The 226,105-nt window shown below is 39.0% G+C and overlaps 16 protein-coding genes across 23 annotated transcripts; 10 read left to right on the plus strand and 6 right to left on the minus strand.

Moving 5' to 3' along the window:
• Positions 1-11,589: 11,589 nt before the first annotated feature.
• Positions 11,590-13,767, plus strand: il17c (interleukin 17c). The gene is made up of 2 exons (XM_036585457.1): positions 11,590-12,011; positions 13,288-13,767. Exons 1-2 carry the CDS (start codon positions 11,905-11,907, stop codon positions 13,517-13,519), a joined length of 339 nt encoding a protein of 112 aa, XP_036441350.1. The 5' UTR covers positions 11,590-11,904; the 3' UTR covers positions 13,520-13,767.
• Positions 13,768-15,344: 1,577 nt separating this feature from the next.
• Positions 15,345-46,214, plus strand: tango6 (transport and golgi organization 6 homolog (Drosophila)). Its single transcript, XM_036585363.1, has 18 exons — positions 15,345-15,445; positions 16,765-17,423; positions 18,083-18,196; positions 18,987-19,137; positions 19,455-19,561; positions 20,443-20,605; positions 20,830-20,912; positions 22,010-22,122; positions 22,520-22,696; positions 22,777-22,903; positions 24,242-24,436; positions 25,142-25,276; positions 27,488-28,168; positions 31,121-31,178; positions 35,264-35,422; positions 38,856-39,007; positions 41,088-41,201; positions 45,292-46,214. Exons 1-18 carry the CDS (start codon positions 15,394-15,396, stop codon positions 45,466-45,468), a joined length of 3,417 nt encoding a protein of 1,138 aa, XP_036441256.1. The 5' UTR covers positions 15,345-15,393; the 3' UTR covers positions 45,469-46,214.
• A 2,732-nt stretch (positions 46,215-48,946) lies between these two features.
• Positions 48,947-56,082, plus strand: has3 (hyaluronan synthase 3). Its single transcript, XM_036584948.1, has 5 exons — positions 48,947-48,968; positions 49,070-49,440; positions 53,031-53,660; positions 54,621-54,722; positions 54,883-56,082. Exons 3-5 carry the CDS (start codon positions 53,031-53,033, stop codon positions 55,810-55,812), a joined length of 1,662 nt encoding a protein of 553 aa, XP_036440841.1. The 5' UTR covers positions 48,947-48,968; positions 49,070-49,440; the 3' UTR covers positions 55,813-56,082.
• A 2,869-nt stretch (positions 56,083-58,951) lies between these two features.
• On the minus strand, positions 58,952-61,358 carry chtf8 (CTF8, chromosome transmission fidelity factor 8 homolog (S. cerevisiae)). Its single transcript, XM_036584949.1, has 3 exons — positions 61,009-61,358; positions 60,774-60,891; positions 58,952-59,879 (listed from the first exon to the last, which is right to left on the minus strand). Exons 1-3 carry the CDS (start codon positions 61,029-61,031, stop codon positions 59,646-59,648), a joined length of 375 nt encoding a protein of 124 aa, XP_036440842.1. The 5' UTR covers positions 61,032-61,358; the 3' UTR covers positions 58,952-59,645.
• A 456-nt stretch (positions 61,359-61,814) lies between these two features.
• tbc1d15 (TBC1 domain family, member 15) lies at positions 61,815-71,030 on the plus strand. The gene is made up of 17 exons (XM_036584947.1): positions 61,815-61,942; positions 63,184-63,282; positions 63,562-63,636; positions 63,813-63,942; positions 64,188-64,392; positions 65,871-65,973; positions 66,138-66,335; positions 66,700-66,828; positions 67,562-67,665; positions 67,826-67,920; positions 68,146-68,262; positions 68,498-68,598; positions 68,787-68,886; positions 69,058-69,155; positions 69,486-69,602; positions 69,798-69,884; positions 70,281-71,030. Exons 1-17 carry the CDS (start codon positions 61,916-61,918, stop codon positions 70,482-70,484), a joined length of 1,989 nt encoding a protein of 662 aa, XP_036440840.1. The 5' UTR covers positions 61,815-61,915; the 3' UTR covers positions 70,485-71,030.
• A 2,776-nt stretch (positions 71,031-73,806) lies between these two features.
• On the plus strand, positions 73,807-79,500 carry tph2 (tryptophan hydroxylase 2 (tryptophan 5-monooxygenase)). Of its 2 annotated transcripts, none has more exons than XM_036585178.1 (11): positions 73,807-74,187; positions 74,651-74,791; positions 75,419-75,602; positions 75,852-75,952; positions 76,043-76,110; positions 76,300-76,496; positions 77,915-78,050; positions 78,233-78,359; positions 78,772-78,867; positions 78,946-79,079; positions 79,247-79,500. In XM_036585178.1, the coding sequence occupies exons 1-11, from the start codon at positions 73,897-73,899 to the stop codon at positions 79,419-79,421; spliced, it is 1,650 nt and encodes a 549-aa protein (XP_036441071.1). In that variant the 5' UTR covers positions 73,807-73,896; the 3' UTR covers positions 79,422-79,500. The 2 variants fall into 2 exon arrangements, with proteins under 2 accessions (XP_036441071.1, XP_036441070.1); XM_036585177.1 differs by having other exon boundaries at positions 73,810-74,187; positions 75,813-75,952.
• A 482-nt stretch (positions 79,501-79,982) lies between these two features.
• Positions 79,983-82,800, minus strand: si:ch211-218c6.8 (apoptosis facilitator Bcl-2-like protein 14). 2 transcript variants are annotated; one of them, XM_036585181.1, is made up of 6 exons: positions 82,752-82,800; positions 82,032-82,282; positions 81,849-81,935; positions 81,671-81,735; positions 81,218-81,490; positions 79,983-81,088 (listed from the first exon to the last, which is right to left on the minus strand). In XM_036585181.1, exons 2-6 carry the CDS (start codon positions 82,240-82,242, stop codon positions 81,044-81,046), a joined length of 681 nt encoding a protein of 226 aa, XP_036441074.1. In that variant the 5' UTR covers positions 82,243-82,282; positions 82,752-82,800; the 3' UTR covers positions 79,983-81,043. The 2 variants fall into 2 exon arrangements, with proteins under 2 accessions (XP_036441074.1, XP_036441072.1); XM_036585179.1 differs by having other exon boundaries at positions 82,585-82,786.
• Positions 82,801-88,097: 5,297 nt separating this feature from the next.
• Positions 88,098-89,078, minus strand: LOC118817822 (G-protein coupled receptor 183-like). Its single transcript, XM_036584777.1, has one exon. It carries the CDS (start codon positions 89,076-89,078, stop codon positions 88,098-88,100), a length of 981 nt encoding a protein of 326 aa, XP_036440670.1.
• Positions 89,079-91,029: 1,951 nt separating this feature from the next.
• si:ch211-242e8.1 lies at positions 91,030-103,095 on the minus strand. 2 transcript variants are annotated; one of them, XM_036585170.1, is made up of 5 exons: positions 102,437-103,095; positions 95,482-95,676; positions 95,208-95,364; positions 93,448-93,627; positions 91,030-91,896 (listed from the first exon to the last, which is right to left on the minus strand). In XM_036585170.1, the coding sequence occupies exons 1-5, from the start codon at positions 102,597-102,599 to the stop codon at positions 91,701-91,703; spliced, it is 891 nt and encodes a 296-aa protein (XP_036441063.1). In that variant the 5' UTR covers positions 102,600-103,095; the 3' UTR covers positions 91,030-91,700. The 2 variants fall into 2 exon arrangements, with proteins under 2 accessions (XP_036441063.1, XP_036441061.1); XM_036585168.1 differs by having other exon boundaries at positions 93,439-93,627.
• A 4,453-nt stretch (positions 103,096-107,548) lies between these two features.
• On the plus strand, positions 107,549-110,039 carry akip1 (A kinase (PRKA) interacting protein 1). Its single transcript, XM_036584737.1, has 5 exons — positions 107,549-107,715; positions 107,968-108,175; positions 108,268-108,357; positions 109,254-109,394; positions 109,556-110,039. The coding sequence occupies exons 2-5, from the start codon at positions 107,996-107,998 to the stop codon at positions 109,697-109,699; spliced, it is 555 nt and encodes a 184-aa protein (XP_036440630.1). The 5' UTR covers positions 107,549-107,715; positions 107,968-107,995; the 3' UTR covers positions 109,700-110,039.
• Positions 110,040-110,042: 3 nt separating this feature from the next.
• On the minus strand, positions 110,043-114,450 carry cunh11orf16 (chromosome unknown C11orf16 homolog). Of its 2 annotated transcripts, none has more exons than XM_036584734.1 (8): positions 114,358-114,450; positions 114,008-114,218; positions 113,195-113,551; positions 112,888-113,003; positions 111,657-111,804; positions 111,314-111,548; positions 110,640-111,179; positions 110,043-110,418 (listed from the first exon to the last, which is right to left on the minus strand). In XM_036584734.1, the coding sequence occupies exons 2-8, from the start codon at positions 114,209-114,211 to the stop codon at positions 110,174-110,176; spliced, it is 1,845 nt and encodes a 614-aa protein (XP_036440627.1). In that variant the 5' UTR covers positions 114,212-114,218; positions 114,358-114,450; the 3' UTR covers positions 110,043-110,173. The 2 variants fall into 2 exon arrangements, with proteins under 2 accessions (XP_036440627.1, XP_036440628.1); XM_036584735.1 differs by having other exon boundaries at positions 114,008-114,231; positions 114,358-114,414.
• A 604-nt stretch (positions 114,451-115,054) lies between these two features.
• Positions 115,055-125,543, minus strand: LOC118817800 (nuclear receptor-interacting protein 3-like). The gene is made up of 8 exons (XM_036584736.1): positions 125,456-125,543; positions 120,375-120,728; positions 118,668-118,832; positions 118,493-118,575; positions 118,243-118,379; positions 118,101-118,153; positions 117,915-118,002; positions 115,055-117,796 (listed from the first exon to the last, which is right to left on the minus strand). The coding sequence occupies exons 2-8, from the start codon at positions 120,504-120,506 to the stop codon at positions 117,783-117,785; spliced, it is 672 nt and encodes a 223-aa protein (XP_036440629.1). The 5' UTR covers positions 120,507-120,728; positions 125,456-125,543; the 3' UTR covers positions 115,055-117,782.
• znf143b (zinc finger protein 143b) lies at positions 124,587-133,541 on the plus strand. Of its 3 annotated transcripts, none has more exons than XM_036584731.1 (16): positions 124,587-124,879; positions 126,083-126,246; positions 126,329-126,421; positions 126,627-126,710; positions 126,868-126,948; positions 127,067-127,251; positions 127,347-127,415; positions 127,534-127,650; positions 127,761-127,836; positions 128,457-128,582; positions 128,718-128,897; positions 129,082-129,309; positions 129,511-129,647; positions 130,666-130,821; positions 131,520-131,666; positions 133,182-133,265. In XM_036584731.1, the coding sequence occupies exons 2-16, from the start codon at positions 126,138-126,140 to the stop codon at positions 133,263-133,265; spliced, it is 1,872 nt and encodes a 623-aa protein (XP_036440624.1). In that variant the 5' UTR covers positions 124,587-124,879; positions 126,083-126,137. The 3 variants fall into 3 exon arrangements, with proteins under 3 accessions (XP_036440624.1, XP_036440622.1, XP_036440623.1); XM_036584729.1 differs by having other exon boundaries at positions 124,590-124,879; positions 126,131-126,246; positions 126,615-126,710; XM_036584730.1 differs by having other exon boundaries at positions 124,591-124,879; positions 126,615-126,710; positions 133,182-133,541.
• Positions 133,542-134,277: 736 nt separating this feature from the next.
• wee1 (WEE1 G2 checkpoint kinase) lies at positions 134,278-140,208 on the plus strand. The gene is made up of 10 exons (XM_036584732.1): positions 134,278-135,462; positions 136,065-136,270; positions 136,597-136,663; positions 136,827-136,999; positions 137,128-137,396; positions 137,534-137,626; positions 137,708-137,793; positions 137,878-138,048; positions 138,201-138,346; positions 138,920-140,208. The coding sequence occupies exons 1-10, from the start codon at positions 134,986-134,988 to the stop codon at positions 139,074-139,076; spliced, it is 1,845 nt and encodes a 614-aa protein (XP_036440625.1). The 5' UTR covers positions 134,278-134,985; the 3' UTR covers positions 139,077-140,208.
• A 573-nt stretch (positions 140,209-140,781) lies between these two features.
• On the plus strand, positions 140,782-176,098 carry swap70b (switching B cell complex subunit SWAP70b). The gene is made up of 12 exons (XM_036585080.1): positions 140,782-140,936; positions 143,794-143,934; positions 149,458-149,631; positions 151,300-151,527; positions 160,343-160,489; positions 160,992-161,100; positions 162,346-162,527; positions 168,042-168,149; positions 171,635-171,801; positions 173,398-173,596; positions 174,224-174,320; positions 174,813-176,098. The coding sequence occupies exons 1-12, from the start codon at positions 140,841-140,843 to the stop codon at positions 174,929-174,931; spliced, it is 1,767 nt and encodes a 588-aa protein (XP_036440973.1). The 5' UTR covers positions 140,782-140,840; the 3' UTR covers positions 174,932-176,098.
• A 45,708-nt stretch (positions 176,099-221,806) lies between these two features.
• On the plus strand, positions 221,807-223,671 carry admb (adrenomedullin b). Of its 2 annotated transcripts, none has more exons than XM_036585077.1 (4): positions 221,807-222,069; positions 222,414-222,518; positions 222,615-222,734; positions 223,133-223,671. In XM_036585077.1, the coding sequence occupies exons 1-4, from the start codon at positions 221,825-221,827 to the stop codon at positions 223,383-223,385; spliced, it is 723 nt and encodes a 240-aa protein (XP_036440970.1). In that variant the 5' UTR covers positions 221,807-221,824; the 3' UTR covers positions 223,386-223,671. The 2 variants fall into 2 exon arrangements, with proteins under 2 accessions (XP_036440970.1, XP_036440971.1); XM_036585078.1 differs by having other exon boundaries at positions 223,136-223,671.
• The last annotated feature ends 2,434 nt before the right edge of the window (positions 223,672-226,105 follow it).

Here is a 226,105-nt window from a genome sequence, read left to right on the forward strand (position 1 = left end):
ATTTATCAAAGTTTGTTGCGAACTGAGGGAATATAGAGCTTATGCAGTGAAAAGAAAGCAACAGATATAAAGGCCACTAGTTCATGCAGACCATGTGAGGTTATTTTTCCCTCTATCAGAATGAAAATCCCCTTAACTTATATAAAGGAAAGTCCCAAAATGTCTCTTCTTCATCCGTCTTATACAAATGCTTTCCCCAAAGTGAATAGCTGCTTTTTTTTTTTTTTCGAAAATCATCTAATTATTAAACCAGGAAGGTCATAGTTGATGTGCAATGCTATCTGTTTCAAACATTCCCTTTGAAGGTTCCTCTGCCGAAACTAGTTTTTTAATTTTACCCCAGCCTGGCTTTTCCCATGTATATTTAGCTACGCAAAGATGCTATTTCCCTTGAAGATACATATTAATACTTGTTTGTTTAGTTGGGTGTCTTATGTCATGCCATGTAACATTGACAAGATATTGTAAAGCATATTTATTTTTCAAAAAAACATACTTAACACTAAGCAAAACCACTTCTATAACCTAAGAATATCTCAAACAGTTTGCACTGAAGTCCCTGTAGGTACTGAATAATGAGCCTTAGTATGGAAAAAGCTTTGTATTTTATGGGGTTAACTCAAGTACATAACCAGTATTACAAAAAACAGTGATTTATTGGCATGAATTCCTCATCGGTAGTAATGAGCTGAACCTTTTATCCTGCCTTCTGACATGGAAAGGTCACCTCTAAACAATAATTCATATTTGAACTTGGTTGCATAAGTAATTCCATTGCATGTCTTGTTACCACAATCCTTGTCCTTACAGCAGTGATCTTGCTGCATTCTTTCAGAAGGAATGTCAAAATACAAGCCTTCACCGAAACGTGGTTAACTAAGAGTGAAAGGTGTGCCATAGAACAGGGAATAACCCCATACATTCAAACAAAGCAATATAGGAAGAGAGTATGTCATGCTTATGAAAGATACTAGTAACTGAGTAATGAGGTCTGTTGTTACAATGGCACTTCCAGAGAGGTAAACAGAATGGGTGTGCTTTTGGGAATTGCCATTTAATAGTAATATTGTAGTGGAACCATTGGAGAGTACTAAATTTGTCATAAATTCTGTGGACAAATGAGACTAGGGTTTTTGGGCATGGACAGTGGTACCATTTTGCTAGCTGGGAGTGTTCAGGGGGCTTTGGTTTGTGTGCAGAGGGCAAGACTGAACGTATGTCTTTGATAAAGGGCCCACCATTAGTATTCTGCCAATAGGGGTGTTGTATGTGCAGACCTGGCTATTGTAATAGCCTCAGCACAGACACAAGGTCATCGTGGTAAGCTTGTCTGATCTCGTCATCATTCGCCCAGCATATGGGAGTGACAGTACACAATACACAATACACAATACACAATACACAAATAGCACTCATCTGAGCTATGACGAGTTTAGTATTATGGTTATATAAACATGTTTAAAATTTCAACAGCCTGTGAGCACAAAGGCTCTGTTGCACCCTTAAGCCAGTAACACCACTCCTAGCAGTGCTAGTTTCACTGCCAACAGCAACACTTCTTTAGGGCGCAGTTTTCATGAATATTGAGTAAGCATAGTTTTCCTATCTTAATGGAGGTGAGGTGTCAGGGTTTATGAGCAGAAGTGCTGAGGTGAATCTTCCCTCCTCCATCTAGAGTAAATGTTAAGCTCCCCTCTTTGAAGGAGAGGTCTGAGGAGCAACTACAGTGCTGAAACCTCTGATAAATCTTTAATGGACAGTAGCAAACCCTAAAAACCTTTGTCGTTCCTGTATCATGTGGGGTCTTTTCCAAGCATGCCCAGGCTCTACTTTGCACTCATTCAACTGCACCCTTTGCAATGTGATTGTCTTTTGCTTCCACATACAAACTGTATTCCAGCAGCTTCTCCAGTAGTCTTTAGGGAGGTACAGATTACTATATACTTTGATCTGTTAATGATCTCCCATATGTGTCTGAACATCTCATTTGCAAAGGCTTGGAAGTCAAAAGACAAGTTAGCAAGTTTGTATAGCATCACTGTATATTTATAGTGACCAGATTTAGTGGAGAAAGTGATTTTCAACTCGTTCTTCCCTCATATAGGCTATAATGTGACTAGTCCCTTTTGGCTCAGGAAAAACAAGTACCCTCCCGAATGCGGTGTCTATGTGGTCAAATGTATGCTACCTAGTTGCTACCTCCACTTGTATGCTACCTAGTATGCTACCTAAATCTATGGAATTTGCAGCATAAGACTAGCTGGGCAATATTGCACCAGAAACAGCCTTTCATGGATGAGGTTATCCAGTCAAATCCAGCAATTGTCATTGCTGCCAATTTGGACTGGACATACTGGTTCTAGTCCCTTCCTAAACAAACCCACCAGAGCTGTCTTGTTGCACCAACTTTCTGTAGCAGTGGTTCAGAAGACGATTTTCTCATATCACACAGGATCTCTGGGACAGCCTGAGAGGCTGTTCACGACTCTCTTTTTACCACCAGTGTGGTGATGAAACGCAGCCTTAAAATGTGCCGAAAACTGGCTGTAAACTTGGTCAATGTTAGGGTTATTCAAGTCATTTGTCCATAAAGTCATGATCCACTCTAGGGCCTTTCCGATAGGCAGTATCCATCACTTGGCTAGAAACATCAGAATCTGGGCCAGGAAGTGGTGAAACATCCTGGCATTATCTATTTGCATATTCAATGTGTCCCTCTAATCCTCTCACCCCTTTACTTACCCCCATGCATTGTCTTTCTCCTGATTTGTGCTTTCTTTTATCCTTTGGTTAACCACATAGCCATGTTGGCTATAAGACCATGTCCTCTGCTGCTGACCATGTTTCTGCAATGGCTTACAACAGCTACAATAACAGCTTAACTAGGTTATGTAGTTAAACATGACCAAATTAAGTTAACATGAATGCATAAAAACAATTAGTCCAATTTCACTTTGTGATTTATTTGAATTTATTTAGTACATATTACTCAATCAGGTATCTAAAAAGCTACTTAATACAGTTGCATGAAACCACTTGATAATTGTAAATTGGGGCTTTCATCATAGTTGCATCATAATCCAGCAGAGGAGGTACCATTTGTTAATCTTGTTGTGTGTGCTCCACCGAGGAAACACAGTTCTTGCAGTGTCTGTGTATGGGTGTGAGAGACAATTTTACATGGGTGTAGGAGTCACCTTCAGTCACTTTACAGCCACCTCTTTACAAGCACATTTTAATATCTTGCAAATTGAGCAGTTTATCAGTCATGGGAAAATTGCAAGTGATTTTTTTTTATTTTCCCTAGTGGTAAGGTCTTCCTCTCCATTAGTGGGTGTATTGATGTGTTTGTGTTAGTCTGTGTGTGTGTGTTTATGGCTGAATTTGCATGAATCCAGTGTCTGGTTAGACAGATAGAACAGAGCGTTGTGTTTATGCGAGAGTAGGCATGTAGCCTGTGTGGGCGTTCTGATGGACTCTGGGGAAAATCTCAGGCCTCTCCTGGTTTTCCAGCGGTCTGGCATAAAAGAGCTTTTGTTGATGAAGCAACTAGTGTTAACTTGTGTAAACTTTGACCTTTAGGCTTCCCTGAAGGAAATCCCAAATCCCCTTCACTACCTTGTAACGGGGTTTTATGTAAGCATTCAGCCAGATGGGTGATAGATGCTTTCTATTTATTCCAGGATAGAACTCTGACATTTTATTATTATTATTGACACAATAGTGTCAATTGTGACACCAGCATTGACACAATTAAAGATATTTTAACCACTTAAAATCTCAGGAGTATTACATCCTAAGTGTTATTATTGCAATAATATTGTATAAATTGTATACAGTCTATACTATATCAGTACAAACTGATTGTTATTATTAAGGTATAGGAATGTGAATCGAAAGCCTAGATGACCTGCTGGTGGTCATTTAATTGGCCATTTAATGACTGAATGACATTTTTCAATGACAGAGTTTGTGCCATTGACTGAAACTTTCTAAGAATTTCCTGTAAGTTGCTACCGACAACATGACAACTTTAAGTATTTTTAATGAGCAGATATCAGAACAGATATTTGTAATGAGCAGATATAGTGCAAGACCTTGACCTCTGTTGCTGAAACTGTATAGAGAAACATCATCCATATCTGTAAATATCATGTGGAAACAGACCTCAGTTGTCCAATAAGGGAGCAGGAAAGTTGTGTAGAGGTGTAGGTGGTTTCTGACATCTGGCCTCTCCTATGCAAAATATTTAATGGGTTTGTTTGCTTATCTTCTTTTGAATAAAACTTTTCCCTGTCCTCAGCTGCCCTTAAGCAATGATTATGTCCTAGAAGGTTTGTCTGTATAAAATGTTTGAAAGATATTTGCCAGTGGTTGCCTTTGATTGCATGGCAGCAATATCGCCCATCTTTTTTCTCATTTGATTTGCAACATGCACACACTTTCTTCAAATAAAGAGAGTTTCCATATCCCTTGATGCACATAGAAAAGAACTTGAACCTCTTAGCAAAAAAAGGGAAAACATTAAAGCCCCAAGGAACCTAAATCTGTGTTTTCCTTCAAAGTAGGTTAATCCTGCTCTTGTGGGCACACAATATACATGTCCAAAGCATGTCTTATTAATAACTTTCCAATGCTGACTAATGGGCACTGTTGTGAAATGCTTTGATCAGTTGTTAGTGATTGTTAGTGGTAGTCATTGATCTTAATTTTGTTTAATAATAGTCTATGGTTGGGCTATTTTGGATTATTTCTTATCGTTGATGACATTTGTTGGCGACAACAATTGTCTTTGTAATTCATACAGGAAAAACCCTGAAGAAATACAGGATGTTTCAAGACAACAGGACCTCTTGTCCAAACTCACCAGTCTTAAGGCATGCCCCATAAATGCACCATCTGTCCTCCAAGAACATCAAACTCACCCTGTTCAACAAGGTAGCTGCTCACTTTAGTGAAACTACTTTCATGCCGTTTAGGGTAAATGTCTACTGCGTGGCTGATAGCTGTTCCATGCTGCATGTCTTGCAACAGGCAGACAGAAGTAATAAAAAGAGGTACTTCCCTGAAGGCTTCTCATGATACAGGTGAGAAGGTACTAGTAAACAGCCATCTCATTATAAAGGTCAAGCAATAGAAAATGCCCACATAGTCCAGTCCAGTCTGTAAATTTTGGGTTCTCCATAGAGACACGTGCATGCGGTTAGGCTGCGCAGTGTGGTTAAAGCCGAAAGTAAGTAGGGTTTCCGGAAATCCTCAGAGAGAGAAACTTTTCCGTGGTCAGCAGTTCCACAAACACACAGTCAACGCAGACAACAGGCCATCGTTGGAATACTGTACCTCAGTCTTCCGCAGGTTAACACGTCTTTTTTGTGGACTGTGTTCACATTTGTAAAGTATAAAATTTAAGGCAATAGTACATTCAGTGGATCCTTCAAAATTCAGATGACCCCATCCTTTTTGTTAGCCACTGAATTAAGCCTGACTCAGCTATTAAATGTAAGCTTAATGACATACACCTGCATTCAAAAGATCACTCGCCATAAAATAACTGGTATTAAATAATAACATATTGTGTAGATCAAAATGACAAACTAGATACTAAAGCATAATGCTTATACAGATGCTTTGATCACAATTTAAAGTATTTGGGGAACTATGATAAGTTACGGCATGGCAAAAAGTAGCAAATGTTATTAAATAGTAAACTGTAATGATCAATTTATGGTAATGTCTTGATATAAAATAACTTAATAGTTAGTTGATCAGCAAGATTTGTTCATTGCTTTTTAAATACAAGGCATTCTGTATATTAATTTTATTGTAATTTTATTCTCCTCTATACAGCTCTCTCAGTGGTTAGGAAAGCTCTGCAGTTCCATCAAAAATTTCTTCATTTTTAAAGCTTCCGACAAAGTGTCTGAAACCTGTAAAATATTGGCATCATTTGGCAATCATTTTATACAAGTATCTGCAACATCCATGTTATTGAAATGTGATTCCAAATTTTTGAGTTGTAGTGTATGTAGTGTATCTGATCAATTTCAAACACTTGATGTCCAGTTTAGGTGCATTAAAAACTTTGGGTCACACTGTGAGCTGTTCAGATGGTGGTCCCTCAAATTCCCACTGTTCACAAATGTGAAATCATTAGTCCAGGTTTTCCTTACATGTTTTTTTCATAAATAATATTTATCTGATTTTCCAATATTATGAATTTAGTAGTTATATAGTGAAAACTGCTGTCCATCTCCAACCTTTGTTCAGAAAATGGGTTGTTTTTAAAAACGGAAAGCCCAGGGTTATATACTGTGCGCACATGTGAACCTCATGTGCGTGTAGGAAGTGGCCATAAAAGTTGCAGACTTGTCTAAAATAGTAAACAGCTTGTTTATCTTTAATCTCGGTTCACTTTTTCAAGCCCCACTGGTGTGCAAGCTGGAGACGTGTTTTAAACAGTTTGTGGCTCGAATGTTTGAACTTTTAATACATAAGAAAATACCTCAAGATGTGCTTCATTTTTAAAAAAAGATTTTTAAACAATATTTTTGCATTTATTGAGTGTTGCAGCCCTATTTAATTCAAAATTAAATAGGCTTCATGTTGAACAATACAAGATTTATTTATCAAAATTCGAACAAGAAATTCAGAAGGATGTAGATTTTCTAACCGATTTTACAAAGCTTCACAAATGTTCAATATGCGCACCGCCTGTGACACGACACACGTCAAGTCGGTAGTCCAGCTCCTGCCAAACACGCTGTAGCATGCCTTGCGTAACAGTCTCCAGCACAGTTCCAGTTGGTGCATTTTTATAGAATTTTCTCAAAAATGCATGCTGCACACTTTTTTGACTGTTTGAGCATATTCTAACACACAAAATGCCTTTTCATTTCTAGTGAACACCCTTCTTCAGCCTGAAAAAAAATCATTAAAAATTAAACTTGGTTAGTTTTTACACATTTTATTAAAATGTGAGATAATTTGAAGGAGAATTGGCTATGTTATTAGACTACGAAATGATGTCAATTTTTTCGGACACCCTGTATTTTCTCAGGAAGCAAAATCTATTTTTACAGGTGTTTTGAGAGATGATGTTACTGAGCTGGTTTGTTTCACAGTGTTTACATTTTTTTAAGTGTGTGCTTTTAAAGTAAGCAAAAATCAGCTCTCACAGTGCATGAAACAAGACCGCGAGATTGTTATTACTCTCAAACATGGTGCAAATATAATGACACATATTTTCCAGCAGCAATGCTATCATTTGCCATCTTTTGGCAAATGATCAGAAAATGAATGGAATGCATTTAATCTTATAACTCATCTGAAACTATTATACTGCTCTATGGGTAGTGATGTCATTGTTTTCCACTACAGTTATAGGTATACAGGTAACCACGGCCAGAAACTATCAAGCCAACATATGAATTTTGATTTTTTATAACCATGAATAATGAATACATAGTTTGCACAATAACTAAAGATGGCTATTCTAGACAACTGCATCCCAGCTCCTGGCTTTTTCCCAAGTACAGCACTGTCTTTTACCTGTATGAATCTAGAGAACAAATGGCCTTGATGTAAAGTACAGTACCGTGAAATAGTCAGAGACCACCATTAATTTTAATTTCCAGTCAAAATGGTTACTCATGTTTCAGCATCAAAAAAGAAGAAAACATTAACAATTACACAGAAGCCTCGAAAACTAAACATTATTGTGTATATAATGTGTCCATCCTTTTTGTTCTTTACTTTTTAGGCAATTTGCTTTAAATTTTTCAAAAAAAATCTGCAGGAATATTTTTCCACACTTAAGTCTAATCTTAGAAGTTTGCATTTTCTGCATTTGCAATAACCAAAATAATCCCAAATACAAATTTATACTCATCATTCTATAAAACAACTCCACAACTCAGATGTCCAGTATTTGTGTTCTAATGCAATTTTTTTCTTTTTTGCCTGTTTCCTTTTCTCAGTAACAGTTTTGTGACAGCTGCACATCCTTTCAGGCTCATAATGTTGAGTTGTCTTCTTGACCGTTTTGGTGGTCTACCAGGTCTTGCATGGTTGTTAGGAATTCCATTTTCTCTACATCTTTTCGTTCTGGAACCCCCTGTTTTTTCCTACTTATTCTCCTTTGACCTTTAGCTCCTTTATGCAAGTGGATTATCATATATCTAATGTCTTTAGAACTCTGAAATCTCTTGAAAAATGAATATCTTGTGTTTAATAACTATTTGGACTGGAAATGAAAATAAATGAGGGTGGCCTCTGAGTTTTGTGCAGTATTTAGAAGGGCAGTCATGGGCTGGAGGTTAGGGAACCAGCCTTGTGACCGGAAGGTTGCCGGTTTGATTCCCTCAGCTGACAGCATGTGACTGAAGTGCCTGAGCAAGGCATCTAACCCCAACTGCTCCCCGGGCACCATGGATAGGGCTGCCCACCGCTCCAGGCAAGTGTGCTCACTGCCCCCTAGTGTGTGTGTTCACTAGTGTGTTTGTGGTGTTTCACTGCACGGATGGGTTAAATGCGGAGGTCTAATTCCGATGTGTTCAGACACAGTTGGCTAAAAGGTTCAGTTCATTTCATACTACGTACTTTGCAAAAGGGCTTGGGAACCACTGTCATGTTATGCTGCGTTACAGGATCTTTCTGCCATATTGACAGGGTTAGTTCTTTGTTTAAATGATAAAAATACTCACAGCCAGTGCGAGAGAGCTCAGGGTATGCTGTTTTATTGTAGTTTTTCAGATTTGACATAATTAAAAGTGAATTAAATGAGAAGGGCGTTTACCTTGACCGACTCCAGAGGGATGCCAAACAACAATATATTGATAAAATTAGCAATGATCTGGATATGCTAACGTCGCAACTTCTTACAAGACGTTTTTCCTAGCTAGTGTGTTTAAGTGCCTTTTGACTTTTTAAAGTAATTTAGAATTTTTGGTTACCCATTAGAAATGGATATTTCACTCAGCCACTGGCAGATTTAGCTCAGTTATGCACTAATTTCACTGAGTCACTGGCAGATCTACCCTAATCTATTTTGATAAAGAGAATACTGATATGCTTTCTCCTCTGCCCATGTCACTCTGTAAAAAGAAATGCAAGGGTCTTTAAGACAACTGACATAAATGACAATCAGGAATTGTTTTTCTCCATGGTGACTAGATACAGCTAGGTGATCTCTCCTATTGATTAGGACTTCAGGAGCTGAAGAAAAGTCCAAACCTGTTTGATTAATCATAATCATAATTATAAAGTGACAGTGGAATCAACTAATTTCCAATATGTGGGACCAATTCTGTGAGAAAAAAAACATCAGTCCAGGCTTCTGGAAGTCCTAGATACATCACTGACCATAAATATGTGTGGCTGCCTAACTGATGAGACGTTAGAAAGGGGGCAGCTCTTTACCCGACCTCTCTACTGAAAGAGTCACTGTGAAACTGCTAAAAGGCAAATTACATGCTAACATGTCCATCACAAGCGTTAAGCAAAACTTGGAATGTCTTTTCAGAAGCTTCAAATGTCTGTGTTTAATTTAAAATGGCCAAAAAGTGTTCATGCAAATCGCCTTTAGCTTAGCTCTAACAAACTCCTAGAATCCAGTAGGGGTGCTAGCAGAAATTATCTTAATTGTAGAGGTGGGTTTTTCCACAAGTTTTGAGATTTAATCCCAAATTGAAGGCCAAGCTCTAATAGTCCAGGTTCACTACTGTTGTCACATTATCAATAAAATGGCCATACAGATGAATTTTATTACATAAAAATATACATAAAAAAAGTATATTACTTATTGCTGTCACACAAAAAGATCAGATGAAGACCGGAAAAAGATTTGTCTGTCGGTAGTGCCGTTAGTCACTTCAAATTCTAAACTGTTTTTTTTTTTTAAGATTTTCAAGAATGATGATTAAAGTGATGATGAATTGTGTGGTGGAGCATGTGCTATTATATATCATAGATATGTGATAATTGGTAAGACATTACATTGACAATTCATGCTTGGGCGATTCTCTGGAAGTTTTGTTTGTGTAACATGTCTGATGTAGTGGAAAACTAATTTTTTTCTTTTTACATTTGGCCAAATTAGTGGATACATGTTAGTCAGGGATGACTCATGTTGCACTTACTGTGAAAAAGCTCATTGAACTTTGACTTAATGTCAAATACTTATTATTGTTCTATTAACTTACTATTAGAAGCTCAATGAACTCAAAATTTTAAGGCAACCAATCATTTACAGTGTTGGAAAGATCCAGAGGCTTACAGAAATTTAAAATGACTGATGGACAATGAAATCAGTGATCAATCAGATTGGCACCAGTCAATAAGCCGTTTGGCTATTTTTTCATAATTGACTGTAATGTTAATCAATATTTTTGAGATAAATAATGGCTCTATAAAAGGATTTATTGCTTTCAAAGAGTTAGCCATGCCGTGCCAGAATCCACATTTGCCTTTTCATGGACAGAAGGCTTTTCTTCAGCATTTCCTTGAGGGAAAGCACAGGGCTGTTTATGAAATATTTACATAAAGATAAAAGTTTGTAGGGTCTTTAAAGGCTTTTGTTAAGAAGGTTATGAATGTGTTATGTTGTGTAATGGGGAAATGTGTTGGAGGCATAGTGTGGAGTGGACACATCTGAGATGTGCTGTACAAGTGTGAGGGTGGAGCCGAAGGGGGCTGAGAGGGGTCAAGAGGGGCAGAGAGAAGTGGAGGAGGCACCTAAGTGATCTGAATAAATAACTAGCTATCAGTCTCTCACACTTAAATATAGGCTACTACCAGCATCAAAATAGGCCCAAAGGTCTAAAATAATAAAATTAGTTACTGTAAACAGAAAATACACAAGAGTATTAAAATGCACCTGTTATACAGACTGGGTGATGGGGCCGAGAGTCTACCAAACACAGGTGGCGAGTGTGGACCAGAGTAGCCAGGGATGATGGTGCGGCCACCTTCAAATGAACAGCAATGATAATGAGCAACCGATGTGCCAAGCTGTCTTGGCTCATCGACTACATTTGTGGTTGGGAGAAATTTGTGTTTGTTTAATTTTTGGCCAAACTATTCATTTAAATTATTTATGATACCACATAAAAGCTCTTGCATGATTGTAACAGTGGAGATGGTAATGGGTTTTTGAGGAAAAAAACAAGTATCTATTTGTCCCCATGAGACCTGAACACCTGCCAAATTCCAGATATTCATTCTGATTCGTGCCCTGATGCCACTGTTTGGCTCTAGGGAGCTTCCATCATGAAAGTAAATAAAGATGGCTTTTTGTATGTGTATGCGTTCAGGTAGAGCCACCTTTCTCATAAACACAGCCTTTGCTTTTCTTGGCTTTACGGCTTCACGGCTTTTGGCTCGCTCGAGGGAAGAGGAAGCAGTAAAGGAATTAATACAGACTTCCATTTCCTCCTCTTACATCAAGCGGATTTTCCCGAGCACCTGCTATATAATGCCTGCTGCTTGTCTGCTCAGGTGAGAAGCACTCAACGCTTGAATTCAGCTTTTAACTTTAACAGTCACATATGGTCATGAGGGTAAGTAGCCTGCAGTGAGTTTTAGGACTGGATATCGCTCTCAAGCCCACTTAGTTTTTTTTTATTTTATTTATTTATTTATTTTTTTCATTCTTTCTGTTTTGAATACTGTAACGTAACCCAGGATGGCTGTGTTTAGAATAGCGAAACACAATGCTTGTGTTCAAACTTTTACGCTAATTGTGTTTTCTCTGCTTTCCAGTCTCCTCTGTTTGCCGGACTTTTGTTCGTTCTCTTCACGGACGTCGTGGCGGAGCACAAAGCCAGGCTGTCATTCTGCCTGCCTGAGCGAGCGCTGTCCAGACGGGTGGAGAAGCTGCTGCACCGCTCGGCCTGGAAGACTGAGAGGATGCGAGGACAACCTGCTGCTGATGCTGAGTTGTCCTGCTCTGAGTTCAGCCGCACGCAGTTCTCATCAGATCTCACGAATCGCTCTCTGTCGCCGTGGCGCTTAATGTAAGTCACTTTCTCAGCACAGTCAGTCTGTCGCGTTTGGTGGTGATCGAGGAATAACATGACATGCACGTCATAGGAAGGCAAATTCATTCTTTTATTAAATTTTGCACTAAAGTGACTTTTAAAAGCAGCTATTTTAACTCCATCCTTCAGCTCGTCCAGAAAAAACACTATAGTGGCCTAGGCGTGAGCTGAAACTGTAATAAAGAAGAGTTCTTAAAACTGTCCTCCTTTATCTGACGGCCCGTTATAGCCACCTGAACACTGTTTATGGCTGGGTGTCAAAGTTCAGTCCTTTCATGGTGCCGACAGAGTTATTATTCTGTTCACTGTACAAATGCCAGATTTAACCGTCTCATTCAATAAAAAATTCACTGAGCAGTTTGTCTCAGCAGCACCGCTGAGTCAATAAACATGGTTGTTCCAGAATCCAGACTGCTGATTGGCTGTCTAAATTATATCTGTTTACTGTCTTATTAATGCCAGCGTTAATGTCAAATGCATCGCGGACGTTTAAGCCACGCCCACCTTTTTGTATACAAATACAAATTATTTAGCTTTTGAATATTTATCAGCAGAAATACGAACAGCAGTGGCTCTAAACACTGACAGTTTCTGTTTAGTTCATTTAAAAATACAAGACTTCTCACGATCACGTTAAGAGTACAACTTTTGGAATTTTTTTTTATTTTACTGTGTAAAATACAAAATAAAATAGATATATTTTTACGCTAGATATCTTTTTTATAATAGTTCTGTTGAAAATCTAATTTATAGAAACATAAATACACAATACTGTACATTGAAATAAAACACACACACACACACACACACACACACACACACACACACATATTATATATATATATATATATATATATATATATATATATATATATATATCTACACACCTCATGCAGCTCATCACCTCATCATTACACTCTTCATCAGGTGAGCTGGGACACACACACACACACACACACACACACACACACACACACACACATATATATATATATATATATATATATATATGTATGTGTGTGTGTGTGTGTGTGTGTGTTTGTGTGTCCCAGCTCACCTGATGAAGAGTGTAATGATGAGGTGATGAGCTGCATGAGGTGTGTAGAGGAAGTGATTCCATGACACTGTGCAGGGTAGGGGGATAAAGAGGATAAAGAAATACTGGCTTAGAGCAATGAGTGGTGCTGAACTTGACTGTAGATTGAGGGTCTGTATATTCATGGCCTCATCACTGTCTATTCTTTCTTTGCAGAACCCACTCTGACCCTAACATGTACCCTCAAACATACGAGGTGGCTGAGTGCCTGTGCTCAGGATGCATCATTAACGGCAAGGAAAGCACCGACTACAACTCCGTTGAGGTGGAGAGATCCATGATGTTTCTGAAGAAGGTCCCATGTGAAGCTGACCCACAGAAATATTCTTTAGTCATTGAGCGCAGAAATATACCTGTTGCGTGTATCTGTGTGGTGCCCAAACAGTGACCTCTCGTAGAGGCTAACATTTACCAAGACAAACGTAGTAGAGACGTGTCTCATATATTGGTTGTGTTTGTTTTAAAATGCAAGATTTTTTAAATAACACTGTTTAATATGCTTATGTTTCATAAGCTGAAAAAATACATGTTCTACATGATTTTTGAGGGCAAGCAAACTGCAGTAAGTCTTCCATGTAAGATATGGGTCTGTGTCTGTAGTTGTGCATACACTACTGTTTATTTATTGGTAATTTATTGACTATTTATTTAAATTATTTCTTTTGTTGACTTGTGTTTTGGATATTTTGTTTGGATATTGGATATTTTTGTTTTTTTTAAACATTTTATTAAATAATTTCAAATATATAATTATATATTAATTTATAGTATTACCAGAGAAAGTATGATTTAGAACTCTGGGTGGTGTGACTGTGAAATTTGTGAATATGAGGACAGTAAAAGCTGCTGTTCGCTTGATGTGTATTGTCCAAATACTGTATTTATGGTCTAATAAAGTGATATTTCTGACACACATCTCTCCGTATTGTTTCTAGCAATGATTCAGGGAATCTCTTCATGTATGCATGATGATAATGATGATAATTAGCCCTGCATAATTGAGCATTATTAGCATAAGTATTGAAAACTTTGCATTTTGAGATATGAGGTACACAGGGAATAATTTAATTCAAATGTTATGAACAATTATTCTTTAGTGGCAATAGTTAACATTTCTAGCAAGCTGCAAGTATTTTAACTTTTGCCCAAGGGAAGGAGGTGTTCGTATCGCCCCCTGCTGTTTCCGTTCATAACGCAAGCCAGTTGTTCCCACCCCCTGCGGCTCCCAACACACCTCATGCAACTCATCAGCTAATTGACAAGCGCTCCCTTCCTGAGCTGAAGGCTGAAGTGGGTGTGTTAGAGCAGGAAAACACAAAACAATGAATCCGTGCACGTTACAGGTTACGCAACATAACGTCCCCCATCACTCCCACATTTATTTACCTTTGACATGTCAATGATCTCAATGCCAAACCGACAGATAAAGCAAGAAACACAGTTTAGGAGAGTGTCTCCAGATGGACTACAAAATCTGTCGCGCGGATGACGTCAGTGTCACACCCTACGAAGCGCACCGACAGCAAGCCATGGGGTTTGTAGTTCAATTGTATTTTCACCGTCACAGTTTGATAGGGCTTACCGATACGTTCAACTCCTTTGCTATTGCTACATACTGTGTTTATATATCCCAGCTGTACAGATTTTGTTTTGTATTAATTAAATTTATCGGCGGAAAATTCAAAATGTTTTTGACACAACCAGCAGATGGCGTAGGGACACTTTCACTCCCCCTTAGCGCGATCAATCATACCAATCAGAGCTGTTTTCCAAATGGGGTTCTTAGAAATTAGATTTTCCTCGGTTAGCAATGGATAAAATCTGGCAAGTTATCAATAATTTTGTATCAACTAGGGTAAAAGAAACCAAACCCAAGAGACTTAAAAATTACCCGTATAGTGTTTATCCTCAGAAATGTAACATCACAGTGGAAAGTGTGTATATCTGTTTTTCTTTTGTGCTTTTGTACTTTTAAGCAAACATTTGGAGTTTTTCATCAGATACTTCATATTGATGTTTTTTTTTTTCTTATGCCTAATGCAGTGATTGATGATGATTACATAGTGTATTCTCTTCATATTGGTATTGTATTGATTGATTTAAAAACAAATAAAATAATAATGAAAAGAGCAACCACAAGAATAAAATAAAAGTAGGACTTTTATTTTGCACATTATAGCGGGACTGCTCTCTTACGTACTTGTGATGCTGAATCCGTGCGACCTCGTTCAAGAGTGGCGGAGCGCTGAGCTGTTGAGAGAAATGAGCGCCGCGCTGGTCCGCGCTCTGAGTCTCCTCACAAAACCTGCCAGAGGTACGAGATGGACTTATATAATAACTAGACACCGTGTCTCAGTGTAAATCATAGCTCTGGGTTCTCTGCGGTGTTCTGCAGCACAAATCCACAGTAACGTCCCGAGGACTGAAGTTGTCATGAAACTGTCAGGACTTTGACAAAGCCGTTTAGCTGAGCTGACAGGTGCGGTTCTCCTAGGTGCAGTTTAAGAGCTTCACTTGAGAAGGAATGAGTTGCCCAAGCTAGAGACGCACTGCCCCTTGTGTATTTGTAGTAGCTGAAGAACTACAACATCTGAACTACCTTAAATCAGTTCGCTGTTCAGCAGGGGCTGATTTAGTTATTCTGGGGCTTTAGGCAGACCTGAACGCACATTTAAAAAAAATAGTGACTGTCTACACTACAAAAAACGATATATTGGCAAGTGAATCTTAAATCTGTTGTTATATCTAATATTTCTCATGTCGCGATTACTGTAAGTGTGTTATGAGATCATTTTACTTATTTCTAGACATTTTTACTTAAGTGATTAGCAGATTATCTTAATTGTTTTGTTTTTTTTTAGAAATATTGCTGAAACAAGCAAACATATCTGCCAATATAGTGAGATAATGTGATGTAGAGAAAGGTAGAAATAAAGTAATTAGTAATGAGATTCATTTTCTAAATAAAAATAAGTAGCATAATCTATTACATTTTGAGAGAAGTAAAAAGTAACTTGAATGGATGACTTTTATTGAATAAGTACTCCAGCACTGGAGTTACCTGTTATCATTAATGATGGCATGATTTTCTTTCTGCTGAGCCTGTGCAGCGCTGTGTTCTAACTGAAAAAGTTGGCTTCAGAAGTGTCACAAACTTTTTGCTTTCTTCATTCTTTTTGCATTTCTTTAATGCCCTTGTATAACCTTATTAGACTTTCCCTCTTAACTTGAAGAAAATCACACAGAACAATAATATAGATTATTGCTTCATTGCTGCATTTGTTCATCCCAATCTGCCTTTTCACAGTTGAATAGTCCATTCTAATCATGAGCTGGCAGAGAGGCTAGCCTGACATTACTGAAAATAATCACTACAATCGGAAATAACCCCTCTTTTTTAATGCATATATATTTTGGAATAGGTTATTCCAAGACTGATCTTCCTGTGTAGCATGAAAAGAAAAAACGTAACAAATGTACACAGTCACGTTTGCTCAGTTAACATTATAGGATGTAACGGCACTCAGCCCACGATTTGTGTCACGATACTGGGTTCACAATTCAGTTTAATTTTTTAGACTGTTAAGTGTCAGATTTTATGAACCCTTACTATTACTGCCTTATTTTCCTCAGAAGCCCACTTAAGTGGTGCACAAACGACGCAACATGAAGCACTTCTTTGTGCCCTCCAGAAGAATCAGACTAAATTGACAGAGCACCTGTTGGCTGGTGGAGAGCTGGATGAAGCCCGTCAGTTACTGGAGGAGGTCAGGAAGGAGGTGTCATGGTTCTGCTCAGACACTGAGGACCTTACGTGGAGCTTTGTGCAGGAATGCCTCCTGCTGCTGCTCTGCTTGGCACGCCACCTCACAAGTCTCCTGGAAGCTTTTAATCAGGATCCATGCCATGCAGCTCCAAACCCCCGCACACCAGAGGCAGCCCCTCCGTTACCTCCAGATGTCCTCAGTGTGGCTCAGCAGAAGACCCTGAGCACTGTGCTGCAGTTCCTTGTCACGCTGGGCCTTTGCCCATATCTGGCCCCTGGCGTAGGGGTAGGTCTGGAGCGGCGGTCTGCATTTGGAGCTGCAGTGGAGGGCGCAGTGCGTCGTGAGGTGGCTCCCCCATGTGAACACCGGCTACTGGTCACCACTACTGTTCTAATGGAAGTGGCTGCAGTGTCATCTCTAGCTACTCTGGTCTTTACCCGCCACCTAGGTGATCTCATGGCAGCCCTGTGCCAGTTAGGCTATCGGCCCCATCGCCCTGAAGGAGATGGAGCTGAGAGCAGTAAGGTATGGAAGTCGCATTTTAAAGCTGTGATTTGGGAAAAAATTTAATTTCCACAGATTTCTTCTTTTCCCAAATGTAGTAAATCAGCCAAGACAAGTTAACCTATTTTGCTTTGCCCAACAGCTACTAGGCTAACATAGCTAACAAGTTAATTTATCAAGTTTATCAAGCTTATACCTCATCAGTTAGCACTATGCATACTGCATGCCAAAATCCATGGAGTGAACAGTTAATAGTGCATTAGTGCTTTAAAAAATGGACAAAATCACGTTGCATGAGCAACAAGTATGAGCATCTTACATTAAGAATTTTGAACCACATGAGCAAGTCTGTTTAAGATTGCTTAACAGTAAAAATAAAGGCCTGCAGTTTGCAGTGTTAGTTGGTGGGGTATATTCTTTAATTTTTTGTTAGGTAGATTAGCCTTATAGCTCTAGTGCAAAACTAAAGATGCAAACTTGGGCATGAAACATGTTTTATCTAATCAAGTGTATTTAGAATATGGGAAAAGTTGTTTAAATTTAGATTTTTCGCAAGCTGTTACTTTAAGAGCGGTGTCAGTCACAGTTAAGCAAGAATTGATTGCCTAAGTATTCATAACTAAAATAAAGACCCTGATCTATTGAGTGGATACTTTTGTCTGATGATGTTTCTAACACAGGGACTGACTGTAGAAGAGCGGAAGAATTGCAAACAAGCTCTCCGAGGTCTTCTAGGAAGAGTTTATCAACCAATTGTCATAAAGGAGCTGCTAGTTCTGCAAGGGGGGCCTAAGGTGTGCACTTTTCCTCTTAACATCACCATCTCTGCTGTTTGTCTGTCACTGTGGTGTAGAGGTGGGCAATGTAAGGATATGTTATTCTGATAAATTATATCACAATGTGCTTGTCTGAGTATATCATGGGTATCTTCAGCACTTCTAGAATATGCTGTGGGTATTTGGGCATATATCACAAAACAAGTAAGATTTAGATGGAATATAGAGAGCTTGTAAACAACAGCCAGTGTATACTAATTGCATAAATGGCATAGTAAGTAGCTGACTGGATGTCAGCTTGTTATGCTTCTTATTTTATTAATTTATTCCTCCCAAATGTTGAGGTAAGATGCTAAATGCTAAAATATAGTGTCTGTGCACTAAAATCTGAATATAATAATTTAAAAGTCAGTAGTGTCAAGTCAGATTTCGCAGGGGGTTTTCGGATCACATCATACAACATGCAGATGCAGAGACTCAAAAAAAGAATGTCCAGCTCCATTGTTTAGGTCTCAAATGCAAAATTAACAGTGTGCTGACGATGAAAAGAAATGATGACAATAGCAGATTATTCATTCACATCCTTGGAAGACATTTTTGAAAACATGGAATAAACAAGTCTTTGTACTCATAGTTTTTCATAACCCACTTAAAAGTAGCTGGCATATTTTGTCTGTTCCAACTTCTGAAAACCTAAAAAAAAAAAAATATTGTGATAAATATGACATACTGTGAAAAGATCTTAATCTATCACGGTGTTTTCCCTTTTTTCCGTATTGCCCAACCTTACACTAGTATATCTTTCCAGGTGGCTGCAGGCTCTGGTGGAAAGGGAGGCAAGACCCTCACTCAAACTCCCCAATGGCTGAGGCGTCTATGTGGGCAGCTGCTCTCTGAGAGACTGATGCAGCCGCATGGGGTCCAAGCTGTGGTCAGGGCCATTCTAGAGGGAGCTGGAGGTAAGAGCGTACTATAATCTTGGTTTGGTCGAACAAAGAAGTTGCCGCAGGCAAAATCAAGGGCACTCACAGAAGGGTTTAGAGTTCATTCATGCTTGTAATTCACTATGGGTGTTATTTATTTTAAATACTCATTTTCAGACTTATTTTAGTATTTTTGTTTGATTTTTTTTCTGGCAATTGAAGTGCAGTAATGAAATTTGCATCCAGCACAGTACACAGTGTGGCCCTAGTGTCAGCCAAGCTGTGCATCTTTGCATGATTTTCTGTTTATTTAAAATTTGGCTTTGCTTGTCTTTCAATATTTTGACCACTAGGTGGAGACTCAGACTGGAGAAAATGTGATGCTGTGGCTAAAATACTGGCAACCTGCCCACAGCAGTCGCTCTCTGCTGAGAGCTATTACAGTCAAGTGTGTCCACAGGTAAAGACGAAGTCAGTAAACTAGTGACCAAGGCTAAATTTTTGTGATGTGGCAGAGCTTATAGGCATCAGCTCTGTTGGAATTGAGGAGCTTAAAGGGGTATTCCGCAATTTTTTCAAAAATTTGTGCATAATTAAATGGATAAGATGTTAACAGAGTCATTCAGAACAGTCTGAAATGCTCCATTGTTGAGAAACTTACTGAGTCGTTCACAGTGGTGGTAATATGAAACTAACTGAAGTGTTTAATGCCTCTAAAAGCTACTTCACAGAGTTATCACATGGTTACAAATATTTAGCTTGAGGCATTGTTTTATGATATGTCTGATTTTGGCCAAAATAATATTTTTAAAATGATTATGGTGGAGATGAATATGCAGGTTGTTATATGGCAAATAGTCCTTTCAGATATACTGCTGTTTTACCATTATTAACATGACATAGAAAGCTCAGATGACGTGTGACAATCTGTGAATGGCTAAAAGTAAAATATTATATTTTCTATATCTGACATCACAATCCCTGGTTCCTGTTACTGCCACTATAAAGAAATTTGAGTAATTTCTTGGCAAAACACCATTTCAAATCAAACCACTCTAAATGCCTTTGTTTATATCTCAACAATTGAATTATGTAGACATTATGAAAAAACAGTGGAATTCTCCTTTAACTGCAGCAGTAAATATGGCTGGTTTGGCCACAGAACATGCACAGGAGGAATGCTGGTTTCAGTTCAGGGTAAACGTTCCTGGATTTTTTGGGGTCTTTGCTTCAGAAACAGAGAAACATTGTGTTTATAGTTAATAGATACATTAGAATGTTTTAACTTTTCTTTTATAAAATGTTTCTTTGTAGATTACATTTCTACATTACTGTCTGTAGGTGTTAGAGCTTCTTCATTTCAAGGATAAGGTAACTGCAGAACAGTTCCAGCGAGTGGCCACCACAGTGGCACTAACAATGGTGCAGGACCAGCCTGAGTTCGCCCATCGCTTCCTGCTGTCTCCTCTTCTCTCACCGCTGCAACATTGTGTAGCAGTCCCAGGTCTGTGTGTGCGTGTATGCAGTTTTGCTTGACCAGCTCTTAGTAGAGTGACTGATTGACTATAGATCTCTCCACTGTTAAAGTGTCCAGCAAGGCCTGCAGTGGCTTGACTGATGGAGCTGTGTCATCATGTTACCTACACTGGAGTGGACTCCTCTCCTCAGTCCTGAGTGAAAATGTTTCTCTTGTTGGCTCTGTTTTTTTTACTCACATTTCCCATTTAGAAGCGGCCCTTGTTGCAGAGGACATATCTCAGGATGCAGTGCCTGAGTGGGAGCTGACCCGCTGTGTGGAGGATATCTATAAAGTGAGAAAATACTCCATCCTAAAGCCTGTTAAAGTGATGACATACCATTTAAAAGTTTCAGTGAACTGTCAGATGTTTCCTGTAATAGTTTGCCTACATGTTTATTTTAATATTTTAAAGATTGTATTCATCTTGTTCCCAACATTTGTGACAGGACATCTAATGACTTCTAATGTAGTTCTATAAAAGACCTGCTCAAATGTTAATTTGAGAAATGTTTTCTATGAATTACCATTGTACTTATGGTACAGCATTCTCACAGATACCTAAAACATCTTGTTAAGTCTTAAAGGGCTCATACATTTTTACTGTATTTCATTTTTTCACTCAAGTCCATTTATAACTCTTGTGTGGTTTTAGGTACCAAAATGGTCATAATTTATTTTTACATTACTATTTACCAACCTCTCTTTATACCTTAGAATTAAACAGGGTGTTTTTTTTTATTGTGCCTTTAAGACTGATATAAGATACATTAGCTCTGTTCTGATTGGCTGTCCTGTATTGTGCCTCATTCAGAAAACAGTCAGGTCTGAAACATTCCTTATAACTTTAGTGTGAATGAGCTAAACTTCTGTAGGCTGAATAGTTGTATATATAAGTTACTACTCAAGAAATCACTGAAACAGTGAAACAATGAACTGTGCTGTTTTTTCAGCTTATTTTCTATATATGTACCATATGGTCTGAGTAGTCAGTGATATGTTTTGAAACCTACCTACGTATTATTTCATAGTGAATTAAATTCAAGTATTTAAAGTATTTTTTTGACTAGAGGTATTAGAGGTAGTACATATTACAAGACAATACCCAACAACTGGAAAATAGTCATCATGTATATTAAATTCAGAACAGTTGCTGAGACATGGAAATGCTATGATTTTTCCTTTGTTGAGATTATAAAGTGTATTAAAATATGTTACATTTTTAAAACTGTTTTGAAACATTGTGGTAATGCTGACATTTCAAGTGCCTGCTTTTCTATAATATTTTTTGATTTATAGTACAAAAAATTGTACCCATAAACTTAGTTTAAAGAAAATTAACTGTGGAACTGTAGCTTTGTCCTTTTTATTAAATTGTTTTACTTCTCATAGATTTATGTGGTGGGTAACAGGCCATCAGGAACACTGCTGGTTGCTCTGGGGGATGTAGTTCCAACCATCTTCTGCCTGTTATGTTTCACCAAACAAAATGTGTCTCACTTACGGTTAGTACAAAAATGATAAAATTATAATACTGTAAAATGTTGGTAACATTAAAGGTATGTTTGACCCGTAAATCCAATTTACGCGATTTTCTCATTACCCCAGACCTAGTCGATCAACCAAGAAATGTTTGATGTCCAGAGTGTGCTTCCTTAGTTTTGCACTGGAGTTGAGTGGCTAATGTCGCTTACCAGTAATTAAAGTCTCTGTCACCCAGAATCTGTTTGAGTGACATAGACTTCTATTATATTAACCTTGTAGCTCTAAGGTAAACCTAAAGAAGCAAACTTCAGACAACTGGCATGTCTTGGCCAACTGGCCATGTTTGGGGTAATGGGAAAATGATGCAAATCTGATTTATCTGTAAAACATTGCGCTGATGTGAAATATGCTCCACAGAGCCCCCTGCCAGGAAATCCTGCTGTGGTACCTGTCTCATACTGAGACTGCTTCAGCACTCTCCCAGCTCAAAGGCCTGTGCGTCCTGCAGGGAGATGGAGGCGGAGTCGCACCTGGCTTCCAGTTTGCACCTGGCAGTGAAGGTGGGGCCAGACTCACCCGACGAGAGCCAATCAGGTAACTGACATGCAACCTTATCATGTGGCATCATGTTATTAAAGTAGATTAAAAATGATTTTCTGTGTTTCTCTCCTTAGTGATGAAGATGATGCTCTGTATGAGAAGGTGTCTGGAGAGCAGTGGAGAGTGGAGTGTCTTGTGCAGCTGTTGACCGAGATGAAGGACAGTGACCTGCCTGGTGACTTCTTCCTCTTGCTCCTGCAGGTACGTGTCCTCTTTCTGCTGTGCAGCGTTCGTGGCTATACACAGTACAGGGCTGAAGTGGAACAAATTCCTGAAACAAGATGCCGTCTGATTTTCTCAAAGCTGTGCAAACACAAAATACATATGTAAGGTTTGAATTTTTTTTTTTTTAAACCATGACTCGTTAATGACAGGACAGAGTCAGTTACATGACTTAAACATGAATGTGAGCAGTCAAAGCAGAAAGATCAGAGTTTTTAGCAAAAAATTTTAATTGACGCTCAAGTAAGGCTTATAATGTGAATGTTACCTATTTGGTTATAATTTGATTTGAAACCATGAAACCCAGTCAGGTAAAATTGTAGGTTTAATCTTCTTTTTTCTCTGTTAATCTTACTTTGAATTATGTAGTTATAATAGAAATGCATGAGTATTTAAGAATAGAAATGTAATCTGCCAGGTTATTTAATGATAATAATAATAATAATAATAATAATAATAATACTTAGTTTAATTTACACAGCCATTTTTACAGTTACAACAAAATTACAAATCACATGCACACACAGTTCCCAGCTGGCAGAGAGAAAACTCTCCCTACCGTGGTGTAAAATCTCTTGGCCAGGGGCCCATCACACTCTGCTGCCATGGTGCAAATTGTCCAGGCTCACAGCCTAGTCAAGCTCCATTGCCATAATGCAAAGTGTCCCAGCTCACAGCCCAGACAGACTCTGCTGCCACAGTGCAAAGTCTTCCGGGCCCACTGAGAGTCTGTTGCTGGGGTGCAAAGTGTTCAGGCTCACAACCAGCTAAACCCCTATGCTCCCGTGCAAAGTGCCCCAGCTCGAAACTCCGCTGTTGTGGTGCAGAGGCTCCTAGCTCACGGCCCTGTCAGACTTTGCTGTTGCGGTGCAAAGTCTCCTAGCCCACAGACTGGTCATACCCCTCCATCATGATGTAAATTCTCTCAGCCAGCAACCCGGTGAAAGTCCCCTACCACAGCCCATGTCCCCGCTCCAGTGAAAAGTCTCCTGGCATGTGGCACACTCAAACTCCACCGCTGCAGTAAAAAGGTTCCTGGCCCAGCAAAACTCCCTTGCTATGGTGCAACATCTTTCAGTCGGTTTTTGGACAACAATGTGAAACTCCCTGGCCAGCAGGGAAAGTTCAAAACAAATGACAAACATACCACAAATGAAAACCTGAAAAGCCAAAATGCGCACAGTGTTCTTACTCCATAACACACACACACACACACACACACACATGCACACACACACACACACTGAGGTAATGATGTCTGCCGTCAACCTAATATCTCAATTACAGCCTCTCCTGAACTATTGTGTCTCTGTATAGGATCTGACAGATTTGGCAGCAGAGCAGCAGGAGGCTGAGCAGCAAGTGGACACGTCGGCCATGACGCTGCTTGAGTTGGAGCAGCACCTGGTGGGGTGTGTGCATGGCCATGGCCAGAGACTGGCTCTCCTGCAGACCCTGGCTGTCATGTGTGAGAGGCTGCCACACACACTACTGCTGCGCAAGCCCACCCAGGTGTGTGATTATTTTTTTGTTTTATTTCTCTGCATGGGACGAGATACAGTTTTGTGCACAGTTTTCCTCTGTGTAAAGATAATAGTTTTGGTAACTGTATGACAGATTGTTACCTACAAATGTGGCATGTGTTGATTTACACATGCAGTTCACACAATGTACATTTTGACTTTAAGATTTCATTGCTTGTTAGATGCGTTAGCCTCTTTAAAAGAGTATATTTAGGCCACCAAATGTGTTGATTCTTTGAGTACATTTAAGGTAAGGGGAACTTTTTCAGATCAGCACATCCATAGAAAAACTTTTGGTAAGCCCTTACCTTATTAGGGGTTAGTGGCTTTTATTTGCACTGTTCCTAACAGTTAAGTTTGTTGGACTTTTAAGCTCCTTGCTGGAGACTTCTTATCTAACTCTGAATGTCTGTCTCCATCTTTGCAGCCTGGTTCTGTTGGGAGTTCTTATTAAGAGAATTTAGGGCATGATGTGTCATACTTTAAGCTCCCTAAGAATAGCACACTCAATCTATAACTCTTGGCAAAATCTGTGATATTTTTCCTGGAACAAAGCAGCTCATACACTCTGTCCAGAGGACAAACATACAAACACCTCATAGCCTATTTTTACCTTGTTGTCACTGTGCCATTTTAGAGGCTTTACTCACAAAGAACTTACTTTCTCATTTCTTGTCTTGCACTGTTGCTCTAGGTGGTGGGCTTTATAGAGTCCATGCTGCACAGGGCATGTGTAGGTGTGGAGCGTGGTTCAGAGAATGCAGTGGAGGGTCAGACTCTCAGTATGGGGATGGGCCTGATTGCTACCTTGCTGTCTGGAGCTGCACAGGTACAACTCATGTCTATTAGTCATCAACACCTTATTCTGGGACATTCAGTATTTGTAGTTTGGGGCTCTTAGCTTTTCATTTAAAAAATGTTCTAACTTAAAAGATAATTCCACTGTTTTTCTGCTGATTTCTGCATAGTTAAATCATTGAGATGCAAGCAAAGACATTCAGAGTGGATGTGATGTGAAACTGACAGACTCAGATTCTTCACAGTGGTGGTGATAGGATCCAGGGGTCAGCATGTCTATAATGCAAACATTGCCATTCTATGTACTATTAAAAACAACCAGTGAGCCTAAACATGTCTTTTGAGTTTTTAAAGATAATGTTGCTAAAAGTTAAGTAATTTTAAATCTGGAAAAAAAGGTTTCTTTGGGGACTATTTTGCCTTACCACTCCCTACATTTACTCCTCTGTTGTGAATGAATTTAAACAAATAAGTTTCAGGCCACAGCCTTATCTTATAATGATCAGAAAACAATGTATCAGCTATCAGGCAGCATATTTGTAACCATTTCCTGTAATACCTTTCTGTGACGGAACCTTTAGAGGGAATTAGATACTTCAGATGTCTGGCTCCTATCACCACCACGATGAACAATTCTGGTTGTACTGGTTTCTCTAGAACAGAACATTTTATATCAGACCACTCTGAATGTCTTTGTTTACATCTTAATGGTTTAATTATGCAGAATTTTTACTTTTTTTATCTTTTTTTTTTTGCAAAAATGTCAAAACTTATAGTGGACAAAAGTACTATTTTGGGAATAATGACATCACCCATGTAGTCTCCTTGTTTTGATGTCAGCACTTATCAATACTCAAACCTTTTATAAGTTTGCCTTTGAGCCAAAAGATTTTCAATGTGTGTCAAAGTCTACTTTCATACCAAGTAAGCCACTTTGATGTACACAAAGCATGTGTGAACATGAACAAGAGTGAACAAATTATCATCAAGGGCCCCCCAAACTTGAGACAGGGCAGGATATCACAACCCCATTTCCAAAAAAGTTGGGACGCTGTGCAAAATGTAAATAAACACAAAATGCAGTGATGTGCAAATCATTTAAACCCTATATTTCATTGACAGTAGTACAAAGACAACAAATGAAATGTTGAAACTGAGAAATTTTATTGTTTTTTGACCAAAAACCAGTATTTGCTGGCCATGATCTTTGGGCCCTCAGTTGGCACTGCATTAAAAACAGACATGATTTTGTAGTGGAAATCACTGCATGGACTCAGAAACACTCAGAAAACCACTGTCTGTAAAAACAGTTTGTCACTGCATCTACAAATGCAAGTTAAAACTGTAAAATGCAAAGAAGAAACCATATATAAACAGGTTCCAGGAATGCTGCCACCTTCTCTGGGCCCGAGCTAATTTAAAATGGACTGAGGGGAAGTGGAAAAGTGTTCTGTGGTCAGACTAATCAACATTTGAAATTCTTTTTGGAATTTATGAACACTGTGTCCTCTGGGCTAAAGACCACGCAGCTTGTTATTAGTGCACAGTTCAAAAGCCAGTATTCATGATGGTATAGGGGTGCATTAGTGTACATGGCATGGATGACGAGCACATCTGTGAAGGCGCCATTAATGCTGAACAATATATACATATTTTGGCAATGTATGCTGCCATCCAGATGACGTCTTTTTCAGGAAAGGTCTTGCTTATTTCAGCAAGACAGTGCCAAACCACATTCTGCACATATTACAACAGCATTGCTCCGTATTAAAAGAGTCCGGGTGCTAAACTGGCCTGCCTGCAGTCCAGAACACTGAAAGCATTTGCCGCGTTATGTAATGAAAAATACGACAAAGGAGACCCGAACTGTGGAGCAGCTGAAATCCTGTATCAAACAAGAATGAGAAAGCATTTCACTTTCAAAACTACAGCAGTTGGTCTCCTCAGTTCTCAAACACTTACAGAGTGCTGTTAAAAGAAGAGGTTATGAAACACAGTGGTAAACATGCCCCTGTCCCAACTTTTTTGGAATATTTTCCAAAAAACAATAAAATTTCTCAGTTTCAACATTTGATTTGTTGTCTTTGTAGTATTTTCCTTTAAAAAAATGGTTTTCATGATTTCCATATCATTGCATCCTATTTTTAATTACATTCTGCACAGCGTCCCAACTTTTTTGGAAATGCGATTGTATTTATGATTGGAGTTGACTGCCTAGTTAATGGTTGATGCTTCCTCTCAGCTTTCTGCAGAGGACTACTCCTCCATGTCTAGGCTGCTGGGTCCTCTAGAGCGGGTTTCCCAGCAGCACCCGGATCCTGTCATCCAGGAGCTGGCCTCAGACCTGCAGGCCACCATCACTACACATGGGGCTTATCGCCCAGGCTCTGTGATTAATGCTGCTGGACGGTATGGTGCTGGCGCTTCCACTCAAGCAGCAAGTCAGCCGAAGGGTCAAAACACAAGTGCTGCCTCAGCCAGTGCCTCCTCAGCAAGAACTCATTCTATGCGTGTTGACCCACTTCAACCAAGTCAACCTTCACTCGGACTCTCATCCACCTCCAACTCATTCAGTCCACACTCTAGCTCAGGCTCTGCTGCCTCTGGGCCTTCAACACTACAGCAGAATGCAGGTCATGGTGTAGCTGAGTCATGTGCTGATATGAAGGAGCAAGCACAAGGTTCTGCATGCAGCCCTCCCCACAAAGATGGAGAACTGTCCGTACACAAGCTCAGTGGCATGAGCACACGCAGCTCCGTCTCATCTGCCCTTGGTCCTACTCCACAAAAAATCTTCTCTGAGTGGCTTTTGGAAGCCTGTGACCCAGACGTGCCCACTCGGGCCATGGCACTGCGGGCCCTCACCCACGCTCTGAGAGAGGGAGACAAGGAAGCAATAGAGACCCGGGACAAGCTGTTAGTGGTGAGTCTGACTGTTGATGGTGTGGTTAAGGCTGCATAACATATTGTTTGTTAACCTTTATCACAATATCAGCCTGTTTCTGTGGGTGTTTGGATGAAGTGTCTTTTTAGTACAAACCCAATTCCATAAAAGTTGAGACAGTAGGTAAAATGCTATTAAAAGCAGAAAGCAGTGATTTATAAATCTACTTTGACCTGTATTTGAATGAAAACAGTACAACGACACCATATGTTTTACCTTTCAGCTTCAGTATTTTTGAAAATCTGCGCTCATTCTAAAATTGATTCCTGCAACACTTTTTAAAAAAAGTTAGGACAGGGGCAGTTTAAAACTAGAATGCTGTAAAATGTAAAACAAACAGATTAAACAGATTATGCAACCATGCTGGGGTATAAAAGGAACTTCCAGGAAAGGCCTAGTCCTTTATTAGCAAGGATGGGTCAAGACTTGCCACTCTGCCAAAATGCATCATTAAGATTTACAACAGTTTACAAATAAGGTTCTTCTGTGAGTGAGTGCAAGGGTTTTAGGTATTTCATCCTCTACATTGCATATTATTATCAAAAATTTCAGAGAATCTGCAGAAATCTCTGCATCAAATAAAACACAGAAAACCACAAATTAATGCCCACGACATTCAACCCCTCAGACAGCACTGCATTAAGAACCAACATGTATCACCACATGGGCTCAGGAATACTTTGACAAACCATTGTCAACAAACACTTTCTGTTGCTGCATCCAAAAATGCAAGTTAAGACTAAACTATGCACGGTGGAAGTCATATGTCAACAACATCCAGAAACGCTGCTTACTTCTCTGGGCTAAAGCTCATCTGACATTGATGATGTGTAGTAGAAACGTGTATTGTGATATGATGAGTCAATCTTTCAGATTGTATTTGGAAATACTGGAAATCATGTTCTCTGGGCCAAGAAGAGGACCATCCAGATTGTTACCAGTGTAAAGTTAAAAAGCCAGAGTCTGTCAGATACAGGGGGTATTAGTGGGTAGCCTGCATGTCTGTGAAGGTACCTTTGACACTGAACACCTTTTGGAGCAACATGTGCTGCCTTTTAGACACCATCTTTTTCAGTGATGTCCATGCTTATTTTAACATGACAACATCAAATTAATTTCTGCATGTTACAACAGCATGGCTGCAGCCAGAGAGTGCAGGTGCTAGACCTGTCTCCCATTAAAATGTGGGTCACATTATAAAGCTCAGAATAGGACAGTGAAGGTCCCATACGGTTGCACAGCTAAAGACTTGTAGAACTAAAGAATGGGGGAAAAAATGCTTTCAAAAATGGATTATTTGGTGTCTTCAGTCTCCAGAGGTTCACTAAGGGTTGTTAAAAGGAAAGGGTGAGGTAGCACAGAGGTAAACATGCTCCTGTCCCAACTTTTTTGGAACATGTTGTGGGCATCAAATCTGGAATGAGCATATACTTACAAATACAATAAAGTTCATAAGATAATACATCAAATGTTTTGGTTTTGTACCATTATCAACTTACTAGAAAATTTACTAATCACTGTTTTCTGTTTTTATTAGCATTTCATATACTGTCCCTACTTTTTTTATTAAATTAGGTCTTATAAAATACAAACCCATCACAATCACTAAATATGTATGATATCAAAAACATAATGGTATTGGCTGATTATTGCTTAAAAAAAACAACATCAGACAGATTTATTTATTATTTTATTTTGTCTCTTATTTGTCTGTGATTGTTTGATGGCTGTTTATTCTGAGCTTTGAGTGATGATGGGCTGGTTTAGGTCAGTTTTGGACTCAAACATGGACAGAAATTTCAGGCCATATCAAAGCTCTAATTTCTTTAAATTCTCTAAATCTGTAAGTGCTACTCCAAGAAGGTTCTGTCCCAATTCTACATTTGAGAAATGTGTGTATTGGCATCTGCAGACATGCACAGAATAAATATTGGCTATCAACTTCGGCCCACAACTTCCATATCGGTGCATCCTTAACAATGGCAATATGCAGTAATATAATTGCAGTTTGGTATTTTGTTTATATAGTACAGCCTTCACTTTTTTGTCTGTAAGCATATGGCAAGTCTTGAATCACAAAGACTGTTTGGTTCCAGTTATTGCAGAACGTTATATTTTTTCCATTAATTATAGCCTAGTATGTGTATCATAAAGAGTCAAAATATTGTTCACTACAGTCACCATTTTTAGTAGATGCAGTTTTAAATGCTGCAGTAATACACAAGAACCTATTTATTGTGTCTTCATTACATTAAGATTATGAATACACAGTTGGTATGTGAAAGTCTTCTTGTGCTATGTGTTTTTGACTGATCATGAATAAGCATTAGGTCTGGGCTTTTTATAGGGTCATACACTCTAGTGACATCTCTCTCCCCCTATACCCCTATCATCCCCTGGTTAGATGGGTGTGGCCCATGTTTTATGAATGAGTAGAGATGTTTGGTGTGTGTAAGGCCCCTAAGCCTCACACAGGTCCTTTGGGGATTCTGTTACTCATCTAATATTCTTTGTAATAGGTTTCCCCCTGGGTATCCCCACTCAGACACTGGCAGGGGCAGTTACAATGGAAAGCTTTTCTTTTTTGCTGCCTCTTCAAACATTGTTGTGATGTTTGTCTGTGTGGATGTTTGCCTCCATAGTTGTCTCTGCATGATTCATTTGAAATTGTTATTGGTTCTCTGCATGCATGATATGTGAATCACAGCTCTGACCTCACATGAACTCTATAGCCTCAGGCCACAGACAAGAACAAGTGTAGCCAATTCAGTGGCTTTAATTTGCATTCATTATTGAGTTACTTCGAAGATGTGCTTAGAAATAAACGAATGTCCTCTTGAATTCTTTCAGTAGTAATCAGACAAAGGAATTAGTCAGCTCTCTCTTAATTTTGTCGCAGTCTTTACTGATGCTTTTTTTTGTGTCTTGCAGCTCTTTTTGGAGAACCTGGAGCATGAAGACTCGTTTGTGTATCTTTCTGCCATTCAAGGTATGATGTCAAAGACGCGTGTATTTCCACACTGCTTATTTAAAATGGCTTCATTTAATTTTCGATATGAAAATTCTGTGGCCGATAAAGAATTTAGGGGGCCAAATTCTGGTATATTGGCTGATGTGAATTAATATTATATTATCTATTATTAATATTATATTATCTATTATCCCACTTCTTAAACTCAATTAAAGAACGGAAACTCAACAAAAAGGTGGAGCAACCCAGAATTCTTTGCAGTTTTGGTTTCTGTTTATCAGCTCTCATTTTTCTCATTATTTGTTAGTTCTCTTTATAGCAATTTTTATAACAGAAAATATACAAATAGCATTGTTCTCATGCTAAATATGTCTAAAAATAATTAACAAGATATGTTTTTTTTTAAAAAAATCACGATCATCGATCGTATCACCCCACCACCCGCTCAACCATTACACGCTGCAGCTTAGACATAATTTCTATTATATTTCTAATTTTAGTGTATGTGTATTTTTTTAACATTATAATAAAAATAATGTTATAATGGAGTCACTCAAGAATTCAGTTAAAGATGGCTTTGGAAAACAATGTTGTTTTATATTTTTCATAATTTAGCTTTACTGCATCCTGAGAGCTGTATGGAAAATACTGAAAATTTTTCTCAGGATGTATGTCACACTCTGGGGTAAACTGCAGCAAAGACAGAGGGGGATTTACTCAACCGGTGCCTATGGTGACCCAATAACAACCCAATGGTTTAACAGTAAAAGTGAATAAAACATTATGTGTACGTTATTTAATATTATTTAGCAAGCTGTTTAAAGGTCCATTTTTTCTGACACAATCATTGCCTTTTAATAATCGTTATAAGGTTATGTGCTGATCCTAAACAATATCTAGTTACATCGGCCAGTGGCCCACGCCTGCCGTGTTTTAATTTCAGATTCACCAATTCAGCCTGTACTGCTGCCATATAGTTAATTTGAGAGTATTTCAAACTGAGCTGCTTCTGTCTTAATTCAGGACATTTTGAAACCTGAGTTTCACACATGACCTGACACCACATTGCTCATGTGATCAAGAGATGTTTTTAGATGCAGTATTAAGGTGATATTAATCATAATACTGCATTGATATTTCTTGTATATGTGGAACCCACCCTGAACGACGTATTTCATGAAAAAAAAAATATATTGAAAGTGGTCTATAATGTATTTGAGAACAAAACCCTCCACGTGTTTCGAGCTTTTTTGAAACCTCTGCTTCCAACACAAGTGTTTTGAAAGATTTGAACCAGTCAGGATGTTCCATTATGAACTGTCTCCTGAGTTATAACTTTGTGTCAGCTAAGACGTTAAAGTTTATGAGATCTGATTCACTTGCATTGTTAATATCTAAATATCTGGGATTTATTCACCAGCTTTCACTTAGCTTGTCCTTAGCTTAATGAGAATGCAAAGCAGATAATCTTACTTGGTAAATTTGCCTGAAATTGTCAGATTTCAGAATAAGTTCTTGACATTTCAGATTTGCTTAATGCTTTCATTAATGTAATTTTCACAATAGATTGTGTGCAAGTTTTTTGGATTGTATCTTTTAGTTCCTGAGATATAGAGGCTTTAGGAAGTGAGCTTTAAAACGATAAAGCTGGTATCTTTATTCCACAGACTATCTTGGACTGTGTTTGTCTCTTATCATGCCTGGCTGGATTTTGGCTCACTGTTCGATGTCCACCCAGCTTTTTAAATAGCAGTGACGTCAAGCTTTTTCCTTCATTCTCACAGAGATAATGTAGGACAAATTGGCAGCACCACATTTACAGGTCTTTAACGCTTACTCAGTTTGAACAAAAATCAGTCCATATTTGCACATATCATCCTTTCTTCTCTTCTCTGCTGGCTCACTAAACCCCACCTCTGTGTGGTCTTGGAACCAAAATTAGAACCAGAGCAATCTAATCCCAGAATCTTAATGAATAATCACTGATCTCATGAAACCCTTCGGTAAAGGCCTTCTAAATTTGACCAGACCCCAGCTATAAGTAATAAATCAAGGTAATTTGACAGCGCAGTGAATACCATAATTCCTGTCACTTGCCAGTTGATACACCCATAACCTGTGTGCTGTACAAGCATAGAGACCAGTCTCAGACAAACAATAGAAGAAATGTGATTTTGAAGGACCCATTCATTTTCTCAAGATTGGCCAAAAGTATGTGGACACCCCTCCTTATTATTGAGTTCAGATGGCACAGAGCCCTGACCTCAGCCCCATTGAAACCTTTGGGATGAATTGAAATGCAGATTGCGATCCAGGACTTCACATCTACCATCAGTGCCTGACCCCACAAATGCTCTTTTGACTGAATGGGCACAAATTCCCACATACATACTCCAAAATCTTTTGAAAAGCCTTCCCTATGGGCTCGTCTAAGCGTTGGCCCTATCATCAGGAGATCGCAAGTTCAATCCCTGGTGATGCTACAGCCATCCGTAGCCTGGAGTCCAAGAGAGCACAGTTGGCCTCGCTCTCTGGATGGGTAGGATGCCCCCCACCTCCCCCCACCACCTAACCCAATGTTAGCCAGCGCAGGCGTCTGTTAGCTGACGTAACAGATATGGCAGTTGGCACTTTCCTCCGAGCGCGTTCAACTGTCCAGTGACGTTGCGTGAGCAGCAGTTCGAAAAGAAGCGGTAGCTGGCTTCACAGGTCTCGGAGGAAGCCTGTGTTAGCCTTCTCCCTCCTAGTGTTGATAGTATTGTGTGATTGGGGGAGTCCTAACTAGCGGGTGGAATTGGCGACGACTAAATTGGGGAGATAATTGGGTTAAAATCCAAAAGAAAAAAAAAATAAAAAAAAAGGAAAAGCCTTCCCAGATAAGTGGAGGCTGTTATAGCCACTAAGGAGGGCAACTCTATAAAAATGCCCATGGTTTTGAAATAAGATGTCCAGCAAGCTCATATAGGTGTGATGTTCATTTGTCCACATACTTTTGGCCATATAGTGTATTTTAGATTTTCTCATATTTATATTTTATCACCTGAAATCCATTTGTAATGTTTATTTAAATTTATTTGTCAAGACTATTTTCAGCCACTCTTTATCTCTTATTATTAAACAGCCTGTTTTTTTACTGTGATTTTAACACTGCTAAATTGCTTCTGTTCCATGTGGCTGCCCTGTGTTGCACCTCCATTCAAACATCAATCTGGACTGAAATGTACAGATTAAATTGGAATGTCTATACTGAAATCCTTAGGGATGATGGGGAAAAAATAAACTCATCCTTCATCCACATCTTTTCCAATACCACTTCTACAGACTGTCTGCAATAGTACTCCTTACGGTTTTAACAAGAGAGTGGTCATATGTCAGTGGTTTTGTGATTGTGGCATCACAGCCATGATGTATTTAAAACCGTTCCTTGTATGGACTGTTTAGACGGTGGAGTGAGAGGTAACCCTTGAAACTTGTAACAACTATGTAACAGTGTTTACATAGTACACCAATTTTTTTTTCTTCAAGCAAGGACAATTCATTTTTCCATGACATGGGCCCTTTAAGCATATTCTTAAACCATACAGTGTTATCCGGAAAGGGCCGGTGTAGCTGCAGTTTTTCATTACTGCTCAAGTGATCAGTTGTTTGAAGACTAAGACTAATTGAACTGAATGAAAACCTGGAGCCACACTGGTCCTTTGTGGATAACACTAGACATTCCTGCCCTACAAGATCACTGTTTTTTGATGATGGAGGTAGAATGCATTTTTAAGGTCATAGCTAAACTTGCTCTCCTGCTGCTTTTGTGCAATACTGATGTAGATACATACCCCCAGTGTCCTTGAGAGGCCAGTGGGGGCCAGCTGGCATCGCTTTCTCATAAAGAAAAACCTTTTGTATTTTGTACGCTTGTGTCGAGAGGTACACTTGTGCCGAGAGGTCTGTTTTATGCTTTTCAGCATATTTGCAAATTCTTGAGACTTTATATATGTGGCTTCTCTCTAAACAAAGACGACAGGCCTTTTGCTCTGTACACCTATTTGAGTTCAGTCTCTTTGACTTTAAATGAAGTTGTGGCCTATTTTTCTCCTGTGTGTCCACAGGGCTGGTGGTGCTGGCGGATTCGTTCCCTGAGCAGATCCTGCAGAGACTGTTGGCTGAGTACCAGGCAGGGCCAAGTGCAGCTTCTACCAGCAGGGGGCGATCTCTGGAGACACGCCTCAAAGTGGGGGAGGCTCTGATGAGAGCCAGCAGGGCCATGGGTGAGTAAAAATGCATTGATGCATCCGTCTGAACATGGTGTTAGACCATTGTTGAATATAATAATGTTTAATGGAGTATGCACTCATTTCTTTAACCATACACAACACAAAGGTTCTTTTTAAACATAAAAATCCAAAAGCTTGTGGTATCGATGATTGTCTACACTACAGTGTAAAAAATCGCTTCATGTGGTAACAAGTAATTTAACTAGTTTTATTCGATTCAGATAAATACTTTGGATGAAAGTGTTTCATTCCAAGTATTTATTTGAGTTGAATAAAACCAGTCCCATTGCTTGTTACCACATTAAGTAATTTTGTTAGGTTACCATTTTTTACAGTGTGAAAAGTTTGGAATCAATATTCAATGTTTTCAGTAATATAAAAGCAGTATGATGGCAGAAAATGTACAAAATTGTTCTTATATACTACTCCTGTCTAACTTTAAGATTGTCATCACTTAGTAGAATAATAATTAGTATAAATAATACAGTTGAAATAAAAAATTGACATTTTAGATGTATCTAGAATGAAAAACAGGGCTGTAGATGATTCTAAAATGACTGAACTTCTATAAAATGAATATCCATAATGATACACATATCAAAGCAGGTAAATTGACAAAACTTTATATAAATAGATAATTATTTTACATCTTTTATCCATGAGTATATATTGCTGTTGTTACTAAAACACTTGAAATACTGGCCAAAACATGTAAATTTGCATTGTTTCATTTGTGAAAAGTGATGCCAAATTTTATGCCAATATCACATTTGCGTATTATTATTTTAAATTATTCTGTATCACACCAAAAGATTTGAATCTTTTGGTGTCAATTGTGGTGCAATTTAGTAATCAGTTGTTTCCTAAGGAATGCTAATTGAATAGCTGGGAGCTCAGAGGTTTTACATCCCAGTGAGTATTGTCTCTGACACGTAGTCTGTGAGTTTGTCTGGCTGTCTGGGCTGTCTGTTCTCTAGCACTTTCTTAAAATGTCTCCTTATTCTTCATTGTTTTTCCATTTTCTGCTCATAGTTGATCTAACACTATATTTTCCATTCAGAGCTGGAGCTTCTTTTATTTTTTCTCCCTTCTGTTCCTTTGTGCGAGATCAGGGTAGTGCCGTGTCCCCGACACAAGTGTGGGGTTATTCTTTGTGTCTGTGGGTTATTCATTCTGGCCCCGGGGTGTCTCAGTTTGGCCCTGCTCTTCACAGCTAACAGAACATGCTCTCAAAAAGTCCAACAGCTGCTTCGCTCACTTCCAAAAACACACACAGTCAGTCCCTCATCAGCTCTCTTACACTGCACCAGCAACCCACAGCCCTCTGTGCCTGGCCTCCCTCTCCATCACTGCACTCGAGCTGTTGCTCCTGGCACAGTATCTTCAACTCATAAGCATTATCTAACAAGTTGGAGGTTTCTATTCTTACCTCTACTAATACAGTTCTTGTAGCTGGATATTTATATACTCACAAGATGCTGTTTGTCTCTTATAAAATTGACTTCAATGCACATATTTTGGCCTAATTAAGATTTTATGTTAATGTTTGGCTAATTAAAAAGCACAGACAGATGGCAGCAGTCAAAAGGTACAGGATCAAAGGGGAGCCTATTACACTTTTGCTGACGCCTTTTATTTTTTAAATAACATACAGATCCACCTGCTTTTCCAATCCATTTAACCTGTAATGGCTAAGACACTCTTTTGACATGACTGCTTTTGAAGGTGACATTCTTCTCCCAAAAAGGGTCTAACCGCAGGGGTCCTGGGAAGTTCTGCCAGGTCTAAACGTGTCTAATACAGGGCTCTCTGTGGCTTGGCCAGCTGTAGGGATTCAGTCCAGTTGGACCCATCTCAGTCCACTCATTCAGGCTGGCCAAATGCCAGACATCTAATACTGAATTAAGGCTGGCTCAGACTAATAGGCATACAATATCACATAGACTTGCAGGTAGTTGATGCAACACCTGCTGTCTCTTTGCAAAGAAAGAAGCACTAATCTCTTTTAAAAAAAATAATCTATAGTGGTTAAAATGTGGTTTTGGGGACTACATGCTCATCATAGAGGTAAATGTACTGCTTGCTATTTGGCCAAATTACACTGAACAGATGAAGAAGTACCAGTTCAGCTCTTAGCTCATGCTTTAGGAATGTGCCTGAGTCTTTCTCAGACTTTCACACAAAGATGGAGAGATTGAAACAGGAATGGTGACCTCAGAGCTCTGTGTATGTGTGTGTGTGTTTAGGCTGGACAGCTCACAGCACCTAGACTTGGTGAGATGTGACAGAACTTGAATCGCGACTCTCTAAAAGAAGTGTGCGCATTAGGGCTGATGCAGTGGAACAGCTCTGAGTCTGAGATAATAGAAAAGATACTTTTCTCTGAAATGATGAGTTGAGGGATATAAGGTTAAATGAAATGAGTTGAGAGACACCAGTTTAAATCTCTCATTTGCAGCAACTGTCCGTGTAGGAGGGTTTAGTCATTGAGATGAACTGCTGCAGTAGGATGTGTCCCATTAAACCAATTAGCAAAAATCCTGAAGGATCCATTTAATTAACCCATTTAATCCCCAATTTGTCCCAGATGCTGCATCAATTGAACAATCAAAGTGTTCTGTTTCATGATATACATTATTGGGAGTGGGCTTTACACATCCAAGAAATATAAGTGCTATATTCTGATTAGTGCCATCTTTTATTAGAGATATAAAATGTGTTTTCCGTGATACATCAGCTATTTTAAGTATTTTAAAAATGTATTATATTCAAAATTGTTACTAATGGTTATAGTTAATTAGACCCAAATACACAAGTAATAAAAAACTAAACTGATAAGCAGTGAGTCATGGAAAAATAAGGTCGAACGATATGAATAAAAAAAACAGCTGATTACTAGGTTTGTCTACAGCAAATGTAATCCACTGTGTGATTAGAATTTAAATTAGAGTAACTTTATTGTCTTGCCAAGGCAGGAAAATCATCTTTGGTTTCACCAGTTAAAAATAAACAACACACAGTACATCAGATTTAAGTCTGTATATTTTTACTTTTCCTGTATTTTTATTTCAAAACAAGACTGTGCATACAACATAATCATTTTCAAATCATAATAAATGTTTTATTTTTGTGTGTGTTGTATTAGCTCGAAAGTTGCACTTTTAATAGAATTTCTGCAGTTGATTCAAGAGTGAGTTCATGTTTTGTTAACAATGAGAGCTGGTCAGTGCAGTTGGTCAGTGTTGTTTAGTTACTGACGATATCCACAGTATTTGAATAGCACAATAGCATGATAACGCTAAAACATCATCATATTGTCCACCCGTAACTGACAAAGACGTATCTGTTGTAATTGTCATGAATGTATGAAAATTAATGAGTGTATATGTACCTGTGCTTTGATGCTGAGCTCTGTCTCCTTTGTCAGGTGACCTGGCACCACACTATGGCCGTCCTCTGATTGGTGCATTCCTGAGCGGTACGCGGGATGAAGACAGCAGCGTGCGTGCCAGCTGTCTCTCTAATCTGGGTGAGCTCTGCCAGCGCCTCCAGTTCTCCCTCGGCCCGCTGGCACAGGAGGTAATGACCAACTGCTCAAAAATTTAGCAGTCGCATTGTCCACCAGTAGACTAGCCATGAACAATTATTTTTGAGATGTGGATTTGTTAAGATGTCCAATCAGTCAGCTGGCCACTTACTGGTATTGTACAATACAAGTCAAAAATGTGGACAAACATATTCGTAGATGACTTTCTATTATTTTACACATTTTCATATAATATTGATGACAAAGCTGTGAAACAACACATACAGAATGAAATATTGGCGTTATATCTAAACACAGTGTGCCTCATTCCAAGAGTTGATTGACTTAAGCAATCAACAAGAACAGACATGAAGCATAGTAATTAGGGTGATTTGACTGATTTCCAACATTTTCCAGCAAGAACTTGCAATATAGTTATAAATAAGATCTATTTCTTTGGTGTGGCATTTAAAAAAATAATATATTATATTAATGTATTAGAAATAAACTCATATGTAGCCTTGAACTTGAACAATGTATGTTTGTAATGTGTTTAAGACTCTGATAAACATATTTAGTCAGGTGTCCAAACTTTTGACTGGTGGTGTATGAAATGATATGCGGTGCCTTTTCTGTTGGAGCTGCAAGTGTCATTGATTGTAAGTCTTGGAGTATGTGCTCAAGAAGGCCATCCAATCATTCAGTGACTGATTTATTACATTGTCACTCACTCTGCCATCACTGTCAGACTGTCTGTAATTACTAATCCATAATTAGATCTTTGGTTGCAATTGACAATGCTTATTTGAGGCTGCGGTCTAGACTGTGATTGAGGGTAAAGGTGAGGTCAAATTGTCAGCAGGTGTGCATGAGAACAGCAGGCAGGCCTTTATAATGAAGGGATAAAGTGATATCTCAGCTCTCACTAAAATGCAAGATCTCAATGTGTGTGTGTGCAAAAAGCTGTGCATACATAGTTTTGCTGCTGTCAGGTGTAGATCAGGCAGTAGTTTTCTCAGAGAGGAAACTTGCTCACTGTTCATGTTGGACATAAACTAAAACATGAAGGCAGTCAAATATTTGTTAGCTAGGAATCGGCTGACATACTGTTTCTGTAGGAATTCACAATGATATCGGAATCATATCTGTATCGGAAGATAGTTGCTTTAAAAAATGATCTGCATTGAGCAGATGTTTAGATTTAAACAAGATTTCAAACTGCTTTTTTTTTCCTCAAATGGATGAGCAGAATGTTTAAGCGATGCTAGATTCCTGTGCCAAAATGTCTGGCTATTGTGTTATAATGGCATAATGCATCCCTGGTTTTTGGCCTCTTTTATGGGTGCCTTTGAACATGTGTAGAAGAAAATAATGTGGGTTAACTGTTTATTTCTAAAATTACCATTAACATTAATTTGCTATTTGTATAGTGTTATTTTTTCATATTACTTTCTTCTAATGGACTGTTCACTTGTTGTCTCATCATGATGAAAATAGCACTGATGTCCCAGTTAATGTCACATCAGACGTTTCAGCATACCTTACTTCGTCATTTGACTTTGAAGGGTAGGGGGTGCCTCCTGAAGAGAAACTCATTTTTATGATAAAACCGAGACCACCAGCAATAATTCACATCTGCTGAGCCCCTTCCCCCATCCCTCAGTGCTGAGATCTATTTTTGTCCCAGATCTGATTCGATCAATAGCTGAGCTAGTGAAATGTGAGCGTAGTAAGGTATGGATATGTGCTGTATGTGTATATTTGTAGGTTTACATTTAGATGTATTGGATGTGAATTTCTACATATTTGTTCATTTAATGTGTATGTGTGCTGGGTCTCTAAGTAAACGTAGCTGAGGTATAGTTGGACGGGTGGGGCAGCTCAGAGCTGTTCATGAATAAGCAGCTCTGTCACTGTGACTAACAGACCTGCTTATTCATGAGAACAGCCCTGCAACAGGCTGCTCTCACTCACTGTGTGTGTGTATGTGTTTTTGCTTGTGTGTTGGAATGTTCGATCATGAATTGACCCAACATGCATCACTATGGGCCGCAGCACTGCGGACCACTGCAGTCTGTACGAATCCACAGAACCATGTCTGATCTCTGACCTCTCTTTGTATTTCTCCTGCAGTTGAGCTCATGTCTCACAGCCCTGATAAAAACTGAGAAAGAGGCAGAGGTGCGGAGAGCAGCAGTTCACGTCATTGCTCTTTTACTGAGGGGCCTCAGCGATAAAACCACTCAGGTAGGTGTAACTGTGTATATGAGAATGAATGTGATCATTCATTAAACGTGTTTAAATAAATATGTAAGTGTTGTGGCTTGGTGTACTGGTTTCTTTGACCCCTGTGACCAGCACATATGGTTTGTAGAGATGGAGGAATTCTGCAGGCAGCTGGAACTGTGCAGATGAAGCAGGCCTGTTGCAGGGGCTATCATTTACTACTCTCTTATTTAGTCTAGCCCTCAGTCAAGCAACATGTATTTTCTCCAGTCATCCTCATTTATGTTTACTGTGGTTCCCATGGCCTGGTTCACTCTTTAAGCCAAAATAGTGCCACACCCACTACAACATCACTCCTGGACTACAGCAAATCACAATAGGCTGCAAATATCATATTGCAATTTAAGTATGTCTTGCAGTATATTAAAACACACTGGGGAACCCCTGATGTCTTGGGTTTACAAGTGTGTTTTTAAGATACTGCAAGATGGGCCTGCAATATTTAGTCCAAATATATTTGCTGTTTAATTTATCTGTTGATGTGAATGGTTTGATTAAAAACTCCCATAAACTCATAGATCTGAGACTGTTCAGGATGCTCAAAGCACACAATAATAATTTGCTCATTGTAGCTTTCTGTTCTATTAGTATTGCAATGGCTGAATCATTTTGTTTTTCATTACAGCACACAATAGATTAATACATAATCTAAAACTAACTAAGCTCAAACCATTTTACGACTACTGTTAAGGAAAAGTATACTTCCAGTAAGGGGCAAAAAAATTCAAACAATATAAATGGGACAAATTTGGAAGGAGGGTCTGTACTGGCCTGTAATAGCCTGTTGTGGAGCTTAAGAAAACAGTTATCCAGAGATCCTGAGACATGGCTTAAACCAGCACTGGCAGTCATGGAGTCATTACTGTGAAAGTGATTGAAGTGGTTTGCTTGTGGGTATTTACCTGGCATTCCTGTCTGACACACTAGACTTACTCTATTACATTCAAGTAATTCTATTATATATAACGTATGTGCTACCTATAAAAGGTATGGTGTAATATTATTTTCAAAATCCTTATTACATTATGAGATGTTTTAGACCAACTTCTACAATATACAGATCTCTCCACACTTTTTAGAAAACCTGGAGAACACTAGTATAGACTTTGACAATAGATTCACTTCTACTACGTGTATTTATGTTATCTGGGAATGATCAAATGACTGAATGGCAAAAAAAACTAATGACCAAAAAGGCTGTTTAAATTGAGAGGGGCAGTGCAAAACCAAGTGTCAAAGACCAAATTGTCGAAGTATAAGCAGAGATCTGTAAATTGGCCATATTACAATATATTTATTTAAAATTCCAAAATGTTTAGATTATTGTGATATATGAGTTAATTTCTTCTTCTTCTTCTTCTTCTTCTTATTATTATTATTATTATGCCTGAGGCTTATTCTGTGTCTGGGGAAAGTGAATCCAGATGTACCAAAAATTACCTAAAAATCGCCAGTTGGGTATTACCTCTGGAATCAGAAGTACTCCCATTGAGCTTTCAGCGTATCTGTTGTTGCTGTTGTTGAACGTGGCATGTACAACCCCATTTTCCAAAAAGTTGGGACACTGTGCAAAATGTAATTAAAAACAGCAATAATGTACAAATCATTTAAACCCAATATTTAATTGAAAATAAAGACAACATATCAATTTTTATTTTTTTGAAAAATATATGTTCATTTTGAATTTGATGCCAGCAACACATTTAAAAAAAGTTGTGACAGGGGCATGTTTACTGTTCACTTTGTTCCATCACCTCTTCTTTTAGCAACACACTGTAAGCATGTGGGAACTGATGGACTAATTGCTGTAGTTATGAGAATGAAATGTTTTTCCATTCTATCTTGATACAGGATGCTGCTCAACAGTTCGGGGTCTCCTTTGTTGTATTTTTCATTTCATAATATGCCAAATGTTTTCAATGGGTGACAGATCTGAACTGCAGGCAGGCCATTTTAGCACCTGTACTAATTTATTACAGAGCCCTGCTGTTGTGACATGTGCAGAATGTGTTGTTTCTTTTTCTTGCTGAAATAAGCAAGGCCTTCCCTGTAAAAGACGTCATCTGGATGGCAGCATATGTTGCTCCAAAATCTGCATATATCCTTCAGCATTAATGCGACCTGCACAGATTTGCAAGTCACCCATGTCATGTGCACTAGTGCACCCCATACCATCAATGATGCTGGCTGTTGAACTGTGCGCTGATAATAAGCTGGATGGTCCCTCTCCTCTTTAACCCAGAGGACACAACGTCCAAAAAGAACTTCAAATTTTGATTCATTGGACCACAGGACATTTTTCCTCTTAGCCTCAATCCTTCTTAAATGAGCTTGGGCCCAGGGAAGGTGGTAGCTTTTCTGGATCCTGTTTATTTATAGTTTCTTATATGGGAGAGTTTTAACTTACATTTGTGGATGCAGCAAACTGTTCACAGATAATGGTTTTCATAAGTGTTCCTGAGCCCATGCAGTGATTTCCACTACATTCCAGTACATGCCTTGTCCCTTGCATATAGAGAATTCTTCAAATTCTCTGAATCGTTTATTGATACTATGTACCGTAGATAATGAAATCCCCAAGTTCTTTGCTATTTTACACTGAAAGACGTTATTCTTGAATTGTTGCACTATTTGCTTGCTTGTCTTTCACAGAGTGGTGAACCCCTCCTTTACTTCTGAAAGACGCTCTTTTTATACAGAGTCATGTTACTGACCTGTTGCCAATCAAACTAATTAGTTGTGAGATGTTCCTCCTTTTTTTAGCATTACATAACTTTGCTAGTCTTGCCCTGTCCCAGCTTTTTTGAAACGTGTTGCTGACATCAAATTCAAAATCAGCAAAAAAACCCCCAAAAAAATTAGATATATTGTCTTTGTACTATTTTCAATTAATTATAGGGTTTAACTGGTTTGCACATCACTGCACTCTGTTATTATTTATATTTTGTAGAGTTTTTTGGAAACAGGGCTGTAATTTGTAGCAATGTTTAGAGGAGGGTTTGCTGTCTTTTAGCTTTGATGTCACTGGTGTCTTAGATTCATTCAGACCTCTCATCATGAGATAGTAGTTAAGCATACTCCCACAGTCAAAATAAAGCACTTCAAAGCGAAAAGATCAAAGCCTTGGCATTTAGATTCCTTCAAATGCAGCACACCATCTACCAGCAAACTGTTCACTGCTCCTGCTAGCCTTGTATAATGAGAGTTAGCTCTTCTTGAGTCATACAGTCCAAGATATGGAACCTCAAGAACCCAGTTTTATTAAATTTCCATAGAGCTTTACTGTTCCAGAAGGCTTCTCTATTACAGTTTTTGACAGAACTGCAAAGTAGCAAAATCTCTTTAATAAAGTAAATGTGTTGTACAGAGTGAGTTTCTAAAGGGCCATAGAGTTTCCGCCAAAATTCGATTCATGACAGTTGCAGTTCTGCGGTTTCCTTAGGATACCGGTTTGCACCTGAAACACTTGCTCTTCATACAGAACCACACTGACCCTCTGACCCTTCCAAAGCCCTGTCTCTTTGCCGGTCAGCACAAACCACTTATGATAAGACCTTTCCCCCTTCTGACCTTCTGCTTTACGACACCCCTCATCCCTTTAGTTACTGCCTGGACCCTTGCTGTGGCAGTTCTGTGTATTCTGTATATATAAGAGAATGTTAAGCCATACTTGACTTTTTGGATCCACTGACATATTTACATTGTAAACAGTGCCAAGAGCTAGTTTGAGAAAGGCACTGCTTTGTAGGCATTGTCTGATCAATATCGGAACAATGATGGTGGTCCTTCTGCTGTGAGTAATTGTAGTGGTGGCTTTGTGACTTGGTGCAGCTGTTGCAAGCAGTAATAATACGGCAAAGGTAGGTAAAGAAGGCGGGGTGAGAGTGCTGATGGCCTTTAGTTTAGAGCAGCAGAAACAGCTGAATGCTCAAAGTGGCTCTATATTCTCTCTTTGTCTTTTCTCTTTCTTCCAGCTGTGGGGCAGAATCAGTAGAACACCTGCCTCAGGGAGCATGTGAATGCCTGTTGTTAATTTTCCCTCTCCCTGCAGGTCCTGGGAGATGTTCTCTTGGAGCTCTATCGGGCTCTAAAGTGGGTGGTGCGCTCAGACTCTGATGAGGTGGCTGTACTCCATGCTCAGCTGGCCCTGGAAGAGCTAGATGATGTTATGAGAACGTTCATCTTCCCTCAGCAGAAACTGGAAAAGAAGATAGTGGTTCTGCCTTAAAGCTGGACACCTGTTTAGCCTATCACTATTGCATAACACTTCTCACAGACATGAGCTCTCTCTTTAGTTATTAACTTCATGTAGAGAATTATTTCTTGTAAGAAATCTTCATGAGAAGTGTTTCACAAAGGAAGATTTCTTAGGACTGTCCAGTTAGAGGAAAGTGTGGGAATATCGCTACTGGACAACCTTTAATTTTGGCTACTGCTTGGATCTCCTTCTCCAAATTGTTCTTTAAATAAATCTATAAAAAAAATAATAAAGGTATTGCCCACACAGTCAGTTTGTCACACAGAAGACCATGCTACAACTTGAGAAACCTGCAGTCAGCCTTTTGTCAATTAACATATAGGGGTCACAGGGCAGCCTGAGCAAAGCAGAGTGCGGCAAATGTAAGATTTGTTTCCCTTTGCACACACCGCAAGTCAGCATTCTCCTCAGCACCAGTAAAATAGTGCCTGTTTGCCGTTTTTCCCCTCACTGTTTGTACTACATATAGAAAAAGCAGGGTTGTGACATCGCTGGAAGCATTGTAAGACAAGGCAGGGCAATTTGTCACTCCTTGTAAAGGAGTCGTGGGGTCTGTATGCCCCTGAAATTTTCCATGGCTGCACTCCACATGTCCTTTTTTTGGTTTTGTGAGCTAATGAAGGATTTATCTATGAAGACAGAATTTATGCAATCTCATAAATGTTGCATTTGAGATGTGTGAGAGTTATACTAAAATAAATATTAGTTTTTCCACACATTTTTTTCCTGGTCTTGTTTTTCCATATACAGTACTGTGCAGAAGTCAGAGACCACCCTTAATTGATTTAATTTGCAGTCAAAATGGCTGTTAAGTACAAGTTATTCATTTTTCAGGAGATCTTTCTGAGGAGATTAGATATAAAATAATCCACTTGCATAAGGAAGGGGAAAGATGAAGGAACTGGATAAAACAGGAGTTTCCAAAACTGCAGTTTAAAAAATGTTACTGGAAAATAAATAACTTATGCTTATTTACTGTGTTGGAAATTAAATAAATGAAGGGTGGTCTCTGACTTTTGCACAGATCTGTACATATCTTGGCACACACTAATACATACAAAACATAAATGTTTTCTCATTTCAGATTACTCCACTGTGAGATCAAGTACATGTTAGAAAAAGAGCTATTCACATCTAGGCCACAAGTACAGGTGTTTTGTCATGCATTTATGTAAGCCTTGTAATTTCTGGGAGTTTGAAAGTTGGAAATAACTCGCTGTCTCACACACAAGCATAGGAGCTAGTGTAGACGTAAAATGTACAGCTCTCTTTCAGATGTTGGCTTTCTGTAGTTTAACATATACACTGACCGTCCATTTTAATAAGAAAATCTGTATGCCTGCTCAGTTATGCAGTTATCCAATCCGCCAATCATGTGGCAGCAGTGCAGTACATAGATTGTGTCATGCAGACACAGGTCAAGAGCTTCATTTAATGTTCAATTCATACATGACAACTGATCTAACTGATCTAGCTGACTTTGACTGCGGCATGATTGTTGGTGCCAACAAGTATGTCAGAAACTGCTGATCTGGGATTTTCACACATGACAGTCTTTAAACTCAAATGTGTAAACTTAAATGTGAAAAATAAAAATCATCCAATGAGCATTAATTTCTGTAGGCAGGAATGGCTTGTTGATGAGAGAGGTCAGAAGAGAATGGCCTTGTTTGAGCTGATAGGAAGGCCACAGTAACAAGAATAACCACTCATTACAACACTGGTGATCACAAAGGCATCTTGACACAATATGTCAAATCTTGAGGTGGATGGGCTACAACAGCAGAAGACCATACCAGGTTCCACAGCTGTCAGCCAGGAAGATCAGTCTGTGGCTAGACTGGGCACGTGTTCTCAGACACTGGACAGTTACGTATTGGAAAAACATCACCTGGTCTGATGAATCTCAAATTCTGCTACAACATGCAAATACTACGGTCAATCAATTATCATTTGAAGTATCATCTTGTCGCTGACCATCTGCATCTCCTTATGGCCACAATTTACCCATCTTTTAACAGCCACCTCCAGCATGATATTGCATCTTACCACAAAGTAAAGTCGCCTCAAACTGGATTCAAGAACATGACGAGTTGCTTCAGTTAGGTACTTAAGTATCCTCCCCAGTAACCAGATTTGAATCCAATAGAGCACATTTAGGATGTGGTAGAACACAAGATCTGCAATATGAATGTGCAACTGACAAATCTGCAGCAGTTATGTGATGCAATCATGTGAAAATAGACCAGAATCTCTGAGGAATGTGTCCAGCACCTTGCTGAATCCATGCCATGAGAAATTCAGGCTGTTGTGAGAGCGGTCTGAAGGGGGGTCCAACACTATTAGAATGCTGTTCCTACTGAAGTGGTTGGTGAGCATTGGCTCATTTTGACATTGTGGTGGTTCTTGAGATTTTCTGATGCGTTGAAACATTTTCTAAAGAATTGTATTTGAATCATTGTGAGGTCAGAGATTTGCATCCCTAAATCTCTTACAATATTTGTCTCTGATACTGTCATGCTAATATACTGTGCATCATGGAAATCAACAGAGACAGGCTATACTTTTCATATTAATATTGCTGTGTGCAGGAATAGACACTGTGAATTGTCCCTGCAGTGGTTCAGAGCCAAGGACATTCCCCCAGCAAGGGGGCTGCTGTGATGCTATTAAACTTCAGAAGCCAGGCAGGACTCTCCCCCATCCCCCCCAGAGACCCTTCTCTACTTTCCACTGCTGCCCAGCCATGAAAGAGCTATTACACTAATTACCTGCTAGCCATGCTGCACAGGCAGAGAGAAGGAGAGAGTGATGATTTTTTGAGGGATCAATTCAATAACACAGTAAGTTTTTGTTGGGCTATGGAAGGAGGTTAGCACCCAAATAGGAATGTTTTAGGTACTGAATGGTATGTCATAGCAGACCATGCACCGGTCTCTCTCACATCCTCCCTTTTTTCTTTCCTTTTTAATACTCTAATATTCTTTCTCTCCCTGACTATTTCCCCACCTCCTCATCAGCCTGTGTTGGACCTGCAGGCTGTCAGCAGCAGGGGTGCAGGGAGGAGGAATGGATAAATAAATAAGCCCATAAAGGATGCATTGAGATGGTGTGTGTGTAGCTGAGGGGAGAGGGGGGGGTCCGTTCAAACAGTCCTGAGTCTTGTGGTAGCCGGCTGCACTGCAGAACGGAGCAGCGGAGGAGAGAGAGCGTAAAGAAGTGAGGGACAGGAGGAGAGGGAGAGAGAGAGAAAGGCAGGACGGTGTGACAGCAGAAAGGAGTTTACTGGGATTTGGGCTGTGCTGCAGAGAGGTGCAGAGCAGAGAGCAGCTGCCACTGCAGCACAGCTCCCGCTAAGGCATGGAGGGAGAAGATAAAAGAAAGAAAGAAAGGGCGAGAGAGCGCCCTGAGCACCTGCGCCCGCTCTAGGCAGGACGTTCTATCCACAGGCATGCAGGGCCCCAGACTAGGTAAGTCTATTAAAGAGCAGTTAACTTTAAATACCACTCACAAGTGATGAGATTCAAGTATTTGGAAGCTACAAACTTACAATCTTATTTTATTTCTCAAGGACAAGAGGAGGCAAAAACAGACTTCTCCATGATACTGTCTTCTGAAAGGCTTGTTGCTGAACTGAGAGGCCTTCATGCTTGAGGACTGTGCTGTGAGACAGGAGGAAAGAAGGAAAAGAGAGGAGAAGGAGGAGGAGGAACCAGGGAAGAAGAGAGGAGGAGGAGGGCGAGGGTGCTATATTTTTGGATGAGGGATCTCGTGAATTAAGGACTGGTGGAATAAAGATGTAGTGTGAGCAAGAGGCAGAACAAGGATCTCGCTGTAGTCCTGCAGCAGAGAGGAGTGGATCCGGACAACACGCACACACCCTGCAAGGCTGACTCCGCCAGGGCAGAGGGAGCCCACCGTCACCGCCACAGGGCTGAGAAGGTATGGAAATCTTCTGCTAGACTGATCATGTATTGTGTCTGGATTTTCATAGACAGGATGTGACAATATATTTATTTTTAATGAGTTGCCTTTAAAAAAGTTTGCCAGCATTTATTTAAGTCAATATGTGAAATACTTAAAGTGGCAAAAGGGAGTCAGGATGGATTTTGAGAGGTCTGAGTCTCAAGCTCACACAAATAGGCCACTGTAATCATTTGTTTACAGAGAGTTAACAGGAAAAAAACCTGGGACGCTGCAATTGCTCTTTTAGAATGGCTAGTTTTGTGTTTTAAAGAGTGTCTAAGAATTAATTTATGTATTTGTGTACTTGTTAGGGTGTGAGTCTCCAGAGTAACTACATTAACAGTTTCTGTGGAACGTTTCCTGGCACTCTTGTCTGTGCCTCCAGGCTGGCTGGCTAACGGCAGGAGTAGACAGGAACTTCTATGAATTCTGTTTGAAGATGTAGGACCTCTCCAAGGAAAATGCCGCCCACAGTAGTTTCCATGTCATCAGACACTGACTTCACACAGGGGTCTGGTGGCCCTAAGAAAAGACCCTCCTGGGATTTACAAGTCACTAGATTAGATTATAACACCTAGGCAGGCCAGAGACATATCAGTTCATTAGCAATCTAGCCCAGTGGGGGCTTGGCTTTTCAAAGGACTATGGGCAGCTTTGATCTTGTCATAGTTGTGGATGTTTCAACGAATGTATTGTTACATGGAATCTTTGGATTAGCCACTGGGTTGGATGCACTTGTTTCCATTGGTAACTTACTATTTGCATCATATTGGCATAGTCTTTATACCTATAATGTGTTCATCAAAAGTTCTTGGGATACACAGCTGTTCAATTTGTTTTTAATAAATGAACTGGTTTGAAATAACAGGTTTAGTTTGAGGAAAATACATACAATTTTTGATATCTAAAATTTAATAAACTCCCAATAAAACTCTCAATAAAAATAGCAGAAATAATAGCTGTTTTATGTTTATTAAGCTTTTGCAAGTATCTTTCTTAACTGATAAAAACAGTGAAAATAAAACATTCTTAAAAACAAAAAAGCAAGGTGTCCCCAGACTATGTACATACTGATTTGTTAAGTGAACCAATTCAAATGGTTCCATGGAGGGTGACAATTTTTATTGTGCTGTAATTAGATGTTTCTGCGAGTGCCTCCTAGTGGCGAAAAAAGTTGCATTCTCAATCCGTCTGGTCTGGATGAAGACATTACCGAGAGCCTTTTCATCAGCAGGAGTTGGCATTCTTTAATCACTGTCACTGTCTATATTATTTTGATTAATTTAATGCTATTTTCTTCTTTCCTGAGTTGTCATGTCTCATTATTCCTGAGTTGAGGATATATATTCAGTTATTCTAACTTCATGAGATAGAGTGAAGCTGTAAATTCCCTAGTGGAAGTCTCACACTAGTAACTCAGTGACTACCTCAAGGGCTCATAATTATTTCTGGACAGGTTGCTGACAGAAAGCATCAGCATACTCTGGAATCTACAAAGGGAGCTGCTGAATACCAAATCATGCTGACCACCCAACACACTATTCTCTAAACTATCTCAACTGTTCTTTCTTCCTCCTCTCAGCTGCCCCCTCCTTTTCCTCATCTTCTTGTGCTCAGCCCTCCCTCTTTCTCCTGGGTGAGGTGTCTCGTCCCACCAACAAAAATTCTCATTGATTCTGCCTTCACCTGTGAGGCAGTCAGTGCAGGGTCCAGAAGAAGGTGTTGCACCTGGAACTTTTCTCCCTCTGCTCAGACTTGACTTTTACTGGATACAAGCTACCTGACTTTCATCATTTGATCTGAGAACATTTTCCCTGCTCCTCGACCAGGATCTTATTGAGGATCCCTGACATCTATCTGCATTATTTCTGGAGCCTCCAAAGGACCCATACACTGCAGACAGCACAGGGCTGTCTCTTCTCAGACCACCAGCAGCTTTTAGAAAGCTAGGGCACAACTATCTCCTGAAAGTGAATGGTCTGATAGCCCATCATGGCCAATGTGAGTAATTAATGATCTCTTTGAGATTATTTAGTTTCTGTGTGGACTGCTGGGAACTGCCAGGCACCTTGCTTGATGGAGGTCATAAAGGGGGAAACAATGGGTAAAATGGAAATGCTGTTTTTCAGACATATAGGATGGACCTTAAACAAAGAGTTAACTCTCATTTCTCTACTTGTATCAGTTTGTGTAGGGTACTCTTTACATGTCATCACTCAGGTTGTCTGTGTGCACGGCCTTTGGTGACAGAATGACATCTGGGGTGATCTTGAGTTTGACATGAGCTCTTTCTTCTTTCACAGTCCCCGAAACTAAAAAGCCCCTAGGGGAGCAGGCCCTCTAATTAGGGTCAAACACACTCCTGAGTGAGTGCCTGCTGTTTGTCACTCTGAGACTCTGAGCTTCTTTGAATCCATCATTGCTCATCTTTTCAGTACTGTAAAAATGGGAAAAGAGGCAGATAAATCAAGAATTCTGATGTCTTGATATTACGAATTCCAATTATAGTGCACTGTCCCAGCACTTGTGACAACTGAGTACACTAATGTGCATTTTCCATCCATTCATCAAAAAGAAAAAGATTATCTGCATTTGAGTTTATATGATATAGTCCAAAGATGGTTGTGGTAGAACAACTGTGTAAATATCTCTGAGAGAACCTGGGGATAAGTTGTAAAAGTAACGTCCACTTTATGAGCAGTGGGTTTAATTTCTGACTGATCAATGGCACTGGCTGTTATGATATGAGGGCAGTGAGTGAAGAAGCTCTTTCTTCCAGTGGTCAGGGGGCGCAGGGAGAAATAAATGGGGAGATTGTTCTCAGCTCAGGATGCCACAGAGTGGTGGCCAAGCCCTTCCCAGCCTTTAATTAAAAGTCATTAACCTGAGCAAGGGAGAGAAAGAGATCAGTTTGATCTATTATATCACAGTCATTCATTCTGTATTCAGAAATCTGATGTACAAGAACTATTCTGTCTGTAACAGACAGGGCATGGAAAACAAATGAGATTATGGAGATGCTAGTGTAGTAAAAGCAGGAATAGGAAATGCCTCAGTCATCACTGAGCCCTCTCCCACTGAAATCTAGTACATCCAAGGACTTACAAAGGCTCTATTAACATCTTCTCTATCCTCATTCAATATAGACACTCAGTCCCAGAAAACATCTCCATGAAACTTGAGCACTGAACTGCTATCAGTCAAACCTGAAGCAAATGAATTCCTGACTCCCCTTCTTCTATTTTCATTTCTTTTTCAATTTGTTCTCTCTCTCCTTCTCTCCATAGATGATGTGGCTTTTTCAATATATGTTCTGCATTTTTTTTATAATATAAATCCAAGCAAGGACATGGTCACCACATCTATATAAAAAAATGGAAAGGATCTGTGCCAGAGAAATGAGCATCCACTTTTGGGGCAGTGCAATGTACAAAGTCTATGGGTTAAAACCGAAGCAAATTAATTCCACAACTCCTGAACCTCCTCCCCTTTAATTTCTCATCTCCTTCTATTTCACTCACTTTGTCTGTCTCTTTCTGTCTTTTTTCATTGTTACCACTTCACAGATGCCCTCTCGCTGTGGCACAGCGGTGCGGATCTTCATCACCACTCTATTTGCAGCCGTGGTGCTCTTTGCCATCCTGCTTGCATATGTGACCGGCTACCAATTCATCCACACTGAGCAGCACCACCTCTCCTTCGGCCTGTACGGTGCCATCCTGTCACTGCATCTGCTGCTGCAAAGCCTCTTCGCCTTCCTAGAGCACCGGCGCATGCGAGGGCCCTCGCGGCCATGTCACCTGCGTCGCACTGTGGCCCTCTGTATCGCTGCCTACCAAGAGGACCCAGACTACCTGCGCAAGTGTCTGCGCAGCGTGCGTCGCCTCTCCTTCCCTGGACTCAAGGTCGTGCTGGTGGTGGATGGGAACCGGCCAGAGGACGCTTACATGATGGACATCTTCCGGGAGGTGATGGGGGGAGCAGAGCATGCTGGCTGCATGGTGTGGAAGGGCAACTACCACAGCGACGGGGCCAGGGGTGTGGGGACGGGCTCAGTGAATGCGGAAGAGGCTGCACGGGTGGCCAGGATGGTGCGCAGCTGCCAGTACTCCTGCATAATGCAAGAGTGGGGTGGGAAGAGGGAGGTGATGTATACAGCTTTCAAAGCACTGGGGAACTCAGTGGATTATATGCAGGTAAGTCTAAATTTGAGTTTGTGTTCCAGAGAACAGAAGGCTTCTTTAAAATAAGACAAGATAAAAGGATTCTTTATAAGTCTTTAAGATCGTTTTAGTGGTCCTGGACCAGACTACCTGGAATAGTAATGGCTTGCATTAGAAAAAAAAAAAAAACAGAGTTGAAACATAACACCACAGACTAGGCACTGACACTACCTTAATCCCATCACTAAGAATTTTCTCTAGGACAACACTTCTCTGTGTGCGCAGGCTTAAAAATTCTTGTCAATATCTGCCCCACTTTGAGGTTAACCACAGTCAATAGTGTCTCCCTTTTGGATATTTTTCAGAAACATACTGCAAAAACATATTTTAATGTGTTTTATTTGCTGTGTAGAATAGCTTTCTCACTTCCAATTTATGTCCTGAGTTCAGATTTACTATTATATGGAGGTCATAGGTCACTCCACTGCCTTGCACCCTGAGCACACCTGTGTGCTGTCAGCAACCTCTCATTGCTCCTGCACAGCCAGTGATCAACAGCTGAAGAAAACAAAGGGAACTTTCAAAGATCTGCTACCAAGCATTCTCAGTTTAAGCAGGGGTACACAACTCTGGTCCTGGAGAGTCGGTGTCTAGCACAGCTCAGTAGTTTCTCTACTCAAACACTAAATCTCTCAGTTAACAAATAAATTGAATCAGGTGTGCTTGTGCAGGAAAGACAGCAAACTGTTCACCCCTCGTTCAAAGGCTATGCCTCTTCAAATCATCTGTGTAGTAAAACGGAAGTAACTGCAGATGAACTTTTCAGGAATACCTTAGTTGATCATTGTGCAGAGAAGCAAACTCAAGTGAATCTACACTTAAAAATTCCTGCCTTTGATAAATCTGGGATGCAGCATCTCCAAAATGTCGAGTGATGTGTATTTTCCTGTTGGGCTGCTGTAGGGTCTGAGCTCCCTTTTTGTATGTTTGTAGGTATGTGATTCAGACACAGTTCTGGATCCAGCATGCACCATTGAGATGCTGAAGGTTCTGGAGGAGGACCCAGAGGTGGGTGGAGTGGGAGGAGATGTACAGGTAAAAATGTATTAAATTTATTTTTAAGGCATAGTAGGAAGCACTATTTAGAAATTCATAAGGGATCTTCACTCAGCAAGAACTTATTCTCTTAGTCGGGGGTTCCATATTCCTAAGTACAGGGCCATTCTCAAAATAAACTGTCCCTCAACTGTTTCAGATCCTGAACAAGTATGACTCCTGGATATCTTTCCTGAGCAGTGTACGGTACTGGATGGCTTTCAACGTGGAGCGTGCCTGTCAGTCCTACTTTGGCTGTGTTCAGTGCATCAGCGGACCCCTGGGCATGTACCGCAACTCCCTCCTCCAGCAGTTCCTGGAGCCATGGTACCACCAGACCTTCCTGGGCAGCAAGTGCAGCTTTGGTGACGACCGCCACCTTACCAACCGGGTGCTCAGTTTTGGCTACAAGACAAAGTTTACTGCACGCTCACTGTGCCAGACTGAGACTCCTACTCAGTATCTCCGCTGGCTTAACCAGCAGACTCGGTGGAGCAAGTCTTACTTCCGAGAGTGGCTCTACAATGCTCTTTGGTTCCACAAGCACAGCCTTTGGATGACCTATGAGTCTGTGGTCACAGGCTTTTTCCCTTTCTTCCTGGTGGCTACAGTGATCCACTTGTTCTACCGAGGCCGGCTGTGGAACATTCTGTTATTCCTGCTAACGGTGCAGCTGGTGGGAATGGTAAAGGCTACCTATGCCTGCTTCCTGAGGGGCAGCCTGGTCATGATCTTCATGTCCCTCTATTCTCTGCTCTACATGTCCAGCCTCCTGCCAGCCAAGATCTTTGCCCTGTTGACAATTAATAAAGCAGGTTGGGGCACATCTGGGAGGAAAAAAATTGTGGTAAACTTAATTGGGGCTGTGCCTGTGACTGTATGGGCACTTATCCTGCTTGGGGGAGTGGCTTACACCATTTACTGTGAGACACAAGAGCCCTTCAGTGAGACTGAAAAGGTCCTGCTCATTGCTGGGACCATCCTCTATGCCTGCTACTGGCTCATACTTCTGGTGCTCTACTTGGCCATAGTGGCAAAGCGCTGTAATAAGAGGGAGGAACAGTATCATCTGCCCTATGCTGAGGCCTAGCATGTTCTTCTCCAACATTACTTCAATGGTGCTGCCAGATAAATTATTTGGGATTGATTTGAAACTGCCCTCTCCTTCACTGGTGCTACATGTTATTTGTGACACGTAGGTCCACTCGTGTACTGCAAGACTGTTGAAGGTATTCTGCACCAGCAGTCATTTATTGAAGGCCCAGAAGAAGGTAATTTACCATCAGAGCAGAACTGTGCTTCTCAAATTTGAAGCACACATCAGAGGAAATGTCCAAGTAATATCCTGAGTACAGTTTATGTAAAGTCAGAGCTTACACTAGCATATCAAATCAGTGAAGTGGTAGGGTGCTTGGACATTATGCATGTAAATCATACACTAAGGATGGTCAAACAAAAGACTCTCTCCCTGAAAGAGGACCCTAAATTAGACACTGCACTGGTGTTATCTGCCAAAATCAGGTTAAATATTGTTTTGTCATTATTTAATTGGTTAGACAATCTGACATTATTCTCAGTGCTGCTGAACAGTATTAAATTGAGTGATATACTAAAAATGGACTAAACATTTAGGTTTTGTCCTATCCCAAACGTTTATGCCAGCTTTATTTCATTCTCTAATCTTTGATTAAGTATTTCCCAAAAACATTCTGTTCATCTAACATTTACAGATTGTTTTGGGAACAACCAAAGAGAATTATACATGCTTAGCTAGATAATTAAACACAATCCATGGGCTATATTTAATTCCCTTTCTAGAAAAGCTAGTAGTGTTCTATTTTCATGTTCCCTGTTACTCTAGATGCAGGAAATTGGAGACAAAGAACACAGCTTAGGTTTACCATCATATAAACATATTATGCACTCATATTATTTAAGTACAGAGTCTGTGAAGAAAGACATCAAGGGTGACTGTGCAAACTGAAACTTGAACGTGCAAAGAAGACACATAATACAGTCTGTTTACAAGGTTTGTTTTCTAACAGTAATGGTAAAGATGACATTAGCTAGAATTCAAATTATAAGCAAAATATTAGATAACATTTAATAAACGTATGAGTCAGCTGATTATTTATTGGATGTCACTCTGTAATTGACTAATTATTCATACTTTAGATGCTGCAGCTTTCAGGCACCTGGAAAAATAATAATGTTATTTGAGACTAGTTTCTTTTATTTGTTCCTTGTACACCGAATTCAATTAGCAGGACAAGTAATGCAGAAATGCATTTCTGTGACAATGCAGTATTTTAAGTATATTAACCAAAATTTGAAACATTTGCTGCTTTTGGCATTTATGTAGGCTGTAGGCAGGGCAGAGGCAGACATAAGAAGCTTGTTGATTTTCATTTATTGAACTAACCCAGCTCACACAACTTTCTCTGTACCAAATGTGTGGGTTTACTGATTGCACCTCTGCATACATGGCAAAAGCAGCCTCCACACCTCCCTCTCTCTAAATACACAGGCGCACTCAGAGAGACAGCACAAGCTCTGGCAATCTTTCAGGGTCTGAAAACAAGAACACTGCGACTAGTGTGCTTGGATGTTTGTAGACTAGTTTCTGTAGAGGAACTGTGAGCCTATGAAATGACTGTCTGCACAAGTCTTATTGGGTGCTGCTCATAAATTATTGTGTTAAAATTGACAGTGGGTTAAAAGCACTATCTGGTCGCAGATGTGGGCAATATGATATTTATCGTGAACATCATGAACTGTCATATTACATCACAATAGGTTTTCCTGAGCAAATCGTAGACATAAGTCAGTACTTAAAGATCACAGACCAACTGTATGCCTCATTACTAAAAGAGCATAAATAGGGCTGTTTAATTGAATTTGGTGCAGCACAATATGTGATGTGGAAAAAAAAGTCATTGTATTGTGAGTTTTTGATAATTTTTTTTTAAACTTTGATGGGGTAGAGAGATTTGCACTGACCACTCGAGCCACCAAGCTAAAGACTCTTAGTGCCAAAATTAAGAATTTGGGCCAGAATCACACAGACATTTATTGTGTATGTATTGTATTTACAATTACCATACTTCATTACCCAAAACCAGCCAAGTGTTGCTTAAATCACATAAATAAGAACATGTCTTCTTACAATTGGTGAATTCTGACGTTCCAGGTCTGACCAAACAGGCTCTGGATCTCGTGCAGGGGAGTAAAAAACAGTGGTTTGTTATAGTTGGTAAGTATTTGTGAATATTTGAAAAGTCAACTGATCTGGTGGTTTGCAAAAAGGGAAAAAAGAAAGAAAAAGGTAATAAGCCACAGGCTTTACATTTTTAGTGGCCACGATGTGAACTGTTATTGCCAGTGACACCACACAATAGGCAATGTTGACCCCTGAAAGTTCCAATTAACAAAACCTCAGAAAAAAAATGAAATATTGTGATGCGTATCATGAAAAGGTCTTGGAAGTATTGTATCGTGTTGCCATATTGCCCACCCCTATATGGCGAACATGTTTTCTCCTAGGTCATAACATGAGAATTATTGAGAATGTTTACAGGGAGTGTGGGAAGAATAAAAAATTGTAGTGCTTTTCACTGAGCCACACTGACACGTGTTATGGAAAAAAATATGTTTAGACAACAATGAGGTTTTATTCTTAGTATTTTGTATGGAACATATAGATCAGGATATGTAAATTTGGTTTGCTATGAAAATTATAGCCATTTGCAGCATGTTTACAACCTGATGTTGAATTTAATGTTGATTGAACAACTTTTAGATTTTTTTTTTTCCCCTCTGCCAAGGTTAATGATTTGGAATAGGTTAAACCGGAAGACACTGACTCACACTTTGGCCCTCCAGTCAGTGCAAAGACTACATGATCTTTATTTTGCTAATTGTCTCAAATAGTAATATCAACAGAAAGTAATGTCTTTATTTTTAATATAAAATATTTAAGAAATTTTGAATGTGTGCAAGAATACTGACACACTGTCTCTGTACAACTTTTATGGTTTTTATGGAAAAAGTATACTTGTCACTGTATGATGTTTTTATTTCATGATATACTGTCCAGCGCCAAGTTTTCTAACAGTATTGTTGTGTTACGATAATTTTAACTGTTATAGTAAGTGTGAAAAGTAGTACTCGCCCTCCCATTTTATGATGCTTTTTTGTTAAGAGGAATTTGGGAAACTATACACTGAACAATTCTACCTAGGTCAAAACTGAGTATGGTCAGTCAACTGCCTGTTTCACAATACACAACATTTCTACAAAAACTGCAATAGGCAACTAAGAGACACTTTTAAATGTATTTCATTATACCAACATTTATCAGACTGTCGTGACATCACATTACATGCTTTCTTTGTGTGAACAACTGAAACAGTAGCCATACTGTTTGACCTCATAAATTTATTGTGTAAATACTTAAATATGTACAAGAACAATTTTTAAAAAGTTTTATATGATTATTGCAATATTAACTGTGTTTATTTTTGCAGATCGTTATTATACCTTTAAACTGTTTTTTATAAAAAATAAACTTTTTTTAATTAAATGTTTTTGTCCTAAATAATGAACTTGCACATCTATTATTCACATGTTTGCAGTGATGAAACAATATTAAATATATTCAAACAAGAAGCACTTATCTTCTGCCGCCAGTAAACATGGTTTTCATGTTTACCATATTTGGCTAAAACACACATTAGTTTCATGTCCCAAGAAGATTTTTCACCATTCCACATCCAACTTCATCTTATAGAACAGTTAGTGAAAAAAAGAGAAGTAGTTAACAGACTTGAGAGATCGTTGTGCTTTCATGTGACAAGATGGTAAGAACGTACCTTTTGAGAATGGTATGTTTTCACAATAAATATCGAGCTCGCTGCAGATTAGCTAAACTTTCTTGGGCACATTAGTAATGATGGGTTTAGGACGGGTTTTAAAGATCAGCTTCTTTTTGATCAGGGCAGAAACAGAGTAGGTGGTAGGCTTCTCTTGGCTACTTTCCATGGCTACCTCATCATCCTGAGGGAGACCAGAGTGCTTCATCAGGACAGCAAATGGTTTCTCCAGTTTGACCTGCTTCCCATAGAGGATGTGATGCCCCACAATTAGCACCGGTACACCCTAGGACAGAAGACGGAAATGTGACTCAAGGCTATATGAATAAACAATCAATTTACTAAACAAAAAACATATGATAGTAGAAGTGGGCAATATGACAATGTTTTGTGATAAATTACGTTACATTGCACTTTTTTGATTGTACTGCCAGTACTACTAGAACACTAAATAACTAGTGATGCAATTATAGGGGAACTGTGGGATGATGTCGATATCCAGTGTTTTTCCATGTATTTCATGTCTGCCAATGCAAAAACATTTAGTAGAAATTACAACTATCTGAATTAGCATTAAAGAAATAAATGTATTTGTAGAGTTTCAAATGCAGTAAAATTAATAAAATACAGATATTTTAACATAGTAGCCCAGCATTACCTAAATCTTCTGCTCTTCCACCTTTCAGTGAAGACATTATCAAACTTCAGCTTGATATGCTGGTCAAATCTAACACTAGTGGTACTTTTTTAGCAACTATTTGCCAATACCAATATGGTTCCAGTGTCTTTGTGCATCCATTTAAACAACTCCTTGTCTCATAAACACATGTAGCGATTGTTTAAATTGTTGTTTTTCCTAAAATAACAAAATACAAACTCAGTTTTACCACACTTTATATTTTAAAAAATTCAGCACTAGTAAGTTTATCTGACATTTATGTGACCTAACTCCTCTGTAAACCTCAGAAAAACGAAATATTTTGTTACCTATGGTATATCAAGAAAATGTGTTCAAGTCTTGTTATATTTTTACTATATCGCCCTTCCCTGGATGACAGACTATTAGATACCATTGTGTTGACCTTGGGTTTTAAGCATAATAAAAATAAATAAAATAAACTCTCCATTTAACCACATTTGCAGCACAGACTGCAACGATGGGTAACATCAATAGACCCACCTCTTTCGTGTAGTGTAGGTCTCCCATAAGATTTCCAGCCAGCCCAGTATTTTGTCTCGACACCATCTCTCCTTGCAACTCCACCAACAACCATTCAGCAGGACCTTCCCCAGCTTTACTGCAGGGAAACAGCTAGTTTAGCTACACAGTGTCTATGCAGCGTAGATAATGTTCCTTATCGCCGCAGAATGTTACAATTTTGCTCCAATATAATTAACATATTTGACACACCTACCTTGAGATGACTATTTGAACCATGATATGATTTGTTTATGGCAAAAAACGCGGGTTTGGATTCTGCGTCGAGAGACCAACTAAATTAACTAATCAAGTAGCTAACGTTAGGCTAACTAGCCACAAGACGACTAAAAGAAAATCTAGTTTCTCTCAAATATGTCTGAACGGTGCTCTTTCTCCTGCGGCTTTGACAGAAAGGCAGAAATTAACTGTCGTCTTAATAAACGTCGAATAAGTCAGCGGGATAAATCTTTACGTGTGTTAGACATAATCAGACCCACGGTGTGTTGCTCTTTTTCCTCAAGCTTCCCGCCAGTTCGAGCTCGCTGTTGTGTTTACTTTCCGTGCGAGTTCTCGGAATTTCAAAATAAAAGCCAGCATATCCCTTCGCTTTTATACCATAATCAGGTCAGACAATCAGGCCACATCGTCCGACTTGTGCTTTATTGAAATAAGCAAATGTATGAAATGTATAAAATATAAAAAATATATAAAATAATAATAACGCTTTTGTTACAATGTTGCAGTTTAACTTAGGTTAAAGGGTGATATAGACTTTATAATGGCATTTCATATACAGATGTAACATTGTGGGTTACTATCAAAACTGAAAAAGTCAATATAAAATTAAATACAATGTAAAATGATGATTACATACGCATTATGTTTCCTGAGGTTTGTAAGACATTAAATACATGTTTACAATTATGCACTGCAAATATACTTTTTATGTTAAAGGTCGTTGCAATAGAAATATAATTTAACTACAAAAGGCAGCTTTCGAAAATAACACGCTTCACTCTTAGAGCGACCTCCGCTGTTGGTGCGGTAGTGCGCCTGCGCAGAGTCCGTCCTGCGGAAGCTGAGCTGTCGGTGTTGTAGTGGAGCGGGACGGCGCAGTGGACATGGCGGCCACAACTCCTCCTCCCAAGGTACCGAGCGAAGCGGCTCTGCTGTCCAGCGCTGTGAACTAAAATCACTTCGACTATGTTGTCGCATGTCGGTGGATGTAGATGTGTTCGGGGCCTAAATGTTTGTGCAACTGGCAAAGAGTGAAAGCCAACACAGGGCAGTGACTGGCTACTGTTTTTAGCAGAAGGCTATTAGCTGTTAGCACTAACAGCCTATACGGTAAAGCACTCAGTCAGCTAGCGAGCTAGCTGTGTTATGCTAACAGCTGTCCTCTGCCAGGAATGCCACGGAGGCACAACGATCACATGCAGCCATTTACACCTATATATACAAGAGATATGGTTGAACGGACATGTAGTGAACTGTTGAACTATCCGGTTTAAGCACTGAATGATCTCGGGATTTTGTAACGTTACCTAACAACAGCAATGCAGATTCGTGCCAAAAATACGGGTTCACTCAAAAGGTTACATGATCTAACGTTAGCCAAGTTGGTTAGCTAGCCTGTCTTGTCAGCTGAGTGATCTCACTTTAGTTAAGTGAGCTAACTTAGCGCAAATTCAGAGCACCCGCCTCCTTGTCAAACAAGTTAAAAGGGAACGTGCAATGCGATAGATTGGGAATGGTAAATAATTTGTTAAATATAACTAGTAAATCTGTGTTTTGTTAATAACGTTAGCTGTACAATACATTAAACCCTTGCGCCCTCGCATGACATCTCAGTTTCTTCTTGCTTGAGCAAGACGTTTGTCTTCGTAATCACTTGGTAGTTGTATTACTGTGACAGGTTGCTTAACTTTGACTAGGTTATTTAACTAGTAAGTGCATACAGGTCCAGTTGTTCTTTGCTATTGACATTTCTCCTGGGAAAAGGCTTTATCACTGTCGGGTTCTTAAAAATGTCCCCAGTGATTTAGGAGAACTTAGGTGTGATCAAGTTGCAAAGATCCTGTCCAGATGGTACCTAGTTAAACAAGCATAATTTTAAGTAGGAATGAAGGGTCTGAGGATCAGCAACTGTGGGGAGATAAACATAAACACAAACCTACCAATTGTACATAGCCAGAAGGCTAATATGTGTTTACTCTAGAAGTGCCTCTCACAGGCATGAAGCTTCACATTCCTCAGACTTAAAACAGGTAACTGCTGAGTTACTTGTCTGTCCAGGTTAGAGCTGAATGCTGGAAAAGGGAGGGGCTGCCTTTGAATATATAGAGCAAAAAGAAGACACAAATGTTTTGCTGTGTTTCTTTCTTTGCAGGTGATATTTGAACACGAAGGAGTTTTTATCCACTCAAACACAGAAGAACTGGAAGATCAGGATTCACTAATTTCAGGGTTCCTGCGGATTGTTGATAAGGTGCTGATCAACAGCAGACCAAGTGCAAACACTTGACAGTGTGCAGTAAATACAACCCAATTTCTAATGAGTAGGAGAAGTGAATTATGTTGTGCACTGTGAGCAGCATACAAAACTATCATCATATGTGATTGCTATTTCCATTTTGTAGACTTAGCCAATACGCACTGAAGCCAAATTCTATGCCTTAAATTTACTATGCACAGTATTTCAAGAATAAAGTCCAGGCAGCGGGCCACCACCTCACATGAAAAAAAGAATGCTTTTTTTCTGCTATAGGATGGAGACATTGTTGTGGAATATAAACCTTTGGAGGATACAGTGGATCCCTCAAATATGCTCTGTGCCTGCAAGGTTTGTTTTTACAGTGATACCTTCTAATCTGTAGACGCACTCGTTTGTTTGTCCTTCTTAGACTCACAGATATTTTCCCAGTTCTTTCTGCCCTTTACACCTTCCATACTGAAAACAGCTATATTTTTGATTGATGAATATCATTAATGTCCTTTTTGTTGTCCTCCTATGTGAAGGACTCCAGCTCAGTGGTGGAGTGGACACAGCGGCCCCATCGTTCTGTGGACCAGCAGCAGAGCTATGAGACTGAATGGGACATGGTGAACACTGTATCTTTCAAGAGGAAAGTCCACACTAATGGCGAAGGTAAGACATTACACATGTAAACGTTTAAAGGCCTGATGTGTGTATAAAGTCTGCAAGTTTTTTAATTCTTGGAAGGGCTTTTACTGTATTGCTCTGTGCACACACAGGAAAAAATGTAGACATATATAATGGTTACATAGTAAACAAGTTGGCAGAAAGACAGACATGCTGCCACTCTGCTTGAACAAAGTAAATTTAGATTTGAGCTTTTTTATAAATCCTGTTCTTCTTGTTATTTCCTTTAGGTGGCTCAAACCACTTGCATGATCGGAACAAGCGGTCCTTCTCTTTTAGTGTAGCTGATCTCAGGTCTGTCACAGTCAAATGTGAAGGCTGGTCATACCTGATTTTCTGCTTGAGAGATGACACAACGTTGCCAGCCATTCACTTTCATCAGGGAGGCAGCGAAGCATTCCTGGATAGCTTGAGGAAATCAGTGCAACTCAGCGAGTAAGTACAGAGTCAGGGGGCAAGTGTCGGCCTGAATAGAGCCAAAAGCAGTGAACGACGAGTGTGGTACTAAATTCACCTGAATTTTAAAGGGACCATATCATGGAATTTTTCTTCTTGTTTTTAAAAATCAAGGAGTTTGGTCTTGTATGTACTCAGTATTAATGTTTTAAAACATACCACACATGGAAGCTATTTAGAACAGAGGTCATTGAAATATATCAGTTTTAAAGGAACAGTAAAATTCTAAGGAATCAGTGGTCATATAAAATGAATTGTGGCTTATACATAAAGCTACATAAATTATAAGATGACCTCAGTTAAAAAAAATACAGTTCACTGACTGCCTAATGCAGTTCTAAGCTATTAACTTATTTTTTTATTAAGTTAATAGTTATTTTTTTATTAAGTTTTTTTTTAAAGTTCATTAGATACTCTTTGTGGTAAAAAAGTTGAATCATTGTATATGATAACAGTAGCTTTGACTTAGAGCAGTGCCAATCGTCCATGCTTGTGTGACTGAATTTAGTTGCTAAGGTCTTTTTTTCTATTGAGGCTGATATGATCTCATGTTTTATGCTCAAAAGTTCATGTCTCACTATATGAAACTAGGTTCTTTTCTTATTTTTCTCGCTTTAGCATTCTATTGTTAGTGCAGCTCTAATATTTGTCCAGTAGAGTGCAGTCTAGTCTTAGAGATACCTGCTGTGATCTTTTAGATGTGTTGAATAAGCTACACGAGTTAGCGTACTTAATTGCCCAGGTGACGAAAATGCCAAATCCATCAATGATTAAGCTACATGTTCAGCATCACTTTATTTTTATTTTTTTTAGCTCAACCACAAAACTTCAACCATGGTATTTTTTAGTTAAGTAAAAGCAGCCAAAAGTGTTTGTCTTTTACAGTTTCCCCTTTTGAATCATGTGTGATCATTTTCCCTCAAAGCTTAGTTCTCTAAAACAGTAAAGACCTAAATGCAAAACAATTTGTATGGTAATGTGAGGAGTTTTGCTGGGGGATTTCAGTTCCTCTCAGAGAGCTTCCTAAATGGCATGTGTCTCACAGACAGAAAGCGAAAGGGCAGGGCACTGGCTGGTGTCAGGTAGGACAGCAGCTGTCCATTTGTAGTTAAGGCTTCATGAGAGAAACGTATGAGCTCTTCTCCACTGCGTTAAATATCACTGCAGATTAAATCCAGCCATGAGCATGTTCAAGGCAGCGCTACTGAGGAACAGATAGCTGTTATTAAAGTTCTTATCTCAGTTCTCATAATGAAATATGGGCTGAGCTTTGTTGCTTTTGCTTTTCATGCCAGTCAGGCAGGAGTGGGATATAACCTGTGATGACACATGCTTAACTGTTCCATCCAGTTTTTTTTAGTAATGCTTGTTATTGTTGTTGTTGTTTTTGTTGTTTTCATTGATGTTATTCTGTAACAGATCTTAATTTACACAACGTTTCCTTTTGGTTTTTGAAGGAGTCCTGATGATGAAAACCTTCTTCTTGTTGGCGCCTATAGCAAAGCCTTTTCACAGTCCTTTGAGAATCTTCTAGATGACACAAACTATGGCCTTGTTCAGGTATGAGGAAATTATTGGGGAAAAGCCACAAATAATTTGTGTGTATGCAAACTCTTGTTCGTGGTTGTCATTGTGTTTAGTATAAACATTAGCTCATGCAGTGTTGTCCTTTCACTTTTAAATCTTTAAATCTTTAAAACTGCAGAACTGTTTCTTCTCCGCAGAAGTTCAAGAAGGATCCTTACACAACCACTTTGGGTGGTTTCTCCAAAGTCACAAACTACTTCTTTGATGCATTTCGGCCTTCTGAGTCTGAGTGCCAGCAGCGTCCCCCTGAGGAAATGGCAGACATTTTAGGAGAGTTGATCCCTGGGCTGGAGATCAACCAACAGGAGGAGCCTGGCTTTGAGGTCATCACCAGAGTGAGTAGATGTACTTCAGCTTAGCTTCTGTCTTGCAGGTCATCACTTACTTTGAAATATGTCTTAGATTCAGCCTGATTTGTGTTAAATGACTGTGAAATGCGATTGTCTTGATCTCAGTTAGTCACAGACCTAATTCTGTTTGACTAGTGTCACATCAACAGAAGTTAGAAAGTTGTGAAGGACACTGGAAAGATATCAAAGCATATAAAGAGAGTGTTCATTCCTCTAAAAGGAAAAATATTTCACTAATGATAATTTATTTTTGCTGTTTTTCCTCTGAGAGTCTCAATCCTGTCTTTATTCTATGTATACAATTTCATTGGCATGACTTGAACTGTGTTTTTGTACTTGTTTGTTGCAGATCGACTTGGGTACAAGGCCAGAAGTACAAAGGAGAGAACCAGTAATGTTGGAAAACTGGGCAAAGCACCAGGACTCTGAGGGAAGAATGTCCAATGTGCCTCACTTAAAGCACCTCATTTTCAAAGGGGTAAAAATAGAAATCTCTTCTGTCGACCCATTGTGAAAAACAGTGTTTCACTCCCAGTAATATCATGTATTGCCGACAAGCTTCCTATAAAGTCTGTTCCCTGTATATTGGGCAACATGTTTTGATATTAGTATCATTTTCGTCCATGAACCTCTAGATTTTAAACGCCAAATATTACATAACATAGACCCTATATGTGGTTAACAAAGCATCTCAAAACAGGAAGGAAATACAGCTGTTCTATCCAGGGGCACTCATCTCTGTTCATCAGTAACTACACTGTCTGCAGGTTTGTTCCAGCCTGACACAACACCTCCTGATTTCACTAATGAGCTGTCTTCCCGGACAAAGGAGGGAACCTAATTAGTGAAATCAAGTGATGATGTGCGAGGCAGAAACACACATGGCCATATACACCACATCCCTTAAGGGTCCTAGTTTAATGCATTGCTGCATCACCCTGTCTTTCATGATCATAACATATAATCACAAAGGGTGTCATTGTAAGTTTTCGTTGTTGCATTCGCTGCTGAGAATGACTCGATCTCTTTTAACCTTTTGTCTGTGAAACAACTTTTATAGGAGCAAAGACACATTTGCTATTCATTGTATAATAGGATCTACCTAGTAGGTCTGTGCTTTCTTGACAGTTCACATTTCAAAATCCAGCCTAAACTAAGATGTCGTTTAACATCTTTGTTGTTTTGTGCTTTTTCTTTTTTGTGTGCTTAAGGGTCTGTGCCATGCTCTAAGAAAAGAAGCTTGGAAGTTTTTACTGGGCTATTATCCCTGGGACAGCACCCATGAAGAGAGGAAAAACCTGCAAAAAAGGAAAATGTTAGTGTAGATCAATCTCTGCAAAAAGATTTCACCCTTACTATCAGCTAGGAGATATCATTATTTACTTTAGTCAGAGGCTTAGCACCTGAGGATTATTCCTTGTTTGTATTGCAAATAACAAAGCTTGTGTTTGTGTTCCCTTATCTTTGGGCTGAAGAGATGAGTACTTCAGAATGAAGCTGCAGTGGAAGTCAGTCAGTGAAGAGCAGGAGAAGCGGAACTCAAGGTTACGGGATTATAAGAGCCTTATCGGTATGTGGTGAAATGTAGCTGCAGTTTGTTTTTAAAGATTACAGTTTACTGGTTGTTGTGCTTTTATTTATTTTTTATTTTTTTAGTTTTATGGTAAAAGCATGTAGTTGAGGCAGCAATGGTACCAAACAATACTTAAGCAGAAATAAATATTAGACATACTGTATGATGAGTATGTAAACAATACAGGTTCTTTAATGTTTGTTTATTTATTTTTAACCTCAGAAAAAGATGTCAACAGAACTGACCGCACCAACAAGTTCTACGAGGGTCTAGACAACCCTGGCCTGATTTTACTGCATGACATCTTAATGACATACTGCATGTATGACTTTGATTTGGGTAAGTGCAGCACAATTGTAGATTTAGATAAAAGTTGACATTGCATATCTATCTAAATTCAGTGTTGCAAGAAACTTTCAATGAATTTGTCTTTGTGCCATTAAAAGCCTGTTAAATTATTCAGCCCATTAACTTAATCTGTAAGCGCTTTTTAATGTAGGATGAAAAACGGTGCATAATTAGTGTTCTTCTTCTTGTGCCTGCATGTAACCCACTTTGCTTTGCTGTGGTGCAGGCTACGTGCAGGGCATGAGTGATCTGCTTTCTCCTATCCTCTACGTAATGGAGAACGAGGTGGATGCTTTCTGGTGCTTTGTCTCCTTCATGGATCAGATGGTACTTATACAGTCTTCCATCCACCACACATTCATATATGCATCTCTCAGACAGTTTTGTTCTGGTTCTAGTAGCTTAGGTATTTTTATCACTGTGTGTGACTTAAGACTAAAGGTTATTATGTAAACTGCTCATGTACAGTCATACAGTGCTTTGTGTAAAGTAACAGCTGTCTTCTTGATCTTCAGCATGAGAACTTTGAGGAGCAGATGCAAGGAATGAAGACCCAGCTGATCCAGCTGAGCACGCTGCTACGGCTGCTAGACTTAGCCTTCTGGAACTATCTGGGTAAATGAGAGGCCTTTTCACAGAGGCTGAACATAACATGATATGATTTGCCACATGCATTATTGATAAGCTCCTTTTGCCGTGTTCTGCTGAATAACATGTTCAGTGGCTTAGTGAGTGTGCACTGTGGGGTTGCCATTTGTGTTAAACCCCATGTTTTGGTTTTTACAGAGGCTCAGGATTCAGGGTACCTGTATTTCTGTTTCCGGTGGTTACTGATCCGCTTCAAGAGGGAACTCCACTTTCAGGATGTGCTTCGCCTCTGGGAGGTCTGCTACATTCATTAAACGTTTCAATAATCTAAGAACTAACATTTTCACTTATGTTTAGTAAGATGAATTGACACAAAGTGCAGAGGTCTGTGTGGAACATATTTTTTTTAGTCCCGCTTCCCCAAGTTTTCATCCTGCTCCTGCCCACTTTCATTGAATATCTACACTGTTTGTCCTGCTCCCATCCACAACTTAAACATTTTGTACCATTCTTGCCCACATTCCCATGTAGCTGGTTCCATACACGTTAGTAACGATTGAAAATGACTTCCACATGTCAGACTTTCCTTTAGTCTCAGTATGCTAATTAAATGTTTATGTTCTAAGGTGATGTGGACAGGACTGCCTTGCCAAAACTTTCACCTTTTGGTATGCTGTGCCATTTTGGATTCAGAAAAACAGAAAATAATGGATAGGCATTATGGATTCAATGAAATCCTAAAGGTAAGTTTACTTTTGCTTTATTTTTTTGTCTGTGTGTTTATTCTTGTACACAATAATGCAAACAGTTACTGAAATATGAAAAGATCAGCTCAGCTTTTCATAATATGAGTTCTTCTACATACCTTCATTGTTTATTCCGTTCATGTTAATGCGTTCTTGCTGTGGCAGTAACGGTCAATTTCTATGCTTTTGCAGCATATAAACGAACTCTCCATGAAACTGGACATTGAAGAAATCCTTATCAAATCAGAGGCTATATATATGCAGATAAAGAATTGTAAGGTAAGTCTTAAAGCTACGTCTTGACGCACATCTTTAACTGCAAGGTCTTTTAAAATAGACATGGTATATAAGACTGGTGTGCAATTCTAACTTAGACACCTTTTATATCAGTGTAAAAGACTACATTAAAATGGAAAAACCTCGATAATGTTGCTGTTGGTCCAAAATCCGGGTATCTCCTGAATAGTCTACAAAAAATATATTCTACATGTTACTTAAATAAAAAAAACAACAACAGAGAAAATTGGAGATACAGGTTTTGTTCCAACAGTGACAATATGTACAAAGCGATCTCTGAAATTGGCTTGAACTGTGATCTCAGTTTTTACTGCTATATATACTGTAACATAGTACTGTAGTTCTGTTTCATATTTGTTATCTTGGTTTCATGTTTAGGACTTGCCCCATTCAGTAAGTGAAATTCTGGGCCTGCATGCAGTCACAGACAGATCTACTTTAGAAACCAGTGAGTATGGAGTGCTTGAATCACCTCAGTCCTCACCAAGACCTGCACACAGACAAGACCAGGCCTTTTCCAATGGTCATGGACTCTTACAAGAAACGTCACGCAACAGATGTAAAGTCGCCTTCATATCATAGTGCACAGCCTGACATGTATATTACAGATTTTTTTCTTAGTATCTGTATACCAGGAAGATGAACAGTATTGGGTATCATGTAGATATTTGCTACCAAATGTCACATTATAAAGCATCACAGATGCTTTACATGAGAAAAGAATATGTATGAATGTAAAACTAGGATCTAAAGTGATCCTAAAGCTATTATTTTTGTAATTTTCTTGTACCATATTGTCTTTAAAATAATCATTCCTTCTCATTGCATTGTTGAGTTTTCAAGATGGAGTTTCCATTATTGATTTTAAGTGCTAATTTACTTTCTCCCCTAATTACTCTTTTCTGAATCATGCACAAATTGATCTAATTAAAACATGTTCTCCTCATGTGGTGTGTGGGTATGGATCTTGAATTTTGGATCTTATGTGGCTGGGAACTGGAAGATTAATGGTTTAGACAGAAGAAACACGATAGAATCTTCATTCTGAAGTGGTGCCTTCCCACCATGCTATTTACAGCTCATGTCACTGATGTGTTAACCTCTTTATTAAAAATTTCAGATGAGCCATTTGTAATGATGTGAATCTGTGGGATGACACATTACATCCAGACATCCATTTAACCTCTCTGTCATCGGTTAAGCCTCTGCATCCAAAATTTGTTTATCTAGGTTTTTTAAATATATATAGTATCTGTACATAAACCAATGTAAATATTTACATAATGTACAATACTGTTTAAACATTTAGAAACATAATTTAAAAGTTTGGAATCACTGTTTTCAATGATGTTAAACCAATTTTGTTGCAAATATACTGTGAGCAAAAATGGTTCTAAGAAGTTCTGAAAAAAGGATTCTTTGACGCATAATAATAGGGAACTGTTTTTGGTGCTATATAGATCCATTTTGAAAATAGTTATTTAAAGAACCATTTACAGCTGTTTTTCTGATTTAGAGAAGAAAAGTCAAAATATATTTATTTAGTGATTTGTACTGTTTTTACCACTTTTTTTTGTGACAAAGCAGCTTTACAGAAAATCTGGGTCCAAGCCCCAAATGCATAAGCCAAGGGCGACAATGGCAAGAAAAAAAAACCTGAGAAGGAACCATTTAACCATGCATAGAACAATTTATGCAATTTAAGTGGTTCTTTGAGTGTTCATGGATTTTTTATGGCTTTACTAAAAAAACCTTTGTAGAGTCTTTTATTTGAAGAGTGCACATTTATAAAAGAATTCTAATGTGATGCTACTGCTCTCCAACTTTATAAGTTTTAACTAATTTGAAGAAAGTGAAACTAATTTTCAAGAAGAAAATTTTAGGTGTGTCCAAAATAGTGAACAATACTATAGTTGATTCTAGAATAACTCGGAAAGTCTCCAAAATGCCTTGTATTTGAAAAGTGGGGATCAAGTCTTGAGGCTTGCATCATATATCACTATTTAAGTTCCCAAAAACTTGAAATGAAATAAAACTTTGCAAAACATCTGGTATGTAGTTTGCAATATTTTAGTCTACACTGTAGAAGTTATTATTTAGGAAATTAATTAATAGTATTAATTAATGACATGATTACAAAGTATTGTACACTAGAAAACAACTTTTTTTGGCTTACTTTATTAAAATTACTAATACAAATCTAGTAATACCCAATATTTGTATAATCCTTATTTGGTTAGGTAAATGTAGTCAAGATCAGTTAATTTGGATAAGTCAATCAGACTAAAGAGTCTTTCACCCAAAAATCTTCCCAGCAGTCTTAGTGGTTTTGTTGGTTTCTGTTAATTAACTCAGTTTTCTAATTTATAAATATAATTCTCTGTGTAAAATATTATTGTGTCATAGCTTATTCTCATGTTAAATGTGAAGTTTGTATGCATTTTACATTTTTTTGATGAGGTTTTGTGTTCAGGTTCACCAGTTCAGGCTATCATCATGAATGCTAACAATGGCAAATATACATTAAACTATTAGAGCTCTCAGAAACGAGCAATTCTTGTATTATCTTAGCCATTTGTTTATTTCTGTACACAGGAGTCCATTTAATATAATAGAATAAATTCAATGGTTCTAGGAAGAATATTTTATTTGTGATAACCTAACTAATTCAAGAGTAAACAGAACTTGGAAAAATGGACTATTATCAGCTCAAAGGTGACCCTTTGTAATTATTGGGCTGTTTGAGTTAACCTTACTTGCTGCAGAGGTGTGGATCACTGAAAACTAGAAAGTATTTATAACTCATGTATAAAGTTACCTAAGCTTGAACCCGTTACGTAACCTAATTCATTTGAGGCAGTAAGTTTTCTGTCAACTACTTTAATTTTACTCTATATATTGTGTGACGGATAGTACAATATACATCCTAACTTTACATACGTCCTTAACATTACATCACTTAAAATGATACACTGCGTTACGTTATTTTGAATACCACTCAGAAAACTGCTTCCGCACTTAAAATGCACAATTGGAAATTCAAGTGGCATTTAAATGTTGTCTCGTTGATGTATTAGACTGTTCGTAGCATTCTTTCCCATCTGTGACATTTTGAGATGTGATGGGGAGGGGAGGGTGGAAAATCCTGACAGCAGACCAGAGTATCTTTTATCGGCTCATAACAGGGCTGCATGCTCACAACAAAGATGCCCAGAATCGCCTCCCAACTCCTAGCACTTTCATTTCCTGTTCCACAGGAAATTGCCTCAGAGGCGACTGATAGCTTTCTCTTCAGAGCTGTAATTTTATCTCCCCTCCAGCTCTTTCATTAAAGGAACGCCTGCATTCTGCACTATAGCAAACACCCGCTCATTCAGCTGAGACTATAAACAATGTGCGTCAATGCACGGTTTGCTTTCCACAGGTGCTTGCGTCCCTCATTTTGACTTTTGTTCATTGATAAAGTGGACATTAAAGCCAGTGTGGCATTGTGTGTTTCTTCCCCTTATTTTCACTTGTATACGTTTCGCACCTTATAGAATGTGTGATACCCCATCTATGTTTTAAAGTCATTTGTGTGGGGTGGCTTATAGAGTCCACTGCTCAGCTTCAAACGTATGAAAAGCCCTCAATTTCAGAATACATTTTCAAGAGTGAAAGTTGACATCATTCCTGTTTGAATTTCTCATTTTTTTTCATCTTGGTTTCATCCCTCTAGAAAAGAAAAGGTTGAGGTCTGTTCTGAGCTTTGTTCTAGAGCAGATTTGAGTTGAGTGAATTAACACTGAGGTTACATGATCAGTGAGGGTACTGACGTAACAACTTTTCTTAATGAAGAAGCACCAGCCCCTCCGAAACCAACACAGGCAATACGGTGCGAGAGGAGGGTTTTTGTTTTTTTATCAGCATCTTTCGTCACGCTATATAAGCATGGCTCTGGCACTGCCGGGGGAGGTGGAGTGCAAGGTAGAGTGGCACACCCAGACAGTTCCCCATGGCTTCAGAGGTGCAGAAGAAGAAGGGATCAGAGACGGCCCCTGCATCTTCCGAAATGCAAGGCAAAAACAAGCCTCAAGAAACTATGCCTGTGCCCTCTGACCTGCAGAACCAGAAGAAGGGTCCAGAGATCCCCAAGTCACCTGTGGGGCTGCTGAGAAAGAGGGGTCAGGAAGTGGTCCCGAAGATGCAGCCGGCTATGATGATGTTCTCCAGCAAGTACTGGGCACGTCGAGGATTATCTTTGGATTCAGCCATGTTTGATCAGCAGCATCTTGGCAACAATATGGTAAGAATTCAGTGGAGAGCTCCCTTCCTGTTCCTCAGTTTCAGATTATTTTGCATATTCCTGATTGAGTCAATATCAGATTACAAGGAGAAAATGTATAGATCCTATTCACAGGCAGAAAAGTGATTTGGGCTCAAATCATAACATAAATGTCATAGAACAATAATGTATAATTACTTATATTGTCCTGAGTGGTCTTGTGATCAGAAGTAGCATCTGTCAGAGACCATCTGTCAACAGTGTCTATCAGTATGGCACTTACAAAGAGGTAATTGCTACTGTAAAACCAGTGTCTGTAAATATGTAATTATGTTTAATGACGAGTTTTCACACAGATCACAGAAGCTCTGGGCAAGCAAATAAAATTAAATTTTAAATGTAAATCAGAGTTTTTAAGCACCTCATCAGCCTTGCACGTTGAACTATCATGACCATCATTCACCTTTCCCACACTTATATAAAGCTTCGCAGGACATCCTTTGGTCGTATAGACGAGAAACCAGACAAAGAGGGAGGCTCCACTCTTGATCCCGGGAAAACAGCAGTGATTTTCTCTCTGAAGAACGAGGTGGGCTGTCTGGTGAAGGCCCTACGGATCTTTCAGGTTAGTGACCATATCAGCCCTCCAGAAGAGCTGGTGAATTGGAAATAAAAAAGAAAGCATACAGTCTTGAACTGTTTGAACATGCCTGGTTAAACTGCATGTTTTTGTTGATTTTCTTACTTAAATGTGGCATTTGTTCTGCAAATTTCAGTCCACAGTCTCTAGTTATTTAACATATTGGAGAAAAAAACTTTACTTACTGGAAAAAATAAAATATAAAGTGTGCTATAACTTTTGCACATGCCACATTTTTGATGCATTGTTGTTTTCCAATGAGGGGGGCAACATATTAGATGCAGGCCTGCAATGCATCACCATCACTCATATTCATTCATTGCATTTGTTGAAGAACAAAGCCAATGTCACTGTACTGTAAAATTCAGCTATATTTGTAGAAGTAGATCTCTTGGAAGAGGGTTGGTGACCACTAGTGTAGAGGATGTTTTAACTTATTTTTATTTAGAAAATCAACAAATCATGTAATTTGACTAGGGGCACTTAAACTTTTGCATAAGACTGTATGTGTCAGTTACTGACGAAGACATGGGGGCAAATAATCATTATTAGTGAACATTTTGGTGTGAATTTGCTTCTTGTGAACACATTCTGTGGGCACGGCTGCTGTAGGAGAAGCATGTGAATTTGGCCCACATTGAGTCACGCAAATCGAAGCGAGTCAACACGGAGGTGGAGATCTATGCGGAGTGCAGCTGCACTAAGAAGGAGTTCAATGAGCTGGTGCAGCACCTTAAAGACCACGTCAACATCATCTCGTATAACACACCTCAACATGTGTGGTCTGCAGAGACCGGTGAGTCTATGACCTGCAGGCACGTCTAATAACATGCTTACATCTGAGCTATTACGCTGGTATGATGTACAAATGTTCTCCCCAGTGACCCACACTGAGATATTGCTATGAAGACCATGATGTTCTTCCATGGAGAGTTTAAAACTGCTACAGTAAATGGCTGTGATATTTGTGATAATGCTACTGCTTCTCCTGACTCTTTTATTCTAGACTGTTTGGACTGTGTGTGTGTTTTGGGTGGGTTGCCAGATGGGGAAGGAGTGCCCTGGTTTCCCCAGAAGATCTCGGAGCTGGACCAGTGCTCTCACAGAGTGCTCATGTACGGCTCGGAGCTGGATGCTGACCACCCGGTTGGTGAACTGCTAAGTTCCAAGGCTCTCATTAGGATAGATCTTGATGCATTGATACAGTCCTTTGACAGATGTTTCCCATCTCTGTAGGGCTTTAAAGACAATGTGTATCGACAGAGGAGGAAGTACTTTGTGGAGGTGGCGATGAACTACAAATTGTTAGTAACTCACGTCCATTCACACTCAAAATTAGTTTCAGAGTTGTGTAATATCTGTGGGCCAAGGCCAGCAGTGCAGGAAGAGCCGATCTAAAGGCAGGCATTGTGTAAAGTGTTGTCAGTCAGCCCACACATAGTTTACATATGACCCTCTATGTATGCTTAGCAAATTTTTTTTTTATGTAATAGTGGCCAACCCATCCCACGCATTGAGTACACGCCAGAGGAGGTGAAGACTTGGGGAGTGGTGTTCCGGGAGCTGACTAAACTGTACCCCACCCACGCCTGCCGCGAGTACCTGAAAAACCTCCCACTGCTCACAAAGTATTGTGGATACCGAGAGGACAACATTCCTCAGCTTGAAGATGTGTCTCTCTTTCTAAGAGGTAGTTGCTTCATGCAGAAGTAATTATATCTGCGTCATTGTAGCAGTTTAAAAGCATTTACACCCTTATGAAAAAGAAGTAGTAATTATATAAGAATACTTATCTGACAGTAAATATTACAAGACACTAGATGGTACTGCAGAAGTATTATACAGTGGTAAAAATATTATAGATTATTATACACATATACAGCATTATGGCAGGTATTTAATTTCCTATTAGTTAGCATAGACCTAATTTATAAGAGTAAAGAAGAGATGCTTCATGGCTTCTTCAGCCCAATGTGTGCCAACCTTATAGAATGCACTCTGATTTGTTGTTGACCACAAAAAAATAAATAAATAAATATACTTTAATCAAGCAAAATTACCAGCCAGTATAATGAGAAATGTTTTACTTAATAAGAGTTCTTAAAATGAGAAAAACTATCCTGTGCTGTAAATGAAGGGTTTTGTTGCAAAATACATTATAGGCCAAGAATTTTCTTTCTTTTTTATGACATCCATTGTTGGGAGTGGGCTTTACACATACAAGAAATATCAGTGCTATATTATGATTAATACCACATTTATGAGAGAATTAAATGTGCTTTACATCAGCTGTGATTCTCATCAAAAGTATTTCTATCCAAAGTTGTTACAAATGGATATACAGAATTTTGCAACTATTCAAACTCGTCAAAATAAATCAGTAAATCTTTCATTGGTTTAAGGCATTATGGCCAGATTAGTAACACTATTTTGGCCTGATGTCATCATAATAATAATCTAAAATGAGCAAAAACCAAAAATTCTTGAGTAGAGAATGCTTGAACAAGCTTCAAGCTCAGTGCACGGGATACTTTGCTTTTAAATAAACAAAAATGTCTTTAAAATTGTCTTAATACTGAAATTCTTAAAATAAGATATATTCCTGAAAATACCTATTGGAGTGAGTCATAAAACATTACAAAATTTACACATTTTAATAAATGTATAATAATAAATTGCTTTAGTAACTCTGAGATGGCACACTAGTTTTTAAAAAAATAGATTTCTATGTATGAAATTAATCAGCTAGCTTGAAAAGTTTTATACCTCTCTACTATGAAAGATGGAATTTCAGGACTTATTTTAAGAAAACAATGCTTTGTAATGTTTTTTAAGATTGCAAGGCTAGATATCTGTGCATTTAAAGTAGTAAAGTTGTAAAGTAAAGCTGTCTTGAGGTTTGAAACCTTTCAGTTCTCTCAAAAAATGTTTTATTTTATTTTGAGAAGTCTGTTATCAGCTAATTCATCTAAACAAGATAACTATACACAAGCTAGCTTAATAATCTTATACATGCAAATCTAGTCTAGTCAGTTTATCTTTAAATAAATAACCAAGATCTTCTGGCTTGTTAAGATTTTATTTTTTGTATGATCTTGATATTTGCAGACAGGTCAGGATTCACAGTGCGACCTGTGGCAGGATACCTGTCACCTAGAGACTTCCTCGCTGGACTGGCATACCGAGTGTTTAACTGCACTCAGTATGTGCGTCACAGCACTGATCCGCTCTACACACCAGAGCCGTGAGTACCATCCAGACACGCATCCTCACTGGCTTGAGCGTCATTTCATATCCTAAGTTTGAGACAGTAATTGTTTTTACCATGTGTCAAGAAATCTGCATAATTGAGCTCTTTTTAGTACATATTAGACTTCATTTGTGATGCTTTAAAGTTTGTAATATATCTTTAACGCTGGCGCTCAGGGATACCTGCCATGAGCTCCTGGGTCATGTGCCACTCCTAGCAGATCCAAAGTTTGCTCAGTTCTCGCAAGAAATCGGCCTGGCCTCCCTAGGAGCTTCAGATGAAGACGTGCAGAAGCTGGCTACAGTAAGTGCAGCTGAAACCAAGCTTTCGTCTCACAATGCAGGTGTGGGTCTTTAAATGTCACAGAGTCTACCTGAGTGACAGACTCTCGTCATAATACAGTGATTATACCAATGTGAAAAGGTCAGAGGGGCTTGTGGTGGCATTTAACCAGCAGTTTACTGTCATGATCTGCCCTATAGTGGTGCATTTGCATGGAGGTTAATCTTCAGTGTGGGGGGATTTCAGCAGGAACATTTCAAGTAAAGCTAGAGTTACCATTTACTATTGCCACTTCACACCTGAAACCTTTTGTGTGCTAATGTAAGGGCATATAACCAATAAAACTTTACCTTACATATTATCTATTAAATATTTATTTTTTATGCCTTGCCTTTTGCTCTGCTTCTTTTTTTAATGTGTTTCTTCTGGTCAGTGCTATTTCTTCACCATTGAGTTTGGCTTGTGCAAACAAGACGGCCAGCTGAGAGCCTATGGAGCAGGGCTGCTGTCCTCCATTGGAGAGCTAAGGGTACATCAATAGCACTTTTATTATCCCAGTTTTACTCCACCTTCTCAGTTCTTTAACTAGCCTTCAATGAATCCACAGAATGCCTTATCAGACAAAGCTTTGGTGAAGCCATTTGATCCCAGGACCACGTGCTACCAGGAGTGCCTCATCACAACTTTCCAAGACGTTTACTTTGTGTCAGAAAGTTTTGAAGAGGCCAAAGAAAAAATGAGGTAAAATTATTCAAGCTTTTCTTGTTTATGATCACATTTACTTGAAAAATACGTTTTCATTATTAATAAAAAAGATTGAATCAATTGACAAGGACAGTTTTATCAGAAACTGGTGTTCGGTTATGAACTACGACAAAAAGATCTCATGATATGGTTCCTCTTTATAGAGAATTTGCCAAATCAATCAAGAGGCCCTTCTCTGTCTACTACAACCCCTACACCCAGAGCATTGACCTTCTGAAGGACACCAGGAGCATTGAGAATGTGGTGCAGGACCTCCGCAGTGACCTCACCACAGTCTGTGACGCCCTGGGAAAAATGAACAAGTACCTCGGCATCTAGAACTATATGAAATTTGTCTAAGTGAACAGGTTTCAGATTAATTATATGTAAAATGCTTTGAGATTTTCTGCTTTGAACTACAAGCCATGCTAAAGTCGTATTACATGAAATAAACATAACTACAAGTGGCTCGTGGTGTATTGTTTTGCATGGACCCAAACAGAGGCAGAGTCCGGTCTTATTGTCCAGTGTTCTAACGCGTTTGCCAGCTTTTGTGACCAGGTTATTCTAATCATTTTCACAGCAGCCAGAGTTACAGATGCTGTAGGCTGCATGTCTGCATCCGTCTGCGGTTCTTGATTGTGATTAGCTCAACATAGGATTCTGTAATCCAATTGCCATTCCATCCTGACCATTACATCCAACTTCATTATGACTGGCAAACAGGAAGTCTGAAATTGATGACTCCAGACAGTAAGGCAGAAATATACCTGGTCCAGACTAAATACAGCATTCTCTGGTTAACAGATCATTTGCTGAACTACACAGGCAAACGGTCTTCAAACATATAAACTCTGCTATCATGCATAGGATGGAATGAATGTAGACACGTGAACGCTGAATCATACAGAAATCTTGATTTCACATTTATTATGCATTGAATTAGACTGCTTATACATTGTTGACCCTGGGATTGAGAGAAAACAAACAACAATACACTATCCACTATACGTTTGTTGTATTACCTTTCTGTGCCTCCATGTAAGCTTGACATATGCTTATGAAGAGTAATCACAAATTAATCTGTATTTCATTTAGGTTGCAGCACGTAGGCTAAGTTGATTGTTATTGTACAAGTATGCTGCATCAATTAATCAGGATTTCAAAACCAGTGTGAAATATGCATGGATAAATTAGCCACGCAGCAGAGTGAATGCCACAGTTCATTTGTATGGATACTCCGTAATGGTGCTTGCTTTATTTGTGCTTGCAATGATGGATGTCTCATATTCTTGGTCAATAAAGTATTATATTTTAAGTGTTTTAAGAGTGCAGTGAAGTAATTTGTGATGAATACTTTTCCAAACCACACATTCGTTTGTCTTATCATTAACTAAGAATTGTTTTAGCAGTTGTCTTTAAATCTTAAGATGTGGTAGATAGCCAGTGTGCTAGGTCAGTCATGCATACAAAAATGATCAACAAGGCAACTTTTAGTTGCTCCCATTTCACAGAAATGTAATTACAAAATTAGAACATGAGATCACGTATACAGTTGCATGCTAAATTTTGGGTGCTTCTGGTCAAATTACATCTTTTGTTGCTTTTCTAAGTGAAAATGCACAATTACTTTTTATTTGCCGAATTTAAAAAATGAAAAACAAAACATGAAATGTGGCCTGTACATAAACTTAGCAGATAAATAGAAATTATTTAAATTTGCATAAAAATGCCTTTGTTTTCTCTGTAGAGGATATGTTAATACATTTTTATTTAGAAAATTAACAAAACATGTAATTTGTCCAGGGTTTTCAAACTTTTGCATCCGACTGCACGAATGGGTGCTTCTACATAAGCAACACTCTCTGATCAGCACTCAGGAGGTAGTCAAAAAGTGATGTTCTTGAAGGCAGCAGACCATCTTGTGGATTTTAGAAATACAGACAAAATAAAGGTGCTTTTCACTGGACCTCACGATAACTGTCATCACTGTTAAACACCTTGTTCTGTAGTGGGGAAAGTAAAGATAGACTTGAAGTTCATATCTTTAATAAGCTCTTTAACACATAGTTTGAGTTTATAAAATACATTATCATTACAGTGTGCAAATCCGGATGAGTGTAGTCAGAACTTACCCAGCCGCCATGCTGCTGAATCCATGGAGCAAAATGCTGGTGCAGGTACTGGGCCCCAAATCCCATGACCCTGTTCATAGGCTGTAGGTCCAGAGCTGTCAACCTGCTGGTCATCTCAACGGTCCAGGCAATCACAGCTTTCTGCTCACTAGCTTCTTCCCTCCACGTGCTTGTGGGCACCACACTGCCGACGAAAGCTGAGGCCACATTCTCAAAGACGGTGTAAGAGAAAGAGTTCTGAAGGTACCCCATAAGCTCACGGTCTTTCTGGATCTAACAGGGCCAACCAAAAAGGGAGAGGACAAGAGTGAATGTGTGGAGTAGTTCTAACAGTCCTGAAATTGTGAACTGGCCTGTGTCTATCTCCAGCCTCCTTTTTGTGAACTGCATGTACTCCACATACTGCAGATTTATTCTTTATTTCCCCTGTGGTAGAAAATTTATGTCAATTACCTCTTCATTCAGCTCGTCACCGCATTTTTTCAATAACTCAACAAGCCTCTGGATGACATGGTTGTCTGGATGAAGGGAAGACCAAGTAGAGCATGCCGTTAACACCACAATCTCTCGTCAGATTCACATTCTTAGGATTCTTAAAGACATAAATAATCTTATTGATGAACAAACCTACCAACGCCATCTTTAACAACATCATCCTGAAAAAGAGGTGTACTGTCTACAATGTGGGTCAGCTGATCAGCCACATCCTCAAATTCATCTGTTTTTTAGACATAAGATATTAAATCAATCATTAAATAAAAAAGTAAATAAGTAAATAAGTAAGTGCTGGTCATCTAAGATACAGCTGTCTTACCTGTCACTGCATAAGCAGCACATCTGAAAACAGCTTCATCTCTTCCTTTCGAAGCACTTTGGAGAAAAGGTAAATCTTTACTGCTGGTTTTTCTTAACTTAGTTACAGCAGACAGAGAGGCGTCTGCCTTTGGCCTCGGCCTTCTTTTACAGCAATAAGCCTCAAGGAGCCGATATTCGGGGAACTTATCGACAGTTGAGATGTTGTCCATCTTCTCAGCTCTCTACACTCGAGACGTCGACGTTAATATTCTGTCAAGCAAACTCTTAGTTATACAAAAAAGTCTCAACTATGTAAGAAAAAAACACTTCACGAGCGACAACGCGTCAACCTCCAACTACTCAGATATCAGGAAGCTAAAATAATACACTAAGCTGACATAAAGACAGACCTGCATTCCGCTCGACGCTCAGAGACTAAGCAGGTAAGTAAAGTATATTTGTATAGCGCTTTTTACAACAGGTGTTGTCACAAAGCAGCTTTACAGAAAAAAAATCAGCATTTTAAGAGAAAACTGTCTCTGTACTTCTGTGCACCAGCTGCTTTACAGTACCTTTGCCCAGTTTCACTTTTAAAGTTTTATTTTTGGCCTGCCCTCGATTCACTTCACTCTCCCCCTAAAATGTGAAACCAACAGGAAGGACTTGTTTGTTGCTGTTTACTCGTTTTCAAAAATTAGTAACCGTTAAAAAAATATCCGTCAGAAACTGAAACGCTCACCTCGTCTAAGTTGATTTCGAAATTAGTCCCGCCTCCTGCGCTACTATTGGCTAATCCGAAAGGCGGAGCGCTTGTGAGCATTTTGGTGAGCACGAACTTTAAGCCAATCAGCGCGCAGGAAACAGGATCTGAGCAAGACTGGTGAGAAAAGTTAAAGCCATAGTACTGTATTTTAGGAATGGGCGATATGACACTAAGTTTCTTTACGATTCGATGCCAAGTAATACCAAGGCTGATATTCTGATATTCTGATATCAATACTGATACTTTTAAAAGGGGGAGTTCTTTGTGATTTGTACAGTGAAAACCAGTAAAATAGTGGACATTAACATTTATATCTAAAAGCCTTTGCATTAAATAAACCGCCACATAAACTGTCTGTAATGAATTAACACTAAATGATCTGGTACTATAGAACGTTCACTGCGTGTCCTGTGACTGTGTGTGTGTGTGTGTGTGTGTGTGTGTGTGTGTGTATGTGTGTGAAAAGCAGAATGAGAGGGCGGAAGGGAAAGAACTTCCTATCCTTCTCCTTCATTTTCCAGTTATTTATCAGTTTGATGATACTGATGTATATTTAGTTTACTGCTTAAAGAAAACACCTAGTACTGACATTGTCATGTGAGGATTGATTCTCAAAAAGAAACGTCAGGATTGGAAATATCGATAATTCAGAATCAATCTGTACACCATTACTGTATTTGTTTAGTGCGTTACTCTGGGTTAGATACTCTCCACATGCTCTTCTAGAGGCAGGCCTCATTGGATCATAGGTACATTAAAGAAATAACTTACGTTCAGAAATGATTTCAGTACAGTTTTAAAACATGGAAAAGTTCAATGTACAACACAATGTGTTGAAATTTCAATCTATGTCATTGATATGCCACTTGGTCTCTTCTGATGGTTCCTTACCGTCTTTTTTGGAAACTGCTAGCAGTGATGTGCTGTATCATATATTAATGAGGTAACAGTTCAGTCTCCTTTTTCTGTCAATTTTGTGATCACCAGTACTATGCTTTACTTCTTCCGACCAGAAAGGTATGACAAGCCAGGGTCCCATGAAGTTCAGTCTTAAGTGGTCTGCAGTCTGTGAAGTTTGAAACTTGAGTCTCCATTACCCTCTGCCTGACTAGGAGACACAAAATGTATGTAGTCCTTTGAACTAAAAAGACACATTCTCCTCATCATGGCTGTGGGAGTCTGGAAGTGTTCCATGTGGGGAATAAGATGCCCAAAGCTGAGGTGAGCCACTAGCTTAGAGCTAACCCTCACTGCCTGCATCAGAAGATGGACAGGTAATGTATTCTGACTCTGAATCATTTATTTGGATCTGGAAATGTATGCTGGCATTCTCATAAGAGGAGCAGTACTGATGATGGTGTGGAGCTGGAGCCTAGGTGGTGCTTCTCTGAGGCAGCTGGAATTGATCTTAGAAGGGGGTTTGTGCTATATTTCTCGAAAGTATCCACTGTCTATGACAGGACACTCTAGCAAAGGCTTATTCATAACAGGCCCATCACATCACTATTCCCTTTTGAACTGTCACCAGGTGCCAGAAGGAATGTCTACACCAGTAGATGGCCACAGTGGAACAGTCTAATGCTGGAGAGCGAGTAGTTGAGATGGGTGTGGTTGTTGAGGACTGCAGATTGCAGGTTGTTTGGGGTCATTGGGCTCTTTAATGAGTTTGTTACATGTACATGAAATCCTTGCTTGCTTGTTTGCTTTGTGTTTGAGAGAATCACTATATTGATTTTTGGTTTTCAACTTTTGTCGGAAATTACTGAGTAATCTCAGACAGCTTATTATAGATTATTAGAGCTTATTAGATATAGGTATGTGTAATATTTCTTTTGATTATGCTTTGAAATGTGTAACATATGCTGGTCTTAACTGGCAGAAAATCTCTCATGACAAGATGATGATGTAACATGGTTCTGAAGCTCATCAACTATCTGTCGGCGCAAAGCAGCGATGTATCCATTTGAGTGGCAGCCATCCTGCTTTCCAATTTACAGTCAAAATTACAGAGTCACTTCAGCAACCAAAGGTGCCACAGTTTGTTACTGCAGCTGAAGTAGGCAAGTAAAGGAACTCAATAAATGCTACACTGGAATCAATCTGATTTGGAATTCTGTGTGTGTTTATGTTATTACATTGTAATCCTTTTTGTCTACATTCATGAAACAAAACAGGGTAAGAGGTACAACTGATGAAAATACTGTTTGGTCAACATGGTGCGCATGGACATTGTCTACAGACCTTGGATTCAGCCAAGAAGAACTTAACTAATTAACTAATGATTCAACTAAGAAGAACCAAATAATCAACTAATTATTTGACTATTAGAGCTAGACCTTCAGTTTGGGCCATAAATGTTAAAAACATTAATAATTTAATATACTATAATATAATGCTAATTTTAGCCAGCACCCCTATGCAATTCTAGTAGTATGTTAGCGCTACGCTAATGGTAATTCACATGAACGTTTTTGGCCATTCTAGATTAATTGCATGACATTACTTTCCAAGTCTTATTTGAAGCTTCAGACAGACATATTAGCTTATATTATACCTTCTATGTTGCAGTGACACCTTTAGTAAAGAGCCATGGCATTGAGTTGCTGCCACTTTTTTCTGTTTCTGACAACTGACTGAAACACAGATCAGGCTACCACTTATACTGTATATACTTATATATGACGTATCTAGAACTTCTAGAATGTCTAGAGTGACTTTTTTCTCATGAAATTGGTCCCACTTATCGGACATCAAGAGATGATTGGTTGATGCCTGATGCCTTGCTTTTGACTGCGAATTTTCCCGAGCAAAATTAGATTAATTTCTGGGGAAGTCGCTGTGATGAGCGCAAGGTCACTGCCACCAACCACATAAATAACATTTTTTGATTTAAACCAGTCTGTATAAACATTTAATTAATTATGTTCTGTTTTTGCCATTACTGTTTTTGGTTAGAGAGTAGGTTAACTTGCTTACTGCACCAAGATGAAGCTTTATTTTTCATGACCAATCCTCGGTCATGCCCATTTTGCAAGGTGACACAAAGTACAAATGTCTTGTGTGACTGTGGCTTTACACCTTTAGTTCAGCTCCTGAAGTCCTAACCAATGGGAGAATTATCTTGGCTGTATGTACCTAGATACCACAGAATAAAATCCTGATTCCATAATTTTATGATGGGTGTTTCAAGAATTTAACAAATAAGAGCATTTCTGTACCACTTGCAATAAGCATGATGATTACATTAAATAAGAGTGAGGAAAAATACAGCTGTGTATTTCACAGAAATCATCACACCTTCTGTAAAGGCCAAGAAGGCCCTGAGGGATCCCCGCTGCTTGAATGTAGGGAAAATACAAAACTGCAGGTAGGACTCCAGGATTTGTCTGTAATTAGTATAGTGGTCATCAGGGTGCCTCCTGGAGATGTAGCTTCCCAGAAAGTTTAGTTCTAGAATGGTCAACAATACAACTGTATAAAACATAGTATCTATTTACAATAATATTCTATGTTTATGGGTTTCAATCTTTATAGTCTACAGTTTAAACTTAATAGAATAGTTTCTGTTCTTCTTATTGTCACTGAGTCATACATGTCAGTTGTTTGCTTTTCTTAGATCCGGTTTCACACTAGTCTCCAGAATGCGGTTGAACATTGACTTCAAGTATGAGTCCAAAGAGCCCAGTAGTGGAAGGCAAGCAGTGGATGGAAGTAATCAAATGGTCATTATGTTCAGCGTGCTTTGTCAACAGCAGATAGACACCTGTTACCAGTTATGAAACAATAAAACTATTTTTAAACACAAATAAAAAAGGTTTTGCTAACCATTTTATTATGAACATGCATGTTAAAGCAAGCATAAAGATATTTTGTACATATTTGCTTTATTAAATTTATGTTTTGAATAAGTGAAAACAGTTGAGCTGGACCTATTTTTGGTACTATGATTGTACTCAACAGAGTGAGGCATGTCTGATTCTCTGGATGTGATGTCAGTTACTGTTTGCCTCTTTTATGAACAGGTTTATCTACCAAAGTCTATTCATTGTAATTGAAAACACAAACTCTGAAAGGTTAACAGAGTAGTTTCTAGAGCAAACAATAATAAAGGATGCTTCAGAGAGTTTGGTGGAAAATACTGCAAAATACTAGCCTTTAAATGTGCGTATGATAATGTGTTAAAGCTGGTTCTTCTATATTTTGCTCTTTGTTTGGCTACTGACTAACTGTTGGTCAGATGCCACAAGATTTGATATCACAGTCTATCAGTCCAGAGTAGTGCAGTCTAGATACTGCAGAATAGGCAGTTACTCTGATATCATCCTGATCAGTGTAGAAAAATATTTTTTAGCTCATAGATTAGGCAGCTGTGATCCTCCATTTCTGGAGAGTTTGGATATGTATACAGTGCTGTGCAAAAGTCAGAGACCACCCTTCATTTATTTACTTTTCAGTCAAAACAGCCATTAAGTACAAGTTATTATTTTCTTATTTATTATTATTATTATATTTCTGAGGAGATTAGATATAAGACAATCATTACATAAAGAAGCACATAATCAAAGAAAAATAAGTGAGGAAACAAAAGTCCAAAACTAGAATTCAAAAAATTATTAAAAGATATAGAGAAAATGGGCCCCCAACAAACATGCAAGACCACCAAAACTGTCACCATAAGATAAACTACTTAAAGCTTTCCACTGAGAAGACAACTCAACGCTATGGGTCTGACAGGATGTATATCTGTCAAGAAGCCATTACAGAGAAAAGGAAGTAGAGACAAGAGGAGCAAATTTGCAAATATAACAAAGAAGCTTCTGGTGTTCTCAGAACAATGGACTAACCACCCCAGAGTCCAGGCCTCAATATCACTGATTGTGTTTGGGATTATTTGGATTGTGAGAAGTAGAAAATGTAACTTTTAAGATGCTTTGAGAAACTGAGAGCAAGCCTTCTGATGAGAATAGAAATTGTAATAAAGGGCAAAGAGTGGAGAGAATATTATATTTAGTTGTTGAGGCTTCTATGGAAATTTCCCTGATGCTGAAAAATGAATACCTTGTAATTACTAGCTGTTTTGACTAGAAATTAAATAAATGAAAGGTAGTCTCTGACTTTTGCAGTGTACAAATTAAGTAAGTACATTTCCTACTTACAAGAGTTAAAAAGTGCTACTGGCTGTGAGCTCTCTCTTATTATAACATTACCAAGAACTAACTGACTATGGAGCACAGTCTTCAGGTCCTTCATCCTTAATTGCAAATTTGTGGTCTAGGTAGCTTTATGATTTGAGCTTGTGACCACTGAGGAAACAAACTTTGCTTAGTTTGTCTCATTCTCTGTTTTGGTCTCTCTCGAGTTTCTGGTCTCATTTTTATAGCAGCAGAGCACTTGCCTGGCCCGGGACACATAGAACACAGGTCCAATGCAGACCCCGAAATTGGGGATAACACTGAACATCTGCAAACCATTGCAGAGTAACATGTTCAAACCTGTGTCCCCAATTGCCTGGAGCAACAGGAGAAAAGGGGCCATGGCCAGTATTGGCAGGTATGTTAAAGTGGAGGGCACTATTACAGCTAGAATGTTTTTTAGGGCTCTCTTCTTTATAGATGAATCACGTTGTTCCCCAGGCGTGCTTGCACCTGGGCCCTTTTTGCAGAGCACCCACACGATGCCCAGCAGACAAGCCAGCATGAGGAGAAAGAGAATGTTCATGATTAGTGACAGGGGTATAGCAACGATGGAGAGGGTGTAGATGTAGGTGGCCCCTGCCATGATGAAGGTGAGCAGCCAGATGAAGGCAGAACATGCGGCACGATACTCCCATTTCCCCAGCTTCATGAAGACCACGGGGTGTGACACAGCTACATAGCGTTCCACACACATACTGGTCAACAGGAGGGGGCAGCCGAAGTAACTGAGGATGGTGAAGGTGTGCGAGATTCGGAGAAGTAGTCCAGAGCGCTGCCTGGTTGAAATATAAATATCTAATGGCAGGCTGAGGCAATAGAGGATACTGAGAACAGCAAGGTTGAGACCTAAAACCTCAGAAGGCGAAAGTGCCCTTTTGTTCTTCAGCAGCAGCCAGACCAAGGCTATGTTTACCGGAAGGGCAAGTACTAGGATAAGGATCTGGATGGGTAAACGTGCAGGAGGAGTTCCGTTTTTGTTACATTCACTAATAACATCAGCTAAAGAGGACCAGTTATGAAAGGACCATGAAAAGTTGGTTTGGAAGGAGTCCTGTAATCCAGATATGGTGATTGTTTGGTTGTTGTCACTTAGTGTGTTTTGTCCCATGATGAGTAGCTCTTCTGGATGTAGAGAGAAAGTTCTGATCAACAACTAACAACACAGAACATCTTTAGAGGCATTAAACAGTATAAAAGCAAGCACTCTCAAAAACAAACCTCAGTTCCAAAAACATTGGGATGGTGTGTGAAATGCTAATAAAAACAGAAAAGGTGGTAAATTCAGTGTGACCTGTATTTCATTAAAAACAGTACAAAAACATGATATTTGATCTATTTATTTGGAAATTTAGTGCATGCAACACGTTCTAAAAAAGTTGGGACACAAGTATGTTAACACTGTGTTACATCTTCTTTCTTTTCTTCGGGGGGGACTGAAAACACCAACTGATCCAGTTTGAAAGTGAAATTTTTTGCCGTTCTTGTCTTCAGCTGCGCAACTGTATGGAGTCTTGGTTTTGCGCTTCATAATGTACCACATGTTTAAAGTGGAAGACATGTCTGGATTACACACAGGCTAGTCTAGGGCCCACACTCTCTGATTATGCAGCTATGCTGTTGTAACATGTGCAGAGTGTTTCTTGGCGTTGTCATGTTGAAATATGTATAGCTGTCACTGAAAAAGACGTTGTATATAAAGCAGCATATGTTGCTCCAAAATGTGTATATATCTTTTAGTGTTAATGGTGCCTTCACAGATGTGATAGTTACTCATGTCACAAGCGCTAATACACCCCCATACCATAAAGAACCCTTATACTTGACGCTGGGAACTGTCTGGATGGTGCTTTCCTTCGTTAGCCTGGAGAACACAATGAGTGTTATTTCCTTAAACAACCTGAAAGGTTGATCTGGCAGACCACCGCCAGACCAGAGCCGACGAGAGCCGACATTGTTAACATATGGCTTCCGCTGAGCATAGTACAGTCTTACATTTTCTTTTTCAAAGCATTCTTGAGCCCATATGGTCACAGAAACATGCTGGGTTTTTATGCAGTGGCATCTGAGGGATCAAAGGCATTTATGTGTCCTTTTTTAGGCTGGATTCTTCACGCACACAGGTTTCTCTAGATTCCCTGATATTTGATGATACTATGCACCATTGAGGGTGACATTCCTAAAATCCCCACAATCGCTCATTGAGAAACTTAAACTTCTTAAACTGTTGAATTATTCACTATTGCATTTTTGTTGGCAAAGTGGCAAGCCTCCATCCATCCTTGATCAAAAAAGACTAGGCCTGTCTTGGATGCTCATTTTATACCCAAGCATGATTGCATCACCCATTTCAGTTATTTTTTGAACATTTCACAACTATTCTAGTGTTAAATTGGCCCAATCCAAGTTTTTTGGAACGTATTGCAGGGGTTACATTTCAGAATGAGCATACATTTACAAACAATTAAGTTCTAAATATCTTGTCTTTGATAATATATATCTTGTTTCGTTTAAATAGAGGTCAAAATACGTTTATAAATCTCTGCTTTCTGTTTGTGTTTTTGTCATTTCACATAATATCACTTTTTTTGTGCAATACCTTAATGCAGCTTTTCTATTCTAATTTGCTTTTGCCACTTGGCCATTTAAAGGGTTGGTCAGGCAGAGCAAAAGCTGAGCAACACTGACAAATATTAATATTTATATATATATACTAATAATATATAATAATATTAAGTTATGTGTACTGACCTTGTCTTCTAGCGTAATAAATGAGAAGAATTGCTCTCCTTCTCTCTTCTTATTTCATTTCAGCTATACTTTTCTCTCTGTCCTTATCTTCTTATAACATAGCCTCTATGTGAAGTATTTGAATGTTGGCGATGGACCACTGAACACACTTCCAAAGCAAATGCTACCCACAGATTTTACCCAAATCACCAGGTGCCTCCCATTTCAATAAGAGACACAGCCTGGATCTGCACATTTCATATGAGCAAATTGTTTTAATTAAATATTTAAATATGTATAGAGAATATAAATAAAATAGATAAAGACAGACATTTGAAAGTAATCGCTGTGTTTTATTCAGGTAGCTTATAAGTGTGCAATGGCAGCAATATAACAAGTATATGGACAACATCACCTTATGAAAAATCACACTTAAAAATACAAAGCTTAAACTTTTTAGTGGGACAACTTTTATATAATAAATAATTGGTCAGTTGTTCACTACATACACTTTACACTTTTCACAAAGAGTGCTTCAAGAAAACGAATTCAGTGTCCCACAGTTGACACCAAACACAGAATCAACCAGAGAGAGGCAGGTTAAGTATATTTCAAACTAAAACGTCTTTGAATCTAAAGCTGTTCTAAATATAGAATATTTACAGGTTTTGGCTGTATTTACAGTTAGTAGCTAAAAGATTTTGCATTGAAATATTTAATCAGAAATTAACATAAAACATGCACTCCCACAAATGGGATATATAATATTTACAATATATATTTGGAATCGAAAATAATTTACATTTAAAAGACTTTAAATTGATTTGACAGTAGAAAAAAACAAAGTGCTTCTCCAGGTCACAGGGACCATTTTAGTCTCCATGCCCAGTTGGGCAGGAAAATCTCTCCATTGCTTTCGTGAGTGTCTAAGTACAGTTGCCATGACCACATCCAGTGTGGGCAGTCATTAGGACAATTTGTTTATGATGGTATCATTATCAGTCTATGGACGGGTAACAGGGGGGCGGCGCTGAGCCTTGGCATTGGGAGGAGTGGAGACGTGCAGGTAGACTGGGGTTGTGGGGCTAGACTGGGGGTTTGGAGCTGTGTGGACCCTCTGGAGCACCAGGTGAGGGTAGACCTGGCTGTCTGTGTGATAAACACCAGGATGAGGGCTCCTCAGCAGGCTCTCTTGACTCCTGTAATTAAGGAAAGTGGACATGAGGTTTGGAACATACAGTGCTGTGGAAAAGTATTTGTCCCCTCCCCCATGTCTCTTATTTTTGCAGATTTGTCACACTTGAATGTTTCAGATCATCAAACTACTTTTAATCTTATACTAAGATAACCCAAGTAAACACAAAATAATGTCTTTAAATTAAAAAAAAATGTTGTTTCATTTATTAAAGGAAAAATGCTGTTCAGCCCTACCTGGCCCTATGTGAAAAAGTAATCTACTAAATCAGCCAGTCAGCCAAATTCCATTTTCATTGGCCACACCCAGGCATGATTACTGGCAGCCCTGTTGAATCTAAACATCACTTAAATAGAACCTGTCTGGCAATGTGAAGCAGGCTAGCAGGTCTCAAAAAGCAGCATGTGATGCCATGTTCTAAAGAGATTCAAATACAGATGCGAAACAAATTCATTGAAATCTGACAGTCTGGAAAGGGTTACAGAGCCATTGCTAAGACTCTGGGACCACAGTGAGAGCCAACAGTGGTGAACCTTCCCAGGAGTGGCTGGCCTACCACAATGTCACCAAGAGCGCATCGACGACTCATGCAGGAGGTCAAAAATTAACCTGGGCGAATGTCTAAAGAACTGCAGGCCTTACTTGCCTCAGTTAAGGTCAATTCACATGTTTCCACAATTTACACGGGCCAAAAATGGCAGTCATGGGAGAGCTGCAAGCCACTGTTGACCAAAAAGAACACAAAGACCGATCTTGCATTTGCCAAAAAATATCTAGATGACCCCAAAGACCTTTGGGATAATATTCTGTGGACTGAAGTGGAACTTTTTTGGAAGATATTGGTCCTGTTACATCTGGCGTAAAGCTAACACCACCATAGGAACATCATACCAACAGTCAGACATGGTGGTGGTAGTGTGATGGTCTGGGGCTGGTTTGCTTCTGCAGAACCTGGACGTCTTGTCATAATTGATGGAACCAAGAATTCTGCTCTCTACCAGAAAATCCTGAATAAGAATGTCCACCCGTCAGTTTGTGACCTAAAGCTCAAATGCAGTTGGGTTATGCAGCAGGACAATGATCGGTGACACTTTATTTTGAGTGGTGCTTTTTGGGCCAAAATCCCTCCACAGCAATGTAAAAGACTCATCACAAGTTATTGCAAACACTAAACTGCAGTTGTTACTGCCAAGGGTGGCACAACCAGTTATTAGGCTTAGGGGGGCAGTTACTTTTTCACATGGGTGATATAGGTTTTGAATAAATCTTTATTTTCAATAAATGAAATGATCTTTTAAAAGCTGCATGTTGTCTTTACTCATGTTGTCTTTATCTCATATGAAAATTAATTGGATGGTCTGAAACATTTAAATGTGACAAATTAGCAACAATAAAAGAAAACAGGTGAAGGGCAAATACATTTTCACAGCACTGTACAGTAAGCACAGTAGAAATCATGCATTATTTGAAACATGTACACAGAACACAAACACACGTGAGGGTTTATCTACAGGTGAGGTGTTTCTCTATGAAACAACCACCTCACCTCTCGTACCCTCTGTTCTCGTAGCCTCTGGTGACCCCAGGGTAAAGAGGGCTACCGGGGGGCACTGGTCGCTCAAAACGCTGGGATACGTTGAAGATTTTCGGAGGCGGGAAAGCTTCCCAGTCCAGCTCCTCCCTCACCAACCAGGATGGACTCCTTCGGGATCTTGAACGGCGTTTTTCTCTTCTCCTGTGCAACAATGAAGATAACAAACAGTGATTTAGATCTAATGTGCATATGAAAGCTAAATAAAATACTAAGCACTAAACATTTGGGCATTTCTGAAGTACAGAAAAATTACAGAGAAAAAGTACAAAGATTTTTGACTGTGTCAAAATCTTGCAAGTGAAGGTATAGCAGCAAAAAAGTACATAATTTATAAAAGACTTGTAAAAACAAGGATTTTAATATATAAGTAAAAAGTTTTTGGTAACACTTTCTGTGAATGTCACCTTTGTAAGCATGTATAAACACATTCATAACATGTTATAATGCATTCATAAGACATCATAAACATAGCTATAAATATTTATAAAAATGCATTATACGTTATAGCCATGTTTATTATGCATTATGAATTGTTAACATAATACATTATATGTACTGATCATAACAAATCATAAGAGCTCATACGTCGTATTTGTCCGCTCTAAGTAAAGTGAAGCATACTGTACTAAAGCCTTCTCCAGTGTTAAGAGTGAGGCTTCAAGTTGAAGTATTTACTGAAGCATTTACTGAAACACTAAAATGTACACAGTAAAGCACATTACAGGCTTTAAATGCCAGATTTTAAACTAGTGCTGCCATCAGTGTTTTACCCAATGTGGGAAAGTTAAGCGTTAGCTTGGTATTTGTTTTTACTTTACATTCTCCAAGCTGGGACTGACTTCTTTGGCACTGACATTATAACATGTTATTAACATTATTTATAATGCATTATATTAACAATTCATAATGTATAATAAACATGGCTGTAAAGTGTAATTCAGTGTAATTCTTTTTTATAAATATTTATAACCACGTTTATAATGCCTTATGAATACATTATAACATGTTATAAATGTGTTTATAGATGCTTACAAATGCGACATTCATAGAAGGTGTTACCAAGTTTTCTTTGTTTGGTGGTGTGGTGACTAATCAGGGATATTAATCCTAAGACTAAGACAAATTAATGTAGTTCTGGGTGGGTTCATTTTGCAGTGATATAAATTTGGTTGGATGTTTTAACACAAATAATGAATTCAAATGCATGAGAACTTGACTGAATGGCTAAATCAAAATTTAAGGAATAAAAAATGTGTTTTTTCTCTTAGTAATGTAATTGAATAAAGTACAAGTATTCAATTCCAATACTATGTAAGTATAATAACACACAAGTACATTTACTCAGATATTTTCCATCCCTAGTTTCCGAGGAATGGTGTGTATTTTAATGGTCATTGGCTGTAATTTTCAGGCATGGCTTTAAAGAGTACTTAATAATTAGCAATAGAACATACAATCCATTGCCTCAAAGCACACCTAAAAGAACTCAACATGCAGATGATGAAGCAACTGTCCATTGGCTTCTATTATAAATATTATAAACTCATTTTATGTTCGTTTCCTAAGTACAGGGAAACGTATTGTTTGTGAAAACTAAAATCCATTGTTATCAACTATAGGCTACAAAGGCACCAGACATTTGTTTGAAAATTGCTGGATTATTTCTTTAACTGATGATGGCCTGAATCTGCTCTTTTTGCATAAATAGACTGGATTCTAACCTGCTTCTCCCTGATCGATTTTTCTCCTTCTTTTTACTCATGCGCTCCTGGATGCAACACACAATGAAGGACACAGTCATGACCAGGATGACCACTCCACTGACCACAGACACCAGCAGGGCCGTGCGCAGACCCTGGTCATCTGGCTTTGGGATGCCTGAGAGAGAAATCATGAATGCGGGTTAATTTTTAAAAATCTATTCCATCCAGCTTAGCCGCACCCGGATCAAACACAAACACTGAATTCACTTCAGAGTGAAACTAACTGTCTTACTCTCACAGGCGGGCAGGTAGTTGCTCCAGCGAGGGACGCCTGCACGCATAATGCAGGTGATCTTCTCACTGCCCACCAGCTGGTAGCCCTCCCGGCACCAGAACACCAGAATTGATCCTACAGACACCCCGGTGCCTTGCTCCACATAGTAGGATCCCCTCCGTGGAGGAAGCAGAGACACACAGCTCAAGCCACCTGTGGACAAACAGACAAAGATTCAGACAGAAAGACAGACAGACCAACAAAGACACAACAGACATACATGGACATGTAGACAAATATCAATAAATACACAGTCATGACAGTGAACTATTTCTACGCTGTTAGAAATAAAGGTTCTGTGCAGGTACATTTTCGTTCATCAAGGTACAAACAATGTAAATGTACCTCAAAGGAACAACAGTGGTTTTAAGGTCCAATTGTGAACCTTAAATAACTTTTTCCCAGTGGAAAAGTACATATTTATATCATTTCATAACCTAATGTTTTAAAACAGAACAATGAAATAAAAAGCCTGGAGACGAGACGGGGTGTGTGGAGTCAATACAAATTAGAAAATATAATTTCAATGGATTATGGTACAATTATGTTCCCTGACTAAAGGTACTGAGATGTTCCCTTGAGAGTGCCACCCCAGTGACAAGAAAGGTACTGCCCCAGTGATAGATTGGTAGCTTTTTTTCTGAGAGTGTAAGTACAGCTACACTCAAAACACAAACATAAATGTCCTAAATAGTTCTCTAATTGGTGTAGAACCTTTCATTCTTTAAACTTTAAAAAGGTCATTCACACTCACACATATCATTAACAAGAATGGTTCTTTAAATAACTATCCTCTGAAAAGTTCCTCTGTGGCATTGCTCTAAGGAAGGCTTTTTGGCACCTTTATTTTGAAGAATGTACAGTTGTATGATGCTCACAGAAGTCAAAAAGGATCCCTATGCACTGGTATTTGGTAAAGACTTCTAAACTAAGTGCATGTCACATGTGTTTTTACTTCTGAAACTGATCTGAGGGGAATTCCACTGAATTTTCAGAAATTCTGCTATATTATGTCTTTACATATAAGTCACTCAGAGTGCTTTGAAGTGAATTGCTCTATTCTAGAGACATTTATCGAGTCAGAGTTCACAACGGTAGTGACAGGAACCAGAAACTGAAGACCTGAATGTCTCCAAAAACTACATTGCAAAAAGTTAGTACTGGAAATACAAATATCTCACCTGATGCCTGAGGTATTGTTTTATGATAGTAATGAGATAATGTTTTGACATAGAACATATTTATAAAAGTACATACAAGGCAGAGGGGTACATGCCAGGTGTTGTAAGGCAAAATAGTCCCCAAAGAACTTTTTTGATTTTATAATATATGAAATGTCAGAAGACAAATAAGTTCACTGGTCATTCATTTGTTTTCTTTGTAGACATTGTGACCCCTGGTTCCTATCACCACCACTGTATAGAAATCTGAGTCATTTTACATTGAACTACTGGGAATGGCTTTGTTTACATCTCAGTGATTTAATTATGCAGAAATTATGAAAAATCTGCGGAATTCCCCTTTAATTCTTATGCCAGTCAACTAGTTACATTTGGCTAGCAACAGCTATGGATGCCTAATGTTACATGTCTGTAAGTGTGTGTGTATAAACAGTGCAATCACGCTGTGAGTTGACACTTGATAGACCCACAACTCCTCTCGTGACTCACGCCACATGCCAGCATTTTGCATTGCAAAACAAATCACCAAGTCAAGCGGAATCCAATCTCCCAAATGACATTTCTTATTAAGTTTGGCACTCAAGGCCAGTAATTACAACATCTGTTTAGACCTGACCTGGATTGTTGCTACATGTCTAGCAAGGAGCATTGAGTTCAGATGTTTATGTTCACTATAGTTTGTCTGGGTATGCTTCATTCTTGCTTTATGGTCTGGAATTGCTCCATTCATGCGTTTAGTATATTAAATCATACCAAAACCAATTACAGCGACTGAGAGGTTTGCTGAGCGCTTACTCTTACCTTGCCATGATCCAGTGTGAATTAGATCTGCAAGAGGGAAATGACTGATTTGTATTTGATGCATGCTTATTTGATTTGAAATTGACTGAAGCATGTTCCCTCTTCTCATTTTTTGCAACAAACATGATCAGGCAATACTGTTCTCTGGAAATTGAGGCTACATGATGTTTATAGCGAATTGCTTTTATGAATGATCTTCAGTTGGTGACTTGGCATGTATTAGGAGTGAGCAACATGGGAAAATATAATATTGTGATTTTTCTTCTTCAGGATTGGCAATATATATGATATTTAATTTTTCTGATGTTTGCAAACAAGTTGGGACAAAAATGCTATAAGCACAAGCTGTTTATTTATATTCAAAGTAATAAGGAACAGGAGCAAAATCAATTCTGTTATACCACTGGTTGTTATTTACACGGTCTCTATTTGGTGTAAATCTTTATTTGTTGTTTAAAAGGGAGTTCCACCAATTTTTCAAAATGTCTTTATAATGAAATGGTTGAGATGTAAACAAAGTTATCCAGAGTGGTTTGATGTGAAATTACCTGTTCTACATAAGTATACCAGCTCAGAATTGTTCACAGTGGTGGTGATAGGAACCAGATGTCTCCACATCAGTGAAGGCTACATCAATAAAAGTCATTACACAGTGGTTATGAATATGCTGTCTGATTCCCAAGGTGTTCTTTTTTTAGTTCATTCATGAGGGAGACATACTTTGAGGATGTTGTCAGGCAATATAGTCCTTAACGAAAACATTTTCCCACTATTTTAGTACAATAATCATCACATATGAAAACTCATATGTATGTTCACTGTTGTTTTGAATAGTATATAAATGGCTAGATTTGTGTTGTAAACATTTTGACCTATGTTTCCTATCAGCACCACTGTAGAGAATAACTACTCTGAATCGAGTTATGTGGAATGTAGCAGTGTTCTAGAAAAACAGACAATACCTCACGATGTAATTTCTCACAAATATGTTAACATATTATCACCTTAAATGTTAAATATTTGTATTAGCCCTGTTACTGTTGCTTATATAACTCTTCCATTCCTTTCACTCGTCCAACTCACTGTTCAATCTCCTTTTCAGTAAGGAAGAGTCCTCACTCTGGGAATAGCACCTGATTAAATAAATATGAGCTACTTCATCAAATATTCATCTTTCCCACTGAGAGCCCCTATTATAAACACTCACAGCTGGAACATATTCAAGCCATCCCACAGACATGTTCCATCTAGGCTTTTTTGAGCACAGGTGAGGGAGAAGTGTGCTACTAAAAATATTGCTCAAAGTGCCTTGTGCAAAGTTCCCCACATGTGTAATACAGTGCTGACAAAAACAGAAGAAACCACATGACAGTAAGCTACAGTGTCTTATGTAATTATAAAATCCCACACTGAGCAAAGAGCTGAACAGAAATGTAAATGTATGTAATAAAATGCCTGGCGTGCAACTACAGAATGTCACGCAACCCACCAGGATTCATGGCTGTGTATGCTGATTGTGTGTGCTAATCATTGTCAGTCAAAGTGTTTCTGCAAATGTCAAAACCTCAGATATTAAAAGGTTGGGATGTGTAACACTTGATCATCAGATGAATGACTGTTGCAAAGCACGCGAGATTAGTGGCAGTCATCATCATGATATAAAAAGCTAATAGACTTTAACCTCTGGAGACAATTTACTACCAAAAGAGATTATTAAAATGATCAATGTTACTAGGCAGTGTCAAGGATTTACACATTCAGTTTAATAAAAGGAGAACTGTGGAGAGTGTTGTGAAGGCATGAGGGCCTTTAAAAACACTCATAAATAAAGCAATAAATGAAAGAGCTGGTGGTCAATGACATAAATATATATATATCTTAAATATATATCTTTTGATCTATTCATCACGAAATTTAAATACAATGTAAAGGGCAACAGGTATATATATATATATATATATATATATGCGCGAAAAAAATCGATTCTTAGATGCATTGCGATGCAGATGTGAATGATTCTGAATCGATTCACAAATGTCAAAAATCGATTTTCTAAATATTTAATTTATAATGCAATGTTGACGGAACGCAAAGGGCGGAACTTGGAAGTGAGTAAGTGCAGCGCCTGGACAGTCTGTGGCGGCACATAACAAAAAAGTGGTATGTGACAAATCCGACCGGCTCCCTCTGCATTAAAAGCCAGGTTAGGTCATGAGTCACAACTCAAATGATAAGAAGAGCCATTTTGTCCTTTCAACAAAAATCAAACCACCTTGGGAGCCACAACATTTAATGTCCAGTATGTCTCAGTATGTGCTGATGTCCTAATACAGGCTAAAAATATGAACGAGAGCGCAGATTTACTTCGCTCTGCTTTAAGATTTAGCTATAGCCGCTTTCCATCTCCTCCAGAAAACTTTTCCTCAGAAGTAGATCAGTTTCTTGTAAAATGTCTCTCAACATTCGACTGATTTACGAGGCTGAAGTCACTTCTTATTCTCCAGCTTCTTGTTAGAATTTACCCGTTCCACCTTAAATTCTAACTGAGGCGGCGAATGTAAATGTGGCACCATTTAAAGTGGAATGGGAGAATTCGAAAGATATATACATATATATATATATATATATATATATATATATATATATATGGTCTGGGTACGTTGATTTACATAAATTATACATATATATTAGGGGTGGGAATCTCTAGGCACCTCACGATTCGATTCGATTACGATTCAGAGGGCTGCGATGCGATTATAAAACGATTTTCGATGCATCTCGATGCATCTTTTTTTTCTATATAGCATTTCTATTTTCTCACTGTGTGAGCTCAAGTTTCGAGTTCAAGTTTCAAGTTTATTTGTTATTTGCACAACATGTCAGGACATTTATGCATTGAAATGCTTGTGGTGAGGCTCAGCTAATCACTCTACAGAAAGTAAATAAGTAAAAATAAAAATACAAGAAAAACCAACTGAAATATATTAAATATACACAAAATATACACAGAATATAGAGACAATATACATTTTAAAGTGACTAAGTAACTCAGTGTTATTGTTATTTAAAGTGACTTGGTACTTTTAAAGCAAAGTATTTGTAATGATCAATAATGAATTTACTTCCAATATCTTTTTTAATAAAACAAATGGAAGTGATGTGGCAAGTGAACTAGAAGGCTCTCATTCCCTGCTCTGGTTTGGAGACGCTGCTGCTACTCATCTGTGATAAAATGCGCAGTTACGGTGAAATAGGATTCAGTGGTGATGGATGTCCACGCAGCACATGTTACAGCTATTCTACCCATTTTCTTTAATGATTTTATAACTTTAGTTTTGGTCTCGTTGTAGAGACGGGGGGGATTGCTGTGTCAGTAAAATATCGAGACGGGACGTGTGAAACAACAACTGAGAACCGGCGTGCAGACTGCAGGTCACCTAGCAGCGATGCGTTATTCACATTTATAAGCAGCGCAGTTGGTTTCCTGATACGTTAAACATATCAGACTGTCAAACTGTCACACACTAAAAAGTGGCGAAGCTGAAGTCAGCTTCTCTTTCGAATTCTCCCGTTCCACCTTAAATGGTGCCGTATTTACATTCGGCGCCTCAGTTAGAATTTAACGGAACGGATAAATTCTAACAAGAAGCTGGAGAATAAGAAGCGACTTCAGCCTCGTAAATCAGTCGAATGTTGAGAGACATTTTACAAGAAACTGATCTACTTCTGAGGAAAAGTTTTCTGGAGGAGATGGGAAGAAAGCGGCTATAGCTAAATCTTAAAGCAGAGCGAAGTAAGTCTGGCTCTCGTTCATATTTTTAGCCTATATTAGGACATCAGCACATACTGAGACATACTGGACATTAAATCATTCGAGTTGTGACTCCTGACCTAACCTGGCTTTTAATGCAGAGGGAGCCAGTCGGATTTCTCGCTCATCCAGTAGTGTTTTTGTTATGTGCCGCCACAGACTGTCCGGGCGCTGCACCTACCCACTTCCAAGTTCCGCCCTTTGCGTTCCGTCAACATTACGTTATAAATTAAATATTTAGAAAATCGATTTTTGACATTTGTGAATCGATTCAGAATCGATTTTTTCCCACACCCCTAATATGTATATAAATATGTGTGTATATATATATATATATATATATATATATATAGTCATTTCTTTTGATCTATTCATCATGAAATTTAAATACAATGTAAAGGGTAACAGGTATTTTCAAATTATGTCAAAAACTGAAAAATGTCAAAATGTATGTATGTACCATATATATATATATATATATATATATATTATATATATATATATGTGTGTGTGTGTGTGTGTGTGTGTGTGTGTGTACATATATATATATATATATATATATACACACACACACACACACACACACACATATATATATATATATATATATATGGTGTGTTTAATGAAAATGCTTACAGATCCCCTACAGCGGTGGTGCTCAGTCCTGGTCCTGGAGATCTACTACCCTGGAGAGTTCAGAACCAATTCACCTGGCACTAAAACTGAGATGCCCGGAAGGCCTTCATTACCTGGATCAAGTGTCTTAGATTTGGGCTGAAGCTAAAGTCTGCAGGGCAATAGATCTCCAGGACCAGGATTGTGCAGGAAACAAACCTCTGCATATTTCCAGGCACAATTACGTAAGTTACATAAGTTATTGTGCATCAAAATGTGCAGAGGTGTGTTAGAAAATCAACAGGGGCACCCGAACATTTGAATCCAATTGTAAAACACTAATGGTCATATGTATGAAAGTAAGATATAAATCCATAAATTTTCATATTGGTGGCTTCAACAAAAATAACATGAAGTAATATCATGCCAGTGTAAAAAATAAGAATGCACACAGAAGTCATGTAGTGTGCTGCGATTGTGTGATGTGTGACTCATGTTCTCTCACCTGTGTCATTGATGTTGAGAGGCTTGGTGGGCATGGTCTGTTCCTCGGTGGGCGTGGCCATGGTGCTCACGAGCAGGATGGGGCTGACTGACGCTCCGTGGGCAGGGGGAGCCCCCGCGCTCAGCCCACACACTGCCCACACCAGCGGCCACGCTGACCTCATCCTGCCACAGCCTAAAGGGGGCACCACACAACCTCGAATGGCAGATGTGTCCTCTTTCAGTTAGTATAATCCGTTCAGCAAGCTACGCATATCTGATCATTAGCATTAGCATCCCAGCAGCACAGGCACAGCATCCAGGTGGGCAGAGTCAGATGAGCTGATGCAGTTTCTCCTCTTGCTCGGCTGCTTGAAGCTTAAGCACCCTTGGTGTTCGTGAAAAGGTCCAGTTGTGCGGCCATAGCCCCAGATGATGGTGTTTTTTGCATGCTCGTGCTGGCTGTATGGTGGGTTTGTTTCTGTGGCTGCAGCTCCAGCGATCTTGCTCATCCGCTCGCTGCTCGTGCTCTCCTCCAGCCCAGGCGGAGCGCGCGCGGGGCAGCAGCAGGGAGGCAGGCAGGCAGGCTTTATTACGTAACGCCGAGCTGCACGTGTGAATGTAATTTTATGCTCTCCTAAATCCCTGATCTCATCTCTCCAGTCACTCGCGCGCTCTCTCCATCCCTCGAGAGGCAGAGAGGGATGTGCGAGGGCATGTGGTGATGTGCATGTGTGTGTGCATTTGATGGCTGGGGGTGGTGGGGGTGATGGGGGGGTAGAGATAGACAGATGATGCGAGCAAGTAAGGTTTTGTGTGGGGGAAGAAAAAGAGGTTGAGAGACAGAGATGATGTGAGAGAGAGAGAGGAAAGAAGGAGTTAGGTTTTGTGTGGGGGTGAAAAAGAATGAGAGACAGAGATTAAGTGAGAGAGGGGGCGAGGGAGTTAAATTTTGTGTAGGAGAAGACAGAGAGAGACAGAGAGATGATGCATGTGTAAGAGCGAGAGGGGCAAGGGAGTAAGATTTTGTGTAGGGGGACAAAACGAGTGAGCAACAGAGAGAGTAAGAGAGGGGCAAGGGAGTCAAGTTTTGTGTGTTGGGGAGAAAAAAGAGAGTGAGAGAGAGATGGTGCGGGAGAGAGAAGGGCCAAGAGATCTATGTTTTGTTGTGTGGGGGGGGACAAAGAGAGAGAGAAAGAGAGAGACAGGGAGAGATGGTGCGAGAGAGGGGTGATACAGTTCTGTGTGTGGGTGTGAGAAAAGAATGAGTGAGCGACAGAAAGATAATGCGAGAGAGTTAGGGCCAAGAGAGCTGAGTTTTGTGTGAGGGGGAAGAGAGTGAGACAGACATGAGAGTGGATGAGGGAGTATACTTTAGTGGTAGGGAGAGAGAGAGAGAGAGAGAGAGAGAGAGAGAGAGAGAAGGGTGAGGGAGTTACGTTTTGTGTGTGGGTGGGAGAAAAGAATGAGATAGAGACAGAGAGGTGATGCGAAAGAGAGAGGACTGAAAGAGTTGAGTATTGTGTTGGTGGGCCAAAAAAAGAGTGAGAGACGGAGATGGCAAGAGAGGGGTGAGGGAGTTACGCTTTGTGTGTGGGTGGGAGAAAAAGAATGAGAGAGAGACAGAGAGGTGATGCGAAAGAGAGAGGACTGAAAGAGTTGAGTATTGTGTTGGGGGGCCAAAAAAAAAGTGAGAGATAGAGATGGCGAGAGAGATAGATAGAGAGAGAGAGAGAGAGAGAGAGAGAGAGAGAGAGAGGGGCGAGGGAGTAAGGTTTTGTGTGAGGGTGGTAAGCGAGACAGATGATGAGAGAGAGGGGGAGAGAGTAAGGTGTTGTGTGGGGGGCGAGAGCAAGAGACAGAAATGATGCAAGAGAAAGATGGATAAGGAAGTAAGATCTTGTGTGAAGGAGAGAAAAAGAGAGAGAGAATGAGAGAGAAAGACAGAGAAAGAGGGGTGAGGGTGAACAGACAGATGAGGGGGGAGAGAGAGAGAGAGAGCAGCGAGGGAGGATGATTTTGTGTGGTTGTGTCCTGCCTATTATACATTGTGTCATAACACATCAGTATGTAAAGTGAGTGTACACTACGCTCATTCGCCCTGCAGCAGATTAAAACTGTGTGCGTATCTGCTTGCAGCAGCAGATGGCTCTGTGGACGGCACGTGGATCAAACACCATACTATGAACTCAGTTCACTTGGGTGAGCACAGTGTGTTTGAAACACATTGTGTGTGCGTGTGTGTGGGAGGGCACAATAACAGTGGCACTATTTTTAAATCAGCGTGTGTGCTGCATTCTCTGGCTTCAGTAAGTAAAGATAAGCCCGCAGTCCACTGCTGCACCCTAATCTGGCTATTATTACTGGTGCTGTTGAGTGCTCTATGAATCTTTCATGACTCATACCAAAGCCAGGAGCCAGGCACACTCTGTGTGATGCAGTCAATGACAACAACAACAACAGCAGCAGCATGCAATGTTGTGACAAACTGCATAAAACTACAGCAAATCTGTTTGGGCTTTTCCGATGCTAAAAATTCCAATGGTTTTTCGACAATGAAAGGGATCCAGTCACCCCAGTTGTAGCCTCTTTTCAGTGGTTCCCTGTTATAGGATTATAGGATTACATGATCCACAATCTTTTATAATGTTCTATTGGTTTTCGAAGCTCATACTTCAGTTTAAACCTAATATCTACCTTTTCTATCTGTAGATGGTTGATTACCTTGGGCATTAATTTCCCTGTTTACACAAACAAACAAACAAAAAAAAAACAAATTGAAATCCATTTGACTCAAAATACATTTGCTGCAGCAACTTTGGCCTCTATTACGTGTGTATGTCAATTTGTTTCTTTTATTTTACTAAATTCACTGAAAACCAGGGGTCTGTCAAACCATGACCAGGTGAGTGTTGGGTGCCCAAGGCTTGTAGATGAGTACGGGTGACAAAGGCTATCTCGTCTAGTCCGAACTGACAGAAGGTCTACAGCACAGGAAAAGTGTGTTACACATTGCATCACAGTGCATCACACCCTGCTGCGTATGGTCCAGTCAGAATGTCCATGCTAACCCCTGTCCGCGGTAAAAAGTGCTGACAATGGGCACACGAGCATCGGAACTGGACCTTGGAGCAATGGAAGAGGGTTGCCTAGTTTGACATCATGTGGATGGCTGCACTGTTTACCTGGAGATGTGATGCTCTGGACAATGTTTTGCTGGGAAACTTTGAGTCCAGGCATTCGTGTAGAGGTCAATTTGACACGTGCCATCTACCTAAACATCGTTGCAGACCACGTATACCCCTTCGTGGCAATGGTATTCACTGATGGCAGTGACCTCTTTCAGCAGGATAAATCAGGAAGTTCAGGCTGTTGTCCTAGCCTCCACATTCCCCAGATCTCTTATCTGATCGAGCATCTGTGGGATGTGCTGGAACAACAAGTCCGAACTGGACTTAAAGGATCTGCTGCTAACGTCTTGGTGCAAGATATCATAGAGCAACTTTATAGGTCTTGTAGAGTCCATGCCTTAGCAGGTCAGAAGAGTTTTGGTGGCACATGTAGGACCAACAGCATATTAAGCATAAAGTTTTGGCTCATCTGTGTATGTTCATTTATTTCTTAATTATGTACAGCACTTGTCTTGTTTTGAATTAATAAATAAAATGTACATACATACTTACACTGTGGGCTCCTACAGCACTACACATGTGGATGAATCACTCACTCTGGCATCTGATCATGCACAGTAAGTGAGTAAGATGCACATTGCCATGAACATCAAACAGTCATGCAGTGATCAGTTTAGTAACCCTCTTAACTTGTCGCAATCCTCTTAAACACTCACACTAGTACATTAAAGTTTGTGCTGTTAAAGTACTGCTCAGCCAGCTCAAGCACTGAAAAAGAGGCTTAGGCAGAACGAAGGACCTACTCTGGCTTTATCATCTTCAGTCTCAGAGGAAGTGACCACACAGAGATGCAGTGGTGGTGGAAGATTTCACTCTCAGCATAGTCAGTAAACAGCTTTCGTGTTATTGCTGCTCCGTGTGCTCCTCACTCAGCTCAGCTAATTATTTGTTTATTTTGAAAACTTTCAAATTTTCAGTACAGCGGTACTGCGTTGCTGCAGTACCGCTGTACTGAAAATTTGAATGTTTTCAAAATAAACAAATAATAACTGGGAAATGCCTTAGAGCATGGCACTTAAACCACATGTACAGAGAAATTATTATGGCTAACTGCTTGAATCTCGCCCTCTGTCTAAATATATTAAGATTTAAGCAGAGGTAGGTACATGCAAAATTTTCAGTGTACACAATTAGCAGAGGTGGGTGGGAATTAGTCACTCAGTACTCAGTATTTGTTTCACCTGCCAGTTCTGTAGTTCTAGTGAAGCATACTTTGACTTTTACATGAGTCAATGTAAATAATTACACAATACACAATAATTTAAGTTGTGTTGAGTTCAGGCAACTCTAGCCACCAAAAATTCATGTCTTCTTTGTTTTTCTGAGCAGACAGCAGAGGGTGACAATTTTTATGAACATACCAGTTTTCCTCATTCAGGGAAAAATACCAGGTAGCATATTTTGCTTAACAAATTAGATTTCCAAATGTTAGCTACATTTTATTCAACATTAAGGAAACACTATTTTTTACTGAAAGCAAAACATAGTACCCAATATCAGATGCATAGAAAAATATACATATAACAGTGTACACATACATAAATTATTACAAAACTTACATACATCGATCATACATACAAAGGTGCTTTGTGATTTTCCAAAAGACCAAATAATACATGCTTCCACAACAATACTTTTCATTAATATTATGAACATTAAAGGCACTATAAGGTTTTGCCAATTTTTCTTTCACATATTGACAATGCCAAAATAAGTGAATAACTGTCTCTGGATATTTATTTCAAAGTGAACCAACTGTGTCAATGTTATGTATTAATTTTATAAAGAATTTTTTTAGCAGGATAGAATATACGTTTAAGTTTTATGACGCTTCTTTAACTTAATAATTATGTATCGGTTCGGTATAAAACAACAAGAAGATTTTGTTTCTTTATGACGTAGAGCAGACAAAACAGTACTACATTTCCCAGCAGCACCCGCGAGAGGAAGAAACACTTCTTACCCTTCACTTTTATATTTCCCACGCCCAGTTTTCTATCACGATGCAGTTTAAAGAACAAGGTCGGGACGCCTGTAACACTTCATAGGGCGGGAAAAAGCGATACAAGGTCTTTGGAGGAAAACCTTATAGCAGCCTCGTTCTAAACTTGTAAGTTTTGCTCTAACTCAATTATAACGTGTAGTTTGATTGTGAAGTTGCTCTGCGAATGTACGTCATTCATATAACCTATGTAAACATATTCCAGCGGAACGTTTGTAAGGCTTGTGGGTATTTTTAAGAATCAGGAAACATTCAAAGTATCAGTTAAAGTGATACTATACACTATCATATACTGCATCTGAGTGTGTGTCGATGTGGAGCTGTATACATCACTCTTGTGTTCATTCTGGTGTCATAAAGGAGCCCATAATGTCATATTAACCGCGTTATGGAGGCGGTGATGAAGCAGCCACCGTCCACGGCAGGACAGTCCTGGTTGGAGTCTTCACTTGAGCGCTCGTCTAAACTTGGACTTGAGGTGTTGGAAAGAGCCAAACGACGGTCTGTACACTGGCCAAGTGCGAGAGGGTCAAACCAGAAACACAGAGCGAAAGAAAAACACAGCGAGGTACAGTCTGCTTCAGTTTTGAATTGGGATGCTATACAGTATGTATGCATACATCCTACAGACTTTTACTGTGTTGGCTAATCTATTTAAAGGTACAGGAAGACCCCGGTGTCCATGTGAGCTTGGACCATGCCTTTGCCAAAATAATGCAGCACATGTCAGAAACTACCCATCAGTGTAAGGTACAGTAGCCTAATTCTCATCAGATCATTTCAGAGGTGGGTAAAATACACAGTTAACAAAGATGGTTCTTTAAGTGTTGTGTAGTAAAGACAATGGTTCTATTTACAACCATGAATTCTATATAGATCCATTTCATGCTTAAATGTTTTTTGCATGGTGAAATTGATCTTCAGATTGATGGAGGATGTGTTGCATATGGTTCTATATAGAACCTTTTTGAAAATGGTTCTATGTTGCACAAAAAGGGTGTTTCTATTGTTATGATGTCAAGGTTGTAACAATAGAAGAACTCTTTTTAGTGCTGTGTAGAACCATTCAATTTTTTAAGTGCATAACCAACCCATACTCTTCTCCTAAAAGTATTGTTACTTCTGTAAAACAACAAAGACGCATGTAAAAGTACATTTTCTTCTCTGAAAACCAACTTGACAAGAAATAGAACAAACTACTTGAGTTTGTTGGGTGTTATTATTCTCTTTTTGATGAACTTTTGAAGTGAGGGATGTGACTAATCACATAGCAGTACAGATGCTGTCATCGATGTACCATAATGACCCTGGAGTTGCTGAAAACCATTTGGTGCATTTCAAAAAATGCATATTTTGTCTTTTTTTTATTTAAATATAAGACGTTTGTTTTGGAAACAATTTGTACATAAGCATCAGCTTTTTTAAGCTATTTTAAGTCTTAGGAACACATATCTTTTGCATTTAGTTATAAGCCTTCAGATCAAAATATCTTCAAATGCATATTCAGTTAGGTGTCCAAACTTTTGGTTATGTCACTGAATAATGTCACTGAATAATTGTAATTCTGACTGAATAATCCACTGTCTTTCTTTTTTCACTTTTACACTTCTGCTGCCAGAAATAGTGAGTCTCTGTTTCCTCCACAGAACTTTTACAGGTCTGTAGGTTCAGTGAAGGCTAGTGAGCGAGAGAAAAACCATGTGTGTCGCTTCCACTCTCTGCACCTGCCACAGACTTCAAGACGAACTCAGACAGCAGCCTTTGCCTCCAGAAGAGCTCATTATACTGTAAGCAGTGCACACAGATACTTATATATATCCACCTCAAATTCTGGTTGATAATTAAGGATGAATTATAATTAAAGTTGATAATGGAAGATCCACTTTATAACCACTGTTAGGTCTCATGGAAGATTTCCATTAAGTGCTTTATCTCAATGTTTTTAAAGGGTTTATCTGAGCCAGAGGATTTCTTGATTGAAGTGTCCCCGGGCACTTACTCCATCACAGCAGCAATGCAGGACGCTGGTCCACAGACCAGAGTGGTGCGCATTAACGCAGGGGAGAGCAAGAGGCTCACATTTAACCTCTGACCTCCTGGCCTTCATCAGGTTTTGACATAATTTCATTCCAGTTCCACATGCCTGGAGAGTTAACTGACTGACCAGTCTGTTCATTTGCAGTAAAATTGTGTTGAAATTGATTATAGCTGTGTATAAGCTCTTTGTTGTGCCTTTAAAATGTGCCTTAAGATAAAGTTTACTTGTACTACTCAGGATTTTTTCTAACCAGTATTTGATTTTAAAATTATATTAGGAGATGTGAACTATTACCCGATACAATTATTTTGCACAATGCAACTACTGCCTGTTTTTATCAATTTAATTTATAAATGGTGATGAAATAAATGCATACCATATTTTTATATCACAATAGTTCTTTCTGGAATTTATTGTACATGTGCTCTTTTAAAACTCCTCAGTTTCACAGTCCATGACAAAACATCAACATACCCACACATATATTTTTATTAAATTCCAGTTTTACTGATTAGATTTTAACATAGCTTATAATGTTGGTTTGGCTGAAATTTTGCTCAATGCAAAAGCCAGTGGAGATACAGCTTTAGAGGGTGGTGGCGGTTCAGTCCAGTCAAATATCTCTCTTACTGTTACACCTTTTCTCACAGAATCAGGAACCATTTCAAATAATGAGCTGTGATTGGTGGTCATAGAATTGGATGAGGAATATCCAGGATGTCTGATTTTTCCAGACCAAGAATTGCTTACATTTGGTGATTTGGTCATTATCCCTGAAAAATAAATGAACATTGTTAAATGTTACAGACATACATTCTTGAAAGTGCAGTTTTGTGAGGGAATACTTTCGTCATGTAGCTTTTGTAGCCTCTATGTCCATGATGGTGGATCCATTTATGGTGGGGCGAGGGGGGCTTGGTCTAGCTATGCATGTGTTTTACATGGACTGGGATCGATTTTTAAAAATGTACTCTTTGTTATTGTTAGGGCATACCTGGTTGTTTGTGTTGTGGCTCTGGAGCTCCTCTTCTCCAGTACCTCCAGGCAGGTCTGCTTTCTGGTTCAGTGTAGGCTCTTTTCAGACAAGATATATCTGTGTTCACTGAGCGGCTCACCAACTCAGAACCTGTGGAAAACTTTTCATTTTCCTCTTCATCCTCACTTGAGCTTGATGATGGTGAAGGTGAAGGTATCTTTGTCTCTTGAGTGCTCTGCAGCTCCTTCAGTTGGTCAGCTTTCACCTCCTTCTCCTGGTTTTTCATGAGGTAGGATGAGGCTAAGTGGGGATAGCTTTTGACTGGACAGAGACACATGGAAGAAGCTGGTGGGATACACTGATGCATGCAGCAGCCTGGTGTCCAGTTAATTTGACTACAGTGACTGTGGCTTAGGCAACATGTTCTAAACGAATAATGTTGCATTTCCCTGATGATTCGCTCATGGTGAGAGGCTGGTACCCACACAGCTAGGTTTTTGGATATGTGCATTCTGACTCCATTCCAGAAGAGTACCACAAGACCATCTCCTTCTCCACCTAAAACAAGATAACAGACTTCAGCCCATTACTGAAAATGGTTTAGGTCATCAGTTTTGGTCCAGGAGGGCCACCATCTAGTACAGTTCGGTGATTTTCTCTGCTCAGACATACCACTTATACTTTGGTCTTACCCTTCAGTGGATCTCTTAGCTCCATGCCTGAAACTATCCTGCCAGGCCCGTATCTGCCCATCTGTGGTTCAAAGGGTGCTAGCACAGCGTCACCAGGCACTATACTGTGCCCATACGCCTGGGTTATACTGACCATATCAGGCTGGCATGTTGGCTGGGGTAATGCTATTTCTGAGTTGGTGTCCCTTCTGAGCGCTAGCTTATCAAACAGCACCATAAAGACTCCTCCCCTATCCTATAGTAAACAGGAAGGTCATGTTGTGATCACGCATGACATTTAAATGTATTTAAAAATATTTTGCTGTGCCTTTATGACGCAAAACGTATATTGGCATTCTCTTACCTGTAGCTGGTGTACAACTGTACCCAGGTAGTAGAACCCATCTGCTTCTCTCCTTGCTAAGACACGACATCCTGGAAAGAACTCGACCCCTCCCATCACCCTCACTGAAATACACGGTGTCACACTAAAGGGATTTCTAAGAGAACACCTGGAAACAAAGACATTCTTGTTCATACAGCCAGTGTTTGCTGCTTATTTTAGTCACCTAGTTCTAGAGTTACTTTCTTATGGATGGATTACTTAATGATTTTAATGATGTCCCAATATGTAAAGCCCAATGATAAGTGTACTGTTTCAAAGTTTAATACTTCCAGAGATTACTGTCTTTGTAAAATGTTACAGTGTAAGTAAATATCCTCCTGCTACATTCTCACCGCAAAGCACATATCAGTTCAATGCATATTTGCATATTTGCATAATCTGAAAAGTGCTGGTAATAATTTCATATTTGTTTCAATTGTTTTTTTGTTTTTTTTTTGATGTTATGTAGGAATATGAGAGGTTTACTGAAAGTTATAATACCTGCAGTAAAATCATTTCAGTGTGTATTACTCCAGGGATTCTTAAACTTTTCCACCGCAAGACCCGCCTATTTATCACTAGAAAGCCTGAAGGCCCACAGAAACACATTTTCTGTTAAAGATATGTTGAGAAAACTCAACTTTTTTGCTTAAAAATATTTTGGGAAGTTTTTAGCTATGTTTGAGCGCCTACCTCCATGATATGTAATGTGTATCAGCAAACATAAAAAAAATCAACAGAATGGGGTCAAATTAAGTGGACTGGTTCACACAGCCATTTTTGTGTGTGCTTTTTTTTAGTAGTGTCTCCAGTGGGCGGCTGAAAAAAAAGCGAGGGGAGGGGTGGGTTAGTATATTTGGCTTCTAAAAAAGGGGGCAAAAAATTGATGACGCTCTGCATTTTTACAGCGCTTGTATTCATGTTGTTAACCGTTTGGAAACATTTTATATTTCTTGTTTTATTGTTAAGTCAATTATCTTTTCACTGATTTGTTCACGGACCACTGGCACCACTCAGTATTGGCCCAAAGACCACCAAAGTGCGATTGAGAAACCCTATTAGTCATTACTAATTGTGTGCATTAGTGCATTTTAAACATTTTGAGTGTATTTTAACAATACCATCATTCTACCAAAAATAATACCAAAAATAATGTCCAATGCAGGACATTTTTATACTAATCATTGCCTAATTATATTGTAGATCATACCAGTATGGTGACAGACAGACTGCATGCATGGGCTTGTAATGTAAGGCCTGGCAGCATCTGTCCTCTGAGTGTGATGAGTTTTGAATCTGATGTTCTGCTGAGTGCAACAGAGTGACCTGTTATCAATGAAAATAGGTTAAAACATAAATCATGCAGTTCATTTATATTTCCCAGAACACCAATTTTCTACATGAAGCAAAACTTCCATACTTGTTACATTTGAATACACTTGTAAAGAAGTAGTTTTCACAGTGGTGTCAGGCATAGGTGAACATTTCACAGTGCCACTGAAAACCACAGGGCTCACCTGCTCTGCTGTGCCGTCTGAGTTTAGAGACAGCCTATAACAGCTCCCTCTGGTGGCAGAGGTCAAGCACTTCAGGAAGTCCAAAGTGTCACTGTCCAAGGCCTGGGTTTCAGTTATGTGAAATGTGTGCACAGGGCGTGTCCCACAGGTAGACAGACCACTCAGACATGTCTCAGGGTTGTCTGGGAGACTGCTGGTCACCAGGTGGACAGACTGACAGGCAGGGTCAGAGAATGCAGTGGTGAGTGCCGTGAGGAGATCGTTTCCAGGGCTGGTCCTGAGCGTGTGGATCCAGCCTAGGGCTTCATACACCGTATCAGGGGCACAAGGGATCATATGATCAGACCATGGTGTTACCTAGTGACCAAAGTACAGGAGGAGTTAACTTTTCTCTAATGTATAAATATTCTTTTCCCTTTGCTTAGAAAAGATAACTTCACACAACAATATTAATAGAAGGTAATTGGCTGAAAGAAGCAGCAGGTAGAGATTAGGCTGAAAAATGTTAAAGTATTCTTTTAAAGAACCAGTTGATCAGTTGAAGGGATCTTTAAGGAACCAAAGGTGGTTCTTCTATGATATTGCTCAAAAGAACCTTTTTGGTACCTTTTTAAGAGTGTACTTAGATGGATTCTATGACTTAAAACACTTAATGTTCTTAATGTTTCCTCAAAAACTGAACACAACAGATTTTAACATTTAGGTCTTGTTCCTATACACTGAAAATGGCATATTCTACAGCATAATGTTATATCTTTAAAATGGAGTATAAATCATAGCAGAAACAGCTTCATAGTAGCTTGTTGAAGGCACCTTATATGAAAAGCTGATGATGTTAAAGAGGGAGTTCCTGAGTGAAGCCTTAGCGAGTAGAGTTTGAATAATCAGATTCTTCACTGTTCCCAGAATAGCAGTCATAGCCTCAGACGTGTCCAGTACTAGGGTGACGTTCCTGTCCTTTCCCATAAGCACAGGGATGACACTTTGACTGTCGGAGAGCTGATATATAGATGCCATCGTCCTTCTGCAACAGGGGACTGTACATAACTCAAGTATCACAATTCATTTAATAATGGCATTCTATTAGACTTTGTTTGTTCTATGAATGCAAATGAAACGTTTTAAAAATCTCTGAAAGAACAGAAAGGATTTCAAAGGCCTACCTTTAGGAATTCCGTAATGTGCTCATATCCTCTCCCAGAGGAGTCCAATGGACTCTGTTGTGTACTAGGGTTGCCATAGTGAGCCATAGTGACTAATGACTTTGAGCACTTTCAGTGAATCCACCTAGTGGCGACACAAAAGAATGCAAACCACAGCAGCACCACACAGTACTTTGATCCAGTTTAATAGAATGCGTTATGAAGCTCATGCCTCTGAATTGTTATACAACCATTATTCCATAATATCATTGCTCAAAAATATCAGTAGCTAATTAGACAGAATATTCTCTCTCTGAGGAGTGGTGTTATGGTGGCCTTCATTTAAAGGTTATCCTGTCAAAGCAAGACTGTTTCCAGTAATTGGCTTCATGTCGTGTATCAGTGCTCTGTCACGACCCAGAAGGTCAGACCATAAGGGCCTGTGTCAAACTTGCTGCCATTAGTACAGAGGACACTGAAGCAAAAGCTCCAAATGGTTTGCTACAAAACTCATAGAAGAAATTTTTCATTGATTAATGACAATGGATGAAAACTGATTTGCTTCTGATTCTCGTACTACTGTACTGAGCTTATGATCCTGACTAATGGATATGAATGGGTATGAACTGTAAAGTAAATAAGTAAGTGCAAAAGACCCTAAAAACCCATTTTTTATGAAACAAATCCATGCATAAAAGTTTATTAATCAAGACAATCATTTTCAACACTGTATATGTTTATTTAATTAAAGCATAACTTGTCAAAAATAGGCTACATGACAGGATTAATACAACTGTCTAGTGAAGTATTCTGATATTGACTATACAGAACACTTTGTGTAAACTTTGCGCTACAAAGGCAACACAAGTGAATACCAATAATTTAACAATTCTACTTTGGTGTAGGCCTACTATGTGCTATATCAAGAAAACTGAACATCACAGTTTAACATTTTCCCTGCTCTGACAAACCTGACTGAGCTTCATATTAAAGGGGATTTTTCAAAATACCTGCCTAATTGTATAATTGAGATGTAAACAAAGTCATTCAAAGTCTTTCTGATGTAAAATTAAGTGGTGTAGAGAAATTTACCAACTCTGATTTCTATACAGGAACCAGGGATCACAATGTATACAACATAAACAACAGACATTTTATTTGCTGTCCAAAGTAACGTTGAATTTATGTCTTTCATGTTTTTATAAATAATGTTGATAGTGGTAAATCTGCTTGGGGGTACTATAATGCCCTGTATGTTTCTCTCTGCCCTGAATGTTACACTTTGTTGATCCTACAATGGAAATTTGTTATTGTGCTGCCTATCTATGCCCAGTCTGGGAGCAGCACAGCACAGCGTTGCTAGTGGAGCATTGCCTCCTGGGGAACTGGGGGTTAAGTGCCTTACCCAAGGGCATAACTGTAAATTTCCAGTCAGTCCTGGGATTTCAGCCTGCGATCAAACAATTTCTGAGGCATCAGCCAACATATTCAGAACTACTTCATGTAAATGTTTTCTTTGAGGTAGCTTTTAGACACATTAAACACTTCGAATGTCTGGTTCTACATCATCATCACTGTAAACAATATTGACTCTGTAGGTTTCTCTAGAATAGCATACTTCACATCAAACCAGTCTGAACAACTTTGTTTCCATCTTAATTTAATCATGCTGAAATTTTGAAAAAAAAAAGTGAAATTCCCTTTTAAGTAATGAGTTGAGTCAAGTGTGTTGGGTAGAGAAACTACTTACCTATTAACATTTAAAATAATGCTTCAGTTATTATAAATAACAGTTAAATAACAGCAATCACTTACACAACAGTGCAAAGAAGAACCTACAACTAGTATTGCACCAATACTACAGAGTAGACCAGTGTTTCCCATCCCAGTCCCAAGTCCACCAGATGTTCCCCATTTCTGCCGTAACTTGTACCAAGCATTCAGTGTTCTAAATGGCTCAGTTCACTTGTGTTGAAAGCTCATCCCCGAGAACTGAGATGAGGACACTGGAGTAGACTATATATACTTTATAATATAATATCAGGCCAGTGCTGTACTAAAATGACTACAAATGACTAAAAAGGGCCTATGAACAGTGTAAAACATACTGCACATAGAACTGGCTCCAACCAGGTTTCCAGAGCTGAGCACATATCTGCTTTAGGGATTCTGGTTTCAAATGTAAGTAATAAGACAGCAAAACTGCTGGCTCTTATCTGTGCAACATTAGAATTATAATGGGAGGTAGAAATTGGAAAACGGTGCTACACGCGCTGTTGTCAGTACTTGATATTACCAGTAGCTGTCGAAAGAAAAGCATCAGCATCTCTAGCTGATATCAGAATAAGCAAACTTCCATTAGGTCAACTAAAAACAGTGGGATGCTTTTTGGTAAACAGAGGTAGGCCAGGAGTTCAAATTACGACTAAAACCAAAACAATGATGCTACGCTAATGAAAACACATGCTTAATCACAAGGTAATCATTTAGAATAGTTACATTTCATTGGCTTGTGTTACTCAAAGAGCAATATAGCATTAATATAGTCTCACCATATAGATTTTTTTATGACATTCTTCCAGTTTTCTAAGAACAAGACACTAACTTTCACATTATAATGAATACATAAACCTCAATCCACAAGTGTTCAACACAGGGGTGTAGCCAGAACTTTTTCAATGGGGTGGCCAGGTGAGACCAGTGATTTCATTGAGGTGTTATACGAAAAATATTTTGTTCACTGTACCATCTGTAACTTCTGCTGAACATTTTTAAAATGTTCAGTCAGTTATGTGATGCACATAGAGCATGATGTTTAATAAAACAATATATTGTAGAGATTTAGGTGCTTTTCAATAACATATAAAGTCAGTGTTAACTGTTTCATTGAGCAAAAATGAACAAGACTGTTAAGGTTTCCAATTTTCACCTGTTTGCTGAAAACACCAAGACACAGATTGTTGAGTGCAGCGTCATTCGGTGCTTATATGTCTTTGGAAACTGCCTGGAATGTAGATTTTTACTATAAGTCATACTTTTTCACACGGGGTAGGATAACTTTTCTCCTGTGACTGGTTTATTGATAATTGCTGACTATCTCACCTTGCATAACTGGGGATGGCACTGGCCCCCCTTGCCCACCCCTTGGCTATACCCCTGGTTCAACTTCTTGTAAATTTTTGTTGTGGCCCAAATTGTTGTTGGCTTTGTGTCACACACACATGACGTTTTGTGTAAGTGTGTGGCTGCTGAAGTGATACTTGGCCTTTATGTATAATTCAGCAGTGTCCTGCTTGGAAAGCTGGCTCATTCTGAGCTCTGCAGCAAAATGCAGAGTTTGTGGAGAGAGGGGCTGTGAAGCTTTGTGGAGAACTCCTGCACTTGAGTTTTGCTGTGTTCCCAAAACACAGTTTTTTCCTGCAGGAAAATTTATGTGTAGATTCCTCCTATTCCATGGAGACTGAAATATAGAGCAGAAGTGAGAAAACCAGATGGAAAATAATACACAGACAAATATCACTTGGGTGTAAGCACAGTACAGAACTAGTGTTAGAAATGATACAGCAAATAATTCTAACCTTCGTTTTCACGTCTCCCAGCAAAATGTATTTGCTCCCTTACAGATTTTCCAAGAACCAGCATCTGCTTTTCAATGTCAATTACACACTGCAACAGAGAACACCGCACTGTAAATTGTATTATCACATCTACCTGAAGTGAGCATTTTGTCTTAAATTTGGTATGATGAAATAGAGTGATTTTACCTTCAGAGATTTGAGTGTCTTCATTCCCAGTGATATGAACATCCTGTCAATTTCTACAATATAAACCATATTTCAACTAATTACATTTTTTATTTAAACCTTAATGTATTTCCTCAATATGATGATGTCGTATTAAACTCACCCACAACACTAAACAAAAGATCCATCTTTGTTTGTCCAATCACCAAACTCAGCACGATCTGTCCTGTGGCTAGAAGGTTGCGCTGGAGTGGCCCTAACTCGTCCTCGCTTTTGCCGTTGATGGTCTTCTCCTTCAAGCTGTAGGACCAAGGTAAGATAATTATTTGTGCCTTGATTACAGCCTGGATACAATTCTTGTCTGCATGTTGCGTTAAAAACAACTGGCTATTCATATTGAAAGAGACGCTTACCCAAGTTTCTCCACACTGACTGATGATATGAGATTTAATGTACATCCAGTGTCAATTGTAACCACCACCTCCCGCCCAGAGCACTAAAGAACAAAATAAAAGAATAGTTTTGGATGAAGTTAGACAAAAAGACAAGTCTTTTTATCATAGGCACCATATTCTACGTGCTATTCACCTGACCCACAACTTGAATGAGGTCACTTTCCATCTCCTGAGACTCGCTGTTGACACCATGGCTCTGAACTATGTTTTTCGAAGGTGCTTTCGAAGTCCGGGTGTTCAGTCTGTTTCGTGATAAGTTGGCCTCCAGCAGCCTTCTCTGGAGAATGTTGTGTGGTTGCTGTTGGGGAAAAAAAATCCTTATGGGCAAGTGTATCTGGATTTAACATTCAACATGTTCCAAAGTTAAACTCCACTTAGCTACAAATAGCAAATAGTCCAACACTGAGGAATAAATTTGGAGATGTGGAAATGTCTACTTTGGATTTTATGATACTTTATTCAAATAAATTGCATATATTGCAGATTGTTGTCAAGGGGCCTAAAACTAGTATCTAAAATGCTGTTTGTCATGTTATGTAATGTTCTGTAGTGCAGCATTGTATCTCTCGACCCTATCAGTTTAACAGAATTGACAATTTTCACATTTGTGTTTTTGTCAATCAATGTTCTCTCACTACAACACCCAGCATGCACTATGCAAATATGTTATACTACAGCATACCAAAATATAACATATCGCTGTTGTCGGAAGAAAACCTTGTATCTCCATTTTTGACGTTTTCCAGTTTTTGACATAATTTGAAAATATCTGTTGCCCTTTACACTGTGTGTAAATTTCATGATGAATGGCCTAAAAGAAATGACCCAAAATGACTTGGAAAAAATTGTGGTTCCATTGATTTACATTAAAAGTAAAGTAGGTTTTTTCCTTCTCGTGTAAAGTTAACATTTTGGAGATATAAGGTTTTCTTCTGACAACAGCGATATGCTGGTTTTGCTGGTGACCAGCCATGCTGGTCTATGCTAGTCTTTTCCTAGCAGGGCCAATTGGGAATCCCCCACAGTGACAGAGATATCCAAATACCACTTACGTAAAGGCTAATAAACACAGACATGATATTTAGCTTTCTGTCTGGCTTCTTTCTGCCTTTGCCAGCTAATAGGGTAAAAACATCCCCCAAAACAGTTGTAGTTTTTTTAAAAGCTCCTTCCACCTTCAAAACAGGTCACCAGAAGTGGGTTTTCCTGCTCTGTAAACCAGAAATTGTCTCTGTTTGGACCGTTGTGGCATGACTGAGAAGCGAGCAGGCATGGTTACAACAGATGTATCGACGGTTAAATTTTTGATTTTGGCCGGAGTCCCTGATTTAATGTAGCTGCTTTGTCTCAATTCCATTGTCGTGCACAAACCAGAAATTGACGACTGGAGAATCCCTTTCCACATATAATGAGTACTTTACGTCACTGAAGTTCTCGTCTTTTTTAAAGAACTCCTCTGTTTTCCCTCTGTGAAAAAACATCTCCAGCACAGGGTTTCCCCAGATTTAACCATGACGTCATGAGACAGACAATAATAAAACGTTTTGTCTCTGGGAAAACCTTGAACACAAACTGCACAGCAATTGGTATATAAGCTGAGCTTTATACATTGCTGCTCAAACAAATCGTAAAATTGATTTAAAAAGGACTGAAATTTCGCTTTTGGCGAAAACGTCGCGTTATACGTCCAGTTAAGGTACAAATACATGGCGCACACACACACACACACACACACACACAGCCCATCATATAGTTTACATACAATAACACATTACCTACATGGCGCATTTAGTTTTTAATCCGTTTTAGGAATTATTATTTTTGAAAATTCACAACTCACCCCTTCTTTAGAAGTTCCAAGTTTCTTGAGGCCATCTAAAGGCAGGAGATCTGCGGAGTCCTTGTGTAAAAACTGAATTGCCTGTTTAATCCTGCGCTGCTGTCGGAGAGCCGCCGCCTCTCTCAGCTCCATGCCGTCCCCTGTTCCACTTTCTACCGCTGGAGGCTCCTTATATAAAGCCAGACAGGTGGCGGCCGGGGTCCCTGCCTGCTCGTCACTCAGCCACAGCGCCCGTGTCTCATATGGATTTGTTCCTTGAATAATAGAGGAAACCGAGGACGGACCTGAGACTCAGGAGCGTGTAGAAAATACACTGTCGCAACGTTTTCAGGGTCCACTGTCAGCACAATCCCGCTGAAAAAGACCGTTAGAATCATTAGGATTAAAACCCGATGGTTTAGCTTCCTTTTGGTAATTGGCTTAATGGTTGCCATTAGAGACCACTAATTTCCTGTAGAACACCTTTAGATCCCACCAGGAATTCATCAAAAGCAAATCTGGAATCAGTCCCAGGACACCTGATAAACCATTATGATCCTTTACACTCTACTAGAAAAAGCAGCATAGACTAGCATGCCTGATCACCAGCAAAACCAGCATATGTTGTGTTTTGGATGCTGGTCAGCAGCAATAGAACTTGATATGATGATAGCCATCTAAACCAGTATATGTTGTGTTCTGGACGCTGGTATGCTGATCAACCAGCATGACCACACTCCATAACCAGCTAAACCAGCATCAGACCAGCACAAGACCAGCATAAACCAGCTTAGACCTGCATGGACTTTGTGCAGGTCTGCGCTTGCTTTTTAGTAGGGCACTGTGATGTCAACCCATCAAGAAAAGTCAAAAGATATTACAAAAGCACCAGAAACCAACAGAAACGGTTTCAATAATTTTTAAAAATTCAAGGAAATGACTTTAATAATGAGTGGGGTGTTTTTGATTGTTGTTAATGGACAGCCAGGTTAAAATGAATGAAAACTAGGCCACTTGTTTTTAAACACTAATACAGCATGCTTACTTTTATTAAGCCAGTCTACTTGTCATCAGTAGGTTACACAAGAGCAACCTTAAGGTAAAATTGCAAAAGGTTGACCAAAGGCAATGAGTCAGATGAGATGGAGGATGATTTAATACAGGACGTTTGGAAAAAATGAAGAAATTGTCTGTCTGATTTTCTGAAGTATGCAATATGGTGCATTTTTGGATACACAGTAAACTGTAAATCTTCAATAAATCTGTGTGGATTAGTGATCAGCCTCTGTTTAGCGAGTGGCATTCCATTTGATCACTGTGACATATGAATGACTGGCCCTTGCGTACACCTGAAGAAGTGGGTAATTGTGCCTCTGGCTTCAGCAGTTACACTGTCTGGAGCACCTATATGGCAGAAGAGGAAAAGAGGCAATCAGGTCGACTGAATTAAAGGAAGAAAATCAACCCACATTCAATATAAGGTAATAGGGTGGTATGCGTTTTACAATAGTGGAAAAAACACTGTGGTTTAGGAGCTTCTTAACACCATACAGTAGCAGACAGCAGCACAGTTTTGGTCCATGAACACGCCTCTCTCATACTAGATAAACCTCATTCTATGATGAAGCAGGGTTACTGGCTTTGTCTCTTTGGCAAGGGCAATTGGCTGGTAAATCCTTTTGTCATTGGATGGCCACTGGTTGGCTGTCTCAAGGTATTTTATCTCTGTAATTGCTGGCTAGTTTTAACGTTATATGTAGACCCAGACTAAAGAAGATTTTTGAAACTCTATTATAATCATGATAAAGCCTGTGCTATGACAAGGCTTAGCATTAAAGGTGCATTCCATCCTAAAACTGCATTTATTTTGTTATTTGACATGTGCTGTAATGTTCTGTGGCGCAGCCCTGCATCCCTCAGTTTCACTGATTTGACAGAATGCACTTGACTCATATTTTGCCAGTTCTGTGTTTTCGTTTATAAATGTTCTCATACCCAGCATGCACTGGGATCAATGGGGTGAGGTGGGGGACATCTCAAACGGCTGGCCCTCTAGTACCATTGAGTAGATACATTATAACAAAAACAACATGTCATAAGTTGAAACTGAGAAATGTTTTGGTTTTATAAAAACATATGTCCATTTTGAATTAGATGTCAGCAACATGTTTCAAAAAAATTGGGAGATTGGTTCCTCAGTTCCCAAATGTTTGCAGAGTGTTGTTAAAAGAAGAGGTGATGCAACACAGTGGTACACACACACACACACACACACACACACACACACACACACACACATACATATATATATATATATATATATATATATATATATATATATATACATATACAGTCTGGTGTTTACAGTGTAGTTTGCTGTACAGTCTGGTGTGTATAGTGTGATCTGCTGTACAGTCTGGTGTGTGGTATGTACAGTATGGAGTGAGGTTCTCTGTGTGCACTGCATTGCCCATACAGCCCCACTACTTATCACCAGTCGGAGATTTTTAATAAATAAATAAATAAATAAACACACACACACACACACACACACACACACACCATGATCTGCTGTACAGTCTGGTGTTTACAGTGCGGTTTGCTGTACAGTCTGGAGTGAATAGTGTGATCTGCTGTACAGTCTGGTGTGTACAGTGTGATCTGCTGTACAGTTTGGAGTGTACAGTGTGATTTGCTGTACAGTCTGGTGTTTACAGTGCAGTTTGCTGTACAGTCTGGTGTATATAGTGTGATCTGCTGTACAGTCTGGAGTGTATAGTGCGGTCTGCTGTACAGTCTGGTGTGTATAGTGTGATCTGATGTACAGTCTGGAGTGTATAGTGTGATCTGATGTACAGTCTGGTGTGTACAGTGTGATCTGCTGTACAGTCTTGGAGCATATAGTGTGATCTGATGTACAGTTTGGAGTGTACACTGTGATCTGCTGTACAGTCTGGTATATATAGTGTGATCTGCTGTACAGTCTGGAGTGTACAGTGTGATTTGATGTACAGTCTGGTGTGTATAGTGTGATCTGATGTACAGTCTTGTGTTTACAGTGCGGTTTGCTGTACAGTCTGGAGTGTGCAGTGTGATGTGCTGTACAGTCTGGTGTATATAGTGTGATCTGATGTACAGTCTGGTGTTTACAGTGTGGTTTGCTGTACAGTCTGGTGTGTACAGTGTGATCTGCTGTACTATCTGGTGTATATAGTGTGATCTGCTGTAAAGTCTGGAGTGTACAGTGTGATCTGCTGTACAGTCTGGTGTATATAGTATGATCTGATGTACAGTTTGGTGTTTACAGTGCGGTGTGCTGTACAGTCTGGAGTGTATTGTGTGATCTGCTGTACCGTCTGATGTGTCTAGTGTGATCTGCTGTACAGTCTGGTGTATATAGTGTGATCTGAGGTACAGTCTGGTGTTTACAGTGCGGTTTGCTGTACAGCCTGGTGTGTATAGGCTGATCTGCTGTACCGTCTGATGTGTATAATGTGATCTGCTGTACAGTCTGGTGTATATAGTGTGATCTGAGGTACAGTCTGGTGTTTACAGTGCAGTTTGCTGTACAGCCTGGTGTGTATAGTGTGATCTGCTGTACCGTCTGATGTGTATAGTGTGATCTGCTGTACAGTCTGGTGTATATAGTGTGATCTGAGGTACAGTCTGGTGTTTACAGTGCGGTTTGCTGTACAGTCTGGTGTGTACAGTGTGATCTGCTGTACAGTCTGGAGTGTATAGTGCGGTCTGCTGTACAGCCTGGTGTGTACAGTGTGATCTGCTGTACAGTCTGGTGTGTATAGTGTGATCTGATGCACAGTTTGGTGTTTATAATGTGGTCTGATGTACAATCTGGTGTGTATAGTGTGGTCTGCTGTAGAGTCTGTTGTGTATAGTGTGATTTGATGTACAGTCTGGTGTTTATAATGTGGTCTGATGTACAATCTGGTGTGTATAGTGTGGTCTGCTGTAGAGTCTGGTGTGCGGTGTGTACAGTATGGAGTGAGGTTCTCTGTGTGCACTGCATTGCCCATACAGCCCCACTACTCATCACCAGGCGGAGATTCAAAATGGCTGCGAACGCGCTCTTAAAACATGATCCACTTTTTGTTGTTCAGTAAGCACTAACGGCACAATTCACTTCTGTAAACGTAAGAGCAGCGAGAGCCAAACTCCGGCATCCGCTGGTATGTATAAAACGGTTGAGCTCGCGTGCCTACGCGTCGTTCGTGTTTATTAATCGGTAGACAATACGGTCTACAGACCAGAATGGCGTTTTCATGGTGCCCCCGAACGTGAATATTTCCGCCCGTGTTTTCTAAGATGAAAGAGTTTGGACCAATAAGAGCGAGAGGATAACGACAGTCGTCGTTATGAGCCAATCGAAAGACAGTACGCGAGGACTGACCCCGCCCTCTCACGGCGTACTATGCAATCATTCATGTTCCTGGGCTGTGGAGTCCGCAGAGCGTTTCCTGCCCTGATGCATGGTGGTCGGACGAAGGGATTGTTGGAAAATTTGGGAGGTTAGTATATAAATGTGTTTTTACCCAGTGTGCCTTATTCCCTCAGTCACCGCATAGCTGGGGAGCTCGCCGGTGGAGGAATCTCCAAACTTTAAGACGCAACATGATTTCAATAAAGCAATTAAAACGCATCGGAAGCAATGTTTTATTTATTAGAGGCTGTTGGACGCTGAGCTCATTTCGGTTGCAACATTATAACGTTCCTGTTATTTTGCTTCTTCGAGTTCACGTAGCGCTTCCTTACGCCTCCCCCACTTTCTTTCCTTCGTAATTTAACATTAATGACTGGTAAATTACACAGAATTACACTGTTTCAGATAACAAATTAAACTCTCATACACCAGCGCCAGCCTTATGTAAACGTTAAACAAACCGAAAACCCGGACGTTATTTTAGCATATTTGCTAACATGTCAGGCTAGCTTAGCTAGTACCATACTCTGTACATAAGCCGATGTTCTGCTAACCGCTTAGCTACACGTCTAAATCTGTACAGACCTTCGTGCTAAGAACGAAACGCAGATAAATGCAGCGATTTTGTCTAATGTGGCTAAAGATGCTCAAGCAAAAAACTTACATTGTGAGTAGCTAATGTAGCTGTTTAGCTTGGAAGGGTGCGGAGCAGTTATACACGTTAACTGTTACTCTAGCAACTGTTCGAGGTGGCGAAACCTTAGTATCGACTTTCTAGAGCGATGGCATTGGGTTTAATGAAGTCTGCGCCACGGTGGCTTTATGTCCTCTAAATAAAGATAAAGGATGGACACGGTGTTCCTTTGCGCCTTAAAGGGTTAGGAATATGTTACACCATAGCTTATATACAAGTTGCAGTATAAGCACAGTTACTGAACGCATGATGTGTGATCACATCAATGAAATTTGAGTTGATGTTACACCTAACTCCACTGATTCAAGTCATCTGAACAGAACAAGACAGTTCATAGTACAGTAATGCATTTGGAGCTATGTACTTTAAAACCGTTTTTAGATCAAGTGTTTATTTTTGACCAGTATTGTAAGTATTGTACATAATTTTGAATATATCTCCAAAATGAGTATACTGGTGGGTCAGCATAAGTTAATTTGATGCATTTTGGACATTTTAACCTGAGAACAGAGGTTCCCTGTTAAGTGGAAAACTACAGTTGCCTCTTACTTGTGCCAAGCATTGTCTGCTTCCTGACTTTTATTGTTACATTGCCAGTTGGAGTTGTATCAGGATAGTGTGGTGTTGGCTGGTTGGTGTTCGCAGGTAGACCATGCTCTTGGCCCAGGTGAATCGAGACACCCAGAGCATGGAGTTTCAAAGTGTCGAGGGTGACCCACAGCAGGTTACCCTTTGTCTGACAGAGGCTGTGACCGTTGCAGGTGAAGTATCTCTGTAAACTGTACATTTGTTCCGCTTGATAATTCCTGTGCAGGCCTGTAACTAGTAGCATTTGCCTTACAGATAGTGACCACATTGAGGCTATGGACACAGTGAGTTTACAGGCAGTCACTCTGGTGGATGGCTCCACTGCGTACATACAGCACAGCCCTAAAGGTACAGAAATAGAACAATAATATATGTTTGTGTATTCATGTAATGATGCTCAAAGCTTCCAGTTAATCCCAAAAATATACTAGATGTAATTGCAAGGAAGCAGTAATTTGCCACTAAGATTATGAGCACACACCTGAGTACAACAGTTGCAACTATCTAGTGGTTTACTTTGAATCTTACATCATTTTTACAGTTTCTCTTACAGATAATAAGATAATGGAAGGGCAGGTGATCCAGTTGGAAGATGGATCTGCTGCATATGTGCAGCATGTACCAATGCCTAAAACAGGTACCTCACAAAAGACTGAACTTGTTACCTTGCATTATTAATCATGTGCAACTCATGCATAAATGGGTTGTTATATGCTATATGCTGTTTATACAATATAACGTACCCCTTAAATAAAGAGGTATTTTTTAAACATCAAGCATCATTTAACTTTCAGTAGGAGAAGGGCTGAGACTAGAGGACGGTCAAGCTGTGCAGCTGGAGGATGGAACGACTGCATACATTCATACACCCAAAGGCATGTCTGTCACAGTAGTTACTGTTTTGTGTAATGGAAGATGCATCAGATTTGGTCTTTTGTAAATGTCTTTATACTGTAATCAGTGTCATTTAAATAAATGTATATTGTTTTTTAGAAACATATGATCAGGGTGGTTTACAGGCGGTCCAACTGGAGGATGGCACCACTGCCTACATCCAACATATGCCCCAGTCGAGCACCATCCTGGCCATTCAGGCTGACGGCACAGTGGCTGACCTGCAGACAGAGGGCACCATCGACCCTGAGACCATTAGTGTACTGGAGCAATACTCCACCAAGGTGACAATCACAAAACACTCATGTCACAATGAGAATGTCTGATGTAGTAAAAGTTTGTGGAAGTCCCTTCTAATATACCTGAATTACTCTTTCAGATGGAGGGCACAGAATGTGGCACTGGGTTGCTTGGTAGAGGCGACTCTGATGGCAGTGTGCATATGCAGGTGCTGTTTCTTTCTTTGTGATCAGTATTGCTCACTCATCACTGTTTCTTTGGATCACATGCTGTGTTCTGTATAAGTGTTTTTTGTGTCATATTAATGACAAGTCCTCTGTGTTCAGATTGTACTCCAGGGTCAGGAGAGCCGGTCTCCCAGAGTGCAGCACATTGGGGAAAAGTCCTTCCGTTGTGAGCACGAGGGCTGTGGAAAACTATACACCACGGCACACCATCTAAAAGTAAAGCCCTATCACCATTTAATTAGCACAGTCTTGGACATTTTACCCGTATAGTTTCTTAAATATTTTAATTATAATGTAACATATTCTGATTTTGTTTTCATTAAAAGGTACATGAAAGATCACATACTGGTGATAAACCTTACATATGTGACCATCTGGGCTGCGGTAAAAAGTTCGCCACAGGTACAGTTTTATATCTGGATATATGTTAATGGGGAATTGCACCTTTTTAAAAATATCATTTTTCTCAGAATCCAGCAGTTATATATATATATATATATATATATGTGATAGGTTTGAGACAATTGATCACAAATCACTGATAGATTTCATTTATGTGCACTGACCTGCAGGCGGTTCAAAGTAGGGTTTCTGCTCTTCCTCAATGTTAGGCTCAACATAGGACCTGCAATCAAGTTGGATGATTTAAATGTCAGAGTACACACTTCATTTGCGACACCCACCGCCCACACCATGCTATTGTCCATGCTATTGTCAATTGCCATTGGTTACGGGGGACGACAGTATATTGCATTAGATTTGAAAAGATCAATTTCATATAATAACTTTCTGTGGTGTAGCTTAAGGAGGCACCAAATGCTTCAGACATCTGTTTCCAATCACCACCACTGTAAACAATTATGACTGCAAGTTTCTCTAGAATGGAGTATTTCACTCTGGATGGTGCAAACTACTCTGAATGACTTTACTTACATTTTTGTGTACTTTTGAACCATCTGTGGAATTACAACTTTTTTTTTAACTGCACACCATTAATTTTGCTGGTGATATGTTTCTTTCAGGGTACGGACTCAAAAGTCATGTTCGAACACACACTGGTGAAAAACCATATCGCTGTCAGGAGCTCAACTGCCTTAAGTCTTTCAAGACATCTGGAGACCTACAGAAACACACACGAACACACACAGGTGTGGTACCCTTTAACGTGATATTCTGACTAAGCTATTGCATAGTGTGTACAGTAGTAATTAAGCTGTAATGACATTGTTTAGTTGTGTTTTAGTTGTTAATGGTTCAGGTTTCTTACATTATTATTCTTGTAGGGGAGAAGCCTTTCAAATGTCCATTTGAAGGTTGTGGGAGATCTTTCACCACTTCAAATATTCGAAAGGTTCACATACGAACACACACTGGTGAGCGGCCGTACTACTGCTCTGAGCCCAACTGTGGAAGAGCCTTTGCCAGTGCCACCAACTACAAAAATCACATGAGGATCCACACTGGTACCTACCTACTCTTTCCTAACTTGTCCTAATAAAAATGTTAGCTGTTGAAAATGTAATAATTTTGTTTAAATGATCATATGATGAGAAAATATGCACAGGCATTAGATCTCAGATCACAAATCACAACACATACAAATCACACCATCATACTCCTCTAAGCACATTGTATTTGCTGCTCTAGGAGAGAAGCCTTACGTCTGCACTGTTCCTGGCTGTGATAAGCGCTTTACTGAGTACTCCAGTCTCTACAAGCACCATGTGGTCCACACTCCCTGCAAGCCCTACAACTGCAACCATTGTGGGAAGACCTACAAGCAGATCTCTACTTTAGCCATGCACAAACGCACAGCCCACAATGACACCGAGCCCATTGAAGAGGAGCAGGAATCCTACTTTGAGCCGCCTGCAGGTCAGTGCACACAAGGAATGAAAACAATAGAACCTTTGAAGCTGTGCAATTTAAAAACTGAGTCATGATTCATTTCACTCACATTGAAAAGTCAACATGTTTTGTTTTAATACTAGCAGATGGTTAAATTTTGTTTGTTACTCTCTTTTTTTGGCTAGAGCTAATTGCATTTGTGTATGTATGTGTGAATATTTTGTTCAGAGGCCGTTGATGACCCCACGTTAACATTTACTCCTACTGTAGTGGAGGAGGACAGTGGCTCAGAGCAGGTTTCAGCAGGATCAGAGATCATGAGTCAGCAGCACGTAGCGCTCATATCTCAAGATGGAACACAGCAGGTCAGTAGTTGTCATTAAATGTGGGAATGAAATCTCTATATATGATACCATTCAAAAGTTTGGGATCACTTGTTAATCATTGTAATTTATTCAGTAATAAACAGTGTAGATTGCTAGACTCCAAGGTATTTGTAGATGTATTATTAAATATCTGAAGATTTTTGGGAATTTCAAGATGTTATGAAATTATAAAATACTGTTATTATTTATTTAAAGTAATTTCTGGACAAGTTATCCGCCTTAAGATTTGTTCCCACTATTCCAATACAAGGCATTCCAGATGTAAATTATATTAAAACTTCTTTTTCAGTGTTATTACAGTCTTATACAATTTACAGCCATTTTAAACACCCAGTGAAAAAAGTCAACACATCCTCTACAGAGAACATACTTAAATATGTTATTTTTCTGCTAAATTTAATGCCCTATTTCTTTTTTTTTCTTTTCTTCTTTTTGCTGAGTTTTGGACAAACAGAACATATGAAATGTGCCATGACTTTACACAGGTCACGTTTTGTTTTTGCTTTTGTCTAATACGTTAAATTCAACAAATAAACAGTAATTGTGCATTAAAATGTGTATAAGTGTGTTCTCTGTAGAGTATTTGTAAACATATTTTCTCTTAGAAAATCAACATGTAATTTGACCAGGGGTGCCCAAATGTTTATATATGACTATACATCTTTCTCAGTCATCATCGAATCATCTGTAGCTCAATTCCATCACTCTGGACACATCTAATTTTTTTTTCCAGCATCCTAAAAATTAGTTAAAACCTATAAAGTTTTTGCACATGTACCTGCAACAAAATATATGTAACTGTGATGCCAGTGCTAGTGTATATTGCAAAACCAAAGAAACATAAAAACACAAAAAACAATTCAGAAGTCTCAATTATATTACTACCATTTTTGTGTCCTTGATCTTTGCAGTGGCCTTTAAAATTAGGTTACAGTATATCTGAAAATATAGTGCTTAAAATATTCCAGCAGCTAGCGTACTGCCTTTGTCCTTTCAGGTTCTCTCTCAGGCAGATGTGCAAGCAATGAGTGGCACAATAACCATGGTAACGCAAGAGGGAACCACTATAACCATCCCTGCACATGAAGCAATGCTTTCATCGGGAGAAACTCACTCGGTCACCATGGTTTCAGCGGACGGCACAGAAGGACAGGTAAAGGCTCATATTTACAGTCGTATGAAAAAGTTTGAACACCCCGGTCAAATGATATGTACAATTTCTATGTGGAAAGTCAATGCATCCTCTACAGGGAAGAAACTTAAATTTTGCATTTTTCTTCAAATTTTAGTGCATAATATCTATTTAAAAGTTGTTAAAATGCAACCTTTTGGTAGGTTAAATTCAATAAATAAATAGTAATTATGCATGCAAATGTGCAGAAGTAGGGGTGGGCAATATGGCAAAAATATCATCACAATATTTAAAGACTTTTTACAATACACTATATGTATTGCAATATTTTGAGACACAGACACAATGCACTAGTAGCACCACATGTTAAAACAGCTATCAAAAACTCTGGGTACAGTGAGCTCTTAAAAAGTACTGACGATAGACACAGTATGCTCAGAGAAGCATATTGTTTATTTCGATAATAAAATTTATCATGATAACAATGTGTTCTCTATAGGGGAGGTGTACTTTTCACTTAAAGTCAAGAAAACATGGAATTTGACCGGGGTGCCCAAACTTTTGCACACAACTGCTTGTTCGTGTCCTTGTGGACTGGCTCTCAAGTCTCCATCTGTGTTTGCTTTAGTTCAGCTTAGCTGAGCCGTCAGCTTAAAAATGATGTGTACTGTTGGGGCTTTGTGCTTGTTTACGTCACTGACTTCTCGTTTGCTTTGTAGGTGGCCATTGTGACGCCGGATCTGTCCATGTTTCAGACTGAGGAAGGGGAGTTGGTGCAGGAGCAGCAGCAGCACCCTGTGGTATCCACCAGCCCACACCCAGTTACTCTGCTGGCTACCTCCAACGGCACACACATAGCCGTGCAGGTATCTTTGACATGCACACAGAGGGGGTTCAGTGAGTTCAAATACAAGTGTATCCAACAAGATTTCAAGTAATCTTCTACAAGTGCTATAAAACACAAATCCTTGTTGAGGTGGGGCTGATGGATTGCACATATCTCTCTGTATGCTAAAGACTGAAATCCTTTGTTTTAGGTGGTAAAGAGACTGGTGTTTTATGGCTTAAGGGTGTAGGATGTTTAACTGAAATATTGTGGCAAGCTGTTGTGTAATAGTCTCAGTTGGAGTTCCCACAGTGTTAGTTATTTATAAAATATACATCCTATTAAATATTTAATCAAACTAAAGAAATTAAAAAGCCTGTCAGTTTACAGGGCTTCTACAACCAACTTGGAGCTAAACAAGAGGTGTCTGTGCTGTATTACTCTTATATCAATTAGTCTTCCAACTAAAGTGAATAAAAGCCGCAATGGATTTTAAACCTATTCTTTATGCAAGAAGAATTAACAACATAATTTCTCAGTGCTGATTAATTTCTTGTTTGAATTACTGATTGTGTCACTTCTCTTTGCTGATGGAGTTCTAATTGAGTCATTAGCAGCTTAATCATCCAGACATTGATGGTCTTAACACCAAACTGTCAATTACATCTGATTAGAGAGCCTTACCTCCAGACTGACATTAAGATGAAGTAGTTTTAGTAATTCTCAAGTAGCGATTGTATGGCATAAAAATGTAAGTCATTAAGGTAAATATGTTGAAACTGGTAAACACAAAAAGTGTATTCATACAGATTTATTTTTAATACAAGCAATACAAGGGAGAAAAATCACATGGAATATGACCTTCTCTGTTCCAATGTGAAATACTTATACATAAAATTGCATAAAAATATAATTAGGGAAAACAGAGGTATGTTTCAAAATTACAGGCTGCTGAGTAGAGACAGACGATATGGCACAATGTAACAGTGGTATTATTCACAAAAAGTATCACAATATTTTGTTTTTCTTAAGTTTGAAGAGTTGTAACAACTTAAAAAAAATAGTATGAATACAATGATTTTATTCCATATTCCATCCTCCACTGTACTCTTTTACTCTGTTCTGTCAGAAAAGGATACTGTGAAGTACAATCATGATAACAATAAATATTGTCATATGGCCAACCCCTATTGCTGAGTACATTTAAACCTGATTAAAATACAAATGTAACAATAACATCTAGGTGTATTGTATTTGAAATAAGTGGCACAATTACTAATAATTCTGGTCACAAAAATGTGATCCATCGTTTAGGTGATGTTTTTATGATCACAGAGTGGTAGGATTTTTGCAGTCAGTAAAGACTGGGGCAATGTGGGGAAATCCCAAATCAAACTATCCTTTCTACTCCATGTACCTTTACAATTGAGTAGATGGCAACATTGTACAACTGGGCAAAATTTATAACAAAACATTACATTCAACTTAAAAAAAAAAAAGCATTGTGCTGTGTGTACAGCAAAATATAACAACCTTGGGCTTTTGTTCTTTGCAGCTCAGCGACCAACCCTCGCTAGAAGAGGCAATCAGAATTGCATCAAGAATACAGCAAGGAGAGTCGCCAGGCCTGGATGATTAAAGCATGACCTTTAATATAGTACCATCAGCTTGAACGAGTGTGTGTGCGTGTGGGTGTTTACAGTGAGCAACGGAGAGAATCAAGTATCAAAAAAGAAATGTTTGCTATGCCAGCATTATGATTGCTCTGTTTCAAGAGGACTGAAGATATTTTTATGTGGATTTATGTACATAGCTATGTTTTGAAACTGGAGTTTTCTGCTGTAAATATTTATTTGATTCTTCTATTGAATACATGACTTTTTAGGATCTTAATAAATGAATGGTCCAAACAGTATAGTTTGAGTGATATTTAACTCCTATATAGCCTAGGGTTCCTGACTTCAAGTAATTTATTTGGCCTAAAATATATTTAAACCATCTAATCTTAAGTGTCTGCCAGTATTGAGGGAAAGCACTCCAGCCACAAACCCAGCAGATTAATTACAGGACGTGTTCTAATGCTTGTAAAGTGTAACCTGTGTTGTTGCATGTACCCAGTGGATTGGGCTTCTTTTCGTTTCATGGGCGGAGTTTTACACATAGAAACACAACCATGTGGCTAATTTGGACGGCCTACAACGGCCAAATACATACAGGATCTGAATAGGTCTAATATACCAGCGAAACCTCCCTTGTAAGTACAAAAGAAAACAATATGCTAACGGACGACTGTTAAATGTTAAAATGAACTCAGTCTTAGTGACTAGTCAGACTGAGGTCTTCGAAGCTACTATTTAAGACTGAACACAGAAATGCTCTCCGTCCTTCATCTAATTCATCGTATATGTGGGATACACATTTTACCATAACCTGTCTTTAAGTGGATTAATGTCGAAGTGGAGGTCCAGAAAAACCTTAAATTACCATGATAAAGCAGTGTTCTCTGATCAAGCGAGAGAGATCAGATTAGCAGATGAAAGCCGCGCCTTCGCGCCAGTGTAGAGCGGAGACTTTCGGCAAGATGGAGAACGACCAGCGGTGACGTCACCTCGCAGAACCGCCCATCTTTCAAACTGAGAGCTCTCCGCTGATTGGTCGAGCCGGAGTCATTTGACCAACGGTCGCGGGAAGGTTCTGAGCACGCTGTCTGTAGGTGGGAGGAGTAGCGCCCCATTCAAACTACTTTTGTAAACAAAATTGTCTTAATCCGCATAATTTCCAATACTTTAACGAGTATTACTTAGTTTTTCTTTCTTCGTCGAGATACGTTGGCTTGGTTTTCATGGATATTTGATTTTGCTCCGTTAGAGGACTGACTACGGTAGTTAGGTTTTGGGAGACGCAGCGAAGAAGCCATTTTTTTTCTAACTTAGCCACTTTTCTGCTTTGTGGTGAAAAGGCAGTCTACTAGTCGGTAAGGGCTAGTTTAATCCAGTCGTGTGTATGTTGGAGGTGTCCGAGGACAACGCTGTCGATAGTCAACAGCTGAAGAGACGGGGTTCGTATTGTTGTGGACTTTGGAAGTAACTTTTGTAGCTAGCCGAGTGGCTAGCGCGCTAACAGCTATTTACGAGTCAGCAAGCCACATCGGCTATTCACACTTCAGCCAGTAAACCTATTAGCTAAAGTTAGCTAATTACCGCTTGCCAGACATGTTTTGCTCCCATTTTGGTGCCTGACTTGCCAGCCTTCTTGGCTGGTGTGTTACCACAGTTAACGTAACACAGTTTTTTCGCCGTTTGCGTTTTATCGCATTTTTTTGAAAGACTCAGAAAAGGTCGAGAGATTTTGCCAACAAAATGAGTTTCGGCTGTCGGCGACATGCCGAGTTTTCTTCAAACCTTCGGCCCATTCGCCAGAAGTTGCAGTTTTCTAACAGCGACGGGGAAGAGGACAGTGTCGAGGAGGCCAACAGCAGCACCGGGGCTGAGTCGGGTTTTACGGAGTTGGACTCTCCGGTTCTCCACCGAAGCAGCACGGACAAGAGACAAGAGGAACTGAACAGCAGCCCCCTGAGCCGACCCAGGGAGGACGACGATGCGGAGTCTTGGGATGAAGAAGGCTTTGGTTCTCCGTCTCATCTCAAACCGACTTTCTGCGTGAAAAACTCTCCATCGCCAAGAAAAAGCCCCCGGACTTACGACAGTTCGCCGGAGAGGACGTATATTCACGATGATCTGGAGGGATCGAGCTCCCCCATTCCGGACTGTCCTGATACACCGCCCCATAAAACTTTCAGAAAGCTCCGTCTGTTTGATACGCCACACACCCCAAAGGTTGGTAACCATGATATTTTGGTTTATAAGGCTGCAGAACTCTGAATACACAAACATTAATTTGTCTTATTTTTGAATTGTCGCAGTTTACTGTCTGTTGTGTGTTTTTTTTTTTGTTTGTTTTTTTTTTTTTGTTTTTTTTTAAACTAAAACGGGGCAGTTTTATAGTAACTTGAAAGCATTCTTTATTTATTAACTCTGCTATATGACTGTTTTATAATACGTCTTGTGATAAGATTTGTTCATTCTGTCCGTGTTTTCCTAACACCATACGTAGATAAAGTTATGCCTAGTTTTTTTTTTTCTCCAGGTGGGAGCCTTTACAGCCCAGTGACCCAGTTAGTCCTCTAACTGTACAGTTACGTAATGTGTTGGAGCTCTAATGAATCATGCTATTGATTCAGCAGAGACTGAGAGTTTCTGAGTGTTTGGGCTTAAATCCGTGCAGTGCCTAAGGGAATAACGTATTTGCTTCTGAAACCAAAACATTAACGCGATAGTTTCTGACGAATTTCAAGAAACACTAACGCTAATTTTAGATTAAGGATGTGTTGTCCACACTGTGCGATCATAATTTACAGCTCTGGGATAATTCTTTACAGAGTTTACTGTCGAGAGCGAGGACATCGGCTTCTACGAGCAGACGAGTAGCCCTTTTCAAGAATGTGGATTCCAAAGGCAAGGCCAGTCTCGAAGGAAGGCGAAACCAAACACCTTTAGTCAACATTAACCCCTTCACCCCTGACTCAGTCGTCGTCCAGTCATCAACGCAACAAAGGAACAACAGGAAACGCTCACACTGGAATGAGTAAGCTCTATTACTCAGGAGTTAATTTGTGTATTTTGTTTTTGGTCATTCTTTGAGAAGTTGTGAACTTAGTACTTTTGGACTTATAACCTTTTAGTCTAGTTATACTCCTGTATGGTTTGGTTTTAGGTATCATGTAACGCACAGGTTGCGCTACTGTTCGTTAAATCCGTTTACTACAGATGCTACTCCTACATCAAGTTGGCAAGGAACCAAACCCTCGTGTTTGCTCCTAAAGCAGGCCACGTGCTTATTCTGGCCTCTGTGCTGCCCTCCAGTGTTTGCAGTGAAATATAACACCTCTCTTTGAAATCTTTCATTCACAGCTCTTGTGGAGAGGACATGGAAGCAAGTGATGCTGAGATTGAGGATGAGATTGTTCCACCATCAAAGGTAACCATTTTGCATTTTAGACTTTGTTACTTTGGACTTTTATTATTTTTTTTTTTTATGATATTATGCCCCATACATGTATAGAAGCAGACATGAGACACTGAAACACTTAAGGCAATAAAAATGAAATGTTTTGAATCTAATTTTGATTTAATTTCTACAGAGACTTACAATGATGGAGAGTAACATGATGTCCAGGTATGCGTCAGAATTCCATGAGCTGGAGAAGATTGGTTCAGGACAGTTTGGTGCCGTCTTCAAATGTGTTAAAAGATTAGATGGATGCATCTATGCCATCAAGCGCTCCAAGAAGCCTTTGGCAGGATCTGTGGATGAGTGAGTTATAATTCATTACCACTGCTTGTGATCCCTTAACTAAAGCTTGTTTATGGGCACCTTCTAGTACAAACAAAGTTTACGTATCATGTGTTTCATTGAGTAACTTTGGATTTCTACCATAACAGGCAAAATGCACTTCGAGAGGTCTATGCACATGCTGTTCTGGGGCAGCACCCTCATGTGGTGAGGTATTATTCTGCCTGGGCTGAGGATGACCACATGCTGATCCAGAACGAGTACTGCAACGGCGGCACATTGTCGGATGTGATCACTGAGAACTACAGACGCATGCACTTTCTGTCTGAGTTGGAGCTGAAGGATCTACTACTGCAGGTCTCTCGTGGGCTCAAGTACATCCACTCCATGGCACTTGTGCACATGGACATTAAGCCAAGTGAGTCTTTCTTGAAGGGTACTTTTATCAGGATTAATACAATTTTTCATGTGGGGTTTCTGGAAAAATAGAAGTACAAAACTTTACATATATCAAACTCTATAAGGTATTTCACAGGTTTATTTTGTGTATTTTAGGCAACATATTCATTTCACGGAAACCTACAGTGAATGTTGAGGAGTTTGAAGATGATGAAGATGGGCCAAGTACTAGTGTGGTTTACAAAATAGGTAAGGGCACTGAGTCCATACTTCCTGTAAGATAAACAGTTCTGTTACCTTTCAAAGAAACTGACAACCTCTTTTCCTCAGGTGACCTAGGCCATGTGACCAGGGTGACCAATCCCCAAGTTGAGGAGGGTGACAGCAGATACTTGGCTAATGAAGTTCTTCAGGAGGTAAAATGCTAATGATATTTGAACTTCTACGATTATTAACACTAGTTTTGTCCAGTATAATGACTTAGTTGTTCTCCATTGCAGGACTATACTAACTTGACAAAGGCGGACATATTTGCTCTGGCTCTGACTGTTGTCAGTTCCTCTGGAGCTGAGCCTCTGCCTAGCAATGGGGAGAAATGGCACCAAATTCGACAGGGGACACTGCCCCATATCCCACAAGTGCTTTCTCAGGACTTTTTAAGCTTGCTGAAGGTAAAATTAGTCACTACTGATTAAAACAGTGGATATTGTTTTGTTCTAGAATATCAGGCTATCCTGAGTTGTATTTATTTATTTATTTATTTATTTATTTATTTATTTATTTTCTCCTTGTTTCAGTTAACTAAATTTATTTCTTCTCACAGCTTATGATCCATCCTGACCCTACACGAAGGCCATCGACCTCTGACCTCATCAGGCACCCTGTTTTGCTAACAGCTTCCAGAATGAATGCTGATCAGCTGCGTGTGGAACTGAATGCAGAGAGATTCAAGAATGCCCTCCTCCAAAAGTATGTGATTTGATGTGAAGTAGTGAAAATGCCACTGGTTTAAAAACGTTAGCTAATCAGGGACCCATGTCTGATTATTTAATGTGTCATTTACTGTTTAGTGGCAGTTTCCTTGTGAACAGTTTGTTTTTTGTTTAGGCCAAACAAGGGGCTAATATTGCATGAGGTCATTTTAATGATTGTTTTTTTTTTTTGTTGTTATACATATATTCTCAAAGCCTGAAAAACAGGAGCGATCACTTAAACTACTCAGTTTTAGTTGGCATTAGGTGTCGAGTTTCTTCTTTGCTCAGCCTTTCTAGAGCAGGGGTGCTGCAGGGGAGGATTCCTGCAGAGTTTGACAGTCTGAATCCATTACAGTTTGGTAATATCCCTGTTCTAGCACACACATGAAATGTGGTGTGCTTGAACAAGAAAGTCACCAAACTGTACTTGATCTGGCCCTCAGTTCCCTTGTCCTAGAGCAACCAAAAGCCCAAGAATTATAAACGAGTCTTTTATTGCACTTTGTCTCTTTTTTAATGCAAGTTCCATTTTGACTGACTCTTCTAATTCAAATTCTGTTTATCATAGGGAGCTGAAAAAAGCTCAACTTGCTAAAGCTGCAGCAGAGGAGAGAGTTCTGTCCACAGACAGAGTCCTGACCCGTTCCACAGTCCAGTCTGGTTCCAGAAGCTCTCGGCTCATTGGGAAAAAGATGAACCGCTCTCTCAGTCTGACCATTTACTGAACTTTTAAATGAAAGAAGGAAGTCCCCACTGAGAGAAGCAATGGTGCTGTATCATGGATTTCACAAGGAGGCAGTTTTATCAGTTACTGGGTGGTTGTCCCAAAACTTTTAGTGCTTATACTGTTTTGATACAACAACGTTTTCACATGAACAGAAACTCTTGGAAAGCCGTCTCTTTGCATCAGTTTTTATTGGGCATAGACTTTTTTTTACATGCTCAAGTTACAATTTCAGTCTCTCAAATGTTTCAGTGTAGTAATTTCTTAAGATAGAGTGCTTCCTTTATGTGGTCACATTTTATCTTTATATCTGCTACAAGTTCAACAGAAGAGGATCTGCACAGTTTCTCTGCACTTCTAACTGTAGTGTGTGGAGTTGCTCAGATGTGGAGGAGCTGTGAACCCCAGTAAAGCCCTGATTTGTGAATGTTCCAGACCTAAACCTTGTGCACCTTACTGCCTGTGAAAAATGCCTGGTGTTGAACAATGAAAGGACCCTATATGTAGATTGCCATTTAATTGAGCACTTTGGAGGCAATGGGGACCTTGCCAGAAACTTTGCTGCTATTCTTGTTTGTCTGTTTCCAGTTATGGTTGGAAGACGTGATCCCATTATTTTAACATGGGTCAAATTTCACCTCAATCATTGCTTGTTTTTGCTATCCAATCAGTCACCTCAAATGCATTGTTTTGGAGGTGATCCAGTATCTTTTACAGAGATGACCCATCTGATTTTGGCTCTGTATCTTTAAGTAATCCGCAGAGGAAAATTGAAATGTTGATCATGTGAACGTGGGGTTGGGCTCAATTTGAAATACTCAGCAAATTAAGCTAAATTGATAACAATGTGTCAAAATGTATTGCATTGCTTAAACTGGAAGCAAAAACAACACATGCCTTAAAAGCATCTCTTACTTCATCCTCCAACCTTATTTGTAGCATTAATAGAACAATTTCTGTTCTTTTTTTGATGTCCTTATCAGTTAACAGGTAATGATTGTATTGTCTGTTTTGCCACTGCAGCATCATTATTAGGGTACTGCTCTCATCGATCCTGTAAAACCATAGAACAATGTTTTGTTTTCTTGTAAATATGTTCTTTTAATAAAGTCCAGTTATGTTGTTGGATGTTGTCAGTGTCTGAAAGCCGTGTTTTCCTCGTGATGGTATACTCAGACAACGTGCTCTTCCAATGTTTATTCTCATATCAAGGGAATTAATGGGAGGTTTGGACCCCTTTGCTGCAGCTGTTTGGGAAAGGTGCACTGCTGGTGATATGTTTAGGCACTAGGCAGCACTGCAGCACTGAGAAGACTGGGTCCTGTAGCCGAACTGAGATCCACCTCTACCTTAGACTGCATCATGAGCGGAGCTACCTTTTCGCTGAATTTAGTAAAAAAAGAAACCACTGATCAAGTGTTCAGGAGTTTCTCAAGGCTGAGGTGGCAGTTCTAATGAGCAGCTGCTCCACAGTAGCCCGTTCTATTGGGAATGCTTTTTTGTGGAGATTATACAAGCTATGTGTCCACAAATAAGCGCCTGTGTCAGCAACGGGTGGACTTTACAGTAACTGAAAGGAGTGCCTGGATACTTTTGGACATATAGTGTAAGTATGGCAAACCATTAGCACATCAGCTTGGCTGCTGAATGCTGAGCTCAGTGCGAAGTCATGTGACTGCAGCCTCTCTGGCCCTCAGAGAGAACAAGCTCCTCTCTGAACACAAGCACCGCCACAGTCGACAGTCCGGAGCTGCTGCCGCTCGACATGGGACTGAGGGATGAGCTCCTGAAGGCGATATGGCATGCCTTCACAGCGCTGGACGTGGACAAAAGTGGGAAAGTGTCGAAATCTCAGCTAAAGGTACCGTGATTTGATTTAAAGGTTGTTTTTTTTTTCTGTCAGAACACAAACTGAACTTTCTCCTCTCCAAGCGAGGGCTCGTTCACGCGTTTAAAATGTGTGAGCTCACTTCTCTGGCGATGTGGCTGTAACAAGTGCGCATTTTATCAGACTTTTAAGTGATGATTTTTTTTAAAGAAAGGCTAATATCATTTTAAAGAAGTAGTGTGCGAAGTGGTGACGAAAAAGATTTCAAGCCACTAAAAAGCTTAAAAACACCCAGTAGCTCGGACGTTTCAAACATGTTCAGTATTTAAAAGTAAACGGATAATGTTTTATGATAATGTGTCTGAGGCTGTGCGTGTCACTCGGGCTCTGTAAAGTCTCTAAAGGCCTATTGATATTTTCCTGTGTGGTTTTTCAGCGTTGTGATGCAGCGAAACACCGAGAACAAATTCTCCTCTAAATAGCTGCGGTGTGCTGCTCTCATTTGGATGACTTCAATGTTGCATTTAGCCTATTTATTTAAGCGCACTGCAGAGGTACAGTGGCTTTAGACCTTTTTGACAGTAGAAAGCTGTGTGGGGTCTATCCAAGACCTGATAGACTGTAAAAGTCCCCAACAACCTGACTAAAAGGGGATGTTGTTTTAGGAATATGTCCCTTAATGTCTAGCCGTGAAGTTTGAAAGAGTTTTATAGCCAACAGGCTGTAGATGCTGGTTTATATCTTGTTTCGATGCTGTGAGTAAAGACTGCCTCAGCTATAATGACAGAAAAGGGGTGAAACCACTGCCAGCTTGCTTTTAATTTATTTTAACGTCACACTTTTTCGTCTGTCTTGAGTTAAAAACGTGATTTGATGACTCCTGCTCTTACACCACTGTTCAAAAGTTTGGAATCGCTTACCATATTAACAGGTTTTGTCAGCCCGGTTTATCATTGTGGGCACATCCTAAATTGCTTCATTTTATTTACAGCTTCCTGTTGTCCTACTAATTATTTGAAACCTGTGAAGTTCAACAGTACTAACATATTATTATGATTGTTTTTTAACCAAATTGTTTTATATTATTGAACTAATTCATTCCAAACTTTTTAGCAGCGATTCCAAGCTTTTGAACGGCAGTGTAAACCTGCTGACCATGTCCACAAGTGTGCCAGCACAAGAACATTGACCAGTGTGTATTTCCATTTCCCCAGCGGTGGTGACACATTGCCAAGGAAATGTAGGGGAGAGTGGGGCACAACCTAACACAATTTGTTTTTGGTGAAATAATTAAAAAAATATGTAAGTTGGAATAATCATATTTTTATACAAGCAACATATTCATCTCTGCCACAAACAACCACTTGATCTTTGTTTCTAGCTCTTACCATTCATGTGTAATTCCACCGAAAATGACAGGAAGTGTAGTGTTAGAATTTACACCATGGGTGGGGTTAATTGTAACAGTCAGAGGGTCAGTTTAACACTTGCTAGAAAAGTCTGATAAATTAGTGCAAACAAACTTAATTCAATATAATTCTGTGTTGTAAGAAACAAATATATTTTCCAACTATACAGCATCATATATTATCTATTGGTAAGACAGACAGCTCAACTGATAGATTCTGTGTCTGAAACTGTGTCAAAAAATGACAAATTTATTTTTTGTCCAGTGAAGGACAGCAAATAAAAACATCACACATCAGTAAAATATGGAACTTTGTTTCTGAATAACTACAGCTTTACCAATATTGATGTCACTTTAATTAATATACTTATTTAAAATCAAAATACTAACATTTGAAAGATACTAATAAATTAGTTGTTTTCTGGTGTTTCCTCTTTTTCATCTTAAAATCTGTGTAAACATGTGGAACAAAAAGACATAATTTACCTTATTTGTCTTTGTTTAAGTGTTAAAGGTGGCTTGGTTAGTTATAACGCTGTATAACAATTACCCTAAAGTATGGAGGCTGTACTCGTCACATGCTTCAAAACGGTGCTACGTTGTCGCCAACAAGATGATGATTAAAGTAGTATAAGATTGGATTTTGTGATTTACACAAGATCTCTTTAAAATGCTGATGAATTGCTCTGAAATTTCTCAGGAGACCTTGGCTAGGAAATGTGGTAATGTGACCAGAAGCACACACTGCTTGACCTTGTATGACAACATAAAAAAGTCCATGTTAAATTGTGCCCTGCTTTAGGTGGTTCCCTGCGCTCCCCTGTAGCCTATATCTACTGTTGAACACGGCCATATTGATCAGAGTTCAACTTTGTCAGAATCAAACCTCATATCTCCAGAAAGAAGATAACGTTCAGAATATGTTAATGTAACAAGATTTTACTATTAAATAGAGCTGAGCAATATCACAATATTTATTGTTACCGTAATAAAATTACATCCCAATATGTCACAATAGGCTTTTCTGAGTATATTGTGGATATGACCAGTGCTTAAAAACCCCTTCCTAACTGCATGTTTCATTACAGAGATCGTAATTAGCCCTGTTTAATTGATTTAATTGATTTAATGCTGCACAGTGTGTAAAAAGTTGAATACAAATAACTAAACTCATATTTTTTGATAGCATTTTTAAAATGTGGCACTACTTCATCTGTTCAAACTTATCAGATGTTAGACAAAAGAAATAGCTTGAAGTCATGTATCATAATAAAACGTCTTGAAGTATAGTGATAGGACATTTCACTATTTATTAAATCTTTTTATTAAATAATATGTCTTATATTTTTTCCAACAATGTAAAAGGGTAATGTAAAAAAAACAAACAAAAAAACACAAAAAATGGAGATGCGTGGTTTTGTTCTGATAGCGAGGATATGATTGGTCAGTATTGAATGTATCTGTATGAATACCTCCTTCCAGGTGCTTTCCCATAACCTGTGTACTGTGATGAAGATCCCACATGATCCTGTGGCTCTGGAGGAGCACTTCAAAGATGATGATGAAGGTCCAGTTTCCACACAGGGATACATGCCCTACCTGAACAGATTCATCCTGGACAAGGTGAGCTCTTTGGGCCTGGTAGCTCTTGTTGTTGTTTTGAAGGCCTACCCCTGTGCACAGAGGCCCTGTCTCACACTCCTCTTTCATCATCTCCATCTTCTTTCCAAGTGTCAGCCTGGTGAAGTTTCACTCCCAAAAGCCCCATTATGGAAAAGTGAAAGGGTGTTTTGGCAGCGGAAGAGTTTTGGGACCGCCTCAGCCCTTGTTCGGCCCATTTGTTTGTCATTATAGGAAGCAGGAAAGATTTTGTATTAGAGTGCACAGAAGCTCACTGTGGTTTCACCATTAATACTTCACTTTAAACAAGCTTTGCAGCAACATGATTCCGGGATATTTTCTGTCCTAATGTGATTATATGAAGAATAAATGCACATATATTTCATTGCCGTAGGAATAAAACCTTGTCTCCAAATTTATTTTTATTTTTTTACATAGTTTGAAAGCACTCGCTGCCCTTTTACAGTAACATTTAATGACAGAATTACTTAATAAAATCTTGTAACATTAACTTGTGTTAAAACTATACATATGTATGGCACTGAATCTTTTTCTGGAATTGTGGGCAACGAAAGGGGTAATGTGCTTTAGTGAGCAAGCTCAAACACTGTCTGAAAACACTGCCCCTCACTGCTGCAGGCTTTGAAATACACTCAGGCATCGCAAAAGTTTGAGAATGCTGATGGAGAATGTTGCAAGTGGCTTTTGGGGCTCTTACGTACTTGTGCAAGAGGAAATGGATTAAGGAAGAGGCATATTTCACAACACGCGTGAGTGGTTTTGAGTCTGTTGCTAGTGTCCAGGAAAAGCATTTATCATAAGTGAGTCCTCAGTTTATGATCTGACTGGACATTCGTTATTGTGTGTTGGTGTTTTTCACTATGCAACCCTCCCCAGCACACATGCACCCTCTCTCGGCCCTTTGAGATCCGCCTTTCCCCTTCCTTGCCCACCCTCTTGACGAAGAGCCAAGTCTGGTCTCTCACTGTGTAGTTTATTTGTGCTCGTTTGCTCTCTCCCTCGCATAGTGTCTCTATCTCTCTTTCTCAACTTCATCACTTTTATCTCTCTCTCTCTCTCTCAGCTCTTGTTCTCTGAGTCAGCTTCTTGTGGTGCAGGCCACAATGAGAATATAGATCACAACGCTTCACTTGTGTTCTTATCCATGGTGTATGACATGCTCGTCACATGCCAGCGCCAGATATCTCTATTTATGCATGGACCATTTAGGGTGTCAGTTTTTGAGATGAATCATGAAGTTCCAATAAATCTGTGCTCACTGTAAATGAGGCACTCTCTGGTTTAATCAGCATGTTGTCCTGGTGTGGACTTCTGTCTTTTTTTTTTTGGTGAAATGTGGAACAGAGTCATTCTTCCGCCTCCACGGCTCTCTCTCAAATCCTGGAATGCATTGTTAATGAAGTGCCATGATGTCAGAGAGGGGAACAAAAGAGAGCAAGGCTCCTATACAAACGCAGGACCAAAATAGAGCAGCTCTCTTAAAAACCACTAGCACTTTTTTTCTTTTTAACATTGTGGTGTTGTGGTGCAGCTGGCATGTTTTGTAGACACAGGACCTCAGTGACCACCTAGATATCAGTTTTAGTCTTGTGTACAGTTTATACTACATAGTTCTTTCAGTTGTACTTACAGATGTTATTTCTCCCATTGAGATGTTCTAAATACGACCTCAGTTGGTCAGGTTCCAAGACGACTGTAGAGCATATAGCACTACATGAGGAGCCTTTGTTTTCAGAGTCGTGTAGGTTTGGAGGAGTGTGTGTGTGAGGCCAGCGGCGGCGATAAGGCCTGTTTATAAATCTCTCTCGCTCTCAGCTCCACAGAATGCAAATGACCAGTTTTCTCTGCAGCTCAGCAGCAGCAGTGGCTCCACAAGGCTACTATTGTGTGGCCCCACAGCGCTAGATGGGAGGTGTTCGTGTCTATGTGTGTGTATGTGTGAGATGAAAAAAAAGAAAAAAGCTACTCGTTCAAAACAAACTCTCTCCCAGCTGGAGCTGCGTGTCGGTGGATTATGTTGAGGCAGCACTTCCCAAGGCCTATCTGTACATATTTTGTCTCACTTTTAAGGCCACCTCAACCACTTTAACGGATATAAATGAGTCAGGATTACCATTGCTGACTTTTGGCTGAGACAGTGTTAAGCCATTCTTGACAACTGACCTAAACCTGTACTGATATCTACACTCTTGCAAAATATGGTTCTTCAAGGGTTCTTTAGTAAAGGCACTGGTTCTGTTTAGAACCATGAGTTCTATATAGAACCGTTTATTGCTTCTATGGTTCTTTGCATGGTAATAAGGTTCTTCAGATTGATGGAAAATGTGTTGTATATGGTTCTATGTAGAACCTTTTTGAAAATGGTTCTATATAGCCAAAAAGGGTTCTTCTATTGTTACAATGTCAAGCTTGTAACAAGAAACTCTTAAAAACAATGGTTCATCGAAGGTTTGTTAGTGAAGAAATTAGTTTTATATAGAACTATAAACACTTAAAGAACCCTTTGCATGATTAAAGTGTTCTTTGCATCATTAAGGGTTCTTCAGATTGATGGAGAATGTGCTGTAGATAGTTGTATATAGAGCCTTTTTGAAAAGGGTTCTATGTAGCACCCAAAAGGGTTCTGCTATTGTTACAATACGAGCTTGTAACAGTAGAAGAACCATTTTTGGTGCTATAGAGAACTCTTCTACAGCACATTATCCATCAATCTGCAGAACACTTTCATAATGCAAAAAACCCTTTAATCATGCAAATGGTTCTAAAACCATTTTATTTACTAAAGAACCCTTGAACCTGTATTTTTGTGACAGGACCCTTTTTGAGGCTGTAGGTTCCAAATAGAATCATATATAACTCATTTTAAATCTATCTGAAGAACAATTTCACAATGTAAAGGACAATTTAAGCATGAAATGGTTCCATATATGTAACTAGAACTATTGCCTTTAAAGAAATGTATAAAAGCTTATTACAACAAACATAAGTTGTCATAACACTTGCTGAGGTGAAATAACATCAACACTGAAAAAAAGAAAGCTACGTTTATGACTACTGACAACTGTTGGAATAGGCTTTCGTAAATGTTTGTCAGTTGCCATGAAAGGTTTATGAATGCAGCCCTTCAGTGCAGTGTCACAGAGATTTCTTTCAGTTCTAAGGTAAAACGTTTGTGAGAGATGACTGACACATTTTGTCACATTCTCTAGTTGTGAAATCTCAGTGCTTGTTGATGAGGAATGAAGTGCTCACACTGTGATTGTAATCTCTTCTGCTATAATATCAAAGTTTCCGACACTGCTTAACACTTTTAGCATGCAGTATAACTGTAGACAGAAGTGTGTAGAGTAGCCTAAAAACAAACTAAAGCAAAAGTCGTTACTTCAGTTAAACAATAACTGAAGTAGAAGTAAAAGTAATAAAAAACAACTTGAGTTGAATTCTGAAAGTGTCTGGTTCAATACAGAACTGCAGTGGGACGTCTTAGCACACCGAGCACCTGTTGGTATAGGAACTGAAGTTTGTTAGGTGCCATTCTTCTCTTTTTAGCATCATTTTGATTTAAAATAAAATGCTGATGCTGGAAAGCGTGACAGAGCAGAATGAGATTTAACTCCAAAGATTATGAACTCAGAAAAGCTAAAGTTAAAGGTAAGATTAGCTTCCTTATACATATGGATGAGTATAAAGAGAGGTTTTATCATTTAAAAACACAGAGAATTATACATCACTCAAAATTGTACTTGTGCCTATCACTGAGTAAATGGAACTAGATACTACTCACCTCAGGTTATAGAAATGTAAGTAGTATGGCATTAAACAGAGTTTGTTATCCTGTCATAAGAGGCATAGAAACAGTTTTGCATATGCAGTTACATCTTTTCATTTCTGATTTTGACCATGTTCATGTATAGAGACTGCCATTTCAACTAAATCTATGGATCCTCTCACATCAAACAACAACAACACCAAATAAATAAAAGACAGGTTTGTTTTGATTTCCCCTTGCTGTCTGAATGCAGCTTTAGATGTCATATACAGTGTTCAGAAGTAGTCTTGGGACATTCCCTGAGTACAAATTTTATCTTGTTTTTTTATTACTTTCCAAAATAAATGTATAATTTTTTCATTCATGTCCATCAGAACAGTTTTAACAACCATCACTTTTACTAACCAAAACAAAAACCGGTAATTAACTGAAAACTTAATTAAGGCAAAAATGCATATCCTTTCATTTGGATAGCAGCTTGTAGTCTTTTAGGCATGGAGTGTACGAGTTTGCACATTTGAAGCTCAGCTAGGTTTGTTGGATGCCCTGTTTTGGAGGGCCATTGTGTGACAGGTTTTGAACACATCCTGTCTCTTTCTACAACTTTAGCACATTTTCACTCTTGATTTAGGAATTTCAAGTGTATCTGTATCTTTCAGAATGTCAGTTAATTCTCTGGAGATCTCTGGTTTGAACATGTATGCATGGAAGGGGGGGGTTGGGGTTAGGTGAATATTTACTAGCTTGCTATTTTGCAGTTGGACTCAAAAAATACAGATGGTATTGAGTGATAAGTCGTAATATAGCTGAAATTATGCACTTTTGAAGCACAATTTCCACAATACATTCACAAATTAAATAATTCTAAAAATAAATGGTGATAGAAGTGTCCCAAAACTACTTTGGAGCACTGTACATGGAGAGCCAGAGGGTTCCTATTTTAATTTGTAGTTTATTGCAGTTAACTGGCAGTTAGCCTGGCAGGAATGTGTCAGGAGCTGGAATGAGCAAATGGAACAGCAGGGTGTTTGTGAGAATGTTAGCTTGGCTATTGATTGGAGTTGTTGAGGACTGGGTTTGGGAATCTGTGAACTAAGCAAACAAACTTGTGTCAACAGCTTTAGCGTTAAAACCTCCTCTGATTACTCAAGTTAGGTCTCAGCTTAATTCTTAATTCTTGTCAGCAGTAACTGCAATGGTAGCACAGCTGAGCTGTTGCATGTATGAGCTGATGGTGGGGAAATAGTCATGACTACTTCAGCATTTTTATTATAATGCTGACTTTAGGTCTGGCTGTGATGTGTTTCTAAGTGCCTTCGAGTTAGATTAATTCTGAGGAGCCAGTGTTTTGTGAATATGAATAAGCCTCTTAACTATAAATGTTTGTTAGCTGTCAGTATTGATGGAGTGGACTGTTTGAATGTAGTGCAGGACGATTGAGAGAACATTTGCCTGGCTGTAATGCTGAGCTGTTTCCCAGTAGAGGGTTTAGTCAGTTAGGCCCCCATTATCAGCGACTTTGGTTGAAGCGTTCCAGAGGTATCCCTGGGAACGCCAGTTCAGTGCTAGAAGAAAGCATGCAGCAGTGTTTGTACCAGCCCCTCCTTTCTGTTCCATGTGACAGATATTTGGGAAATTGAGTTAATTTTGATTTACGAATCTTTCAGAATCAAAGAGAACCAGATGTTAGCGTGTTAAGCTAATGAATCACTGCCTGTGTTTTTTTGCTTCCGCAGGTCCAGGACAACTTTGATCGAGTGGACTTCAACAGGATGTGCTGGACTCTGTGTGCCAGAAAAAACCTCAACAGAAACCACCTGCTCATTTCTGATGAAGATGCCTTTAAGATCTGGTGCATTTTCAACTTCCTGTCGGAGGACCGGTATCCCTTGATCATCGTTACAGAAGAGGTCAGACGTGTTCCATCATAGATTGTTACATGATGGATTAAAATAGTTTCCAACACAGCAGCTGTTTAGCAGATTTAAACTCCACTGCATTTACAAATAAGAGCAGTCATTGACATCCTAACAGTATCCATTAAATTCAATAACCATTTTTTCTTGCATGTATTTATAGCTAATCAAATATGAGTCAAATATTTCAGGATGTAACAATGCAACATATTGTACTGTCTTGAATTGCATCACAGCTTACTGTTGCATCATAACTAGCATTTTAGCTTTTGGCTAGTGTGTTAGCTTTTATAATGCTAAGATCCCTAATAAACTGAAAATGGAAAATTAACATATTAACATAAGGCACATTTTCAGGCACTCCTTATTTTTCTTGCATTGCGAATTATGATCTCCATCACTCCAGGCCTATTTTTTCATACAAATTCTTGTCCATAGGTTAAGTGAATTGTTAACATAAATTATTGCTGTTGGGACAAAACCTTGTCCAAAAAACTTTACAGGAGAAGGAAATAACATCATTAACCTTGAATGGAGGTTAATGGAACAAGATCTTATTCTAAATCATTTTGGACTATTTCTTTTCATAATGACACAATTTTGACACACTGTAAAGGGTAACTGCCATTTAACAGATGTGAAAAATGGAAAAAAGGGTTTTGATCCAGCAGTGACGATATTCAGGGTGTAGCACCAAAATTTGGGCTCTCCAAAGAAAATAAATGAAAGGAAAAAAATGTATTTATTAAATGTAGTTGTATTTTTTTATGAGGTTGGTTGGTATACATTCAAGGGTTAAACAGCTGACAATAAGAAAAATGTGCTTTGAATAATCAATCTTATAAAGTTGATCTATGTTTAAAGCAGTCAATGAAATTAGAGGGAAATTCAAAGGAAAAAAACTAAAAAAAGATATAATTGCTGTAATTTTTCCTTGAAACTGCTCGAAAAGTGCAAAAAAGTGGTTGGAACATTTATTAGCTATGTACACTGGTGAGCTCACCTTCTCTCATGTCTTCAGTTGCATCAGAAAAGGAAGAGGTGCCTACTCTTTCTCCTCACTGACTGCCTCTGGAAAGAACAGTGTGTTTTTTTTGGTTATGATCACAGAAACATGTCTGTTTAGATAAACTCTCATGTGAATTGTAGTAACTACATGGGTCTCTTGCTTATTAACTAAATATGCTTCATACTGTTGTATTGCTCAATGGTTCTGTCAAACAAGGAACTACTCAGCTTCCTGTAACACATACCAGAGAATACTGTGTGGCTGTCCAATGTGTTGCCATTACTTCAGTCAGGGAACAATGTATTCTGAAAGACTTGTAACTGTGTTATGTGAATGCATCTCTTCCAGATTGTATCTACAGTATTGACAGTTAATAGAATTAGTTGAAAGGTCAATTTATTGATATCTCACATATCAAAGAAATATTAAAAAGCATTACTTCTTTTTAGCCAAAAAATCTTTGATAATAATATTTTTTTAAATTAATAGAAGTAATGCAACACGCAATATAACAAGTAACATAAAAGCTGTATCAAATATTGCAAAGTATGGCAGCGTATGATAAGAAATGATGATAGATTAAAGAATGTTTTGCAATAGCTTCCAACACAACAGTGCTGTCTCGTGTTTAATCTTCATCCTTTGTCTTTCAGATTGAATACTTCTTGCGCAAGCTGACAGAAGCGATGGGAGGCAGCTGGATCGAGGAGAAGTTTGAGGACTACAAAGGGCAGCTGAGCAGCAAACAGCAGTGCCTGACTGTGTGGGAGCTGATCGAGCTGGTGGGCATGGGCCACTTCAGCAAGGGCATGGACCGCCAGACCCTCTCCATGGGCATCAACGAGGTCTTCCAGGAGCTCATTCTGGATGTGCTCAAACAGGTCTCAACAGCTCATGTACTTCACTCTGAGGCAGCATGTAGTTGCGCATTACAGGTTTTATTGGTGAAACTGCTAGATTTTGTTGAAACCCTATCTTACATACCGTATTGTCAGCAATACAGTCGTAGACTTTGGTGGTCCCTTTAATTCATTAACATCTGCCACAAGAGTAGCTAGGATGTGTGTTTGCCCATGATGAACGTAACAAAAGCACATTCAGAATGGAATTCATGGCTAATAATTGATTAGTTTCATTAGAGAAACAATAAAAGGTGACCTATTCACATGTTTGCTTAAAATGGTAATTTGACACAAAAAAAAATTAATAAATATATTAGAGGGGATCGGTAGATTAAAAGGCAGTAATGCATGCTTGCATTATATGATTAACCAAAGGAGTTTTTCCAAAACATTCTGTTGATGTGCAGTTTTGTAGGATCTTAATGTAAGTGCCCTTTTTTGCACTTCAGTCACTGTGAGGCTGGGCCACACATTACAGCTTCACTCACCACTGGGTTTGTGTGGTGCTACATCATCAGCACATGTGCATTGCAGTTGAGCGCAAATTTAAAAAACATCCATTAGACACAGAAAAACGGTCATGTATGTCCCTGAAGTATAGGTGTCAACCCATTCAGTGTGCCTTCATACACGTACACACATGAGAAACAAGCCACTTGGGTATGAGAGAGACTGTTTCACTATTTAACGTTATAAACAGATGATAAATGATTTTATCCTAAATTATGTTATACATGGGCCCTTTCTGGGATGTGCATTGGGCTTTACTTAAGCGAGAGGTGGGTTTCTAAACCCAGCTTACCTGGGTACAGTATGATCATAATGCTTTGTTTTGCATACATTCATTTTCACCAGTGCAGAATCCCTTAAACAGAACATAAAGCAAAAACATTCAGGCTGCAGTCAAATTGTTTATTGTGCATCACAATTAAAAACATTTTCAAAGTAGAAGAATTATTAATGCACAAAAGAAACTGAAATGTTTTGGACCATTGTAGATGAACCACATAAATGATTAGTGAATACACAAGTTAAAACAAGCAGTATTTTTACAGAAAAATTAGAAGTGAGGGCTTAAAGTAATACAGTTTATAATGATAACAACATGTTTTTTGTTAATTACATAACATATAGTAATATACAACAAGTAACATAAGTTTGATATTCAAAGATACAATTAAAATACTAGTTACGCAGTGACAGTTATTCAGTGACCTTAGTACTAATAATAATAATCAAAACCTGTTACTTCCTCATGCCTAAGAAAAGAGGAAATGTTATTCAGCTTTATATTTATCATTTACTTCTTTAATTGATTTCCAGATAAGAGATTTTTTTTCTTTTTTTTTTTAGCAGTTTTTAAGTTTTTATGTCAAACTCCACAACAACCCCCTTTACCTGACAGTCAGAAATAACACCACAGTCAGCATTTCCAACAGTTCCCTCAACAAACTGAATGTGCTCGGTTACTTTGCAAGTTGGTCACTGCAGTCACAGAACTCCAGTAATAGCTACCTTGTCTGGAATAGATGGGCTTTAACTTAGTGAACTGAATAATAAGGCAAGAAATCCACAACTGCACACTCTGTAAACAACAGTATTGCTTTTGTTCTAATAAACATTCAGAAACACAGACTCAAAATTAAGCCACTTGCAGGTCAAACTAATGTAAAGCAAAAAGAACGCTCATATGATCCAGGTTAACCTCAGGTTAACAACCGCAGCACCTATTTTTAACTGTTTTCTTTTAGTTCCACTGACTCACACAGAAAAGTGGTGTGTGTGTGCTGATAAGTGGACATGCCACTGCTGTCACCAGTCTTATACTTGAAATACAAAAAAGAAATGCGTCCTTAGTTTCAGAGAAACTAAAAGGGTATATCCTTCAAAAACCTTTCCATCACCCACAATCCATCACGTGCACCTCAAAAACAGCTATGAATAGCACAATGCTGCAGCACAAGAGTACATGTCAATGTACTGTTTTTAAAGTAAGAATTTGCTGTGAGTACGCCATAGTGTGTCGGTACAGTCTACTAAGGCCGCCTCAAATGTGTGTGCCTGAGCCCTGACTGAGCACTGCTAGCAAGATCTCTTCTACCTTGACTGCAGTCTTCATTGATAAGCTCTTTACAATGACTCATTTTGAATTATTTACCTGATTTAACACATCTATTAAAGCCCCTGTCTACTCATTTTCATGATTTTCTTCTATTAGTGTTTGCAAAACCTGGAAGAACTGTCACACGGCCATATTGTTGACATTCCGTCAGCATAATGTGTATGAACAGTCCGTGCCAGCTGTGGCTTCCAAATCGCGAGATCAAGAAAGAGTCAGTTTGATCGGACGTGTTGATCTGCACTAAATCGATGTTATTTTTGAGTCCTGATTAAATGTTATTTCCCATCTATAATTGTATATAAATACAGTATCAGCCTACATACTGCAGTATAAATGCATACATGATGCTAGAATTCTAGTCTGTTATTTAGTCTGTGGAAGGGACAGCTATTCTTTTTTATTTGTACTATTACTAGCGTGACACCATCAAATGGTGTTGTGATTGCAGGAGTGAGTAATAGCTACGTATCTATGTTGGGGTTAATCAGTGTTAGCTTAAGTTGCTTGAGCGCTGCTAATGTTCTGCTGTTAACTGCATTCAATGTCTAACTAAGGCATAAGATCTAAGTGAGACATAAATATTTAGATAGCATAAGTCTATATGCATTATAGAATTCATCCTTCACTTAACATAATGATGAGAGCAAACTTGGTGGGAAGATTGAAAGTTTTTCCTGTTTATTCTCACTATGCAAAGATTTCTCCTGGCTCAGCTCTTCAGCTTCTTTCCCCTCACAGCGCTTGGTAGCTGGGACGTATTGCGTTTGATTTTCGTTATTCTGTTATTACAACAACCGTGAACCACACAGCACACCATGGCTATATTTTATCTGTCAGGATGCTTTATTAAGTAACAGTGTACAAATCGTGGCTCTTAAGCTCCACTGTTGTTGCCGTCATCGCCGCGCTGGCTGGTGGTATGTCAACAATATGGCGGCGGGCAAAAAAAGTGATGTCAATTGATTCATATCCATAGTTTGGATGGATGTTTTTTCTTTGAGCTTGCAGTGAAAGAATGCTGTTGGTCTTTTCTGTTGAGAGATTTTTAAATGTTGCCGCCTTCTGTTCAGATTGACTTGGGCGGGACTAAATTTGGCGTAGGTGATGTCAGATCTGCCAAAGTACCAATCAGAGTTAGCTACTCGTGTTTTCCTCATATAAAGTGACTGCTCTCCCACTGCTCTGAGTCCCAACTAAAACTCCCAGCAAGTAGAGCATTTTACAGTGCTTGTTACGAAGGTTTATTACACCGTTCTTGGTAGCGTAGCTAGACACTGCTAATGTTCTGCAGGATCCTACTATAAGTAATTAACTTACGAGAACTTAACTGTACCTTAACTGTATAAATAAAATAGTACGTTAACCACCTCATTAACATCAAGGCTCACAGTGTTTAACCACAATTGTACTTTACAGGTGTGGTGCACAGTAAGGCACATGAGAAATTTTTGTGCCGACTCACAATGGAAGCTTGCGTGACCTCAATTTGTGGAGCACGGCCCTGCAGTCAGATAGCTACCTATAGATGATAGATATACGTTAGAGCTGCTGAGCATTCAAACATCAGACACGATATGTCCATGATCTACCCTGTCATAAGACAGCTTGAGTTCTCAAACAATAGCTGTAAAATGTAATTGGGTCTCTAAAATGACCATTAGACAGCTTATTCTCTGTATTGAATTTTTTGTTCATCACTCAAAGGCCAGTAGAGAAGAATGAAGTGGTCTGTTTTTCTACAAGGGGGGCTTTTGAATGTGTACACAAACTTATAGGGCTGAACCACCATCTCTGCTCACCAGTGTCACTGGAACTGGATTGTTTACGTTGCCTGGGAGATGTTACTGTCAATCATTTCGCTTGTTGATACACAAACACAGTTCTGAGCAGGCAATAGCTTGGACAGTTTATCTACTATTAAACAGCATTCATTTATACAGTGGTGTGAAAAAGTGTTTGCCCCCTTCCTGATTTCTTATTCTTTTGCATGTTTGTCACACTCAAATGTTTCAGATCACCAAACAAATTTAAATATTAGACAAAGATAACACAAGTAAACACAAAATGCAGTTTATAAATGAAGATCTTTATTTTTAAGGGAAAAAGAAATCCAAACCTACAGGGCCCTGTGTGAAAAAGTGATTGCCTTTTTTTATCTTTTTATAAAGATGTGATAAAAAATTTGGTTTATCACATCTTTGGAAAGCTGAGTTCAATTTCCATAGCCACACCCAGGCCTGACTACTGCCACACCTGTTCTCAATCAAGAAGTAACTTAAAAAGGACCTGCCTGACAAAGTGAAGTAGACCAAAAGATCCTCAAAAGCTAGACATCATGCTGCGATCCAAAGAAATTCAGGAACCAGTGAAAAACAAAGTAATTGAGATCTATCAGTCTGGAAAAAGGTTATAAAACCATTTCTAAAGCTTTGGGGCTCCAGCGAACCACAGTGAGAGCCATTATCCACAAATGGCGAAAACACGGAACAGTGGTGAACCTTCCCAGGAGTGGCCGGCCGACGAAAATTACCCCAAGAGCGCAGCGACGACTCATCCAAGAGGTCACAAAAGACCCCACAACAACATCCAAAGAACTGCAGGCCTCACTTGCCTCAGCTAAGGTCAGTGTTCATGACTCCACCATAAGAAAGAGACTGGGCAAAAATGGCCTGCATGGCAGAGTTCCAAGATGAAAACCACTGCTGAGCAAAAAGAACATAAAGGCTCGTCTCAGTTTTGCCAGAAAACATCTTGATGATCCTCAAGACTTTTGGGAGAATACTCTGTGGACTGATGAGACAAAAGGAGAACTTTTTAGAAGGTGTATGTCCCATTACATCTGGCATAGCAGTAACACAGCATTTCAGAAAAGGAACATCATACCTACAGTAAAATATGGTGGTGGCAGTGTGATGGTCTGGGACGGTTTTGCTGCTTCAGGACCTGGGAGACTTAATGTGGTAAATGGAACCATGAATTCTGCTGTCTACCAAAAAATGCTGAAGGAGAATGTCCGACCATCTGTTTGTGACCTCAAGCTGAAGCAGACTTGGGTTCTGTGGCAGGACAATGATCCAAAACACACCAGCAAGTCCATCTCTGAATGGCTTAAGAAAAACAAAATTAAGACTTTGGAGTGGCCTAGTCAAAGTCCTGACCTGAATCTGATTGAGATGCTGTGGCATGATCTTAAAAAGGCGGTTCATGCTCAGAAACCCTCCAATGTGGCTGAATTACAACAATTCTGCAAAGATGAGTGGGCCGAAATTCCTCCACAGCGCTGTAAAAGACTCATTGCCAGTTATCGCAAACGCTTGATTGCAGTTGTTGCTGCTAAGGGTGGCCCAACCAGTTATTAGGTTTAGGGGGCAATCGCTTTTTCACACAGGGCCCTGTAGGTTTGGATTTCTTTTTCCCTTAATAATAAAGACCTTCATTTATAAACTGCATTTTGTGTTTACTTGTGTTATCTTTGTCTAATATTTAAATTTGTTTGGTGATCTGAAACATTTGAGTGTGGCAAACATGCAAAAGAATAAGAAATCAGGAAGGGGGCAAACACTTTTTCACACCACTGTATATATTTCTTGAATATAACATTGGTAAATGTGGCATACCTGTACTATTAAATAAACAAATATTAAAACATTTTAAACCTTTTGACAGGGGGTTTAGGTTCAGCAGGAGAACTACCAGGAGCAAAAACAAATTAAGTTAGTTGGACACTGCTGCTGCAGACAGTTAGCCAAATTGTTTTGTTTTGTGTTAATAAACATATTACTGTCTGTTATCTCCTGAAAAACATATCATGTTTATAACATTTCATGTTTATTTTTTACAAAGTTAGTGTGGCCTGTACTGTAAGTCTACTTCTGTCTATTATATAATCACTTCACTAAAATCACTTCAGTTTAATCCAACTAAAACTGTTCTTTTTGCTAATGTTGAATGTTTTCTGATGCAACTTAGTGCTGCATAAAAAAGGAAAAAGGGAAACAACTCATTTAGTGATTGGAAAAAACATACAAACTGTAAATACCTGAAATTAGCCACAGTTCCTCATGTTCACAAAAAGAGTCCTTATGTAGCGCATAACAATAACGTCTTGGTTAGCATAAAATATTCATTTGTTGTGCTGTATGATTAACACGCATTGTCACACTGGCTGTGTAGTGGCTGTGTACTGTCTGCTATGTGACTGTGACATTTGTGAGTTTGTAGCAGCCAGAATGAATTCATGTTTCTGAAAATGCAGGTGGCATCAATGGAGCTCACTGATGGCAGTGTTGTTTTCTGTTTTGGGTTTGAATCAGTATGCATAGGGGAGGGGCTGGGAGAAGGGAAGGGCGGGGGGGGAAGGAGACTATTGCCAAGGCCAGATGTGCTACCACAGACAGAGAATACTGAACAGGAAAGCGGTCACTGAGCATGAAATTAATTCCATGCCCTTTACCAGCTATAAATGACTGTCACTTTCACATAGGAAGCCATGAATAATTCTGTACTCTATTTTTACATGTACACATGTGGCTCCCTCACTTAACGAACATTGTCCAACATGCACCCTCACAGGGAAATTCCATTGATGTTTAAAATTAATTACAATTATTTATACAATACAATTACAAAATACAATTTTTAATTTTATTCAGTTGTTGAGGTGTAAGATTGTTTTGATGTGAAATGGTGCATTGTAGAGGAAGTTAAAGTAGTGGTGTTGATAGGAACCAGGTATCACAATGTCTGCACATGTTTGTGTGTGTGTGTGTGTGTGTGTGTGTGTTTACATATACAAACACAGACATTGTTGACTTATTTTGACTTATAAAATAAAAGTTGGGACAAATGCAGTAAAAACAAGTATCTGTAATCTGGTAATTCTGTTAAACCGTTATGCACAAAAGTACAAAGAAAAAAATCTCCAGTGTTTTCACTGACCAACTTAATTGTGTTTTGTAATAAGCAAATTTAGAATTTGATGCCTGCAAAATGCTCAAACAAGTTGGGACACAGCAGGGGCATGTTTAGCACTGTATTACATCACTTTTCCTTTTAATTACATTTTTTAATCATTTGGAAACTGACAGCTTGTTGCAGTTTTGCAAGTGGTATTTTTGACAACAGTTTGTGGTCGTCGTTGTCTGATTCTCCTCTTCATGATCCGCCATACATTTTCATCAAGAGACAGATCTGGACTGCAGGCAGGCCAGTCAAGCACACGCACTCTATGTCTATGAAGCCATGCTGCTGTAGCACATGCAGAATGAGGCCTGGCCTTGTCTTGCCGAAATAACTGTGTACTTCCCTTAAAAATATGTGTCTTGATGGAAACATATGTCTCTCTAAATTCCCAATATTCAGTGGTATTTTCACACATTGCAAGTGGCGCCTGCTGTGGTTACTGATGCACTGGTGCTTTCTGAACGTATGAGTTGACTTGCGGTGTTTCTGTGTAGAATTAATGTGTGGCTTTCTTACATAATAGAGTGTCAAGTTAGATTTCTTGATGCAGCAGCAGACTGTGTTAAGTGACAGCGCTTTTCCGAAGTACTCCTGAGCCCATGTGGCTATATTTAACACAGTAACATGACAGTTTCTCATGCAGTGCCGTCTGAGTTTCCAGCCTTGCTCTACACAGACTAAGATGTCTCTGGATTTCCTGAATCTTTTCACAGTATTATGTACAATAGATGGTGAAAGACCTAAATTCTTTGCAGTCTTGCACTGAGAAATGTTCTGTTTGAACTGGTTGATAATTCTCTCTGAAGTTTGGCACAAAGTGGTGAGCCATGACCCATCTTTGATGGCAAAGACTGAGCCTTTGGTTGATTCTTCTTTCATATTCACCTGCTTATTGTGGAATGTTTCAAAATGGTGTAACTTGAATGTTCTATAAACTTTGCACTCTTATTTTGCCCCATCCCAACTTTTTTGAGTGTGTTACTGGCATCAAATTCAAATTTTGTTTTACAAAATACAATGTTGGTCAGCCAAAACATTAAAAGTCATTTTTTTGTACTTTTGTAATGTAATGTTGATTATGGTATAATAGTGTTAAACTGGAAAAATAAGTTTTCTATGGACACTATTTTGCCTTAGAATATGCTGCATGTATCTGTTTACTGAGGAAAGATTTAAAAAGATGAAAAACTAGGTCTCAGGCATCGGACCACATACTGTGTAATGTGCTTTGTTAGGCATTAAATACTCTGGATGTGGCACCACTATTGTGAACTATTCTGACTTGTAAAGTTTCTCTAGGACGGAGCATTTCACATCAAACCACTCTGAATGACTTTGTGTACAGCTTTACAGTTACATTTTGAAAAATCATGTTTAGTTCTCTTTTACTACACGACAGTGTCATTCTTTGAACTGTCATTTGCACAGATAATCAACTCAGGACTGCTCTCTCTGTGCAGTTCACATTCTTATACAAAACTCTGTGTCATGCTGTCTTGTTTTGCATGTTTTTTTGTATTGTGTTGTATTTATTGTTGGGCCTTGAGACAAGGGCTGTTGTATTGATTGTGTTTAATTGTGCTATATGTAGTGTTTGTCTTTCTGACTTTACTTTGTAGTGATGTAGCATGAGGTCATGGTGGAACGCTGTTTTGTTCCACTGCATATTTGATTGAGATGACAAAGTTCTTTTTCATCTCGATTTTACAGGGTTATATGATGAAAAAAGGCCACAAACGGAAGAACTGGACCGAGCGGTGGTTTCTGCTCCGGCCCAGTTCCATCTCATACTATGTGAGTGAAGACCTGGCTGAGAAAAAAGGAGATATACTGCTGGACGGGAACTGCTGCGTTGAGGCAAGGCATACATTTCTAAAAATCAGTCTCTGTTACCTCATATAGTTGTCTTGAAATTGGGTTATGAATCAAATTTGAATAGCCCTTTGTAGACATTTGCAGATGTAGATCATAGCTTTGTTTAGATTGGTAGATAGTTTATATATGTTTACCTAATATTCTACTAACTACTTACCCTTAACTTGAGAATGAATATAGCAGTTACTTAAACCTTACCAGTAAATCTAAGCCTACTTCAGACCCAAAATCTTAGCTAACCTAAGCCCTATTTAAAGCGCATCTCCCTTTTTATTGTTTAACTGAATGTTTAACTAGTTTGCTAGGTTTTAACAGTTGGCAAGTAGATGATTTATAAAGATGGTTTCGGCCAACAAGCGTATGGGTGGAGTAACGTATTACAGTATTTTCAGATGTTCCTGTATGACACCATTCTTATTATTTAATCATTATCCTTCCTTTTCCTGCATGATGCTGGGCTGACGAACACCCCTTCCTTCTGCAGTCATTACCAGATAAGGAGGGAAAGAAATGTCTTTTCTTTGTCAAATGTTCGGACAAAAGTTTCGAGATCAGTGCCTCTGATAAAAAGAAGAAACAGGAATGGATTCAAGGTAGGAAAGGACCTCGTGATTCACTTCAATGATATGTACAGGGTTTCTTTGTATTTTCTGGCGATATTGTTACATTAACATCTAGGGATGTGAGAAAGGCTTGTCACAACTCAAATACAGTTACTGCATTTTAACCCTTAAATGCCTGGGTCTTCTCTCCAACCATATGTACATACTTTGGGCTGTTACATGGACTGGGGAGTATGGGTGCTTAGTGCACTGCAGCACCCCCAGATTTTACAACTGTTTAACTGCAGTTGTGAAAATAAATAATCAAGTAAAAGAACTGAATTTTAAATGAAGTGTAGTAAAGACCTGTGTGTACTTGTTTTATAATGGAGTTTGTGTTCTTGTGTTATTTTATATTGTTTTTAAATTTAAAAAATTAATGTAACATAATAACATCCCATGTTTTGAACACGAGTGTTTTTAAGCCTTCTATGTCCCGCTCAGTGTGCGTCAGAGTATTGAGTTAGCTTGACTATGGGCATGACAGTCTTTTTCTGGAGAACATATCAACAATCTATTGTATATGTATGTCTGTCTGTCTGCCCTGCGATGGACTGGCGACCTGTCCAGGGTGTATCCTGCCTTCCGCCCAATGACAGCTGGGATAGGCTCCAGCACCCCACCGCGACCCAGAAGGATAAGCGGTTTAGATGATGGATGGATGGATGGATATCAACAATCTGATTGGTCACTGCTGAGCTGATTTGCATAAAGTTAGTCTAGAATGTGAGAGATGAGAAGTGTAGGGTGTGCATCAGTGGTTTGCTGTGTTGGTTATATGTGTATACCATGCTCAAATTTTAATAACAAAAAAAACTGGCATCTTTTTGCATGACATCACAATGTCATGTATATTCTAAATAAAGTTTCAGCGCCCTCAACATAAAACACCTTCCTACTTATCTTGTTAGCAACCCAGCACATATAATACAGGTTAATCTACAAACTGCCACGATGGTGAAAAACTGTTAAAACATTTTATAGACAGTAACAAAATAGATTTTGTAATATTTTAATATTTCCTTTGTCACTTAACTGAAAAAAATGAGCAGATAGTATGAGGTCATATGTTGCTCTTGACCTGAAGTATGAATTTAAAAGTTAAAACTGATTGTGAAGTTGAATATCTGGCTTATTAGTATATGAAAAGAAATAAATAATCTCTCTCTCTCTCTCACTCTCTCTCTCACTCACTCACTCACTCACTCACTCACTCACTCTCTGTCTTTCTTTCAGCCATTCAGACGTGTATCTCTCTGCTGAAGGTGGGGAGGCCGGCTCCGCACCGCGAAGCTCGACAGAAGCGGCGTGACCTGCGGCAGAAACAGCAGGCTGAGCAGGAGCAGCTGGAGCTCAGGATGAGAGAGCTGCAGACAGCCAGTGAGAACAAGCAGAGAGAGCTGGAGGCCATGAGGAAGGTCTGTAATCAGTAGTGAATTTAGAAAATATTACTAGGGGAGGCAAAGTGGTGGCAGGGAGTTTTGGCAGGGTGATAGTGTGAATGCGCAGAGGTGGGGGATGGGGGTGGTGAGAGGTTGGACAGTTGTTCTGTCTGTCGCTGATAGTCTCCTCTTAAAGGAGCAAATGCTCACAGCGAGGTGGAAGGGGGTGGCATCTGGAGTGGCCATTCAGATTTCAGGGAAGGCACTGGCCACTCTGGCCATTCCTTTAAAACTACATGTCTCTAATTTCAGGAATTATTCAACGTTCTGTGGCCCTACACCAGGGGTCATCAGTTTTGTTCGTCCAGCACAGTTTGGTGATTTCCCTGCTCTAGCACTCCAACTAAACCTGGTAAGTAATTGTTGAGTTGAATCGGGTGCGTTTCGGCAGGGAAGTCACCAAACTGTTTTGGACACTGGCACAGTCACTCACAATCATCCAGATAAATGTGCCTGCCTTCTTGTGACCAATACTTTGAAGCTCCCAGTAACTACTATGTGGTTTCTTGGCCTTGTTATTTGTCCCTTCTGTCAATTCTTGTACATCAGCTCAAGAATTACTAAGCTTTTGTTATAGGTGAAAGTAAATGTTAAGTATCTTTATTTAAATGGTAATGAATGAATGAAAGCAGTTAGACCAAAGACTTCTTGCTTATATTGAGATACTCAAAGCTGACTGAATATTGGAGGATATGGGGGAAATCCACTGATTTTTCCAAATTTATGCATAATTAAATTGTTAAGATACAAAGTAATTCAGAGTTGGAACTGTTCAAAGCAGTAGTGATAGGAACCAGACGTTCATTTAATGCCTTTAAAAGCTACCTCAAAGTTATTACATTCATTGGTTATGAATATGTTGTCTGATGCCCAATACATTATTTTTCATTATTTCTGAGGTGAAAAAGCTTTAGGCTAAATCTTTAATGCATTCATGGTGGAGAGGTGCATGCTGGGTGTTGCAAGACAAAACAGTTCCCAAAGAAAACCATACTTCTTCAGATTTTCATTTTTATTTACTATTATGAACAACAAAACAACTCAGTCATGTGTAGGTTCCCTGGTGGTAAACAAACTGGTGGTAAACAGTAAACAAAAAGGCTGTGTTTACATTGTGGACATTTAGACCTCATCGTTAGAAAGAAATTTGTGTAGGTCAGCTTTCCCTACAATTTAACATTTAACATCGAACCACTCTAAATGACTTTGTTTACATCTGATTGAACTATGCAGAATTTTTTTTAAATCTTTGGAATTTCCCTATAATAGCAAAGGTACACAAGAATGTTGATGACCAGTACAAATACCAACCAGTAGACTCAATACAAATGGTCGAAACAAGTAACCAAAACAGGAAGAAAGACTGTGACCACATTTACCAATCACAAATGTATATTTCCACAGGAACTGTCAGTGGTTCTCTGTCACGGGCATTTGTTATTCGTAGATGCAAATTTCACTGAAACTTTCAGTTCTGCTCTCATCCTCTTCATTCATTAATCATGATCTCAGAAGAAACTCTTCAGTAGAAGTTTCGCTAATTAGCTATTCTTGAGAGTTTAAGCCAGATTAAGCCCACTGTTTTGGTTTCACCCCCCTCCAGAGAGAGGACGTGATTTAGTGTGTTTCTGTGTGTGTGATGGGGGGTGGGGTAACAGGAGGATGGGTGGGTTTCGCTTGGTCTCTTAACCCTACTTAACCTGTGTTTCCACTCAGCTCTCATTATCCTGATTAAATTTTCAGCTAATATATAGGAATATAATGAACGAATGGCTTAGGCAGAGAAATCCTGCCTGAGATTTCAGATTGAAAGTGGCTTTAAGAAAGCAAAACAAGCCAAATGATTACAATTGTGGATTATGGATTAAACATAGTTGAGTGCTGTTTGCGGTGGTATTGGATGCTGACTAATGTGTAGCCAAGAGTTAAGCTTTAGAAATTACATTTCTCAAAAGCAAAAACATAAGCATAATGTAATTTGATATAATTATTTCTCACTTGTAATTCATTGAAACAGAGTACAGATTCTAAACTTTCAGTTGATACTGCATTTGTGTTTGTAAGTAGAAGAGGAGGTATTTTATTTCAATTTGATAAAATGTTATTTGATAAAATGTCATGTGGACAGTGTCATTTTGTAGAAAGAAAAAACATAATTTAAAATTTAGCCATATTTAGCCATATTTTTTCTTTGTTTGACAAACTGAAAAAGAAGTGCATACCATATGAAAGTGCATTTTAATGTATATTTTTACAGTAACTTTTTTGATGTAAGAAAAACATTCTTAACGTTCAATGTAAGTTAATGTAACAAGAATTTATTCTATGTCTTCTTGTCTTTTTATTCTATGACCGTGTGTTTGTTGGCCCTGCAGTTTTGAAACAATAGCAAAATTGCCAACTTTGCAGGCAGCTGGCATTGAAATAATTATTTCAAATAATATTTGACTTAAAAAAGACCTAAAAAATTAAATAATTCTCAACTTACAAGGGTTAACATTGGCAAATCCCAGTAACATCCATAGTAAATTTCAAGTTTGTTGTTGTAGTTTTTGCACTGACTCAGCGAAATGAGCTCATGTCTGCTGACTGTAATAAACAAACTTTTCACTAATCTGAAACACGCTGACTTGTGTAGAGCAAGCAACACTTACATTATTAAATATTTCACAGTGTGGAGTGGAGTACCACTGTGCTACTGTGCAGACAGCATGAAATGGTAACAATCATTGGACTTACTATGACAAGTTCTCTTTGTGTGACCACAGTGTGCCTGAGCCGGAGTGTGAATGGAGAACAATCTGCCATTGATGAGTCACTGCCCACCCTACTTAGCCCTTACACAGAGCAGGACAATAAGAGCACCAGGAGATAGCTAGCTTCACTCGTTCCAGTCCTGTGGAGCTCATGCTGAGACACAATACCTGCCCTGTGTTGCAGATCTACCACCTGAGACATTTCACACTGCAAGGCTGCCAGTGGCACTCACACTTCCAATCACACCCTAACACGTGCGAGTGAATAAGAAGCAAGAAAGTGATTACATTCGCATTAAGACTGAAGCACTATTATCAAATAAGGGATAGTGAGTCAGTTCTACTTATAGCCATACATGCCCATGACACCATGTTTTACTGTTGTAGTGAAAGAGAGGGGACATTGGGATTATGGTGGCTTTATGTTTAGAAGTCTTACTTATTTACACTGCCTGGCAAAAGCTGAGGTCACCTTGCACTTTTATTAGTTGTTTCTTATTTTTTGCAGTTGTTGCAAGTAAAAATGGCACAATTTAATATGATCTCATTGTGAACAGCTAGGTGTCATCAAAGCTTGTTTGGTATATGTATTAGTTGTACCTCAGATATTAAAAAAAAAAATCATAATTTAATGGTTGAGATGTGAAGTGGTTTGTTTTAAAGAAATGTACAAACTCAATTTTACATAAGTGGTGATAAGAACCAGGGGCTGCAATGTCTACAATGCAAATATAGCCATTTTATTTACTATCCAAAACCACCAATGAACCTACATGTCTTCTGAGTTGTTGATGTAATGTTGATATGGTGAAATAGTAGTAAATCCAAAAAAAAAAAAGTTTTGTTTGGGGGTTACTGTGCCTCACATCACCCAGCATGGCATGGATTTTAATAAATATGTTTAACATAAAATATGTTTCCCAAAACTATTGTAAAACAATGTCTCCGGAATTAGGTAGTGTATTCAGAACTATTTCATGTAATAACTTTCTGTGAGGGAGCTTATAGAGGTGGATGTCTGGTTCCTATCACCACCACTGTGAACAATTCTGACTCTGAGTTTCTTGGGGCATTTCACACTCGTAGTGGCTTTGTTTATATATAAGAAAGAGTTGTGGTGGAGATGCTTGTGGATTTGTGAGGAAGGTCTCTGTGTTAATGAGTTTCTTTCAGGTTTATGTGTGTTTGGTTTACTGAGAAGTCCTGCAGCATTCATGTTTATTGCTGGCTAAGGTCTGTGTTGCATGCTGCTTTATTACTATGCTGCTTTTTCTCTGTTTGCTGCTAATGATCATCACCGCTGTGCTGTGTGCTCAGTAAAGGTCTCATGATCATCTCTGAGGAGCAACCTGGACTGTTGCCTTCTTTAATAGCCAATGCTCTTAAAGATGCAGTGTCGACTTTCTTCAGAATGCTTAAAGACAATAAGTGTAAACGCCACTGTGTGTTTATGCAGTAAAGCAAACATAGTAGTATTTTCAAAATACTGTGAAGTTGGCACAAGTTAGCTGTACACTGAAATACAGTGCATTGAAGATGAACAGATGCAATACAGCAGTGCAGAATGTGGCCTTTTGTTTGGTGTTTTTGTGTTTTTGTTTTTTTGTTTTTTTTTTGTATTTGTATTGTACTTATACCAAATAGTGTATTCAAAGTAGGGCCACCATAACTAATGGCATAGACAATAAGTAACGTTTTTGGTAATTAAGTTGTTTATTCATTAGTAAACAGTCATTTCATTGTGGGAGGGAGACCATTTTAAAAGATGACAGAGGGCTATAGCTGTGGAAAGTGGTGCATGGCATTTTTTAAAGTACAGAAGCACTTAACATTGAAGTCTTCTCAGAAAAACAGCTGAATGGCACAGTTTAAAACTGGCTTTACACAATGAAACTGTCATACAACTAGTTGCATGTTATGAGTTGCATGCAGTGTTATTTCCGCTCCATCTGACAGTTAAATTAAGCGATGTAAAAAAGTGGATTACTCCACTACTTAGGTATATTAGCAGTGCATATTTTTTGATTGTGTTTGACACTGTATTGTTCTCGCTATAAAGTCATCCATAAGGTAATCAATCGTTCTAATTTATGTCATGCAACATAATCACGTGATGTGTTACCAGTGTTTTAATTGGCCATTTCAAAAAACTTGTTTTATGAAATTGAGAAAGTTGGAGCTGTTGCAGCTGAATTTCAAGTGAATTACAGGACGCTTAACATTATGCAACTCAAGTTTAGTTTCATGTATGTTTCAAGCAACTAAAGTTGCATGTAAGTTTCACAGTGTAAAGCCAGTCTAAAAGGAGCTGAATGGCAGAGGAGTGTAGCAATGCTCGTAGAACAAACAGCATACTTTTGTACACCCTTTATTGCCTAAGCCATCAACAAGAATGGCAGTAGGGAAAGACCAGTTCTATCAGATATATCAATTTATGTGAAGCTTGCATCGAGATTTCTCAGTTGTGAGCCAAAACGCATGTGTGCTGTTTTGTGTCTAATGCCTAGAAAATATTGTCTAGCAATGGCAGACCAAGAGATGCAACCAAACAGAGAAGCCTCTTGCTAAAATGGAAAATCTCTCACATTAGTGGAAAACTAACCAGACTGTATATTTTTGTTCTTATGAATTTATAGCATAAACATTCCTTTTGTTTCAGGAGAGTTTTGTGTGAAATGATAATAAAAAAGCATGGCAGTCATTATCTCTCATTATCTCTTATGTCATTGGCCAGAAACTGGAGGAGGCAGCAGCTAATGCAGCCGAGGAGGAGCGCAGACGTCTGCAGACCCAGAACGAGCTGGAGGACCTTTACAGAGCTGAAATGGAGAAAGAGAAAATGGTATTCATTCCTTATTACACTCACATGCTGCTGAATGGAAGTGAGGTGTATTACAATACAGGAAGCCATGCAATACAGTGATTTTACCATTGTTTACCATTGGGTGTTGTTAGGCAGTACAATATGATAAAATCACCAAAGATCAATAAATAATTTCATTTATTAATAATAATCACAAACATTTCTTCTGCATTGTAGTTAACAGTTTTATGTTTTTACATATCGATCTTTGTTTTTGAATAACTTGGCACATTATTACAGAATTCAGTTGATTATTTTACAGCGACTTTGAGCGTGGCTTGGTGGCTGTTATGCCATTTTTCCACCGGGCACTGGGATACAGTTACAACAGTTACAAATTTTGTTGTCACTTCCACAGTCGAGTGACCCGCACCGCACATGAAATAGGTACCCGTGCTGAATTAGGTTACCCTTCTTGCTGGAGTACCAAGCATATGAAACTTTAACATATGGCTGGAGCTAGTAATGGTGCAAACCACTGATTGGTCAAACGAAATCATCACAGAAATCATCAAGGTGTCAGTGGTGTCAGATGACTGTTATTTAAAAAAACAAAAAACACTAGCTAGCCAGAATGTTTGTGACCCTGCACATCGAACCAAATGTAGAGTAAAAGGTAAATCAGAGCTTGAAGTTCCTCCACTGTTGATACTGTTGTTTGTGTTTACTGTTAAGGCTAAATTATGTATGTAATCATGTGACCACACAAGCTAAAGAGAGCTCCATGTACGTCCACTGTTCTGTTATGTGATGGAAAGCAGACAGAGGTACTCGGGATGCGTACAGACAGTTCTTGGTAAGGATTTGTAACTGTACCGTGTTGTACTGTACTGTCCGGTGGAAGGACGCCGCAAGATTTCAATACCGGAACTGATCAAGCATTCACTTTATCTCTTCTTCTGTCTTTTTGATGCTGTTTTCTAGTTTTGCTTTATAGTACTTTGAGGGTGGAAATTCCCCATTAAAAATGTCCCTTCTGAGTCTAGCACAAGCCTTAGTCTGTGGTTAGTAAATCAGCTCTGACATCACATCCTCATTGGGGGACACGCACCAATGAGATGTTTGGTGACTTAAGCCCATTTCATCCGTATTTGTAGCGTTTTAGGAAGTTCGTTTTAGTGTAACTTCTGTTTTCTGCTGTTATTCTCTGAATGTGGAAGCACCCACTCAAACGTAGATATGGTTATACACTAAAATACACGCACACACAAACACATGCATAGTGCAGTTCATAGGTAATTGGACAGTGAAACAGTTTCAGTTGGTTGGCTCTGCGCCCAAGCTCATTTGATTTGAAAGAAAAATCTAAGAGGCCACAAGCCAAGGCCACAATCTCAACTACACGTAATGCAAATCTGCAGAGCCAGTGCAAGAGCACTGAGGACAGAACGGGACGCAAACTATACTCAACCCGAACTAGAACTAGAGCAAAATAAAAACAACAACAACAATAATACATGAAAAGCACTTTTAAAGCACTTTTCAAGAATCCAAACTTCAAAATAAAAAAGGACAACAGAGTAATACAGAGGTAGACAACACTAGAGAGGACATAGGAAAAACCTAATGAAGGAGTACTTTAGGTTTGAGGAAGGTTGTAGGAGAGAAATTAGGTTGATTGCCAAGGCTGTGGAAGTTGAATAAAGGAATGGTCAGTAGCCCAACTGAAGAAGACCAGAGAGTATGAGTGGGTTTTAGGGAAGAGGTAGATCAGACAGATAAGAAGGAGCAAGATTGTTGAGAGCTTTATATATAAGCAGGAGAATTTTGAAATGTGTATATAGAACTTTGTGGAAAGCTATTGGAGATTTTGGAGAATGGATGCAATGTGATGATGTGACCGAGTATGAATATGAAGATGAACAGCAGAGTTCTGGACCATCTGGAGCTTGTGAAGAGAAGAAGCAATGCCAGCAATAAAAGTAGCAGTAGTCCATGTGGCTAGAGATGAAAGCATTAATAAGAGTTTAAGTTTTAAGAACAGACCTGACATAGGCAGAGGGGAAGGGGACATGGTTACATTGTCAATGAGGAAAGTAGGAGAACTATTTTTGAGGGTTGATTTAGAGCCAATAAGGATGACTTCCGTCTTGTTGCTACTTAGACTGAGCAAGTTATGTTTTTTTGATTTCTGATATGCATGTTTCCAAATGACTAAGGGGTGGATTTTTGATGGATTTAGTCCTAAGATAAATATGGATGTCATCCGTGTAACAGTGGAAAATTCAATGTGAAGCGATGTATGATATGTCTGAGAGGGAGTATGTAAATAATGAACAAGAGAGGTCCAAGCACCAAAGGTTGGGGAACCCCTTGAGTTCTTTCTACTAGTTAAGCAAGAGGTAAACTAGCCCAGGGCAGAGCAGAACCATCAATGGCCAGTTCATGTAGCCTTGACAGGAGGATTGAATGACATACCGTGTTAAAAGCTGCACTTAAATTAAATAGTACAAGGATGCTAAGTGCACCAGCATCTGCAGACACAAGAAAATCATTAATGCAGTTTCAGTGCTGTGGAATGGATGGAATCCTGACTGGCAAAGTTCGAAGAGATCACTGGTTTCTAAGTAAACTTGGGGTTAATTGGCAATAGCTCATTCAAGAATTTATGACAAGACTGGAAGATTAGAGATGAGACAGTAGTTATTAAAATTTAATGGGTCTAGGCCCAGAAAAACCTAGATGGGTCTAGGTTTTCAAGTATAAGAATATCTGTGGCAATCTTCTAGACAGAGGGAACGTAGTTGAGAAAGAGTGATTGATTAACAAGAGCTGTGAGATGAAGGACCTGGGTAGGTAGCCAAGCTTCAGTTAAGGTTGTAGGAAGGGGATCAAGGGAGCAGCTGGTGGGTTTACAAGTAGTAATGATATCAGCAATGAAAGAAAAATCAGCATCATGAAAAGCAGAAAGAGAGGAGGAGAATAAGTTGCAGTCTACAGGACGGGTGGTCGAAGTGTGAAAAGAGGAGATATTTTTAGAGGCCACTAAAGAGTTGTTGATTTTAACTTTAAGTTCAGACGAGTACTTTCAAGGGGTTTAAATAGATTGGTGACTGAGGTAATTGGCACTGTTGATGACTGGAAAGATTGGTCAGTTTAGCGGTGCATAAAGCATCATACTGACAGCCAAGCAAAGCAGATTCAGAGTGCCACATCTAGCATCAACTCTTAGATATTTTCCTAGATCTCTAATGATGCAGTGACATACAACCAGCCAAGTATTTTTTTTTAATTACAACCTGGAAGTAGTTGTGGATTAAATAAGAAATGAGCATGGTGTGTTAGAAGTGGGTATTTACTGACCATAACAGATTACAGGCTAATCAAGAAACACTGGCATTTCAGGTATTAGGTATTGATTTTCTTCATTACTCTGTAGTATCGAAGTAACTTGGTTGATACCATAAAAGCACTGAATGTTGATACCTAGTTGTAATATTTATGTGTGCGTGTGTTTATCTCAGGTGCGGCTGCAGATGGAGGAGCAGGTGGCGCAGAAGTCCAGTGAGCTAGAGCAGTATCTGCAGCGTGTACGGGAGTTGGAGGATATGTACAATCGCCTGGAGGAGGCACTAGAGGATGAGAGACAGGCCAGACAGGATGAAGAAACCGTGCGAAAACTGCAGGCCAGGTACTCGCTCACACACACACACTCACACATGCACTGCATGCATACATGGACACACCAGTCAGTCAGTCTGTCTGTCAGTCAGTCGGTAAAAAAGTGAAGTAATTTTTATTTTCATAGCACTTCTAAAACAACCATCAGTGCTATACAGCCTTGAGACCCTGAATAGAGTTCTGGAACACTTTTGTGGATTCCTGACAGTTTTTAGAGACTTTTGATTACTATTTAAGCACAATGTTTCATCAGAAAACCAAGGAAAAATGACACTAACAGCATTGACTTCATTTCAAATGTAAGTCCCACCTCTTTAATATGAAATCAAAACATAAAGATAGAAATCAACACAGGCGTGTCAGGGGAAAATGGGCTTTCAAATTATACCCGGCATTGTAATTATAGTGTTGAAAATACAAAAAATAAGAATCCATAGAAATATAGGTATAAATCAGCACCTCCCCTACTGAGACAGTCAATAAGCGCAGTGGTGATTAATATATAAAATCTGATCTTCTGTTCTTCACAGAGGAGTAAACGACAGGGCAAAACACATCATGCAAAGACTAAATTAACTATTCACAGTTGTCTTTCAAGGGGCACAGAGATATATTAAACTATATTAAATTGAAAAAAAGAATAATAGGAGTAAAATGTCTCCTATAAAGCAACCACAAATAAAATAAAAGTAATTTTACTAGCAGATATTCTAACATGCAGGTATTTCCTTATGCTTCTGAGTAAAAACAAACTTTCAGTTTTGACTTAAACAGGAAGGGAGAACGTATATGCCCTATGTCGATAGGTAGGTTGTTTTAAAGTCTTGTATAGACTAAGGCACACAGTAAGACATGGCAGACATGGAAAAAAGTTCTGTCAGTGGAACAGAGAGCACTAAGACCACACAGTCACTTGTGATGGAGGGAGAAGTGACAGAGACAGGGGAATGTCAAAGGATTTGAGGTGCTATGGTGGCTGGCTGTAGCGTATGGTTCCTGTTCCCTGTCTGACCCCACACAGGCCTGCTTTCTTCCTGCCTTTGTGCTGACCTGTTACCAGCTCAGCACTTTAAAACACTCAGTGTGCACTCTTTCTTTGTAGGTCTTGGTCTGCGATTATTAGTATATGTACACTAGTGATTTTTAAATCTCAAAAATATTTTACAATTATGTCAGTTTTCTAAACCACACAACATTGATACTGATATCTGGGTTACACAAAGAAGTTTTCTCCAAAAAAGTAGGCTTCATTGGTGTACAGTGATGTACACTAACTCTAACATATGGGAAAAGCCTTCACACTCTTCACTGGTAGCAGCTGTTTACCATGTTTTTAATTCTTTACCAACTCCTCATTTATAATGCACCTGACTCAGTTCATTAAGCCTACAGGATCATCTATTTTGTGGGAACCAGCTGGATATGACTAAAGCTGCACTAAATCTCTGCAGAAGATTGACCAGGAGTAAAACAAATACACATACAACAATACAAATACACATGTACAGTGTTTCCTCATTTCCTTCAAATAAGTCAAACCAGTTTTTCTGTGTTAATAAACGTACCGTCTTTATCCTGTTGCTGAAGTATCTGTTGTTTGGTGCAGACTGCTGGAGGAGGAGGCAGCAAAGCGTTCTGAGCTGGAGCAGATCCACTTGCGGCAGCAGCAGGCCATATCGCAGACGCAGGCCGAGAAGGAGGAGCTGGAGCGAGAGCGGCTGGCTAAGGAGGATGCCCTGCATGCTGCCATGCAGCAGCTGCAACGGCTGGAGACCGAGAGACAGGAGGCGCTGGAGCAGTATGAGGTACTGCACACACATATATACATGGATATGAGCATATGCTATGCATTATTACAACTGTGTATCCTTCTGCTCTTCTCTGGTGTTGTCATGCTATGGATCAGTGGTTCCCAGTTCTGGTCCTGGAGTACCCTCTGTCCTGCACGTTTTAGTGTTTTCCTGCTCTAACATACTCACTTCAACTCTGGACACGTTGGTTCAGGTGTGCTGGAGCAGGAAAAACATCTTGAATGTCTAGGGATGTTCCATAGCAGTGGTTTATTACGTCACATGTTTTGGTTAAACATCTTGTTTAAAGTTTTATCATTGATGTTTTAAGTTCCAACCTTTGGTTAATAAATAACTTGTTCCAACTAATGGAGGGGATGTCAGGGTCCAAACATACACAGGGTTCTTATTGGCCAGTTCCCGAGGCCTAGAACAAACCTTAACCTAAACTAAATTGGATTTTAAATGATCAAACACCAGTTTAGTCCAAGACAAGTTTTAATCCAAGTCCAAAAAAAATTATCTTAATTTTTGGTTAAGAATGCCCTCTAGTGGCCCAATATAGCAACACAGTTAGAGAAGTTGTTAGAGAAATGTCTGTCCACATCAACATTGATTCTGTGCATATACCTTCCTGGACAGGAAGTCATGAAGAAACTAGAGGATGCTGCCAATAACACAAAGAGCTGGAAGGACAAGGTGGCACATCATGAGGGACTCATACGTCTTATACAGCCTGGTAATGACCACACACCTCTCTTACACTGAGTGTGCTTTAATATGCAGCACACTTTCTTTGTTGTGACTTTCTTCTCTACAGTTTACACTACCATTCAAAAGTTTGGAATACGTTGTCATATTAATAATTGCTGTTATTTTATTCCATAATAGCTTGTTCAGTCTAGACTGAAATACTATAAGCTAGACACCAAAGGTATTCCTATATGAGGCATTCTCCATGTCACTTATATTATAACTTAAGTTGCAATATAATGCAGTTGTCTGATTTATTTTAGAATCATCTACAGCTATGTTGATGAATATATCAGTGCTATATTATGATTACCACTTTTATTAGAGAAATACAAAAAGTTTTCCATTATAAGTCAGCTGTTGCTTTTCTCAAAAACTCATTCTCCCCAAAGTTGTTTCAAATGGATACAGAGCCTCTGTTTACTTCTACCACCTCTGGTTGCTGAAATATTCATGGTGTTTTTCATGTGTTATTCAGGCTCAAAAGGCCCACAGAAAATCACTAACTGGGGCCCTGCAGCTTTCACCGAGACAGAGCTGAGCCTGAGAGAGAAAGACTGGCAGGAGAGGAAAAACAGGCCCACCCAGACCCAGTGAGGCTCTATTAGTGTTCTTCCAGTGCTAATGCAGTGCTGATCCAAGTTGTCTATACATATAACCACTACTGAAGTGGATACACTGCCTTTGTGGGCTCCGTGTCTGATTCCACTCAAAAGGACCTGTGAGACAGCCTTTGTGACTGCATAGTAGAGTCTAACTTCAAACTATCTGTTCTCATTCCAGTCATACTGTAACATTCCAGGGCATTATGTCACTTTTGTGGCTGCTTTGAAGGGATTTTATACATTTGAATTTTTTTTAAGTACTACACTCTATATGAATGTTGGTTTAGATGTATTTTCTGCCAAAGTGATGACAGATTTTCCACAGAAATCACAAACTGAAAAAAATATTGTCAGCGGTGTTCAATTTAAACGTAAAAAACTTAATTGACCAAGTAACGTCAAATTAAACATCTCAAAGAAAGTATCTAACCTATAACCTATGTGGACTTTTAATTTAAAATTACTCATATAACAGTAGAATCAGGGCTCCAGAAACAGTAAAATACATTTTAAATACTGTAAAGTATTACTTAAAGTATAAAGGAGTAAATTAAATACTTTTGAACATACTATGTAGAAATATGTTTTTGTACTTTGTATAGAATAACATTTTAACTGGATGTACACAAAACAAAACAGTGTAAAGGCAAGTCTTGTTCTTGGAGACACAACTGCAGTATTAATCTGTTACAACACCAGAGTGGTCTCAGTAACCAAATTGTCTTGTTACAAGATATTGACATTTTCAAGATGTTTCAACCATGAGCAGGACAGTGTGTGCATCAGTCTAACAGTATAATGTCTAGGCTTGAGATCATATATGTTTATGAACATTGAATAAAAGTACAGGTCAACTTAATGTATGCTTATTTATGGTTAGGTGCCATAAAGAAACAGCTTAAACTTCTGACTTATTCTTTTTTTGTTTTGTTTTGGGTTTTTTTTTTTTGTTTTTTGTTTTTTTTTGGAAGAAACACGTGATATCTAGCAAGGGCGGACTTAATGTCATTAAGGAGCAAAACAAAATATTAATGTTTATTAATAAAATATGTGTTGTCTGATTTTTCATTGGTGTGCAGTGAAGTACTAATTACATTATTGCTACAGTCATGTAGTCCAGTCTTTTAGTTCTGTTAATAAACATATGTTTTTATATATATATATATTTTTACTTGTCTTATTACAAAGTTAGTGTTGCTTCCAAACATTTGGATTGCTCACTGTAGCCATGGTGGAACATTGGGTGGGTCCTGTGGCAGTGACATTTTCTAGGACAGTCTTGAAAGGTTTGTGTCACATTCTGCACAAAACTGTGCCAACATTTTAAAAATCATTGTGAAAAATGTAAAATTATCATTTTTGTGTTCATTTTTTGGTTTAAAACATTATTTTATTAAACATTTATTAAAATTGAACTTGTAGTCCTTATAATACCTCACCCTAGTGATCATACTTGCTTACGCAGTGTAAAAAGAATGTCAATGAGAAAACATAATTGGTTAAAAAAGAGGTAATTCACAACAGAAAGTGTCAGTGGAGGGGAAAATGAAAGTTTTTCTCTCGAAAACAAAAAAGACAACTAAAAAAAACTGCTAAACAGAAAATAGAGGGAAGCTATAGTAAAAGTAAAGAATTGCAAGTTTTTTAAAAAGTAGTCTTAATACTCAGAAGGTAGTAAAATTCTACAGTAAGTATCTTCATGGACACTTTGTGGTTCTGCAACTAAATAATTCACATATCACACTTGTGGCAGGTCAAGTAGCAGGTTTAGTGGTGGGTGGGTCACTGTAAGTCTATTTTGTATGTTTTTTTAAAACATTCATAGATGTTTTATAAATATTTTAAAGACCCAACATAGTTGCTTTATGATGTCTGCCCAAATTAAAGATTTCATCAAATTAATTGGCAAGTCTTGTGACAGGTCCCATGGCAGGTTGAGTTGCTGTTTAAGTGTCAGGGTGAGTCACAGGTTAAAGTAGCAGGCAAGTGGCAAGTTGAATCACAGGTTAAATGACAGGTCCTATTGCAAGTTGAGTGGCAGGGTGAGTCGCAGGTCAAGTGGCTAAGTGGCAGGGTGAATCGCAGGCTGAGTGGCTGGTAAGTGGCAGCGCCTGTGGCTGAGTGGCAGGCTTAGTGGCAGGTCCTCTAGCAGCCTGAGTGGCTGGTAAGTGGCAGACCTGAGGCAGGATGAGTGGCAGGGCATGTGGCAGGATGAGTGGCAGGCTGAGTGGCAGGTAAGTGACAAGGTGAGTCGCACACTGCTCCATCAACGTTTGCCAAACTGTAGGAGCCTGAGTTTCTTGGTCCTTGATAGCAGAGGCCTCTGTCTGGGAAGCTCTCAAACAACTTGTGGTTATGTAGATGGTATTTGACTGTGGTTTAGGAGATGTTCTGACCCCAAGACCTAATTAATGTTTGCAAGTTGAATCACAGATTAAATGACAGGTCCTAGGGCAAGTTGAGTGGCAGGGTGAATCACAGGCCAAGTGGCTAAGTGACAGGCTGAGTGGCTGGTAAGTGGCAGGGCCTGTGGCTGATTGTCAGGCTCAGTGGTTAGTAAGTGGCAGACTTAGTGGCAGTTCCTCTAGCAGGCTGAGTGGCCGGTAAGATGTAGGGCCTGTGGCAGGATGAGTGGCAGGATCTGTGGTAGGCTGAGTGGCAGGTAAGTGGCAGGTCCTGTAGCAGGCTGAGGGGCTAAGTGGCAGGTCCTGTGGCAGGTAAATGACAGGGTGAGTCGCACACTGATCCAACAACATTTGCCAAACTGTAGGAGCCTGAGTTTCTTGGTCCTTGACAGCAGAGGCCTCTGTCTGGCAAGCTTTCAAACAACTTGTGGTTATGTAGATGGTGTTTGACTGTGGTTTAGGAGATGTTCTGACCCCAAGACCTAATTAATGTCTGCAATTCCCCATCTGGGATCCTTGGAGATTCTTTGTCCACTCGAACCATCCTCCTCACTGTTCATGGGGTCAGTATAGACATGTGTCATCTTATCAATCTCATCCATATTAATACACTGTATATTGTAACATATCCAAATAATTTGGTTTGCCTGTAATATTTTTGTTTCAAAGTACTAGAGGGTACATTACTCTAGAGATATTAGAGTAATGGCCATTCTGCATATCTTAAACTGCACTGTAAAGAATATCACTCAACACTCAACATTCAGGCTAAGAAATTTTCAGTTTCCGATAGATAGTTCCAGGCCCCCAGTCTCACTGGCTGAACTGCATTCAAATTCAGCCATTGTAAAATACTCGTTACACACCTATGACCACCTCACAACAACTGAATTCTGTATTAATGCACCAAGTCATTAGAAACTATTGGGCTAGGAATAGACCATTGTGCTGCTTGCATGGACCACTGAGGTTAGAGACAGACGAAGAACTGGGGAGGGCAGTATGGCAAAAATATCATATCACAATATTTAAAAACATATACGTACACAATATGTATCGCAATATTTTGACACATAGACACAATGCACTTGTGCCACAGCTGTCAAAAAATTTCAGAGAAGCATACTGTTTATCATGATGACAGAATTTATCACAATAACAATAAAATATCATCATATTCCCCACCTCTAGCAAGAACCCAGTTTTATTTAAACTGAAGGGCTGACAACTTTTGTCTTAACTTCAAAATGAATTTGTTGAAAATGTTGTTGCGGACATTGTGCATTGGTTGCATCTGAATAACCAGCCTTATTTATGATATTACTGATGATTTAATAAACTAATTTGCAAAGAATAATGAAAGAAAGAAAAAAAAGAAAAATAAGTAAATTGCACTGTGAGTGGAAAATGAGTGATGTCAAGTGTCTAATTCTCTGCCTAACTGCCTGGAAAACACTGAGCAAAAAGCAAGTTGGCTGCCATCAGCGGGTCAACAGTGGCCTGCGATCCTCTTGCTATCTGGGATGCGTGCCATCGTTAGCTTGATGCTAACACAACATAAGAACACAACGCTGTCAAAATCACAGTAATGCGTGGCACTCGTAGCTTATTGCTTTGGTAGCTACAGGTCATAAACACCACCTCAGGCTGGATTTTTTTTAAATTCAACCATTGTTTACTCTCTTAGCTTTAATTAAACTCTATGGTGCCAGTGTGGTAGGACTCCAGGGGCTTGATCTGCTCTCAAGTACATGACTACATGTACTGCCACTAGGTGTCTCCACTAGTCAGAGAACAGACAGCTGTGCTTGTATCTTTTCAGTATGTGATTAATATGAATATGATGTTAACGTTTGTACACTGAAAGCCCTGACGTTATTTGTACTTAAATAATCAAGTTATAATTACTTACTTTCTTGCAGTTATTTGTTATCACTTAATCCAGCCAAGTTGTTTGTGCTGTCTGGTTGAAAATTATTTTGGTGATTAGAACAAACTCAAAAAAACAAGCAGTAAGAGAGTAAAGAGCAGAGGTACCCATAATTCCAAACAAGTTTGTTGATTTGTGTTTATTAGATCTTATCTTTTCTACAGATGTTGTTTTCAAACAAACAACACGTTATATATAGCTTAAATGCAAGTTTGGATGCACTTTTCATATTTAAGGTGTCCCAACCGTGAATGTGTTTCGTGTCTCTGCTTAGTTGTCACAAAACCATTTAAATTACTGCCAACTCAGTAGTTTTTCTCAAAACTGTTGTTAGAGTATGTAACTATGAAGAGTCTTTAAAAAAGAGTTTTCTTTTACGTTTCAGCTTGTGATCATTACAATTATGTCAAGGTCAGGATAATTCAAACATTAAATAATGATGTAGTTACTTGAACTTAAAAGTTTCTGCAAGAGTATAGTTTGTATGATGTTTATTTATATTTTGTTAAACTCAAAAGTTTGAATGTATTTAACTCCATGTATAATTTCAGACAACTTAAAAAACTGAGTTAAAGTGAATTTGAGGCAACAAGTTACCTCTAATATCTTGAGTAAACTTGATTCATCAGGGTTCACAGTGTAGAATTCATCATTAAGGCTTTAGTTCTGCTACTTTATATTTCAGAATTAAAACTGAACTAATGTTATACAGGATTTAGAAAAAATAAATAAATATTCAACTTTTAGCCCCCTGGAGAAAAGATTTTGTAATTTACTTATGTTTGCAGAAGTGAATAGTTTCATGTGTAGCCAAGCATTAAAGCATTAGTCAGTGACATATCTGACAAACTGTACGAGGCACGTGCATTTATGAACAGCTGTTGTTCTTGGAATTCTTTTGGAAATCCTGGAATTTTTTTCCCTCCATAATTTTGAATAGCTCACTTGAGAATAGCTCTGAATCCATGATTTACAGCTTCTATTGCTGACTCCATTACAATGTAAAAAAATAGAGGGATGATAACGTAGAGTTAGTGTGTAAGCATGAATAAATGTGTTACTGATCAGGCCAGACTGTTAACGGTTGGCCATCTCACACCACACTATTGTACTCCAAGGACACGATGACTGGGTTCCTCTTACACTCATAGTTTCCGTAAACTCTTCCTGTCTATCGGAGACTAAAAATGCTCATAATCTAAATATAATCAACACACAAATTTAGACTTGGGACCTTGGGGAGCAAATACAGAATGTGAGGTTAATTTCTCAGTCATCAGATAACATGAGGAAATTTAATTTGATGTTTAGACTGATCGAATAGCTGCAGTTTAGCTCATACGCAGCATGGAATGACAAAAATGAGACTGTGAGTGTAAACTGGTTCGCAGTAATTGACTTTGGCCTGTGCATAAATGCCATTACCTAAGTTGCCCTAAGGTGATGTAATATTTAGACACAAATCTGAGTTGTGTAGAGGCACAAATGTAAGAACGCATGTGGTTTTATTAATAAAGCATAGGGATCAAATCATTTTCCATTTCCTCATCACAAACACATTTCCAAACACAAGCCAAACAGGCTTTATTTTTTATCTGCATCAGTTATTGAACACATCTCTATTTGGCTGTGCTGTAATGTGGCCAGCGTACCTATGTTCTGGTTAAAGGTAACTCAAAGGCCTGACCTCTTGTTGCCCCATGAGTGTGAATGTACAGTACAGTAGGTCAAGCGGTACAGTGGTACGGTACAGTAGTTCAAGCTCTTATCTGCAGAGACTGAGGGTGCACTACAGGGCAGAGAAGGGAAATGACCTTTTACTAGAGCTGTCCTTGACTAAGAGGTCTGCATTTTGAATGGAAGTTTTCATATTCCTTATATAATTGAACACATTTTTTTTATAACACTTTTTAAGCGCACTACTCTTTTAACATAAATCCTTGTTATGGTGTAGGTATACAGTCATATGCAAAGGTTTGAACATCACTGGTCAAATTGTATGTTTTGTTGATTATCTAAGTGAAAATAAGTTAACATATCATCCACAGAGAACACACATAAATAGCATTTTCTGGTAATTTTAGTGCACAATTTCTATTCATTTGCTGAGTATATTTACCATATAACCAAATAAACCATTTTTTTTGACCAGGCTGCTTTTCATGTTGTATTTTCTAATATGTTAAATACAGCAAATGAACAGTGATTGTAATTGTTAAAATGTGCATAAGTGTTTAAAAAAAAAGGGAGCAACCCTTTGGATACACCTGTACACCACATTTGAGGTTGTACCAAAGCTTGTTTAGTGGGAGCCACGTCCTATTACTTTTATTAGGGAGCTTTAATACGACTGGAAATGGAGCTAAATAGCTAAAAATGTTAATTAAATAAGCTTCTAGTCACCATCACTGGGGTGGCACCCTCAAGGGTACATCTCAGTACCTTTAGTCAGGGAACATAATTGTTCCATAATCCACTGAAATTATATTTTCTAATTTGTATTGACTCCACACACCCCGTCTCTTCACGGCTTTTTATTTCATTGTTCTGTTTTAAAACATAAGGTCATGAAAGGGTACAAATATCTACTTTTCACCTGAGTAAAAACTTATTTAAGGTACACAACTGGACGTTAAAAACACTGTTGTACTTTTGAAGGTACATTGACATTGTTTGTACCTTGATAAATGAAAAATCTACCTGCACAGAACCTTTATTTCTAACTGTGCAGAAGAATGTGTTACATAACGCTGCAACTGACTAGGAATTCGCTGGTTGTACTATAAGTAAAGGGCAGTTTGCATAGTTTACATTCCACTTTCTTGGAATCATGACTTTTATTTTGGGCTGCATCTGCCTTGCTCTTCAGTACCCAGTGCTAATGAAATTGATACACATGATTATGTTCAGCAAAACAGGATGATACTTAAACATTTCTAGAATCTCACTAGATACATGGTCCAAAGTTATATTTGCAGAAAAATGTACTTTTAATTGTAATTCGCTTGTAAAAATAGGCAAACAAGTAAATGCCTAAGTTAATGCAATTAGTGGAGGGGACAAAGGACATCCCTACGTAGTATCTTACATGGGCTACTATGGATATTGGAAACACAATGTGAAATCTCTTCATGTCAGCCTATACCCTGGATTGCCAGGTGTTTATTGTGGTCAAAACAAGTATTACTACAAATAGTTACAGCTGGACGTAATGTACGTAGCGTACTTAGAGCTGAATGTGAACAAACAGTATTAGGTCTGCATAGTTTCACTCTGCTCTGTGGAACCCTAGCAGATTGCATGTGTAAGGTTGACATGCAATCGTGCAATTAGGCCAATCATAAAAGCAACATCTATTTCATGCAACTATGTCCCTCTGGCTGACTGCGCAGCAAAGGCAACAGACGTCAATGGTGATGTAAATGAAAGATTCTGTGCATTCCTAAGAAGTACTCCTCTGATGTATGTCCAAAGAAAATGGTGCACTGTGCAATAGGAGCCTGCTCATTACCAAACAGCAGTGCTAAAGAGCACACACACCGTTCCTGCGCAGGCGCACATAAATGAACGCATCAATCTCCCCCTTTTTTTATTTCATCTACGAGTTCATGTGAACTTGTCTCTAATCTAGAACACGTTGAGCTTGGACAATCTGCAGAAAATTCCCTCTCAGTGACCCTCGAAAGCGATTATTCGCACGACAACAAATAACGCGTGCGAAAATGTGCGTGCCACGTGCACGCGCAAGCACCACTTCAAACTTTACGCAACGAGCTGCAAGCGCACGCGCTCTTGCTCCCCGGCCCGCGCCTGCATCCCATCATGCCTCCCTGGGCCCCACCGGCTCCGCTGGGGGCCTCACACACATTCCGCAGGCCTGATGCTGATCTGGAAGCCATCGGCCAGTTCCGCCGTGCGTACTGTAAAAAAAGCCGGCGCGTACACGCAGCTGTGCTGACTGAGAGAGAGAGAGAGTGAGAAGTGGAGAGGGGTGCTGGAGCCTCTCAGGAGCAATGTGCTCCACTTCAGTGCCTCTGGAATGTGGCGTCTGTGTTGAAGGAGACCAGTGCTGTGTCCCAAATCACATACTTCCACTCTAAACAGTATGCCAGAGTAGTAGCCTTCAGAAAGTTAAGTACTCACAATAATAGTACTGTGGTAAGCTTCAAGGTCAAGGAGGACATCAGCCTAGAAGGTGCAGACATAGGCCTACAGGAAGGACCCTGCTGTACAGTACAACATTGTTCTTCTATTTACTTAGTACAGTGTTTGAGTGTGGGACTTTTTAGGCAGAATACAGCATCACAGCCAGATGCCTTAATGACCATTTAAAACAAGATCTTTTGATGATGAACACCCTGTGAGTATCTTGTATTTCATCCTTTCTTTTAGACACAATAATCTTTCGTGAGCACTAGTTTAGTAAAATGTAATTCTGGACACAGCTATAGCTTTCAGAAAACAGTATACAAATAGTTCCTGGAAGCAACACTGAAGTGTGCAAACATTAGATGTTTTTCAGTCCCATAATTCCAGAGGCAAGGTAGTGGATGCAGGTAATCATGAAACCAATCTATTTCCTGCAGCTGTGTATTTCTATAGGTAAAATGTTTTTGTAGGTGAGAGACAATTTGGATGATGAACATTCATGGGATGTTCATCATCGAAATTGACTGTGGCATAGTCTTTCTGGCAAGATCCTCACTGGAATAAGCTCACTTGAATGCCATACTCCAGTAAACCAGGCTAACAGTGAGTTCTACCATTATGAATAAATGTGTAGAGTGTAGTAGCTGGAATGGATTAATTGCTGCAAGTTGCAAAAATGTTTTTAAATGTTTAGAGAATCTCCACATAATGTAAAGGTTCTATACCAATTAATTCTTTTATAGAACTGTATATCCAAGCCAAGAACCATTTAAAAAACTTTAAATTAAAATGCAAGTTATGGCCAAAAACTTTATCTTATGTTTTCTTTTGATAATTACCAACAAATAACAATTAACCAACAAGTGCATTTCCTAATACTTAACTTTAAACCTTAGTGGTATTTTGAACTTGAACAAAAGATGTATTCTATAGTAATTCACAAAATTATTTATCAAGGCAGAACATAAAATAAGTAAAGATAAGTATATATAAATTATAAATATGAATTATGAACATTAAAAAATAAATAGAAATCTACATATTGAGCACAGTGTACTTTTTCTGTGACTAAACATCCAACATGTAAACATTATTTGATACTTTTCATTATCATACCTAAACTTATGCATGCTTGGCCAGTTATAGTTGTGCTGCTGAAGCAAATAGGGGCTGAATGGCTCTCTACTATTTAGGTGTAGAAGGCACTGTCTCATGACCTTCATAGTGCACTATATAGGAAGTAGGGAGCCATTTGGGACTTAGCCAGCGTCTCCTTTTTCATGAACATCTGGAGGGAGAAAAAGTGGGATGCTAAAGACAGGTCACACGTCATTTCAATGTCAATATATGATCTCTGGATTTAACAAGCTGTGAATTAATCATCATTGCGCAGTTATCACACATTGCTAAATACCCTGACTGCAAGTTAAAGCTGTTTTCACATGTTACATTTCTCCCTGTCACCATCCTTCTGGAGCACTGGGTTAAGGCAAAGATCAAACCCTTAAAAATCTGAGTGCGCAACGCGAGCCTCAAGCGCTTTCAAAGGAAAACCTGTGGGGTATCAAACCCGCCCCTTTTCAATTGTTTTCTTTGGTTATAAATATTCTCTAGGACCACTATGACCTTTCTAACGGAGTTTATGTAAAAGTGCTGGTAAGACAGACAATAGAGAAGCAGGGAAATGGTTTCACAATGACAGATCTAGCCCAATTCATCTATCTGTCTGTCCGGAGGGAGTGTATGCATGAGCGGGACTGTGCGGACAGAACAGGAATGGTGTGTGTATCAAAAAGAGGGAAGAGTTTTATTAGCTGCAGTCCTTCCTCATCCCTGTTCCTCCTGCTCTAACACTGAGGAATGTGCGGAAATGAGCAAATATAAAACACCAGTGCCTCAGCAAAAAAATGTCAACCAACCCCCCATGGATCTAGCATCTCCCTCGCCAACTCAACACAATCTGGGTCTCCTTAGAATTCCTCTGGCTGAGACGTCTCGCCTGGCTTAGAGTGCTGGAGTTCAACCAGAGCATTGTTTACCAGCATCCTTTATGAAAAGCCTGAAAATAGCATTAGAGAAACAGAGAGAGAGAGAAAGAGAGAGAGAGAGAGAAAGAGAGACAGAAGTTTATTGAGGCAGTCTGTTGAAAAGACATTAGTTTATTGAGGTGAAAGGGCATTAGTTTGGTAAAGCATGAGGTGTAAGGTGTAATTAAACCTAAGTCATCATCCTTTTTTGAATGCCCTTAGGGTTCAGAGGGCCAGACAAGAATGAGTATAAGCCACAGAAATGATGTATACAGCACAGCATGATAGATATAAGGTACAGTGCGAAGGGGCAAACAATTGCAAATCTGAGCACGAAACATAGCATTTTGAGCCTTCTAAACCTGCAACAGATTAAATATTTGTCATTTATTTGTTTTAAAATGGAATGCATCTAATTGTGTGTTTGCAGTGATCAAATGCTTTTCTCTTTGCTCACCACTTTACAAGCTCATAATGAAGACAATGTGATTGCTCTAATTTTCCTCAGATGATGACAAAAAATATCCCCATCATGCGATTGTGGCATGCGGAGTCTTCTTTGACATTTCAGGGAGAATAAATCACTCCCGCACCCCCATGAGGACAGATGTGGAGGAAAGCAGACTCCTGACCTACCGAGGAAAGCCTGGACGGTCTTGCGCTGTGCTCGCGCTGGACGATGCCTATAAATCGTACTCTGAATGTGACAGAGGCCCCTAACATGGCCTGCTATTTTGGGCTTGGTTTTTATGAGCCATAGGAGATGTATCATCTCCCTCTATTGCGGTCCAGAGCTCCAAATCATGACCCAATATGTGTAAAATGTGTGGCACATTTGCATCGCCTTGTTCTGGTAGAGAAAGGCAGACAAAAAAACAGGACAGAGATTTATAAATTAGCTGGAAAATGTTGTGCAGACCTTAGCATTTTCCTGGACTTGTTGAAGTTTTCATCTTGTGTCTATTTGATTTAAGAGGCTCTTTGTGCTGCTCTGGACCATATTTTCCCTCAAAAAAACAACCCCCCAAAAAAACAGGTCCACACCGCACACATAAAAATGTTGCTTATAACAGACTATAACATAGTCATAAGAGTTGTCCCTTCTCATCAAGTACAGTAAACTATGGCGATATACTGTCATGAGGCGTTTCGTTTTCTTTTTTTTGCTCTATGACACTGTCCATGGTGCTGTAAAATGGGTGGACTCTGCAAAAGCACTAATTTGAAATATATTTAGTTAAACTTAATGGCCCATGTGGCTCTAGAAAGAGCAATGAGGTGGCATGAAAATGAATGGAATGCAAAAACGTGCTCAAGTGTAATGAACATCTTCAGCACCTGACCCTTACACTAGTAAACATACATAGCATTGGCATAAACAGGGTTGGATTTAACAGGATATATTCAATCCAAGTCACATTTTGAAAAGGCAGTATTCAGTAAACAGTTTTCAAATTTAGAATACTCACTCTCTAAGCTATAGAAAAAATCTTCAAATGGGCCAAACCACAGAAAACGGAATGTTCCTCATTTTTTTAAATAAAAGAGTTTGATGTAATATGTAAACATTGGTAAAGTTGTACCATGTACCATTTACACCCCAGTCCACACGGTTCAAATATGAAAACTAAGCAGCAAAAACAGCCTGGTTTGAATTGGTTGTTTCTGTGATGTAATGAAAACCAGCACACTTACATACTTCCACCTACTCAGCCTACAGCAGTTTGACCCTGCCCATTTATACTGAAGTTATGAAGAGTGTTTAGTACGGACTGCTTTTTGAATGAGGCACAATATAGAACAGAACAGAGGTCATTTACACATATCAGTCTTAAAAGGCACAGTAACAAAAACAGCCTGTTTAAAAATTCATGAAAAAATGAATGACCTTTCTGGTACATAAAGACACACAAAAAAACTGGACATTAGGAAGAAACAATTAAATACAAGAAAAATGCTACATAGCGGCCACACAATCAATGCTTGTTTATTAACTATTATAAAATCACTGCATGGCAAAGAAACTCAGGTGGCCTCTGAAGAGGAACTCAACACACTGCTTCTTTTCTTTGTAAACACTGAAGTTCCTGCTAAAGTCTGAGTAGACTGACAGATCAATGTGATGAGCCAGTTATTTATCTTACTGTTGCAAACTGACACTCTTCTCAGTGGAGATGTTTATGTGCTGGGCTTTTCGGGGCATGATGTTACAAAATGTCATTAACTGAAAATGGCATAGCTACCCACTACACAGTCAAATCTGCAAGATTTTGTGATTGGGATATGGTGAAATGCTTGTAGAAAGTATCTATAGAAAGTATATGACAGTTACCAAAAGACTAAAATATCACATTAGCACTGATCATGTCTACTGCACATTACAAAAATTCATCTGGCATGGAAAGCACAGCAACATAAATCTTAGTGGTCTCCTGCTGCTAGTGATTATGTGTATATTAAAGAAGATGAATAGGAGAACTCTATACAGGCACCTCTGACCCTCTGAGCTGGCTGCCAGCTGGCTCAGGCTAACTATCTCATTCAAGAACTGGAAATGCCTAAAATATCGCAGCACATCCAACTGACCCCTAAATTCTGCTTAAGGAGAAATTTTATAATGACAACTATTTGCTTGACTTGCAAAATTCTGTAAACAGTCACAAACATAAAAACGGCAAATTCAGCAGTTTCTGAATTTGACACTGGGCAAGAAGCAGAAAAAATAGTAGAGCTGACATATTACACAGGAAAATTAGCTGTTTCAGAGATACTGTCACATTCAGAAAGATTACAGAGTTTACATAACTCTGGCCAAACCTTCAACAGGCCCACTGAAAAAAAAAATGTTCATATATTGTTAACTTCTGTTGAAGTTCTTTAGGGTTACCTTAAGTGCATATAATTCTGATCTTAATCTGGAACTTTCCAGACACCTCGGCAAAGCCACATCATTTCTTTTTATGTTGCAAAACACTTAAACTTACCAGATACAAGGACATATTTTTCAATGCTTATAAGATCAATCTCACAAATGTCAAACTGTTACATGTACTTTGTTCTTCCTCAAAGCAGGTGGGCCTGGAGGTGTTTGGAGACCAATTTACACTTCTCTTCTGACCTTGAGGGGTTTGTTTGTGTATGTGCGCATGCTGCAAACATGGTCTTATTTCCTTCCACAATTAGTGATGGCTCTAAACAGCAGTCTACAAGACACAGTCTTCGGACACAGTCTTAGTCAGTCAGGCTGTGCATGGATGTGTATGCATCCTCTCCTATCTCTGACCCGTTGCACCCACACATGCATTACACTAGGAATACTAGGGAAACATTCAACTGAACCTACTGAGAAGCAAAATAATGTAGAGTGTGTTCATTTCAAATGATTGTATATATATGCATGTGAACAGTCACACTGTTAGAACTGGGGATGTAAACCTGATTAACTGACAAATAAACAATTGATCGATCAATGCGAATGCATTAATTCATGTAATTTTATTTCAGTTCCAATAAACAACAGTTCCTATTCCACAGGTAGACTTAGTGATTGGTTGTATGCCATTGTGAGGTATTTGGTCACATAATAATGAGCACATCTTTGTGGTGAAAACCCCAGTTTAAACCTAACCAGATTCTTAAGAAGGGTATGTTTATTGTAGTGTGTTCCATGGTCCATGTAAGGGCACATTTTAATTTATTGGTGCATTAACACAGAATTCAATTTGTGTGTAATCATAAGTGAGTGTATATTAAGTATTTTACAATGGTTCGATCATAGCTCAGCCAGTCAGTTTATACATCTGGAAGTTTATGTTGTGTAATATTTTGATGGGTTGCATCCATAATTTTAGGCTTGCCCTTTTAATAATTAATTGCTGACCAATGACGGTTGATTATCAGTCAAAATAATTTTCCAAAATTTGCATTCCTAGTTAGAATAGACCGGAAGCAATGTTTTTTATATGTAAACATTAGCATGATGACAAATTCACTGTTGTTATTTTCAATCTGAACATAATTGTGTATAGTTGCTGATGCTGGATGCTGGCATAAAGGTGTGATACAGAGAACACTTCTTTGCCATTTCTCACATCCCTTCTCAGTATCATTTGGTTGTCAAGGCAAAAGTTCGCACACAATTCTCAGATGAAAGTTTTCTGTTTTCTTTGATCAATGTCCTGTTTATGTGCGGTGGAATGAGAAGTGGAACTGGAAACATCCTGCTGTGGTTCTGGTGGATCAGAGCAGGATGGGGCTGCAGTCAGACTCCCAGCGGGGAGCTCAGTCTCTGCATAGTTCACATGCCTGCCCCTTGAGCCCCACTGACCGCCAGCACACTAACCGTGCTAGTGTCATTTGTGATGAGATCGCCTGCTGTAACAGGCTTGACAAATTGCTTCTGCCATATCACAACTGATTCAGAGTGTTATTCACTCTTAAAAGTAAAGGTGCCAAAAAGACCGTAGATGAATTATCTTCATCTCTCTTATAGAGGGTTGAGAAAGGACAAACATGGGGACCACACATTAGATAATGCAGTACCTTAAGGTGCTGCACGTTAATCATTAATTTGGTCAAATCTCATTAGTTTCGAGTATGTTTCATTGTGGTGTCACAAGGGCATCACTGTTGCTTTAGACCTAAAGCAAACGACAGCATCCTTATGTTTTGGTTCTGCCATTAGTTCTGCCATAAGAGCTAATTCAGTTCCTCAGAACTCATTTTGGAAGCTGGAAGCTTTGCCTAATACTCTGTTGACACAGTAAAAACAAAACTTACATGAACAGCCTGAGGCAACTGAGTCATGGAAAGCATCTCCTTATTGTAATACAACTGGATGGCTTGAAAAAAGAAAAGCATGTAGAGAAGGGGATAACAAAAGTCATAAGTCACAGCACATGCAGGGACAAAGACATTCTCAACTTTGGTAGATGGAGGATGTAGGAGATGTAACTAGAGATATGGGATCATTACATATATAATAAGTATTCACAAAGATTATGTTATGATCTATTTAAACCCACACCCTTGACCACATGGTGAGTAGTTAAAGCCCAATGAGTGAATGAGTATCAAAGTCTAAAAATCAGTGTATGAACTTTGAATTGTCACTACTGAAACACATATTTTCTACATTAGGAAACTTTTTGGTACATTAATAAAAATGTTATTTTTTTATGTGTGTACAACACTGTGTTTGCTAGTCACGTAGTGGCTAGCATTTTAGAGTTCTGCTCAAAATTAGCTAAAATTGTTACTACCAAAACAGACACGATTGTTATGATTGTTTTGGAACTGACAAAAAGGAATGTTCAAAGAATCATATGTTTTACTAAAAATCCAAGTCAGTTAAAAGTCAGTTAAAAGAGATGGGTTTTTAACTCTGAAATTTGAACCAATTCAGTAGAATGATTCATATATACATCACCTAACTCCCATGTGTCAAACGCAAGGCCTGCGGGGCAAGTCAGGCCCATGACACACTCCTATTCGGCCCATGAAATTATTCTCATTTTCTATTCTTATTAGCCCATTTCACCCTGAGATGCACTACAGTCCCCAGCATGCACTGCAACATAGTGTGTGTTCTGACCCCCTTCCCTCAACAAAAATCTATGGGCCAGCGGTTACACAAAAAGAAAAGGTGCCTGGCGTCTAGTTCAAGTTTTTTTAAAAGCAGTTTTACAAAACCTACCATAAAAGAGTTTATTTTTGTTTAGAATTATTTTTGGATGAGTATTCTGTGCCTATTTTGCTGTTGCAGTTTTGGTATATTTTAAATAAACAAAGGCCCGTTCGGGTAATGTCAAATGTCAGGTAAAAATTTAATGGCCCACAGATTTGCTGATTTTTTAATATGGCCCTTTTAGTGGTTGAGCTTGACACCCCTGACTTAACCTAAATGAACTGTGGCATAAACTTAATCTATTTAATCTTACTAGAGAAAATGCATTAATAAAACAAAAACAGAGACATATAGCAAACTAGGTCCTTTATTTTTTTTTTACTAAAAATAAAAAAAAATAAAAAAAAGAATGAGTAACAGAACTGTGAGCTGAAACATCTCGGTCTAAAAGGACACAATGAGCACTGGTAGTGGTGATTCTGTAAATGATAGTTTACGAGGAAATTCACTAGGACATGACTCACAGAGGACACGAGTACAAGAGCAACCAAGCAAGTATGACATCCATCCAACACCACAGCAGAGGTTCATATTGCCTCCAAAAGCAAAATGTATCTCAACTGAGCTCTACTTTGTCTCTGTGTACAGCAAATAAGACTACATTGCATGAAACAAGATCCTGGCCATACTGAACTGCTGTTTGTCTGGTGATCATTGCACATGGAAAAATACATTATAACAACTCCTCCTCCGTTTGAGTGGGCCATTCTAACGCAGTACAGCTGAGGAGTAATCACCGGCCTCCCAGGCTGAGTTCAATAAACTCATTCACATTCTCAAACTGATCCAGCCCATTATGCGGTCAGTTTATGTGGCATTGTTTAGATGAGAGACAGGACCTGATTTAATGCCTCTAAAATGTGCAGTGTCATGCTTTAGTGACCACCAGTGGTGACAGCCAGCTTGTCATAATTAGACAGCAGAAAATGTCCCAAAATGGCAATCAAATGATGTGGGGTCACTTAAGGACACTGACTACAAGAAGTTTCTGTAATTTCTTTTGTAAGTTTCTTTTGGTTAAGATGTTTTTCAAGTTCAATACAGCTAGAACTCCCAAGTCCTCCATAAAATCTCAAGGTACAATTCTCACATTAATCTCAATGACCTGCCTGTCGATATATGTGCTAGCAATGAGACAATCCTAATAGATGATGTATTACCATCAAGCAGAGCATGAAAAGCGAAGGCTGTTGTACAGTTTTATAGGAAAAGTTAAAGAAGTACTAACATAGACTAGAAAGCACACAGTTTGTGTAATGTTGAAATGAAACAACAACAGAGTAGTATAATAAAAGTAGCCTACTGACGCGTTGCCGTAAATTTCAGTTTCCAGATTTATCCATGTGGTTGGCATCATTTAACCAATAAAAAGTTCTTGCAAAAGCAACAATCCTTGTGTCACGCTGTTATAAAATCACACATTTTTAGCATTAACCCCATTTCATTTGGAAAGAGCAGATAGTGTTTCATTTATGACCAATAAAATCTGTGCCAAAATTAATGATGCATGAAGACTCAAAGCCCTTAATCCTGCTTAAATAAATGAGTACAAGTTCACTCCCAAACTGATAAACAACTTTTTGTCATCTTTCACAGTAGCCACATTCTGTTTTTGTTCGCATGGTGTGAGGATGCGGAGTTAGTCTCACAGAGCATGTTCGGCATTTGTTAGGTTTCAGCTCAACAAATGTAATTGTTGTACAACAGCAGCTTTCTGTGTTTCTTTAGACACTCAAACTGTGATTAATCTTCGTGCACGTGTCCATGAAAGCACAATGTTTGTGATGAACAGCCAAGCACGTAAAACATGGAGAGAAGTTGAGTGGCTTATTTGTCAAAGAAGGAAAATCAATACAGTGAGGGGAAACAAGTATTTTGACCCTGTTTGTTTTTGTTATATAAAATACATGCAGTGGATTGGCTAGACCATGCAAGCACATTCACCTTTTTTCATAAATTGAAAGTCTTATTTTGGCTGTATATTTGAGGTTGTTGCTCTGTTGAAATGCCCATTTTTACCCCATCTCCTTGGTTGATGAGATTAAATTCTCCTCTAATATCTCAGAGCACATGGCTGTTTCTTTTGATAACGTGTGATGCACCCAGTATTGTTCACAGGGAAGTAGCCCCATTTCATAATGCTCCCATCTTCATATTGCATTGTGGGTATGGTGTTTTTGGGATCATATGCGCAAAACTTTGGGATCTTTCTCCAAACAGGACAAGATGAGTTATTAATAAAGAGATCTATTTTTCTTTAATCTGACCAGAATACATTGTCCTGATTCACCTAAATGCTTGTGTGCAAATTGTAGATGTGCATCTTTGTGCTTCTATTTAAGCAGAGGAGTTTTGCCTGGGGTGAAAGAATGGAGATGACTACAGTGCAGCTAATAGCTTATTGTTCTCTGTGTAACTGTTGCTCCTGCTGGCTTCCCTCTAACCTTCCTTATCATTAGTCTGAGAGAAATCATTCATGTTGCTCCTGTCCAAGGATGATTAGTTATGGTAATTTTGAACCAACTGTACTGACAGGGATGTAAAAGGTCTTTGCTTGGGCAATGCAGCTTCCTTCTGACCCTATTTCTCTATATTGTTTCTCCATTTTGACCCTCACTTTGTCTCCTGGTTTTATGATTATGGATCTGCCTTTGCTATTGCCTGCTTGTGTTTTGACCCCTGCCTGCTGTATGGAATTTTATTATTGGTATGCCCCCAATAAAGCCTCTTTGCATTTGCAAGCTGCTTCAGCCCCAGTGTTAGATTTCCATTCAAATGTTGTTTAAAAATGTTGTCCCTGAGAACTTTAGGAAGCTCCTTCACCTGCACCATGATTGTGTTTTTCGTTTTTAGTGTTGCAGCATTAATATGCTGAACTACATTTATTTTTAACTTTGACCTTTACCTATCTCTGTATTTTAATATCGTGTCTGGATACGTTCATATCTATAAGTACAGTTACAAGCTAGTTAATATCACCTCAGCACGGAACAAACATATATCTGACATATTTCTACAAATCTAATGCAGAATTATTAGTTAGTGCTTAATTTAACATATTAAAAAAATCTAAATACATCATGCATAAGTTTGGGCACCCTTTCTGTCATTTTTTAGTTTAGAAATATTCATAGGTTGTCTTGAACGCACATCATGTTGGAGATCCACCAAAATTTTTACTACTATTCAAGTCTGGGTACTGTGAGAGTTTAATCTTTCCTTAATCCACCCCCTTTTCTCTGTCACATTTGTTTTTAGGATTTCTTCATATTTAGTGGAATCTTTTCTTCCCTCCACCCACACAGCTTTTCCTCTACCACTGGCTGATACACAACCCTAAAGTATAACAGATCCACTATCATGCTTAACAGTTGTTCTTTACTCTTGTTTTTCTCCAAACACACCAAACAGTTTACTTTTGTTTCATCACACCACAGCACTTGATTCCAAAACGCCTCTGGTGTAGGGTACTTCAGATGGTGAGTTCTGTGATGAGATCACAGTTAGGGTTGCCTTCTGATGACCCTTCCACGAAGATGATTTGGTTTGTCCAACAACACTGCACAGTGGACTGGTGCATCACTATTCTTGTATCAAGTCAAATCTTCTTGCAGGTCTTTGGTAGGATGTGTTTTTTTTGGTATTCCAGATCTTGTTTTGACTTTAACAGTTCTCATTAACTTCTATGTCCTAAAGACATTTCAGACAGAAAGTATTTAAATATCTTTTATAGTCTTCTCTTGCTTTGAGTTAGTTATCTTCAGTTTCAGATACCCAGTCAGCAGCCTAGATAAGGTCATGGGTGTTGAATTTAAGCGTGATATCCTCAGAAGTCTGACAGGTCGCATGATTTATTATGTTCTGGAATTGCCTATACATGACTTGGATTACGGCCTAATGAGTCAAATAAGATCTGAAACAATAGTGGATAGACTAAAAGGGTGTCAAACTTATGCACGTGCTACATTGTATGATTTATTTTATTTCAATATTTTATATTTAGCACATAAACAATACAGTTTTCTCACTGTCTGAACAACACAAAAGTACCTCCGATTGCAAACAAAAATGTTGGTAATGTGTTTGGGAAAGCTGCAAATCTCAGCCACCCATGCTATGTCACCATGCACACCCAAAATGGAACACCAGGAACCAAAGAAAACATCACAAAATGATGACATCTTTCACAATGTTACATAACTGTTTCTTGATGTGATGACAATCATAGTGTGAAAGACTGAAGTCAAGATTAATAAGTCTGAAGTACATAAAAATAAAAACTGGAAAAAGCGTATTATCTAATAGAAAAATCTGATGACAACAATTGGTACATTAAAATTCACTTTTAATTGTATTTAAATGGGACCGGATTAAATTAGATTTTAAATACTTAAGTAGATCAGTTTAGTCTTGGAAATATATTATATAATAGAAGATAATTCTTTCAGTGGATGGTTCTTTAGAAAAACATTTTTTGTAAACCTTTCAGAAGTTTAAAGTAACTTTAGGAAGAATACTTAAACAGGTACAGAACCTTTACATTATGTGAAGATTCTTTAAACCTTTAAAAGGTTCTTCACACTCACAATCTTTTACAAAAATGGTTCTTCAGGAAACCAAAGTAGTTCTTTCATGACATAGTTCAAAGGACTATTTGTTTTAGGAGTGTATGGGTAAGTACAAGCAGTGCTTTTTACCCATTTTTAAGCTGATGATATAGTAAATTGTTTAGATGCTGAAAGTGCTGAGCCTGCCGGACGGATTGATTTTTTTAGCAGTTCCGCTCCTTGGTGCATGTGCGGATGCTCACTCGCATAATTAATGACAATGGCTGACTTTTTAAATTTTGCCAATACAATTAAATGTAACAAGTAATGAGGGGTAATAAAAGTAGTAAAAGTAATAAGTAATAAAAAATGACATATTTGGTTTAGAATTGTAACAAATTTCAAAGTAAATATGAAATTTGTAACAAACCTACAAACTAAAAAAAAAGTAGTAATACTAGCAATGAAGTATGTCTACTTCATTATTTACATCGCCGTATATGTATAATACAAGTATACAGTGATTTCCATGGACATGCAATTCATCTGTAATACACACTCTTAAAAATAAAAGGTGCCAAAAAGCGTTCATTGGAGTGATGCCACAGAAGAGAATTAAAGAACCAAAGACCTTACAGACTACAAAAAAGATTGTAATTTATATCTGGACGCCTTTTCTATTTTCCTGCAGTTCAGTTGCAGCAGAGTGCCAATCATATTTTGATCCGATAAAAATTAAATACGTGGAGGAAAATAGGTAACAGTTAAAATGTGGATACTGTCTAAGTCATTGTGGAGACAACACACATCACAGCTTCTGCCCACTTCTCTAATCAAAGCAACCACACACACAGAAACCACGGTAAACTCATATAATGGAGCAGTAGACTTTTGCTGTGGTTGGTCAAAACGGATATTAGGTAACACATAGTGGGAAACCACAGGAATCAACACCTCAACACAAAACTTACAAATCACCACACTGGTAATGCAGCATCACAAAATGCACCACGTCCACAGCCCACATATCTTTGTACCCTACACACCCTTGGTGACGACTGCTCAAAACAAGGATGCTCATCACTTTTTTTCTGCACCACAGCTGAGCAGAACTGAAGCAGGAGCAACAAGCCTAATGGCAAATGACAGCTACATTCTCTTCCCCGGCCTAGTGTCTTCAATTACTAAGTGTGCACACTTACGCAACTGAACACATATGTTTTGCTTTGAGCACAAATATTTTTAGCAACTCATGAGTTGTGGAGGCAGTGTCTGAATGGTGCACGAATGGGGCAGGATGAAAAAAAGACTGTAGGACATTACTAGAAGTGTGACTGCATGACACAAGATTGGAGCTCAGTATGGGATTAATATTTGTAGAATGTGAACAATCAAAATGACCTAAAATGGTAATGACAGATTAAGTTTTAATTAGTTTGCTCTCTTGGAGTCCTGCGTGAGTGCTAAGTCTAATACCAGGGGTTTTATTCTCATTGTCCCTCGAGTGTTCGTTCCTCTGTCTCTTTATGTGGAGAAAATACCATTGTTACCAGCACACACACAAGAAACACCAATTGGAAACACATGGAAGCGTCCCTTCTGTACGAGATGGTTAAACACTTCAATCTGCATTGCAAAAAAACAAAAGTACACGCCAACCGACAGTATTGCGTTCTGGGCCAACATTTACTCGTGTACTTTCATTTCGTGGCAATTTGGCTGATTGTAAAAGAGAGACGGGTCTCTCTTTTGTGGTTTGGTGTGTTGGGAGCACATGCCTGTGTCAATGCAGAGAAGACCAACCATTTCTGACAGATTGCTGGCTGCATTCACAGAAGGAAAAGGGAGGGAATGGGGCAGATGGAGAAATAAGTGTAACTGGTAGTGGCTGCTAATTGTATTCTGCCTGTGCATATTATCTGAAGTATACTTAGTTTCATGGAAAATAAATTTACTATCAGAGTACCAAAGTTTTCTCCCTTTTTTTCAGTTTAATCAGCTCCTTGTAAGTGTCGTTAATGGCACTACATGTTCACGTAACATCTGAGGTCTGACGCTGCATTTTTTCAAGCCACTAACAACGAAGCATTGCTGAGTGTCTGGATGTGCTAGAGGAAAGCACTGGCCACTAAACTTAATAAAACACAACGCAGATGCTTAACAGAGCAGTATGCCAGTTTGGAAAATTACCTCCCCTTCCGCTGCCCAGGAGAATTACTGCCCTCGAGATGGCACGTAGTCCATCTCAGTTGTGTTAAAATTCATGGTGCAACAGCGGGCTGCAAAAAAAATATCTAATAAAGAGGAAAAATAACTTAAACCACAAGTGCCTGTATGTGAGCCCACATTTCAATTCCTCACTCTAAATATGCAACTTACATGTTTATTTAATTTATTGTCATGGTCCTCCAGTCATATCTGTCTATATATTTTTACAGATAATCTAAAAAAAAAAATGAATAATGATCTGAGGTTCTGTGATGTACTGAATCATTTTCTAAAGAGCTGTCATTAAATTGAATCATAGCTATTGTTAAGTCAGAGATTCACTCTTAGACATTCACCCTTAGCAGTTATCAAATAATGTATAGCAGTTACTGAACAATTTGTCATAATATTAATAACTGAATAATTACCTTATAGTTAAGTGATCAGGTAAAGGGCCCCAAATTTTATATAATTTCACTGAACACAAGCTTTTTACTAGAATACTCATGTTTCTAGTCACTGATTCTAATATTCTATACATCAACATAGTTTGACTTTTAGTAAACTCTTCAGCGTAAGGACAGCACAACAATGAGTGTGCCATGAATCATTGAAAACACTGCTTAATAAAGGGAAGCAGGGAAATCCTTTAAATGCTAACAATATTCTTATAAATCAGGTGAAGGGGAAAAGAACTTTATCCTTTGTCTCACCTTGGTGCTGTGTTTGTGTGTGTTGTGCTTCCATCCACCCCCACAGTCTGCAGAGTGTGGTCGTCATAGCCACCCACGGGCAGGTGCTTCCTCTCCTCCCGTTTGAGGAGATGCACTCTGCACATCTTTGATTAAGGACTCTTCTACCTCCTCCTTGCTTGAGTCCTGTTACGGTGCTTTCCATGAAACACAAGCGGGAACCACTCTCCCTGTAAACACTGATGAGAAGCAATGCTAGAGCAGCAAACCCTGAGGATAAAAAAAACATGCGGAGGTCAAACTTTGGACTACATCAAAGAGCACTGAGTATCAGACCTCTGAGAGGAAGCCAAAAGGAAAGCATGAAACCGCTCATCTTGTAATGCTTCAGGAAGAGAAAGAGAGAGATAGAGTCCATACATTTCACTTCATCTTCTTCTTCAGTAAAAGTACACTATATTACCAAAAGTATTCGCTCGTCTGCCTTCACATGCATATGAACTTGAGTGACATCCCATTCTTAATCCATAGGGTTTAATATGATATCAGCCCACCCTTTGCAGCTATAACAGCTTCAACTCTTCTGGGAAGGCTTTCCACAAGGTTTAGGAGTGAGTTTATGGGAATTTTTGACCATTCTTCCAGAAGTGCATTTGTGAGGTCAGACACTGATGTTGGACGAGAAGGCCTGGCTCGCAGTCTCCGCTCTAATTCATCCCAAAAGTGTTCTATCGGGTTGAGGTCAGAACTCTGTGCAGGCCAGTCAAGTTCTTCCACACCAAACTCGCTCATCCATGTCTTTATGGACCTCGCTTTGTGCACTGGTGTGCAGTCTTGTTGGAACAGGAAGGGGCCATCCCCAAACTCTTCCCACAAAGTTGGGAGCATGAAATTGTCCAAAATCTCTTGGTCTGCTGAAGCATTAAGAGTTCCTTTCACTGGAACTAAGGGGCTGAGCACAACTCCTGAAAAACAACCCCACACCATAATCCCCCCTCCACCAAACTTTGCACTTGGCACAATGCAGTCAGACAAGTACCGTTCTCCTGGCAACTGCCAAACCCAGACTTGTCCATCGGATTGCCAGACGGAGAAGCGTGATTCGTCACTCCAGAGAACACGTCACCACTGCTCTAGTGTCTAGTGGCGGCGCTTTACACCACTGCTTTCGACACTTTGCATTGTGCTTGGTGATGTAAGGCTTGGATGCAGCTGCTCGGCCACGGAAACCCATTCCATGCAGCTCTCTACGCACTGTTCTTGAGCTAATCTGAAGGCCACATGAAGTTTGGAGGTCTGTAGAGATTGACTCTGCAGAAAGTTGGTGACCTCTGTGCACTATGCGCCTCAGCATTCGCTGACATCGCTCTGTCATTGGCCTACCACTTTGTGGCTGAGTTGCTGTCGTTCCCAATCGCTTCCACTTTGTTATAATACCACTGACAGTTGACTGTGGAATATTTAATAGAGAGGAAATTTCACGACTGGACTTGCTGGTTGCACAGGTGGCATCCTATCACAGTACCACGCTGGAATTCACTGAGCTCCTGAGAGCAACCCATTCTTTCACAAATGTTTGTAGAAGCAGTCTGCATGCCTAGGTGCTTGGTTTTATACACCTGTGGCCATGGAAGTGATTGGAACACCTGAAGTCAATGATTTGGATGAGTCAGTAAATACTTTTGGCAACATAGTGTATATTTAACACTCAAGCTCTAGATCTCTAGTCTCTTTACATGTAACAAGTTTGGTGGAGCAGACAAACTACAATAGTTGGATACCATTTACGGTTTATATGCTGGGATGCTCAAGAGTTATTTCAGGCTGTGTCCAGATGGTGGATCATATTTTGCTCAAAACGCCTTTGCATTTTCCGGCAGGATGTGTATTCGGCAGTTCGCCTTCTTTCCGCTGCAGATCTTTGTGGATCAAGTTGGAAAATGTTCCACTTAGATGCTCTAGTGCAAAGTGCACAGGTGAGATAAAAAGAAGGTAGCAAACATTTCAGTCAATAGACTTTAATCAGTGCTATACAAAGACACAGTCAAAAGCAAATAAATACAAGAACTCTAGTCACACCTGGACTCAATCACAGAGGTGTGGCCTGTCCTACCAACCAATGACTATGAGAAACAATGGGAAGATGGACCCTTAGAATCAGCCCAATATCCAGTCAAAGGTTTAAAAAAAACACACAACAATACCAATCACAAAAAACAAAACAAATTCAAAGTTTCATTGAGCTCAAATAGATGTTATGTTTTTAAATAAAAAATTCACATGCCTTCAGTGGAAGAAGTAATCTATCCAGATCTGTCTGCCTGTGAGTGTCTGATCTATACTACAGAAGGTCGGCTGAATTGCTGTATGTTTAGCCTCCTGAAAATGCCTTGCCACAGGATGAAATTAAAACTATACTATGTATAGAGCTTCTATGTTCTGTAATACGTGTACATAAGAAGCGAGTGGTCTTACCAACATATTACAAACCTCAAGGGCACAAAACATTGGTAGAACTACATGTAATGCAATGTTTAATCATGTATTCCTTACTAGTGGTACTAGTGAATGCATTAACTTTTAAAATATTTTACAGGAGGTACAGTGCCTACAGGGATAAAAACCAACTGGGCTCACCATTCTCTGAGCTGAAACTGATCTATCTGCATGCACCAACATATTACGAAAATTTGTAGCTCCTGAATGTACAAATAAAGGAAAATCAGAAAAGAGATTGGTACCAATATCCTTAACAGATGGTTCATGCCATTCAAATAGTACTCTGGCCATTATATGACCAAAAGTATGTAGACATGTGACTATTACACCTATATGACCTTGCTGGAAATCCCAAAACCATGGGCATTAATATGGAGTGCCCACCTCCACATGATTTTGGAGTGTCTCTGTGGTAGTTTGTGCCCATTCTGTCAAAAGAGCATTTGTGAGGTCAGGCAGTGATGTTGGACGAGAAGGCCTGGCTCACAATCGACATTCTAATTCATCTGAAAGATGTTCACTAGGGTTGACGTCAGGGCTCTGTGCAGGACATTGGACTTCCTCCACACCAAACTTGTCAAACCATGGACATCACTTTGTGTACTGAACTTTCCCTAAACTGCTGCCACAAATTTGAAAACATATAATTGTTTAAAATGTCTTTGTATGCTGTAGCATTAACATTATCTTTCACTGGAACTAAGGGGCCCAAACTCTGAAAAACAGCCCCAGATCACAATCCCCCCTCCACCAAACTGTACTGTCGGCACTATATATTCTGGTAGGTAGCGTTCTCCTGGCATCCGCCAAACCCAGATTCATCCATCAGATCAGTCCAGGAAACACCTTTCCACTGTTTCGTTGTCCATTGGTGGCGTGCTTTACACCACTCTGGCTGACACTTCACTTTGCGTATGTTACCTTAGGCTTGCGTGCAGCTGCTCAGACAACTAATTTTATAAAGCTCTTCATGTACAATTATTGTGCTGAAGGCAAACTGCGACTCTATAGTGAGTGATTCAACAGTGGATAGGCAATTTGTACATGCTACTTCAGTACTTGGTGGCCACGCTTTGTGAGTTTGTGTGTCTACCGCTTTGTGGCTGAGCTGTTGTTGCACCTAGATGCTTCCATTTCATACTTACAGCTGGCTGGGGCAGATCTAGTAGGACACAAATTTAACAAACTGACTTGTGGCAGAGGTGGCACATTTTAAGTTACTAAGCTCTTTAGTACAATCAATTCAACAGCCAGTGTGCTGGATTTTATATACCTGTTAGCAATGGGTGTGGCTGAAACACCTGAACTTAATAATAAGGTGGGGTGTCCATACTTTTGGCCATATAGTGTATTAAGTTGGTGATATCCAAAAAATGAATGCCAGTAGCATGATATTCCATACTAAACTTTATGGTATTATTGAATAAATTGGACAATGATCCACCAAGAATCATGAAAATATCATTAAAATATCATTTATATGTCAATTAACAATTGTGTAGGTGGCTCAAGATCTATTCACTGATCTAAAAAGAACATCTTGGCCTTCAAATTATTTGTATGAAGAATGTTTGTATAAAGGAAGACAACATCTGATGTAACCAAGTATACTTCACCATCAGGAATAACAACAATAGACAACTGTTCAAGAAAATCACTAATGTCTTTAAATATGCAGGTAACTGTGTCACAAGAGAATCTACTTGATACCTGTGTAAATGACTTATAAACCTTAGGTAATATGTACAGCACTGGTTTAACAGAACTTCCCACCCACAACACCACCCATAAATATCCACTCCTTCTCTGCTTTATAGGTCGATTTATTATGGTTCAGATGCAGATTTTACTGCAGAACACACTGAGTGCCCAGTCCTTTTATTAGAGTTGATAGCAACCATAGTAAATCATATCAGGACGATGGTGGCTGCAGGGTATTTGCATTGCAATAATAATAATGACAACAATATAAAAAATAAAACAATAATAATAGCAACATGTTTTTGGTATTTTGAGGCAGTCCCTGGTGCTGATGCAGATGCTTAATGTGATGGACAGAGGCAAAAATTGTGTCACTGTCCTGACTGTATGTCCATAAATTCTGATCTCCTCAAATTCCAAGTGGCATAACCAACAACTAAAGACTTTGATTCTGATGTGCTTTTAAGAAAGATTGGGCAGGGTATTGCATCATAAAGAAGACCCCAACAGACCTTCACGTCATAAGCCTTTTCACAAATATTTTTTAGGTTAGGCTGATTCAGTTGACCAAGTCAGGTGGTGTGACTCTGCAATAACCATGAAAAATGTGTCATTATTATAATAAATAAAATGTAAGTATAAACTTGTGTTTAAAACCAGAGCTTTATATGACTGTCCAAGTACAAAGATTCGTTTGCATATATTTTCAGCAGTGGTACATAACTTTAAAATATAATATTTTCATTAATGTCTGGTTCCACCACCTGACATTTTCTGGATGGTAAAATTGATTTTTAAATTTTTAAAAATGAATTTATACTATTGTAAAAAGCTATTAAACAGAATCTTGCAGTTGCACATTGTATCCTTTTTAATACGATTTTTTAAAATAATATAAGCCTATATAAGGATGCTTGTCTCACCCAAATAAATGTCCCTTCATCTTAGTCAATGATGGTCTCAAGATGACCTAACCTTCAGTAATGAAAGTGAATAGAATGTCCAAAGGTAGATCTCAGTTGTGTGCAATTTGGTGCTAACCCAGGCTAAAGTTACTGAGTTGAGATTTTCTAGGCCATAACAATAGTTTTAGCCACTTCACAGACTAAACAAAACATTTTGTGTACTCTAGTTTCGGATAGTCTCATTTGTAGGTGGTTTGGATGGCAGATACTTCTTTACATGTGTTACTGACTTTTCTGCATGAGTAAAGATCATTTCCACCAGATGTTGGAACAAACAAAGAAGTTTCACACAAATGAGCAAAGCCAATTTGTAGCATTATTTACTAATATGTATCTTATGACGTTTTTGTCTGACTCCTCACTGTTTCCCTGTTATATATAAAAACAAAAACGCAGTAAAATAATGATACTATGATAAGCAAAAAAGCTGTCTCCATTTAAACCAAACTGACGTCCTTTGTGTTGCTATATTGTGCATTCCATAGTGAACATCACATTTTTCCATTGCTCGTTCTTGTCTCTGTGTTTACAGCATGTACTTGTGCCCCATAAACAGTTTGAGCAGGCAAGCTGCACTAGTTTAAGCTGCTTTGCATTTTTGCCTGGTTTTCCGGCCTGTGGGGGGTCATTAACTCAGCATTAATCAAATAGTGGAAAAAAGGCCTGTGGTCTGACAGCAAAGGAAATAGCGAGACTAACGCAACCGCGTATCCTTCTTGAAGTCAGCACGTAACACACGATTGAGCTTGATGGTGTGCTACGGATGCAGAAAAAAGAAAAGCGCACCAATTATAGAAAAAATGTGGCTCACAGGTTCAGAGAGTTAGGAAACATCCATCCAGCTGTTTGGCCGTGCATTTTACTGCGAAATATCTATAGATGAGAAAAACACAACGAGTGTTCAGGCCGTGCTCCATATTTAAACTTTGCCACTTCCAGCCTCACGGTCACAGTGAAGCTCCATGTTGAGGCCCATCCCTCCGCAGTCCCCCCGCCACAGCCTCCCTCCACACATACGCTGCTGCTCCGGCATTCCAGCGTCAAGGTCTTTGAGCTGGAGAGCTATTCCTCTGGATTCCCCCCATGCTACATTCCTGATTACACCAGGGTTCAGGCTTTACTATCCGCTGGGCTCGAACTACACTGCCATTCCTGCAGAAGCTGAGATGGCTCGAATACTGCGGAGCTGAAAATACAGCACTGTTAAAAATGTGAATTCACTTTGTTGATTTGAAATATACATTTCATCACGTCTGACAGGCTTTGTCTAAATGTTTAGAATGTTAGAATATTAGCGTTACCCAAAAAACGGAGTTCAATAAACAAAGCTGGAACAGGCATGCTGGGTCAATATGCCCTTGTCAGAGATGTATCACTCTTGGATCTTAATATAAAAGATTTGTTTTCTTTTGTAAAGATGTGTTTGCTTTTCTTTTGGAAGCAAGTCTGGGTACCAGCCTCGAAGTCGCCATGCAGTACTTTACTCGGTACCATCTTAGGTGACATCATTGCAGTGCTTGTGGATACATGCTTAAATCTACAGATCTAAGAGTCAGAGTGCTTGAAAAGCTTATGATGTATGGGGTCATGGAAGCAGAGGAAGAAAGAGAGAGGTAGAGATGAAAATGATGCTGGGAAAACATCCTAGATTAAGTGTTGAAATTTAAAAGTAAAACTTGTGTGCTGAACTGTGGATTGATAGATCCTCGATGTAAAGTGCACAGCAGGGACAGCTTTTAAATAGGATCATAAAAACAGAGCAATGAGATTAACATGTATCCAAAGCAAGCCCTAAAATGACCTACAAACAGCTCTGTCAATAAGATGCTACTTTAGCAGAGAAAAAAAAGATGAATCGTTGTTCTAGATGGGTCCCCTATTCAACCAAACATTTACATTCCAGCTGAAACACATAAAACCATGCAGTCACAGTCCTATTTTCAGATTCCAACTGTGTTTTTAATATTGTGCTTGAAATGGATGTAAATCAACCACAATTATCTTTTTGATTGCAGGGGGTGAAGAAATGGTTTCCTATGATTGCAGGGGGGCTGCTGTGAATTAGATCAGCATGTGCAGAGAATGTTTAATAAACATCAAAAGAATGTCAGCCACTCTATTGGAATATACAGTACACAAGACATGTTTACTCTGCCAGGGCTGTAACTCAGAAATAGCAAAATGTTGTCATGCTATGCAAAAAGGTGATGGTATCTATAAGAATTTTAAAAAAAAGTTTTTTTCTTTTTCCATAAAAGGGAGAAAATATTAAGCATATATCAAACCAACCAACAAATGTTGGAAAATAGACAATTTGTTAAGATATCTTGAGACCACTGGGGTAGCATCTAAAACAATGCTTTGTGTGTCTTTAAAAAGTGAATCTTAAAACTGAATCTGCAGAAAAGATCTGCAGAAACAATGCTGTGTATGGTTTGCTATGCAACTCAGCTTTCAATCAACATTCATTTTTATAAACTTGTTATTTACATTTTCAGAGCATATTGCTGCAAACTTGCTTTTGTTTTGAACAGTGATGATATCTATCAGTGTTTGCAGTAAGACCCTGCACCCATCCAACTTCTAGCTTCACAACTATAAAGCCCAGAATGAAAGAAGACATGCGTTTAATCACACCTGCCATCAGACACCTCCAGCAAGAGCCCAACAGGCAGATAACATTCTCTGGACTATTTCTGGCATCATATAACTTGTGTTTATTATACCCCATGGGCCCTGAGGAATGAAAATCTAATTTGAACCAGAGGAGACGTTGTGGAGTGTCAGATGTACTAACTGCCTGATGTGTCTGTTTTTGTTTATGGATTTTTTCTTCCTTAAATAGTCATTATGTTCATAAACTGTTTATTGCTTACTTTGCTTATCAATTTAGATCCATTTCAGCAATGGCACACAGATACTTGTCTCATGCAAGGACAGCCGTGGTGTTGTGGAAAGTTTTAGAAATCTTGTCCACTCGTGTCAAGTTCAAGATTGTGCAAGTCTTGTGCTTATTATATTCATGCTCTTGTCTTTGTTTGCCTGTGCCTATGTAAGGGTGTTACCATGGAGACGGTAGAAGCCCAAATCAATCAGTGCTTGAATGAGCACATACAGGCTGGAGAAGGTGTTCATCTGAAAGTCTTCAAGGTAACAAAATGCAAGTAAAACCAGGAGTATGGCGTCAAACAGAAAAAGAAAACAGATATGATCCTTAGCAACTCTGAAACATAAACTGAACATGGCTGTTAAGTCAAAACCAATAGCTGCCTGTAGTGACTGCATTAGTTTACAGTTAACTGGCCCCTGTTGATATTGACCATGTCTCAGAGCTCCTCTTAAACTTGCCTGTTAAAGTGAAACAGATCTTTCCCTCTGTTTTGGAAGATGCACAGGTGTTCCACCCAAGCAAGACCTAACAAATCCAAAGGTGTCCCGGTGATTTTCCTTTTAATCTAGCTAATCCCTAAACAAATGCACTCACGGGATTAGATGTTGGGGGATATAAGTATCATCCTACAGAAAGACGTTCTGCTGAACTTGGCAAGTTCTATTTTTACAGTCCCCCAGTGCCCCCTCCCTTGTGTACGGATGCTTCATAGATGACGCAGCGGCATTGTAGTCACAGCTTGCTTGGCTTCGGAAGAGCAGAATTTCTTGAGGCAGTGCGCAGTAAAGCCGTTTCTCGTCCCCACACGCTGACTCTAATAATCGGCCACATCTTGGCCAGAAGGTCAGCGAAAGGCACGAGCAACCGAGCTGCTTCAGGCTACAGACATTCTTCATTTCTCTCCCCAGATACAAAAACTGTGGGGTGCCACGCACTCAAAGCAACAAAACAGTAGATGCAGAGCTTTGGCTAAAAGAATGTGTTGCGAGTGTTAACTAAAAACAGTCAACAGCAGTAGAAAGGCTTGTGATGATTAACAACTCCAGAAGAATAATTATGGAACATTACATGCACGAAACCTCAAAATCAGCGCAGGACATGTTCAAGCTGAAGACAGATTCGCTAAGCCACAAACAGAGCCTCAAAGATCCTGATGTTACTTGACCTAGACAGTGAATAGAGTTACTATCACTACCAATCAGAAAACATTCTTGTTTTTCACTTTAGATTTCCAGCCCCTCTTGTTCATCCTGCATAGAGTTAAAACCACCACAGCGATCACTGGCCCCCAGCGCTTGCCATTCTTTTGACTCTTGACACCAGAGTCACCATAAAGCTAATACCGTACATTCCATGTATACTAAGTCATTCTGATTAGATACACATGTTCAGACTGTATCTGCTGTCTCATTTCAGCCAAATGATATTTTGGGGGTAAACAACAACACATCTACAGAACACCTAAGTCATACATTCCAAGATAATCATTGTAAATTAGTGTAATGACAAAAATAATCACCGAACACATGTTTTGCATTTAAAACTCACATGTGGAAAGCAGCTTTTTAATTACCAAATGACCCCACCTGGCTCCATAAACTCTGAGGAGCGTCAACACTTCAAAGCTGGTTTCGTTCTAGGATGAATGAGGGCAAAACAGCAATCTTTTAATATTCATATATTAAAAATATATAGATGTAATGAGACACAGATAGAGAGACAAGATACATAGGATGTTTCAAAAGTAAAGATGGCACAGCACCATTTTTTTTTCAGACACCGAAACAATATATTTCTACTAAACCTTTTAATGAACTGTTTTTAAATCAAGCACTTCACTTACCAATGCTGAAAACAAACTATCCTACAAGAAGAAATAGAAACATACAGCCAACAACATGACTTACAGAATCTGTAGCTTTTTATCACAGATAATGCAACATAAGGCCATTTAAAATAAAGGAACTGTAATTCTAGTAAAACACTTAGTGTGGGTGTATGATTGGAATCGGCCAAGACAAAGTGTTATACTATAATTATAAACTTGTTAAATGGCCTAATTTTGCATTATATTTAATAAAAAAGATACAGATTCTATAAGTTATGTTGTTGACTGTATTTTTTGCTCCAAATAATCAATCGGCTGAATTAAGATGGTGATCTTGCCTGATCTGTGTTGCAATTTTTTGACTACATTATAAAGAACACGAGCCAGGTGAGTGCACTGCTGCTGCGAGACCTACACCAAAACATTGTAGCATAAATATGCATAACTCATTGTGCTAAATGGCCATTTGTCCCTAACTCTGAACACATCACTTTCTTTGATTCATGTTATTTAAATAGGCAACCAATTTTTAAAAAATTAGCCTATTAAAAAGCAATTACCAATAACAAAAATAAATGTTATTTATGTTGCAACTTTGGCTAATAAAAGGTACTGGCAGTAGTGTGTTTCGTGTGTTTATTTAGCCCACACAGTGTGATCTTTGGGTATTCTTAAACAAAAGAGGCTGCTAAAAATTGGCCAAAAAAAATAATCGTCCATGGCCAAGTTGACTGTAAAGATTTAACGAAAAATTAACGATTAGTGCTTTTGTAATACTTCGTTTTTGGTTCTTATGTTAACTTTAGGCCACATATGGCTACTGCTGTTCTCATGTGGCTTACTTCACTTCTCTTTATGACGTATTGTAGTACAAGCAAATCTGTGATGTATCAGGCTACATTTGTTACAGAATGTGTTTTTTTTCTTTGCTCAGACAGGCAATCAGACATTTTTCCAATTGTTCACCACAGAGCAGGTATTATTTGGGTGGAACAGGGTAAAAGGAGCCTAACAAAGTACGCAGAGAAACAGATGGACTACAGTCTGTAACTGTAGAACTACAAAGTGCACCTATATGGTAAGTGGAGTGTCAAAACGAGGAGGTGGTTTTAATGTTATGGCTGGTTGGCTTTCAAGTACTGTAACTGAACCAACAGATCACTTTGTAAATAGGTGAAAACAACTGATCAGATAAAAGCATTTTGAAATCATGTGGCATATTTTATTTGTAGACTTATTACCTGCACTGTCACTTAGGAGAGGGCACAGGACCACCACAGAGCAGGTATTATTTGGGTGGTGGATCATTCTCAGCACTGCAGTGGCACTGATGTGGTGTTGTGGTGTTAGTGTGTGTGTTGCGCTGATACAAGTGGATCAGACACAGCAGTGCTGATGGAGTTTTTAAACACTTCAGTCTCACTGCTGGACTGTGAACACTGTCCTGTGGGCAGCGTCCTGTGAGCACTTATAGAGGATGACTAACACAAACTGTGCAGCAACAGAACAGTTACTGTCTCTGACTTTACGTCTACAAGGTGGACCAACAAGGTAGGTGTGTCTTATGGAGCGGACAGTGAGCGGACACTGCTGCGTCTGATCCACACAACACACACTAACACGCCACCACCCCGTCAGTGTCACTGCAGTGCTGAGAATGACCCACCACTCAAATAATACCTGCTCTGTGGTGGACCTGGGGGGGTCCTGACCATTGAAGAACAGGGTCAAAGGGGGCTAACAAAGTATGTAGAGAAACAGACAAACTACAGTGACTACAGGTAAGTGGAGTGTAGTTTTAATGTTATGGCTGATCGGTTTATGTATAGAAGCATATTAAATAGAATCATTAAGGGCATCTAGATGTCAGATTGACTTACACTGAGGTTCAAGATTTAGACTTTGCAATTACAGTAATGAAGTGCAATATGTTCTAGCTTGTAAGTGCACAAGGTCATGAACAATTTTAACCTCATGCTCACCTGCAAAGCTCTGGCATTTTATGCATGCAGTGTTTTATCATTTGACTGAATTTTTGGCCCACACACTGCAAAATCCTGTGCTGCACGGACATTTGTGGACAGGACTGCACACAGTTCAAAAACCTGTTTTTAATAACAGCAAAACAACGTTTATTTATCTGGTCATTTGGCAGCTATTTAAATTATTCCGATTTTCATCACGAAATGGAAACTTCATTTGAATGTAACTTTGCCTCAGATGTGCTGCATAAACGACAATAGAGAACCTTAGGTGCTGAGTCAAAAGTCATCTGGAAGACTGAATTCAGTCACAGACCATAAATAATGGACTGATTTGGATTAGGTCAAGATGTGCATGAGGAATGTGGTCAAAGATGAAGTGTGAGAAATAGTATAAGGACAGTTAACACAAAGCAGACTCTGAACAGGCCTGTTCCACTACAAGTGATTAATCCACACTAAAGTTTGCCATCTTTGCTGAGCTGGGAGGGGAAAACACCTTTTGCTCTCAAAAACTGGCCAACATACACATCAATTATGTTTTGGACAAATACAGCAAGCATCTAATGGCAACAACACACACATTTTTAATCCAGCTGACCTGATTTAAAGCTCCAAAAAATCAACAATGGCAGAGGTGACTCACCAGTTCATAGACACAGGAGATGCACACATAAACACTGTCCTTATGTTCCATCCTATTATTTACTATCTTGTCTGGAGTCCTGCAGTGAAGATCCAGAGTACTCAACTGAAGAAAAGTTCACTACCGCAGATCAAGGTGTGTCCAGAGCAAAGACAAAATTATTGTATATATTGAACTCATAGAAAATAGGCCTAGATATTTATATCAACGCATATGTCGGAATGGTTTTCTAGAGAAAACAGCCTGATGAGTTTGTACACAGTCAGTACGTGCTATACAGCAGGTCCCTTGACCACGCATGGTGGGGTACCTCTGGAAATAATGGATTTTCAGGTGTTTTTACTGGAGTCTACTTTAAATCACATGTGGGAAGTTCTGGAACGTCAAAAATGCATTTCCCCTCACACTATAAATGGCAGAATTGCTCACATTCTGATAGGATGGACTTCAAGCAATTAAAACCATCCGCGCAATTACCCCCCAGGATGATTACAGCGCTTGTGCTCGGTACGGATCAGCGCTTGACCTCTGTGCTCAAAACACGCAACTCTGAAGGCCCTCTTCACATGCCAACGCGAACTTAAAATAACCCAATGCTTTCCTGTTGTAATCCTCCCCACATTTCAAACAGAGCGCTGAAATTCCTTCTGGATCTGGAAAATGCAGAACACAATGCCACTGTCTTGACTGAATATCTGAAAAGATTTGCTAAAAAACAGGAGACTTGAAAGACTTGCATCATGATTAGAAATTATGAGGAATGAATGTTGCAAAAGTTGTACGACTGAACACAGATATCAGGGTATTCATGCAACAAGTCATTGAGAAATGTGTTTGGGCATTTCAGCTGGTTTCTCAGCTTCCAGCATGTGCTGGTCTTGCATATGAAAAGCTGATCTTTAAACAGCAGTGTTAAACATACAGCGTACAGCACAGAAAGATCAAACACATAACACAATTGTGCCATGACATGTCTACTGAGATATTTCCACCTCTGAACCAAACAACATGCCTAAAAAATTAACAAGTGTTGTCATCAGATTCTGGGATTACATGGTTTTGACCAGGACACAAATGATACATGACATTCACTAGGACGGACTGTACAGGGACCTTACATAACATAACACAGACGCATTAAGGAAAGTCTGACACTCACTGAGTCTAACATAGGTTTACTTGCTTATTTAATTATGGTCTCTCCCTCTGTACGCTGATTACACTACTGAAACACTAAAGCGGTATGGTTACTAAACTATTCAGTAGAATGTATGTTGAGAAGCATACAGTGGAACTCAGCTGTCCGTACTTGCTCTTATCTTGCTCACCTCCACATCAACTGTCATCTCCAGACCGGCACACAGCCGACTCTCCCTCTCCGACATTAACCACGTGTCCCTCTCTGTCTCCTGATTGGCACTACGGCAACATTAAAGCATTACAGTTAGTAAACTATCCAAGAGGATGTACATTAAGAAGCATACAGTAGCAATCATTTAAAGACAACTGTGTTAACCTCAAAATCAACTAACAAAGTACCATTACTAGTGAAGGAATACATGAAAATATATAGCTGTACTTCTTACACGACACCACGTTACCACATTAACATTCATACTAAGCTGTTCTGTTTCGACATGATACACTAAAAATGTAGACTGTCATTTTATCATGTTGTGGATTTTCAATACTTGTAAGTTACTTATTTGGAAAACTTACATATACTTTGTATTGTGTATTTCTGTTCGTCTGTATGTTGCTTCATTTGCTAAAAACCTGAGAACAACACAACCGATAAAGAGGACTGATATAATGGTTTATGCGCTTTTTAGAAAACGGGTAGGCTGAGCCGCGTTCGAGGTCTTTGTAAAATCGACAATACAGGCGCACCTATGACCGACTCACAACGACTGAATCGTGTATTACTGCGCCACCGCACGAAAAAACTCTTGTTCACTCTCGTGCTGCTCGCTTGAACCGGCTAGTATTTTGTGTAAGAACCAGTTTTTTGTTTAAACTGAGGAACTTGCAACTTATGTTCTTAAGAAGAACTAGGCTGGTCAGCTAGCTAACAGCCTAAACAACTCCATCATTAATATCATAGGCTTGAATTAAAGTACTTACGATATAATTCACTATAAAACGTCAGTAAGTAATAAAATCTAGACACTTGAATGGATTACACGCTTCAAATGTCCGTGTTTCAGTCACAAGTAGCATCAAACCCAGGCTGAACCCCAAACGGCTCCGTATTCCCTAGCTAGCTAGCTTAAAATACTGTGCTACGCTAGCTAGCTTTGAAAGTTAGTTCATCTATCGAGTAATTTAGTGACCAAGAAGTACTTATAAAGCGAATGTTTTGCATTAAACAGTGCTGTGTTATCATATGTTCATTGTTGTACAAAAAAAGTAGAAAAAAATAAAATGACCACAATAAACAGCAATTGACAACCGAACGTTCTCCTCATTCAGAAGTCCATGGTTGCTTGGCGGAATACTTGTTTATGTAGATTATTATTAATAATAAATTGTTTTTTAAAAGCAGTAAGCCACTTAAGGCCTCTCGTGGCTTATTGCTGTAATATCTAGCGTTAGCTAACTGTTAGCTCAGTTACCCTGGGTGCTCCCTGCTAACACTGAAACTCCATTCATGCACCAAACACAGTCACATTGCTGGCCACGTAACTAGTTATCTAGGAACACAAAAAAGACATAACATTAGGGAACTGTTAGCAATCGCAACAAATCTCTTGGTAGCTAGCTGGCTAACTGGTTTCCCTGGTCTGTCTCTGCCCTGTTCTGGACCAGACTAGTCTACACCCGTCTGATGTTGGCTTTGTATTCGCCAAATTTAGTCATTTGTTCTCTGTTTAAGGCACCGCAGTGTAACTGCAGCACCATTTAAGGTGGAACGGAAAATTCAAATGAGAACCTGGCGAATAACTTCAGCTTTATATATGTGTATAAGTTTACTATTTAAGAGCTTCGGTAGCCACTTTTATTAGTCTTTGTAAAATCTCACGGATTGGAATTTTCTGAACTCTAACTATTGTCTCCTGGTTGCGTTTTCTGGTAGCTGCATCTTGTCCATATATTTTTTATGTTTTTCGTGGTCAATCTGATCTATTTTGCTATTTTACTTTTGGTCTTCAGGCACTTGGAGGGCTGTAGCTGTACGAACAGTGATGAGCCGAGCTCTATCAGCGAAGAGTCAGGATTACAGCTCGCCTATCAACAGGGCGACGGTTCTTCTTAATGACGCAATCGCGTATAATGAATATGCGATTGCTCCGCATGTTCACGCGCCCTGTTCAGGTAACCTAACGGTACATTCCACAAATCGACTGGAGTGACAAATGAATGAAAAGTACAGTTCTGTTTAAATTACAAGGCAAAGCTAATTCACCAAAACAGTTTGGCATATGTACTTACGTTTCTCTTCACAAAAGAGAGTCAAGCGTCAGGCAGCTATAACTGATAAGAAATGGTATGTCCCGCTGTAGGGGTGTTCAGAATTATCCTTTTTTTTGGACACAGCTTGGGAGATATATTTTAGTGTCATATATATATCGCAGTTCACACCCTAGTTATAACAGCTCCTTACTATAAACGTGTTTAAAATTAAGTGTCTAAACCAGCTGTGGAACTGCACTGCACTGCTTGATAATTCGCTCATGTGTCGATTTCAGTACCGCAATAGTCAATACTCAAATGATTTAGAGGGATATTTTCAGTCAGTTTTTCCTGACATAGATGGTACTGTCAGTGGGAAATAATTTTTTTTTGTGGGCACGTGGAGCTTAATCTGTGTCTGAAAAACCAATCTTGCATGCTTAAATAGTTCTATGAACCCCCCGTCAAGAACCCGTTGACAGCTGTTTGATGAACTCAACATGCCTGCACTGTACTGGCTTCAGATCTCAGGTTTTATCAGAAGAGTTATAACTGCAGTTTGAATGCCACATCTGAACATAAAAACACAAAGGACTTTTAAACTTTATTCAGTAATTCTCTGATCTTGGCAAAGTACAAAACCCATAATTGAATAAATGAAAGATGCCCAACTGGCATTCTGTCTGGCAACCATATTGTCATTAAATAAAGACTTGTAGTGTGTCACAGCCAAGGCAATCATTTATTTGGTAGTTCAGCTCGGGACAATAAAGAAAAAAGAAAATGGAAAATGTTTTGCAATAATGGTCAAATTAGTGTAGGCCTCATGATATTGATCAAATGAAAGCGAGAGCTCAGATGATGCAACTAAGCCATCCTGCATATAGTCTACTGCTAAGTGGGCTGCCACTGCTAAAGTGGGACAGAAATTTTAAATGGGAAGTTTAGATATTTAACAGAAGCTAAGCAGTTCAGCAAAGTTAATTCTAGGCACTTTACTGTGTTAACCAAGCCATGGAAGTCACTTAACACCCTCATACCAGGCCACTGAGGCCACTTAACACCCTTGAAGAACTCAACACCCTCAAAGGACCTTCAAAATGCATTATGTCTGTGTTTTCGAGCACCTAAAATACTTTGAAACACATGACAGGAGTACATTATTAACCTGAAGAAGTAATGAGACCTCTGGACCTGGGACACAGTGTCAAATAAACAGCATGCATACACACTCATCTCATTTTTAATGGCTCAGGATGACATATTAGCTACTAGCTCCTTATTAGGCTGTTGAGGGAATGAAGAGAAGTGATCTCATAGCCCCATCTTTTCTGTAACCCATGATAAAAATCCAAGTCTAATGGTGTAAATGCCTTGACTCATTTAAGTTGCCATAATTTAATTTATTTTGGGTACTTATTGTTGCGAGTTACGCAACTAAATTAAGTGAGAACAGTTTGGATAAGTCAAGGCGATGCTTCTTCATAAACACAGGGACTAAACTCAATAAGTAAGTATTTGGATTTAAAAGTGACACATAGTTTACTTGCAAGGTGAGGTATTCAACAAGTGTTCAAATCAGAGATGCCAGCTGAAATATTCTGAAGTGTGGCACAATGTTTGCTTGATGCATGCATATGTTTTGATAATTCTTGATTATTGCAGTACTGGACAGTGTGGCAGCATGTTTTAAAATATCAAATGTCATAACATTCATAAGCTACACTGGATTCATATGTTATCACTGAATTTACCCAATCCTTCAAAGCCATTGGTAATGGTGGAGGGTGAATGCATGACTAAACCTTATGTAATAAAAACATGCACTTTTCACTTATGTCAACATCAGTGACCTTCCTGGCCACCTTATATAATGAAACTGGAACATACTTGGTACAGTGGTCTGCATTTTAACAGTGCCATTTGGAGCAAAACAAGGTTATATGGACACGATGAACATGAGCACACATTGACAGCCAGTATCCAGAGGGGATCGTTTTGGAATTTCCTAGAATCCTTGCAGAAGACATTCATTCCGAGGCATAAGATTTCCATGCTGTCACATCCTGTTAGACACCTAACTGAGTCAGTCGGCCTCCACAGCCTTTCTGTTTGAAAATCAGATTAAGTGAAACAATCACTGACCGAGCAAATCTGTGGCATACCCACAACTGTAAATAATCAAAACGCCAGACAATAGTGGTTTAGATAAAACTTCACAATGAATTAGCTTTAAGTGGTTCCAGAGAATGAAAATGCTTCTAAAATGGAGTGATGACATGACTCCGAAGTGGGGCAGCAGAGAAACGAGCGATAGAAGGTGCATGTAATAATAACACCTACATGGTGGTAATGCGTCTCAGCTTCTTGTGTAAACACCCCTGTTGAGCCGGAAGAACCTCACAACAGAATTCCAGTATCAATAAATGGGTTCATTTGTACTGTGTACGTAAGCTTTTTTGTTCTTCAGAACAGGTGGTGTACTTTATCTTCCAGGAAAGCTATGCGACTGCGGTGTTCAGAAGCAGTTTATGCCAGTTTAAGCACAATTCATGTGAGACTTTATAATGAATGAAGTAGTCAAGGTGTAGCAATGAGCGCATGCTGGAGGTTCTTGTGGAGTAGGAACCACAAGACGGCGGTTTGTCGGGGTGTACACAGAGAGATAGTTTTAAACATCTGGAAGCATGTGGAAGTGTTTGCATCTCATTTGGAAAGTAGCTTAAAAGGTTATGCAATTGTGAGTGAAACATCAAGGCCCTCACGTATGAGGAGCAGGCACAGGTCAGTGTTCAGTGATGCTTCATGCTAGAAGAGTTTAGTATTATCCCCAAAGACCAATGCATGGACACAATTTTGTTGCTTGTATTTTTGCAAAAAAGCTTTGAAAGTCAATTCTTAGAAGACCTTTTATTCTGTAAAGACCTCAAATGGCCCACATATCATAATGTTCCAGCTTACATTTTATTTTTTTCTTATGGTGTTTCTGTGGATCTGCCTACGTACCGAAATCAGTCATTATTCTTTGTCATTTATTCATTTTATTTATTCATGACCATTTCCAACTTTCTTTTATCCCTTAGAATAAAACAGGCTGTTTTTGTTATTGTGCCTTTAAGTATTATACACAAATGCTCTCTGTTCTGATTCACTGTCTGGTATTGCGCCTCATTCAAAAAGCAATCTAGGCTGAAACACTCTTTATAACTTCAGCATTAATGGGTGTGGCTAAACTCCTGTAGGCTGAATTGGAGGATAAATGTAAATGCATTGGTTTGTATGACATCACAAAAGTAATAAGTTCAAAACAGGTTGTTAATGCAGATAAATTTTCATATTGTCACTGTCCAAGAAAAACATGCTCCAAAATAGTAACTTTACAGGAGAAGGCAAAAACCTTCTTACTTTTTAATACATTAATGCAGTGAGATTTTATTCCTTTTTTTCCTTATTATTTAAGTCATTTTGCAGCATTTTTATTGCGCTATTCATCATGAAATGTTTACACAATGTAAAGGACAGTTGGTGGGTCCAAATGATGTAAAAAAAATGTATGTAAATATTTCTGGATAGCAGCTATATAGTTTGAAACGTTAACAATGTTTAAGCTTCCATTTAAAAAAATAAAGAAAATTCAGTTTTCTACATTATATGTCTTTTAAAACTGAATTAATTAAAGCCAAGAATTGTGTAAAAGAACATAACACATATTATAAGCAACCTTGGATAAACTATTCCACTACTCTGATTCTAAAAAAGCTGCTATCTGGATCTGTTTGTGATTTTTCTCAGTGCACGAAAGCAGTGTTCACACAACACAAGGCTGGAACTGAAGAGCAAAGTGAGACACTTGCTTTTAATCAGGCCCATTTCACATCTCAACTCAATGCTTATGTAATCGAGCCACAAGGGAATGAATATTAATCAGCAAATGAATAAAAAAAATAAATCTCATGCACTTCAAGATCTCTCGGTAACAGCCAGCATAATCTTAGAAAGGCTAACATGTAAGCCTCGCCCCTTACTCATAGGCTGAGCAAACACGAACCCCAAGCAGAGCTGACTTAATATGAAATAACCTTGGTACAGTTAATATCTTTAATCTGGCAAGTGCAAGGAAATAAAAGGAAACAGCTTTGCTACAGGCCTTAAAATGAGCACATCAAATTTATAGCAGGGATTCCAAGGCACCTAGAGTTCAAACTAGTCAGTGACTCTCCTTTGGCATAATGACGTTAGGAAAAACAATAACAGACAGACAGACAATGACTCATTTGTGATTGGAAGAAGAATCCATGCTCACTCTAACCATGTTTTTGGCTTTTATCCCTGAACACTGATATTAATCAGTCATGATGTAACCTGCAGATGTCCGTCACCTTACCTCCACTTTATACCTGATAGGCTTCAGAACAGGAGGTGTCTGTCTACACATACTCAGTTATATTTCGACCCTACTGTATTTTGGGATTTCCCCTGCAACCTTTTTGCTAGACTGTGTTTTGAAAATTAGGGAAATATGGTCTCCATACATCTCCATCCCCAGTGGAATCTACACCCATGCTATATATATATATATATATATATATATATATATATATATATATATATATATATATATATATCACATATTTTTAATTTTTCAGTATCAGTGAAAAACAGAAAACACATATTTAACAGAAAATGACACAGAATACTGAGCAACTAAATATAATATCAAATAGAGGTCCGCAGTCTGCAGCCTTCATTCTTTTTAGGACATTTGTATTAATTTTTTCCAAGAAATTTGTAGGGATGTTTTTCCACACCTCCAAAGTTTAGTCTTAGAAGTTGGTTGCATCACAAGCCTAGTAATCCCAAACACTTTCGATGATGCTGACGCCTGGACTCTGGGGTGGACAGTCCATTGTTCTGAGAACGCCAGAAGCTTCTTTGTTTGATTTTAAAAAATGTTCTTTGTCTATTTTCTTTTCTCAGTAACAGCTTCTTGACAACTACACATTCTCTCAGACCCACAGCACTGAGCTGTCTTCTCACCATGGAAGGATGGACAGAAACACCTGTGGATTTTTTCAGCTCTGAAGCAAAAAAGGGGCTTGATTTTCTCCCATCTCTCAAAGATGAATGTACTTTTTATCTGATGGTAAGAGTTTTGGTGGTCTACCAGGTCTTGCATGGTTTTTAGGAGTCCCATTTTCTATATATTTTTTCATAATTTTAATAGTTTTGGATACTCTTGTTTTTCCACTTATTTTTCTTTGACTTTTGCACAGTATTGTACAATATATAATAAGTCCAGTCCACTAAGGAATGATTGAGCAGCTAATGAAGTGCATTACCAGCAAAACTAGATGACCATTCTGTTCTCTTACAAAAGCCGTTCAGTAGAGCAGATATGTTGAGTGACTGAAAAGTGTGGACTAGATATCATCAGGCAATAGCGTCAGTAGTTTCATCATAAGACTTTAAGAAATTCTGCTTATCTTAGCTAAGAGACAGAGAAATACAATGGAATAGAGGCAGCCTAGGAACACTATGTCCTTCTGGATCCAAACAATCATTTGTCACTTCACGCCCAGAGAAACATGGTGAGTACAGACAATGTTTACCCATGGGCCTGCTGGACTAGCAGTGGCCAGAGACAACTCTGCTGGTAAGTCTGAATGGCCAGACAATTAAACCATTAGCTGTTTATTTTGGAGAGAGTCTTTGTGTGATATGACCTCAAAGTTGCCACTGATTCACTTAAATTAAAATAAATTGGAATTTATTTATGTGGCTTTAAAAGTCAGGGAGAGAATATAAACTGGAGTATTTAATGGTTGAGGGGACAAAGGCAAGACAGAGATGGTCACTCTCTCAGCACATAAAAACCATTTTATCAGTTGTTTGCAATCTTTCCAGAGACTTCTGAGGTACTTAACGTGATGTTACCATAGTCACAAGAGGCTCAAAGCTTATTTGCAATTCCATTTTGATGTAACAGAGTAGGTCACTAAAGCCAGCGTACTGGAACACTGCATCTGAAAACTAAACACAAGTGTAGTGAGCATAAGCAGGCTTCATCACTCAGAACAGCTATTCCGCAGAGTAAGGCCCCTAAAATATCACTGCAGCAAAGAATTACACTAGTGTTTAAAAGCCTGGAATCACTAGTAATATTAATAATCACTGTTATTTTATTCAATTTGAGCTTATACAGTGTAGAGTGAACTACTACAACCTTGACATTTGTGTCAAGCTTTTGGGAACACTAAGAAGTGTTATAATATCTAAATATGAGCAATTCTGGAAGAATCTCATTCTTGATGTTTTATCTCAGGTGTTGGGGTCTACTGATCATCTACTACTCTGCTAATCATTGTGAACAGTCTAAAGTTTCTTATTTTTCACAGATTTCAACTAATTTGTTCTATTAGGCTGTAGAGTAGTGGGATTTTAATAGCATCATTTAATACTTTTGTGCAGCTTTTGAAAAAATGTATTCCAAAACAGCGATACCAAACTTTTGAACACTAGTGTAGCTCTGTTATTGATTAGAATGGCTCATTTTTTATTATCAGTGCCTTATCCGTCTTCAATTGCATGTGAATAATACATTTTTTCAGTATGCTAATGGGAAAAATTAGACTTCACGCTCTTAATATCAAACCTATGTCAGTCTCCTTAGTAAAATTAATGATCACTGTAATAAATGAGTATATTTGAGGTCTTAGACAATATTGACTATAAGAAACTTCAAGAATAAGCAAGTCATTTAGATGATGTCAGACTACAATAATGAACACTTAGTTTTTAGTCGGAAATACATAATTATAACAACATTGACATGTTCTTAAATCATTTTGCATCGTCAGCTGGTGTGAGATTAGTTGTTCTGGATATAGTAATGAGTACATCCACATTCCTTACGTGTTAGCAAAATGCATAGGTGGCTGGAATGCGGGGGTCGGTGGTTATTCCAAGCTTTATCAGCTGGAATGAACTCTAAATGATCAATTAAGACATGCATTCCACACACAGGAAGACTGCTATGGAGGATTTATGAAATATTGTCATTCAGGAATATTTGTCTGGTAAATGGACACCATTGAAATATGCGACTCTAATTTAGGCTATCCAAGACTCAAAACTCTCTGACCTTCCTTGTTTGCGCAGATGAAAATATACCATGAAAAATGAGGATTTGAGATGCACTATAACAAACGGCATGGGAGTGTTATTGAGTAGAGTCATTTTAATCATGTTGAAAAAATAATCAGGAATCTCTCTCAGAATTCCTGGAACATACTTTGTCCCAATAAGACAGGGCATGTAGACTTGTTGGTTAGTTTAGAATGGGGATGTGGCTGGCTGTCACTCAGACTAGCTCCCGCCTCCTCCCACCCCCTGTAAAGTATAAAAGGCTCCCAGGTTTGCCTTTTACACTCAGAGCTTTGGTAGTATTACAGCTACATCCTTATCTACCATACAGAGAAGTGGATGTTATTTGGGAAATACCTGTTTCTCTGGACCTTTCATCAGTATTTGTGAAGTCAGAAGTAGAGCTCTTTAATTCCCAATCAAGAATAGAGCTTCTCAGGTATGTATATTTGGAATACTGCTCAAAGTTAACTGTCCCTAGTGGGATTATTTTCTGCATTTCCTCAAAGGTCAAGTCTGAAAATGGTTGGGAAGACATCTGCCTTTCAGCATTGTGGTTATCATCACTTAGCACAAGGCAGCCTTATCTACCCCCAGCAAAGCAGCCCAGCACTTGCTTCCTCACATTCTGCCCAGTAACAGTTGCCTGAATGTTACATATTTCAGTCAAATGCAGAGTGTCTTGCCATGTTCTGTCAGCAATGAGTAGTTTTCACAGGCACTTTATGGGTATATTTTATCTTTTGTTACATTATCACATACTTAACAGAACTCTCTTTACAGGTCCATGTCCAAAATGAAGAGCGTTTTTCTTTGCTGTTTGCTGGCCACTCTCTTGCCTTGCGCTCTAAGTGCAACACTTCAGGTCAACTCTGATGGAGGAGACAAGTATGCCAAAGCAATAACATTTTTATATGTTTATTTATTCTAAAATTTAATGGTAAACCTTTGGGACTGATTTGGTTGTGTGTGTGTGTGATGCAGGCTGAGTGTGTGGCTGCAGAGCAGGTTGAGGAGGGAGCTGTGTGTGCCTGACAGTTTAGAAGATTCAGGAGAATTTCAGCAGCAGAATGAGGATACAGACTCTGTCACGCACAGGCACAGGTACGCTTCCTCTTTCTTCCAGCAGGAGAAAAATCTGCATTACAGTTTGCGAGTGTGAACAGATTCAACAGAACAAATATTGTAATAACAATAATAATGTTCTATTTTATTTAGATCATTTTAATAATTTAGTCTTTCTGTTTTTCTTATTATTATGTATTGCTTTCTTTTATTCTTTGTTTTTCCTTCTTTCTGTTTTTTTCTTTTTTTTTCTTTTTTTTCTATCTTCCCTTCCACATTCTCTTCCTTCTTCCTGTCCTTCTCTCTATAATTGTTTCTTCCCTCCTGTTTTCTTTCATTGTTTTTCTTTTGTTCTTTTTTCTGTCATTTTTCTTTCCTTCCATCATTTCTGCTTTCCTTATTCTCTTCTCTCTTTCTTTCTCTCTCTTTCTCTGCAGTAGTCAGAGTGAGAGAGTGAAGCGGGGCTGTAATCTGCTCACCTGTTCAGTGCACGATTTGGCCCACCGCCTTAACCAGCTCCGTGAGAGGACGAACAACGCCCCCCCAGATAAGATCAGCCCACATGGTTACGGCCGTAGGAGGAGGCGCTCACTGCCTCAGCTCTCTGCCGCAGAGACAGGCGGTCAGGGCCGTGTGAAGCTGAACAGGTTCCGACCCCAGAGACGTGGATCACCTCAAAAATGGACTTAAACACCGACCTGCGGTTTGTCCTGAGCCTTTTCTCTCATGCCGGCTCAGTTTGCTGAAATACTACTGACAGCTCCTTTGCTAAACTTTAGGGTGTCCTCTCCAGGCACAAAGGTGGGGGACAAACGCTACACCTGCAAGCAGCTGGAACTCCTTTCTCCATCCTTTATCAGAGAGACAGGACTGAGGATAAGGACTCGGGTCACCTGGAAAGAAGGGGTGTTTGTGTAAAGTGGGTCAGGCAGTTCTGTCTCATAAGAAAGGGGAGCAGGAGTTCGAGTCAGATAACAAGGAGGGGGTGGGTGGGGGTAGGTGGGTGGGTAGGTTGGGTGTAAAGCAGCGGTGTAGCAGACAGTCAAGCAGTTGTGGGTGCATGGGTTTGGGATATTTTTCATTCTGAGGGAGCTCTGGGACCTGACAAGGCTCTCTGTCTCTCTCCCAGCGCAGGATGTGCCTTGTCTTCACCATCTGGAGGAGCAATAGACTTAACCGGGATTCTACCAGCAGCTTCCTAGAACAGGGAAGGGAGGACCAAAAAGGAGAAAAGGAGACTTAAACCAGCTAATAGACATTCACCAACAAAGCCCCATATGGAGATCTTTGGGAAAAGTGGATGTGACACAGACACTAATATCTGGCAAAGGAAGATGCTTACATACTTGAAGCTGGATATGTATATACAGAGGGAACTGTGCAATATATCTCTTTTGATCAGTATGTGTATTCCATCATTTATGTCTATAAAAATGTAAAATGTATCATGAAAAAAACTATGTTAGAAAGCCAAATATTTATGCATTCTATAATATTCTTGTAATCTTGGAGATTAGACTATTTTTTATACATGATATAATAATGTGGGCATTGTATATTTTAGCCATTGCCTTTTTGAAAGTAGGTATTTAACCAGTGCTTTTTATACTGCTCGAATGATAAACCCATGTCCTTGTGAATCACTGTTAAGTGACGGCAAATTATATGATCAACCATTAAACATTTTGCAAGAGAAAGAACAAAAGTGTCTGTCTCATTTTTTTAGGGTACTGGGTGCAATAACAATGTTCATTTAAGATTATTCATTTGCACTAAGCACTATAGCACTTTCTTAAGCACACTGTTCCATCTGTACATAAATAAATCTGAAAAAGTGATAAATGAACAATGTAAAGGCCACATTCTTTAAATACAGTATCAAAAGATAGTTCATAAAAGCAAGAGAGCAATAGGAAAATACATTACACAGCACAGCACAATCAATGCATGCATTTTCAGTCAAGACAAAATACAGTAAACAGAGCTGTACATTGTTACAGTCATGTCTGATGATAGTAAGCCAAGTGATCTACCAAAGCACATTTTTATAAGATTACTCATAACTGTACCTATTTTTCCCACTCTTGATAGATGTGACCTTTTTGTATGTGGTCAGTGCTGTCAGTGATGCCAAGGTACCACAGTAATAAGGGGACATTTTTCAGAGAGTTTCAGCTAATAAGCTGTATTATATGCAGTGTGCATACTAAGATATCTTATTTAACTGATTTTCCAACACCATAGTTTACAATGACCTGACTTATGATTGCCCCAAAGTTGCCTTGAGTTCATGCAAACGTGATATGAACGCCACATCTTTAGTGTTGTGCTGCCATCTACTGCCAAGGGAGCGAATGAGTTATTGAGATGTCAACAAAGTCATCCAGAGTGTTTTGATGCCAACTGGCGCTGATGGTAAAATAATGGTAACATGGATCGTTTTCTTTGAGTACCATTTTTCTCTCTGCCTTGCATGTACTTTAAATGACCTTTTTGGCTAGAGGTTTTCGTAATACTACTGTAAAACAATGTCTCACACAGAAGGCTTTGCTCTAATATTTTTATGTGAGAGAGCTTTTAAAAGCATTAAGCTCTCCAGACGTTTCTATCATGTTTCTCTAAAACGGCGCTTCACATCAAACCACTTTGAATTGTCATTCTGACATTCACTTTGAAAAATCCTCCCTTTTAATCAAACTTTTCTGTCTGAAGACAATTTTACCAACACAAATTTTATATAGAAAATTTGTAGAAACTTTGAAAAATCCTCCCTTTTAATCAAACTTTTCTGTCTGAAGACAATTTTACCAACACTTTTACCAAGGCATTAAGGTTAAGATTTTGCCTGAAATTATAAAGTGGTACAAACTGACTTAAATCACGATTAATATATATTTTTCCAGTAACGCTGAAATGATGCGAAATTTAAAATAACGGGCTCACATACTACAAATGCAATAATAATATACAGCCAGCAGAGGGAGTTCTCTGGCTTCTCTTGATATGTGGGCAGTTATTTGTTTGTTGGTTTGTTTGTTTGTTTGTTTGTTTGTTTGTTTGCCTTGTCAAAGCACTTATGGTTCTTGGTATTATCTTCTTCTTATTATTATTCTATGCACAAAATAAAAAAAATTGTATCCACTCCTACAGTTTTCGGGCTAACCACAAAATTTTGCAGGATCACAGATCATATAGCCCACCTGATAAAGTTGCTTAACCCGGTTTTCATACAACGTATTTTCCCCTAGAAAATAAATGGTGGAATCACTCACATAGACACTTAACAGTACACATAAATTCACACACATACACACTAATGCACAGTAATAACAGCTCTACAGCCATCAGGCTACATCACACACACACACACACACACCTTAGCAACCACCTAGGATAACAGCAACCACTTA

This window comes from Colossoma macropomum, unplaced genomic scaffold, assembly GCF_904425465.1.
Source record: "Colossoma macropomum unplaced genomic scaffold, Colossoma_macropomum, whole genome shotgun sequence".
In the NCBI taxonomy this organism is placed as follows: Eukaryota; Metazoa; Chordata; class Actinopteri; order Characiformes; family Serrasalmidae; genus Colossoma; species Colossoma macropomum.

What these genes read in the sequence shown, in the direction of transcription:
- znf143b (XM_036584729.1), top strand. Translation starts at nt 126,138, where the DNA reads ATGCTCTTGGCCCAGGTGAATCGAGACACCCAGAGCATGGAGTTTCAA. An exon ending in ATACATTCATACACCCAAAG is followed by an intron (nt 126,949 to 127,066) that starts GCATGTCTGTCA and finishes ATTGTTTTTTAG; the next exon opens with AAACATATGATCAGGGTGGT. An exon ending in ATGGCAGTGTGCATATGCAG is followed by an intron (nt 127,416 to 127,533) that starts GTGCTGTTTCTT and finishes CTCTGTGTTCAG; the next exon opens with ATTGTACTCCAGGGTCAGGA.
- tph2 (XM_036585177.1), top strand. Translation starts at nt 73,897, where the DNA reads ATGGCTTCAGAGGTGCAGAAGAAGAAGGGATCAGAGACGGCCCCTGCA. An exon ending in AGGCCCTACGGATCTTTCAG is followed by an intron (nt 74,792 to 75,418) that starts GTTAGTGACCAT and finishes CGGCTGCTGTAG; the next exon opens with GAGAAGCATGTGAATTTGGC. An exon ending in TGTGTGGTCTGCAGAGACCG is followed by an intron (nt 75,603 to 75,812) that starts GTGAGTCTATGA and finishes CTTTTATTCTAG; the next exon opens with ACTGTTTGGACTGTGTGTGT.
- tango6 (XM_036585363.1), top strand. Translation starts at nt 15,394, where the DNA reads ATGAGCGCCGCGCTGGTCCGCGCTCTGAGTCTCCTCACAAAACCTGCC. An exon ending in GTGTGGAGGATATCTATAAA is followed by an intron (nt 20,913 to 22,009) that starts GTGAGAAAATAC and finishes TACTTCTCATAG; the next exon opens with ATTTATGTGGTGGGTAACAG. An exon ending in TGCTGCGCAAGCCCACCCAG is followed by an intron (nt 24,437 to 25,141) that starts GTGTGTGATTAT and finishes CTGTTGCTCTAG; the next exon opens with GTGGTGGGCTTTATAGAGTC.
- cunh11orf16 (XM_036584734.1), bottom strand. Translation starts at nt 114,211, where the DNA reads ATGGCATCTATATATCAGCTCTCCGACAGTCAAAGTGTCATCCCTGTG. An exon ending in CAGACGGCACAGCAGAGCAG is followed by an intron (nt 113,004 to 113,194) that starts GTGAGCCCTGTG and finishes CATTGATAACAG; the next exon opens with GTCACTCTGTTGCACTCAGC. An exon ending in GCCACAACACAAACAACCAG is followed by an intron (nt 110,419 to 110,639) that starts GTATGCCCTAAC and finishes TTTATTTTTCAG; the next exon opens with GGATAATGACCAAATCACCA.
- admb (XM_036585077.1), top strand. Translation starts at nt 221,825, where the DNA reads ATGGGGATGTGGCTGGCTGTCACTCAGACTAGCTCCCGCCTCCTCCCA. An exon ending in TCAAGAATAGAGCTTCTCAG is followed by an intron (nt 222,070 to 222,413) that starts GTATGTATATTT and finishes CTCTCTTTACAG; the next exon opens with GTCCATGTCCAAAATGAAGA. An exon ending in TCTGTCACGCACAGGCACAG is followed by an intron (nt 222,735 to 223,132) that starts GTACGCTTCCTC and finishes CTTTCTCTGCAG; the next exon opens with TAGTCAGAGTGAGAGAGTGA.
- LOC118817800 (XM_036584736.1), bottom strand. Translation starts at nt 120,506, where the DNA reads ATGGAGCTGAGAGAGGCGGCGGCTCTCCGACAGCAGCGCAGGATTAAA. An exon ending in TCATTCAAGTTGTGGGTCAG is followed by an intron (nt 118,576 to 118,667) that starts GTGAATAGCACG and finishes TTTGTTCTTTAG; the next exon opens with TGCTCTGGGCGGGAGGTGGT. An exon ending in AGACACTCAAATCTCTGAAG is followed by an intron (nt 118,003 to 118,100) that starts GTAAAATCACTC and finishes TCTCTGTTGCAG; the next exon opens with TGTGTAATTGACATTGAAAA.
- si:ch211-218c6.8 (XM_036585181.1), bottom strand. Translation starts at nt 82,242, where the DNA reads ATGGACAACATCTCAACTGTCGATAAGTTCCCCGAATATCGGCTCCTT. An exon ending in TGCTGCTTATGCAGTGACAG is followed by an intron (nt 81,936 to 82,031) that starts GTAAGACAGCTG and finishes TCTAAAAAACAG; the next exon opens with ATGAATTTGAGGATGTGGCT. An exon ending in TGTTGTTAAAGATGGCGTTG is followed by an intron (nt 81,736 to 81,848) that starts GTAGGTTTGTTC and finishes CCCTTCATCCAG; the next exon opens with ACAACCATGTCATCCAGAGG.
- has3 (XM_036584948.1), top strand. Translation starts at nt 53,031, where the DNA reads ATGCCCTCTCGCTGTGGCACAGCGGTGCGGATCTTCATCACCACTCTA. An exon ending in ACTCAGTGGATTATATGCAG is followed by an intron (nt 53,661 to 54,620) that starts GTAAGTCTAAAT and finishes GTATGTTTGTAG; the next exon opens with GTATGTGATTCAGACACAGT. An exon ending in GAGTGGGAGGAGATGTACAG is followed by an intron (nt 54,723 to 54,882) that starts GTAAAAATGTAT and finishes CAACTGTTTCAG; the next exon opens with ATCCTGAACAAGTATGACTC.
- il17c (XM_036585457.1), top strand. Translation starts at nt 11,905, where the DNA reads ATGCGAGGACAACCTGCTGCTGATGCTGAGTTGTCCTGCTCTGAGTTC. An exon ending in CTGTCGCCGTGGCGCTTAAT is followed by an intron (nt 12,012 to 13,287) that starts GTAAGTCACTTT and finishes CTTTCTTTGCAG; the next exon opens with AACCCACTCTGACCCTAACA.
- chtf8 (XM_036584949.1), bottom strand. Translation starts at nt 61,031, where the DNA reads ATGGTTCAAATAGTCATCTCAAG. An exon ending in GTTCAAATAGTCATCTCAAG is followed by an intron (nt 60,892 to 61,008) that starts GTAGGTGTGTCA and finishes GTTTCCCTGCAG; the next exon opens with TAAAGCTGGGGAAGGTCCTG. An exon ending in ACCTACACTACACGAAAGAG is followed by an intron (nt 59,880 to 60,773) that starts GTGGGTCTATTG and finishes CTTCTGTCCTAG; the next exon opens with GGTGTACCGGTGCTAATTGT.
- si:ch211-242e8.1 (XM_036585168.1), bottom strand. Translation starts at nt 102,599, where the DNA reads ATGAGGTCAGCGTGGCCGCTGGTGTGGGCAGTGTGTGGGCTGAGCGCG. An exon ending in TCTCAACATCAATGACACAG is followed by an intron (nt 95,677 to 102,436) that starts GTGAGAGAACAT and finishes GTTTGTCCACAG; the next exon opens with GTGGCTTGAGCTGTGTGTCT. An exon ending in AATCGATCAGGGAGAAGCAG is followed by an intron (nt 93,628 to 95,207) that starts GTTAGAATCCAG and finishes ATTGTTGCACAG; the next exon opens with GAGAAGAGAAAAACGCCGTT.
- swap70b (XM_036585080.1), top strand. Translation starts at nt 140,841, where the DNA reads ATGGGACTGAGGGATGAGCTCCTGAAGGCGATATGGCATGCCTTCACA. An exon ending in ACGGGAACTGCTGCGTTGAG is followed by an intron (nt 160,490 to 160,991) that starts GCAAGGCATACA and finishes TTCCTTCTGCAG; the next exon opens with TCATTACCAGATAAGGAGGG. An exon ending in AGGCGCTGGAGCAGTATGAG is followed by an intron (nt 173,597 to 174,223) that starts GTACTGCACACA and finishes CTTCCTGGACAG; the next exon opens with GAAGTCATGAAGAAACTAGA.
- LOC118817822 (XM_036584777.1), bottom strand. Translation starts at nt 89,078, where the DNA reads ATGGGACAAAACACACTAAGTGACAACAACCAAACAATCACCATATCT.
- wee1 (XM_036584732.1), top strand. Translation starts at nt 134,986, where the DNA reads ATGAGTTTCGGCTGTCGGCGACATGCCGAGTTTTCTTCAAACCTTCGG. An exon ending in AAACGCTCACACTGGAATGA is followed by an intron (nt 136,271 to 136,596) that starts GTAAGCTCTATT and finishes TTTCATTCACAG; the next exon opens with CTCTTGTGGAGAGGACATGG. An exon ending in AAGAATGCCCTCCTCCAAAA is followed by an intron (nt 138,347 to 138,919) that starts GTATGTGATTTG and finishes TGTTTATCATAG; the next exon opens with GGAGCTGAAAAAAGCTCAAC.
- akip1 (XM_036584737.1), top strand. Translation starts at nt 107,996, where the DNA reads ATGGAGGCGGTGATGAAGCAGCCACCGTCCACGGCAGGACAGTCCTGG. An exon ending in CGAAAGAAAAACACAGCGAG is followed by an intron (nt 108,176 to 108,267) that starts GTACAGTCTGCT and finishes ATCTATTTAAAG; the next exon opens with GTACAGGAAGACCCCGGTGT. An exon ending in CCAGAAGAGCTCATTATACT is followed by an intron (nt 109,395 to 109,555) that starts GTAAGCAGTGCA and finishes ATGTTTTTAAAG; the next exon opens with GGTTTATCTGAGCCAGAGGA.
- tbc1d15 (XM_036584947.1), top strand. Translation starts at nt 61,916, where the DNA reads ATGGCGGCCACAACTCCTCCTCCCAAG. An exon ending in CAAACTATGGCCTTGTTCAG is followed by an intron (nt 65,974 to 66,137) that starts GTATGAGGAAAT and finishes TCTTCTCCGCAG; the next exon opens with AAGTTCAAGAAGGATCCTTA. An exon ending in AGCCTTCTGGAACTATCTGG is followed by an intron (nt 68,887 to 69,057) that starts GTAAATGAGAGG and finishes TGGTTTTTACAG; the next exon opens with AGGCTCAGGATTCAGGGTAC.